Genomic DNA, 257241 nt, shown 5'->3' with positions numbered 1-257241 from the left:
TTATGAAAGCTATTTAAAGCTTTTCTTGTTTCTGATTTAGCACATTTTCTAGTCCATGCTAACCCACCAGAGGCCGTAAGTATTTCATTATCTCAGAGCTAGCATTTGATTAATATGACCAGAATTATTTCACAAATTATTCTTAACTAAAAACGAGATGTGTTATATCAGTTATTAAAAAAGAGAAAATAAATAAATTTAAAAGTTTGTGTTGAAATCAGGATTAATTCCTTCTAAAGATGTACATTTTCTGAACTCCTCTTGCTATAAACCAAGAAAATAAGTACATATCTGATGCACTAGATACAAACTACTTCTATTAAAGCTCCTATCCACGTAGTCCTCTGCAATATCTATATTGAAACCTTTACCAAGTCTTTCCTCTGTGGAGATGCGATGGCAGCTGCATGTCCCACAATGGAGAGAATCAGGCCAGCAAAATTTCCCAAACATACACCCTTAATGAAGAACTTACTTTTGCCTGATGCGCTTCCCTGTCTCTCAGAGTTTGGTTTAATTTAGAGAGGGAGTTGCAAATACACCTGACAGCCTGCTGCTTTCTCAATAAACTTACACTTCTCTGTACTCCAAGGCAGCTTTTACAGGTCACTGTGCCATGAATCACCAACACCAAGTTAGAGCAGTCCATCCCCAGAGGAGTTTTGGTGGAACACCGCAGTGGAGATCCTGCCTCTCAGCAGCCACCCTGGGGCTGCAGTCCGCAGGTCTCTGGGAGAATGACCTGGCATGTCCCTGGGGCAGCGAGCGTGAAGTGGGCTTGCAGAGCACACACACCCGCAAAAATGCCTGTCCCTGGGGTCACTATCACAGAATCACAGAATCACAGAATGTTAGGGATTGGAAGGGACCTCAAAAGATCATCCAGTCCAATCCCCCTGCCAGAGCAGGAACACCCAGATGAGGTTACACAGGAAGGTGGCCAGGCGGGTTTGAATGTCTCCAGAGAAGGAGACTCCACAACCTCCCTGGGCAGCCTGTTCCAGTGTCTGTCACCCTCACTGTGAAGAAGTTTCTTCTCAAATTTAAGTGGAACCTCTTGTGTTCCAGCTTGAACCCATTACCCCTTGTCTTACTGTTGGTTGTCACTGAGAGAGCCTGGCTCCATCCTCGTGACACCCACCCTTTATATATTTATAAACATTGATGAGGTCACCCCTCAGTCTCCTCTTCTCCAAGCTAAAGAGACCCAGCTCCCTCAGCCTTTTCTCATAAGGGAGATGCTCCACTCCCTTCATCATCTTCGTTGCCCTGTGCTGGACTCTCTCCAGCAGTTCCCTGTCCTTCTTGGACTGAGGGGCCCAGAACTGGACACAATATTCCAGATGAGGTCTCACCAGGGCAGAGTAGAGGGGAAGCAGAACATCTCTGGACCTACTAACCACTCCCCTTCTAATACACCCCAGGATGCCATTGGCCCTCCTGGCCACAAGGGCACAGTGCTGGCTCGTGGTCATCCTGCTGTCCACCAGGACCCCCAGGTCCCTTTCCCCTACACTGCTCTCTAACAGGTTGTTCCCCAACTTATACTGGAACCTGGGGTTGTTCCTGCCCAGATGTAAGATTCTACACTTGCCCTTGTTATATTTCATTAAATTTTTACCCACCCAACTCTCCAGCCTGTCCAGATCTCGCTGGATGGCAGCACAGCCTTCTGGCATGTCAGCCACTCCTCCCAGCTTGGTGTCATCAGCAAACTTGCTGATAGGGCACTCTATTCCCTCATCCACGTCATTGATGAATATATTGAATAGTACTGGTCCCAGTACTGACCCTTGAGGCACTCCACTAGATACAGGCCTTCAGCCAGCAACAGCAGAAACAGCTGGCAACCTCAAATCTTCAGTTAAGAAAACCAAGGACAAAACATTTAATCCACAGTACAGGCACAGAACAAAATTTAGTGAGTTCTTATGATCTCTGGCTATTCGTTTATATAGGTTGTTAAAATATGCAGATTACATGTTTATTTTATAATAGTGCCACTATGAAAAACAAAGTAAAATTTTTTAAGTGCCACAATGCCAAATACTGTCCTGTAGAGACTTTGAAAAACACTCTGAAACAACCCCCTCCATGGCCCCCCACGTCTGGCTTTGAACAGAAACATCTAAGGGCAGTGACTGTTTATGCCAAGATACGTAAAGTGTTCTGTTTGCTTCTGGTCAAATTGCCAGGCTTGTCTCACTTGAGAGCTTCCAAGTTCTGCTTGTAAAGTACAACTCTCTTCTCTGAGTAAGGAGAACACTTCCAAAAAGACAGAGCAGTTGCAGCTGCCCAAACTAACCAGTAAGCAAATGTAATTTGCAGTCTCGCTGCTCTAGATTGAAAATGAACTAGCTGCATAAGTGTGACAGGTCAATGTTTTATGCAACCATTTCAAGAACAGATTACACCTCATTTGTGTAATACTGTGCTCACAACTAGCTATTCTTTTCTCCAGCACATTGCCAGCTTGCAACCAACAGTGAGGACCTCCTATAGTATCATACATGAGTGCAAAATCTATAAGAAAAAGCTTTAGTGAACTTGGGCAATTTGACCATTGAAAATTAAACTGCAGCACCAGCTAGAATGACATTTGTCTGATTTCTATAATATCATAAGTGCAGAGAGGGAGCCACCTTCTCCTGCTTAAACACCACTCTCTGCACACAGTTTTCTTTGGTTACTCTTTTCAAAAAAGAAATATTCTCATCCTCATCCAGAATTTAGGCAGACAGTTTTTATCAAAAATGCCAGGAACAAGCCAGTGCTTCATCTCAGGTTGAGATACAGACCTGACAGGTACTTAGTAAAGTACCGTAATGAGTCACTGGCCTGGGTCTGTGTGCCCGGGGAGGGATCCTTTGGTGTTCAGTTTACATCTCCCTGCCTGCAAGTGCCATCTCCGACTCCTCAGCGTGCCTTTTCAGAAACTCTAACAGAAACAGGCACAAATGACAAAGCAATTATCTGAGTTTTGTGGAGAACCGTGGGAGTTTTCTATGAGATTATAAGAACTTTATCCGCTACCACATCATTTCTTTTATCCACCACTGAGATATACTAATAAGCTTTTCGAAATACTGCTGCCTCTTGGGGATTTAGTGAGAACTAAATATTACCAATTCAGGGAGCCTTGGAACTGAACTGTCTCTTCCTTGCCTCACCTCAGGGCAGTGCTGGCTCTGCAGAGCACTGGTGGAAAAAACCAGCAGGCTGAATTCCTGGGAACTGCATGTGGAACACCCCGGTGACATCTACCCCAGTTTGATCTTAACATAGCTGTGCCAACACAGTTATATACTGCTTAAGCTATAAAAATAGTAGAAGATTTAAATCAAAACAGAAATCTGTATTGATGGATTTTACTCTATAAAAATGCTAATTCTGTAAAACCACTTTTAAGATCTTCATTTGAGATTTAAGTTGTCTAGCAATAAAATCACTAAAACTAATATAGGCTAGTGAAAACGAAGTAACACAATAAATAATGAACTTGCATGTGTTCCTTTCCTTCTGAAAACGTTTAACAAAAGAATAGATAAGAATTACTTTATCAGCTTCTGAAATGGATCCAACTCTTAAGTGCATTGTAATAAACATTTACCTCTGCACCTAAATGCCATAAAACAGATGATTATTGCACCACTAAGGAGTTTGATTGTCCTGATAATTCGTTCAAACTTCTGGTCAACTCAGAGTTGTTTGGGAATCACAGAATAGCTGACTTTGACGGGCACATCTGGTGCCTTGAAAGGCTGCCTAGTCCAAATCCCCCTGCTCAAAGCAGGGTCAGCGAGAGTTCAGGACTGTGTCCCTTGGGGTTTTGAACATCTCCAAGGATGGACACTGCACCACCTCCCTGGGCAACATGCTCCAGTGTTCAATACCCTCACAGTGGAAAAAAAAGAAAAATAAAAGTTTTGGTTTGGTTTTTTTTGTATTTCAATTTCTGCCCATTGCCTCTTGTCCTGTCACTGAATAGCACTGAGGAGAGCCTGGGTCCATCTTCTTTATGCCTTCCCATCCTTTATTTGTATGCATTGATCTTGATCCACAAAACCATGGGAGTGTTGTGCTTTGAACACTGCTTGCAAGGCCCTTTTCTTTCCCTGTGGTCTTTGTGAATTAGAAGATTGAAGGTGCTTTGTCCTGAAAAACAGTATCATTTTTGGCCTTCTTCCAGGGATAATGTCTTTGCACTGAGCGCTCACTGGAGCAGCCCAGTGAAGATATGGTCTATATGAGCTGCTGCCACTCCATCAAAATTCCAGTGCACATCTTAGAGGATCTTCTGGCCATCTTATGTGCTAGAAGAGACAGCTTCACTGTTAAAGTGGATGGTGAGTGATACTCACTTTTGCAATCACCACAAATTGCTTCCACATGTGTTTGTACAACTGTTGTACAAATATTTAATCTTGTGTCAAAGAGTGTGTTCAGTGTATCGCAGTTTCCTTCCTCCTGAGTTGGTGTTTGTACTGAATAGTATATTAATAATAGGAGATGGGCTGGAGCATTGTAATAATAGGGAATCCTGCAATTATGGTCAATATAACAGAGACATCCTGGGACTCTTTTTAACTGTGTTTTTCAAATTGCACTGTTAGCTGTTGATGTTCAGGAAACTGAAGGTAGGGAGACAAGTACCTTCAGGTAGAAGTAAGGAGTATATGTAAGAAAAACCTTCTGTGTTTTCAGAATGAAAGATTTTTTCTTCTGAATAACTGAAAAGTAATGGATAAGCAGGACAATATCCAAATTTTTCTTTGATACTTGTTAGTGTGCTTTCAATCCAGTGTTAAAGGTGTGCTGCTTAGCTTATTTTGGTCATGCAGCATTGCTTCTATCCTCAGATGGCAAACTACACTGCCTGCTAAGCAATCGAATCTCTGTAGCTAGTATTCATGGGAGGATAAATTAAAAATAATTTTCCATGTACACTGAGCACTGTAAGCTTAATGTTTTCCTTTCTTCACATGAACTTCTGAAGATTTTATGCAAATCTAGATGGTTATCCTTAAATTTAAAAATATTATGTCATTCTTTGGTTCTCTTTAAGCACGTGGAAAAGGCTGTTGTTCCCATATATCTTGGACCAAAAAAAAAAGTTCATTTCTTAATAACAAAGCCATCTGATTATTTTTATTTCTTTCTCTATCATTTTGTGTACACTGAAGAACATAAACATCTCAGTGAACAAATAGAGTGAACTATAGTAGCTTGCTGATGGACAAGAAAATGAACATTGGTATTGGTTTTGTTGGTCATAAATGTATTTGCCACAGGCTAAACCACTGTAAGCTTTGTAAAGCACAGTGGCAGGTGGCATTCGTGTATTTGCTCTGGTTCTCTCAGGAAACAGCAGCACTTGCTGTCTTACTGCTGTGAAGTTCTACAGATTGTTGTTATCGTGTTGCAAGTATACCATGCTAAAAAGGCAAAACTTACTGAGTTTGTCTAAATGAGCAGGGTTTTTAACTGTAAAAGCATATTTACACACCCCATGTGCCTCTGTCTCAGGTGTATCTCGGGTGCACACACATATATGTGAATGTACTTCGTTTATACTGTGAGACAGTGAAGTAAATGAACAGAATTCCTACATGCATAAAACCAAAAGTGCTTGATAAAACATACATTGTCAAGGCTATTACTTCCACTTCTTTACGAGAATCTATGTTTTGAATATAAACTTGCCAAAATAACCAATGTGAAAGCCTGAATTTGGAAAAAATCTCCTTTCCAGCCAAAGAAGTGTGCGTAGCGTTTTATTCAGGCCTGTTGTTTCATTTCATTGGTTGAGGGTATCCCAGTCCTTGCTATATGTAAACAATTTCCAGGAAAGTGGTTATATATACATATTTTTTTTTAATACGAGAGGAACATGGATTCAGTGTAACATAGCAACTCTTGTAATTCCTTTTTCAGTTGTTTAGTGGGGCCATTTAAGCAGTGAAGAGCTTGCAACCGTGGCAGGTTCCCTTCCCTTTACTGTACTTTCTCATCTGATGTGTCTGTATTTTTGCTAGGAATGCAGAACATTATGAGATTAGCTATAAAACTAATCAAAGTTCTGTTCCCTTTGCGTAACTCTTCACTCATAAAGAGTAAGAACAGCCAGTGCATACAGAAATGCACAGTGAACAAAAAGAAAATAAGAGAAAATGAACAAGGAATCCAGAAAAAGAAAACCCAAACATTGATGTCATTTGATGTATAGAAGAGATGAGCATGCTAGTATTTATGTATGCATTGCCCTGGGTAGGTGCTTCTCTGGTAAGCATTTCCTCCTGGTAGGTGACATTTCGAGCCTCAAACATCTTTTTAATTTAATTTTTTTTCCCAAAACCATCCTAATTTCTGTGTCTTTCAAAAAAACATTTGGCAATTTTGATAACTTTACTTGGTTTTTTTCCATCTCTTTCTTGGAGGAGTTCTTGGAAACTGCCTAGGAACTTGTCCTGTTATTTAGTGCAAATTGCCACTTGCAGAGATTACTATATGCAGCTATCAAATGCAGCTATCAAAGCTAAAGGTCTTGGCAGAGGGAAGGGCAGATATTCTTTGAACTATAGACAGAGAAAACAGGTATCAGTTAACACTGTGCAACGTGCCTGATTAGAAATAATGTAATAATTAAATACATGCTCTTTCTAAATTACTTAGTTAGAGAATTAGTAGTAGACAAGGGGCAGTATTTTTGTCCTTCACAGCAGTCAGCACGTGGAGAGAAAAGAAAAAGAAATTAAAAAATATATAACTCTAAAGTTCATGGGCATTTTCCAGAGATTTCTGCAGGTAGTACAGTATAAAAATGAGATAGTAGAAGTACAGCTCGAGTCTCATTGAGTGTTAGAGCTCCCAAGGAGTGGAGGAAAGTGGAAATTGCTCACAGTTGATTTTTGCTTGCTTTGTTTCGTTCTGTTCTGTTCTATAACAGCATTTGTGGCTGTTGAAAGAAGATAACTTGTTCAATTCTATTTTTTCACTGTCACCTTAACTGTGTTTTTGCAGCAATAGAAATGACTGAATGCCTGGTGTATCTTTGTGGAAGGGGAGGGAACTATTTCAATCAGCTGCATTTCTTGGCACTTACACAGGACGTTTCCTATTCTATAAGCTATCTGCCTGGGGCTGCTCTGCAAGGCAGGAAGGGGGAAACTTCCTTACTTGCAACTCCTATGAATTATTAAGCATTCATTTACATGCCTTACTTGAAAGAGATTATTTTTTCTTGGCTTCTACTTTCCCCAGAACAAAAAATACATAGAATGTACATAACCTTGTCACAGGTGATGGATCAGTATTAGTGTATTGGGAGTCTATCACACACATATATATATATATTTATAGATGAATGATTTATTATTTATATAAAACATATTTATGTTCTGTATTTATATAAACATATTTATATAAATATACATATAAAAAACACTAACATGGTTCAGCCTGCGCACCTCTCATCTTGTTCCGACATGCTAGTGCAATGTCTGCTTCTCTGAATTTGCTTGTACTAGTATGTTCAAAGGGGAATGATCAGAAATGCAACCCTAATTGCTGTTGTTATGGGAGGAAAACCATTCAACACTGGTTTTAAAGCCCTTTCCATTTGTCAGTGTCACAGATATAGGGGGGTCTTTTTTGTTTTCCTTTTTTTTTAAGTGAAGTCAGTGCTCCTTCATTACCTCCAGGAGCTGCAATGCAGAGCAACATTCCTCATTACGGAAAAAACCCCTGCTGCTGCCGTGCATGCAGAATGCACCAATTCTAGGCATTTTGCTGTCTACAAGAATACTTCCTTAAGGCAGGCACTGTGGTTTCTTTTCCTTCCTTGCTGGAGGCTGAGAGGGTATCCTGGGGAATCATCGTGCTCTAGTCCCCATGCTCTTTTTTTTAATAAACACCACTTCTGGCCAAGCAGGCAGGATGTTGCAGCACATGAACCCTGGTCTAACTCTGAGTTGTTATTTTTATGCCCCTGTAACCTCAGCTAGCGCAGATCCTGCTAACAGTGCCAGCGTGCAGCCCCTCAGGAATGGGCTGACCAAGCGTTGCAGAGCGTGCCCATCTCTGCAATCTGTTCTTGGCTCCCCAGCAAGTGGACACTCAGTGAGCTTGGGTTTGATGACACACACACACACAAGCTGATTACTCCCCGTGAAATACCAGCAAGACTGGGAATGTTCCGAAATGCAAGAGCTGGCGTCCTCAAGACCCTGCTGAGTTGTCCCTGTCTCTGGGAGGAGTGCCGCTGGTCTGTGGCCGGACTGCAAGAAAATCGTCACTGCTGAGGCACCCACGGAGCGTGTCTCTTCTTCCAAGGGCAGCTTCTGCGCCGCCTGCTCCTTGCACAGGCACAGGGAAGGATGCAGAGGCACTCTCAGACAGGGACACAGGGCTGGCTTTGACAGCTGTGGTCATATACAGTGATATCGCTGTAGCATAGTTTACCTGCAATAGTCTTGCCAGGTACACTTTACAGTTCATGTCATTAAATTTACTGGTTATTTTTCAATTTTACCTGGTTGCATTTACACATACTTTTAGACAACAGTGACAGCCACCACAATAATAGGATTTTCTGAGAAGCAATTGAAATTAGCTTCCTTTTTTTCCTTTTCTTAGATCCTCTGATAGTGTCACTGGTCTCAGAAATTCTGAAATTAGTTCTAATTCTGGAGCAAACAATCATTTCCTATTTGGTTCAAGCTAATACAATATGATGGTGGTACTGCTGCTGCAGTTTGATGTACTCCAGAACCCTGTACAGAAAAGACAGAGCTTTCCTAGTGGTTGCTGTAGTAGCTATTTTTTCTTAGTCTCAGCCTTGAAGCAAGGTTAGTGTGAAGGAGTTGTTGTTATCTTAAATAATGCTCAGGGAAAGTGAGAGATAGGGTTTAAGACTGGAATAATATGCCGGTGCATATTGATTATTTAAAAGCAGTGGATTTTTATTGGTGTTTGCACTAATCCAGCTATCTAATGCCTTCAAATGTAAACATTAAAAGGATGTTCTCTTTTCAGTAATGTTCTGCATCTCAGAAAATTTAGAAATTCACAGGTGCAATTAAACTTTCCAAAACCAAACAGATTTCCTGACCACGAACTATTGTTTCTGTTCCGGCTTTGTCCTTTTTCTTCCTTTGTTTTGCACTCTGGAGCAACATATTTACTGGTGTTTTTCCTGAACGGGCAGCATCATTATGTTATTGTATGTGGAGGACAAAAAGGAGCAGGCCAGGGTTTTCAAATTTCACAGTTATTCGGAAATTGTGAAATTTGGAGTTGTTTATTTCTTTGTTTGTTTGGGTTTTTTTCCAAAACTGGTGATCTGTTCTTGTGTTTTAGCAATTATTCCCTCACAGGACAATGCTATTACCTGGTTAATCGTAAGAAGCTTTGCAACTAATATTACTACAGGTCTAATATTCAGCTCTTCATAACAAGCCTATGAAAAGGCTGAGTTCTGTTCTTCCCAAGGGAGTCTATGTGTGTCAGGACTTACGTAGCTGAAGTCAGCCAAAGTTGTGCAATTACATTTTCAAGCGCTTGCAAATAGTTTGCCAAAATTTTCTAATTGTTGTCATCCTCAAAATATATGTTGCCGATATATTCCAGACTTTTTCAGTGTTTGTGTTCTCAGTATTGTCAATGCTTCTGAGCAGCTAATTCAAATGTACATCTTATATATATTATTTTGAAAATCTCAGCAACAAAGTTGAGCTAATTTCTCAGCAATGTGTCTCAAGGACTAAACATAGAAAATGCCACACTGGAGCAGAGTCATTATCCAGCTGCTCGGCTGTCTGTCCTCTTGTCCAAAACGGCTTGGGGCAAATGCTTCTGACAGAAGTGCAAAGATCTCATCTTCCCTAACAATTAGAAATTATTTTGAGTACTAAAAAGATAAATACAATTTTTATGTATTTTTCCCATATTTGACTGTTTTCTGAATGCCACGTTCTTGTCCTCAACAACTGCCTGTTGCAATGAATGCCACAGTTTAATTTGGGTGGGATAGTATTTTGGTTTATGGCTTGGTGTTTGCTGAAGTCAAGTGTCATCTTGTTCCACATCTTCAATGAGTTTTACCACATTTCTCTGAATCCTTAATAATTCTCCAATGTGTTTTTTGAGATGGACACACTAGTACTGCTTGCAGTAACTCAGATAAGACAACAGCACTGCTTTGCCATAACATGTAGTGTTGTATACTCCCTACTATCCTGGACATGTCGTAACACTATTTGCTTTTTCCTGTAGCTGTAATTTGAGATCAGTGTCTTGTTGAGTTGTTCACAACAATGTCAAGTTGCCTTTCTTTACTGCTAATTTTAAACCCTGAGAGCATTTCTTTCCTATGTATAATATTTTGCTTTTCTGGATCCTGAACTTCACTAGTCAGCCTGTCCCACTTGTTTAGCTACCTACTTTCTCCTGAAATTTTACACTTCCATTTTTTATTATCATTTCAGATATGTGACCAGATATAAATGTGGATATTACTGGTGCAAAACTCCACTGATTATCCCATGAACTTTTTATAAAAACAGACATGATGGTTGTTACTTCCAGTTCTTTTGCACATAAATGGTTTTTAATGAAGGACTGTGTATTCTTAGCAGATCAGCTTGTTTATTCTGAAGCTCTTTCAGCATTCTTGGATATTCACCATCTGGGCAGGTTGACAAGTTGCTAACATACTGCTGGCGCTATCCAGGCCTCCGAACAGGAAGTGAGAATGGGTCAGAAAGTCCTTTTTCAATTGAAATAATTCAGTAGGAAGCATAAAGTAAGGCTGAGTTGAAAACATCTTTTGAGAATTCAAAAATTGATTTGATGAATGGGAGGCTGGGAACAGTAACATAATTATTGCCATCATCCACTTCAGTTTATTTGGAGAATAAATAAACACTTATATGAATATAAATATGAATATTCAGGGCAAATTGCTTTCTATTGTAACAAATTTGAAGACAGAAGTATTATAGTAGCATAACTAATTGGAGAAATTCAAAGTCTCAAAGCACAAATACACCACCACTGCTGTATAGCACACTGGAGGTCTTTGTAGCAATAGTTCATTTCAGAAAAATTCCTGAATAGGAATATGGTTCGGTTGGCCTCTGAGCACTTTGTTTAAGTGAACTATAAACAGAGACATGGCTGTAACACCAGCCATTAGAATTCAGAGTCATCAGCAATGAAGAAAGTTGCCGTTAGCACTGAGTCAGGCAGTGAACCGCAGCTCGCTCTTGAGGAATCAAACTCCTCAAGACCTCAACATTTATCGCTTAGTTCCCAACCACAAAAACATGTTTAGCCATCCTAATCAATAGGAGACTAAATCACAGCTTTACTACCATGCTCAGGTCTCCAGATCAGCAAGTGTGAGAGGAGGTTTGCAGGTGTATGAAAGGTAGCTGGGAGCATTTGCAATATTTATTAAATTGGAGAGAAAACCTGGTAGGCAGTGGGGGAGGCAGTGAATTGCGGTTTGGGGGTTGGATTTTTCTTCTTCTGAGCCTTGCTTAACCTCTGCTCAGGCAGAGTCCTGGCCTTTTCAGTAGGCAGCAGCCTGTTCAACACTCCATTCGCATCACCACTGCTGGGATTGATGGAGATGTCAACCAGAAAAATTGCCACAAATTGAGATCAGGGATGTAGCGCAGTAAGTTTGGAAGCCTCTTGTTGTATTTTGCAAGAACTGAGTGATCATCTGGATTTTCAGGGGTCTCCACTGAGGAGGAACACATTACTTTTTTCATGGTAAGGAAAATATTTCCTTAAAAGGGAAGACTCCGGGACTCTTGAGACTTGCTGTGGGTTTATACCCTGTCCCTAGTTGCAACATTCTGGGCATGCTGACTTCTCTACTTTCTCTTGGTGCTATAATCAGTGACGTTCACCAACAGTCTGAGGACTGTTTGTTACGTCTATTGTTTAAATATTCTTTATTTTCCATTGAATACTAACTCAATATATTGTAATGCTCATATACATAAATACAGCTGTTAGACATTTAGCTTCCCACTAGAACACATCAAAGCATATCACATATATTATTAACGATGCTAATAATTGTTTCCCATCTTCAAGTGAATGGCTGTTATCACCCCTTCAAATACAGCTACAAAAATAAAAATAAGAGAATTAAAATAATTTATAATTAAAATGCAACTCCAAAACAATAACACAATTTGTCCCTATTTCTATTTGTTACCTTACAGAATGAGATTTTTCTTACTGAATTTTCTTCTCAGTGGGAAGAGTGCATTTTGGAATATTTTTTCAATGGAACATAAGGAGAAACAAAAAACCTGTGAGTCCTAGATGTTGTAACAGACGAAGAAAAAAAAGCTACACATGATTTAATATCAGGTATTCTGAATGTCTTTTATATATCCCTTCCAGGGTAGAGAAGTGTATATTCTTGTATATGTGTGCTCCATTAAAAAATACAATGAAGTAGTTGTAGGAAATACAATACATACAATACCATTAACAGGTTTTTTCTGTCTTAGGCATTAACATGTCTAAGAAGCATCAAAGATCAGCAGTATCCATTAATAACATTCAATAATGTCTTCTATAATACTTTTAGTACTTTACATACTTGTCAGTCATAAACAAAATGATTAGAGAGTTTAGAAGACCCATTACAACCACAGAAGACAATCAGTCAGCCGCAAGTAACATAGACTTTGGTGAAAGAAATTGATTTTTTAAAGCAATGTTTTTTTAAAAAAGTGTAAACATATATATGATAAAAGGTCCTATTTTAGTTTTTGTCCAGGACTTCCACTGATATCAGAAGGAATATTGAGCAGAGAACCAGGATGGCGTATGGCCTTAGAGGAGCTATTAAAATGCCCAGTCTCTGAAATTGAGAAGAAACAGCACAGGGAGTCACCTAATGAGCCTTTACGCTCTTCTGCATTAAGGATTATGAGTTCTGCTCTAAAAATACCCCAGTTCCTTATGTGGCGCAATGAAACACTATTCATGCACAAGAAGAAACCAGCTGTAGTCCCTGTGAATCTCCACCTGACACAAATTGACTAGAGAAAGGATTTTCAAAAGAGAACAGATTCAGATTCAGCATTTTATTGTGATTAGTTGACATTCCAAAAATGACATTGGCATTTGGAACTTCCTAAATCATTAGAGCTTGACTACAAGTAAAATTTCCCAAAGGAACAACCAAATTGATAACACAGTTGTGTACTTTGGCAGATTAACCCAGCAGATTAATCCCTTACCACCCTCCGCTGTACCGTGGCTAGTTTTGTACATATTGTGAACGTAAAATTCTAGTGACTCACACCCTTGCAGGCTTTTAAACTCATCCTTTAAACCCAGGAGTAACAGTGAATTCTCCTAAGTCCATCATATCATTTCAAAATAAATTAACTCAAGGAAACAATCATAGCACTACTATAACATAGGGCATGTAGCTGTCTGGCTCTGAAATATAATTCCTCGAAACCTAACCTTCTCAAAGTACAATTGTGAGGCATATATTGGGGTGTAGTGTTCGTAAATAAATGTTGGTAGCAAATTAGCAAGGTTATGCAACTCCACTTAAACTCAGCCAGATGTCCATAATGAGAAGGATATATAGCCATTATCTATTTAATTTGACAGAGCGCACACGTAGGCAAGTATAATGGGAGAAATCAGATCAAAATCAGTGCACGTAATTCAATAGGACCTTAAGTAAAAGAGCGAAACAAAAGACAAGATGAAGTAGAAAACACTTCATGTTTTGCTGGTAGATTTGACATCAGTTCATGACTTTCCATTTAATTCCTTTGCCATGCAAGGTGGATTGAAGATGAGATGGACAAACTTTGCTGGGAATCACAGATGTGCAGCCAACAGAGAGATAATAAAAGAGATTATCTGGGTTCTTCTGGGGTTTGAAGTCATGCTAATATAAAAGCTAAGCATTTATAAAGGAAGCCTGTCAAGCAGGTGATTATTTTTGGAAACTCATTTATTAAGAAAAAAATTGGAGGTTTCAACTGTGAAACATAGTTTAAAATCTTTCTAGTCACACTGCAAATACTTATGGAATAGGTAGTTATTAAGCCAAATACTGACTAGACCATAGGCAGCTATGGATAAAAAGGCATCAGAAAAATTAACTTATTAGAATAGTACTGTTCACATAGATTTTTTTCTTTTCAAATAACATAGAATATTAAAAAAACCTCTAAACTGTATTGCAGAAGCATACTGTTTAGGACTGGCTTCATAAAACATACACGTCTTTTTTTCTTAATGATTATTCTTCTGCTGCAGGTGCTCTCAGCAGCACCATAATAATCTGACATTTTTGGGGTGTCTGTGAGTACACAGAGCAGCCAGCTTGCAAAATCAGATTGTGTGATTAGCTGCCATGCATAGTATTATAAGTCTTATTTGTCAATCAACATCTGTAAATGTTAGAAATGTGTATTGACATGTACAGTATTCATGGGTATATTTTAAAGATGGCACTGGAGCACAAGGCTTGACGATTTCCACTTGAGCTCTCTTCCTGAGCTGCACCAAATGATCTTCAGCAGCAGTACAGGTTTCTCACAAGTGATGCAGTAGATGTATGTCAACAAAAGACTATTTTGAGTTTGTAACAGATTTTCATGCCAAATTCAGACTTGGCATAATTTAACAGATATAGGTAACTTCCCTATAGTGGCATATGCTATGCCAACTGAATTTGTCCTGCCACATTCAAAGTTCTCTGAATTTCAGAAGTGTCTGTTACTAAACTTCTTTGCAGGATACTGGAAAAAAAAACTTCAAATTCACTAGCTTCATTCAGAATAATGAATAAATTCATTGAAGATTAAATAATTGCAATTACAGTGGAAAGACCTGACAAAGGCACATAGAATTCATGCAAGTGATGTGTGATGGTTCAGCTATAGAAATGTTGCTAGCTGAAAAATAAGCTGTGCTTCTAGCTTTCAGCCCAGTAACAGCCCCAATGTTATACCAGAGATTTGTTTTGTGCTGCTTCAGCATGAGGCGGAGAAAGACAGACCTTTGCATCATCTTTTATTCTGTTGATTTCTTTATAATTTTTTAGAAAATCAGGTACTTCAGCTATACACAGTACAAAGCCCCATCCTACGACTGGATCTATATAACTGAACTCTCCATCCTACACCTCGAACTATTTAAGCAATTTATTTTTTTTTTCTGGGCAGAGTCCTGTTTAAATCAGCAACTGTATGCCCAGGAGATAATTTATAGGATTGAGGTTCAATGCTGTATTTTTATCAAGAACTTCTTGTTATATGGAAAACCCACCTGATCTCCGATACCGTGCATCTTCCATGCAGTACGACTCTGCATTGTGCAATATGCCTTCTTGGGTTTATTTTATATGTGTATAATATATACACAAATAAAAAGTATCACCTGCAAATAATATTTGGAATGTGAAAGACACAAAATGTAAACATTTTATTTGGCAGTTGTTTCAAACAGGTGAATAAATAAATGGAAAATTACATTTTAATATTCTTTATAGCAACAGATGCAGTTGCACACATATTTACATACTGTGGATGCAAAGAACAGTTAATTTGAATTTTTTTTGTTAAAAAATGCAACTTCCAACACCACTAGACTTGACAATTAAAGATGAAGATACTAGTAATACTTTGTTCTAGCAATCTCAACTTTTAAAGGCATTCATTTGGAAGTAAGATAAGAGAGTCATCATGCATTTAGTTCATTTTGTCCACTTATGGTAGAAAGTCTGATGTAATCTCAGAATTATGAGTGTCATGCGCTTAAGTCAACTATGACATGTCTATAAATCAATGTAGTTCCCTTAAAACTTGAAGCAAAGAGAAAATCTCGTTTATTGATGGAGACATGTATGAAAGATCTCGGTGCCTGTACGTTTAATTCTTGAAACTTCACGAATTTTGCCTTTTCAGCATCCCAATAATAGACTTGAGTGAAAGAATAATCACTTCCAAGAATGGCATATTGATAATTATCTATCTGAAGCGGTTGGAATACCATTGACCCTCGGGATGGCATCCTTTGTAAATCCAGAAATGCTGAACCACCCCATTTCATTACTTTAGAGTCCCCAATAAATCTTGTTAAGCAAATGTACACATCCTCTTTCACTTTGAAATGTTTCACTGCATATGCATCTTCCATATCTTGGATATCAAAACGCTTAACAAATTCATTTGTTCCTTTGTTCCATTGATATATTACAGGTCTTTGGGAACTACTTGACAGAATTAAATGTGGTTTGCCGGATATTTCAAGAAACTCCACATCAGTATCTCTGTACCAGGCGTGCAGAGACTGATGGGAATAAAATCCATTCCCGTTCCATTTGTAAACAGTGGTGAAACCAGCCTTTGAACTGTCTGCAACAACAAAATACCAGTCTTCCGCAATCCTGAAAGTTTCAATGTCATTGGGTTTTCGGATTTTAAGGATTTCAATATCTTGAATTTTTATAAACTTATTAGCAAAAATATCTCTTTTATATATGTGGGAGCCTCCAAATAGCTGTGCAACAATGACATACAGCTGACTCTCAATAACTATAGGTTTACACACAACAGTTGAAGTACCTATAAAGAGAAAAGTAAAATACAGGGTTAGAAATGCTTTTTGAATCAGCTGTTGTAAAGCTATTTGATGAGCAGTGTTCATACCTGTAATGTTGTCGTAATTCCTGAACATCACTTCTACATGGTCCCATTCAAGAAAGATGCATTTTCCAGTAAAAGGCTGAGCAATAACCACATGTTTATCATTCATGTATGAGAAAGTATCTACTGACAGAGATTGGTATGGAAGGGACTGATAAACTTCAAATTCTGTAAAAGTGCACACAACATATGATAGTTACAGAGATACTTTCCATACTGTATTGAAAAAAATCTGCTTAACAGGTACCAATTTATTACAAATTAGAGTATTTCATCAATAGTCAAATTTTCCTGTTGATAAAGGAGCACTGCAACTTGTTTTACTGTCTTTCTCAATTAAAAGAGGTGCTGGTTTAGGTCCCAGTTCTCCAGATCCTTATATAGCATATTAAAGTCTGAGTAGAAGCTGCAATATAAGACCCCGCTCTCAAATGATTCACATGTCAGACTTACACCTGCACAGAATTCATATTGATTCTAGAGGAAGCTCCATCCAGCATGCAGAGTGCCTGCAAAAATGGACCCTACAATAAAAAAATATATATAGCTTTGACTTTAATTTAACAAGATTAAATAATTTGAAGCCCATTACCTGTAATAATGCAATCAAATTCTTTTGGAGAGAGGCTATTGATTTTGCGCTTCTTATATTCTGGTGGGCCTTCACAGTAAATGTCTTCAACGGTTGCATTGGTGCTGCCCAGCCATTCCACTAACCACTTCAGTTTGCAGTCACAATTAAATGCATTGCCCCTAAGATCTCTACAACAAACAAATAATGCATTGAAAATAAGCAGTCAGCTGATGTATTCCTCCTTGCAGGACAATAGTAAACTGCGCTCTTGTTAAATATGCGCTTTCTTGCTTATTCTCAGTTGATGCCTCCCTGGCTTAATTTGTCCTGACCCATAGTTAAATCTACATACCAGAACTCACACAGATTGAATTATATTAAGGTAATCAAGGAGAACTTAACTTGATGATCAGCAGGAAATTTTGGTTGATTTCCCCAAGTTTACAGGTACACAAAAGCCAATCAGTCCATTAGCCCCATATTTCGGAAGGTTGTTTCTTTCAGATTACCCTTTCTCAATAAGAGCAGTCTAGATAACAAAACCAGGATTAATGTAACCTGACCGTCAGCCAGTCAGTATTCGCTGTCTCCTTTAGAGGTATTCATTTAGGGCTTTTGGAGAAACAAGCAAAGGAGTTCTGTTCAAGTCTTTTACACATGTCTTTGGTCAGATTTTAGATCATATGTACAGGAACGGGCAAGTGCCAGGACCAGGCTGTGTAACCACCTGGCCATGGTCAGTCATGCCAAGTAATGCTACCAGAGACACTGACCATCTCGACAACTTGCTGCTGCAGCTCTACAACATGAATTCAGTCTACCTTGTTAATACAGGGAGCAGGGAAAGGATATTCTGTGCTCATTATCTCAAATCAGGTGAACCAGAATTTGGTTGTTGTAAACAGAACATATTCCAGTGAAGCAACTACAGGATTTATCTATTTATCAATATTTTGTATTTTTATTGGTATTGAAGTTACATATTTAAACAACATCATGTTTTGGCTTGGTTGCAATTAGATTTAGTAAGGGATATGGTACTTATTAATACATGATTTTGTGACAAAACAGAAATTCCCAGAAATTAATTGCACATAGAGATGTTACTACATTAAATATCTTCTACCCTCCCCTCATGCTGTGCTCTCTCATGCATCCCTAAGGATACTTCCTTCTTATTCACTAAGTCTTAATGAACATGCAGCTCTCTTACATAACTACCAATAATATTACTTATCCTCAAAACTGATGGAATATTCAAAACTAAAGCAAATTATCAACAATATTAGACAAAAAACAAGCCTACCCATATCAGGTAGTCTCTACCCCGTAGTAAGATCCCATCACTGGCTATTGGTTTGAATGTTACTCAGAATGTCCTCTAACATAATCTCTTTATATTTTTAGTATAATTAATAGATTAATTAATTGCTCTCTTACACATTTGTTAAAGAATCCAAGCCTTTGAATATGTCTTTTGGAAGCGACTGGAGATTATTATTTGCGAGACTCCTGTAAAAGAAGACACTTCAGTATCAGTGCTAATTCATGAATTTACACATTTTTTCAAGGTATAATATTGTGTGGTTTTTGTTTGGTTTGGTTTGTTTTTTTCTTAAGGTAAAGAACCCTGGTATCCTCCAACACTTAGTTCTAAAAGATTGCTTTTAAGCATAGCTCATTTACTTTGTGACCCTTTCTCCCACTAAGATGCTATGCCTCCTTCTGCTTTCTGACTCTTCAGCAGCCTTGCAGCATTTACAATACTTCACTTAGCAGGGTAAAAAGTGCAATCACCTCTGGTGTTTTGCCAACACCACTGTTTTAAAACAATTAGTCATGATTTGATCTACTGGTGTTTTTCTTATGAGATACCAATACATGGTGTTCATATTACTGCGATTTCCCCACTTGCTTCTATCTTCTGGAAGCAAAATCTTGACACAAGGTTTCATTCTGTTGGATTTAGGCTTAGCTTATAGCTTTTGGAAATATGCAGTAATAGACAAGAAATTGCTGATTAGCATCAATTTCTTTCCTGGAATGTGCATGTGTGTGTATGAGTATGTATGTGTGAGACCAGCAAAATACTGCTATTAATTACCCATTTTTAATGTTGGGAAAGCTCCCTTAAATTCAGCAAGTATTCTATCTGGTAAAAGTGACAAGTAAATGCAGGCAGGCTTTGAACAGGCAATATATTACATTTCAGTCAGATACGTCTGAGTGAGTCCACCAAAGGTCTGGGTTCTCTGAAATGTCACTGAGGGCATGACAGGAAAAGAATAATGTTGCAGGGTATTTGTTGTAGGTTATTTATGACTTATGAGAAGAAATAAAAGTGGAAATAAATCATCCTAGTTTAAGATCCCAGTTTTAATCTGTAGCTAGTAAGACTTAGAACCTCTTCTGTTTTCACTTGTAAACATGAGAGTTATTTATTAACTACGATTTCTCTAGCCAAGCAAAGCCACTTAGGCATATACTTAAACTGAAGAACAGGCCCAGACATATTATGTCTACTGCCTCATTTAAAATTAAGTGTTTGCCTTATCAGAAGGAGTAAATACGGGAGGATGCTATTAGTCTGTTCTGACTTCACTTTCAAGATACATCTGATTGTAACACTGTTGGGTGTATGTATCATGTGCTTCTCTTACGCTTAATTTTATACTCAAGAACAACTCTTTAAAAGTCAGGTAACTCATAGGGAGAAAGCTAAGTAGACTTGCAAGCTGACACAGGTTTAATGCCCTATATATTCTTTATGACCTGGATTACAGCAAACTGAAAGGGATGATGTGCTTGGAAGTACCAGTGGTTCACAACTGCCATGGGAATATGACTGACAAGAAAATTTACACGAGGTTTATGCATCTGCCAATTTTTGGATGAAAATTATGCACTTTATATTACACTGTTAAAAAGCATACTTATATATTAGAAAACACTGGCTTGCCTAGATGGTGCTGTATGTGGTATTTGGTTTATAATAAGAGAGTAAAGGTTGAATCAAGCATGCAGTTAAACTCATGGTCGCAGTTCTGAAAAAAATGCAATCAATATTACTAATTGTGCATAGAAATTATTGTGCAATCCTAACTGTAAGATTTTGACGTTAAATTAGTGAATTAGTAAAATGAATGCTATTTCTCTTTATTTTTTCTGTTCTTAAATCTACTGAGCAAAAAATAAATTGTGTTGCATAATGTTGAATACTAGATGGCTCTGTTTTACAATAAGGACACACTATCATCATCAAAGTTAATTGCATTATGAAAATACAAATATTTGGATAGCTTACTGCATTGCAAAAGTTATGTTGTGAAAAGGAAGTAACAGAATAAATAGAACAAAGTTCATCGTCTCTTCTAACTTCATGGAACTCATCTGTATGCTTATTTACTATGATTCTTTTTAATATATTTTATGTACACAAGTACTCTCCTGTTTCTTAAATGAGAAATGCCTCAGGGTGCCAAATAATTATTCTTAATGAGTATGTGCAATTTTCCCCAAAGGGTGGGGAGCAGTTCTGCAAGCAGACTAAACTAGTCACATTCTGTGGTTAATAGACTTGCCTTTGCAGTTATTTTCTGCAGATTTCTCATTGTCTTCATGAATAGTGCTCCATGCATAATAGCAGCATGATGCACAAATCTACGTCCCAAAAATGTGCATGCAAGTGGATCCTCAGATGTGGTTCTATTTTTTGCATATGTTTCCTCTTATGAAACTGCTGAAGCATCCCCAGAAACCAACGTAACAGGCAAGACAAGACATTACTCTTGGACTGTATGCTCTGTGGAGAAGAAACTGTGCCTTCCTGTGTGTTAGAAAAGCAATTTGCTCATTGGCAGCAACAGCTACTAAATAAGTAAATGAATATGATAAATAATGTACTGGACCCCTTTGTGAATATAAAGTTATTCATGTGCATAAATATTTTGAAGACAGGGTTCCAGTTACCCGCCTTATCCAATTATCTGCCTTTTTTAACAGTACTATAATTATACCTATACCTCTAATATAGATTTTTCTGGGATGTGCACAGCCTTTTTATATACCTTTTTCCCTCTCCTCTCTCTTTCCTCTTCCTCTGATCTAGAGCCATTCTATAAATAACTTCATCTACATGAGTAGTCACAGTAGGCTTGGTTTCAGCCAGCTGTGAGTCTTGTCTGTTCTGACCAAAAAGGGAAGAGTAAAGTGGTTTATGGTACATTTACTACGTGGTAAAGGATGTGGTGAATTGCAATTCAACTACTATATTTATGCATTAACCACTTAAAATGGAACCTTTGCTTTCTCTCCTGTGTCAAAATATACGAAAGAAAAAGTTAAATGACCATGTTTCAAAACCCTCTTGGAGGTTATTGTGTTAAGGCCAAAAGGTCAGAATCCGCTCCCCTGCCCATGACACACACCCCAAGATACATGCTTCAGAATGCAAATGTTCAGAGCTGGGTGTAAACCCATGTCAGGCACACCCCAGATGTTTTAGCCTCCTTTTCTTGCAGTAATTTTGTATTTTTTATGTTTTCTTACAGTGCATATTGTATTTTCAATACAATTTTCATTTATTGCTTGCTGAAATACAATTATTGCTAAAAGATAAACAGGTACAGAGGCAAAAGCCTGTCTAAAAACTGTCTTGCTAGCTCAGAGCATGAGGATTCTACTCTTGTGTTTGCAGTGAAATGTTCCAGGTATTTGTTGCCAGTGTGCGTTTCACCTGCTGAGCACAGCGTGAGAAATGCCTCTGCTGGTTGCGCACCGGGAACGTTGCTCCCACATGAGCCTTTGACTGATGTCCCCTCTGGGCTAACACGGCCAGGGGGCTGCAGCGCATCAGGGGGCAAAGGTCTGGCTGTGTTTCCAGGACAGCTGAAGAGCTGAGCAGCAACACCAGGAATGTTAAGCAGATCCCGGTGTCAGTGCGTGACAGATCCCGACCGTGGGATACTCTGGCTTGTGTGGAGGACGGGACAGGATGCAGTGCAGGGGTTCAAAGCTGATCCTGCTGTAGTCTAAAGGCTGATATGCCCTACAGTCAAGTGGAAGAAGTGGATTGCTAAGTTATAATAAGTGTGTCTTGTTGCAACTCTTTTATTGAGAATTGCTCCAAGTGTGAAGTTTCAAATTCCATTTGGTCAAATTCTGCTGGAAACAGGTAGTGGCTGAAGTGGACACCGTACAGATAGTGACGGCCAGTCCCATGAATGGCTGTAATATTCTCTTGGATTCACACCGGACTGGGGTACCTGGGAAGAGACGTGTGTCCACCTCTCAGCCTCTCACCACCATGGCATCTCAGTACTGACCACAGCTCCCACCTTCCTCTTCTCCACGTCCCAAACTGGGACTCACCTCGTCAGTGCAAAGCTTCCCAACCCATCCTACTTATTTCCCGCTCCTACATGCTCAGCTGGAAATCCCCAGTGCTCTGAGCAGAGAAAGTTGGGGAGTTACTGCCAAACATGTACTGCTTGGAAGCTGTTTGAGTCCCAGCCTTCTACACATACCACAGTTTGGAAGTCTTTGGTGGAAACACAAAGATTAACATTCTAATTGAATGACTAATAATATTGCTTAAACAAATGTGAACAGCTATATACAAAAATGTGGTTCGGTTACTATATTAAATATACCAAGTAATATATTCAACCAATTTACTTACAGGTGAATTAAAGATTTCAGTCCTCTGAAGGTATTTCTTGAAATTGACTTAATGCTGTTGTTCTCTATGAACCTGTAATGGGTTGTAAAGTCATTCTGGTCAAAGCAATGCCTGGAATTTGCGAGCCCACCCACTCCATTCAATAATGCCAGGAAATATACTTTTGTCCACTCACAAATATTCTAGATGAGGAAGGCCCATGAAAGCATCATCACTAATAACATCAAAAGTGTTAGATGTAAACAACCTGTGAAAAGAGATGAAAAACAAAAGACTGTTAGGTTATTAGCATCTTTAGAAAACAGTTCAGCAAGCCATAGTAGGCCAAATTTCCACTGCTTGGTTTCACGGTTTTGTCTGTGCAAGCACTACAGGATCGTGAGGCTGATATTTTACATTGCACCATAGTCTGGTGCAAAGGGAAGAACCCAATAACTCTTTGCTTTGCCTACTGGGACCATCTGATAAAACTCCATTGACTTCTGCGGGATGTAAATGTGCGTTTGTCATGCCAGTAAAACAATGGGATTGTACAAGTGCCACTGGAGCCATACTTGGATGACAATAAATGTTCAAATACTGCAGAGGCCTGTCTAAATTGTGTTGAAGGACACTTACTTTTGATGACAACATAGGGAAAATATCCAGCTCTTTAGCCAGACATCAGGATGAATTTGCACCACTGACAGGCAGGAAAATCCCTTAACTTATGAGTTAAACATGTGGACAAATTTGACCTGAAGGTACTGAGAAGTTAATTGAGAAAAAAATGGAAAATCTCTTAATTTAGTCAGTGTTCAAATCAGAACTATTTTTAAGACCACATTATACCTGCTGGAGGTAGCTCTTAGTGTGTGCATTTATTTTTCATCCATCTAGCAGTAAAAATACCAGCAACACATTTAATTTTATGTAATTTTGTAAGCATTAAAAATGGACTAACATTGATTTTTCCAGCTTTATTTGTGCTTATCAGCCATGGTTGCATTTATCCATTTTAATTCAGCTCTGGACTGCCACACCCTTAATATGGTGAGGCATTGTCAAGTATGATGAACTTTACTCTAGTGAAATACTAGATGCACATCTATGTTTTATTCAGTTTGACCTAATGGATAAATAGATTTACACTATGACGTCTTTAGACATTCAGGAATTCAAGATTTCCAAGTATGAATTAATACACTTAATGAGTTAATCTATTATTTTGAAGCTTGCATTAAGAATAAATTGCAGTTGATTTATTTTCTCACTTGGCTATTGCAGACCATGCTTCTTCCACTTTAAATATGTTGCTATGTATGTACAAAAAATATAAGCAGGAAAATCTTCCTTTTTGTTAGAAACAATGATACTTCCCTTTCTTAGAGAAAATAAGTATTTTTGTAAAATCTCTGAACAAGAGGACCAATTTAGTAAGTCTGCTGCCTGCAACTAATTTCACTTTTCTGATGTGATTTCACTGGATAATTTTTCCTTTTCTGTACTCAACTCTCCTTGCAATGTAAAGAATGGAGTGGTATCTCTTTAAATAGTATAGCTATTTTAGAGGTTGCCAGACTTATATTATAGCATAGGTCTTGCCCTTGGTGAGCTCATTTGCCTCCCATCTCGTACCTCCCCTCAATGGCTGTATCAAGAGTATTTCATGCAAAAAGTGGCTTTTCTCCCACTCTGTGCCCTCAAACACCTGATTTTCTTGATCTGTGACCCACGAACTAGGTACTTCTGGGGACAGAGGCTGAAAATAGGTATGATATTGCTTAGCAGGACTGATTCTCTGCGAGCAGGTACGGATCCTAGTGCCATGATTACCTCCCTTCTTTCTATGGGCTTTCAAGTCATCAGTTCATAAGGGCACCCTCAGCGTGTTGTTGACACACAGAGTTACGAGTGCTGGAGGGAGATTTTCTCAACATTTAGGGAACGTTACTGCTGGCACTTCACCGTAGCTCTGTAGGTCCTTCATATTTTTGTTGTCACATGAAGAGAACAGAGTATACAATCCATACTACTCAAAAAGAAAAGCTCTCCTGTCCTGGAACTTAGAAGTCCTGTCACTAGACCATGATTTTTCCAGAGATCATTGCCGCTACTACAGTAAAAACAGTAGTAAATAATAATAGTGGCAGATATTATTCCACACGCAGAAATGTGTTACTGGCATACTGGAGATACCAAGTTACATTTGGACTTTAAAAATGTAATGCTGGAGACTATTACATAAAAATACATATAGGCTGCTAAATCTAGCTATTTGCTAAATTAAACCTACCAATACAGCTATAATCATGCAAAGCTAAAACTTACTGTAATTTTTAGTTAACCTGAGTTTTCCATATTCTTATTTCCCTTACTATAATCTGCCAAAGGTGGAAATTCTTATTTCCCACATATGAACTGGAGTAATTGGCCCCACAGATACAATCCTGCTCCTATGGTCCGTGTTTAAGGAGTCATTTGCCTTAGATCAGCAGCCTGACTTTCCAAAGACAGCAAGCAGCTCAGCTACCATGTTAGAAATATATCTGGAAAACAGATCACTCGTCGGAGCCCATAATGGAACAAACCCTGCTTTTCTGGGGTCAGACCTTTTGCTGCAGCATTTATTAACAGCAGCTTAGAACACGCGTTTCAGCATATGGCAGACCATGCACATTATTACCATCACCAAAACGCCATAAGCCATTGCCAGACCCCACTGTGCAAGGCGCTATAATAACTCAAAATAAGATGACTGTGTCTGTCCTACTCCACCCTAGCCCGTTCTGCCTCCCTGGCAGTGGTATTGCTAAGTGTAGGTGGTGTATCGTAGCCAAGAGAGATGATGTCCTACTCACTCTCTTCAGATACGAGCTCTAGCAATGCTGCTATTTCATTTTTCTTTCCTTTCAAAGGCCCATTGCAGGAATTATGTTAAATGTGTCCCTTTTGTGATCTGTGACCACCTGGGAAAAGCTGCTCAGGAATAAAGCGCCATGGAAAAGCATTTAGGTTTCCATAGTAACTGCATTTACCTATTTACCCTGTATCCAAAATTGTACAGAACATCTGCACCTCCTTATCAGCTCCACTTGAGGTAGCAGAGTACAGCCAGGGTCAGGGCTTCAGAGATCAGTGCCCCAGCAGTTTTCTCCAACAGCCCTAGGGCTCCAACACATCAACATTGCACCTCTGGCCCCTTCCAGAGTGCTCGGGAAGTCAGTCTGGGACATACGTTCAATTTTCATTTCTATCACATCGGGGAGTCCGTCTTGTTGGATTTCTGAGGCAAATCTGGGTGTGTGTCAGGCTGGCGGCACATCCACTATAAACAGTTCAGGTTACACTCCCTCTGCCTCTGTATAGCTCACAATTATATAATCATATGCCCACATTTCTAGGAAAGCCTGTGAGCCTGTAAAAATCCTACATAGAAATGGATCTAATATTTAAACATCCAAAAGCATTCTCTTCCTGTGTATAACTCATCACAGTATTTGATTTTGAAATAACTGCTCATTTTTTTTTTAATTTAAAGGAAATCTTAGTTACTTTTTTTTTTTTCCAAAGAACATGAGACAACAAACAGGGTCAAATCCAGGCACTATGAAGGTAAACTCCCACTGAAGTAACTAAACTTCCACAGAAGTCAATGGCAATTTTACATGGAAAGGGGCTTCAGGACCTGTCCCACCACAATGAAGGGCCTGATCCCAGGGGTTCTGAGCTCACAGTCAGGGGGTGTTGCAAATAGACAGCTTTATATTGGGATCAGGCCCAGGACTGCAGAAAAGAAACAAGAATAGTCGTTGCAATGCCAAAATCCCTACTGTAATGTTAATTAAAGTATCGTAAAGATAGCACACGTTCTGTCACCGAAAGCTTCAGCATGTAATCATTCAAAGCAGCACTGACAACAGATAGCCTTGCAAAATACTAAGTAGATACACTTCGCAAAAATTATACATGCACTATCTTTCAAATTGCTAAGAAGTCTTGTCTTTTGTCATCTAATGAGTCTCCTCTTGCTGTTTCTTATAAAATTAATACTGAGACCCTTTCTGTAATATTTGTGCATACATATACATTTAATAACAAAAATTGTATCATATAAATATTTCTCACAGAAGCTGCAGAGATGGTGTGAGCAAAAAACTCCCTTCTGGGATTTTAGTAAAAGCAGATCTCACAAAGGATCTGGAAAGAAGAAAAAACAACCTTATATTAATGTAATCTCATATATCCGTGATTATAATACTGATCTGGTCATCACAGAGAAAATTATTTATATAAGTAAAAAAAAAAAAAAAAAAGAATGTTACCAGGTTTCATGTAATATAGAAGAAGGTATAAAATGGTATGTGTGCATATACACAGACAGACAGACAGATGAAAGAGATGTAAAAATCAGGATTCAAGGATGCAGCACAATTTTAACACATTAGCTGATGATTCTGAATGCTGGAGGTACTCCCTGCAGCAAGCATCCTTCCGTATGCACTGAAAACACCACACATCCTAGATCATTTTAAATCATAAATTAAATAACCAAATGCTTACAGCCCTTACAGTGAGATAACATCAGGCGGAACGCTGCGAGGAATAGATCTGGCATTTTCACATAAAGCATTATCTTTGGTACAAGTACACCAGGCAGGACATTTTGGCTTCACTGGTTTCTTCCCTTCAGTCAGCAAAAGCACAGATAAAAGGCATAAGAAATAAGCAATTCTTCTAAAGGGTCTGCTGGCATTTCCCATTCTTTTGATCCGCTCTCGTTCCAGCCAGTTGAAAGAATATCCCAAAACATGAACAGGGGTTCTTTATTCAGCCATTGGTTGTCTTTCTATAAGTCCAGGTCAATATTTGTCTCTGCTTTCCCAACCCTTTTCTTTCTCTTTCACTCTGTTTTTGTAGACAGAAACCTGCAGCTGATCTGTATGTTTCCACTCACTCAGGCAACGTACTGCTCAGAGAAGAGACCTGCGAGGTGCCGTAAGATGGGGAAAATCCAACCGGCTGAAAGGAAAGAAAAAAAAAAAAGGGAGAAAAAAAAAAAAAGACTTGCATCACCACAAAAACACTGAGCACAACACAGCATTAGATTGCAAAGTGATGTAACTGAGAAATACACTGCTTTCTGTTTTCACAGGGAGGCCCTTTCCCTGTTACCAAAAATAGTACAGCATTATGTTTTGCTGGTGGGTGGGTGAGTGGGTGTGGGGTGGAGTGTATGTGTGTGGGGGGAGAAATCAGTCTTCTCTTACTGGATCCCTACAACCTCGTGAACCTTTGAGAATTATGCTTCACATATTGCAAGCAGCAGAACTAACGGCAGTTATCCACAGCAAAATGAAATCAAGTGAAACCATCAAAAGCATTGCTGCAAAAGCTGTTAGATTAATTTTTATCCTTAGCACTTATTGCACATATTTGTACCACTGAAAAACAAGCTGCCACACATGGAAAATATTACAATGTATGAGAGAATGCCCACAACTGTCATTCCTAAACAAAATATTTTCTCATGCAAAATAGACCCCAACTGCTTTCTTTTTTTTTTTTTCTTTTTTTTCTTCTTTTTCAGAAGAAGAACCATTCTTACTTGTTACATGTTTTCTGAGCTGGTTAAATAAAGTGGATCGAGCAGTGTTCAAAAATCAACAACATTACTTTCAAGTTCAAGTTTAAAAATTTGTTTGCTTGGAGACCGTTTTGATCGTTTTAGATGGAAAAAAGGAAATTGTTATTTAAACACCAGCTATGTTAAACCTGTAGTTAAGAATGGACCTTTACTGAAAAGTGACAGGATAGGAACAGATCTTGATGGTAATAATGAATCTTCACAATACTGCCTGGAGGCTGCAATTGAGATTGGCGCTGGGTGCAGTGTGAATGCCCTGTAAGAAACAGTCCTCAGCCTGAAGACTTTACAGTAAACTACACTAAATATTTTATAGGGAACTTAAGCAGCACCTAAGTGTTATTATATAAAGAATGGTAAGACAAAACTAATGAATGCCAAATAGCTAGAAAGCCATATGGAATTTTTTTTTTTTTTCCTATATAGGATCACTATTAGAAGAGTTTTGCAAACTTTAATAGGTCTTGACACTCCCCATCAGACTGGTAGCACTGTTTACGTTACACAGATCACAAAACCTACTGGGGTTGACCCAACAGTAGAGAAGTTTAATACGGTCATGTTCACTGTTGGCTCCATCACATAGGTTTTGTCTCCTCACCAGTAGACACTTAATCTCTCCTCATGAGATCTTTCTTGACTTCTGGTTACTCCTCCTTTGATTCCACATGGCCACTTGGCTCTGGCTCCTGCTCTACAGGTCGTGAAATCTCAACACCAACACCGGGCCATGCATGTTGTCCTCAGGAGCAACGCCAGCGAGGCCCCAGCCTATACCCAGGTATGGGTGCCTGGCAGGAATTCCATGTGCTTTGGGTGAAAGATGGCAAAGGGGAACAACGGCCTGCAAAACCGCAAGAAACTCAGTGTACCGATACTAAGCATGACCCCAATGTTGATGAATCCTTGCCTGGGCAGCGGCTGAGGTCTGTCCCCCTGGGGTGAGAGGAGACCCACAGAGCTCACACCAGGTGGTGGGACTGCATCCTCCAAGGGACTGGGGATGCCACAAACGTCCAAAAAGCTTCCAGAGGCAGAGGGCCACCGCTGAGGGCCCTGCTGGGAGAGGACTCTGGTGCCCGCGATGGGCACGCTCCCCGCCAGGCAGCCCTGCCTGCAGTGCCAGGGCGCTGGCGCTGCCTCAGCTCCCTCACTCGCTGCGCTGTGTTTTTTTAAAAGCTCTTTATTAATTTAAGTGCGGGCCCATGTTTTTGCTCTTAGGAAAATCTTCCCTGTCAGCAGTCTCTCCTGAAGCAGGAATGACTTCAACTAGGAGTGACACAGAGCTGCGTTATTTCTGAACCCTTCCACTTTCTGTAAGAAAATGGTACAGAATTACAGTAAGCAAATCACTGGAATCATTATAAAGCAAATGTCGATGCCTTCCCTTGGGCATAAAGGTTACTTCTTGCTCTGCAAATGATCTAATTGTACAAAGGAGGAGGGAGCTGGTTTTGTGGGACTTGCGTAAGTAGGGTACACCATCTTCTCCCCTCAAAGATGTCCAAAGGCACAGACTTTGGTGAGGTGAGCACAGAAAATTCTCTAACTTTTCGCTGAAAGAGAAGCAGCCTGTTGTTACTTGTTTGTTTGTTTATTCCTGGCAAATTTACCCATTGCCATGGCAATATTTTGCCATTGATGGTGAAACCCTGCATTTCATTTCCTTCAGCTCATTCACTGAAATCCACCATCAATTACTTAAGCATTTCTTTTTAGTTAATACTCTAGCCACATTGTGGACCTCCTGAAAACTTTGCAGTGTCGTGTTTTTTCAGCAACAAAAGCACATTCTGCAGCAGGGCAGCAACCCGACTCCAGTTTGGTCGGTGCAGGGCAGTCCCTAGAAGTTTGGTTTCTATTCCAAACTACATGCCAAAACAACCACTTTTTCCAAAATTGCAAACATTACGAATACTTATAACCGCCCTGTCAGAAAAGAAGCATCAAACACATTTTCCAGAGTCCTTTTGTGCCAAGCTCGGTATTTCACTTCTTGCCACGCAGTGGTTTAAGAACAAGTTGGTCCGTGGATTTTCAGTGGCATAGCTGCTCTCCAGCCATTGCAACATTTGGCCGCCCTCTCCCTCTGCCATGGCTGTTTGTTCCCTGGCTACTGGAGCAGGCGGTGACCTGCTGTGCCCACATCCGAGCGCCTGCCTCTCGCTCCTTGCTGGCTTGCTCTCGCTGGGGTTTCAGGTACTGATTAGGCACAATGCGATTCGAAATTTACTTGTTTTTTTCTTTCGGCAAGGTTTCGGCAGGGGTGCCGGTGCCGCGCAGGGACACCCCCCCGCACCCCGCGCCGGGGCCGCGCGCACCCGCGCGCGAGCCGGTCTCCCGGCAACCCGCTCCCGCCCGCCGCCGCGCGCCGCCCCGCCCCGCCCCGCCCCGGCGCGCGCCTGCCGGGCCCGCGCGCTGCCGCCGCGCCCCGCGGTGCGGCCGGAGCGGGGCCGGGGACACCCCGGGACGGGACCGGGCGGGGAGCGGGGGGCCGCGCTCCCCCGGCGCTCCGCCGCCCTCCGCCGGTGCCTGCTGGTGGTTGCTGTCCGCTCTGTGACCATGGAGAACCACGTGGAGAACCACCCACCGCTGCCCTGAGCGCAGCAGCGGTTCCGATTTCCTGCACTTCATTAATACGCTGCGATATTTTACTCCTTTACTTTTGACCGGAGCTAAGTAAACCTTAGTGAATTAATGTTTCCCACGTATTCACTCTACATGGTAAGAATCAAATAGCTTATTTCTTCCAATGTATCCAAATTCTTTGGCAACAGCAATTTTTGATAATAACCAACCATCCAACCAGCTTGGTGCAGGTATATGACGGTCAAAATTAAACACACTTTTGCTAGTTGTCATTAGAGGTATTCACCACCTACTCATGTTCTTTGGTCAGACTCGGCCCAACTTTTGTGCCTTGGTTTCTAGAGGAAACATATACATTTATTATTATGCGTATTTACTAAACATACCTCTTTAGCCAGTATTATCTAATATCTGGTTAAAATGTGAATACTTCTATGTGTAAACCTGTCTCCTAAAATATCTGAGGAAAGCAAACACAAGTGGTCAGAACATAGAGCCAAAAAATATTTTTAAAAATATTTAATATTTTTTGAGGTATTAACTCTGCTCCACTGACTGTATTTGCATATTTGCATTAGCCCAATATGTTTTCATTACCAACATATGACAAAATTTTAATAAGCTTCCTGTGGTTTCATGCCGACTACATTTCCTTTTGCAGATACATATACCGTTACAGTTATCCTTTATTTCGTCCTGTTCTAAGAAAATTCTGTTGCCTTTTCTATGCTCAGGATGAGCTGCCTGCACATATGTGGCCGAATCCAAAATCCACGGCTGATGGTGGCGAGACTTCAGTGAACTTTACTGTGCTTGGTGTTAAGCCCATAATATTTCACCACACAGATGCGCAATAGTCCAAATCACACCCCAAAATTAATGAGTCTCCTAAAGAACAAAACACTGCCATTGCTACGTCACCACTGTGTTTGGAGCAGAAGGGTTCTGAGAGCAAAGACTCCTACAAATGTCTCATGAGTCTGAGTTTTCACTCTCCCCGTGCTGCCCTTTTAACAAATTCTGCAGCAAATGGCAAATTTTAAGCAGCTGAGACCAAGGCTGTACTTTCAATAAACAAAATGAACTCTTGTGAATTCTAAACAGTTCTAAAAAAACCTGCTTCCTGGTGGATCTGGCACCAAGAGCCACTGCCAGAAGAGGCCTTCTGCAGGTCAGGCGTAATGAAACTTGAGATGCCTTTACAACTGCTCATAGCACAGCCTAGCCTGGGAATGAGCACAGGGCTGCCCAGAACATTTGGTGTTCGGAAAGTTCTTCTGACTTTGCCCTGTCCTGTCTATACAGGTCCGTATTACAGATATCCTTCTTTATTATACCACAAGAGTTTCATTAAAAGCAGAACAACCAGGCCAGTGCCTGTGTGAAAACGCTGAGGAAATGGCTACTTCATTGCTGCCAACTTTAGAGGAAAGAAAACCTCGGAGGGTGGTCTCCTCTCGCTTGCATAAAGTAGCCAGTTCACAGTTCACCATGGAGTTAGAAGTGATCACCTCTGAAGAGAGTTAGGTCTTTGGTCTCCTAGCCAAAGGCACACAGTGGTGCAGAATACCTGTGCCATTGAGCATGTCCAGGCGAGTGTGCAGCTGCCTCCAGGACTGCTCGCTGGCTTCGGTATTGACTAATAACAAAAAATATGTCAGGAGAGATGTACTGTTATCTGAACTGCCATTCTTTAAGAAAAACAGATGCACAATTTATTTCATCCAAAGAGAAGCTAGACAAAATTCATCTGTGTTCAGGTTTTATTTTGTTACAACCAAAGGCTTCAGAAATCTATGATCCTTGATGGTTTATTTTCAATTGCATGTTTTTAAATAGTACACGATATTAGGAATTACCTCAGAAGACACTTTAAAGCTATAGGATTTCTACCCCTTGTGATTTTTGAAAGGCTTTCTCAGGCTGGGAGGAACCTAGGGAGGACACCTCATCCAACCTCTTGGGTAACCAAGAGGCATGAAGGCTCAGAAGCAAGATATGAAGTATCCAAAATGTACTATGTTTTGCTATCACATGACTTTTAAACCAGTATCACAAAATTTTAAGGACCTCATCCTTCATTTTTGAACAGCTGATATTGACAATACTGTTAATGTTGTGTTTACACGTTCAGCAGGATGATGGTTCATGCCAGCCTGATTGTCTTCCAAGGCAGGCAGGTGAGTGCCACAGCTCAGTAGCTTTGCCTCATGTAAGTAAAGAACATAACAAACTATCAAACAGAAAAAAATCCATTAACCATCCTTCAGGTCAGACATGGACACAACCTCAGCTATTGGATTGGCCCTTCACTATGAGAAAGACCCCAGTAATCCTACTGATCTTGATATGATCCCCAGTTTCCTTCAGGGTTGTCTATTCCTGCTCCTCCGAATGGGATTGGGTGCTTGTATAAATCCCAGAGCTGGGATTCCTCAGCTCTACCCTAACTCCTGCCTTCTGGTTTCCCATGGAGTGGAACTAGTTGCTTTCTCAGGTTTTTACAAGGCTCATAAGTTCCATTACAAAGCAGTATGCTTTGCAGCATGCAGTCCAGTAGCATGAAGTTAACTGCTCTCCTGAATACCAGACACTTTTCTCCAGCTCTAAACAAATAATTACCGCTTTGTTTCTGTTGTATGCGTTTTGCCTTGAAAATGCTGACAATGGATATTTAGAGATGGGAGGGAAATGAAAAGAGCAAACATACAAGCTCAAGAGCAAAAGAGAACCCAATTCAAAGACATGTGAAGCTGTCTTCATGGTTCACAGCAGGAACTGAGACTGCACCTAACACAGAGGAAAGTATTAAGAGATGAAACAATAATGAAGGACACCAGCTTTTCACTTGTTGCAGAAATCTGCACTGTCTCACTCTTTAAAGAAAACTTTCAAGAAAACTCGCCAGTAGTTAATTCACATTCTGGGAAGATCAGTACCTCATGTGTGCAAGGCTGGAAATGGGGGCACTTTTCAGCCAGACAACATGCCCATCCATCTGAGTAGACCTGACATGAGACTGATCACCCAGTGTGCATCCTACTGTAAGTACCCTCTATAGGAACTTCTCAAAGAGCAAAAGTTGTGTTCAAATACGCAAGCTACTTTTTTGCCTTTTTTCCCCCTGCATGGGCTGATCAGACATTAAGAACATGATACAACTAAGAAAATCTATGGTTAATTTATAATTGGAAATCGTCTCATGACTTCTGAAGAAAATGACATGGTGATATTGAGAACATAGTTCTGTGCAACACGTTCCTTAATGGGGTGGTTTCTCTCTTCCCCGCTCTTCCACGGGCTCTCGCTTCTGCCCATTCCACAGTTCGCTATCCCTTGCACTATTTATTCATTTAGTAGTTGTTCATAGGAGGTATCCTTCATTCCTACAGTAAAAGTACCAAGGGATAGAAAATCTAGTCCAGAAAGAACCCTGTATCTGAAACAAAACGTCCCAGATTTTCAAGCATGAGCAAGTGCTTCTACAGACCCAAAACAACATACCACTGTCACTGTAGCTAAATGCCATTTAATTGGCAGCTAGAAGTCTATAATACATTTATTCATGGAAAAATGTTTGAGCTCTTCCAGTTTGCCAAGATGCTAATTAAAAACAGACGGCATGTTATAAAATCTTTTCCTTGACCTGTGCAATCTTACATTGCCCTTCTGTACTTTTTTCATGGCATTGGCTCCTTGCAATTATTCTAATATTTATAAACTTGTATTGAATTCTCCTTGTCATTTTGCAGACAGAAAAAAGTAACTAAATGGTATTTATTTAAATGTACATAGGAAATTTATTTGTTACATGGCAGAGATAATAAACAGGCTTTTCAGGAGAGAATCTTTACTCATTAAAACAGAAAGTTTCTACGTCCTGAATAATTCACAATGAAAGAAATCTTAGTGCCACTGAAGTCACTGAAATAGTTCAAGTAAAAGGCTCGCTGGAGTGCCACTGACATAATGAACTGCACAATGAAAAGGATGTGCCTCATCAAACGCATACTATTGTTTCACCATTGCTAATCAAAATGCTTTACAAGGCTGGGATTTGGATCAGTACTGAAGCATTTTAAGGGGTTGTTGCTGATAGTGTATTTTACTGACTTTTTATTGTTCTTAACAATTCACATAATTTGGAAAAACACCTTGTTTTGGTAAGAGTTCACGCCTTGAGCAAATACTTGAGCAAATACCTTGAGCAAATACTAGATCTGCCTGGCACCCACCCCAGGCTATGGTGAGCACACCGCCACTGCACAGGTCCAGCAGATTCTCTGTCACATCAGGTACTGCTCCAAGCTGAACTCCCCCCTCCCTTTTCCTTACGAACCACATCCCCCTGCAGAGGGGATTTGGAAGGCTGAAGAAGTGCATCGCATCTGCTTGCTCAAATGCCAACATGCCATCTACTCTGTACAGCTTTAAGAAGGGATTTGCTCTTCTGGCTGCCGGCTCTCTCCTTCTTGCAGTGGGAAAGCAAAACCAACACAACATCATTATCTAAGAACTGGCTGTAGTTTTAAATGTAATTTTCACAGCAACACAGAGATACATTTTAGTTATGACTGCTCAGAAGCTAAAGGATTTTCCCTACCTTGAGTATGATAACATTTACATTTTGACCTTACAATGCTTCCTCCATATCACCTTTCTAAGACAATGCTCCATATTCCATACAGCCAGATTTCTTTCAGACACCGGTCACTTTTTAGGCATCTGCAAGTTTCCACTGTTGCTGCCCTTGTGAAGGCGAAGAGTCATTAAAACTGGAGGGCCTAATTCCCAGCCTCAACATAATAAATCAGTAAGAATAAACTCCTTCACGAAGCAGTGTAGTTCCCCAGCTAAATAAATGGCACACACTACTGATTAAACAAAGGCATATCTGGCTTTTTTTTTCCTAAGCATTTTTTGAAGCAAATAGATTAATACATGACAAAAAGAGAAGCACAAAACAAAAATCAGGAGTGAGCACTCAAGAGAGCAGTAGAGACATCACAGGAACTGAGATCTTGGACTCCAGGCATTGGGAAGGGACACCTGAGAAAAATGTCCCTAGAGAACTTCTTGGAGCAAATATTGGCTGAAAAGAGCTCGGAGCTGCAAATAATCTGCTGTTCAATTTGCTCTTCACTCTGGGAAATGAATGCTATACATGCTTTGCAAATAAAGACTGAATCAAAGATACCTGATTCCATTAACAATTTGTTTTCCTCAACAGAACAATCTGAAATAATGATTTTCTAGATAACTGCTCAGGTCAGAAGTAGTAATAATGCATTACTCAATGTTTCTGACACCTCTGCCTCCCCTGAGGGAGGCAGATCTCCCTTCACATCCACATTATATATATTAAGATCTCTTTCTCTCTCAAGAGCTATATATAGCTTCTATTCACAGGCAAGCACCACAACCACTTATTCATTCTTTTCATGCTTTACCTGCTGTTTTCAAGGCTGCCCTGATGCTAAAAATAGCTTCGCATATTAGAGGAGGGTTGCTATAGATTCAGAATGAGTGCTGTTAGGAAGACAGCTACATCCCTCTTTGCCGAGGACACGGAGGATCCGCGTGGATGTGGCTGACGGGCAGATGTGTCATTGTCTGTGACCGGGGCTGCACGGCCCCTTTCAGAAGGTCTCTCAGGCTCCAAGGTGGGGGTTATTTGTGGTGTTCTAAGTCTGCACTGAACTGCAAGTCAATACAAATCATGGCTGTCACTACAAGTTTAAGGCTTTGTTTTTCATACCGCAGTGTTAGATCACAGTGCAACAGTACTTTCATATATTAATAGCACATTAGCTTCTTTTTAACTGGGCAAACAATTTAATATTTTGTTGTATGGGCATATTTTCCTGCAGGCATTGACATCTCCAAGTAAGAAAACATCAAAATGCTTTGCTAGTTGTTCTTGCTACAGAGTTGAAAGGATGACAATTCATCATGTATTTGATTACCTTCAAGACAGCAGTGAAACAACATCAAAAAATTGTACTACATACTGTTGTTTTAAACTTCTGGCAGTGTGTCTTCTGACAATGCTGACAAAGCTAATGTTAATTTTGCAAGTTACCTTCCAGTCTACAGTTTAATGGATAGTGCAACTAAAAAACTGTTTATATATAACTTTCCAAATCATATACTGCATAAAACAGTTAAGTGTGCTACAGATAAGTGTCATTTGATTGTTAAGGTTATGAAACCTACATTTTCAAAATTTATCCAACAAATATTTTGGAATCATAGGAAAGGTTTTGTCAAGCTTGAACATGTGGAAGTTTTGGTGACTGTCTCCAGAACATAGTTATCTCAATACTCTGCAATTAAAGGCACCTTAAAGTATTTTCCAGCTTTTAGAAGCCACTTTTCTACATTAAGAGAGTATCACTGGTTGCATCCTTTCAGGGCAATGAAGATCAGATTAATGGAGATAAGCAAGTGTCACCTTTCTTTCATGATGCAGGAAAATCCTTCTGAGTGGTAACAATTTGACTTTGAATTTAAAGGCAAGATACATGAGTTAGAGGGCAAGTTGCAAGGAAGAATGGATGTCAAAGTGCTGGTCATTAAAGTAACTCCCACGTAGAAACATGGGAGTTTTATTCCACAGTGTACATTAGCTCGCAAACATGTAATAAACCATGTTCATTTCTGTATGCCGAATACCCTAAACTTACTCAGCTACGTTAACTTTCTAAAAAATTAGGTGGTTTTAGAAAATTACAATTAAAAGTTGAAGCTCAACAGAAAATTGTATGAGAAAGATTATGCTTCAGGAGTCTCATAATAGGAACTGAATTTAATGTTTCATCTCCAAATACCAGTTTTCCTAGATCTTAAAACTTATGGATGGACTGTGACCATACATAAGATCAATGAGGCAGTCAGAAGAATACCTTCCTTTTGTTAACATACTCAGATTATAGAAACCTGCCTAATACTGACTCTGTTAAGACTGAGGTTCAAACAAAAGTTAGTTGTACAGGGAAGGAGTGTCATAGATTGACTAAGACAACATTATTAAAATATACTAAAAGATCCTGATATAACCTCAAATAATACAATCCATCTTTTAAGAACTGTGTGTTTGAGGACAGTGTAATGCAAACTTGAGAGAAAATTCCATGATACGCTAAAAGGAATGTTTTTTCACTAAAATCTCACTACACATCCTGATCCTTATCTTCCATGTGGTTATATTTTATTTCCATTCAAGCCAGTCATCTAGGTATGTAACTGTTAACATTTTAATGTACTGCTTGCAAATTGAATGAGGTTTCAGCAAGTAGCAGGATCTCCCCCAAGGTACAAGCTTTTTATTTGCTATAAATACTCTCCTTAGCAATTTTTTGAGTCTGCCATTTTTACTTCTAGAATTGTGGATATTGCACAGCTCAGTGTTGCTGGCTGTTAAGTAACATAACTTGATATTTGAAACGAAGTTAGACTAATTGTTCCCATTTAGGATAGTTATCCTTCCTGTTCCACTTAGGTGCCATGGAATGAATAGTATCCTGGCAATACTTTCAATTGAAAGGTAGATAGTATTTCAGTAGTTTAAGTTCTGAATTATATTGGTGATTAAATAACACAAAATTGTATTTAATTTGAAATATAAACCCCATTATTTCCAAAATCTGGCAATTGGTAGTATAGTTTTACTAATGAAAAGTCAGTCCTAGCAGAATGGCTAATGGTATTAATTAAATGAGGTCTTACAGTACCACTGTATAAGCATGTTCATAAAAAAAAAAAGAAATAGGAATTTTTACTGATTCATGCTACTTCACTGCACAGAGCAGCCTCTTTATATCTCTGCATCCTTCAGTATCCATTGAATGAACAGCTACTGAGCACCTCAACCTAGATACAGGTTGAGGTTTGATTTGATATCATCAGCCTCTACAAGCACTGTACTACTTCACTATGTAAGTAAACCTACTGAAATCATAAGGTGAATGAGGGTAGATTTTGACATTGTTACACCTTATCATGCTCTTATACCTTATTTTTTAAAAACGGCGTGATTCCATACACCTGAATACACCACTGTATATTGCAAATAATCTCTGCTATGAAATATTTTCTTAGCTTTAGGACAACCAGTGGAAAACACTGCGATGAGTGCGCCGGACCAGCTGCACAGTGCAGTTTGCAGGACTGACTTTCTTGATTCCTGGATTAAGAACTGAACTTTTGGTTAAGATGCCGCAGAGCTCTAAAAGCAGGTGCTTTCTGGATCACATATGTAGGAATGAGACCTTATTTCTCTGTTACATTATCCCATGGACTCAGACTCTGAGGCACCTTTCTTTTTTAGGTTTTCTAGAATGCTAGGTACACAAACAGTACTGAACTTGTTACTTGTCACTCACCTTTTTTATACAGAAGATTCCACACATTCAACTGTCAATTATTTGTAACTTCCTTCAATTCTCATCATAAGTGAATATTATGAATATATATACACAGCAGACATTATGCACAAAAATGCGTATCAGGAAGCAAGAGAATGCAGATCTTTTCCACTTTGGTTTAAAAGTGCGATGGACTGTAATTTGCTCACATATTCTTTTTATTTTCACCAAAAAAAAATCCAGTGGGAAACAGCTTTCCCTTCTTCTTGGATTTATGCATTTGAATGCCATCAGTTGCTTTCCACCATAGCAGATCTAGACATAAAAGTAGGATTAAACATTCTTTGCTCTCTTAGGAAATGTTCATACTTTGGGGAATTTAAGAATAATGCACTTCTAAAATCTCCTCAAATGAAAACTGGCACACATTGGAGAAGTTAGTTTCTGTATTCCACTTATTTCAAGTAGTAGTATTTTGTGCGTATTGATAATTACTTTTAAATTAAATTCTTGATAGGCTGAAGTCACTATTCTTGTTTATGCCTGCCTACATACACGTGTAATCTTACAGTGAGCTTTGTTCTCAGCAGAGCTGCCAGACTGTAAGCTCTGGAGACCACAATTACTTGCCACACAACAAACATGGCACTAGCAGTGACAATTAAAGGACACTAGACAGGAGTCTACATAATATAACTCTAGGGGATTGATTAGGTAAAATTATTTACTTTTTGCAAAAAACACCAAACTTTAGAGATAATATGGGAGGTTGCTTCCAATTTTTTTTTTTAACGAAAGTCTGCTTTATTATGTCCATAACGGAGTGAGTTAGTCTTCATAGGGTTACACTGGAATTATTTACAATACACATCTTAACAAGGGCTTGCGGCCTTGTTCGTTTTAATGCTATTTTTTGAAAATGACAGGAATTTTAGCAGCAAGGTTGTTGTTACAAGTGTTCCTTTAATTGCAAGAGAATGAATGAAACAATCTTGTTTTCAAGATATTATGTTAAGATTCTTACATAACTCTGCAGTCATAGTTAAGAAAATTAAAAGAGATGTTAGAAATTAAAAGCTATAGTTCTTAATAGATCTTTGATTTATTAGCATGTTAAGAGCGTAAGTGATGCTGCCATCAAATGAAGTGTTGCGCGTGACTTAAACTACTTCGGTCCATGATAATGAAGATTAAGGCTGCTCCTCTGTGAACAGTAACAAAAAAATTATTTTGTGAATTGTGCTTAAAGTTGAGAGGCCTTTTCTGTGTCACAGGAGGTGGAACTAATGGAATAAATCAGGTTAGGCTGTATTTTCTGACATTGTGGCCTAAACTGGGATTCTATTTACCAAATTGATCAGCTAAGAACAAGGGTGCAATTTACTCATATTTTGCTTCTTGGGAGATTTTCACATCAACTGAAAGTTTCAACTCCATTTTTAATAAAAGTCTTTGATTTTTGTTTATCCTATCAGCAGAACAAACGTAAACTGGAATTTGAGACATTCACTGTCCTCTTCCTGAGATTTGCATTTGGGTTTATAAAACTAACTCCCAAACTTTGGTCTCAAAGTAAATGCTCTGTAGATGGCCAAGAGAACCACCATCTTCAGATAAAGTCTGACAGTGCATTAGGCAATAAGTAGTTGTGGAGGAGTTGTGGAGTAGTTGTGCAGAGATTTGTTCACTGTAGAAGTATAGGAGCCTGGAATAAGAAAGGTCTGTGTGTCAAATTCTATTTCATACGGCCTTCTAAAATTCCATCATCTGTCAGATCTGCCTTTAGTTATATAGAATCAGAGCCAGACTAAAAAAAAAAATCAAATAAAAAAAAATCTGAATTGCTTGTCATATGGGAAGCCTTAGTGTTCCAGAAATTCTGTCCCCACACAATGTATCTGAAATTGATCCCCAATGGTGTTAAATAGGAATAATTAAGAGGAAAATTTCCACCGATAATTGAAATATAGGAAATTCTATACTCTTATAATAGGGTTGGATATCATATTATTATCTCTATTTTATATTATTAACAAATACAATGCAATACAATGGTTGCAGTTACTTATACAAAGGACTGGAATTTTGGAACAAGGGAGGAAACTGACGAACAATCAGATGCTATTTTTTCAAAGGCACTTTTCTAACAATGATTATACACTGAAATGGCAACTGCAACTCCAAAATTGCATAAAACAGCACAGCTGCTCTCAAAATAATGGACATAGCACAGGCTTGCCTATCATACTTTTTGTAACTGACCCTATGCTGGAAAATATTTTGAATCCAGAAGTGCTTTTATTGAATAAATTTATCAGCCAAACAAATAAAGCTGCATTTGCCTTTTAGCACAGCAACATTGACATCTAGTGGCTAGTTTACATTTAATATCCTTTATGTGACCAAAAAATGTGGAACTAACCTTTACTGAATTTGACAAAATAAATACACATTTCAACAGCCTGCTCTCGGTACGTAACCTCTAGATGATTACAGCATGACGGCAGTCTTTAATGACTAGTCGGAGTGACGAGTCCCCGTGATGGGAACTGGTGAACATGAGCCATTGCCCCCAGCACAGCCCCACTGGTTTTCCAGTCTGTCAGAAGTCTTAGGCTTGGGAGTCGTCCGTCTGACTGAAGCACCTACCTTGCTTGGGGCTTGTAGGGAGGCACAGTGCATCCCTAAAGTTGTACACAGATACATCTAAAACAAGAACTACACTTACTGAATGTGATGTTACTGGCATATGCGAACGTCCATTTTTAGTTCTACTTGCTTTTCTACAGATTACTAGGGGACTTCCGATAGAGGGAGGAGAAAATCAGGAACACAACAGATGCCATGAGACTGTGTGTACTATGAAGGCAGGAAAATAAATGATTTGGTGACTTAACTTCATAGACATGTAGAAGATAGGAAAGTGCCAATGTCAAATAATGTTAGAAAGTCTAATTTCCTCACTTTTCAACAAAACAACTGGCTTAATGGAGAAAGATTAGACAGGATAAATTTCAATTTTACTAGCATTCTTCATGGTTCACACTGCTTTCTCATAATCAAACTCAAATGTAGTCATACATGTCCTCTGCAAACAGCTCTTCTAACCGATATGGTTGGCAGTGACCACCTTGCCCTTGCTCTCCATACCAGTGGCAGTTGCCTATTGTGGCCTGCTGAAAAAGCCACCTGATTTGCTTCATTAAGAACTGGACCAATTTTTTAATTGTCTAACCAAACTAATTTTGACCAAACAAATCAGAGGCTCTTGAGTTAAAGCAACTTTACCTGAAGATCTTAGAAAGCAATAATCTCCTGCAGGAAAGTTGAGGTATTTCTTCCCAGCTAAATACTCATAAGGACTGAACAGCTATGCTTAGTGCTTCTAAGAAATAGAGACAGTAATCTGAGACTGAAGAAGAGCAATAAAACATATAAGAATTCTCAAAAATGCAACCTATATGGAAAGGTTGAAGTACTTTCATTTCTTTAGCTTCAAAAAGGGAAGACTGTGGGTGTACGTCTCCCAGTACTTAAAGATTTTTTTATTCAACTGATGATCAATTCTTGCTTTCTTTACCAACTAGTATAGGACATCAAGAAATTATCTCAAGTAGCAACAAATGCGATTTATCTTAGATATGAGGAAAAAAACACTATATACTTAACAGGTTAATAGATTCAGCTACTTATGCTGTGAAATCACCTATATTGGAAGCTTTTAAGAATACCTCAGTAAGTATGTCAGGTATGATTCTTTGCATTCTGCATCTCCATGATTTAATACCTTCTCTCAGTACATACATACTGATAAAAGTACCCCCATAAAAATATTGTGGAATTAAATAAATAAATGAACACAGGTTACTTAAGTAAACATCATGCTACTCCCAAACGATAAGAAGGTCAGAGGTCTGTCCTGAACACACATCCCAGTTGCTAAAATGCACCTTTTCCTCTCCAGTAGAAACGACGTGAGTCAATATGTATTAATAAAACTCTTGATATAATCAACAGTTTTACTACCCATTTAATGAATCTGGATGATTGAGAAGTGGCAAATTCAATCAAATAATTTTGGCTAGGTTTTTTTTGCATACTGAGGCTATCTCCATGGTCTATTATGCATAATATGATCTGAGATTACATAGCTGACTGGAAGAATGACAGAAGGTAAACACAGAGAAGCTGATGAACTCTTGGGAGTATTTAAGAAGCATGGACATTACCTTGTGTTATTAAGAAGATCCCTGGGAAGAATTTTTGGAGGAAGAAATTTGTGTTTCTTCTTCCAAAAATTTCTATGGAATTGTTACATTGAGTCATCAGAAGAGTGATTAAAGTTGAGTAAAGAATATGTTGACGATTTGAAAACTCAGAAAACATTTACTTCTTCGAGGTTTTAAAATCATGTCTGACTTAAGCTCTCAGGATACATTAGGTCTCATATGTAGCCCATTTCTAGATTTAGGGCAGGAGTAAAGTAGGAACTACACTGGTGTTGTCTCTTTTGTGGGCCATGAAGTTCAGGGCTGCTGTAATTTAAGAGTACAGTTTCACATTACCGCTAAGTTGATCTAACAGAGAGATGCTGCTGAAAGGGCCACCCTTGAGTCTCACCTCCCTTTTCCCTCATGTCCCTCCATCCTTAACCTTTTTTTTGCACCACCCCTGCTACTCATCAGACACCACAGCAGGATGATCAGAGGAGCTAGACTGGCAGAAAATTAAATACTGCAGTTCAGCAGAAGTGGTCAGATAAACACTAGTGCCAGTTCAAGAAGAGAAATGCTCTCTTCAGCAGCAGCTACCCCATTGATTGATGTACCGTAATGGAAAACTGTGCTCCTAAGGTTTGGTTGCACAATCATTGAAATCCAATTCAAATCGTAGCGCATCCCACCCTGCAAAGAGTTATGCCCATCTCTTCTTTTTTTTCCCCCATACCTTTTCAGTTCTGTGGGATTCGGATGAGAGAAGTATCCTTTTTGGTGTCAAAGCATATTGGTGCTAGATTTAAACTATGGAGATACTCCCATAGGATCAAAGTATAACACATATACCAAGAGCTAAGGACAGGTCCAGTTGTAACTCCCAATGTATTTAGGAGGCCAGTTCTGATCCTCTTCCCCAGCTGCAGCTTACTGTAGCCCACATATAAAAAGCAGTCAGATGATATTTAAAAGCAACAAAGTCAGACATCAGGAAAGCATAACATAGTAAAATGAAATTAACTACCTGCTATTCTTAGAAAAGCTGTTTATAAAATAACTTCAGCATCTACAACAGTTGCTATAGTTGGACTCACTGCAGAACTTTCCTCTGTCCCAGAAAGTTTATTTCTTCTATATGCAGGCTTTTGTGGCCACAGCACAATGCCAAGAGAGTCAAGAATTGTCAGTCTTCCCTCTACCTTTCCCACTTTTCTTCAAAGTGCATAATCAATGATATGTTGGCCCAGTTTCCAGAATCATGTCAGAATTCATTCACACTAAAGCAGTCTGCCATTTCCATAAGAGAGGAACAACAAAAAGATGCCTGCCATTACAGCTTTGTGGGTATACATTATTTATTTCGAGATATTTAAATAATTAATTAGGGTAATTCCATTTTTGCAACAGTCTCTGCCCTTTAGAGGAAGTGGGCCACATTCAGTAGGACTTCAGCAGAATACTGCACACGCTCAAATAAGCATATTGCCACTCAGTTCCTTTCCATAGAACACTTCAGCATCACCTTTACATCCCTTCAGAGTGATAATAACATAATGAGAGACACAAAATATTAGGTCAGGAGAAAAAATACTTTCGCTTTTAAAACTGAGATTCAGTAGCCAGGGTAAGGAGGTGCGCTCTCACTATGGCGTGTGATTGCCTTACTGCATAATAGCAACTAGCTACAACTTGTATTTTACAACTTACATATTACAGCGGCAGTAGTAGCATTTCAATTTTGAAAATTTCCCTGTATTAAGTGTATCTGTGGTTTAAGATTCCAGGAATCAATAATATGACTGGAAACTCTGATATGGTCCAGAAGAAAGTATCTGTGATGGATTAAAGCATTTCAGAGCTCTGCAGTGAAAATGCTGGTTCAGGTATTGTGCATCCTGATGTTTGATGGGAAACAATATCAACTCCTTGACCGCTACTTGCTCTATCTGATGACTTAATGCTGAAGATTGGTATTTCCCAGCTAGCTCATGAGAAAACAGTTTTAGTTCATAAAGCTCCTTTCCCTGATGCAACCCACAGGCTCCCAAACTCTAAACCCAGCTGCCGTTGGTCCTCACAAACCGGTCACATATTGCCTTTCCTCCTTCTAACTGCGAGATGCGGTTGAAAAGAAGAGAAACGGCCAAAACATGTGGAAATCAAGGTTACATTTACCTTGCCGAGGCTGCCAGGGCGCTAACGCGGCTGTGAACGAGGTCTGTGCCGCGGCGAGGGCAGCGCACACGCCTCCTGCCCGCAGCCCAGCCCCGGGGACGCCCGGCAGCTCCTGCCCGCCGAGCAGCCCCCTCCCGGGGCCCTTCCTCCCTCTGGGCGCCCCTCCAGAGCGGCCCCGCCTCCCAGACCCCGCCCGAGGGACCTTTTCTGCCGGGCCCCGCCACTCCGTACCCCCTTAGCCCCGCTCCGCTCCTGCCCGAAAGCGCCGGCGGCGGTGCGGGGGCGAAGCGGGACGAGGAGGCGAAAAGGCTCGCTAAGGCTTCTCTGGGAGCCGCTACGGCCGAGTCCTACCTTCCCAGAGGCGGAGACCGCCGCAGCCGGGGCCGCACACCGGGTTCCCGGGCAGAGAGACTCCCCTCGCCCCTAAACATGATGAGCGGCTTTCCCCTCCCCTCCGCTGCCGCTCACCCTCCCCCGCCTGCCGGCGCCCCGCGGGCTGCCCGCGCCCCGCTGCCCTGCGCCGCGCCGCCCGCCAGCGGCGGCGGGAGGGAGGGAGGCAGCCCCGGCGCGGCCCCGCTCCGCCTCTGCCCCCGGTTGCTGGGAGGGGCGCGCGGGAGCAGCCGCCGGAGCAGCGCCGCGGCCGGCGAACGGGACCGGGCGGCCGAGGCGGCCCTCGCCCGTATCCCCAGCCAGCTGCCCCCGCCGGGCGGGAGGGCCGCGCCGCCATGGTGCCCAACCAGCTGCGCCTCTCCGCGGCCGTGAGTGGGGCCCGGGCGGGGAGGGACGGACGGAGGGGGCCCGGCAGGGGCGGGCGGTGGCGGGGTGGCCAGGCCTCGGCACAGGCCGCGGCCTCTGTCGCGGCGGCGGTGGGGCGGGCGGGGCGGCCAGGCCGCCCGAGGGCCGCTCCGGTGGCGGTGGGGCGGGCTGTTGGGCCGCGCAGCAGGCCGGGGTAGGGCTGCGCGGCTTGTGGGGCATGAGAAGGGCTTCGGAGGCCGTGTGGGACCCACACGGGCCGGTTTTCCGTGTGATTTTTCTTCATGGAGTCCCACAAAGCTCTAATCCTCGCTCTCGTGGTCTGCTGTTACCTACCTTTTACTCGCACTTCTCCTTTCATAGTTTCAGAGCTTTAATAAAGGGCAGTATCTTGTGGATGTCGTTTCTCTTTGTTAGAGGTGTGCGCTGTACAGTATATGCAACCATTCCTTGTAATTGGTTTTACAAGGAAGGGTAGGCTTGAAGCTATTTGTGCTTGCTCTCAGGTTTTTCCCGCAAGTGAGGTTACAAAGCCTCCAAGACAACATCAAGGTGGGAAGAGCATTTTTCAGTGACACATTTTAACTCTCGGTCCAGTTCCAGATCCCCATGCTCCTTTCAGCCCCTCCCAGAGTAGTTTGTTTGTACCAAAATGAGCCCTTGGGTCTGTTTTGGGTCACATCCAGGCTGTGAGCAGACATGAGCGCAGGCCTGCGTGCTGGGCAGATAAAGGGAAGGATGGGAGTGACACTTGTGAGGGGAGCAGCAAGATCAGGGCTGAGGTCAGGAGGCACAAGTTGGGATTTTGTGTGTAGGTTTGTTTTGCCTTTTCTTTAACTGCCTTTTTTCTGTTCAGCTGCATGTTGTGAACAGGAGTCAACATGAACTATGATGTGTCCATTTCACTAGTGTGTGTTTAGCCCAGTGGAAAGGGTTAAAGGAGGTGCCTTTTCTGGATGTGAATACCTCCTGTAAATGTGGAGCTGGGGAGTCCACGGTGTCCTGACATCGACAGTTGACATCTCCTCTGTCTGCCATCAGTTGCCTACAGTGTTTGTACATTTACTGTGGTTTTAAGTTCCCATTTTTTAGGAGCCCTAAGTTAGTGGACTTGGTTTTGTCTCCAGTTGCTTTGCTATTAATTCAAGATGTTTGGATTACTTAAATGTCAGTGATTTAAATGTATTCCAAAGCATATTGTTACTTGTTTTAGTTTTGTGGTTTCACTTTGTTTTGTTGTTTGGGTAAAAAAAGTTCGAAGTTGGTGAAACAAACAAAACACACTGCAGCATTTAAGTTATATAGCTTTCAGGTTCATGCTTTGATAAAATATTTGGCATTTAACTTACTAGTTTGCTAAAAGCATTCTGATTTTCTGGCAAATTTCATCAAAGTGAAGATTATATTCAAGGGTTTATCAAATAGTAAAAGTAGTTATTTTAAATTTTCTTGACAATTTTGCATGTCTATGTCTACATATGCCTCTTTTAAGATCTACTAGCTTGGGCACAAAGCTTTGGTATCTGCCCCTGTTTTACTATAATTAAATATTAAATACATTTTCCTTTTATGGGATTGTTGTTTGCCATAGCTTTCCAAAAGGCACTCATCAACCTCTGACTGGCCTGCAGTGTGACTCTGTTGGAGCAGCGTTTCTTGCATCTTTTTTTTGTTTGTTTTCATTTGAGTCATTCCCAGAATTAGTTGGGAGCTGATTACTGAATACATCTACTTCTTTCCTGGGGCCCATCATCCAAGGGCAACTGCTTTGGGAAAATCTCCTTTTATTCAAACTTTTATCTTCTTGCCTGTTTTTATACTTCATCTATGTTGACTTTCATGCACATTGTGTTGGCTTGTACTTTCTCCCCTTTTGAGTATGAAGGAAGCTCTCAGTGTTCATCTGGGAAGTATTATTTTTGCTGTTTAAAACATTCTTGGATTACCATGATATCTTTAAAATTTAGAGGCCAAGTATAAATGCATTTGATGTACACTCATAATGTGTTCAGCCTTTTGTAAACACCACATAAGCTTCATTCATAAAAGTAGTGACAGGCTTGCTATTAGAACCACCTCAGCTGGGAGACCTGCACTGTGGATTATCATGAGACCGTGCTGGGAGGACTTTGCGCCATTGTTGCTGTTTTGCTAGTGCATGAGGCCCACTTTCACCAGATGCTGCAGACATCTGCTCTGCTGCACTTTTTTTTTTGCGTAACTAATCATGTTGTGTCTCCTGGGAAATAGAAAACATAAAGGCAAATCAGAAAGTTCTGATTTCCTTTTGTTCAAATATACACGTATATAAGAGCTATGTCTTCTTCAGAAGAGTTCCAGAGTAGAAGCACATTACAGCATCAAAGCAAGGAAAAAAGGTACATTTTATCATTATTAATAAAAATAATATTTATAAAATCTTAAAAATCAATCCTTCAGCGTCAGTGTGAGAAGATAGTGTTTTACATACTCTGCACGATACAGACCAGTTGTCGATGTCAGTAGAGGATATGGCTGACTGTCCAGCGTGGCATTTCTGGGAGGTGTTTGCATCCAGAGAAGGCACCTCATCAAAATCATCCTGAGGAGGTGCATCTTTTTTGCAGATTTTGTTTTTCTTAGGTTTTCGTCTTAGGGGGAATATGATTATAGGTAATGTAGGAATCAGCAATACTGAATCAAATACACTGGTTTTCTAACCCAGTTTCTTTTCTCATTCACAATCTGAATAACCAGGATCCTTAGGAAGTATGTGTTGAACCTTTCCCCTTGAAGATGTGCAATAACCATCCTTCTTCTTTTTACCTCAGTCGTGTAAATGTTCCAGTTGTGTAAATGTTTTTGGGTGTTGGTGCTGGTTTGTGCAGTGCCCAGCTCTCGTTGTTCTCTTCCTGTGCTGCCCCTCCAGCTGGCTGGGGGGCTCTGGATGGACCGTCAGTAAACTTACCTGGGTTAAAATAATCTTTTTTTGGGTAGGATCCTTTGTAACTTGGGTGAGTTGTTTGGTCAGGTTCACGTGTAGTTTCACAACTATAACTGGGCAACTGGACGGAAGGTACCAGAGTAGGCGTGAGGGAGGACATGGGATCTACTTAAGCCATCTACTTAAGTCTGCTGAAAGACTTGGACATGTAACTGTGCCTTGAAAAATGGAGGTGATAGATCTGGGCATCAGTCAGTGCTTGATTGATTGATGCCATTAAGAAATGGGATATTTTGGTTTTCTTACGTGCATTAATTTGATATTGTAGTCCCAAAGTGTGTGGAGAAAAATATTTAATTTAATGGTAGGAATGTTGTACTGATTAGATGGTACATTTTTGCAGGCATGTTGCTATTTTGTATTTTAGTTATAATTCCAGTGAGTTTTCCAGCTACCAGTGTAAGATCTAATGATCTAAAATGCTGTACCACAGCCCAAGAAACTTGGGTTCTCATTTTTGTTTATTTATAATGTGGGCACATGAGTTTCTGTCCTCCAGGCCCCCTGAAAGAGTAGCTCCTGGGGAAAATATTCACCTTTTTATATATAAGAGAGATAGATTGAAAGTAAAGACCAGAGATGTTTATCATACTTCTAGTTATCTGCATCTATGTGAAGACTAAATATGGGTACATCTGCATATCTGCATATAAATTATTTATAAAGTGATCTTTTGACAGACTGATGATGTCTGTCTTTGCCCTGCATTATTTGGAATATACTCTGCATTGTCTGTTGGATTTGGTTTGGTTTAGACATATGTGAGAACTTGCACTTGCTTGCTTGTGGTCTGTCTTTCTCTCTTTCATTTCTGCCTGATGCACAGTACTGATTTCTAGTTACACTGTGTCTGTATCACATTTGCAACTATATTGACTGTGTTGTCTATTATTTTCAGGCACGTGGACATGGAGACTATGATTCTGATTTTAGTGATGAGGAGAGTGGAGAGAAGTCTGTGCAAAAAACTAAAAGGTAACGTAGTACAGAATTTACACTTTGCATTATGTATTTTGTGCAAATGGCCTATTACTGTGTATAGAAGACTATGCTGTGGTTTGTGAAGTCTGGTGTTGAAAACGGTTTTGAAAAATCAGTTTCTTTGATTCTTGCATCACCTTGTGTCAAGCTTGCCAAAGCATATCGTCTCCCAGGGACAGCTGATTAAGATCTGTTCTGCCATGTCCATCTGGTGTCTATGTGCCCCTCAGTTGTCAGAGCAGAGTGTTTCGTTTTTCCGAGCATTAGTAAAGACTGCTGGGGTTTGGCTGCGCTGTTCACTGTGATCCATCAGGATGTGTGGAACAGCTAAGAGAGCAAGGCAGAAAAGGCCAAGTGGCAGCAGGCTTTGTAGGTGTAGAAGACCTGCTTAGAGGAAGTGAAGAACTGATGCTTCTTGTTTATTATTTAATTTGTAAAGAGACCTGGGAATTGGTGAATTGTGTTGTACACGATCCTTGAAATGTTACTGCACATCTCTTATTTAAAATCTCCTTTGCCAGTTCCTTCAGTGGTTCACACAACTACTGACCTTGAATTTTGTAGTCTGATCTCATTATATTATTAAGATTTTTATTTATTTGTGTGTTTATTTTGCTTAGGCACCATAGTCCTTCAACACTTTCTGCACCATACTAAACATTTTACCTACATTATTATATATTTTTCTTACATTTTCCTGTCTCTCTACTGCTCTGCTATTGGACTTTATTTAAAAAGGTTTTCTGGAAACTTTCCTAGGACCTTTGCATATTTTCCTTTCTAGTAAAATTGAAAGAATGGGTTTTGTAGTATCTGCCTGCATTCTTGGAAAAAAATTCATGTATTAATCACTGGAATAATAGCAGGGATTGTGCTGTTCCATTTATTTTATAAATATAACTGTTCTCCATTAAAACAGTGACTGGTTTTGTTCAGTTTTCATTTTCTTTATAAAGCTATTACACATTATACTGTTCTACTTTCTAGGTGGAATATAAAGTAACCGTCAGGAGTCTTTCATAAATATCATCATTACCCTTGTTCTGGCACACGACCACCAGCCCCAGTAGGGCTTCTGTGTGGGTTCACTGAAGTTTGGGTTTGTTCATAGGGAAACCAGCAATATAACAGTTTTTATTACTCAAGTTAATGCAAAGTTTGGGATATGGAGATTTCATTTTATGAAAAGTTCTTGACTAACTTTTCTTCCGTTTTCTCCCCTGCTTTTAGTGTAAAGGAAGATGACCTTCTCACAAAGCCGTTTCAAAAAGCAAAACAAGGCAGTGTGGTTCACAGACGATTCGCAGCTGAAGAATGGGATAGGTATCTTTAGCTTTTGTGAGGGGTTTTTCACTTCATGTAAAGATAGCTTTCACTCAAACATATTTGTTATTAACAGGGAAGAAGCAAGAAAAAGAAGATTTCATTTGATATCGATGGATGCCGTATCCTTCTGTTTCATTTTTCTTCAAGTTCGAAGATGAGGCACAGGTTATCCATTATGGTGAAACACTGAGATTTCTCAGTTATCACAGCAGTTGACAGTGCAGCATCGGATACTGAGTCATTCTTCAAAGTAGCTTCTTTTTGTTGCTGAGATGTCTCTGAGAATGCCTCTGCTCAGCAGAGGCATTTCCAGATTCTTCCTGTATGCTCATTTGTCCTATTTGGGACAAAATTATACAGTGAATTTTGTTTAGACTGGCACAAAGACACTTTGCTCTTTCAGTAGAGTTTGTGCGGAACTTAATTCTATATAAGGCTGCTATTATCTGTGGAGAAAAACATCTCTGCTGGAAATTTAAGAATGCATTAGTTAATTCAAAGGTCTATTCAAAACAGCCTTATCTCTAGTAATATCTTCTGTAGGTTCTCTAATGTAAGATTGTTTAATATCATGTGCAGTTTTGCCTTCAGTTGCCTTGAATTCCTGTATTTGGAAAGTAGCTTTTATGAGAGGTTATTAAGTAAAAAATGCTAATTAATTCCTTTCTCAAAATTACTGAACTGGTTTTGAGAAAAAAAGCTTCTTTCTGTTAAGTATATTAAAAGTTTTTATTATTTTTTTAGTTTTAAACTATGGTAAAAGAAATGAAGATAATTTCTGAAACAATCCTTAATTGTTTTATTCAGTATCAAAGGCATAAAAAATTTGTGAATGACTACATTTTATACTATGGTGGCAAAATGGAGGATTTCCGACGTTCTGGGTAAGAACCATTAGCAATCTTTCCCCTCTTGCCTCCAAAGCTACTCTGTTATGTAAAGCTGTTAAATATATATTACAGCTTGGCAGGGTAGGGGGATGTGGCTATGTATCAAATTACTAATTCCTTTGGCCACAAATAGTAGCTGCGCTCATTTTAAATATCCAAACCACAGAGTTGCCTTGTTTCACCATATAACCAAATAATGTTGCACCATTATTTTTATATAAGAACTTACCGTAAGCTGAATTATTCTTCTTTTGTTATGTAAAAGAAAAGATGACAGGTGAGCATTAATTGAGAGTACGTTGAGAGATATCTGACAGTACCTTCAAAATAAAAATCTGAAATACTTCTGAAATGTGCAGAATTCTAACCATTGTCCAGAATAATGATAACCTTCTTTAGAGCTATCTATATGCATTCTAACATTACTGTCTTGTATAAAAAATATTTTCAGACAGGATCAAGTCATCCACAGTTTCAGTGAATGTTTCTGTTTCCAGTGTTTCCACTGTTAATTTTTCATTTAGGAAAAGGTATGCCAGGGAAAGCATTTTTGATAGTTTTATTCCATAGCAATATATTCCTCTATGTAGTGACATGGAGATCACAACTGTAACATACTGATGTTTACCAAATTATCATTTGACTGACTTTTCATTTTAATATTACATTGTACTAAAAAAATGTGTCCTTTTATAGAGAAAATGACAAGACGGATCTTGATGTTATTAGAGAAAACCATAGATTCCTGTGGAATGAAGATGATGAAGCAGACATGAATTGGTACCTGGAACTGTTACAGAACATGTTATTTTGAGATCACGTGTACTAAATTTGTGGTGTCCCCTACTAATTAAGAATTTCTGTGCATACTTAGTGATCATTCTTGGTTCCTTAATGTATTTAAAAATGAAAGACCTGTACAAGGTGTTTCATATTGTAATAATGCTCAGTAGCAAAATAATTGATGACAGAAAGAAGTAAGAAATATTTGTGCATTCTCTGAGATCCAAATGACTGTTCTGAAAATTCTGAAGGAAGCCTAGTTTGAAAAAATATAGTTTAATTTATACTGTAGATATATTGTAGATGTATTTTTCCAGTTTTATGAAGATTAGGCCTTATCTCAATGAATGTATTTCTGTTGCATTTCTAGCCCTGCAACTTGTGTTCTTCAGATGAAACAATGTCTTTGTCTTGCTAATGTCATTATAATGTAAAATTAATTGTATCATGTTCTGTATTTAATAAAAAAATAATACCTTTTGTTATAGGGAGAAGAGGCTTGCAAAGAAGTATTACGATAAATTGTTCAAAGAATACTGTATAGCAGATCTCAGTAGATACAAAGAGAATAAGGTACATTTCATTATTGTAAATCATCTTGGTTTTAAAGTATGTCCTTTTGTAAAAATTACCTTATGATTGTAGATATGTTGTGAAACCAGAAAGTTAGTACCCCTTCCCTAGAAAGAGAGTTATGAGAAGTTGTCAAGTTATTTAATAAACAGCAGCAGTTAGAATCCAAGCATTGTCACTGCCCCAAAAATGTGCTTCTGTGGGAACAGGAGCGTTTCTGTCAGGTGGTGTTTTATTAAGAGGTACATTGTGTGTAAGAAAGGCAGAAAATGCAGAGAGGTTAAGGAGAAAAGGCTGGAGAGGTTTGCCTGGTGATAGGCACTAGATGAAGCCTAAAAAAACCCTGGGAATGTTACTGTTAAAAAAAAAAAAAAAAAAGTCTAAAAAGAGAGTTTTGTACTAGAATGTTGGCAGAAACAATTTTGGAAATGTGTGTTGTAAAGCAGTGTCTTTTGCTGGTTGTTCTTTGTTTATGGAAACAGGATTTATATGTTCTTTGTAAATAAATAGAATTTCTTAAGAGAAACAACCCAATTCCAGCACCAGTTTTTCTTCTTAACTGGAATAGCCTTTGTACTTTCCAAGTTTTTCACTAACTAACCTCTTAGTCAAAAAGAATATGTGAATTTTCTATTGTGATTTTGCAAAGAGTGTTCCTGAACTCAGATGCATCTTAGTGTTGTTAGCACATAGTAACCCAGCCCTGCAAACAGTGTCTATATAAAGTTCTTTGAGACTATTTATAATATTGAAAATAACATTCACTGGTAAATATTTGTGAAGACTGGGCTCAAATTCTAATATTAGACAGAAAAAATTACAGTCTTCTAAAGAAAAATGGTACAGAAAAAATCAAAAATTAAAGTAAAATTAACAAAAAGTGAAATGCTGAAGATGTCTTCCCTCCTTTTTTTGAGTAAATTTTATTTTATTTTCCTATAGCTGGTTCATATCCCTCAGTCCCTGCCCTGCCCCCCAACCGATTTTCCCTTGGGCATGCTTACAGATTTTGTTTCTTTCGCAACTGTGCCAAGTTTCCATATGTTTGCTATCTTTTGTGGGAAACTGCTCTGCCCCAGTTTCTTTTTTGTGTGTGTGTTGTGTGAACAGTATTTCCCTGTCAGACTTCAAGTGTGGCTGTCCTAACTTTGAGGTCACTCTGAATTCCTTTGTATGCTTATAAGTCATTACCTATATTTTTTGAATTGCCATGTCAGCATAACTCTGCTGTATCATGTAATTTGTTCTCTTATATTAGGTTATGTTTTCTGTTCTCAAATACATTCTGACCCTGTGAGAGTCGTTTCTTAAAAATTCTTCAAAAAATAGAAAAAATGAGATTTTTCTCTATTACTGGTTTATCCATGCCCATGTTTGGTAGAGAAGGATGTCAAAACAGGTTTTTTTCTTGGAAGTCAGAAATAGGCTGCTGATCAGTTCCCATTCACACCAGTGGAATGCAGTCTGTGCTTCCACATTTTTCATGCCTTGATTCTTTTTCTGCATTTCCAGAAACTGGAAGTTCGATATCTTTAGCCCCTTGTACCTTCTGCTTTACAGTGCTGGTGCGCTGTGGCTAACAAGCTTCTCAGCTAGCCAGTCTTTCATATGATAGTTGTTGATGCTTTACATGATGATGCTTCGTCTTGGTGTAGGAAGGAAATTATTGGCAGTGAGAACACTGGAACAGCCTCATCAGTGACAGGGTAGAGTCCCCATCACTGGAGGTTTTCAAGATGTGTATGGACAGGGTGCTAGATAATCTCATCTGGGCTGCCTTTCCCACAAAAAGTTGGACCAGATGGTCATTTGAGGTCCCTTCTAACCTGGGCTGTTCTCTGATTCTCTATCCTGCTAGGTGGTGTCAAAGTTGGAGATCAGTTTTCTGTGATGTTTTTAATATATATAGTACATAGATTGAGACTTGCATATACACACTCATCTGACTTTTCACAGCTGTAACTGTTTTGCTTCTAGCCAAAATCCTCTAGCCAGCTAATTCTTCTGAAGACCTCTACCTAGAGATTTTAGCTCAGATCTCATTTAGAACTTTCCTTCTGAGAAAAAACACTGTTTTTCTAAGTACTGGATAATGATAAGGACCAGTTTCATGGGAGGGGATCTCTTGAGGTCTGAAAACTAAGCAGAACACCTTGTCAAAGACTGAAGTTCAAAAGAAAACACTAAGAAGACCCAAAACATAGAAACCTCAAGGCCACAGCCACACTGCACTTGCTGGTTCAAGCTGTTTCACTCACATTCAAGCATGGATATGCACATACACACACACACACAGATGGCTGGTACTGCCCTGGTCCCATAGCAGACCCTCCTATTCTCTCATCCCTAGAGGTACAGAGGTGCTCTCACACCCAGAGCGGGCTGGTGGTGACCAACTTGCCATCCTTGCCGGCCAGCTGCTTCACCTGCCCGAGGGCTGGTCTGGCTTGGTCTTCACTGGTGCTCACACACTCACTTGCACACCTGCACTCACCATGCTTGCTGGTACCGCAGGCTTATGGAACCTTGTGACCCATGGTGCCTTTTTTCTTTGTGTAGTTAGGACACATCATCGTATCCTTTGCTTTTAATGAGAAATGCCAAGATGACCCTCTGGTAGTTAGAGACACTGGAAGAACGTGCTCTGACAGCTCTTGGTTGTGATGGTTCTGTCACTCCTTACATTTTTTGTAGATCAGAGTTTTTTAGGTCAAGGTTGTCTTTGAACCTTCAGTGCATCTTGTCTGCAAGCTTTGAGGCTGATAAATGCCCCTCCATATTGTCAGATAGTTTAATTCTGTTGTCAGTTTTGCAGTGCAGCAAGGGAAAGTGCTCTGCATGTAAGTTTTACTTTGATGTGCATTGGGCTAGAAATGTTCTCTTTGTTGTCTTATTTTCCTAGAAAGGATCTTATTTGCTGTCTCTGTGCTTTGTTTTGTAGGTTAACAGATTGGAAATGTCTGCTATTTGCTAAGAAATGAAATCTGTCTGACACCTGGTCATTAAACAAAATACATTTTATTCTTTTGTTTTTATTTCCAAATATTTTTCAGATTTCTAGGCCAACTTGTTTTCTACTTGATAATGTTAATATGTTCACTTTTGTAGTTGTTTTTCAGCATGGAGGCTTTCCTGTGAAAATAAAAATATTTAAAATATCCGCTGTTTATTTCCACAGTGTTGTCTAAATTTATACATTTCTTTTTTTCTGAAAGAGGTGACTGTGGACGTGTTAGTTGTTGCTGCAGCTAATGCATATTACACAAGCAGTCCGTATTTAATTTGGGAATTTTATTGTTTATGGATATTAAATGGTCTTTCACATTTTTAAAACTCTCATTTCTTATCAAGTTAGCCTTTTGATACTCTTATAAAGCATCTGTTTTGGAGTTGTTCTGCTTGATCTTAGTCTACCGTGTGGAAGTAGCTCATTTAGGATCTTGTTGAACCCATTTAACAAAGAAGATGAGGCGGAATAAATACTGTCTGCTGACTATGTTTTTGCATTCCTTGATATTGCAGGCGGACTATTTGAGAGCCTCCCCTAATTTTTAATTTTCCTACATAGTTTAATATGTTCCTGATATTTTAGCTTAGAGGAATTAATTTATATTGGCTTTTTATGTTTTTTTTTCTTCTTAGCCTTGGTCACTGTCTGTCTTTTTCCACTAATTGGTGGAAGAACAATTGACAAAAATTAATGCAGATGAGGACAAGTTTTGTTCTAGATGTACTACAGGTGGTTCTGGCTCCCTTCTTTCTTCTATTTTGCTTATTTTTCTTGATATCATTACAGAAATACTCTGTAAGGATAGAATCTGATTTATTTCTTATTGAGTCAAGTTCAGACTGTGAGGGAAAATTTGTATAAAAGTCTACTTCAGTATAGCAAAAGTGAGCATGGATAGCTTGGTGATTGCTAAAGTAACAGAGGGACTATGAAAAAGCAAACATACAGATAAGGTCAAATTGTTTTTTAATGTTTATTGCCAGCAGCACACATGTGCAAAATTGGTGCCAAAATACTGTTGATTTTTAATTGTAAACTTGCAGTATCTTTCAATTGCATCACAAGCTTTTCACAATTAAAATACCCTGTAAAACAAGAAATGTCCTTTAAAAGAGCAAAGACAATTACCATCAGTCTTTGGAGCAGTTGGTTTCCATCATGAATTCTACATTTACAGATGTATTTTACATTCTGTTTTCACTGAACTGTTCAGCACAGTTCTTGGTTTTTACAACTGATGAATTTTTGTTTGACTGAAGTGGTATGATGGTACTTTAGACCACACTGCAGATTTGTAGAGTAGGCCAAGCACAGCCTGATCCAGCCTTAGCAAACTGTCATCATATACAGTATGACAGCAGAACCTGATCATCTCCTGTGAATTTTTTTTTTTTTTTAAACCGGTGAAACCAGTAGATGTGAAAACATTGTTTATGTTGTAATACCAATTTGAAAATTAGTGGGCTGATTTAAAGAGGGAAATAGTTTGTTGGTGTACACATTTTTAGTTTTCTTAGACATCTTTATGTAATATATGACTTGGGGAACATCAGTGCCAACAAAACATTTTGCTACCAGTGTCTTTCTGCTTGGTTTTTTCAGCCTTGTTATTAAGGTGCAGAGCATTTATATTAGAGTACGACACATTCTTAAAAGCTGAAACTTTTCTTTCCCTGTTTTTTCCAATGTTCTTTGAATCACATAACACTTCACGCATGGGAACCCCATGCTGTTGCCCTTCAGATAAAGAATTATGTTTTTTTTAAAAAAAAATCGACGACATTAAAGACCACACACAGCAATAGATACCTCTACTTCTGTGCAGTGACACATGCTAATATGACTTTTCAGTATTCCAGTGGTCTTCTCAGTTTTTAGTGTAGACAGAATTGCATTACAGTATCTAGTAAAGTAATCTATCCTACTTTCCTATTTGTTCTTCTGCCTGCTATGCAGCCTTTAGAAAGCCATTCAGCATCTACTGGAATTCAAATTGCATGTGTAAATTAAAGTCCTTCTGGAAAGCAGAGGCAGAAAGATATTTTTAATTAATAGAGAAGGAAATTAAATTTTACTAACCACAACTGAATGAATGAACCATGTGCAGGACATCAATCAACTGAAATTAGTCATATTACTGAATATGTTGACTATTCACAACTTAATTTCGGTTCTTATCTTAACAGTTTGGATTTAGATGGCGACATGAGAAAGAAGTAATTTCGGGAAAAGGTAATGCTGGTTTTCATTTTATATTACGTTCCTTCTTGACGCTTTTCTTGCTGCTTTTTGACATGATATTGTTAGACTGTGTTTGACAATAATGGTAAATTCATCAGATAATAATGGGCAATAAATTGACCTGACTTTTCTGTTTCATGCCACGTAGCTCTAGAGTGCACACTGACCTGCATTTATTAAAACTAAGAGATCATATTATTTATTTTCACAAGGTCAGATTTGTAATGAACACCAACATAATGCATTTAACAATGTAGAATTTCATGGATATGTTTTTTAGCTGCTTTTCTTCAGTCATTCTATGTTCCCTCATTAGTCTTTGAAACCTTTAATTGAAATCTCTTGATACTTTTCCTCAGGAAATAATTTTCTTGACAGTTTCTCCAATGATGTTTTGCAAAATGCTAACTTTTTAATTAAAAAGTTCCATATGTGGTGTCTGTCTTAGGCTAAATTGGTTTTGAAAGTTTCAGTGGGAATCGGTGGAAATGGTTGTCATATCTCCCATTCTTGTTTCTAAATCGGTAGCTTATTCTGGCTGCTTCTGTGTGTGAGTTCTTACCGACCTGTTACTAGGACTTTGCACAGGGTCCCCATTCCTTGGCCCAGGGACAGGGACTTTTTCAAGTAGCTGGACGAGCAAGAACATGGTATGAATGTGTTGTTCTCTCTGTGGGTGGATCTTCATACGTATGTACGGTTTTCAGAAGTCATGCATGCACACGTAAGAAAATTGCATGGAGCGATGCTATGGATCAGAACAGTTCTGTAGACGGCTGTATTTATTATAACATATTACAAGAAGTTAGAAATAACACTTGTTTCAAAACAAAAAATGTAATCACATTCACAGGAGGAAGTGTGAACATTAGTGGTAGGGTTTTAAGCTATAAAGATGAAAGTTCTAAAGGTAGTTTAGTTGTATGTTGCATTCAGCACTACAGATTATATTAAGAGATAGTTACATTTGATAAAGTTATATGCCTTATTGAATACTTTTAAAAGATCATTAAAATTAAATGAGAAATGAGTAATTTGTGAACAATTTATGTCTTCATGGGGAAAAAAAGGTAAAGCTGTATTGCACTTTCAATGGCTGGTTCTCCATGTTTAAAATGTGGGGGGAAGTGCAGAATTACATGTTTTAAGCTTTTTAATGAAATCTGAATGGAAAATGTACAATTGGTACATGAGAATTGCAAAATAGAATCTTTCACCACTAAGGGGCGCAAGAATTCAACCTTATCTGGTGTATTAGATGCACTTTTCAAGTGCAGTTTCAAACGATCATCTTTAAAAAGTGTGAATCTTTAATGCCTTTCTTTTGCTATTTTTAAGTATAAATCAGTAATATAAATGGCTTTAACTAAATGTAATAAAGCATTAATACCTACCTGTCTGATAAATTCACATCAAAAAAAGGAGAGCATGTGCTTCTTTTAGCTGTGACAATAACCACAGTGATGAGAGCCAGTGCTGGTGGACTGTGCTGTGCTTTGGGGTGTGCTAAGACACACAGGAGTGGGTTACTCATATTTGGTTGCTTTGTTTTGAATGTCTGTCCTTGAGAGGTCATGGAGAAGAAGAGTTAGGATGAGTGCAAGGAGAGGTATCACTTAGGTAACTGACTGTAAATACCAGATTATTTCTTCCTCTTCTTTTCTTTCCCACTCCAGTATTTTCCCATAGGTGTTTTGAAAGGAGGTTATACTGGAGATTGCTGTTGTGTCTCATGAAATTTAAAATATAACCTTAATGGCAGTTAATAGTTTAATATATTGCCAGTTTCAATTAATGGTTCCACAAAATGGGCATTTTCTTAATTAAAATCTTAAGGTAAAACCCCTACTTTAAATGAGTTAGTTGGTCTGAAAATAAATCCTTAAATTGAAAAGCTTTTCAGCTATTTAAAAGATACATTTGACTTGCATTCCCAAGTACTTTTTCTCTACTTTCAAAGGATGAGTAGTAAGATATGGCATAAAATTTTAAAGTAGAAGGTATTTTAGGCCAAACACAAGAGTGGTAAAAGTTTGCTGTAGGAATACTGGTAGAAACTTCATTCTGTAGAGGTGAAATAGGACTTCTTCAGCAATATGCAGACAGCAAGCTGAGCATGTGGGTATATTTTCAGTTTTCTACTTATTTGTATTTGTAGATTAATTAGTAAAATACTCAAACCAGACATATTATTTGGCAAAATAGGGTTTAATACCTGCTAATTGATCTACTCTCCATTTTTTCACTATTTCATTAAACTAACGTTTCACTTTTAGGATAGTAGTGCCTTTCTTAGCCTATTTTATACATATATAAAAATGCACATATAATATGCATTGAAACAAATGTTCTTCCAAACCTTTTTCCATTATTTTTTTTCTCTGTAATTTCCTCCATGGAAAATAGGCAGGGTATCAATACCCAGATAGTGCACCATGTGTCTGTGTATCAATCTGGTACATCTGAGCTCTGAACAAAATGCATTAAAATCAGTCTTTTGACTTACTGGATTTCCTTAGTATATTAACTTGTAGTACTGGTATTTTCCACCTATTCTACTCTTCTTCAAGAAGCAAAAGGTGCTAATAGTTTTCAAAAGCACACATTTAACAGCCAGATTATAGGAGTTATAATTCTGAAGACAAAGGCAATAACTTCCCTGCGGCTCATAGCAAGATGACAGAACTTCAGACAGAAATGGAATTTTGGACAGACATTTTTCTTGCTGATTAAATTAGGTAACTGTCCACATGGCGCCCTGGATTCTGTGTCTACTTTTCTTGGACATGTAACTGTGGGAAAAATCATGTTTCAAGTACTGAATAATCTGGTCTGTAGTTCCCTTTGATTTGGGTTCTTCATATACATGATGGGGATTATAATGATCTCTTCACAAAAATATGGTTTTTAATGCTTCTATGACATTCAGATATACTAGAGTGATAAATACTACTGAAAAAGCCTTCAGAAAGAGTAGAATTCTATATTCAAGTAAACACTTGAATATGTGTTGTGGGGATTGCAGCGTGTAAGCAGGGTAAGAGAAGCATGGCTGTCTGTACGTGTGTGTGGCATAGAGCAGGGGCCTACTAAAAAAAACCTCACCATGATATGAAATATTTAGATAATCATAAATGCAAGTGAATGTGTAAGGGCACAGAATTATGGTGGTTTATGCAGTTAAGTTCTGGTTTACCCAAGAATTCATTGCTTGCCTTAGCAATCTGAAGATGCTGTTCCAACTTTGCTCTTGTGAACATACCCAGTTTCACATCCAAAATGTAGAATGTCCAAAACTGATTTTACATACTGTAAAGAGCAGCTAAACATAAATAAAATTCATGTATCTGTCTTTACTCTCTGCCTATTTTTCTGGATTTGTTTGGGGATTTTTTTTGAGAAGATGTGAAGTAAACAGAGTCTGGTTAAGCTCAAAAAAGTTTTGTATAGCATAAATCTTTCCTTGTAGATTTTTACTTTTTTATAAAGGATATAAATTATTGCTGATGACAGAGGGTACTGATAGCCATAGCTTACATAGGGTTAAACACATTCAATGTCTATTAATTTGAAACTTTTTTAAAATGGGAGTCCTGGGGATTTTTTTTTTGGTTCAAATGTTAGCATTGCAAGTGGTTTTACATTGCAGAACTGAAGTATCTGAGGACACTGCCAATCCATTAGTTAGCAGCTTAAGCAGAATGTTCTGAGGTTAATCGTTCACCAGCAGTCATGCTCGTGAGCCTATTAATACACGTCCTTACTGCCAGCTCTGCATACACATCAGTCTCCTGCAAAGGGAATATATGTACCTTTATAGCTGCAATATTGGGAACCCAGTGGTGTAAACAACATTGATTATGTGCAAATTGTTTTAAGATTAGGGTTACATTTAGCGTAATAAACCCAAGGAAGCTTTTAAAGCTGCCGTATAGTTTCTCATAAAATTGGATTTCCTTTTCTTAAAAGAAAAGTAAAATGTTTGTGGGAAGTCATTAGAATATAAATTGTATGTCCAGTATATTAGGTAGACTAGTAAGGTAATAAGAACAATGGATATCTTAATTTTGTACATACATGATACTTTAAATAGTTTGATGTCATTAAAGATAGATGTCTGAATCGCATCTCTTGATCCATCAGCCTCTGCTAAGTAATCATTTAAGATACAGAATTTGACATCAGTTTCTTCAGAGTTCAGTATTAGGCTTAGTATTTCATAACATATACCTTCAAGTTATGTTCTTTCTGCAAAGATGCAATATTAGACAAATATGATTAGTTGCTCTGTCATTATCTGTCATTGTTTCCTGTTTGAGCTTTTTTATTCGAAACAGACAGAAAAGAAAATGCAAAAACTGAGCAAAGCTGGATATAATGCCAAACCTATGCTTGTTAATCATTGAACCACAGTTTGCTGTTTTTGACATCTTTAAAGGTCAGTTTTCCTGTGGAAATAAGCACTGTGATGAGAAAGAAGGCCTGAAGAGCTGGGAGGTGAATTTTGGTTACGTTGAACATGGTGAAAAGAAGAATGCACTTGTGAAATTGAGTAAGTCAGCTCTTCAAGGATATGTACACTTAAAAGAAGACAAATATCTTGTGCTTTAAAAGCTTATCAAGTGAGACCCACTGATAATTATATTAGTTCATGCCAAATGGAAAATGCTGAATAGGAGATAATTTTGTTAAGTTAATTGCAGATAGTATGATGGTCTTGATTTAGAGAGAATGGCTATTATCATTATAGATGAGTCTGAGCGCTTCATGCTGTGTAATTGGTGGTGTCGTAAAATTAGAAGAACTGATTATAAGCTCTTTTGTATACAAGCATGTCCGGTTTTAACTGACAACACTGCATTGCAAGGAGGGTTTCATCATTGTCATTGCTTAATCAATTATGTGGCTTAGGAGACCTTCGGGCTTTGAACCAGGCAACTTCTTGCACACCTTCAGCTCAACTGATTTTATTTTTAATACTTACGTTTTCTTCCAAAAATTCTACTTTAATTAAATCACTTCCTTTTCCAGTCTTGTCTCTTGAGTGGGATTTTCTTACTCAATGTGGTGAACATTTTGATGTGTTCATCAGGTAATTAAACTTACCACAGTTTACACAGTTATTTTGTGTTAAACAAGTCAATGGTGCTTTTCTCTTTTGTACACAAGACACTCCATGTGGCGGCACTTGTTCTCTGGCAAAGCTGTAAGAGGCTTACGGGTCTTCAGTATAACTGTAGAACAATTTGATCCATAAAATGGGGTATCCGTACGTGATAAGCACTGATACTTTTTGACAAAGAGTTGCCAGTGCTAAACTTGTGATCCTTCTCCAGGTTTAGTGAAATACTGGTTTGTGCTGAAGACTTTTGTCGTGATATTTTTGTCAACTCTGGCTGTAATTACACTGTAACTTTTGTTTTGAAGGAAAAGCTACTGAAATTAGAAGACAGTGTTCTACCTAGTTTTATATATGTATTAATAAGTTATGTTAATTATGCTTATCATGTATATGGGTGTAATGTTTTCATGTTCTCTTTTTTAGGAGTATGTCCAGAATGTTCCTACAAACTAAACTTTCATCACCGGTAATGAAATATTTTGGAAATATGGTGACTGAGTTATTGATAGATAACAGTTATGATGAACAACAAATGGGGGGAAGACTTCAGTTAGATGATGAAGAACTTCGTTTGTGTTGAAATAGATTCGGATCTGGAGTTATTAAGTCTATGTCTTGACAGTGTTGAGAGTTAGATATTGTTTTGCTAATGAAAGTACAAAACCCCTCAAACTGGAAGAATCCTGTTGCCACACAAGTTTTCTTTGCTTAATTTCAGCCGTGTGATTATTTTTGTTTTCTAAAAGTTTATGCACAACACTGTTTTTCATTTTCCCTCTTGCTAAGAACTGGAATGTTTTTTCGTTCTTAAAAATAGTGGGTTTATGTGTCAGTCACGTGACTGTGCTTTGAAACTTTGAATTTGAGTATTCGTTCTTCTTTAAGAATCACTTATTAATAGGAGAGAAAAACAGTGAACTTTGAACCTATAAAATATGTGCATTAAGATTTGATTTTTTAATTATTATTATCTGTAATCTTACTGAATTCCACAACTATTGATATTCCGGTTTTATGATTTTCTGAATCTTGATGTGGCATAAGCTTCGTTGCACGGCTCAGTAATTAAGCCGTACAATTACCTGAAAAGCATATGAAAGGGAAACCTTTGAGCTAGGAAATAATGACTTCTTTTTTAAAGTAACACAAATCAAAGGTGCATCTGTATGGATATATCTAAGATAGTTAATTAATCTATTTTAAAAGTTAATTCATATTCAGTTTCATTAAAGCACTGTGTAGGCACATATTAAGAAGGAAAATTACCTGAGATTAGTTTGATTTGTCTTGCTTCCGTTTGGAAGTAAAATTGTAAAACCACTCGAATTCAGAATAAGCATAGTCAAATGTTTTATCAACTGCAGAGTAATATTTTGAAAAAATTTAGTGACTTCTTTGTGCAAAGAAGCAGGAAAAACCCTATGTTTATACAGTAAGCCTATATAAGTAATGCTGAAAATAAAATACGTGGGTTGTTGCTCTGCAGCAGGTTCTTAGGTGTGAGATTCTTCTACCTCAAGTTTTGTCACTATCAAATATGAAAATATTTTTCAAAACCCGTGTTTTTCTCATTACATGTACAAAATTGTTTGGTAAAAGAAAAAAATAAGATTTCAATATAAATAAGAATTTGGCATGTCATAAAATTACTTTTTAATAATTTTTTTAAATTTAATCTTTGGTTGCCAGTTCACTGGTTTTGTTGCCTGCATCAGTGTCATTTTAGCACCTTGAGCATTTCCTGTCCTTTGTCTTTAGCTGCAGAGCTCTAGTGTTTCTGTAGCACTTTTCATTTTAACTAGTTTAATTTTTTTCGCTTTACCTAGTAAAAGATTTCAGGAAAAAACTGTTTGACTTAATTAAATACTTACGATTTACTCTTGCTTGAGGAGTACATATAACACAGAAGATGTACATTCATTTTTTTTAAAGGAGGAAAGAAGTCAAAGCACGCAAGAAAAGGGGCACAGCTGTACCGAACTCTAAAGAGCCAAAAATTAAGAAGACAAAATTATCTAGTTCAGCAAAAAAGAAGTCCAAAAAAAAGACCCATAAAGGTAAATTTAAATTTTAGACTGACAATTTTTAACATATTCAAATATGTTACTGGAGTCATAGTTTTGCTATAGCTATATATGTATAGATATAGATATAGATATATATAGTTATGTATAAATGGAGATATGTCACTTCCTTGACTGTGTAACACAGGTAGTTAAAACAATAAATTTCTTAGGTAAAATTTCCTAGGTGCACAAAAAATATAAATTTGGAGGGAAAAAAAAGATAAATTTCTTATATTTTACAGAGAGGGAGAGCCTTTTGAAAAGTATGCGTTGTGAGGAAAATTTGTCAAAGAATTGGGCATTGCATACCATAAAGGGTTGTGAAGTATTTAATTCCTTAAGGCTTTGGGGTTGAAAGCCTTTTGGAAATGTTAGATAACCTTTTTACACCACAGATCTCTGGATAAAGTATTTGAGCTCAAACTGATGACCTTTGAACTCATGCAAAAAAATCTTTTCACTTCAGTGTTTGCTTGCTTGCTTTGAGTGTGTGGTGTGTGCGTGCATGTGCACATGCTTATGTGTAGTACAGTGCGATAGAAGTATTCTTGTAAACAATTTAAGAGAAGAGATAAAGCCAAAATAAGCTTATTATTTTTAAATGGTGTTTCTTTCCAGATCAGGTTTCTTCAGAAGATTCAGATAATTCTGATAAAGGTAAAGTATTTGAATATCTTCTGCTTTTTATGTTTTTGTAATAAGTTGTATTATTTCATGGTCATTTGTCATTAGTCTTAGTTTTATTCACTGGCAGTTTTGGTATTTTATAAGATCATAAGAATGCTCTGTGAAAACAAGCTGTGATATGAAGGGTCAAAAAAATTACATATTCTTGGAGAAAAAGTGTAAGGAATTTTAAGAAGGAAATCTTTTAAGTTTAAGTAAGGAATATAAATGTGGGCAGGTAACAGAGTGGAAATAATCAGAAAAATGAGAGGTCAGGTTGTTCCAGAAAAGAGTAGAGAGGGCAAAAATAGGTACATTGTTAATAATTGCATGGGCCCAGTTATGCAAATTTATGCTGTGTAATGTGTGCCATATAAAGAAAGTACTTTTCCAATATAATAACTACTACATCTCCTTTCAGGGAATGATGCTAATATGTACTCTACTCCAAAAAATAATAGATTTTAAATAAATCCTAGGCTTTAACTGAAGAATTTTCTGGCTGCCACCTCAGAGGCCGGCTGGTTGCAGGTGGAGGCGCTCAGGGTGGCAGTGGCTCCCTAGGCGCTGCCCGGCTCGGTCTCTCATTCCAGCCCCAGGTTCTTTTCTGGTGAAACAAGCCCCATCTCCTGGTCACACCCATTCTTGCTGCAGACTTCAGAAGGGATTGAGTGTTTCTGCTGATTGCTCTGTTGTGCTACATGTTTTTAGGAATGTTCTCAGCACCTTTGTTTTCCCAGGAAAACCCGCAGCTGTTCATTTATGCCTCAGACCGTGCCCTAAGTCTCTGTTTTGTCAGGGAAGCTCTATTGGAAGACTGGGGTTTTTAGGTCGTGGCATATTTCTGATAATCAAATTTTCTTTTTGCTTTTCACTCCTCCGGAATACTTACACAAAACAGTTATGCAATAATCCATGTTTTCTGACCATTTCACTGATAAGTTACAATTGATAAAAGTTGTCATTCGAATAGAAGTAATTGATGCACTTAATATCATGAGTTGAAACTGTATTGTGATTTGGTGCTTGTGATTATAAACCCTTCATTTTAGGAGCAAAGTGATATGCTGCTGTTGTGTCAAGATCAGTGTTCTGACATGTTTGTTGTTAAGTTTCGCCAAAATACTAGTTCATGATATCACAGAATCACAGAATGTTAGGGATTGGAAGGGACCTTGAAAGATCATCCAGTCCAATTCCCCCACCAGAGCAGGAACACCTAGATGAGGTCCAAGAGTCTTTTTGATGCTATATTGAATAATATTGGAAAATGTTTTCATTTTTAGTTTATGCAAAGCAAAGTGTTCTTTTTATTCTCCTGATTACAATTAAACGTTGCTCCTAGCATTATACCATCTTAAAAAAAAATTCTTTTAAAATGTATTTCATTAGCACTTTTAATTATTTTTCAACAGATTCAGATAACAGCGATGCACAAGATGGTCCCTCTGATTCTGACTTTTGGAAAGGTCCTCTACAAGAAGCAGATGAAAAATCACGGTTAGTTTGATCTAGTGAACTTGTAGCAGTAAAACATACTGTGTCCATTCAGAACTGAAAAGGCAGAGATTTTTCCTGAGTCCTTCAATGGATATTCTGACATGTAGTATTGTGTCAGATCTCCTTCCATGTAGTGAACCTAAGTGTGTTTTTTTAAAGAGGAGACATACACAACACTGGAGGAGACGCCTTTGACAAGCCACTACTGTGCCACTGCTGTCTTACCCCCTCTGTACCCTTAACTATGTTAGAAGTAAATCCTGAACAGTAAACTCATTGCTGTCACACAGAAGGGGAAATGTGGAGGGTATTGTAATGTATTGAATAAGCCAAAATGGTCTATACCAGCTACAAATTCTGATCAGAAGTCTACTGAATCTTTTTAAACAAAGATTATCTCCTAGGTACAGATCCAAAGCAGAACTTCCTTTGACTTCTTTTTTCTTTTCTTTTTTTTTTTTTTTAACAGGGAGGAGGAGTTTGATGAGTATTTTCAAGACTTGTTTCTCTGAAACTTGAAATGGATGTGGGCTCATCTTCTTTATGAATTGCCAAGATTCAAGTGTGGAAATCTAGTCATAATTAGGGACCAGAGACCTCTTTCTGCCAACATACCTCTTCTACAGTCACTCAGATGGACCATCTCAGCAGATTGTCTTTGTAGAAGGCTTCACGTGTAACAACTTTTATTTTTCTTGTGGTAGGCTGTATACTCATGAAATAAGATAAATATTTTTTTCAATTCAGTGCAAAAGATATATGGCACCCAGACTTAAAAGTAGGAAGGATATAAACAAACAAGAATATAGTTTATTTACATTACATTAAGGAAGTTGGCTGCTTTTTATTTTATCCCAAAGTTAAGTTTTTGTCAGATTTTTGTAATGGGGTGTCTTGGAAGATACTGTTATTAGTTTAAAGCCATACACTTTATAATATTCATATTTCTAATTTATTAAATACGAGTTAATTGCCTTAAATTTATTGGTCATGTAGACTTCAATATTCAGGTGTTACTCTCTGTAAGTATTTTGAAAAGCTATTGGAGAAGTTCAGTTTTTATCATATCTGTATTTTGCTTGAATTAAGTAAACCACATGTGAAATGTCTCCCCTGCTCCTTAGAAAAGTTTAGTTCATTGTGACTTTGTTTTAAATTTTAGTTATAATAATATGTGACTGATAATTCCACTTATAAAAATCTGGTTGGTTGGTGAAATTTTTTATATAAATGAAGTGTGTGGCTTTCTACTGGGGATGTACATGTGACTTGTATGTTATCTGTGGTTTCTGATCTCCTTAACATTGATTGAATGTTAATCCTTCTTTAAAGTGTAATCCTAAATATACAAGTAAGGAATGTATATTGCTTGAGAACCCTACTGCATTCGTCTTCCTCTTCAAATTGCCATACAACTTCAAGTATTCTTTATGTTTCCAAAGAAACGGTCTGCACATGAATAGCTACAGTGGCCGTTTTCTTTGTCAGATGAAAATTACTTTGGATATAAAGGACAAGTTTTTTTCATGTTTATGTTAATCTGAGGAAAGTTAATGTTGTATAAAATATATTTTTGATAAGTACTCCCCACTGTAGATATATTTATAGAAAGTATTTATAAAAAGTATTTAATGTGGAAAGTGTAACAGCAGAGATAGTTGCAGTTTATTTATGAACATTTTACATGAACTCATATGAATAAGTTGAGAACTCTATTTACAAATATTACTTAACATAATTACATTTTAAACAGTTTGTAGTTATGTAATAGATGACAGTACAAGGAGATATTCAGGGTGTCCTTGAGCAAGAAATAAACGTAGCCTTGCGTGAAGGCTTCTTTAGGTAAGAAGGTGGATTTAAAGCTTAATTCTCTGTCATCATGCAAGCTTGGTTGGGAGTCAAATCCAATCTGCAGCAATCTGCTTACATGTATGCAACCTGCCCAAAGGGGCTTTTGTCGAATGTGTTGCTATATTTGTTGCTTGAAGTATTGTATATGATGTGTTCTGGATAACTAACTCCTCTTTGGGTCTTCAAAATACAGTTATGAAAAGGTACAGTATACGTATTAAATATAACATTTAATACAGTTTGAATAAAATCACATGATCAAGTAACCTTGAAGTAGCTTACTTTAGTATCTGCATTTAAAACAGAAAATAATACATGACACCCAGTTTTATGTCATAACCAAGTTTGCATAAAATATTTGGCCCATTTATAAATAAGGATATAAAAAATGGAAATTTTTTTGGTGGATTCCTTTAATTTTGGGTGATATTTTTACACAGTATCTACGTTCATAGAGCATTCTTAGGAAGGTATATAATATGGCAAATCATTCAATCGTTCTCCCTTCTCTGTGGATGCTGAGGGCCCTTTGGAGAAAAAAAAGTATGGGTCTGCTTTCTTTAAAGGGAGAAGAAAGTGGCAGGATTGATTCTGCCTGTCAGGCTTATTTGTTGCAGGAATTGCATTTGACATCTGTCTCCTCTTATATGTGGAACTGGTTCCAGTGAAATACTCAGATCTGTGCATAATACACTAGCCCTTTTCCTTCCTTCATCTGCAGGAAGAACCGGCTTCGTGAGACCAGAGTAGAAAGATGGAGTGGCCTCTCATTCTTCAAGAGGAGAAGGTTTTGGCAGGGAGATTGTTGTTTATGAAGAGCTAATTTGTGTGCAGTCTGTCTTCTTGGTTGTAGAAAGGGAGGGAATGTGAATTCTGCTGTGGTCTACTTCTGCTCTCCTCTCTGTCCTAAGATTAAATTGGTGACAGTTCATTGGTTTTCAAATACTTTCATTTACTGCATTTTAAAAAAGATGCACTGGGAGCACACGAGCCTTTAAATTCCTGTGAATGTAGATCCTGCTCTAGATACACTGGTGTAGGCATTTTAGTAAACTCTCACTTGTGTGCAAAGTATGACGTTTATGGTCTGCCTTTTTAGATTTTTACAATAGAAGGTGGTCAGTTTAGGAACTGTGGGCAGAGCCATTTACACATGGGCAAAAGTGTGGCTTCTCTGAGTTATGGCAACAATTTACAGATTTATCCTTGGAAGTTTTAAAAAAATAGTGTGTCCCATGCACCTGCTTTTTAATAAATATGAGCCGGGGAATTGCATTGAGCATTCCTAAGATGAAGGAGGTATTTACTCTAGAACTTTATATAGTATTGAGAATGAAGGAAAAGGACAATTCCAGATTAAGGAGATAACATAATATAAAAAGCTAAATATACAAGTTTTAAAAAAAGGAATTTTTTGTTTGAATTGAATGTGTTATATTTCATTTGGTAATTTCATATAAGATCTATCAAAATTATTTTTATTTTTTTCTGAACAGTGTGCAGAAGTTACATATTTTAATAAAAATACTGTATATAAATTGAGTGACATGAAAAAATATCTAGAGCACACAGTTAACTTGTTTCACACAATTTTTTTTTTTAAATTTTCCAGTTTTTAATTGTAACTGTTTGTTTACTCCATTAAAAATTATTTCCAACAAATGGCAAGTGTTTAAGAGGTTTGTTAACAGATCGTTCTATACTATTCTATGTGAAACAGAAATCCACTGGGGCTTATTGAAGTTCTTTCTAGATGTCTTTTCTGTAGCAGAAAACAGTGTCTGAGACAAAGAATTACAAAATTATACAGGTTTTGGATTTTCCGTCCTCTCCACTTCCTCCACCACCACCTCCAGCTGCATTTTCAGCTAAAAAACAGAGAAGAAAAGTAAAGTGAGTATTTTCTGTTAATTTTAGCTGCTCTAATTTCTTGTTTAAAAGGTGTTACTTTTGTGATATGCATATTAATGTGTGACCTTCTGAAAATTGAACGTGCTTTTGCTACTTGTCTGGGAAATGGAGTAAGAAACAATAATGCATGCTATATATACATATGGGTATATAGTGTAGCAGATGATACCAACTTTTCTCAAAGGACCGAACACACACTGAACCACTCTTACTGGAAAGTTTCAGTAGTTAAATGTATGTAACTCTGTCCCACACATACAAAACTGAGGTATGCAAGCCATGCAAAAGAAATAAAGTCTTGGATCAATATAATCTGTGAATCTATTTTTGAAGCAGATGATACAAGAACTTTAATTTGACCTAATTGTATAAGCCTTTATCCAACCCTGCATGAATCCCTTTTTAATTACCAATTAAGAGAGACACTTTATGTTTGTTACCTATAGTTACTGATTCTGTTGCTGTCTCTCTCAAATGATTCCACAGATGTTCATTGGTCATAGTTAAGATTCTTTCAATTTAATAAATTGCGTTTTCAGGCTCATTTAAGGTAAGATACCAATATTAGAATTAAAACTTACATTTGAAAGCTGTGGATCACCATGTTACTAGGTCATTTTCGACCCTTTCCACCTGCATTGAAACATGTCACATAATCAGTGTCCTACCCTTTGTAATTTGTGGATATAATCAACAATATGTTACTAACTATTTTATTTTCTAATACTAATACTGTATTCTGTTTATGTTCTGAACTTTCCACTGTAGTGGTTCAGCAAATATGTTTATTTTAAGAATAGCCAGTGGGTCAGCGTGATCTAGAGACACCAGTGTGGTTCAGCATGTATCAAATTATTGCTTGTATGAACTGACTTAACAAAGGCATATATTTACATGGCCTTGATTTGACAGTGTCAGATCTATTCTTCAGAAATGTGCATGGCCTCATTCCAGTGAACATTTAAAGTGATGCAAAATAATTCACTTACATTTTGTGATACCGATTACAATATGCAATCCTTAGCTCCTGCAAATCAATGTGTCCATGCTTGCCTGTGTAAGGCTCTTTGTGAGAAAAGATGTCTTTCCTTAAGTCAGTGACTAAGTGATTCTGTAATATCAATGATGTAAAATGCTCCTAACTTCAAGCAGGAGTAGAACTACCTGAGTCTTCCTAAATGTATAATTTAATTTTTATTTAAGAACCGTATGTTTAAGGATGCAGGATCAGATTGTAGCAACTACACTCTTTACCAAGAGAGCAAATGTACAAGGAAGTTTGTGTGTAGGTCCCAGGTAGTTTTGTTTTGCTGGTATTTTTGTGAAGTTCAAATGCTTGTGTTCCAGTGTAAGGGAAGAGTACTTCGTTCATACTCACAACCAGCTAGTTCTCAGCAATAACTTAGTCGTAAATAAATGATATGACTAATTGCAAAAAAGTGTCTTTTAAAAGAAATTTGGGAGACAATGAGGGGGGACAGAATTTCTCTGGAAGTGTGTGTAAGTGGTATCACAGTGTGAGCAGGCCAAAATATTTTTTGTAATTTGATTACACTAATAATATTTGACTCATTTTATTAAAGTTCTCTTCCGAAAGTCTGCTTTGATTAAGTCATGTAACTTACAGTACTATTTAAACCACTTTGCAACATCTTTGTAACAACTTTTGCTACCTTTTGCAGCTGTGTAACGACTTTTGATACTTTTTGCAACTTTGTAACAACTTTTGAATGCCTAGTAACGTTTCTTTTAGGAGCCAGTAACTCCGGAGTGCAATTCACACTCTGACAGCAACTTGATGGGTGGCCTTGAGTAGCCTCTCTTTCTGTGAAATGTGAAGAATACTCACCTATTTCCCACAGACACTGATTAACAAATAAATTATTCACTACTGTTTTATGTTTTAAAGATGTGAGACACAGACTTAGAGTAAACTAACTTTTCTTCTTCAAACTACCTGACAGTAACTAATTCTGTAGAAATCACACGTGTTTTTGTTTTGATCTCTGAACATTATCAGTCAGCTGATTGGCAGAGCTGATGACCTGCTGTTCCTCATGTAATAAGGAATAAAAATAACTGACTTATTTTACTGTTACACTTGAGTGATAGGTTCTCAGTTTCTATAAAATCAGATTCTCTTGTAGGTTATCATATGCAGAGCCACACTCTCAATTTTAGGACTTGGGCTGTCTTAGGAAGATTAGTGTTACATTTGTGGTATGAGTGTATTTCAGCCAAGAAATTGATGGTAGGGAACTAGAGCCAAAAGTTAGTCTTAAACTTGGAAGAGAAGTAGGGTTTTGCACTGCTTTTTTATCTTCCAGATGCACACTATCCATTCCCATCTCCTTTACTTACACTTTTCATTTTCAAAGCACCTGAATGCATTTGGGGCTGATGCCACACAGAATTTTGATACATTTCTAGTATTTCAGGTGATTGCAGCATTCACAGACAAATTTATTTACATTCAGTTTTAAGTCTTAAGACAAAAGAAATTTTACATTACCTTCATTTTCATGATGGTCGTGTTTCCTATAATTCTGCAGCTAAGAAAATGAGGTCCGTGTACTGGATTTGTGTAATCTTTAAAGGTTACTCTTCCAAGTGAAGATAAAGCTAATTTGGCTAATTCAGAACTCGCGTACCCATTAGCATAAAATTTAATACAATATTGCAAAAGTTCACTGCATGCGTGAATTTGAGAGAGAGAGAATATGTTGACTGCCTTACAAATATATATAAATGAAAACCTTAGAACCTTAACCTTTTTTGGCAGCTTCTTCTTCTTCCTTTTTCTTTTGTTCCTCAATAATTTTCATCTTCTCTTCATATTCATCAGCTCGTGTTTTCCATTCAACCCTGTTGTTTTGAAGACCATCAAACATAGGTGTAATTTCCTTGTGAAACCTTGAGAATTCCTGTACAAACAATTTAAATTAGTAAATTAAAAATTTGTGAACGCGAATGATGTGTAAACTCTGAATTTGTGGAAATACTGCTGCTTTTCAGAGAAAACATTAGCTTTCTTTTTTGTACTATATCTAATTCAGTATGTATGCTAGATAAATTCATCTTATTTCATTTAACAGTTTTTCAAGCACTCGTTCCATCTCTGGTAGTGAGTTTCTGTAGAAGAGAAAACATTTTAAAAGAAATAGTGTGAGTAACAGCTGGTGCAGATTTGAAAGCATGTTCTTGGACATGCAGTGGTGGCATATTACTGGAAATACCATGGGACAATAATGCCCTATTGTGCACAGTCAGAAAAGATCTGAATTATATAATGCACATTTTAGTATCTTCCCTAATCCCACATTTGATAGTCTGATTCGTATAATACGATTGTAACTATGATACATGATATTTTATCATATGATTACCAGTATCAGGATATAATAAAAAAGTCTAGTATCCTATAGTATATTATAAGCTGACAAGGATGTATCTGAAAATGTTAAAATATTACATGTCACACTTCTGCATCACATTTTGGGATATTAAAAGCTAGACAGGGATTAATAATGTTGGCATTTTAGTGCCTTACAGAAGATATAGAATATCTGTATTTCCAGAATATTGCAAGTTTCCTATCCCTATTCCTGCTTTCTGTGACCATCCACATGTTGCATGCTTATATTAAATGGGACTGTGAAGACTTAGACTGGGCTTTCTAACTCAGTCTTTCAAGGTAGTAACAAAATCTCAGCACCCTCAAGTTTCGCTGAGATCGTCACTTTTTTATGAATTTGCTTCACATCTCTTGAATTTGCTTTGTTGGAGCAATTCTTCCCTGTAACAAAAGATTGAAAAATTGTGGTGGTTGTGATAGTTGTTTACCCTGTGACCAATAGTTCTGCTGCTGTCCAGAATTTTTTGACTGCAAGTTTGTCACTAATTGTGCCATCGAAACTGCTGCAGTGGGGAAACAAAAAGAAATATTCTTACCTTGTATACAAATGTACACACAAAATCTATGAAACCAACTTGGAGCTTAGGTAGTTCATCTCCTTTGTTTCTGTCCATCATAGGCTAGAAGAGAATAGCAGTAATTTAGATTGTGTAGATATGCTTTTTGGTATATTGATCTGGTAAGAATCATGGACCATTATTCAATGCTTTAATAACAGTATTTCTTAACACAGTTACATTATTTAGTACTTACAATTGGTTGTTGCTGTAGCACAGTTCTCTCCAGGTCTCCTTGCTCCCAGAATTCATTTGCAACCATGAGGGCAACCTGAATAATCACAATTCAGTGGAAGTGTCAGCAGAAAGCAGTATATTCAATTAAATAAAATAACAAGGCTTTCCAGAAAATGTGAAAACGTTGTTTAACCAATAACTGGCATATTACTGTTTACTACTCAACTATTACTGCTAACTTCCACAAAGAGAGGACTTATTTCTTGCTAGCTGCGTTACCTCTGAGTAGTTTAAAAATTCTCCAGAAATTAGGAGTTTGGGTCAAACACAATAAAATTCCACTCTTTAATCCCTGTAGAGACAGTCAAGTGCTTCTTTCAAAAATTACAGACACACTCTGGTGTACTTAAAGCTTTTTTCCAGCAAATTATCTCTACCAATATTCTGGTATGTGCTGAGTAAATGATAGATTGTTGTCAATAGGAACAAGACAATATTAGCAACATAACAGAATCTTCTACTACCTGTAACATGTATTGCTTAGGAGGCTCAACAAACATCTTGCAGTTGTATTTTGATTAAACATTGTTAAAACCTATTCCTGTAAGGCTAAGTGATAAGCTTCAGTGCAATGATCAATAAGTACTGAAGTACTTTATGTACAAAGCAGTGTCACACTGTATTACAGTATTTATTTTTAGCATGTTTAAGCTACTTTGAAATGGCACCAAGATTTACAGAATAGACACAATTAATTCAAATCATACTGTTGTTAAATCTGTGCCTTAAAAATACCTGAAAACTAGCAAAAGTTGGATAGCACAAAAATAACTGAGTGATATTTAAGAGTAGCTAGAACAGCTGACAGAATCAGGGATGCCGGTTGTAGCTGAAAGACAAGCAGAAATGGATGGATCAGCTCACAGTCACAGAAAAATTGAGGTTATTTTCTGGAAACATAATTGGGTGTGGATACTTAAATATCCATTAAATGAGAAGGGTGTTGTTTTGGTTTTTTTTTTTCATTATCGTGCACCAAATAGGCAGTAAAACAGACAGCAGATGTAGTATTGTCTGTTTGAAAAGTACCTACCTTACTTTGCACTTCCCAAGGCTTGGTTATAGCAGACAGGTCACATCCAGTCATCATCATAGCCCTTTGAAAACACAAACCAAACCAGGAATATAGTCAGGATGTTGATAGGCATTTAAATTCCTTTTAAAAATCGAGACCTTTTTTATCTAAGATACAGATGAATGCACATTTTGAGAAGATTGAAGACATCAGACCATAACACCAAGTCTTAATTTACATGTTTAGGTGCCGATTATTTTAAAATCTGGTCCTAGATAGCTGGTTGAATAAAGAATGAAATATTAACCACCTACATGATGACTTCTTTCTTGGTTGGGTCAATAGATATATATTTAATTGCCTCCTCTTCTGTTTCCATTTTTTCAATTGCATCCACAATCTTTTGAAACATAGTTCTTTTCCTGTTAAAACATACCAATAAACCATATATAGTTCCTGCATTAAAAATGAAATAGAAAACCATATTTCTGCGTCTCCAAAGTATTGTCTTAGTCATCATAGTATCAAAGTGACACGTTATTTATGCTGAACTCAAACTTTTCAGGTAACCTAGCACAGTTAGATTTTGCTATACACCACTGACATGTGAAGTACTATGTGAGAATGTCTGACAAAGAAACAACCCATTTCCTAACTCTTCCTATTTAACTGTTTGGGGTGAAATTCTTATTTTTTTAGTATTACATATTTGTTATTTTCTGTAACATTGAATTGGGAAAAGTGAGGTAAATACTAATAAATGTTCTTCTACTCCATCCCCTCAAAAATCAGCTTATTGCTTAATAAATATTTTAATTTGCATTTAGAGTAAATGAAACAGTGGAATTACTGTTCACTAAAATTTAATAACTCCTGTTGAACAGCTTACTGAATTGTTTCCTGTCTCCTGTCTCTAAATTTTCCCAGTAATAAGAGATCTGGATCAAAACAAAAGGCTCCATATATCTTTAAGGAAAATACCTATTATAAAAGCATATTAAGTCAGTAACTTAGGAACAGAAGGGATGATTTGATATTTGAAGTCTTTGGCACTGTGATCAGTTGATGTTTGCAGTTTCATTTTTAAACCAGCATCTTAATTTCCATGCCATAAGCATACTTCTATTTAGTATGAGTAATTGTAGTGTGGTACACTGAATATCACACATGCACACAACCTTAAAATAAGGCTACAGAATCCCCACTTCTGAAATACAGTGTTTGCTGTAACTAAAAGCATATTTGAATGACCTACTAAATATATACTAAGTATTACATTAATGTATATGTTTTCTAATTTGAAAGCTTACAATGGATCTAAGAACGTGTCTCTTTTTTTTTTTTTTACAAGAATTAGGCTTAATAACAATTTTAAATATAACTGTACTCTGCATAGAAACATCTCTGTACTCTGCATATAAACAACTAAAAACTAAAGTTACGAATAGTATAGGATTGACATTTTTTTCAGTAGGAAGTTATACAGAATTCAGTACTCACTTGAAATACAAAGCCAAGTCAGTTGCTATTATTGCTACTTCAAATAAGTGTAGAACAGTTTCAAACTGGCGCTTATTTAGGTTCTGGAAGATGTTTAAACTCTGCAAGATGAAAGTTAGAAATTCATTTCCTTTTATAACACTGGTTTGGGTTTGTACTACACAAATCGACACAGAATGCTATAACAAAATTGGCTAACTACAGTCTCTAAATGAAAATAGTGCTGCAAATGAAAAAATATTCAATTGGTAAAGATGGTCCTTATTCATAGCTAATAAATGGCTAAATAACTGTGTGAATGGTCAGTGGATCTATGATGCTGCCCACAGGGGCTGCACAAATAACTAAATCCACAGTGACACAAACCAGTTGCAAGTCCTGCTATTGCCATATGTAAATTAAAACTGAAGAAAACCACCTGTATTCCACATAATTAGTACAGAAATGGCAGTTCTTCATAATTTCTTTGCAGTACACATTCCGTACAGCTGATTTTCCTAGACTTTTTAAAGCTTCGTAGCAGACACCTTTTCCTCCTGTTAACCTGGGTCAGCACAGTCTCCTGCGGTGCTGTTGGGGACCTGCTATGGCAAGTACAATGGCCTTTTCCTCAGGCAAAGGGAATGAGAGTGTCACACTCGGCATTTCTCTAAGCGTGCTAGTTTTCCTTCCTTCTTTAACTGAGGGGACAATACCTGTGAGAGCACAGGGTGCTGTTGAGAGCCTCCAGAGATCCTGACAACGGCTCCAGCAAAAAGCTGGGGTTAGTCCTTGGCACCTCACTTTTGAAAACGTACATTTCTATCAATAAAGGTAAATATGGTTTCTGGTTTTATTTAGAATTATAAGTCTCCTGGATTTTTTATGATCATTGTGCTGCTGGTTAGTGTAAAGATTTATTTTGTGGCCTCAGGTCAGGAAATAGTAGCGCCACAGGGATTATAAAATGAAAAAAGAGTGGCAGTGAGAGCCTGCCACGCTGCTGCAAACCAGCGGGATGGAAGAGGCACATGTGTTCGAGCATGCCTGTTAAATCTCTCATTTCCCTACAAAATAAGTAGTAAAGAGTTGTAAATAGTCTCTCCCCTTGTAGCCAGGACAGAGCCAGGCACCACTGAGGAAAGGTGGCCCATGGCTACCAGAGGAGGAGGGCTCTGTGGGGCAGAGGGCCCTGGCGGGCTTGCGCTGCCGCCATTTTGTGGAGGCTGAGGAGATTCGGCGGGAAGCCTCACCGCCAGCTGCTGCCAGTTCAGGGGAGAGCCTCGTGATATTGCCTTCCCTGTTTTAGCAAGGTAAGGTGTGGGGTGGGGTCTGGGCTGGGGTAACAGCTGACAGCTGGGCATAATAAACAGCTCCATCCCTTTGTTCCTCAGCTGCCAGAGCCAGCAGCTGAACTTGGACCTCCTGAACCAGGGGAAGCAGCCTAATGACAACATTTTGTCTGTGCATATTGTATTTTCTGCTTCGGTTTCAACATCAGCTGTTTTGTGAAAGTGGAAAAAATGTGAGGACTGTGAGCGAGACCCAGAGGAAAAGCTTGAGTGAGTCTATTTCTGGTGGAATTACTGTCATCTCTCTAAAATCAGGCAATGCATAAGAATTTGACTTAAAGTTCTGAATTTTAGTGTAATTTCATAATCTAGACCTAGAGGAGTGGATGAGACATGGTGAAATTACAAACATCGTAACTGAGTTGGATGTTTTGTGTTGCTGGGTGTGAGCAGGAGGTTCCTGCAGGCATACCTCATCCTGCAGAAGGGTTTTACTGTACTCCAGATGGTGCCTTTCTAAAATGGATGAGCCATGAAGTTTCGCCAGTGGAGCAGCTGATCTGTTGAAAAATAAGCAATTCTTTATATTTTGTTGGCAATATTTTTGATTAAAGATTCAGATTTTTAGGATTAAAATGCTGCTGATCTACACATCCAATAGTATAATCTATATATCTTAAACACTGGTATGATGCAAAAAACTACTTGCTTGCCTTCTCTCTTGTGACTGAGTAATGATGGCAACTGGAGAGCACTGGGTGTTCAGTGCCCACTGGAGTCAAAGGTGTGGTCAGATGCCTCTATTTTGTTTCGCACGTTCAGTTTTGCTATTTGTTTAATCCACATACCTTCTGTGTACCTTAAAAATGGCCTTTATGCATCTTTTAGTATTTATTGTGTAGCACAGCTTTTGGACTCCTGTTTGTCTGTAATGACTTGGGCCATGTCCACTACGATTCTAACACTGTAAGTAAGTTAAATCTAAAGTAACAGTATAACGGAGTTTAATTCCTCTAATGCCCTTGGGCTCCTCCCCTGCTTCAAAGTTGCTGTTTTATGGACTGCACAAGTCCTGACACCTCAGGTGTGTTCAGTATTATCACAGAGCTCGAAGCATCCCCCTGATGTTGGGCTAAGCTTCAAGCAAAGGAAATTCTGTGTCAAACTATGGTAACAGGAGGAAGGAAGAAGTGTCTTGTCTACATAAGCTCCAGATGGTTCTGCATGTTTGGAAGTGTATTTTCCTCCTTTCTTCTCTTGGCTAATAACTCTGCTACTCAGATAACCCAAGGTGGATTGCTACGTGCTATCTGTATTTTCTGACTTATGATTAGGACTGTCGTGGTAAAGCCTGATAACTTTATAAATAGCTTTACTGCGTATGACCTCACGTAGAAGGCTTTCAGCTAGGGAAGACCACAGTAGGAAGATTTAAAACCTCCCTTAAACTTATTTGGATGCGAGGCAGCCCATTGAATAAGAATCAGCGTCTGTCATTCTTTCTCTCCTACGTCACCTGGAGAATCCCTGAGAATAATCAGAAAATCCCCTTGCATCACTGGTCCTGCATGCAGGCTGAAATGCCTCTCCAGGGTCAGAGGAGGAGGATGAATCAGTCTGGAGATATAGTTCGTGGGAAACTGTACTCAGAAAATTATGGTTATAATCTTCTGGTACACATGACATTCTGAGAGACCTATGTTCTCTGGCTAGAACACAGAAACAAGCCCTAACAGATCTCATAAAAGACTAAATGGTAAATTGATCACTCTTCAGGAGAACAGTGGGTCTCACCTTGATGTGTAGCATTGTAATAAAAAGGTAAATTTAAATCAAAAAGGTGAATTTAAATTAAAATTAATGTATATGGTTTTATAACAAACATCTACTAATTAACACTGTTTCATAACAAACAAGGGAAAAATAACAAAGAAATCCTTTAGAATATTTTCTCAGAGCAGAAAGGAGCATGAATTGCAAAGCTTAACCTCATGATGTGTAACTTCCTGGCATGTGGACGCAGTGGCAGGACACAAACTCTTTAGCTCAGGATCCTGCATAACATGAGGAGATTACACCTTAGGACCCACATCAATTGGTAAACTGAGCAGGAGGGTAACAACTGAGCTAGTCAAATTGGACAGTAGAAAACAGAGAAAAAGAATGCATCTTAAATCCTGTCTCCCTCTGAACTGACCCTTGTGTGTGCCACGTTCCGAATCCCTCTCCAGAAAAGTGCTTTTGCCCTGTCTTGAAAAAAAGTAATTCAGTTAGGGGTTTTAATTTACTTTTCTCATTTCTTTGTGGCCTCATGTGCATGAGCCTCTGCTACAATCTAAGCATTGCAAGAGCTTAGTCTCTCTTAGAAATGAATTGCAACTCCAGGAGACTTGTCTATTACAATATTCTGCTTTTGTATTTTGTCCTTATGTTTCACCTGTCATGACAAATGCTCTGAGGCAGAAGTCTTCTATAGGGCAAGTGTTCATTCATGCCAGGTGAATATGAAATATATACCTTATATTTTGCAAGTTTTGGCAGGTTTTTTTAATTTGCCACTAAAATACTACATGTCCATATATTTGAGCATTTATACGTACTTCATCTGATACAAGTTATTGGTCCCTCTGTGATCAATGTCATGGCAGAAAGCAGCAGCAACCATGGCAAAGGCTTCTAGATCAGTATAGTATTTCTTTATTTTGCCTGTCTGTAAAAGAAAACAGACAATTCTGAGTGTGTGCCTTCCTGAATTTTCCAGTTGGAATTGAAATGAAAACTAAATAATGAATGTAAGATTAATATTAGCAACATTACCATTAGCAGAGTAAACATTGTTTGTCCCACATTGAATCCATGTCGCCAGTTATGATAAGTGATATCTCGATAACCTTTCCTGACTGTGTACATCCATCTTGTAAGGACCTATTATGAATGAAAGTGATTAAAACTGTGCTGTTAATTGAAACAAAATGATGGAGTTCCTGTAAAATTACTGGAATATATCATGAAATTACTGTAATAATGTGCAAGTTCTATGAAAATAATTGCTTTTCATTGAGTTAAACATAGAAGCAGCAAATTGTTCTTATGTAAATGCATGTTTCATACCTCACATAATTTCAGGATTAGTTTTAAGTCTTTGTGACAAATGCAAATGTTTAATTAAGAATGGAAGATTGATATACATACCACTAATATTTTAGTATTGCCTACTTCTATATTAAAGTACCAACAGTCAGCTATTTCTCTTCTATCTTAAAATAAATATAAACAAAACAAAATAAATCAGACCTCAGCTGGGACTTTGAATTTTTCAACAACATTTATCTCAAAGAACAGTCGTATTCCACAAGTTATCAGACCATGCTCTGTAACAGGAAAGTCACTGAAGCGGAATTCATACAGTTCTAAATCTTTTGGATCAGGTAATTCTTCTTTCTGTTAGAAAAAGTCAAAAACACGAGAGGTTTTTCTGGCAAGAACAAAGTTGGAAAAAGTTTTTTATTTTCTTTCCTGACTTCAGTAGACATATTGCCTAAATATGGTATGCTTAATATATCTTCAAAGGCCTCAGGTTTCAGTACAAGCTGATGTGTATTAAGTTAGGAAACAGAATTGTGATACTGGTAGCTTTCTCCTCAAACAGGATAGGTAAAAATCTTGGCCAGACAGTGTTTCTTCCTACTCTGAATTCCAACACTATCCGTTGTGACCATCTCAACATTTCCCTAGCTTAGAAATCTCAGGCCTTGGAATTTCTCCTTCCTGGTATAAAGTCCTACGGTTCTTCTCCTTTTAGCGTGGTCTCAAGGCTGCAGTTCAACTTTTTTCATGACCAGAATTTTTCTTGTTAAGTGTTGCTTTTCACTTTTGGATCTTATGAATAGTGGGGAATATAGTGACCAAAACCAACCTGTCTAGAGCAAAACATTTTTTTACTTTTATGGTAGAACAGGATATAACAACACTTTTTTTTTTTTTTTAAATAACAGAAGACTTGCTTGCGTGCCTACCTACTCATTGCCTTGTCTTCTCTTGGAGAGACTATAGGCAAGCAAAGATTCCCATGTGTTTTTTAACTTCTAGAGTGCCTGTGGTTTCTTTCTGTCCCACAATCAGCTCTCAAAATTAGTCTGTCTTACCTCATCTTCTGTGACAGTCTCTCTTTGCCTGTGATAGCCTATATACACTTAATAGACAAACCTATAAGGCTGATTTAGCACATAGAAAGTGGACTGGAAAATTCTACAAGACCAGATATAAAAATTCACAAATCTTATTTGTGTTCTTCTTTGCCTGCTTGCAGTAGACTCTTGATTGCTTGAGTCATGAATGATCTCAGTGTATGCACAAAGTAAAAATTGTTACAATGCTTAAATGTCCAAAGCATATATTATTCACTGTTATTATGGCTTCAAATACCTCAATGTGATTTACTTTCTAGTGCTGTAGTTGGTGGTGATTCTGTCCTAGTCACTGCCTTTCTGTAGTTTACAACAGTCTATTCTGAACATTCCTGACCACTACTGAAAACAAGGGGTCACTTCAGAAGTAGTGGACTGTGTAAGTGCATAATCTTTTCCCCATGTACTAAATTTCATTAGAAGCTGTCTGGATGCCATTCAGGGATTTTTCGCTCTCTGAAGAGCAGATACAGAGCTTAGACCAGCTGTTCCCTATACTGAAGAACCTCCATATAACATACACTAAATTCTAAAATGCAGAGGATATGAAAGTTAAGAAGCCTGTATTAAATTTAAGTTGCCTATCTGTATACATTATATAGATTCACATTAAATAGCCTAACTGGTGATGGCAATATTCTTGAACTGTTCTATAACACTTTTCATCTGTATATCCCAAAGCCTAGGGAGAGTGGTATTATATTTCAAAGGATGTGCCCCAATCCAGACAAGAATTAATTCAGGGAAGTCTGATGCAACACAAAAAATAGATTATATGATCACCATTACGCCCTTCCCCCATAGTAGTCTACAAATTATCTCCATTTTATGGATAAGGAAAAAAGATGACTAAAGGTGTGCATGTATTTCAACAAATAAGGCTGAACATCCATGTGAAGGTATTTCCTTCTCCTTGGGATTTTCCATTATATTTACTCTGATCTGAGGTCAAGGACAGGGAAACCTGGGGTAGTGGTGTTTTAAGACCCATTACTTTGTGAATCATCAGATCTAGAAACACCTGCTTTATCCCATTAGCTCTCTGGGATTCCAGGTCTTATAACAGGATAAAGCATTTGCATGCAGCCTTGTCAGTGCAGAAGATATTAGACCTTTGAATTTGTGAGTCCGCGGTGTTGAGAGAACTCATTTTCATTGCTTTTTTTGAGATTTAAAAATTCATACCAGTATTATGTTTTTTATATTTGGAGTCTGTACCATAAAAATCACTTGTTGCTCTACCAGTAGAGATATTTTATAATGTTTATCTATTAATTCTTGAAACTCTTCATGCAGCTAAATTAAATTTATTTTTAAAGGTATATGAAGCTACGCATGGTCCGTTTAAGTTTTTTGGTTTCATCACTTGTAAGCTGTGTGAGCATCTGTCTTGTGGGAGCCAGTAAAATCCTAACACCATTGCATTCCAGCATGCACATGTACATAACTGAAAATAGTTTGAGATCTTTTCCCTGTGGCTATGTCTACATCAGCAAACACGGTGGAATAGGAGGAAATATGTGAATTGGTTGGAACTGGAAGTCAACAGATTTGTGTGTATTTGACCTTTTTTCTTCAGCCTAGCTCTGTTTTGATCCCTCAACAGTGGGAGTTCATTCACTAAAAGTAAAGTCAGCCAGCACACGTACTCCAGGACTGCTCCACAAGAAAAAAGGAAGTGCACTAAGTGAGCACAAACAGGAGTTTTCGTCCAAAAAGGCGCTCCTTTTCTAGATTGAAATACTAAGGCAGCCAGAGGACTGCACAGTCTGGAAGAGAAAGTGACTCGGTTTTGGTTTAGTAGGAGCAGAGTTTTGGCTGATTAGATCAAATCTGTTTCATCACTGTGAAGTCACTGATCACTCTCATTGGACTTCTCTGCCTAAGGAAATGCAGGAAAATTAATCCGAAAAGTAGGTCAGTTCCACTGGACACTCTTGCACATGTTCTTTTACTCAAAATGAAGGTGACCTTACATCAATATCCCTTCTTTTACTTTTGAAATTAAATAAATTCAGTTATAGGTATAGCACTGTCCCCATGGATATTTAAGAAAGTTAGAAACTTTAAATGTTTATTATAATTCTAAACATTTCTATATAACTTGGACTATCCAAGTCTATTGACACATATTTGGGACAGAATGTTTCCCTGTAGGTAACAGTGGGGTCTGCACCTCAAAGAACCAAAGAGGTTGAAGATGTATTATTAAATCAGCTCCATCTAGCTTATGGAACTGATAGCTAAAATGAATTGTATTAATCAGCATTTGGCTATACACAACTTCTTCTGTAATGAAGACACATAAATATTTGAGATAAGCATGCTACCAGAATTTTCAGTTTAATGACTTACCAAAATCCTGATAAGATCCTTTTGATCACATTCTTCTAAGCTATTTACATTTAATTTCTCCTTGTATTTCTAAAAATAAAAATTAATAAGAAATTCAGTCCTGGCGTAGCAAATTTTCTTCTTAAATTTTGTGACTGTGGACAGAAACTTACCAGTATAGATTCAACTTCAGAAGCGGTGGCCTTCGTCTGGTACATAAGCATTTCCTGAGCGATGTCTTTCCTGTTTTCAAGCTTGTTCATTTTGTCGTAAGTGTCAGTATTTAAAACAGACCACCCCAGGAACTGTGTGAGAGTCTGGAACAAAGCCAAGCAAAGTGGAGGTGACACCATGACTATAAAATTAAGCTGACAATTTGAACTTTTTAAAAATTCCATTGCTTTGAAAAGCAATGTGTAACTCTACTTGTTAGGGGCCTTTACCTTCCACCAACAGGTTCTGTCCACACCTACAGCTTTTAATGACATTCTTTGTCTCAACTTAGTAATTAAAGGCCCGTATTCCCACTTTGTATATGGGACTTTGAGGTTTATGAAGCTTAAATTAGCTGAGTGGACTTGGCTACACTGTGTAGCATCTTATCTTGCCCAAGTGCATGCGGTCATGAATGCTCTGGGAACTCCCATGGTCACAGGCACATCCATTGGCAAGCAGGATGTCATATCTGCTTAGCCAGTGCTAATTAGGAGATGCCGACTATCACTAAGAGTCAAATGATTAAAAAATAAAATTACATCTGACTTCTGTTCATTATTGGAATGTAAATTATCTCATTTTTTCAGGTTTATAAAGAGAAACAAAATTTCTGATTCTTATGAAACTGTATAGTGAAGAATATAGACATTTGGTTAGATGTTAGTATAGCCTATTTGAAAATGTTTAGACATTTCGAAATTACTTTTTACAATAGTATTTTTGTTAACATCATATGGCTCCTTAAAACCTCTAATCCTATTACGCTTACTTCAATGATCTGTTCATCATACTCATCGAAAGGTTTTCCATCTTTCCTATTGTAAAATGTTGCAACTCCCACAATTTCTTCTTTTTTGTTGACAATAGGCAATGACAGGACATTTTTGATAACCCAGCCCGTCTCATCCACTGGTCCTTTCTGTAGGAAAGCCAAAGAACAGGAAATGTTGTTTATTTCTTTGAAAGTAGTAATACAGCTTTGATACAGGCAATGTAACACGAAGACCCATGCATCACAAACAAAGGAGAAATTAGTTATGTAATCAACTGTATAAATAATTGGTGGAAAACATTAGTATATTTTTCTACAATATTTATAATTATAGATATTGTAATCTATACATAATTATAGATTACCAGAATTACCTGAAATGTGAAATATTCATCTGCTGGTGCATTCATCATGTTACAAATCTGCAGCATAAAGAAAAGGAGACATTGTTTAACAGGAATATAACCTGCACCAAGACCTCGCCTGATATATTAAAAAGGTATATTTATTTTTGAGGCTAAGAACAGTAAGCACTCCAGCTTGCTACAGCAATTAAAACTGCTCCTATTAAGTTAAATGTGGTTATTCTAACAAATATCATTCTGGAGTGCTTGTAGCAAAGTCTCTCATGTCTGTTGTCTCACAGCGCATAAGCACGATGGTTAAGAAAATCACTTCCAGTTTCAAATGCTGTGGGGGTTTGTACATAGAAATAAGTGAGTACTAAAGACTCTGTCCTTACCACTATTAAAAATGCCATAGGATTACTAACAACTGTCGTACATCACAACTTTGACTTACATATATTGTCTACCCAAGAAGAGATAAGAAGAAAAAAAATTTAGAACTCTGTAGATGATGATTTTCTTACTTTGACCTTTTGTTGTGAGACTTACTTAGTACACCCAGAAAGTGACATCAGACACACGCTATTATTCCTCCAATGTTACCACAATCAGAGGGAAGTTTTCCTGATGTGTTGGCTGTTTGTGTTCAGGGCTTGTCTCCACCCAGACTACTGATTCACATGATTTCACTGGGAACCAATGTTACTGGAAACAGCATTGTATTTTTGTAGAGGCTTTTGGTCATTGGGAGGCTTGGGGTTTTATTTTATTCAATCAGAAGAACTGCATGAACTACATTTTTTAGGTATTACTTTTGCTATGAACTTACAAATCCATTTTCAGCAACATAGGTTGGCAATCCACTGACAAGACACCAGTGATCTGCTGGAGGTGACCTTTAGAGAGAGAATGAAATTAAATGATTTCTACAATACAGACATGTTGTTATTATATCCAAGCAATCTATCTAATTGCCACTCATTTGCAGGCTGCCAATGAATACTCACGGAATGACTTTGATTTCTTCTTTTCCATGTAAAATATAGTCAATAATCTTATAAAAGTTGACTTCCTAAATAAAACCAGAAAAAAATGTGGGTGACCTGTACAAACTCAATGTCAAAATTAAGAGTTGTAAAAAGAAAAATTAATATCCTCACTCGTCCATCAGGTGTCTTGGGGCCTTTGTAAGGCTCTGCCTCCCCCAGCCGGATTGGCCACTCGTCATAGAACTCCTGAAAAAACGATACACAGGGTTTAGCAAAAGAAAAAAAAATCGGTTCTGTGTTCATAGATAGTATGATATCTGTGGATAGCAATTTTATTTTTCCTTCTCCATAGCTGTACTATGGTCGCATTTCAGACAATATTAAGAAAACATTGTTAAATATATCCCAGGCAGGACATGTTTACCAGTAAATTGCAGGCTAATCTGAAGCTTATCTCTGGATTGTTGTTTTAGAAGGCAGGTATTTAGAAAGCAACAGTCAGACCTGCACTTCTCTCTTCTACCCTTTCTCATGTGAAATTATGCATATGAAGAGTTGTTTCAGAATTAGCCTTTATGTTTATCATGGTTGTTTCCTTTGCCATGTTTTTATTTTGCATGTAATTTTTGTAACATAGTTAGGTTTTATATTATATAAATTATCCCAAAGGGCTAGCAAGCATGGTAACTTTGTGTCTTGGAGAGACACACACTAGAAATATGCAGAACAAATTAATCAAAAGGATGGATTTTATAGCTTGAAGTCAGGAGTAGCACACTTATAGCAAGTAGGCAAAATGATTGTTACCTTCTCTTTAGTCATGTCCAGCAGACCAACAGAGTATCTTTCACAATTCAAATACATTCGAATAGTGTACAGGGCTTTGTGAAACTGCCGTTCTATATCTGTTAGCTCTTCAAATACTTTGTTGGCAGACCACAAAAGCATCTATTTACAATGAAAGAGAAAGAGAGTAAATGTTCCTAAGAGTAAAAAAACATAAACGTATGAATCCTAGGCATTCCAGAATAAAATGATAAGATGCATTACTATTACCAAATAAAAAAATTAAAAAGATGCTATCCTTACTTCGATAAGCTTGCAAGAATATAAGATAGTGGGAATAATAGTGGTTTCACACAAAAATGAAGTATTATTGTTAATAAATTCTTCTATACCTGACTTCTTCGGGATTCAATATTGTAGAGATATGTCGTATGATGATTTCTTAGGACCAAAGATAAAAAATTGAGGTATTTTTTAAAGACCTAAAAATGACAAAGAGCAAAAATAAGACAAAATTATCAAACCAAGAGGTGACTTTACTCTAACTGCTTGTTGAACTAACAACTGTACTGTTGTGTGACATTTGAGATTACCTCTTCATCCTCTTTTGAGAACTCCGTGGCATTTAATTTGTTGAGTGCCATCACAACAGCAAGCACCTCTTTACCCTGCGTAATTGGGATTGCCAACATATTGATTGTTGTATAACCAGTTTTTTTGTCCAGAAAGTCAGAAAAATGGTTGTTCTGAAAGAAAAACAAACAAACAAAACAACAAAAACCCACAGGTGAAATGCATAATAGTTTCCATGCCAAGAGCAAATTGTCATTTCATTTGATAATTTGTTTGCAATGCTATAAGCACAGTTTCACAGTGCAGTAGGTTTATACTCGCAAAAAACCCATTATCGTTATTTAACCCAATCTTGCAGAGTTATACGTATAAGCTTAACTTGGCTTTGGTTATGAATATAGCTTCTGAAACCGTGTTCTGTGCAGATTTTTGTTAGAATAATGGGGAAATGGAGGAATTAAAAATACAGAGTAAAGGAGAAAGTGATACGGCTTTTAGGTTACCTAAGAGTCTAATATCTATGGCTTGCATGTAGGAGAATTACTTCATAGCTATGTTAATATTTATCATTATTTAATTATTTCTGTAGATAAAAGTCGTGACAGTGTCCCACTGCACCATGTTTAAAACTACTGCCTGTTTTGAATGTATATGGCTTAAAATGCTTCTGGAAGAGAGGCATCCCCAGCAGGTTTGCGTCTGGCTGAGCTGTTTCTTATTCCTTCCTGGCTGCCAGACTCCCAGCCTTGCTGCTCCCAGCCCAACATGCTCCTCTGCTGAATGGGAGGGTGCAGGGCCAGAGCGGTCTGGACACAGAGCTGCTTTTGTTGGGTGTGTGATCCTGTGGGAATGAGACCACGTGACAGATGAAAGAGCCACAACTAACTACCCCACCAGTTTCATCCTTGAAACCAAATGCTATTCTTTTCATTATTTTCTGTAACAAATACTGGGAAGCTGGTTCCTGTTTCAAAGAAGACTGTTTCATTCCCTCACATCAAAGAAATTCTTGGTGTTTTCTTTGAAATGCTTTGGTGCTCTCTTTAATTTAGAAAAGAGGTTTTAAATTTATCAGGGAAATCTGTTGGTCAGGAGTGGTGGTGTTCTGAGATGTTCTTATGATAATACATCTAAATCAGCTGAGTTATGAGTTGGGGAATTGAAATCTGTCAAAATGTCCATACTGAGAAGTGACATGGTTCTACTAAGCATGTAAAACAGCCAGACTCTGTCTTCATTGAGCCTTCTCCATCCCCTTGCATCTGCCACTTCTAACAATTCAGTGCTCCAACTACTTCTTCAGAGACAGGAGCACTCAAGTTCTGGTCTACAGTCAATGGCAGATTCTCCCTGAATTTCCTTTAATAGGTCTGCTTCTGATTTCTCAAAGTGATGAGCGGTCGGTGATAAATGGCAATGTCAGGAGATGGCGAGTGGCCTGGTAACCAGGGAAGGTCAGACTACATTATAACACTATGGGTAGGAATGGCAACTGGCTAGAGGGAGACCGAAGGGGTGCTGTTTTAGGGACATCCACCTGGAACCAAGATTCCCAAACCTTACCAATCCCCTGCTGTTAGCAAATATTTGTGAACCCACTTATAAAGTGATGGACTTGTTAGTGCATGTCCACCCACAGAGCTGATATGTCTTACTGCTGTTAACTACTGTGTTAGCTTAGGCACCCAAGATCTGCGTGGTGGATCTCAAGGTCTCTTCCTTGCTGATGGGCTGGAGAATGTTCCAGGATGCCACATAATGGAATTTCTGCTTTCATAAATTATACACAAAGATACCTAAATGACCAAGCAAACAAAAAAATAAACATACAAATGTTTTCTAGGTTGTAAAATCAAGCATGAAAAGGCTAGGAGATGCAAGAACTAAAATTATTTGTCTACTATTTGGGTCTTTCCTCTTAATTTCTTTATTCCTCTCTTCCTTCTTTAGCAATTGTTTCTGTTATATGTTGAATCAATCTATAGCATATACAACCCTGAGAATGTAGACTGAATCTCTGACTATCTTAGCCATTAAAAATAAAGTAAATCTTCAAAATAAAATAAATAGAGAATTTGACCCTGTTTTGGTGTCCCTCTGCCTCATCAAGAGCATCTAGCATAATGGTGAGGCCCAAGTTCCTGGTTTTAGAATGTTGTATGCTGTTATGAGGGAATAAATCAAAATTTCAGATATTTCTGGATTTCTAAATACTTAAAAGGGACCTGTATACACAAAGTGAGCTGAATCAGCAGGACATAGCTGCTGAGTCTTAATTTGTTTAATAACTGAAGGTACGAGAAGTGGTGGTTAGAAGTGTTCAGAAGAAGCACTTCGGTCTTACAGTTTTTGCAGAGGACAGGAAAATTTTAAAGAATACAAGCCTGTGTTAATAACCAAAATGTTCAGTAACAAGCCATTCTAAGTTCTGCCTAGATAGTGCAATGCAGAAAGATAGAAATGCCTCATAACACACTGGCAGCCTGCCCACAGCATATGCAGAGTCCTATCACACCTGATTTGCATATACCAGCAAAAACTGGTGCTTAGATTTAGGCTTTTTGTTATTGGCTATTTTGCACATAATTGCTAGAAGTTTTGAAGCCAAGGTTTTAAAATATTTTCTCTTGAAAACATAAGCTTCTTTTGTTTTCAAAGAAAATCACTTCTCACAATGTCTGGAAAATCATGTTCATAGACAAATAAGCCAGAAACATGCTCTGCTGCACCAGAGCCAGAAGAGCACCTTGGTGCTGCCATGAATATATGAACGTGGACAGTCTATTTAAGCCTGATCTTCTGAACCCAGCCGTCTTTCAGAGCAAGGCTTGAACTTAGCTCTCAGTTAAATGATAAAATAGGCTTTAAAAAAAAAATTAGGGAAAGGTGATCTGTTGTTAACTCCCTAACTGTAGTACATTTGCAAGCATCTTCCACTAGCTCCATGATCAGCTCAACGATCAGTTCTGTAGATACATGCTAGGGTGTACAACATGCACTAAGCTGGCACCAGCATACTGGAGTGGAAACTCAGGATGCTTCTTTGTGTTCATCTTTCTGTAATATGTGATAGAATGTAACTGGAGAGGGGTTTGGCAGGCTACTATGGATCTAACCTATACACTTCAAATTAGTAGCTAATTCATGTTTCTTGATTTTCTAGACCATGACACAAGTTTTATCTCACTGTAACTTACCAATGCTACTATACATTGTTATTATAATCCTCTTGCCAATGAAATATCAATATAATGCTCTATGTTTAGATCATTTAGCCTCAACTTTTCAATTCCTTTAAGTTTTATAAGCCTAATTTCCATCTTATAGCTAGCAGTGGAATTTACAAAATCAGAAGTCACTGTTGTGAAACCAGTGTGATTATACCTCTGTGAAAGGGAAAAATAGGGCCATTCTTTCTAAAAATAATGTTTATTTTCCTCATATGGCAGTTACAAATGAACTTGCTTACTGAGACTGTATCACATCTGATTCTGAATTATAGCTACATGACTATAAGTTCATGTCTGTAATAAGGTAAAATAAATACAAAAGAGAAAAATTCACTCCCCTGGGAACCACAGGCATTTCAAGAAGAAAGTTAATTTAAAAGCAGATAATACTTTACAATTATGTAGTTTGGTTTAAAAAAAAAAAAAAGCAATGTTTCTTTATTGTTTATGAAAGATTCTTATTCATGGACTGCCCAGAGGAAGGAACTGTCTTGTGTCTCTTATTTTATGTCTCTCTCTGGAGATCTCAGTTCCTTTCTTGCAAGTGATATGTTCCCCTATGCTTCCTTTTACCAGTTTTTAAAGGCCTTACTTCTTTCATGATGAATTCTCCTTCATTGGATGTTTTTTAGATATCCCACAATTCTTCAAGCAAACTATGAAAAAGAGCACTGCAAAAATTTCTAACCTTTCACAGGCTTTGTTCTATGCCAAGCTTAAAAGTCAATGAGACCATCATTCTAATGTTCATTGACTCAGTATTTAATAAAGAAAATACATCTCCTAATTCATAATGTTATCTTAGGATTTGCTACACTCTGCTCCAGAACACTGAGCTAAGCCTTGAGCATTTCTGATTGGATTAATGACAAAATGCAGTCTGAGGCAAGTGAGTTTGACACTATTGGAAATGCCAGGTCAAAGTCTGCAGTATAAATTATTTGTTGAGTGTAAATTTGATCAGAAAATGCAGAAACTATTGTAAGTGATGAGGTAGTGTATCCCTTGTTGATTTGGTTTCCATTGCACATGCAAAAGTATGTAATTTATACAAATGCAGGAAAGATAGAGAAATGGAGAAGTGTGAGAAGTATCTCAAAATGAAAGTATAAGGGAACAAGGATCCCTCTGCCCTGTTTGGCTCGTCAGGGTAAAGATTCACTGCTCTGGTTCATTTGAGGTAATAGGAACAGCAGCTCAAAGTTGTTAGTACCGAGGCTTCTCAGATCTCCAGTATACTTGTTTATTACCAATTGCTTTTAATTTGGTACACCATCAGCATCTTCATCACATATTTGAATGTTAGGAAATGCGACTTTCCCATAAACCTTTGCTTCCCTGACTGAAGGCCTTGATAGGAAGCAGCATGATGCTGTTTTCTTCATGTCCCACAGAAGACATTTATACCTTGGTTTTCACATCACCATCACAATTACTCTCATTCTAAAAACTCTTACTGTTCCTTCCTTCTTGTGCTGTCTCGGAGTGACATGTCAGCACTTACTGTGCAGCCTACCGATCCATTTTGAGTCTGGTGAAGTTCATCAAATATCACAGTAAAGGAAAGGTGATAAGACTTAATCCTGCAGCTGAGGTGATAATGCCAAGATAGCAGATGCCTATTTTCCTCCACCTCTTTCCTCTTACAAAGCGCAGGCGAATAAATGCCTTTCTGGGACCCCTTGCAGTTATGACTACTTTGCTCATGTTGGGCTGGAGGTTCTGGGTTAGACAAATGAGCTCAGACTGCTCAAAGTGCATCATCCTTTCCATGTGTGATGACCAGGAGTGGGTCTGGAGCACTGCTGGAACAGGAACCACAGGAATCCCTGACATCAGGAGCTGGTGTCATACTCTGATCACTGTCACACATTTCTTAGTACCATCTTTGCATGTTTCTGGTTTTCTTTCTGATAACCCTGAAGTATTTTCTCCTATTCCTGCTATTTTGTTCTCCCACTGATTGTCTTGCCTTGGCTCAGATTTCTCAAACAATATTTTTACCACTAAGTAGGTGGTATTGGTGTGCTGCATCACTTCATCTTCTATTTCTGCCTGTCCTAATTTCAACTCACAAATGTTTTTGTTTCATAGTGATGTAATTGAGGATGAATGGAAAACAGAAAGCACCTACCATCAGCTACAAAAATGTCATCAGCCTGATTCAAAACCAAAACCAATTAGCTAAATGAGTTGGCCACTCGTTAGGCCACACTCAAATAATCATGTATTGTCAGGGATGCAGAACAACTACATCTTGGCATGTAACTTACTAGCGTTGCAGAACAAATTGACTTTGGTATTTCAAGATCACTAGAGTTTTGAAACTGAATCAAGTAGAAATGGACATATATTTAACAACATTTGGGGGTTGATCTTTTCAGTCGTGTCACTGAAATGTCTGCTTGTCATTTGATGTATGTAGCGGCTATTCTGCAAGTTTTTAAAATCAAATCTGTATTATATTGTTATAAATTTTTTTTTCACATTAAAAAAGAATATTAGGCTAAAAGGGAGCTTTTAATTATAATTTTTAATGTTCTTCTTTGTTTACCATTTTGGAAGCTTTCCTGTTTTAACGTAAGTTAATTCAAGGAAAGAAAGGTTTGGGTTATTCTTGTGGAGGGCATGATTAATAGAAATTTGTTCCTGTGTTAAAATATTTTCTTGTAATTCAACTAAATCTTTGTCTTTATATCAAATTGGAACACATTTCCATTCTTCCAGTTAATATTTACCATACTGAGTGTGAGTTTATGGCAATCTGTTTTTTATTATCAAGATGATAAGATAAAATGGAGGAGCAGACATTAATATTTACAATGCAAGTTCTTCCCAGGTAGAAGTCTACCTCTCAATTTTTTTCCCCATTTTTAGTTTCTTAGGATTGTTTCTTTCAGTTCTCATTACTTTCTAGATATTCAGGAAGGCAGTACTTCTGTAGTGTTGTATATCTTTGCTCTCATTTCTTCTCATCTTAATAACTCTTGAGTTTGTTTCTCAAGAACTTCCCTCTAAAATTACTCTAACAATCTTCCTCTGGCTTTCAAACCTTTTTTTAACATACTCTGCCTTGTCAATATGTTGGATATTTGGGTTTCTTCTCCAAGATCACATTGTTGGGGCTCTAGCAGAACATGAGTTAAGAACTGAGACACCTTATTAGCGACTGCCCTGCTACCAGCTCCACCACAAAGTGACTCCATTCTTTCCATTTTCAGGCCAGCCAGTAGTGTCATTGACCATCTCGTGCTCTCCTGTGCTTTCCCACTGTTTCATATTTTTGACATGGATTCACCTGATTCCAGCAAAGTCTTCTTGCCCTAGGAGGGAGTCTAAGACTACTGTCTGGTCCAAGGACCACTGCTGTGTTTCCAGAGCAACAGTTTACACACAGCAGCTGGACAAAGTTTGATGTCTGGGTCTCCTTGATGCCACATGGGAGTCTGAACCACTGAGCTGCAAACCCATGCTTTTCTTTGCACTTTTCTCTCCCCTCTTCAAATAATCCTTCATTTATTTTACAATTTGGTGTAGATTCAATAAAAGGGATGGAGTGTCTCTTCTTCCTTGTTCCAGGCTCAGACAGCCTGGAGTCAAGGAACTGACACATTCCATGAATCTGAAACTCCTGTCGCTTCAGACAGGCCTGGAAATAAAGTCTCTCCCACCTTTGCATTAAAGAGGCATAGAGCTCCCAGAGAAAAAAAGGGGAAAACAAAACAAACAAAAAAAACCCTCATGCAAACAGAAACTGGATCAGTTTACAAAGGCATGACACTAGTGCTTGCAACTTGAAGGTGTATTTAAGTTGTTTTGTATCATAGGATTCCAGTGGTTAAATTAGGTGCCACAATGATCACTGCTCTGGCTGCTTAATCTGACTTGGAAGCACCAGAATCTCTCCACACTCTGTTGTTTCTTCACTTCATCGGGGATTGTGGATTCCTGTGCAGGATTTCTAAAAATGAGGGTTTGTTATTTCATTATCAGAACATTTGAGTCCCTTTATGGATCTAATCCAAAAGCCTTCACTTCTTTTGAAGCATTTTTTCACCATTTATATAATTTTATACTCTGCTATAACCAGGAATATTATTTCTTGAGTTTCCAATCCTCAGTTAAATCTTTGTCTTCAAATATCTCTGAATTAAAAGGGATAATGCAACAATTTAAATACATGATAGATTAAAGCAAATATATATATATATAGTCTTTATTATTGGTTCTTACAGGCTGAGCATGTGAGATTTTGTTTCCCCACAAGACATGCTCCTTGTTTAACGTTTTTATTTCTTAGTCTTATTTGGAAATAATGCATTAGCAAAAGATGTAAGGTAATTGTACTCCTTTTTATCATGTGGTCTGTGTTATAGGTTAATACTTAAAGATCATTAATGGAGATATCAAATTTTATGCAGTCTGTTATTTTACTTTGGAATATGTGAGTCACATACTCTGCCAGACCCTGGTAATAATGTGAGGAAAACTATTAGGGTAGTGGTCCTGCCTGGCCTCCTGTTTCTCACTACTATTAAATCCTGGATTAGACACTATTAGCTCTCACAGGCAACAGGTTCGTAATCTTGGAGCCGGGGGGAGCTGTTCTGGCTACTAAGTTAATTACGGAAGGTCTGTATCTTTTCATTTGCTTTTCTTTTCTGAAGCATTAGTCAGGATGAGGAGCTTCCTCACGTTTATTGGTACCTTTCCAGATTGAAGAAGGAGATAATCCCTAAAGAACTGGCTACCAGCACTAAAAGTGGAGTCTTGCTTTTTTTCAATTAATATTGCTGTTGTGATCTTTTGTTACATTCACTCTTGTTATAAAGGGGTGGTGACTGAAGCATGAAAATGTCTCACTGTGGGTTTGTCAATGTTGTCATGTACTTCAGACTTAAAAACCACTATACTGTTTGAATATGGATTGTGACAACAATAGAAAATGGTTAGACATGACATCTTTAAAGTACTATAGCCATCTAGAATTATTCATTGTGCATTTTGTATTTGACAAGGCAGTAGGGGCAAAATTCCTCTCTGGTTTAACTCTGCTTGTCATTTTTTGCTCAGGATTTGGGTAGCAGACAATCTAGTTTGACTGAAGCGCATACAAAGTGATCTGAAAAATAATGATAATTTCAAAAACATGATAAAGACTTCAGTGGCTGCCTATTTCTGCTGCTGTGGGCTAATTATGTTCCTTGAATGTCACTGACTAAAGCTGTGGTTCTGGGTTCCTCACGGAGATAAAGATTCTGGTGACATTAGTGGGAGCTTTGCCTGTGTGAGGAGTGTGGATTTGGACACTTGACATTTTTCACAATTAGAATGGAAATGGCGACAATTTTGAGGGTTGTTTTTAAATAACAAAATCTTGGTCCCAGAGACATCTCTGAGAGTCTTGCAATTAGCTTATAAAAATGTCAATGTTCTGATGACATTTAGTCACCAAATGTGGATTAATGACACCATGGTTTAACTGCATTTTTAAGTGTGGGCCCAATGGCATGGACCTCAGTAATCCTAAGAGAGTAAATGGATACCGAAGTAAATATTACCTTAGACTGACTGAATAACAGCTGGACAGATATTCAGCTGACATGGATTAGATGGACAGACAGGTTTTCTTATTTAAGTATGTTCAAATTACATTTGTCACAAAATTCTGAACATACCCAATTTCATACGCAGAAAGACTTGGGCAGCCCTGCTCTGGGCACCTCTCATATCATGATATTAAGGAGCAGTGCGGTGTCTGATAGAAGGCACATCTTTCTTGATCCGCCTGATCTTTTCTCATGTAATCAGCCTTTAGAACTTAGAAGGATTATCCTCCAATCTCCCCATGTGGTGGTAAGAGGCAGTAAATCAGATGCTTCTTGTCAGAACAACAGCCACCGAAGAAAGCATCTTAGTGGTCAGTTAAAAATCAACTGATTTGTTTTCTCAGATCAGTCATTCTTCTGTTTGCTCCTGTGATTACTACGTACATCTGAGGTGGTTTACTATGTATTGGAATGTTGTTTTTACATATATATACATTTTCATTTGTTTCTGAGCTGTAAAAGCAGTCCATTATTGCTTTATGCCTGCCAGCTTTTAAGATGATAAAATGTATTACTTTTTGTTTACCTCCTGGAAAGCATAAATAATTGCAACGTATAAAGGTTTTTTATTATTTATATCAGGTTTAGGACACTGAGGTGGTTTCCACCTCTGAAATGGCCCTGAGTTTTAAATTGACTGTATAGGAAATACTAAGAATCCAGGTTGTCATCTTGCATAATTATCTTAGCACCACTTGATTATGCTGAGCTTTTCCACATAAGACTAAAAAGAGACGAATGTGTTACCATTTGATAATATAAGGTTAGCTGTTTTTAAAGAAATCTACAACAAAGCATACTTATGTTTCCCCTTGTATTTCAGTGCAGTTTTAAAAGCAGTTCTTATTCATGCACGTTTAATTTCTGTTATGTCACTCATCATTTTAATTAAGATTTGTAATAACCCTTATCAGCGCCATAACTAAAGAAGGTGATTCTGTGTGAATTTAACAGGAACTTTGAAAATGTTAGAGCAGTTCTGACTCATTAATCTTCTTCTATAGACGGTTCTGAACAAAAGCCCTGGATTGGTCATACTCAGAAATTGAAGACATCTTAAATTCGAAGACAGACTTGAAGCTGAACATTGACATAATCTTCATCTGGCTTCATTCACCTACTTAGAAGGAAGCATCCTAATGACAAAAGCTGCAAATTAATTGTATTCAGAGGTGCAAATATGGCAGCATGGAGTGATAAGAGAGAACACTTGCAAGCCTGGACTGGAAAAGAGAATAGGAGCCTGTTTTGTTCAACAGAAACACAAGTACTCAATTGGTCTCTATTAATCTAATATTCTCCTCCTTTATTATAGTAAATTACAGTGCAACTATTGTGCAAGGATACTGGAAATACGTCACTAGGCTACATGATGTGGTTCTACTGGATTTTAAGCAAACTCTGCTGCTGCTTTCCTTATACTTTTGGTCTGAATGTCTGTCTCTGGGATGTTTTTGAAGAGTGACTCTGTACCACAAGCCCTATGCAGGAAGATGAGTAAGCAATGCACCGAAATCCATTCCCCAAGAGAAGGCACTTACCTTTTTCACATCAGGTACATTAAAAAACTTCTTGGTATGAGCAACCCATCCTGCTATCCCGATGTCCAGAGGAAAAACAGTCTCATTGTCTGGATTCACCAAATTGTCCTCAAATCTGGAAGTTGGAGTGACATTGAGAAGCCTGGTGGCTACCTCTGGAATACCATTTCGGGATCGACAAATAAACATACTACATCGGTCAGCTGCCAGCAGCTGTGCCAGCCTCTGCAGGCCCTTGTGCACTATCTTTTCCATATTGCCTCCTTCATCCTGGATTTCTGTTAGCAGCTCAAATAGTATGTCACATTCCTCCAGACGGGACATGTCTTTGAAGCTGACTCCTTCCTTCACATCTCCAGGGCTCACTTTGAAAATACTTCCCAGCACTTCTGCCCTCATTTTTCGGTCGAAATACTCCTTGGCAAACTGGGGGTTGTTCTCCAAGTATTTTTCAACGGCATCTTTATTTACTTCGCCCATTTTTGCTGGATTGTTCTTAGGATTTCTTTTAGAGCTGCATCACCATCAAAGCAGGAGTGGTAGCAAGAAGTCCTAACTTGATACTAATAAGAAAACGGTACTTTGTACATATTGTATAGCTCACAGGCATAGTACATTTACCTTCCTCTGTGGCTTCCAAGCCTTCTGAAACTCTTGAGATATGACAGAAGGCACTGGCTTAGCATCTTCTTAGTGTGAGATCTTGGAGACTGCTAATTAAAGAGATGTCAGGACACTAAACCCCTGAGCATTCTTAGCTCCTAAATCCTAAGAGAATCATTTTAGCATTTTAAACTAACCAATTAATTCTTAGACCTTATAAAAATTGTCTGATGTGTAGATATGTATACCTGTATGTTATCTCCTTCATTCACAGTATGTATGTTGTACCACACACACAAGAGTTCCCGTTGAAAGTTAATATGAGGAATTCCACTTAGATGCTTAGCCCACGTTATACACGTGCACAGACGTACACACGTGTATTTGTGGGAGGTACTTAAGGGGAGGAACACAGAATGTTACTGAGAAAATTTTAAAATTGCAAAATTTAGCTTGCCTGGAGATAGCCAGGAGATGATAGAAATTGGATTACTAAAAGTAAGCAATTGTGAAGCCATATATGCATAAAACTGGTGAAATCTTGAAGACCTTACAAAAGTCTGAGCTTGCTCAAGTGATTCACCCGGGTGAAGATGGCATAAAACAATTAGAATTTGACTCAGCACAGCCAGATATGACTTATATATAACTTTTTTCAAAAGTAGTCTAAAAGAAAGAATAAAATCAGAAAATGGCTTGAATTCAAATTGAGTTCAGGAGACAGTAAAATTTTTACTCTATAAGCATGAGTAACTGGACAGGGTCCTGAAAGAAATGTAGTTTCTTCTATGCCTTCTGAAGAAGAAGTGGGAGATCTCTGCTTTCTTAGATAGCACAAAAATGGTAATAACTGTAAGATAGTGGGCCAAGAGAGACCCTTGAGTCTGGTTGTATCTTTATAACATGTGTGAAGTTTCCTGCAATCGTAAGTTCAGCATTATTCAGATGGATGCAAAAGGAATGATGAAAATTGTGTTGAATTTTAGGATCAAACACCCCAGGGCTATGTGGGTGAGAAGACTGAGTTTAAGTTGAATGCCAACTATGACAGCAAATGATCTGTGTTCATTGAAACCGATCTGAATTTCAGTGCAGCATTAGGGCTGCAATACAATTCATCTTATTTCTATTTGTGGCATCCATATTGATCAGAGACCAGAAAGAGTTTCTTAAAATGAAGAAAATAGACCATATACCCTTTGGCAATTCTTAATTTGAAAAGAGTAATTGTCAAAGTACAACTTTGTCTGTCAGAGGCCACAGTATGTCAACATCCATTTTTATCAACAGGTCTAAAAAAATCAACATAGGCAACTGACACTGATCTGATCATCTCGTGCACAAAGAACAGGTCAGTGATTGGTCTGTAACGGCACTAACTCAGTACGTTAGTTTTCCCTCTGACTGTGATATCGAATTCTGTGTAAGACATTAGTTTTTGCCAGACTGCAGTTGCCATGAGGATTTAAAAACGTATGTGAAAATCAGCACAGTATGGACACATTCTGGCCTGGGTCCTTTTCTCCGGCTGGGCTACTCACCCCTCGCAGCCTAGGGGGGCGCACAGGACCCTCACTGGTGGGTGGATGAGGTTGCAGGATCTTCAGATGAGGTTGCAGGATCTTCTTACAGGTGTGAACTGATGATATGAACTTTGTGGCAGGACTGTGCAACTGCAGCACAGCAAGAAGTTATTACCACTGTGCACATGTGTGGTTCACAAGAAAACAGCAAAAGAAATGCACATATATCTTAGATTTCAAATAGGGTTTTTTTCATAATTTGATCAATATGTATAAAAGCAATAGAGACTTGAAAATAATTTTATATGTATTTACATAGAGTTACATTATTTCTCTTCATCTGTCATGTTCCTCATTTGTAGCTCAATAACTTTCATGCTATTCATTTAAAAAGCGGATGTTGAAGAGCTCCAATGAAATTGTGTGAAGGAATAGTAACGTTTTGTTGCATGACTTGCTCAGTCATTTTCTGACTGACTTTGGAACATTCTACATACTAGTTTCTTTCAAGTAGAAAAGGTCAATAGAGGATCCATCTCATGCCCAGTTTAAACATTCTAGAAAATTATCTTTTGCATAAAATTTGCACATTCATGTTAATCACATGTAAGAAACCAGCTTTACAAACATTAGTTGTTCTTTATATAGTGATTACATTAATTCTATGAAATAGAACAGGCTGTCACTGTCTGGAGGGAGAGAGTGAGTGAACAGAGGCATCCTGACAGAGTTACATTGTTTTCTTTGGAGGTGTTGGGTTAACATTTTTGTAAGTTCATTTTTATATCCATTTTTTCCAATATGCAAGACCACCTAAAATGCTTATCACAGTTCCACCAAATCTCCCTTATGTCCAACTGTTTTTACAAATGGTAAATTACACTATTTTTACTTTGAGATAACAAATAAATATCATATCTTTATTAGGCTCTACTATGAGGTGATAAGTCTTTCTTTGTAACAAAATATTTCAGATGTAGCTGAGTTGTCCTATAATAATTCTTATATCATCAAACCATTTTTTTCTTAATTTAGACTCACAATTGCCTTTTTGCTCTATAAAGTGTTTGTGAAAGGTCATGAAAGGAAGTTCTTTATGAAGTTTATGTTTGGAAGACAATTAAGATGGTTTTTTTCCAACAATTGCTATATTAGTCACGTTATGTTTTATTGTGAACTCTATGTACATGTTGATTAACCAGGAGTATTAAGGCAAACCAAGAAGTCGAAGTGATTTGATAGAAATTAAAATGTAGTTTGGTATAAATGTACCTTACATTTATGGAAGTCCTTGCTTTAGAGTTAGGAAAATATAGTGTATTTATACTGATGATTTTTTTTTTTTTTCTCTTGCTAGTATTTTAATGGCTTTTGTAAATTAGACCATTTAAACATTTTGGAGCACTAGCGTTGTAATGAATTTTAGATTTTCCCTGCTGGAACAAGACATTTCTTTTCTGTTCTGTCTCCTTTACTCTCATTTTCCACGCTATTGAACATCTTATATTTAGTAATGCTAATTCTCATTTATGTTTAAATTTATTGTAAGAAACTACTGAAAAAATCTTTCACATGTCTGGCACTTTCAAATGTGATTTTGCTATCATCTTTCCTAGAAAGTTTTTAATAAGATCACCTATTAAGAAAATACATTTTAATATAAGACCCATTATATGCATGGAGGTTTAACACTGGAGGCTAACCTCACACAGCCATTTTCACTGCACTTTTAAAGGCAAAAATAATCTGCATTTGACTTTGATTATTTTCCACGCTAAGGTGGTGTGATTTAAAACACAATGAGCTGGGTGCAATATTTTTCCAACTGTTTTAATTTCAGAGAATACCAGAAATCTGTGTGCTTTGTGATTTTAATAGATATGACGTCATTTGCCTCTGACGTCTACAGTTACTACAGAAATCAAATTATTTATAGAGTAGTTCTTAGTAGTAGACCATTCCTGAGCCCTTCTGAGACATGGAAACTCCTAAGAAGGATAAGTGACGGACATGGTTATTTAAATAGATTCAAGCAGCATGTAAATGTCAAAGGTATTTATGAGGTTTCCCAGTTCAGCTCAGTGTTTGTATCTGACTGTCTCTGTCCATCTCAACAGCAGTTACTGTGGCTCACTCAGTTAATTTTTTCTGAAGAAACAGATCAAATGTGTTTATTTCAATCACTTGGCTTTTGATGTGGACATTTTCATGACCACTGTCTGGACATTGGAGATTCATATGTATAATCCAAGAAATTAATATTCAGAAATATTTTTTTTTTCTGAATGATTATGTTGTGTGAATGGATTCTGTAGGTATTTACAACAGGTCCTATTTGCTCCTAACATAGACAGTTTTTTGGCACTGAAATTTTTTTGTGTCACTGATCTGTTATGGTTTGAGGACATTCATAAACAACCTCAACTTTTACATTTCTTTTAAAATAATTTTCTGTCCCTTTTCTGAAGATAGTAAGTTAGCTGGTTTTTCCATACAGCTGCAAATATTCATGGTCCCTTAAAACTACCGTTAACTGGGTAGTCAACAGAGATTTTAGCTTCTAGGGCAGAGTTCCTGAAGTAAATGGCCAGTCTAGCACGAAGGAGTTAACCTGGGTTGCCAGATGCTTTGACCATGAGCATGGGATTCTTGGTTGGTCAGCATGAATTTTAGTATACAAACTGGGCAGAGGACAGCAGCCTTTTAATCTCATCCACTCTCACATTTACTCCCTGGAGATCTTAGGTTACCTGACCATTATTTATTACTGAGAATATTACTAAGCACTGCTGAGAAGGGTCTGACTCTGTCTTCTTCATACCCTCCTGCCCAATGTTTATGCACTTGATGAGATTCCCTGGAGCCCTTTTCATTCTGAACAGTCCCAGCTCTCTCAGCCTCTCCTTTGGTCAGATTCTCTTATTGCCCAATGATCTTCATGGCTCTTTGCTCCACTAACTCCAGTATGTCCACGTCTTTCATCATTTGTAGTTTAAAGCTCTCCTCACCAGGCTGTCCAACTTGTTGGTAAACTTTACATCTTTGTTTCAAGTTGTTTCCATTTTAATAATACATCTAGAAAAAACATTTCAATTCAGAATCACGATCCTCACAAAGTTTTGCCAAAGAGAATAAAGGTACCATTTTAAACTAGGTTTGCTTACTGTTTATAAAGATTTCAATGTAAATTTACTCCTTAAGTAAGCAGATTGTCACATCATTAAATTACAAAAACAGGTAGCACACAGGCTGGCATGGTGCAAAGGGCAATGTTTTCAATTCCGTTCTGTCCTTGACCCCTGTACTCAGAGTGCCACCAAGAGGAACAGTTGTGATGGTGACAGCGTACATAGTTGTCCCTTACAAAGTACATGGAGGTTCTTGGCTCAGCTCCTGCCATTTGATGTCGCTTCTTAATCTGAGCCTGGTCGCACAGGGCAGTGGCTACACTTGGATCCACTGTGCACACAGCAGTCATTCATCCCTCTGCAAAATCTGCCTCTAAGAGTTTAATGGATACCCTTGTTTGTGAATGGCACTCTATACATAAATAAGCAGAAGACGACAGCAAAAAGTCTTTCAATCTATATGCAGTCTGGCTGGAAATGGATGCTCCATTTTCTGTTACCAGTTCTCTGAGCCAGCTTTCTCCTAAGAGCTAGACTTACTCTTGTGACCACAAATAAATTGCTAGTTCTTTTAATATTTAAAGCTTCAATGTTGCAGTGTTAAAAATCTCTTAAAAAGTAATTTGACTCTCGTTTCTTCCATTTTATTGTAAAGTCATAAATGAAACTAAAGTAACTCCTACAATGAAAGCTTTTTTCTGCCATTTCCTTTGAAAATTTGACCTTTTCTGTGTATTTCCTATTGCTATTTGTAATGGAAAATCTTGCTGATTTTTACAAGCTATTAATGCAGAAAACATTTCAATCACAGTATCACTGCCTGAAGTTAGCCCCTTTTCAACCTCTTGACAAAATTCAATTGTACAAGACTTTTTTCCCCTTCAGCTAAATACAGTTCCAAAAAATATGTACCAACTTGTAAAAAACTTTCTATAGTAGTCAAAACATGCTGCCAGCCTCAAACATTGGAATGGGAAGTTATATATGACATTTATCACACTTGGTGTTGAGTTTAGCACAAGTTTTGTAAATGTATGCTTTGCAATAGAGATTATTTGCATGTTTGTGTGTTATCAGTATTTTACTAATTCTTTTAAATTTGATCATCTGAGCTTTCTCAAAACCCAGCAATCTTTCGATGCCATTGACTTGATCTATGCACCTTGCTGTCAGAGTCAATTGAAATCCTGACCCAAATTCTGTTTCTTTCTGTTTGCATGAGAAGTACAAATCTGCAAGGGGTAATATCCAGGTTTCAAAGATCTATGATCACTTGCTGGCATCATTTCTCAACTGAACCCATAGCCCAAGTCAATCCAAATGATGATTAACTGAGGCAAAGTTTACACTGTTTATGAGTTTACATAGTTGTGCTGGCATAGCCACATCTGTTAGGACTGAGAAAAAATTCACCCTTGAATTGCCATAATGATGCTAGTCTGCCAGCAAGCTTCCATCCCTCCTCCAGTATGCTCCCGATCTAGATGTAACTGACCACAGAGGGGCCTTTTTGCCTGAAACACTTGTCTCATTGAGCCAAAGAAGTGCTTTAGCTGTATTTGTGAAAGGATTTCATTAATGTGAACTGTGTCTCAGGTAGGCAGAGTTTGGAAGTACAGCTAAACTGGAAGAGGCATAGAGCCAAAATTTTACTATGTAACCTTTGAATTGTACAGACTTGTCTAGGTCCTCTGCTGCAGTTGTTGAAATCTGACTGGGAAATACTGGTGTGACTTCACTGTAGTTGCACCCCGCACAAATCCACCATGACAACAGTTCAAAAGAAGAGTTTTCTCAGGCATTGCCTAGACTTTGTACAAATCCCAGAGTTGAGGAGCTGGATGAAAGAAAAGTTATAATTACTAAATCTCTGCCAGGCGTCAGCACCGGATATGAGCTGCCCAGCATTGCAGAGATCAGTGGAAGCACACAATTAAAGAAATGTTGTGTCATGACTAATACAAAACTACATGTTTCTTATTTGTTTACAACCTCAGACTAATTTAAGAGACTGTAACGGCTCTTGCATTTATTTAGAACTGATCTTATTTAAAATTATTAACAGAAGTAAATTTTTGTTTCAGTGAAGCCAGGATTGGTCTCTTGTCTGTAAAAGTGCTGAGGACAACATGCAGTAAGTATAATGAGACTACTCACTTAGATTTTCAGAGGTGACCGTATCTCATCAGGTTTTGTTTCATTTGGATGAGTAACTGTAGGACTCATTTGAAAACCTCTGCCATAGAATTTTCATGGAAAATTACATTATTGACAAAATTTTATAGGAATAGGTTTGATCCTGAAAGAACCTCTCTGAGAATATAAAGCAGTATACAGATTTTTGAAGAGAAGAAACTTAGGAGAAATAATAATGTTTTGCAAATTGGCAGAGAATAAATAAATAATTATTTTCTTTTATATTCAAGAAAGTAATAGATTTAAAAGTTATAAATTTAGCTATAATCCTTCTTCTTACTATCAGTCATGTGGGACACTGAACAAAGAAAATCCATGTTGATTTTGATCTTCTAAGTGTGATGAATTCATATATTAAGACTAGTGAGTATTTTGTAAAAGTTTTGTGAAAATGCATGTATATAACTGGCATCGCCATTGCCAGGGGCTGGAGCAAGGTTCTAAATCCACCAGAGGGATATATTTATTGCTGTTTCTCTTCAGTCTCTGTGGGAATTAGCAAACTTGAAAATCTCGGTTTAAAAATGGAAATGTTGGGTTATTGAAAGACTACTGTTTAAAATTTTAGGACAATTAATATGCCTCAACCTTTCTTGTTACCTGTGTTAAACATGTTGTTTACTCCAAATAGAAGCTTAGTGTTAAACATAGTGGAATTTTTAGTGTCTGATGTTATCCGGGGAAGGAAAGGCTTCAGAGCAGACTTGGAACATCCCTGAGGATTTGAAGTTTCAGAAAGTGAACAAACACGTACTCTCTATGCAAAAAAGCTCCAACAGAAAGTAGAAAAGAAAGAATGCCAGATAGATCAAAAAGACTGTGCCGCTGTTCACATTACATATGAAAAAGATTGCAAAGGGCAGCAAAAGCAAGAATTTAATATTTTTCTGAGTATATGAAAGGAATAGAAGGCTGAAGTAAATTTCTGGGAAAAGCCATGCCAAATAAATTGGTTTAGTTCTGTACCTCAGCTACTATTGGAGTATTTTTTTATACTACATTGGTATCTCCATATTTAAATTATATTTTTGCTTAGTTCTTTAAGTAATGAACACAGACCTTCCAACTAACAGGCTTCTGCCTTTGTTCTTTCAAAACTAAGGGGTGAAAAAAGTAGGTGAATTAGTTCTCTTGGTAACAATCATTCCTCTCCTGCTCTGGTTACCTGTCTAGAAAATAATTAACAGGTTTTCTCTAATGCTTCCTAAAGATGTTGAAACTATAGAACAAATATTGACGGAGAGGCAGCAAAACTTGCCTGGACAGGAGAAAACAATAATGGTTTATATAACTGAAAACAGTTTGCCAAAAACAGAATAGAAATTCTGTAAGCTCTGATTTAAAACTGATGTCAAAGGGGCCTGGTGTGGTGCATACATGCACTCAGGTATTTGCAGGCCACACGTATGTCCTGCCACCTTTGCAGTACCACACAAAGGTGATGCCTTCCTGAAGATTCACAGGGCCCTGGTTCCTGTCTCTGGGAGCTGATCATGGATCGTTTAGCAACTGAGCCAGCCTTTGGGAAGCAAGAGGAAACCAGTCATATGAGGATCTGAAGAGGTTCTGGCACAAACAGGCTTGCAGAAACATTAGCAGAAACTTGCAAGTATGATGTTTGCCACTGCTTATCAGGGGAAGAGGGGAAAGGAATTCGGGAAGGAGGTGGAGGAAATAAGTCTGCACCTTGTAACTTGGTTGAGCACATTGGGTAAGAAGAACTTTGTACTGTAGTGAGTAAAACCACAGAGGAGGTGCAGGCAGCTTACTCTCCCTCGTGCAAAGATGAAGTGCCGCTCTTTTCCTTTGTTCTCCCCACACATATGCACACCCCTTCCCCCAGATGTGAGCTCTGCCTTTGGGTTAGGAAAAGCAAAGAGAGGCATTTTCTCCTAGCGCCTGCTTGGCTATGGGTCAGGGTCAAAGACCACCTGAGCTCATGGGTGTTACGCAAGAGGCTGTTGTGAAGGGAGCCCCAGCCTTCAGCATGCATCAGCCTGCCTTCCTACGCCCCCTCCAATGCTGGCTTTGTACCTCAGGGGGTTGCGAAAGCCCCAGGACTACATAAAGCCCTCCCTGTCTGTTGGCCCTGCCGCTGCCATCAAATCAACACTTGGGCTCCAAGAGGCTACAGGGACGAGCACTGTCTGTAAGGGACCCTGCTGTGGTGGGCTGGGGACAACAGGGTGTCCTGCCTGCACATGCATCAGGGAAAGCTGCACGATGCCCTGGGGACCTGTCAGGGCAGCCTTCCTCCCTTCCCTGCTTGTGTGTCAGAGCCTGTTTCTGATGCTATTCTCTGTCTGTTTGCTGTTCCTGCAGGGACAGGATGGCCCACATGGAGAGACCTCTGTCCTACTTGCTGCTGCTGGCACTGGCCTTGCTGGGCAGCAGCACGGCCGAGCGGGACTGCCGAGTAAGCAGCTTCAAAGTCAAGGAGAACTTCGACAAGACCAGGGTAAATTTTCTTTCTTTCTTGGATCTGTGATTTCTTGCCTAACTCCTCTTCCCGGGCTACAGCTGCTGGCATTCAGTAGCATCGTGTTCATGTTTTCACTCAGTCAGAGAGTGCAATACTGAGAAACGGCAGAAGTGTGTGATACTGCCTACACCTCCACAGATGCTGGATATTGATACATCTGATAAAGGAATACTGCAGAAACTGAGGTTTAGTGGACTGGCCTCAAACTGTATGGTCTAAAGAGAAAGAGAGTGCAGTGACTTGTTCGTTTCTATGAAAAATTGATACTCTGGTGTTTTCAGACATCATGGCAAGGAAAAAAACATTTATACATAGCTCTAGCAATATCTGCTAGCCGTTATCATCTTTCACCAAGTTTTGTATTCTAAATACTAGAGAACTGCAGATAGGAAAAAAATACACCAAAAAACGTCAATTCTTTCAGAAACCCTGGCTGCGCTAGGGTATATTGGTGGGTTTCTGCTGTTGGAAAAGCTAGATTTGTTTCTTAGGTACAACTTTGAGACATGGTGTCAAAGATCTGCATGTCCTCCCCTCTGTCACCTCCCCTAGTTTGTAATGTCTGTAGTGTTTTCCATACTCCTAGGTCTAACTGCAGCCTTTCTCATGTCCTTGCAGTACAGTGGCATCTGGTATGCCATGGCAAAAAAAGATCCTGAGGGGCTGTTTCTTCAGGACAACGTGGTAGCTGAGTTTGCTGTAGATGAGAATGGACAAATGACTGCCACTGCAAAGGGCAGGGTCAGACTCTTCAAGTAAGTTGTTTGCAGTCTTCCTCTTATTCCATTTCACTAAGCTTCTGCTTCACTTACCGGTGCTCTAATCCTACCTGCTGTCCCTGTGCTAGTCACACAGTCACACTGAATCTGTGCTGCTAAGTTTAAATGTGATGTTTTCTTTCTCTCTGGCTGCAGTAATTGGGATGTCTGTGCTGACATGATTGGCTCTTTCACTGACACAGAGGATCCTGCCAAGTTCAAGATGAAGTACTGGGGTGTTGCCTCTTTTCTGCAGAAAGGAAGTGAGTATTTAGCTATAAAGATGTAGAACAACTTGGGAGCCTAGTTATGTTATATGTCCATGCAGGGGAAGGAAAAAGTAGTGTTGAATTTCTTAAGCACACTTAAAACATGTAATAACTATCATACTGGAAAACCTTAATGTGAACAAGGTAATCACGATTTTTTATATGGAACAGCTGGTTGGCTTTCTTTAAACAAGTGAAGACCAGGCCTTTATAAACCTTCATATTTCTTTTGTTCGTTACCCAGCAATATAATCAAAGGTCACTGTTTGGAAAGAAATTAAAGGCAGATGAAGTATATTAGGTCATGTTTTAGTTCAGAACTCAGTCACCAGATGCTTCTGTTCCCTCTGAAAAGCCTAACGTCAGACTTGGTTGAGGGAAGAGGATTTTGCAATTGTTATTTTGCTTAGTCTTGTGTCTGTAAATGTAGGGATTTATCTGTTTTAAGAAACAAATATGATCCAGTATACATATGTATTCATATTTTCCTATCATGTGTCACACCCTATGCAAAAATATTTTTTTGATCCAAGTAGAGATTCAGACACTTGTAGCTCAAGACATTTCCGTGGATTGTTTCCAGGAGAAGTAGGTGGAATTTGGAAGTGATTGGAGTTCTGTTCTCTCCAAAAACACAGTTACAAAGAATGCTTTGGATGTCAATTGCTCTTGAATTGTTGCCAAATCTCTTCATGGCATGCTGCTGAATGACGTTTTCATGGATACTTCAGATTGCTAGCTGACCCCAGACTTTATTTTTCTAAAAACTGTGGTCCCCACCTGCATAAGAGATAGGGAAGAGAACTTAGCGTTGCCTTCACCAGCTCGTAGTGCAAGAGAGGATCTTATGCTCCAGCAGAGCTTACACTTTTCACTGCAAACACCTAGGTTCACTTCTGTGAGCACAAAGTATCAGTGCAACCAAGTATTTATCAGATGACCTAGCTAAATAGTGAAGAATTATCTGAAATTGTAACCATGTTTTGAGGAGAGGGTTTGATAGAGCTTGTAGCAAATACACTTCTAACAGATGGACACTGCATGATAATCCTTTTCCTTAAAAACACAGTTTAAGCAACATCCCTGGTAGGAAAACAGTTGCCATATTGAGTAATCTGGAGCATGACTACGATGACCAACAGCACATCTAGCTTCTCTGTCGTTTGTTGTTTTTAGTTTTTGTTTTAATTTTCTTAAAACTATTTTCTGTCTGACTGTTCCCCTTTTTTGGTTAAAATAGGAAAACTTTATTTCTGTTTCGTGGTAGCTACTGTAATACACAGTTCTTTTTTGTGTCTGTTGCCACATATAATGATGTTCAGGTATGGATTTATAAGGCATTTATTAACATACTGCTCGTGTTCTGTGCCCATGTTAGAGAAGAAGTGGTACCAACCATTTCCTTTTCTCTCCATCACTGTCCATGACAAATATGCTTATTTTATTTTATTTTTTTAACAAACCAAAACAAACAAACAAACAAAAAACCAAACACAACTTCCCCCCCAATATGGAATTAAATACTGAACACAGTGATAAACTAAGAGCTAATCTGTTATCATTCATACCAATCTTTGTCATATTATTTTCTTTACAGAGTTATGGCAGCAATTTCTTTAGATGTACTATTTTTTCTTGTGTCTCTAACACCTTTTCTTCTTTGCTTTGGGTTTTTCCAGATGATGATCACTGGGTAGTAGACACAGATTATGATACGTATGCTCTTCATTACTCCTGCCGCCAACTAAATGAAGATGGCACCTGTGCTGATAGCTATTCCTTTGTGTTCTCCCGGGACCCCAAGGGATTGCCTCCAGAGGCACAGAAAATTGTCAGACAAAGACAGGTAGACCTCTGCTTGGAAAGAAAATACAGAGTTATCGTTCATAATGGTAAGAACATCTTTTTCTGAAGAATTTTATTTTAGGGTTTAATGGCTAAAGCACTGGGAGTCTCTTGCTCATTAAATAGCAAATGCATGAAGTTTTTTACTTAGTAGTTATCATATTATCTTTTGAAAACTGGAGCTTGTAGTTATTTCCAAAATTTACTTCCATTATCTGAAGGAGAGCTAAGGTGTATAGGTTATTATGTGGCATATCACATCAGCTGAAACAATAATTAGAGGAAGTCATAAAACAATTAAATCAATGTAGCATGAGTAAACATAGTAAGGATAAACTTCATAGTTACTGTAAAAAGAAGTTGTGTCTCTTTAATCGGAATTCTATGCCTTTCTTCATAAAAGGCTTTTAAAGAAAATCAGAAGTCTTGGAAAGGATCCCTTATAGCAGACCCTTTTTCACAGGTCCTCATGCCAACCACTTCACAAAGGGTTGTGGAAGAGGGACACATCCCTCATACTGGAAATATGACCCTATCTTGAGTCATATAGGCAGGATGAGCTTCCAGCACAGGGAAAGATACAGATTAGCTCTCTTATCCTCAAGTGTACGAGAAAAGGCCAAATGGTAATTTATGCTACTTTAATCAGTGATCTAGAGGAAAACATCATATACTTACCGATAAAGATCACACCCAGAGTGGAGAATAGTAAAAAATGAAGACGACAGATCAGGATATTTAGGACAAACAAAACAGTGGTGTACCTGTCGTTTCCCCACTTCTCGCATTCTGGAAGACATGATACCTACAGAAGATTTGACTGGTGAGTCAGCGGAATGTGAAATCCCAATGTAATGCTGTGGCCAAAAGAGTTAATGTGATTCTTGGATGCATAAACCAAGGATGCCAAAGATGAATTTACAGACTCATATGAGACTGTTGTGCTTGACACAGGTCTGTTTGCTATGTCATGTTTAATGTTAATCATAACTGGAAAGAGTACCAAGCATGACTTAGAGTTTTCAAAGAAGAGCAGAGAAAATGATTGAAAGTTTGTAAAATGTGTCCTCTAGTGAGTGCTTCAAAGACCTTGATCTTTTCTCATCAGAAAGAGGTTAAAAGCTGATCTGAGTAAAGTCTGTGCTTGCCCACACCAGCAATGGGAACTTGCAAACATAGGAATAACAAATTAAAGCGAATGGAACTTTAAACTGGACACATTCAGAGCAGAAATAAATAGCCATTTGTTTAACTCCAAAGGTTATTAACCTTTGGAACAGTTTACCAAGAGCTGTCGTATGCTCTTCATCACTGAAATCTGTAAATCAAGATTAAAGGCTTTTCTAAATGACAAGTTAGAATAAACTGGGATTGACTGAAGGAACTTTTGTGTATTATAAGGAAAGTCAGAACAGATGAGCACAGTCAGCTCTTGTGGCTCTGTTACCTGTGCAACTGATCTATAAACAGAGTGTAAAATATTGCCATGTTGTAAAGTAGATAGGCTGATAACAGGGTACCTGAAAGATCTGCAAAGGTGGGTGGTATTCAAAATACTGATTAGTGACCTGGGAAAAAGTGCCTGACAACACCGAAAATAAAAGTTTTGTCTCGAACGAGAATTCGGAGACAATATAAGAGGCAGGTGAGATTTAAGGCAGTCAAGACTAAGAGACATCATAAATGCAAATGAAATTCTCTTTTGTGGATGATGTGCATGATTGCATAAAGGGTAGGAGAGAAAAGAAACAATGTCATTATATAAATTGATTACACTTTTCCTGAATGCTGCATTCACTGCTCTTCAAATGACGTACAACAAGAATGTAAATTTCTGAAGATAAGAAAACAAAATAATGAGATGATTAGGGACATTTTTAAATTAAATTTAAGATAAAGTGTAGATATGCAGCTGTTGTGCTCTGACCTTGAGAGGTGTGTGTTACAGTGGTTCCTTGCATTTCTGTCAAACCCAGAGAAAGTACTATCTCACTGTAAAATCCAGATGTTGGTCGAGTTCAAGTACTGGTCTGATTCAGCATGGTGGAATCTGTGTTTCTATTATTTCTACACTATATGAGGCTTGCAAGGCAATAAATGTATTGTGAATCTTTGCAAGAAAGTATAAACCAAAAAGAAAAATTGAATATATTCATTTATTCATAATTTATGATATAACTTTTTCAAATATCTCAGAACTTTTATATAATAGGATGTCTGTTTTTCCACAGAATATAGAACGGATAGTGTAATTTAAAAATAAAAGCTCAGAATGTCTAGAATGTCTTTTGAAAGTTCAGCCTTAAACATTCTTTGACTTCCTAACCTTAATTTAAAAGTTGATCATGCTGCCACTAGTTTTTTATAGAAATATCAAATCTACTAAGTTGCACCGAATGCTGCATTCTTTGTCTGCTATTCTAATTTATATTCAAACGTTAGGTGTTGAGTGCAGTGTCTGATAAGACTGTGTGAGTTCTATACTCTTTGTGAATGAAAAACAGTAGCTCAGGTCCTTAATGCTGTCTTCTTTTTATTGAGGATTATGCCAGAGTTTATCTTTATGAGCCCAGCACCAAAATATAAATGAAACTTAAAGCCAGCAATTTGCGTTTTCCCCTTACTGTGATCAGGACCTGTAATTACTATAGTGTTAGATGATTCTGAATTCTCCCGTATCATTAAGGCAAAGTTCCTGCAAAGCAAGTACATTTGGGAATGAGGGAGGGACTGTAAGCTAAACTGGAAAAAAAAATATTGAAAGCTTTGTATCAGAATCTCTTACAAAATTCACTTAATTTCTTATGTGTGGATTGGAAGCCGTGCCACTTTCATTTTATTTCTGCTATTAAGAGCTACAGAATTAGTAGCAAAAAAAAGCCAACTTCAGTTGTCTATATTGACCCGCATTCTGTTGTTATCATGGTAAAATTCTGACTGGCGTTAATAGCTGCTGCAAGAACAGGCTTGCATCTGTTTCTAATTGTGCGTACTCTGCCTGTGTTTTGTTTGTTTGGTTTGGTTTTTACCCCAAAGATTTTTCTTTAGCTTTTTAAATTAATACTGTATTCAAATTAAGTTCCCCCCAAAGATTAATAGGTGTACAAAACTTATCTTGATGGGAAAAAAAAAAAAAAAATCTGTTGTTTGTATACTGGCTCTTTAAGGCAAAAAGAAACCTAGGAAATGATGAGTTTTTAGGTAGTAACTTACACTGCATTTCTGATGGTAGCTCCTTTCCAGATATGGATGGATCAGGCTATGATAAACTTAACATCTCAGAGTAATAGCTCAAATTGTTTTAAGTTATGCAATGGGAGTGTGGATATCACAGTGAGACTTCTTGTAAATACAATACAATGTCATGTTAGTAGAGTTGAAAGCTGAAGCTGCTGTTGGCATTTACCAGAAGGAAAAAGTGTGAATTAAAGAGTGGTATATTCCTTCAGCTAATTTACTTTTGCCACTAGAAGCTTCAGATGTCAGGAGATTCTTATTTGGTTGAAAGACATTCTTAAATTAGTAAAAAGCAAATAATTTGAAGCTCATTAAAGTAAATAAATAACTCCTTTATCACTGATCTATCCAGTACCTGGTTTGCCAAAGTATTAAAATGCTTAGGACAGATGTAACAGGTTGGACGAATTCCTATTTTGTTCTGAGTTGAAAATGTGGAATTATAAACTACAGAGCAATGTAATTGGCATTATCATTACAAGTAACAGATTGCTGGACTCACGAGCATTTTTAAGAAATTAGATATGTATGCATTTTAATTTTGGTGAAAGTTTGTATAATTATACTTTTGTCTAGTGGGGTTAAAAGACAATTTTTTTTTTCTTGTGTGTTTCAGGATTTTGCTCTTAAGAAGATCCAAACTATGGAAAGAAACCATGTAACAGCACCATGGATGTAATGTTAACACATTGATCGGGTGTTCTCTTGAAAACCTTTTAAATGGCTTCATTTAGATTTTGAGTATATTTATCTGAGCTGTGTAGCTCATCTTGTTAATAAACCAATGAAACATTTTAATAAATTTGGATTGCAGGGGATGCAAATTGTTTGTATGCACATCTGTACATATGTAGACATTGGTTTATTAGTAAACTGTTATCTTAATGCACTATTTTGAATTAGTAACAGATGGCAATAATTGATAATTTAACCTTTCTTTTGTGGTTTCAATTTCTGATTAAAAGAGTTTTAATTTTAAAAATGTATTTGCTTTCTAAAACTTTAAATTTCTTTTCAAATAAAATGTCATCTTTTTTCTAGGAAATACTGGAAATCATTCTAAATAGCATTTTATGGAGGAGGAAGGAATTTCAGTAACACATATCACTGATTAACTTTATTATATGACTACTGAAGACATTAAAAATATGCATCTTTTTTAAAGGACTATTTTACACACAACAAGTAAACATTTATTTATTTATTCTTTATTTATAATTAACAGGCATTATGTCCATATTTTTAATTAGAGATGGAACCAAATTGGTCATTTGGTTGGTGATAATACATCATCTTGTTTCCTACACGGAATATTCAGGCAGTCAGTTATCTAAGTGTATAATCAAGTACCCTTTTAAAATGAGATTTAAAAAAAGAGCAGATACTTTCTGAGGATGTACATTTTCATTACAAAGTTTAACTCTCTTAGTAGAAAACATTAAAAAAGGATCAGGTGCCTTCTTGATATAGATTCACTAGAACTTCATTAAGTTAATGACATTTATGCCAACTGAAAATGTACCCTCATAGAAATTAATTTGTCTGGTAAGTCCTTATTTCAGCTATTTTACATTCACCAAGTTCACTGCCATATTCTGTTTATTTCAGTGTAACTGGAGAATCCAATCCATTGGATAAAATTGTCTAAATCTTACTGTGGCAAAGCAGTGAAGTCAAGAGAATTTTACCTGCAGGAATTAAAAATACAGATTCAACTTTTTATTTTCCTTCTCTGGCATATAATACTATAACATAGTGACCTGTTAAACCTGGGAAAGCATACACAAAACATCCAAAGTGTGGCACAGCTCAAACTTTAAATAATTATCTGGTAATGAAAGACAAATTTGGTTGTTCGTGGTTACTTCTTCTTGCAGTGGTTTCTGTACCAGCCCCATGCCTTACAGGGCTCCCCATACAACAGAGAAGAATTTCCTGACATTTACGTCTGAAATAGGCAACATTATACAAAATTGGATTGACAGCAGAGTTGGCAAAAGTGAATAACACTATCCAGAAGAAAACTGATGGCAAAATACTTAAATCTTCTTTTTCATTCTGGACTAAAATTAAAAGAATAATTATGATAATTGGGCTCCACATGATGAAGAAAGAGATCATCAACACAAAGAGGGCTCGAAATAGTTTGTAGTCTTGCTGGGAGACACGAATCTGATGATTTTCTGAGTAGGCTAAACCAGCATTTAAACTCCTTCTTGATGCTTTTGTAATCTGCAGTAAAAGAGAAGAAAGTAACTTTCATTGAAGCCTAGAATTATAATACATTTTTACAAGGGCAAAAGTAAATCTTGGCACATGATTTTTCTGTTTTGAAAAGCGACTACAAAAAATGCACTGCAGAATTCCACTTTTACTTTTTGTCAGTGGTTCCATTTCAAACATTCTCACTTTACTAGTTCTTTTTTTTCCTCTCAGCTCATCTCTATCTTGGTCAAGCTGGTTTCTCTCCTCATGGCTCTCTACGAGCCATAAATACTTTTCAGCATAAACCACAGCCTTAATTACTCATGAAATCCCATTAACTTCACATTATGACCTCATTTGTTCTATCTAAATAAACCCATTGATTTTTTTCACAAATGCAGACTGGAACATACTTAACAATGCTGTTGATGCACAAGCAGGAACGCAATCCAATTCCCTTATTGCCATGCTGATATTATAAGGTAGGTATTAGAAGGAGCATGAATTTATTACAGTAACTAAATCAAGATATGTTTTAAATGTGAATGGGATTTTACATTGTTTTGTGTAAACTTCCAGTTTTTCAGTCAGTAATCAGAATTGCTTTATGTGGACTAACCTGAAATCTTATGGATCCTTTAGTCACTATGAAAATCTGCATCTTGTAGAAGTACTGTCTGATGTAATAAAGCAGACTATGGGTAGTTTGGGAATCTAGTATTCGTCGGTACGAATCATCTGTTATTAGGTTGAATACTGAATGCCAACGGCTTGAAGAAAACTCTAAATCTCATGTTCTACATCCCTGTCTCCACTGAACTTGGTATAGCATGGTAAGTCTGTTACACTCACATATCCGATGCAAATAAAATAAAATGGAAATATTTAGCAAACAAATATTTAGGCTAAATAATTGAGATGTCATTTTACACCCTGAATGGGTAAAGAATGGGTATTTTCAAAAGCCTGGATCAATTTGGTGTCTGAGTAGGAAAGTCAAAAGGCATAGGACTCTTCCTACTATTTTTATGTGTGACATTTCCCTTTAGCAGTAACTAAAGGAAGGATAATACTAATACTAGTGATACTTAAATAGCTTCCTGGTTCACGTAAGGATGAAACTGGTTATATATATATTGAGTAATCTGACGTTCTTTCTGCTGTTTTCTGAATTTGTCACATAGCCTAGAATAAATGCGCATTAAGAACCTAGACGTCTACCAAATATTTCAACAGAATGTAGGTGAATAAATCAAAATCTGTGATCCAAAAATGGCCTTCGCAGCAGCTGCTGAGCCTGAGAAGGGGGCAGTCTCGCTAGCTGCTTCCCTGATTTAAAAGGGGCAGAGAATTCTGATGTTTTGAACACGTAAAACTATTCCAGCCTGATGATCTTCTGCTGTATGCATTTGGAATCCAGAAACTAGGCTAACTCCTCCAAACAATCCAATCCAACAGTTGTTCTCAGAGAACACCTTCCCTGCCTTAGTAAGAATGAAGGTTTCATAAAATACAAAGGACTAATATCCACATCTAACATAGAAGTGGGAAAAAGTGGGAAAACCAAGTTCTGTGCCCTCCTCAGCCTCCACTGTTCAAAATGGCTACAGAATGTCCTCATCAGATACCTTTGTATCTCTCCCACCTAAGTGTCCTCCATCTTTCCTGCTGGAATTACACGGCCTAGAACTAAGAATGCAGGAATCACCAGAACTGCAGCAAATAAGGCACAACTGCATCCTAAGGAAATGCTCAACTGAAATGGGGTGGCAGTGACATGTTTTGGGTACCTTTTTGGTCTGCCTAGTACAGGGAATCTAGATACCTACAGTGGGCATCTGGACCACACTCTAAGAACCAGAAACTTAGAAGTCACATATATACAAGTATGTAACTTCCAGAACATGAACATTTTTACTAGTTCTAGCCTCTTATCTAAGCCTTGCTTGAGAAGGGGAACAGTGCAGAAACAAATTACTTAGTTACAAATCATGGCTTCCAATCTGTCATTTTTGCCAGGGTTCTGGCAAATGCAATAAATAAAAGTAAAAATAATACTCAGATTCAGATTAAATTGTAAAGTATACATTTGTAGAGCCTATTTGTTAACAAATTTGAGGTCTTATAGCTGTAGTGAATCATCATCATGATAGATGCTGTGTTATTTGAATACATGAATGCTTTGAACTGCTTCTGGTAACACTGAGCATTGTACTCTGTGTGTACAGGCACCATGGAGCGTTCTCACGAAGTGAGAGTGAATCTGCTCTTGGCAATGACTCAGGGATTAAGACATTCTCCAGCTCAGTCCTGGCTGCTTCCTGGAGGGATGTGTGAGAGAGAAGATTCAATTATAACAGGTGGGATCCTGCTATGGGCCTTGTTCCTTTTTCAGTTCAGGACAAATGGTAAAACATCTTAGCATGTGTGTTACCAAGTTGGAAAAGAAACATGAGCATGGCAGCATGGGGTTGTCTTGTAATCCAGTATTCCAAACACTTTTTGGGGGCTTCTAGCTCCCTACATGCCATTGTGTTTTCTACATTCACTTGTTGTAATCTGGATCCTGCTTTCTGACCAAGAACTGTGGCATTCCTTGGTCTGCAGTTTTTTGGAGTTCTTTCAAAGGCCTCAGACTCCCCACTGAGTTGCTGCATGTTCTTTGCCTACAGCAAACACAAGGTTGCAAAAGGCAAGTGCTTTATTTCACTAGAAGAGGCTTACCTAATGCACTTATCTGAAGGTTATAATGAGCTCATAGAGCATACAGAAACTAAGAGCTGATGATTTTGATTACAAGTTTAAGCCTGATCAACAGGTAAGTACATACAGAGCCAAAATGCTAGGTTCTAGGTTCAGGGAAACACCTACTTGCAGCTCTGGTGCAGGTACCCACAGCTCCTTGGTGCTCAGTATGTCATCAGTTAATTCCCTGCTCAATGACCTGTGTACTTTGAGGTTCCTTTCCGAACTCTATAATTTTCCTTATATTTAGTGTGAAAAGTTTAATTACCTAATACAGGAATCAAGAATCTCTTGGAGGCAGTTGCTAAAAACTAGGCATTGCAGCACTTAGTTTGAAGATTTCTAACTCTTTCTCACTCTGTTTTTGGAAGAGGAAGGGGTATGAAATTAGGTGTTTTAAAAGGAATTCACGTAACTAATACCATGCTTGCTAGAATATAGATAAAAACTCTGTGGTGCCTGGTGTCTTGGCCTACCTTTCAGCAGTTAAACACCCACTCAGAAAGACAGTGGAAGCTGAGTGCTTAATTTACAGTTTTTGTTTGCAAAGTTTGAAATTGTGGAGGAATAAGTGTATTCTAACAAGATCTCTGTACTAAAAATACATGCAGAAAAACAGTAGATCTAAAAGGGGATGGATTTTTTTATAGTTCTGCCTCTCTTTGCTTTCTTACAAATCCCTTGTGACTCTGGAGTTTAGACTCAAGGAAAGCAAAATCTAGTTTTTAGTTATTTCAAATGCTTGACTCTTTTAGCATGTAGGAGATTGACAGTCTTCAAATATGAACAGCACATAAATGGAGAAATGTATTCAATACTGTATATAAATGAAGGCAAACTTTGTGTTGGGCTTCTGTTAATGTGCTGTTCAAGTATGTTCTTACTTGAAACATATAGGCTGTTATGTATAGGTTGAAGTGCCACATTTTATATCACATACTATTTACTGAGCAAATGGTGTATTTGTATTCAGTGACGACCTGTTGATGCCTAATGAGTTACTGTCTACTTCCCTTTGCTCTATAACAAACTTTAAAGGAAAAACGTACCTGTAAGATTTTGGAATAACTGATGACAATCACTAATCCTGGTATTAGAAAGAAAACAATAGCAAAGGTCACATCCCAAACTATTTCTCCTGCAACGCTGGGCCAAACCAAGGTGCAAATGTGAACATTCTGTTTACAAAGAAAAAAGAAGAAAATTAACATTGTACAGTCATTCTTACTACAAAGTAGTCCTTATCTCCCCCTGTACCTACAGGGAAAATGGCTGCAGACTAAATCGAGTTTGTGAAAACTTTCTACTCAAAGAGAGCAGTTGATGTATTACTTCATGGCTTTAAAAGCCCATATAATTACAAAAGAGATGTGTTGTCCACAATCTAAATATTGCCATAAATTTCATATCAAATGCTAACAGCAACTTTGAAACTTACAGACCTGAGGCTTAACCATGTGTTTGAGTGTCACGTTGGGTGTACTTTTGTACACATTTCAAAATACGAGGCAGAAAAATCTGCGCGTGGCCATTTCGTCCAGGGGTTGCCGCGTGTGCGGGGCAGCTACTCCGCTCTCTCGGGACGCCGACCCCTCGGTAAGGGGAAAGAGCGCTGAAAAGGGGATTTCCGAGCTGCACCGGGGAACGCAAAAGAAATCCCAGCCGATCTAACGAGAGGGCCCGCCGGGAGAGCGGGACGGCGGCGCTGCCGACAGCGGCCGCGGGTCTCGGGGCCGCCCTGCGGGGGAGCTCCGGCCGCTGCTCCAGGCACACCCTCGGCACCTGCCCGCTCCGCAGAAGCCGTCTCCCTTCGGCGACACCCCCCGGCCCCGCGCCTGCCCCCCCACCTGCCTCCTGCGGCCCCCCGGGGCCCGCTCTGCCCCGGCGCCCCCGGCCGCACAGCGCCCCGCTCCTGCGGGCCCTCCCCGACGGCGCTCGCCCTCACCTCGCCGGCGACGGCGGGCAGCCGCACCACGGTGAAGAAGCAGCAGAGCGGGAGGGTGGCGAGGGCGGCGAAGCCCCAGATGAGGAGGAGCGCGGCGGCCAGCACCTTGCGGCGGCGGAACGCGACGTGGCGCAGCCGCGCGATGCTGACGACGCGCTCCAGGCTGACGGCCGAGAGGGAGAGGATGACGACGGTGCCGCTGAGGCTCACCACGTAGAAGAGCATGTGGCAGACGACGTCGCCCAGCACCCAGGAGTCCGTCCAGCGCACGACGGCGATGAAGGGGATGGCGGTGATGAAGAGCAGGTCGGCACAGAAGAGGTTGAGGACAAGGCAGTTGGCGGCGCTCAGTCGCTGCCGCTGCCGCACCAGCAGGCAGATGCCCCAGATGTTTCCCACCAAGGCCAGCAGGAAGATGGAGCCCAGGGCAGATGACTCAATGACCCGCAGGGCCGTCACGTTGCCTCCCCTGAAGTCCGAGAAGAAGGGAAAGTAGGTCCAGTTCCCCCCTGGTGCGCCCCCAGACCTCGGCATAAGGGTGGCCAGCAGGCATGAGCAGCCTGCCGCAGGCAGTGATGCCAGCCCTAGGGGAAGGGCTGTGCTCCCAACCACCATGGTGGCACATGGGCTGCCCTCCCAGCACGGAGCAGGGGGCTGGCTGCCATCCCCCTCCCTCCTCTTCCTCCTGCCTGTGCTGCTGAGGGCTCAGCTGTGCCAGACGGGTGGTTTATGGCCCTCACACTACAGTGGAACAAGGAAGTGGGAGGGTAAACACGGTGCAGCTCACACAAAGGCGAGGCTGCTGTGCGTGGGGGGCAGCAAGGGGCTGGAGGAGAGCGAGGCCGCCTGATGCCTTCCCTGGGAGGGCCTGGGTCTGTGCACTGGCACCTCCATGCTGAGGGTCCCAGGCCTGGCCTCCAGTGCCAGCCCTGGTCTGTTCTGCTCTACAGTCAAGCCCCTGGGGTGCCAGTGACATGGAGAGGCCACCCTGGCTGGGGGTGTGTGCGTGGCTTAAAACAGAGGGACGACTGTCAGGCCACTCCAGAGCTCTTCTTGGGAGGCCGGGATAACGAACTCTAAGGTAAAAAACGGAATTTACCCATCGCCTTGTGCATTGATGATGGTGTTTGGAACAAGCAGTCCTGTGCATGCTTGCATTAACCATGGTCTGGTGTGGAGGGGAAGTGTCACCATCTTGAGTTTTGGGATCTGTTTACTTAGCTGGTCCAGAGTCTTACTCACCTGAGTTGTGATTTCTTGCTGAAGAAGCTTGGTAAATTAGGACCTAGAAAATACCATCTTTTCTCTGGAGTTCAATTCCTGAAAGCAGTTGTTCAAATTGTAAATTAAAGTAGGCCTTTCTGCTTACGTTCTTCATTCCAGATGTTTTAGAAATGAACTGAGAGTTAAGCGTGTAAATTGTGACAGACAAACAGATAACATCTCGTAAAATAAGATAAAATGTTTTCATAAAGTACGTTAACGGTTCTGTAACTTTAGATGGCTCTGGATGAATTCGTTTGAGTCGATGTCAGGGTAGGTGCTTAAGGGTGCAGTTACAGGCTGGGCTGTATGGAGCTGCACCTTTTGATTAGACAAGAGTTATTCCAAACCAGTGTGCCAATGGTACGGGGTTACTGGGCGGTGCTTCCGTGGCACCCTGGATGTGACCCTGCTGTCAGCCACTTACACAATGGCATTAGTGGGGATTCCAGATTAGTGGGGATTCCAGAAACTCGGTCTTTCTAAGGGACAATCTCCTAATGAGGAATGACAAGAGTGTGATCTTTCCTGGACCACTTCCCACGTCTTTGCCAGTGCAGAATTTACATTGATTTCAATTAACACGTTTTTTCTTGTGCTATAAGTGGTTCTATCTATGCTGTCCCATCAAACAGAGAGTTTGCAGGGCAGCTTAAACAGGTGGATGAGATGCTCCTACTAATTCCTGCTGATTTCTTTGACTGTGTGAAATGTGGGCAGATTCGCTGTTAAGTGGGTGGCTGCTATGAACTGTTAACTCAAATGAAGACAATAAGAAATCTTGCAAAGATGTATTTTGGCAGCCAGCAATGCAAGTGACTGGCAAGTGTCTTGGAACACATATTTTATTGTACATCATTTGCTGGGAGAAAAAACTCTGTGCCCGTATTGCAAAAGTTTCAGCAAATTTAATAGAACTAATGACGATGATTATTCATATTTATTATCAAAGTTTGACATATTTAGCCACAATTTATGTTGGCTTTGCTATGGACTGATTCTCTGAAATGCTTAGTGAATCTTGAAATAGAGCAAATACCTTCCAGTTGCCACAGCCTCACAGGTCTGGGGCTTTATACAAGCTGACAAACTAGCCCCAAAGTTCTGGTCAGCTGGCAGTAGCGGTGATGCAGTCAGCTCTGAATAGAGGCTGGGATTTGGGAAAGAGCTATCATTAGAAGTCTGGTTATACATGTGTGAAAACTCGGAAAGCATTAACAGGGCCGAGGTGGGAGGGGAGCGGGGCAGCTGGAAATGGTAGCACAGATAAATGCGAATTGTGTTATGAATGAAATCTTTAGCCCCTTGACATTAGTGGAAATGAAATCAGAAAGTGGTCCTATCAGTAAACACATTTGAAACAGAATGCAGGAAGGAAAATAGGGAGAGAAACATCCAAAGCAGCATTATTGAAGAAATGAAGATGTATTCAGTCAGGGAGGAAAGGAATGCCATAGAGGAGCAGCAGGTTTGAAAATGACTTGATGTGTGGAAACATCTGGATAGATCTTCTTTAGAAAGGATCACCTTTAGCTGTGGTCCTTAGGTGTGAATGAGAACCTTACTTACTTGACATAAACCTGTTGTTTGCTCAGGAGAACCAAAGCAAAATGCTGGTTTTAGTATGATCTTAGTGAGTGAGCTTCACGCTGATCTGTGTACAAAATCCTGTGTCAGGTGACAGCAGAGGTGTGAAGAGACGTGCATGTTTCCGTGGAGTTTAATCAAATGAATGGGAGCTTCTTGCAGGAACAAAACCAGCCTGATTACTGTTGGGTCTAATGGATCCCTTATCTAAAAAAATTGTTTTCTTTTTCCTCCCATGAAGTACAAAAGCTGAATTTGTTGTTGGGTGGCTACAATCATAGCAATCATTACAGTGTGAAATCTGAGGAAGGAGGAATCATAACCTCGTTAGAGCTACCCTGGCATTGCTGGAATAGGTGGATGCTGTGTGCAGTATATGCTCCACGTGTGCCTCTGACAAGGAAGTGATTAACAGATGCTTAGAAACCTGTTCTGATTGCTTAATCTATATTATTTTTTCAACCTATATGTTCTTTTGTGCTCAGAAGTGGCGAAACATGGAGTCAACTCAGATTTCCTTGTTCTAGGTTAAATGAAAGTTGCAAGGACTTCTGTGGAACCGGTTAACTAGCATAGCAGGGAAAAATCTTGTTTCTTTTTTTGTGTCATTGTTTGTTTTGTTTGGTTTTTTTTTAATCCTGAATGAAAACCTGAGGTTTTGCCTTCTCTGTGGCAGATAAGGGCTGTGTTACCTGATACCATAAGTCGAGCTCTGTTTTTCAGATTGTTTCCGTGACAACCATGAACTGTCAAGACAAATGAGGATGGTTCAGTTTGGGCATAAAAAATATTCCCAGAGAGAGGGACCTCTTGGGCTAGGTGATTCTGGGAGATGGAGATTCTTGTTCCATTTGGATATCAGCTAGTAAAAGCTTTTGCCTCATCTATGCATCCTCTTGCATGTAAATTGGTGTTTGTGTCTTTGGGTCTATTTCCATGCACCTGTGTCACAATGAGTAAATAGTACTGACTTCTGTAACAGATGTATTACATATTTAATGTTTGCTAGGTGATTTAAATTTGTTGCATTAGAAAGGTGGTCTCTTTGTCTTCACAAAGAGGTTACAAGCTTGTAGGTGACTCAAGCTGTGTCTATATAAGGCTTTTAGCATAAGTTACAACCAAGGTTAGCTTTCCATTTTAACATTTGCCTTTATATACCATACTGCAGCTGTTCTGCTTCTAGATACTATTAATTCAGTGCTTAGAAGCTATGCCATTGTAAGGTTTGTTTCAAATACAAAACTGGTTTGATTTAATTTGCTTTTTAGGAAGTTTTCTGAGTACTCACCCATTGTATATCTCTGTATCAGTGAACTGAAGCATTTACACCCATGTCCAAGGGACAATTTTAAACTCGTAGTGCAAATACAAATGCAACTGTTTGTCTTCACATAGTAGCAAGCTCTCCCACTCCAGTGTCCACTGAAAATACCAGATGCTTCTATGGATCTGTGTGATTATGTCAAGAACTGCTCCCTGTTTCTTCTGGGGAGTGAGCAAGTCACTGTTTCTTCTAGAGGGGTCTCATTTTCCCATGGTCAGTATCCATCAGAAGCTTCCTTGGCTATGTGCCAGTGGTGCTGTAGTTTCAAGCTGTAGCAACGGCCTTACTGACCAATGCGTGAGTCAGAAGCAGAGCTGCTGGTAATACTCTCAGTAGGTGTGCTTTTAATAAGAGCCAAATCAGCTTTTTCTCATCAAGACCACCAAAAGTTTTGCCAGCAGCAATGCTGAACAATGTCCTCAAGACTTGCAGTAAAGGAGGGATTTCTCTCTGAACCAAGTGCGAATATAAGTACATAATCAACGTAACAGAGAATTCCCCTGAAAGGTTATGATGTCTGTTACGCTGCACGCTAACCAAGCTTCACCAGGGTGACTCAGCTCTAGCTAGGCTGTTTTAACTAAATGAGGTTGTTTCTTAACAGTTTTAGATATTAGATTACCCTTACATATCTAGCCCTTGGATTTAGGGAGTTTATCAGTGAATACAGAGTATCAGAATGGTTCATTTGGACATTATGGGATCTGCTAGAACACTCTCACTATAGAACTGAGACCCTGAGTGAGATTTATGTGGAGAATTATAGACTGATATTTAAATGCCACTGTCCCTTGGCTAACTCTCAGTTGTGCATAAAGTTACTTACATTCTTGCTGATGAGCTTTGATACACAGCCATCAAACAAAATACTATGGTGTGCCTCTGAAGGATTTACGAGCAAAACTTGTCGCCAACCTCTTTTTCTCATGAGATGTACTCAGACATTCCCTGAACACATTGGTCTGCTGGGTTGCACGCAGTGCAGAGATCATAGATGTCATAGTTTTCCTTCATACTCAAGGGCATAGTGATTAGAGAATGCTCTAGAGGTCTGAGGAGAATTGGCTTGCTTTCTTTCCCTTACATCCTATCTTAGAAGAGTAACTTGTTGGGAGCAACAGGAGTTATTCAGGTCAGAATCAGGATAAAGGCTTTACTTTTAAAAGTGGGGTATTTCTGAAATTAGATTTACAGAGGGTCGGTCTGCTGCAAAGATCTATTCGTATTGGAAGACAAGGCTTGTGCTTAGCTAGAATTAATCTAGGGCTGGAGAAAGAGAAAAATCATTCTTGTGACACCAATGAGGTGAAATACAGATAACGCTTTAAATTCTGCTGTAAACCCTTATGACTTTCCAAGTGTAATGCTAAAACATGTTATTCTATGCACTGTTCATGTTTTTCATTGTCAGTGGCTGTTTGGGGCCTGGTTGCATTGTAATTTAATATGAAATGATTAAAGAGATGTGACTTAGAACTTCTCATAAACCACGTCCAGAAAGCGTGGATGTCTAAATTAGGCTGTATAGCTTTCTGTCTAGCTGAATGAGATAATACTGACCAGATCACGCTTGTTACATTGATAAAACTTGTGCTTTTGCTGATGCAGTGTGCTCGTTCACCAGTTTTGAGTTTCTCAGGAAATGAAACCTGGTTGCACTTCTGTCAAGAAGCCAGCTGGATGTCACTATGATAAGGTCCCAGGTTTGTATCGTACAGGGTATTGTGAGGCACCTTATCTTCCTCTCTCTTTTTGAAACTATTAACTGAATATGAAATACTTGAGCTTTTGGTTGGTCAGAGAGGCAGCAAAATGAGTACGTGTCCCTTGACTGCTGGTGGAGAGCTCTCTTCCAGGTCTGAAAGGGAAGATTTCATTTCATGGCTATATGTCCTGTTTGAAGTCAGCTTTTTTTTTTGCAAGAGACTTGTTTGCCATAGGCAGCCAGTGATAGAAGAGAATTTACATCTTTGAATCCTCAACAGCACCTCCTTTCTGTGCGGCACCTTTCGGCCTTCCTTAAGGAGGAGTGTTTCTCGCCATCTGGCTTGGGTCACTCCCACTCAATACGCTGGCTTCTGAGTCCTGTTCCTGGGCACCCCGTGGAGGGGAGCCCAAACTCCCCAAATGCCAAAGAACCAAACAGCACGGCACTGCTTGTTAAAACAATGTGGGAACAAGGCATTTCCCAGCCCTAGAGAATTAAGTGACATCAAGTTGCACTTGTGTCATTTATCTTATTTTCCAGCGGGGCTGAGATGCACGAGTGCAAATACCGATTCTACGTGACTTTGTCTGCTCAGGCTAGAGATTTATACAGACATAGGAATGCCAGCAATTTTCCAGTTGAGAAACAAGGTGAAGTTAAACTGTTATATTGACTTCTGGTGAGGTAGCTACTAATTTTGCGTGGGATGGAATAACGTGAAGATTCGGTGCAGAACAAGTGTAATGTTACCTGCTTTTAAAAAAAATTTAAATCTTGTGGTGAGTTGTTTGCGGGTCTATACATGTCCTTAAAAGAGGGTTTCAAGGGACTATGGGAAATCATATGGCTGATGTCCCTGATCCCAGGCAGACTCACCTGTCAGGAATAGTTTAGATAGTTTGCTAAGTGTCCCCGTAAATCTCCAGTGGTAGAGGTTTTGCAGCCTCCATAAGCAATGGGTTTCACTGCTCATCTATTCCAACCACCAGAGAGATTTTCCTTATGTCAACATTTCGCCTGTTGCAATTTTGAGCTTGTTACTCTTCTCATGAGCACAGGAAGACTTTATTTCTTTCCTCTGTATGAGGTTTTGTCATTTTTCTTAGTGGTCTTTTCTAGACTGCACAACCCTGATTCTTTCATAAATTTGATCAGAACTCTGAAAGACATCTGCTACATTTACATTGGTCTAAATTGTTCTCGAGGTCCAATACTCAAAATTGGATACAGTATTCCAGCTAAAAGTCTCATCTGTATTGCCTAGAAGTGAAAGCTTACATGTAAAACATATGAAGAGTCAATTTATTCATCATGTTTTAAAACTGTTGCAAAATCAGGCAGGTGGGGTATTGCATCATGTTCAAGTTTCTGTTTACAGTAATCCCGAGAAACTTTCTGGAGGAGCTGATACACTGTCATACTATTTATTTTGGGGCTTTGTAGTTAATATAATACTTCATCCTATTTATTTCAGAACATTGGTGTTGATAAATTGAAAATTCTGCTGTCTTCTGAAGAGCTCTCGGTTCCTACCCTGGAATGTCTCAGATTTTATGTGCACTCTAGTAGCATCTGCATCACCTATGAAAACGTAAATAGTTTTGGAATCAGATTGACCACCATGGAATTGTCTAGTACATTACTCTTAGTTAATAATTTCATGTTTTAAAATGGGCTTAAGGGGAGGCTAGAAGAGAAATCCATTGAGGTATTAACACATGGGAACCACATCTGGCTCTTAAAGCTTGAGATTGTTAGAAGGTCCCACATGTGCATCCCTGATTCTTAGGCTATGCCCTAGGCATCCACCTTAGGCTGCTTGTCAGAGACACTATATGTGGGTCAGAACAAAGATCAATTTTTTGCTGCACTTATAGGATTAGGGCTGTAAATTATTGCTACTTAATTACGTAATGCAGCTTTTCAGCCAGTTATGCCACCCATTGTATAGACTAGAGGAAATAAGTGTATTTCCCTACATTGTTATGAAACTGGCGTTCGAAACAAAAGGTTTGGTCTGAAGTTATTTGGCTTCTCCTCCTCTTTGTTAGGCACCACAATTTTATTTCCTTCTCCGCCTTTTAAAATCCCACCTACACTGCAGAATTCTCCAACACAATCACTCGCTGTGCAGCAGGTGACTTCAGAGAGGTCCTGCCCTTCCCTGGGCTTGCTCTGGATGGCTGCCTTGAAAATAACCCAAACAGACCCCCATACTGACAATATGACCATATTTTTAAGTCTGGGAGCCTTTCAGCAGGATGGTCCCTTCCTGCAGGGGGTACCACTTGGCTACATAGTTCTGTCATTTTTTCCAAATTAGAGAAAAGAAAAGATTTAGAAATGCTGCAAGTAGTATTCTGAGTTGCATACTCCCACTGTATGTAATGTAGTGTGTATTACTACATAAACTGTATCTTTCTTGTATGATAGAGATAATTGCTTATCATTTTTAAGGTGAAACCATAGTGACAACTGTTGACTGCCAGATTAAAACTGAAATGCCTAGAGCTTCTCTACTGCTACTTTTTTATCACTTGTGAGCTCCCACCTCTCTCTGCTTTGTCACGGAACTATCACGAGAGCAATATTCCCCCTAGTTTTCTTGAAGACACTGCACCATTGACGCTAGTGTTCTTTGCCAGGTAAACAGTGACATCTCCTTGTCTTTAAATATTTGCCTGTTCGGGTTGATTCTTTTACAGCATAACCACACTATGCCTCTCTGCCACTTTTTATCTGCATAGTTAAACATAAGTGGTTTATTAAATAGTTTGCCTAAATGTCTATAGTACAGTAATCAGCACATGGCAAGTAACTGTGTGAAAGATGGTTATCAAAACCATAATGAAAGATGGTTATCGAAGCCGCACAAGCAAGTAAATTATTAGCATTTGATCCATTTGATATAAGAAAAATAACAGAGCCATCTTTCAATTTTTATTTCGCAAGAAGCTCTCCTTATGTAAAAAATGTCAGTTGTTATGCACAGTTTAGCTGTCTTTTCAACCACATTGTATCAAAACCGTTTAATTCACTTACAGTTTATGAAGAACACTGTGAAAGCCAGGATTTATAAATATGCTAGTATTGGTAAACCCTTGTATTAATCCAGAAGCTTCTCTTGACCAACATCTTCAAATGACGCAGACTTTACAGAATGTCTGCTAGGTTTTTTTTTTCAATTACTTGAAATGCACATTACTTAAAATTTCAGTAGGTTTTTTTCTGAGTTAACTGCTTTAAATACCAGCATTTTTTAAAAAAATTACTTCCTGCCTTACAAAGAATAAGCTTACAGCTGAATCTTAGCATTAAGATGAGCTCATTAGGCACAAACCTCTCTTTCCTACATATAGCTGTACGCAGAAGAGTAACAGACCTTTTTCTTGTTCATTTAGTTTTCGGAGGAAAAAATAATTTTCAGTCTTAGACTCCTCCTTAGCTTCTGAAGAGCGAAAAAAACAAAGGATATAGTCTGCAAGCTTTATGGAGGTGGAGTTTTATAGTTGGTTTTAGTTACATGCAAGTTATGACAATAACATTTGTGGTTCTGCCTTCAGAATAGGTCTTTTGTTGCACTAGAATGTTATTTTTGTATTTCTAAACATATATACCACAACATCAGTTTTGTAGTTATCAGTAACGTTTTTTTGTGCTCAGGTGTAATATTCAGCAAGCAGGACTAAAGGTATTGTTAAAGTTCAGAAGAGGTGCTGGAACGAACAAAACTTTTTAAAGGTTGTCACATTAAGAGTCTCCCTCTACAGTACCAGCTTCTAATAAGAAAGTGATTTATGCTAATTTAAGAAAAGCCTCAGAACTACTGAAAAGAAGACTGCTGACCTGTAGTAGGAAAACTTATTTCATCTATAATACATAAAAGATCAGAATTTCCTTTTGCAGAAACTATGCCGAGTATGCAACTGGGGATAAAATACTAGCTGATTAACGTGTTGTTAAAAGACAACTAACTTAAACTTCCAAAAGTAGTTTAATTAGAGATTAAAATTATTAGGCTGCAATGAAAGGCATAGTTATTATCCTGAATTTAAAAGATGTTTAAAAAGACATGAAGTTAAGGCAATTTCCCTCATAGCAAAACCTTGAGATTCTAAAGCACAATTTCTGCTTTACTTGTTAGTTCATCATTATCTTTGGTCAGAAAACCTGTTGCTACAACCAAGCAAATTGTCAAACACAAAAATTAGCCTGAGACCTTGTCAGTGAAACTGAAATGTGGATAGATAGTGGCTAGTACAATACATTTGGCAAATATATTTCAGATATGAAGACAATAGCTTTTAACATTTTTTTTTGGTCTCACAAACACTGGATTTAAATCAATAACAACATCACTTGGTATTATGAAAGTGATTGAAATCAACTTGGAAAACACCCTCATATTTAAGAACAACGTTTAACCATCAGAGATGAGGGTGAACATTATGAGACAAATGCATGCAGTTTTACAGCAAAGCGTGATGGAAAAGGCTGGTATTAGTTAGCTATCGGAATCGGTATACCAGAGAAAGATAGACCTTGGGTATTTCACTGTCCTCAGCAAATTATAAGCCTGTAAAGGAAGCAAATTTATCTTAACTAGTGTATCTTCATAAAATGTCCTCACTTCAGTAACTTTTGTAGAAGGAACTGCTTGTTGGACTTCACTACAGGTGCAAGGAACAAAATGCTAGCAACAGATCCGAGGTTACAGCAGGCACTGGAGAAAAATAGCGCTGCGATTACAAATCCATAAGGGATTTTTTTGCCAGTTTCTAATTTGTTGCAAGAATTTATTGCTAACTTCTTTTCTGTAAATACTGAAATACAGTGACACTTCAAATCCACTAGAGCAATTTATTAAAAACCGCACTTTTAAGCTGGGCCATTTGTCAAATGTAACATTGAATAACTGACGTTTCCCAACTTTAACCTCTAAAATACAGAAGTGCAAACAAGTTTTCTTCAGCATAATTCTATATCCAAACTTTGAAAATGGTCTCTGACATTGTCTGAAATGCAAACTTTTTGCAGTACCAAGGAAGTTTGTATTTGCTAGGAAATTTGTGTTCCCAATGACATTTTTTTGAGAAGAGCTTAAACCTTGGTCAGAATTTTTATATGAACTCCAAGTCACCCCTGACTGTGATTCAGGAAAACAAGCTACTTATGATTGATGTTTTCAACATGAATCTAAACCAACAAAGACCTTTTAATATGAGCCTCCTGAGTTTTAATGCATCAAGATGGTGATACATTAAACATGTATGTGATACATACATATATATGCTATATACACAATACATATACACACATCATGTATATATAAATATATATATAGTAGACCAACTTGGGCCAAAAATCTTTTGCAGCTATTACTGACAGTTAAGGTACAAGCACAATCATCAGGATTCACCAAACAGGAACTGGATATGCCAAACGTTAAAATAAAGTCTGACACAATAGGTGTGCTTTTACTGTTCTCATTTTTAATAGTGCAAAAAAGTCAGTAGTTTATTATTTTAAGATATTCCTAGTTCTAAAAATCTTTCCATTTGCAACCGAAAATGCAGTAGCTGTTTCTTGCAAAAATGTCAGGTAAAATATTTGAGGTTAAATAGACTACTGTAATATTTTTGTGGAACTGAATTATAAAACTACCAGTCCTTCATATAACCTTAAGAAAAAAGCTTTAACAAGATCTTTTACCTTCGTAGAGGAGCATATTGGCAGTGTGTATAAAGCAAATATAGTAAGTCCGTTTGGAACTCAAGCTGTACAATAGTCAATGTGTGCTACTAATTTTCTGTGCTGGCTTGTTGGATACTGCACTTGACATTTGGGACACTCAAGAAGGCTTTCATCAAGAAGGCTTGAATGTTTCAGGGGAGGACTTCTGTCATATGTGGTCAGCTTCTCTTCAAACACAGCTTGCAAATCTTCTTGTGATTCCATACGTCCAGATACCTGGAGTTTCTGGACAAGGAGAAGCTTTAGTGTAAGACTGGGGCATGCATGCACTGATCAAAAACTGCAGGAAAAAATTTTAAGGTTTGATGGCACGCAAGCTTTGTGTGTGTTATAGCCCTAGGGAGAGAGTGTTAAAGATGGCTAAGTGCAGTTATGCTATTCATGTTACTAACAGAGGGCCTGTTGTACAATTCTAGTATCACATTTAAAGTAGATTGTAGGTAGGTTTTTGGCAGACTGCTTAAGACAGGTTTCCCACAGTGTGTGACTGGGAATCCTGCCCCAACTGTCTTCCTAGCCACTCACACACTATTTTTCCTGAAGAAATGATGCCTCAGTCCTCTCTACATAGGATGCTGCCTAGTTACCTTCCCACATACCCTGCCATAATTTTCTCTTATGATCCCATGCATGAAATTTCTGTGCGTGATGGCTGTCTCTAACTGTAAAAGGCATCCAGTTGTCTATTTGAGGGCTGCTCCTCCAGCTTCTTAGCACAGAGAAACTCAAAGCTGTAACTTCCCTGCTCTGCCCCAATTTCTGCTCTACTCCCATGAAACAGGAGGTTTTCTAGTGGCTTCCGCTGGCAGCAGCACCAATTGCAATCCTAGCAAGCAAGGCTCTCCCGGGGCAATACATGAATGAAGAACACCAGCATCTCAGAGTTCATTCCATTCTCTTCCTCATTTCAGAAAATACTTCCAAGTTGCATACATTTAAGAGGGAGAGCAGTCTGGCAAAGTCACGGAATTATTCCTGTCATCTGTAACTTGTTAGGAGCTTTTGCATTTCTCTGTGAAAGAAACACAGCAGCCGCAGACCTGATCTAATGAAGGACACAAGCATCCAATTTCTGTTTTGAACTTCATTTAAGTCAGTCCAGAAATGCAGTTTTGACAATCTCATTCAGCTGTCACCTAATCTTACAAGATACCTTATTGCAGAGTTCAGAAGCACCAACAGTCAAAATGCATGGATACAATAGAGCAAAACAGATGATGAATGGCTTGCTTAATAGTTAACACTTCCCTACAAATTTCTCCATTAAGTCAAGGGCTCAAATCTAGGTGGCTTTCATTTGGGCTTACAAAATAAGCAGCAAACAGACCGTGGCCCTCACAATACAACAAATGTCGTTTTTTATTGTGGTAGGGAGCGTAACTTTTTGAAAGTGAAAAGCCCAGGTTTTAATGACCCATCCATCCTGTATCAGATGGAGGAGGAATTCAACTTCTATATTTAAGGACTGCATCCTGTTCACTAGCAGCAAGTCTGAGTAGGAGCATCCTGCAGCTTTGCCGTCGTGCAACAGATGAAACTAGATACACATTGTGATACAAAATACAGTTATGTTCACTGCTCAGGAACCTGATTATTCTGGATCTCCTTCTGCAGTACTAGTTCTCCATGCATACTGTAGAGAAAAATGATGCCTAGCTAGTTGACATAAGGTTCTGCACGTTGGGGCCACATACCTAAAAGATGTAAGTGCCTACAGTGACTATCTGATGACATTAACAGAAGACTCACTATGCTTGAAATAAGATCTCAAAGTGAAGAGATGTACATTGATGCAAAATCTCAGACTAAATTTACCTGCAAGTTATTCAGTACATACCAGAGTTTCCAGACGGGTTATTTGCTCCCTGGCCTTGCGCAGCTCCTTAAGCACTTTGTTTAACTGATGTTGCAAGTTCTGGCGATCAAGCTTTTCATTCTCAAAGTCTGTGGTGCATATCTGGATCTGGCAACCCCCCAATGTGAAAATTAAAGAATTAAAGTGAGAATTATTAAGAAATTATAAGGGTGGAAAGGAGGGGGAGAGAGAGAGAGAGAAGTGTTTCACCTCTATATATTTGAAGAAAGTTTTACTCTGCTATAATATCTTACAATAGGATTAAAAAAACCAAAACAACAAAAATCACTTGTTGCTTTCATTACAGTGAAATTCATATATGCCTAATTATGAAATTCTTCTCCCTTACTAAAGGTAGAGTTTGAAATTATTTTGGTTGGAGGGTATTTCAAGCTGTCCTGCAATCTTGAACTAAGTATTTTGTAAAAAAACATTTAGTGCAAGTTCTCATTAAAAGAGCCAGTTTCTACTCCAGGATCTTTCCTGTAGCCAGACAATTTGGACAGAAACTATGGATAACACTGTACACTCAAACTTAGCAAAAAAATGTATCTTTTTTTTCCAATAACATCCATTAGATCTGTAAGAATGTATTTGGAAAAAATAAAGAAGATGGAAAAGAGGGCAATGCAATACTTTATATAACTTTATCAGGACTATATTACAAAACTTCAAGGAGCTGATTTGTTTTAGGATGTTTCCCATACCTAGTCTGAGGCTATACAGTTAAATAAGTGATTGTGGAGAAAATAGCATCAGGTTTGATCACACCTTATCTGTAAAAGGTTACAGATTTTCCTCGATAGACGCGGCAAAATTTTTAGAACCATTAAGAGATTACTCACAGTCGAATATTCACATCTCATTACTTGATTCAACATACTACTCATTCTTAAACTTGAAAAGTCTAGAAAGCCTTTATGCATAATACAGGTTAAGCATCAGCATCTTAGAATGTAATTTGGTACCTGTTGTTCCAACAAAGCTATCCTACTGTGTTCCTCCTGCTGTTTGAGTAATGATTTACTAAGAAGTTGCACCTGCAAGGCAGAAAAGCATTTATAAAGAATTTCCATATGTAACAGTTAATAAGCTTAAATAATGAATCTAACAAGGGACAGAAGTAAACCTTTGCATTCCAACACCAACAGAAAGATGAATGCCTGTTACGCAACAGCCAAACCCAATTCAAATATACCTAATTCTCTGGGGGGAAACCCCAGGGAAACATTATCATTGTTTTGAGCAGGGGGAATGCGGGATAGTTTTAAAAACAAACAAACAAACAACCAAAACAAAAACCCCTGGTCTTTCCTAGGCTTGGATGCAGACAAAAATATACACACAAAACCTATGTTTGCACTAACATGCTATGACGTTAAGAAACAAGCAATGCAACTTTTTTTTTTTAATATAACAATTTTAAGACTCAAAGTATTATAGTACAATAGATTAAGTAAATGTTAAAAAAAAAAGTAAAAATATCCTCCATTATCAGTATGTATCAACTTTTATAGTGAATGATGATGTCCAGCTGGAAAACAAACAAACAAAACAACCACCAAACAAAAAACCCAACACCTTTTAATCATTATTGACCAGTGAGAACCAGCCTGTGTTTAGAGCTAGACTGTTCTGGTTTTAGCCTACTTCGGTGCCTAGTGTGTTTTATCCTCACATTTCAAATTTCAGCTCTGTTTCACTTTGTTATGGAGCACAAACTTCTCCAAGTAGCAAGTCTATCTTATTTCGATGCCCTGAGGACAGTCCTTCAGGAGGACTTTCCATTTTTTCTTCAGGAGATATGTGGTCATGATTTTATGTCCAGAAGAAGAAACAACAGGTTTGGTTGGTTGTTTTTTTGTTAGCACCACTGTGCTGATAGGGGTATTCCAAGACACCGCTGTAACTCTCCATGTAGGGGAAGTTACAAAGTCCTCATGAGCATTTCAAGCAAAAGGAGGTAAGCGCTGAATATTTTTAAATACAAACATATAACACGTCTTCCCCCGCCTCTGATCAACCAGAGTGGTTAAAGTCGTTGGGTTCAAAAAAAGAAGGAAGAATTGAGAACTTCACATATGAACAGAATTATTTCACTGAAGTCATCACGGTGCTCTTTGGGAGATGGGCAAGCCCTGCAAACCGTTAGAAGCTGACACAAAACAACAGAACAGATCTGGCAATAGTGTGAACCACGCATATTGAACAGCCTGCCCAACAGGCAATTCTTAGGCTTCACAGGGAATTACAGAACTCTTCTCAGTGGTTTCTACCATAGCAGTATTCAAGACAGTGACAACTTCAGGTCCATCCCTTCCCTTGCTTCTCCGGCCATTGCTTTCTGGTACTCAGGTGTGCCTGCACAGTTCTTATCCATGGCATCATACAGAGACCCAAATGCAGGAACTCATCAGAATGGAAGAACAAATGCTGCACCCCGAGGTGCACAGCCACGATGGGTGGCTGGGGACACTATCCAGGGACACAGCTGCTTACCCAGGAAGTGTGAAACTGCAAACCCACATGTGTATTTGTAGCAACCAGGTGACAGCAAATGTCAGTGATATTCTATATTTAGGACCACAGGACAAAATAGCCTGTATGGACTTGAATTTTAACCTTTCCTGTTCTCATTTAATATTAACCTGGAGGATGAACTAAATCAGAATCAATTAAGTATTCTCTCACTTCTCCCTCTTTTGTCCCACAAGACCAGGGCAATAAGTGAACAAATAAGTTCATTGTTTAAGCAAGAAAATTTCACAGAAGTTTGGATTTTGATTCAAACCAATATCTTAAAGAAAGAATTTAGTTTTAACCACAAGGACAGGAGTCTAGATATACATAAAGAAGAGTTACCAGAGCAAGTAATTGATGGTCCATTCAGATTAAGTATGACTTTTCAGCCCTCTTGGTTGTTTGCTAATGATCTTAAACCTCCAAATGTGTCCACTTACCTGACATAAAAGATCTTCAGACTTTTTCTTTTCTTCTCTAAGCTGTCCTTTAATAGTTTCATTTTCTTGTTTTAGTCTCTGCACTTTCTCTCCTTTAATTTCATTTTCTAGAGTCTTCATTTCAGCACCCTGTTGTGACTGCAATAAGGCATTTAAACTCATTATTTCTCGTTGTGTTTCTTCATACTTCTTTTTGAATTCGTTCAGTTCAGATCTCAGCTGAATTATAGTGCATCTTTCAGCCTCAAGATCACTCTTAGCATTTAGTAACAGCTGGTCATATTTTTGCTTTTCCTCTTGTAGATGACCTTAATGAGTCAGAAATAATTGAGATAATAATGGGGGAGGGGAAGAAAAAAAACACACTTAAAAATCAGAACACCAAATCCTTGACAGCATTTTAAGACATATTGATAGAAATTGACATTCTAGGCTGTTACACAGCTCAGATTGGCACCAAACTTCAGGCAAAACAGCTTTCAATACTTCTAATGCAGTAAAGTCTCCTTCCCTGTATAGTTACTGGAAAACTGCAACTTGGCTTGTGTATTCTGTGCTACAACCACTTCCTTCACTAACCCTTACAGCAACAGTAGATCCTTTGCCCCGACTACACAAGCTCCATGACCCATGCATGGTTCTTGGATGGCCTCATGCATGGGAATTGAGGCCCAAAGGCACTAGATTGATGCTCACTTCCAGATTTAGGCTTCTTAGCCAAGGGTCTGGCATTACTCCCCCCTCAGAGGGACTGGACAGGCTTTACTTCACCATTTTTGACCAAAGCCAGACTATCCATTGTCCTTTGCAGACCATCTTCTTCAAATTATACACCATCATTTACTTCTAAATTGCAAATAAAATGAACTAGGATAGTATTTTTGATAAGAAATACCTGCTTTTTGGCTAGTGACCATTACTTAAACCAGACTTTGAGAAATTTCTGCTTGCCAACCCAAGAAAAGTTTAATAAGTAGGAAAATAAAAGTAGGCAGTCTATAGAAATTCAGTAGTAATACAAAATATACCTGAAAGCAGAACAAGGAATGCAGAATTTCACAGGCTTTGCTGATTTTGGGCACTGTAAGTTTCTTGACTTTGATACATGTCCTATTGAAAGCTTCCCCTCATTCTTAAGAGTGTAATTTACTAGGGAAAGTTTCTTGACTGTTCTCCCTCCCCTCAACTATGAGCTAAGCCTTACCTTCTTGTTAGCAATACTCATTTATAGGGTGGCAAGAGTTCAGAGCAATACCAAAGATTTTCCTTGGAAAAAGTTGTCATATCTACTTGTACCTTGTACAGATGGGTTCTGAGAAACATGGGTCTCTGCCAGTGTCTAGCTGCTTGGAGAGGGGAACTTTCTTATACCCTTACTCCTAGTCTCCTGGTGACAAAGCTTTGGCAGGAGTAACGCTGAGTTACATTTCCTGGTGAGCTACCTCAATCTGCCTCCATCTAAAACGCTTTTCATAGATTTCTAAGCAGCAGCAGCAAAACAAGATTATGATATTTTACTGTTTTCCATAAAGATTTAAACAGTAATACAGAAACCAAACCACTGCACATGAATTACTAACTGGTATGTATCAGTGGGCATACTCAACTCCAGATGATGCTAGTTCTATTTAGTGAATTTACCTTGCGAGTCAGTTTCAGCATATATGAAGTCAATAATTTGATACTAAGAATAGCAAGTCAGCTCCTTCAGGTTCTTCTGTTCAACATGATTTTAATTTTATTCCACATGCTGGTCAAGCACGAGTCAGTCTGAATGCAGGAGACTGAGAGGGTGCTCATTATTGAGGAACTACATAGCGCAGAAGTGAGCTAGAGGTGGCCAGATCCATATTGCTTTTTTGGACAGGTGCCAAAACCTCCCACAGGTTTTCATGCCCTGTAAGAACCGTTCAGGTGAGTAAAGAATGTGGCAGTCTTGAGTCATCTTTATAATATTTATTTTGAAAAAAAAATACTGTACTCCTGATCCACGCCTAGCTAATAAATCCCTAATGCTTCCATTATATAGGTTGAATGTGTACTTTGAAGGATGGGAGACATACATGTGTTTTCCTCAATGGTTTCTGCAAACAGAGAGGTTGCTAATAGAGTGTTAAGGCTGTTAAAAACCAGCTTTGAAATAGATAAGAATATGAAATACTGTCAGTCAAGTAATGTAGCTGGATAACAGGAAGCAAAGAAATTTTATTTAACCAAGTTTTGCCATTAAGAAACCAAAATGCTGGGAAGAAAGTCTTGTTTAATTGTGCTATAATTTGTTTTCAGAAAACTTATTCTATAGATAATTCTGGTTTGGGTCACTTGTGGGGAAAAAATAATGTTGATACCTTCTGAACTGAATTCTTTAGATTCTTGTTGGCTAACTGTTTCTGACTTCTGTTCAAGTTCAAAGATCCTTCCAAGCAGCCCCCTGACGTACGCTTCACGTTGCTGGTCATACAGTAGCCACTGTTGGTTTTTCTCAAGAGCCTTCAGGAAAAGGAACAAAAGAACAACAAAAAAAAGCCTCTGGTAATTTAATATATTTTAAAAGTGTTAGTCATCTTAAAAATGTTAAAAGTTATATATTATACAGTTTAAAGATAAGCTAGTTAATTCTGCTGCAAATTGTAGTAATCTTCTCTGTACAATAAACAAAACCCATCTTCATTTGGAAAGAGAAGTCAGGTTGTTGAGCATAAGTTAAAATTGGAGCAATATTAAACACAGGCTGGCTGATTTCTTGGAACGGGAAAATGACTTAAAAACAAAGGCTTTCACGAGTCATGCCCAGAGTATGAAGAATTAACCTTTCAGTCTCAAATGTAAAATTAAATATAAAATAAAATTTTGAAAATTGAATCAACTAAAGCTGTATCATTGCAACTTAAAGTTTGTAAGAACAAGGAAATGGATTATATATCTGATTGGATCATAGAATTACATTGGGAAGGGACCTCAGGAGGTTTCTAATCCAACTTCGTGCTATCCCAGGCAGTGTCAGCACTGAGGTCAGACCAGGTTACGTGGGGCTTCTGTTTTGTCAGCAACCACTTCCTCCTGATGTTTCAAACAAGGTTTTTAAAAAAATAATGGAAATATTGTTACAGATTTTTTTTGCAAGATTTTTTAAAATTTTAATTATTGTCTTGTCATGAAGTCATTTTAGATATTATATTTTAGATGGAAATATACTCTCTGAGGTCCCATACTACTCAAAAATATATATGGTGATAATTTACATCCTTATGCATCTCAATACAGATGATTTATACTTGCAATGTTGTACGTGAAACTTACATCTTTCAGTTGTTTTTCAACTTCATAAAGATTAGTCAGTGATCCAGTGCTGTTTGTTACAGCATCCTGCAGACAAAGAAATGTTAGTGTTGTTTAAAATAGATGGCTGAAACAGTAAAGCTAGTCCTGTATAAGTACTAATCTCACCTAAATAGCATAAGAATATTTTTAAAAAGGAAAACAGATGCATACGTGTGCCTTTTGTGTTTAAAAATCTTTATAGTCTTTTTTTTTTAAAAAAAAAAAAGTATCTAAGTTGTATAGAAAACTATTTCAAAGATTTAAAATAAAATCTCCTGGAAGATCCAGGACAAAGATTTACATTTAATTTCTTTTATAACTCTACAACTCATTGTTACATTAAAATGTTTCTGAAGAAGAATGTAATGTGTTTTCTGCTGAACTGCTATCTTGGAAGACCTGGGGGGTACAGGAGAGCTTCTGAAAAATGAAGATACTAATGGTATTATTTAAACACACACAAAAAGGCATTTGTTCTATTTTTGTATCCTCATATGTTTGACAATATTAGACCTATTGGAGTTGTTGGAAAAAGACAGAGACCTTGACAACTTCATTGGGATAACAGAAGGATTATAAACATCTGGGAAACAGTGCAAGCCTGTCTGGAACCATAAGAACATACTCACTTTTTCTGAGACGTGATCCACAGTAGAGTGCTTAAAGTATGACTCAGAGTTCTTTAGACCCATCAAAAACTAAATAGCAGTTAAACAGTTGTAATTCTTTCAGAATGTGACATATTTATTCATTGCATGATAGAAAGCTTTTTGAAATTGTGTAGATATATGTCCTGGTTTCAGCTGAGATAGAATTGTGTTGTGTTTTGGATTTAGGATGAGAACACTGTTGATAACACACTGATGTTTTGCTTGTTGCTGAGCGGTGCTTACACTAAGTCAAGGACTTTTCAGCTTCTCATACTGCCCTGCCAGGGAGGAGGCTGAGGGTCCATGAGAAGCTGTGAGGGGATACAGCCAGGACAGCTGACCCCAACTGGCCAAAGAGCTATTCCATACCATATGACATCATGCTGGACAAAAATCTGGGGGCGTTTGCCCCAGGAGTGTCAGCCGCTGCTCAGGGGCTGGCAGGGCATCGGTCAGCAGGTGGTGAGCAGTTGCACTGCACATCACTTGTTTTGTATATTATTTTATCAGTATTATTATTTCCCTTTCCTTTTCTGTCCAATTCAACTGTCTTTATCTGAACCCTTGAGTTTTACCTTTTTTGCAATTCTCTTCCCCATCCCACTGGGAGGGAAGTAAGCGAATGGCTGTGTGCTGTTTAGCTGCCTGCTGGGTTAAACCACAACAGAGAACTTTAAGGAAATAAAAAGGTAGATTACTAACCAAATCCAAGCTACATTTTTCCAAAGTTTTCCTGTGTTTTTTGGAACATGATTTAGAACCAGCTTTATAGCGGAAAAAATATAGATCTTTGAGTGCAATTATTAAACTTTAGCACTTCCTAATAAAAATAGGATTTAGAGACACTACAACTGCTCAGATTCCTATTTCTATAAACATTAGAACTCTGTCTCAGTGAAAACTTTCAAGAAACGGCCATACAACTGTTGTTTTTGTTTCAGAGTATACCTGCTGCTCATATGACACCTAGCAGTTTCAAGGAGCATTGCTAGATTTGTTTTCAAGTTTTCCAAGACATCCAGTCAAAACATCAGTCAAATTTTGTTGTCCTCCATTGATAAATCGGTAAAAAAATTAAAAGAAGGTATTTTGGTAGTTTGTTGACAAAGGTATTGTAGGTATCTGTTGAATTAACATACATTTTAAGTTCTCTAACAAAGTTCAAAGTCTCTTGAAACTGAAAATAAACACATTTCCCAAGATATGCATTATTAGAAGTGATACCTGTACATATTAGCAAAATAACTTAATCTACTACTTTTTAATGATATCTATTTGGCTAAAGCTGGATTTCTAGAAATTACTCAAGTTCCCTGTAGCACATGGGGAACCAGCACCATCTGCAGGTGAAGATCTGGAAAAGACTTAAAGACACCTCTTTCAGGCACCAACTTCCCTGTGCCTCTTCTTGAGATACTACTGCATTTTCCACAGAACATAAGAACAGTCAGCGGTGGAAGAACAACTGCAGAAAACTAAATGCACTTGTAAAAGCTGCCAAGTACATGGCACCAAACCTATTAAGAGAAGCAACCTTCTCTCAAACCTATTGAGAGAAGCAACTCAGTCACCTCCAATCTCAACATCACCAATGAGCTCATGACTGAAGCTGAATCAGGTGAAGAGCTTAAGTTTGTCTGTCTTAGTGCCCTATGTTTCTTACCGCTGCCTTCTCAGTCTGTTTAGTCACTAAGCATACAAACCTGAGGAGGGTATAATATCTGCATAAGCAACAGTGGATCATTACATGTATTACCACAACATATCGTCTGTGTCTGAGCCTGAAAAAGGGACCTTGCAGTACAGCATTAGAGAATCCCCTCCCCAGCTGCATTGCCTGAAGTTGTGCTCCCTGGCTGTTCTTCATTTAGCATTCAATCTGGATATCATCTCTCTTCATACAAGAATAATTCAGCATGCAATGTGACTTGTAAGAAGATTAAAAATCCATCCTTTATTAATAACAGATTGCAGTGCTTAGTGGGTATAAACAGGTTAGACCTGGAAATTGCAGTTACAGTATTTCTTCAGCACTTACCTGGGATGCCTGAGTAGTACTGCCTCTGTTTTCAAGATCAGAACATTTTGCAGTAACAGCGGACAGATTACATTTTAACCTGTTCATTTCTTCTGAGAGGGAATGAAGTAACTGTTCTCTCTTTTCTGCTTCCTTTGTTTTTTCCTCTAGTTGACTTTGTAACAAGGAGATTTCACTATTCTTGTTTCTGGATTTCAGCTTGTCTTTCAGGTTTTGGATTTCTTTGTCCTTCTCTCCAAGAAGATGTTTGTGTTTTTCTTTTTCTTTTTCAAGGGAAAGTATTTTCTAAATGAAACAGCATAAAAGCGGTAACACAAATGAATAAGTACCAGTCTATGCAATAAATGCATCAGCAAGTTTACGAGAGTTTGAGAAGATGCCAACTTTGAAAGGTTCTCTCTTAGCCTTTAATTAGCTGAGAATATTACTTTTTACTCAAAACAGACAATACTACAGTGATTATCTGAAATATTTCAAGTGATAGTAAAACCAGTCTGAAGTAGTTGAAACAAGGAAAGAATGCAAAGAACTAAGTTTCACAGACTTGGCAGATACTCAGTTTTGTATATGAACACAGATCACTACAACAGATTAACCTTAAAACACAAGCAGTACCAGAAATCTTGGACACTTCCAGTGAAGAGTTTGATGGTACATTTACTAGTGTTGGTTTGCATATTTAGTAGCTTTTGAGAAGCAGCAGAGCCTTCTTGCAAACTAAATGACAATAATTGATGTCCCCAAATAGTTATAATAAAGCATTCAGGAGAAGGATCTTGTTTTCCAAATTATCCAACCTTTTAGTTTTAGATATTTTTCACAGGCACTCTCTTTTCAGTAGGCCTCCAGCACAGGTAACTATTACATAGCATTAGTACTGCATTTGAGATAACAGAAGCTTATGTAGAGCCCCACTGTATGATAACATTTATTTTCCATGAGAAAGACTGATGTTGAAATCCTACATGCTGATATCAAGTCATTAGAAGATGTCAGAAAAACTGAAAGAAATTGAATTTTAGAGAGCCTCACATAGGGAGTTGTTGAAGACCACACAGTGCTCACTAGAATTACAACAGCGCCTCATATATCTAGGCATGCCTGTGGTTTTCCACTGTAAACTAGGAACCCAGCATGAAGTCATCAACACTGAGCAAGCACCAAACTCCACCAGACACAGCAAGTGCACTAAGGAATTTAGCAAAAGCGGTACACGAGCTGTCTAACCATAGCTGGTACTTGGATTAGCACTTCCCAACTGCCATTGTAGCACAGACATCAAAAACCTTATTGTCAACAGAAGTAGCCTAGAAGTGTTAGTGTGCCTGCTCTCCATTAGTCATAGCTTGACAGAGTCCATTTGAAGGTTCCCAGTCCTTCTGGACAGCCTGACAGTGTTGGACTTGGTCACGTATTAAGTCGTGAACTTCTTTCCCTGCAACCACAGGTTTACCCTGAATGGACTACAAGGTGTGGAAACTGCAGCGTCTGTTTCTGCTCTTTGGTTGTAATGAAAGAATAATGTGGTGAAATGATGACAGTTTTATTTACCTATAGCTCAGTTGAAGCTTGAGAATCTAGTTCAAGCAACTATCAGAACTCTTTGGCATGTTCTTAGACGAGTGTTTGCAAACACGATGTTCTTTGCAGGAAACGCTCGAGATCATTTTCTGGTGCTGTTTGAAACAGTTGGACATGTGGGGACAGATCTTAATGGACTAATTGGCATGTCTGACCTCATGCCTTTATATTTAACAGCCTGGTCAGATGATTGTACCTATATTAGTTCAGTTGTCGTTGAAAAATGAGAGCAAAAATGTCAAAACAGTAATAACATCAAAGTAAATTAAGCTTTAAGAGGAAAGACTGGCTCAGGGTGCCCGGGGCCCGCTCTCACCTCCAGGAGCCGGCTCCTCTCCGGGTCGGGCATCCCGCCCGTCCCTTGCGCGTTTTCCTCCGCTGACTTTCTCAGGGCTGAGTTCTCTTGCTTGTGCTTCCCGAGATCACTCGCAGCTCTGGAGCTCCCCGACTTTAAGCCCCACTTGCCAGTAATTATACCTTTGGCCGTCTTGGAGTTCATCTTCAAGCACCTACAAAAAAACAGCCGTAGCGTTACGGAACAGCGATCCCACCCGGCAGTACTCGGGCGGCGCAGGGCTCCCCGGCCTGTGCTGGCGGCTCTCGGGCCGGGCCGCGGGGAGCACCCGGGGCTCCGGCGCGGGCAGAGGGACCCACCCGGCGGGCGGCGGCTGCTCCGGCAGGCCCAGCCCCGCTTCCGGGAGTTTGAATCCCGCGGCTCCGGCATCGTCACTTCCGCCCGAGCCGCCTCACAGTCGGAGCGCGGGCTACGGCGTCTCCGATGGGTCAGAAAGAGGGGGGGGAGGGATTAAAGAACACTTCCGCGAGGACGCTTGCTAGAGGGAGTTGGACGAGCAGGTGTGGGCGGGGCTGGAGGGGCGCGAGCTGCCCGGCGCTGGGTGGCGGTTAACGGCTGGCGGGGCGTGCCGAGTTCTCCGCGGACTGTCTGAGAGGAAGCTCTCCATTGGCTGGCGTGCGCGGCCGCGAGACCTGTCTGGCCAATGTCACGGAGCCTTTCTTCTCCTCGCCTCGTTTGTCTGCCCAGCGCACGTGCTCGCGCGTGGCCGCTGTGAGGCGGGAGCCGGGCCGAGGGGCGGCCGGCGCCTCTGAGCGGGCAGCGGGGGCGTTTGCTTCCCCTCTGCGAGGCCATCATTAATTTTCCCTGTGAGGGCACTTCTGTTTCGCCGTTAAAGGGCAGTTGTGGAAGGAGAGCTGGTGGCAGGTGAGTGCTCCGTCATGTTGCTTCCCAGGAGGTGGCTTTCCCCACCCTGCATGAGGCTTTAGTTCACTCGCCGTTGGGGCAGAAAGGGCGGCGGCTGCCAGTTGCCAGCGACAGGAATCCTGGCCTGTGGCTCTGGCTGTGCACCAGCTGGGGGACTTGTCCAGGTCCGGAGTGGACGAGGGCAGAACAACGTGCCGTGATGCTTCAGCCAAGTCTTCTGGGTCCTCTTGGTGCTGCATCTTACGTGTCTTTATCGTCATTCCTGCCTGAACGTGTTGGCTTTAGATTACCTTTTCTTCCCCAGAAATCCTCTTCCTCAGCTACCCAAAATCTGATCATTTTAGGAAGGAAGCGATGTCCATCTTGGCTTCAAAGGTAATAAGGTTGGATAGTACTCATGTGACAATATAAAAACTAGGGTTTGTCCACATATGACTAATTTTCTCTGTCTTGCTGGCTTCCTTTCTCATTTCTGCTTAAAAACAGTATTTTGCAGTGGTACTGTGCACCACTTGTTTTTTTTACATCTGATCTGCAGCTGAGAAAAACCTGCTGTAAAGCTGAACACAGGGTAGCTGAGAGCAGAGTTCTGTTTACTTACCATGGAAGTTCCTCCTTGTTTCATTATAGTGGAGTCTCCTGCATGTATTATGTTGAAACAAAATATTTGTAGGCCTTCAAACAATACAGAGGGTCTTCGGATATTTTAGGCAAGTATTTCCTTAATTTGTCTTTATTTTTACTTAGGAATATATATTTTAAAAATTTCTCAAGAGATCTACAAAATTCAAAGTGTTAAATGTGCAACCTGTAGTAGTGGGTCTGTGTAAAACATAGTTGTTCCAGAGCACAACTGAAGGGGGAGCACTTAAGCTATTTTTGAAAACTGGGTATTTCGTGATTACACCCTGGTACGGAGGAACGCTAAAAACATTAACAAACAATGAAGATCTGAAAAATAATAGGCAAGAAATAAAAGCTACTGTGCAATTTAGTACCTTGGTATACCAACAGGCAGATGTGATGTGTCTGGAGTGCTGGAGTTGTGCTTAATGTTCATATTGCTTATGCTTATTCTTGCCTTGGTTACTTAGGAGAGATGTATCAAGCAGCTTAAGAATAAAAGCAACAAAACCTATTTGCACAAGTTTTCACACTGTGCCCTTTCTGTTACTGGATTTCACTAGCAAGAGCTCTTTTTTTTCAGCAACGCAGAACTTGGTGTCAATTTACAGGTACTTTTTTTTCATAGCCTTCGGTAGCCAGTCTGTCATAGATCCACCCATAGACCTTTTCTGTAAACCAGCTATTCCCTGCCTCCTCTTCCTGCTAGCATTTCAGCCCAGAAGTTAAGGAGTTTGAAACTTAAGACTTCCTTGAATTTCTTTGGTAACATTCAACGTTTAGTCAAGACTGGAAACAATGCTTCGGGTGATTGTGGAATCTGCTACCAATATCCCTAAAACCAAGTTTGGGAAACCAGATCCTATTGTTTCTGTTATTTTTAAAGGTAAGGAAAACTGTCATAAATGTACTCAGGGAGGAGGTTTTTCTGAAGGATAGGGCTCTATGTAAGTATTTTAAAAGCTGAGAAAACATGTTTTCCTGAAGTTACATCTGATGTAACTTTAGTGAACCCTTTTTAATTAGAGACTGGAGTTACCTGAATGAAGTTTGAACTGGGTGGAGTGCAGTGGTCTTTTCTGGCCAGCAGTGCTTCTGTTTCAGGATCCATGTTTTACAAGCTTTTGCAAAGCCTTAGCCCTTGGCTTTAGAAACTCCAATCTAATGGCATAGATAAATCTACTTTTAGTTCTGGTACTGAAATTTACCTTGTTGTGTTCCATCTGAAAAAATCATTGCCCTGTCTTGACTGCTTTGCACAGCCACAGCTCACCGTTACACCAATTTTTATGGTAACTGGTTTATTGTTATTATCAGCATGTTGAAATACAGTAGTACCATTACTGAAGGTGTTTGGTTTGTGTTTGGGGTTTTTTTTGTTTGTGTGTATGTGGTTTGGGTGGTTGGTTTTGGTTTTGTTTTTTGTTTATTTTTTAATGAATTGTACTTTAAAGTTTTGCCTGTTAAGTTTATTTAATTTAAAATAAAGATTTAAGAAGGAAACCACATTTTACACTTTCATTGCTTGTCAGACAGATATGAGAGATGGACAAAACATTTACATGTAAAGCTAATTGTATTTTTTCAGTATATTTTACCTGTTGCCATAATTTCCTCACTTGGCTAGACTAAAGGAATCTGATTTCAAGTATTGGTTTATCTTTAAGGTGGAAAAATATCCAAGCAATTTTGGATCATGTAATATGCTAAACAGTGACAAATGGTAATCTTAATTCCTGGTGACTGGGTTTCCTAAATGTGCATTGAAATGGAAATGGGATTTCTTAAAGTATGCAAAATCATTGCAGGGGTTTGTCACCTTCAGAAGGCAAATCTGAAATCATCACATTTTGCTGGAGGCTGGAAAAGGACAAGGCAGTGCACGTCCAGTATCTTAGCTTCCAAAATAAAAAGTTTTTGGGTACTTTATTTCAGCATCAGAAAGATGTGGTATCATTCTGTTTCTTTTCCTCCTCTTTTTCAAGGTATTGTGGGTTGGTTTTTATTACCCCCATGTGTGTTCAGGCAAGTGATTGAGCCTGTCTCAGTACCTTTTGGAACTTCCTAATATTATTTTATTTGCCCTGCAAAAAGTGCTGTTACTGGTGTACTGTAATTTCTCTTTTTTGTTCTATTTTTTCTGTTGGTTCTTTAGCATTCATATTGTCTTTTCAATTCCTTGTCCGTCTCTTTTTTCCTGTCACAGTTTTGCTTTTGTGTTACCTCTGTTCCTGCAATTTCATACTCCAGAGTTGGTTTCTGCCTTCATTTCTTTATGCCTTCAGTGTCTGTTTAATTCCTCCTTGTAATCTTGTGTTCCAGCTGTGTGATCTAATGCAATTCAGTCTTAGCTAGTAAATATAAGTTACTGATTTTTTTTTCCTGCATTGCTGGATTTGTTTCTCAATCCTTCAGTTATCCAAACACAGGAATCAGGCCACAGACATTAAAGGAATGAGTTTATGTGTATCCTTTATGTGCTATAACTGGGATTTTTAATGTTCACAAACATGCTTAACCATTTTCTTAAATACAACTTCATAATTGTGACCATTTTTAGTAGGATATTTAGTTTCTCATTATACCTGCCACTTTTTTAATGTGGATTTACTACATAACAACAGTCTGATTTTTTGCTTTCTGTCCAGACTGATTCAAGGGAGGCAGAAAATTTTAGAGTTTTGCCACCTGTTGAGCAGTTTTGATTTAATTTGTAAATGTAGCTGGTTGCCAGGTACAAGGTTGTAGGGATCATATCTGAAATATGTTGAACTTTTGGCTGTTTATAGATTTTTTTTTTTTTTTTCTATATACCCGGTTAGTGTGTAGAGATGGGAAACCAGTCTTATTTTTGGGAAGCTATATGTCAAAGGGCAGCAGTTTTTAACAGTAGTTCATACCCACTGTAGCTCCTGGGGGACATAAAAAAGCCAACTGGGAGTTTATTTTCCAGACTGGGGGAAAACTCAGGCATTTGCAGGATTTTGGCCACAGCCCTGCAGTACATTTTCGTGCTTTTGTTTGAATCTGGAGTTTTCTTGGAGAAGTCTTAGAGAATAGCACTCATTTGACAGAAAATTGCTATAGAAGTTGAGATTTCATTGAACAGTGTTTTGTTTGTTAGCTTTTTCAAACTTTGACTTACATAGCCTTTGCTGATGTCACAGTAATTTTAAGACTTCAATGAAAACACACAGTATGTCTCAGGATTAGACCTTTACGCCTGTGAAGAAAAAGGCCATGATCCTGCAACTATTAATATATAAGTGACTCTGCAAACACTCTGTTAACACACCTATGTTAGTATAATTTCATCTATGTATAGAACAGACTTTATCAAATTTGTATAACTGAGCTAGTTATAGACTATAGTCAGTACATTTAATACAGTCACATATATTAGGTACATACTAGAGGAAATAGGCAGCTGTTTCTGTTATGATATCTTAAACAGAGGGGTTTTGTGCAAGTATTTGTCTTTTTTTACACATTTATGTTAAGTCCAGTGGGATGAAACTTTTATTTACTTTAAGAACAACTCACTGTTCAAAGAGAACTACACCCTCAGAGTAAATGAGTATTGCTGTCTGAACTGCGTGCTGTTACTGCAGAATTCTGAGTTCATTGTCACTCTGTGTGAGACAAATTATGAGTCAAATTAATATTAAAAACTGTTGCTATTTGCTCAAGTGGCACTAAGTGGTAATGATTAAACTGGTACAATTCTTTTGGTTTGTAAGAAATATCAAACTGGAGAAAAATGTGTCAGATTCTTGTCTTTGGGTGTAAAAACTGACACAAACATTGCTTATATGTGCAGTCAATAATAGGATGTTTAGTGCTTTGATCATTCCTTTTGACTGCCTCAGTCAGCTTTATGCATTAAAAACTGATGTGAAATGGCATTCAGTTTGGTTGGGCCAACTTGAATAAAATTTCTTTTTCCATTTGTGCTTAATCTTAGAGCTTTCCAGCAGGCCTGCAGTGGTTCGTATCTACGTTAGTTTATATTTCAGTGTGTGAAAGAAGAGAGTATTAGAGTGTAGTTATTCACTAAATCTATATTTTCTGTTTTGCAGAGACTTAAATTACCCTAATTTTAATTTCCTGGGTTTTGGAGGCCTGCCTGTTTGATCCTGCAGTAGCTGCCACTGTGCAATCTTAATTCTTCATTCACGAAAGTTTTATGGGAAACTTAGTGAACTGAAATGTGATTCTCTCTTGAATCTTAGACTTAAGACTGTTCTAAAAGATGCTTGCCTCTGCTATTCCCCACCTGCTGAAATTGATAAAAAAGCTAGTTATAATAGAAGAAAAAATTTAAGATGTAAGCACTGGTTGCTTTGTGGTACTGTGATTATCTTTATCCCGATGGAACAGTTCTTATTTAAACAGCTCATCTTGAATTTTTTTTTGGACACTGTCATCTCATTGACTATCACTAAGTTCTTATAGCATTCATTTCCACTTGAGAATATTAAACAATATGTGATAGTATAATGTTTCTATCAAAATAAAGGAAATAATTACTTCTTGTAAGCAAGAGTAAAGATCGCTATATGGGCAAGTTCATCTACCTACTATTTCTTGGTAGGGCTAAACTTAAAATAATGACTGGCCCTGTCTTACAGTTTATTCTGATGTGGTTTACAGTCTTGGCTACTGTAGCTGGATTCATTACCAGTAGAAGAAGGCAGCCTGAGGACATGGAACTTATGTGAGCTCCTGGAATAACTGGACAGTCCATCCTACTCTGCTTGACAGAGATTTTTTTTTGGTGGGAAGAAGAAAGCTCTTTGCCAACAGTTAAAAAACCAAAAAAAAACGACCCACAACAACAAAACCCCCAGTGCATTAAAAGAATGATAAAACATGTAATAAAAAGTCAGTAAAGTGAATAAAATACATGAAAAGTACATGCTCAAGGAATGTGAATGCCACACTCAGATTGACTAAAATTACCACTAAATCCCAATGTAAGCTGTTTCCCAGCATTTTTCATCCAACTTTCACACAAATGCATAACACAAAAAGTGTTTTTATCAGTGTAAACTAAAATATGTGTATTGTTAGTGATATCATAAGTCTTACTCTTGCATTTATAAAAATGGGTATCCTAGAGTGGAAAATTTTATTCCTTGTCAAAAACTGTCTTGACTGTTGTTCAAGCCAGGGCTTTCCTTACCTTACAGAGTTACATTTGAGCTTAGGCAGGGATCACAGGACTTTTACCCATTAGTTCCCTCAGGATCAGGTCTGTGATTCACTACCTCCTTTAGAAACAACTGCAACTTTCTCTTTTTTTCACCAGCGCTGAGAACATCTTTTCCGTGACTTTCAGCTCCTATTTGTAGGGGAACTTGGAGTACCAGTGCCAAACCCCAGATATTCTGGGATATTGAATTTTGAAAATGCTTTGTCTCCTATTAGATAACATGAAGGTCAATTTCTCTTACTAGCATGTTAATTAGCTCTTGGTTCCGCAAAATGCGAGTCCACAGCACGGTATGTTATGAATGCTCTTTCCTTTGTGGTACGATGTGAGTCAATATCCTGTATAAATTGTAGACAATTCCTGTTACATAAATGTGAGTCAGTTCTCGTAATTTGCAGTATAGGCTGGCTTTTCTTCTTGCAGTACATCCCCCTCTTGTCCAATCAAAAGAGCCACCAGAGTCTACTGCTTCAATAGTAGGTAGATGAACTTGCCCATATAGCAATCTTTACTCTTGCTTCCCAGGCGATTGCAGTGTTTTCCTGGCAAAGTATAGCCGTAACTTGCAAATAGTAAAAATGCTATTACCTTTACAGTAGTCCTTACATACAAGGAGTGTGTCTGAAATTTATCCTTCTTGTGGTGGCTGAGCATTTGATAGATTGTCAGTTAGTTTACTGACTACTTAAATATACTCACTTGCTATCACTATCATATGCAATTTCTGTTTAGAGAGCTGCATGTTTGCCAATGTTCTTTTGCACTTCTGAGCGCTGTGTCAAGATTTGTTCTCTGTCGAAGCTCTGTACATACAGTGCTACCAAAAAGCAAAAATAAAGCCATGGCATGTTACTTGCTTTGAACCTGTTGTAAGAACAGGACATTGTTTCCCTTTTTAATAGGTGAGGGGAGCCTGCACAGGGCCTCTGCAACACTGTATTATTCTCCAAACTATATATAATTTACACCACACCCCACACTGTCATGATTTGTAGGTTGACCAAATGCAAATTTTACCATGAAGTATGGAAAATTTGTAGTTTTTAGACTACAGTAAGTGTTAGTGAAGTGATCTGCATAACCTCTGGGAACCATTTTTTTTGAGGAAGGACTGCATTTCCTCTTATAGACGTATATTTCTGCTAATATTTGCTCATTTAAAGCAGAAAGTGCTGACACTGTATGCATATCTTCTTAAGATTTTTTTTTTCCAAGTGATTTTATGTCAGAGCTAAACACTTGCAAGTGTTTTGTAACTAGGATGTGGTAAATGTGTAACACATTGTCTTTAGTACTGAAGTTCATCACTTTGAGGTTACTGTTTGGTTTGATGTCTTTAAGCCTTTTAGTCTATCATCAGTACTGAAGTTGCAGTCAAGGGTCATAAAAGGTTGGGAGACCTAAATATTAATTTTTCTTTTTGGGAATATGTCTAACTATGGTTAAACAAAACAGAATAAAAAGCCTCAGCTACTAAAATTGCCCAGGGGACTTTTTGATTGTAAAATGTGCAGCTACTGGAAGAGGCAAAAAGAATTGGAACATTTGATTTAAAGCTCAAACTTTCTTTTGAAAAGTGAAAGGAAAAATTGTGATATTTGTGTAATGCTTTAGCAAAACCAGATCATCATGCTTTGTTTGTATTTGCAGATGAAAAAAAGAAAACAAAGAAAATTGACAGTGAACTTAATCCTGTTTGGAATGAGGTAATTTTTTTTTCATCAGTTCTTGGTCTTTTTTAAGACAAAACGCTTGTGAAATTGGTAAGTCAATTTCTACAGTTGTGAATATCAGTTAGAAACAGGAACTAGTCATATGTGTTCTTTCGAGGTGTTGGTAAATGCAGGTGAAGGGATTCATCTTGCAACGTATTACAATTCATTAAGTAATGTTTTTATGTTAAAGTAGATCGATATCTCTTGAGTTAGTTTGTGGCCTGGTTTTGCTCCGTCTTACTGTGGACCAAATGATACTCAGCCATTGCTTAGCCACATAGATCCTTCATTATATACTAGGAGAAAACCCTGCATAATTAGAATTAATCTTGTATTGAAGTTCCTTGTGGTTTATTTGTAGGAGTGGTCCTCTTCTGCATCTTCAGTAATGTTTTTCTTGGGGAAAATGCTTTCTTAGTAGCATATTTTTCACAACCAGAAATGAAAGTTAAAGATTATTCTTACATTTTGTAATTAGGAATACAAAGAAAGGGAACTTACAAATATTTGTCTAAATTAAACAGCAACTGACTCCAACCAGTATTGCAGGGGAATACTATCAGATCTTATGAAGGACAAGAAAATATTTATGTTAGTGTGAGGAAGTGGAACTGAAAAAGAGGTAATGGCTCAGTATTAAAAAATTCAGTTATTTTTCTGTTGCTAGTAACTAGCAAATCAAGAACATACTATGAGCATGTTCCCAGATTTTTAACTTCACTTTTGCAAATGTAAGCTGGTCTGGTCTGTCACTAAATGCAAAATTTATTTCTGAATAATTTTGTTGTGTATGCTGCTCTGCTGTTAAATAATTTGCATGTAACTTGTAATTATAATTTGATTTTACTTCATTTTTTTGTTCAGATTCTTGAGTTTGACTTGAAAGGAATTGCTCTGGATAATTCATCTTCCCTGACAATTACTGTGAAGGATTTCGAAACAATTGGACAGAACAAGTATGTTGTTGGTTTGTTTTGTTTTGTTTTTTTCACCAGTATTAAACACAACTTTCAATACAGAAGTCCAGGGAAAAATGGAGCTGATGATTACTGGAGAGAAATGATGGATGCAATTAGATGTTTTCTGATGTAATACCTACTTGTAGCCTATAAGCCAGTCGACTTTCTATCCTTCACCAGTTGGATTTTTACTCTGAAGCAAAGTGTCAGCTTTCTTTTATGCTACATTTCAGACATGCTGAAGCTAAACTCAAGGAACTTTTTAGATATTTAAGGCAGAGTTTGGGTAAAACATAGATCCCCTGACCTATTACTGTCATTTGAAAACCACAGCTGCTGTAACTGGATCTATGCCACTACAGATACCTAGTGCGGGTCATCATCTTGCAGAATGGTGCAGGGCAGCACACAAAACTAGTATACATAAGTGTCCAGAAAGCAGTTCTGAAGAACTCGTAATTGGCATTCTCAGAGCACAGCTAACACAAACCACCAAAAATTACAAAATGCAGTTAAGTCTCTTAATGATCCTTAAAAATCTCTCTGAGAGGCTGTATTTTGAGGAAGAGGGGAAGCCTAAGTTCAATTTCCTATCTTGTCTGGGAGGATTGAATTCCTAGACTCATCTCCTGGGACACTGACTTAGTCATCACAATAAATATGTTGGATAAAATAAAAAATCTGTTTTGGGAATGGAATCTGGGTTTCTGTTTTTTTTGGGTTTTGGGGTTTTTTTAATCTATGAAATGTCATGTCCCTACTGTAGTCTTCCTGGCACAATGAATCATGAGTTCTCTACACGGTCCTTAAAAAGCTTGAACTTGAAGACAGAAGTAAATTCCACAAGATCACCTTGCAGAACTCTCTTTCGATGTCAGATGTGAGAGTAAATTCTCTCATACTGAGTAGGGAGATGAATCTGTCTCCAATTGTTGGCCAAGTGTTATAAACCTCAAGCTCGTTGTGCATATGGAAGACTGATGATCCTGTTGCTGCCTCCTCTTCTGGTTATATATTTCAAACATTGTTTAAAAATGGATTGAGGTTTTTTTCCTTGGTTGGTGAGGTTTTTTTGTTTTGGTTTATTTTTTTAAGAAAATAATGTAGTTTGATATTATGAGAGTCTTTTGTGAAAAGTAAATTGAAAAACCTCAGCAGAGGAAGAAAATGGATATCTAGCTTCCCATTCCTTAGAGGAAGACTCTAGTCTGTTATAAAAACGAGAGGCTGCTGAGAATTGTCTTTTCCGACATTCATTTATTGGAAAGGAAAAGCAGAGACTCCTACTATCAGTAAAGGATTGAGAGTTTAGGGTCCTCAGGAGATAGAAATACCCATTTTCATGATGCCATTTTCAATGCCATACCCATTTTCAACATGCAGGAATTTAACATGCAGGTCCCTCCTGCACCATTTCTGTTTTGGTTAGTGCTATTAGTGCATGTCGATAGCCTTGAATCCTACTCTAGTAGTCTAAGCTGTACCAGAATGTACAGCACCTATATACCTACCTATATACCTAAAACTGGGTTCTGCATTTTTCAGACATCTAAAAATCAAGTATCCTTGGTTCTGAGGTTGCAGATCTTTTTGTGTATGGGCCTTTTTTTTCATTTTTAAGAGGCTAAACTGAAGTTTCATTCATGCAGTTTGTTGAGTCCTCAGTGCTCAGACGAAAAATTCTTCATGTAGTAGTAAAATACTTAGTTTTGACATAATCGAGTTTTATTATTCATTTTAGAAAATTGAACATAAACAAATAGCAGCTATATCTACATGTGCCTGGAAAGATATCACACAAAACACAAATAGATTTCCTTCAACTAAAAAATGAAAAATACATCTATTTTTTCTACACATGAAGTAATTAGATCAGAAAAGATGCATGGACTTTATGATTTTCTGGAAATTATTGGGCAATTTTTTAGTTTAATCTTGCTGTTGAGGACACTGAGAAAGGAGCCACCTTGAACTGAGGATTCTATCTTTATATGAATGGAGATAACATTATAAAATGTTTCAGGGTACTGAAATGCTGTCAGATGTCCATGTTGGCATTTAAACATTTTTTGTAGACTTTTACAAAATAGGAACATATAATAAGTAAGCACATAAGTAATTAAGGTGTCTTGTTCGACTAACTTTTAAGAGCAGTCTTTGTATTTTTTCAAACTTTTTTTTAATAAGAATAGATTTGTTCCTGTGAATTGAGTTGATAAGACCTTTTGACTGTGGCCACTGAAATAAATTGTTGCTGTGAAAGGTAAAAATATTTTATATGGGAACAATAGAATTCAATCATTTCACATTCTATTAAAAAGCATAGTATATAAACTTCAGTAAAGATGAAGGGTAATTTTTGTCATTTTGAGCTAAGACTTTGGGGTTCCTGCTGTATTTGTGATGAAACAAATACATAATGTAGATTCTAACAAGTTTTATATGGTTCTGATAGAGTTGTTTGGTTTATTTTCTGAAGTATCTGGAGTTTTGTAGGATTTAAGCTTTAAGTTTATCAGAATTGGAGGTGTACAGTATACTTTAAAGCAATACATGCACATCATTTGAATGAAGAAGACGTAAGTTACTGGTTGAAATTGTTAGCAACCTCTTGTGTTTTCATGCCATTTGTTTTCTGACTCATCACAAAGAAATAAACCTGGTCCCTAAAATCAATTGCAGGAAAAGGGTGGCAGCAAGCTAATCAGAAGATAATCTACAGCAGGGAGAGAGTGTATTATGTTGTGTTGAAACATGGTTGTACTAAAAGCTCTGGCAAAGTCTAGGAGTTTTTTAACACACATAACAAGATAAAGTTTCTTCAATGTGTTTAATCTTTAGCTACCCTATGGTGGTTAAGATCTTCTACCTATTTCTGCTTAAATCACAGGATTTTTGTCTAAAAAGATAAATATGTACATTTGGACAAGCATCACTCATAGAGATTTTTTTAAAATCTGTGCAGAAAAAAAGAACAGCTTATCAAAAATTAGATACCAGTTCCCTACTTCTTTGTATAAAGTCCTAGATTTTGAACAAGGATCTGTTTCTCTGTTTGCTGCACTCTCACGCTCTCTCTTTTCTGTCAATGCCAAGCTGGCTGTTGGTGTTTTGAAAGGGAGCATGATATCACATAATCTTTCTTTTTGTTGTTGTTGCTGTTGTTGCACATTTATATATTTGATGACACTGAAGTAGGTATACATTCATATTTATTGATAGTAGTCCACTTCCATTGTTAGCTTTTCTTTACTACTTTCTGTCTCTTCCCATTATGTGAATTCAGTTCTTTACAGTACTCTTAACAGCTCTGTCATAAAATCACTGTGAGTCAAGCTGATGCCCTCAGATCTCTCATTCTTGAGATTCCTGTAGGTCAGTAAAGCAGGAACATATTGCATGCCTCTGACTTTAGGGAAATCCCAGAAATCACAGAACTTGATATAGGAAAGCTTACCAGTAATCAGAATTTTGTAATGGATTTTATAACGTATTGGAAAGTAAAGGAAGGTTCTTCTCTGAAGCCCCTACCATGTTTCACTCTGTACGTGGGTTCAAAGTTAAGCAGGCATTTGGGATTTTTTTTTCAATGATAGTTGTAAATATCATCTGGACTCATGTATGTAGTGCTTAACCCCCAGCTTGTGCAAATGCCTGTTTGTTTTGCTTGGATTTAGGCACTGGAAGTTGTCCACCACTTATTTATTCTGTGTACAATTTAAAAAAGGAAACCAGTAAAATTCTTTGAGAAAGTGACTTCCATGTGTGGAGCTGTGCAAAAATATGTAGAGTCCATACCAAAGACAGAGCAACACCTTCAAAGTAATGCTCTTTGAAAATACATTCTCGATAATGTTTGAATATTTGCAGGGTGTGATGTGTTTGGAAGGGCTATTGGCAGGGAAACAGGATAAGGGGGTGCGAAGTGGGAAACAGATGAGTAGGCTTCCTGACTGTAGCAAGATAATAGGAAATGTCACCTATTATAATTACAGTTTTTTAAAAAGGGAGGTAGAGGAGTGAGGGCTGGACAATATTAGTTTTTACTTGTAAATTTGGTGTTAACTAAGTCTTTCATAGGTAAAGGTCCATTATTCCAGAAACCCAGTGTTTGGCATGTACTTTTGACATTATTAACGAGTAGACCCATTAATTTGCGAGGTGTATCTGGTGTTTAAGCTAAGTGAGATTTGAGGGTTCATGTTTTTATTTTACTTTAAAGTCTCGATTGAATTGGGATTTAGTTTTTGAGTGTAAAGAATACACGTAAGGGACAGTGTCACCTAAGAAAGAGCACTGAGAAGAAACTTCACCATATCCTTGGCATTGTTTTCGCTCTTCTGGAGGAAAATAAGCAGTGGGGATTGTTCTCGTTATTTTCAAGGATGACAACTTTTTCTCCAAGGTTCTGCCCCCTTTGCTACAGTGTAGGCTAGAAGCAAAACAATGTGTTTCTCAACCCAACTCCCTCTCTCCAGCTGCTCACTCACAAAGCTTCCAGCCAGTACATGCTCTGCTGTTCCACGCAGGGTTACTCCTGACTAGTTCTGGGCACCTGGTTTGTTGCTGCACCTACGAGGTGACTACAGAACCCACACTCCCCTCTAGAATGACACAGCAGAAGATTGTGATATAACCTGTGATTTGTTGCAGCTCCTAGAAACTTATATAGTTGTTCATCCAGCCTGTTCTTATGCTGATGCAGGAGGAGGAACACAGTGGATGTTATTCTGTTTTTACGCTGTGCCAAAACACTTAACTCATCGCTTTGGCATGTTTCTGTAAATCAACCCCAAAAGAACATTTGAATATTTTTCTGTTTCTTTTTTCCTGGAGATAGAATTTACTGCTTCATTTACAGGATTGCTAAACTTTTGCAGATAGATTAAATGAGTGCTGTTCATAGTAAAAAGACACAGTCATTGGAAAAGATAAACAAAGCAAACCGCACTGACATGTGTGCAGACAGACCATCACAGGAATAAACTAGAGAGGACTCATATGATCCCTGCTTAGCTAGATTTTCCAGCATAAAGATGGCTGGAAAGAAAACACATCTGTTTTCTATTATGTCTAATACTGTTAGTAAAAAGATTTCAAACTCTCAGAATGCAGATATTTATGCAGTTAGAAAACAAACACAAACCCCCCAGTAATTTCAGTTGTCCCCGTGAAGTTAAGAAAAAAAATGTTAACAGGAAGTTACAGTCGTGTCTGAATGAGCTGATTTTCATTCTGTTTGAAAGACAGTTGGGATTGTGTGTTTCCCCAGGTTCTTTGCGTAGTTAGTAACCTAGCGACACAGAGGAAAAACAGGCTGGGCACACCCTTTTCTCAAGCAGAAAAATGCAGCCACAAAAGAACAGTGCAGCAAATTATTTAATAATTTTAAAGTATTTTCTGTAGTTAAATGATTTTTAGATTGTTTGAATCCTCCTACAGCTCTGCCCTTTTGTGTGGATTCTTTTCCACATCAGCGTGACTGTGCATAGTTGCAGGTTTTCCCTGCATACGTTGTATGCAACATCCAGCCTGGTTATGATTCAGTTTTGGGGTTTTCTGCCACATACAAAATAGTATCCATGCTTTTTTTCTTTTTAGAAGTTTGTTCTTGCAAAGAGTATTATCAAATAACTAAATAAGATAGAAATAGTTGGTTTGCTCTTAGTAAAAATTTTAAAACACAGCATAAATAACAGAAGGTGGGTGTTGGGTCATGTAGCATAAAATCTGTAATGGAACGTATACACACTGAGAAAGAAAGATTGAGTGTAGCAATTATAACTGCAGTGTGGGATCAAGTTTGCTGATGAGAATAATCAGTATAAACCTCTGCCAAAATAAGCCCTTAAAAATAAGTCGAAAGAATTTAAATGCTTGACTCTCAGGGGATTAAAATCACTGGGCTTCCAGTAGAAGTAACATTTAAGCAGCTGAAGGATGTGGTATGCTAAATAATAAAGTATAAATTGCTACCTTCAAACAGAGGAGGAGGAGGAATAAAATGGCTGGTACTGTGAGTGAGCATTTCCTGATCCAGGCATGGGTGTGAAGTTTCACTTCTTTTGGTTATTTGGGCAGCTAACAGGAAGTGCTAACCATACCACAGGATTATCTAGCTTTGGTACAAATGCAACACTGTGTTTAATAGTTGGTCATCACTGATTTCATCCTGATACACTAAGTATTTCCCTTTGATTACTGGGGTAAAGTATTATAGGCCTAGTACTGATAAGGTTTAAAATCTGCTTCTAAATGTATACTTTGCATTTATCTTTAGCATCTTTTTCAGTGGTAGATGAGAATGTTTAAACTGCTTGTGGCAGGACAGGTTTTTTGCTTTACTTCTGCAAAACTGGAAAGGTTTGAGACCTGGCTGACTGGGCACTATACATATACAAATCTTAGGGGTGGCCAAAAAGGTACTTAAGTAGAGTTAAGAAGCAATACTCATTTGCTGTCAACTGCCAAAACAACTGATGAACAAAGATCAGAGGATGTACTGAGCTATTCTGAAAGCAGAAACTATCCCACTTGATGGTGTCAAGAGACCAGTGTGATCTGGAATTAATTGGGCAAATGTTGTCTGCCTACACAAGAGGAAGAAAGCTGAAATAGCTCCAGCAAAGAGCAGTATCCTTTGAGGATGAATAGGTGACAGAAAGTCTTTTCGTCTATGCTGGAAGGAAAGGACTTGTCACCTTGAAAGTCATGACTTCAGAGAGAGATTGCATGCAGTCCTGCCTGAAGGTAAAAAGTCTTCAGAGTTCAGAGAAACAGAGCAACTTAACAGTAGTGGTGCAGAGAACTGGGAGTCTAGTTACATATCAGAAGTGCGTACAGTGGCAGACCTTGCAGCAAAGCATTAAACATCAATGAACTGTTAATGGATGTGGTGTCGCAACAACAGCTGGTGCTGTATCTGACTTAGCTGACGTGGGCTTACCTGACTTAGCCCAAAGATTAGAGATGTGAGAGAAGCATCTCAGAAAAAAGTCTTTCTTCTAGACCTGTACAACAAAATGAGACCTAGTGATGACCTTGAGGCATTCCTTGTTACTTTTGAAAATATTACTTCAGCCACTGAGTAACTATATGATCCAAACAAGACTGGACATGGTCCTGGGCAACCTGTTCTAGCTGACTTTACTTGAACAGAGGGGTTGGACTAGATGATGTTCAGTGGTCCCTTCCAACCTCATCAGTCCTGTGGTTCTGCTAAGGGAGGGGTGAAGCATCCCGGATCCAGTGAACAGGGCCACTTTGAGGAAGGCAAAAGACTGACGACCTGAAGCTTAGAAGTAGGCTAAGATAGTGTGTAGGCTGAATATTAGATTTCTCACTTTTGCTAGAGTGGAAAAAGACTGAAGGCTATTGTTGCCCAACCTGTTAATGGAGGGGAAAACAAAGGACTTTAGAGGCAACTAGTAGCAAGCAAGTAGTCTGACTGTCTCTTCAGTTTCCTGAAGGTGATCAGAATTTTTAAAATGATTCCTTTGTATTCAAATGCATGCACAATTATCATTTGCGCAAGACAGATGAGGATGCATAAATGGAAACTTATGATGGAAAATTTCAGCAGCACTACTATTGAACAGCTGTTCTTGAGTTAATGTCACCAGATAAGAGGGTGTAGTTGCTGAAACAGTCATCCACATGATGCGAGACTGGGTGACTTCTTAACTGAAGTTCTTTTTGGAGTTAATGTAAGTCACTCCAGCTCATATCAAATCAAAGTAGCAAGTCTGCAAATTTTTTCTACACGTGTACATAGGAAAAGATTTTCTTTGCCTTTCTGTAGAATCAAATTTGGCCTAGCTAGTTTGCGGTAGTCTTGCTGGATTTCTCCCTTCTCTGTTATTCTCAAATGGGAAGGCATAGTCACAACTAAAGGATTTGGGGAAAATAAGAATATTTGGAGTTGAAAGATTTTACTGATTAATTTTGCACTGAAGGGAAAGGAGTGAACAGCAGTTTGTTTCTTTCAGTATCCAGCTGTGTAAATGAAATTCCAGCATTTGTTCCTTCCAACTGTAGGAATTGTTTCCCATTTGCTTATACCTACTTTCAAACTATTAACATGTTAGAAGGCTATGTAATAAAGAGAAAAACGCATTAATCTACTCAACATTTTCCTTTTTTAACAGTTTGGGGATTTTCGATCATGGAATGATCTTTTTCTTCTTTTCTTTGACTGTTGAATAATATTATTGTCTGTCTGCATGACACCTGCCCTTTACATAGAATAGTTTGGTCGAATATAGCGGGAGATGTTCTCTTTGCTATGTAATGTCAGACTTACTTGACTTCTATATCACATGATTTTTAGAACGTTAAAGCCACAGGGGAAAAAATAAGCCTTTTTTTTGAGAAAGACCATCTGCCATTGTTTCCTGAGTTAGGTATACATTACTGTTTGGTGTCAAGATCTGCTGCATCAAATCATAAGAAATGTCAAATAACACTACAGTTGGAGGGATAAATAAGACCACTGCCTGTATATCTGATGTTCCAAATCTAGGTTTGTCTTGTGGGTTGCATGTAATTTTGATTGCATAACAGGAGAAATTGCTTCTTAAGCTCCCTAAAGTTGAGAAATGCATGGAGTCAGTGTTTCAGACAACGTCCAGCTCTGTGCAACAGTTTGTAAAAAGTGAAAATACACCTAGGGTTGATCTAGTGGTCACTGAAATAACGAGGTGTGTTTCCACAGTGTTTAAAAGGATACTGGATCAAGACTACAATACTGAATCCAGGTTTCTGTTCAGTAAAGGGAGGAGAGGCAGATGTTAGAAATGGCATCAGTTTCAGTTACAGTCATCTGAAAGGTTAGAACAATTTCATGCATTTCCTCTGCAGCATGTCCTGATCTTAAACTGCTTTCACATCTATCCCATCCCTTGTGTGTGAGGAATATGGGGCATAGCTGGAACATTGCTGTACTCTGGCAATTTGGGGGGCAGAAGTGAAAGGTTAGAGTAGCGAGTCAAAACTATAAAAAAGACAACTGGGATCGAAGGAGTGAGGTAAACTGGGAAAGCACCAAAGTAATTCCAAAAAGTCATCTAAACAGTAATTGTAGTTATTTTTTGGGCACAGCTAAACAAAAGTTGTAATACGTAATACTTAGAATGTATATTGCAGGAAAGTAATGTTTTATACTTACCTATCCTAATGTACTTTGGAAAAAAAATAAATTATGTTCTCATGGCATAGCACCTGAGAGTAGCTATAATAATGCTCTTGCTCCATGTCATAAAATGCCCTTGCATCCTCAGCTTCTCTATGAACAAGCACTGTAATCTATTCAATTGGACCTCAGTCCACTGCTGGAGAGAGTCCAGTGTAGGACAACAAAGATGATTAAGGGAGTGGAGCATCTCCCTTGTGAGGAAAGGCTGAGGGAGCTGGGTCTCTTTAGCTTGGAGTAGACTGAGAGGAGACCTCATTAATGTTTATAAATATATAAAGGGTGAGTGTCACGAGGATGGAGCCAGCCTCTTCTCAGTGACGACCAGTGATAGCACACGGGGTAATGGGTTCAAACTGGAACACAAGAGGTTCCACTTAAATTTGAGAAGAAACAACTTCTCAGTCAGGGTGACAGAACACTGGAACAGGCTGCCCAGGGAGGTTGTGGATTCTCCTTCTCTGGAGACATTCAAAACCCGCCTGGACGCCTTCCTGTGTAACTTCATCTAGGTGTTCCTGCTCTGGCAGGGGGATTGGACTGGATGATCTTTTGAGGTCCCTTCCAATCCCTAACATTCTGTGATTCAGTCGAGTTCTCAGTATACAGATCTTTTTTCCACTTTGGCAGCAAAGCTGGAATTTTGTTTGTAAAGCTTGTTCTTTGTGATATTTACAGGTGAAATTATCTTGGGGTTTTTTTCACGGGCAAAAATCTCAGTTATTCCAGTAATCCACTTCAGTATAGGAGTAAACTGTTACTGCATACTATGGGAACAAAATACAGTGCCAGATATCATGAGACCAATACCACTGTTAGAAACTCAGCGTAGAAGTTTCTCAGGTTAAATGTGCATGCAGTTTTCCCTTTTAAAGGGTGACAGGTGCAGTCCCAAAGTAGGCAGAAGTAGCTCAGGAGAGTCTACCACATAATACCAGATCTCCTGGGCAGCTTAGTTTGGTAGGCCTCTCTAGAGCTGTATCAAAACATTCTGAGAATTTAGAGGCAAGCAGATGAACCTACTCCAAAATGTAGGGTACAGGCAAGAAGATTCATTTTGTGAAGCCTCTAGTAAGCATATTGATTGCATTTGTTCTGTTTCATTGTCTTCATTACCGAGATGCGTGTATGTCTTTTTGTGTCTCTTTCTGTGTGGTACAACAGCAATGTCATATTTAGCCTTTATACATCTCATCTCAGAGTTTGCAAAGCTATATAGGGGAAGTATTACATCCTTTAGTTTACCAATGAGAATTCAGTGGCTGAAACAAGTGATGTGGCTGTTGAAAGTGATACAGAAGATTATTTTCAAAAATACACATAAAATTATTTAAATTTAGGGGTTTAACCTCTTCTAGGTTAAAACTGTGTCATCTGTAAATAACACCAGCATATTTAAGTGCAGTGAAACAGAAAATACAAATTAGCAGTACACAATCATTCAATAACATATGCAATGAACTTTTGTTGTGTCTTGGGTTTTCAAGTCATGACTGGAGTTATTTGGTTGACTAGAAGACATCCGCAAAAGACAAAAGGGAACTTCTGTTTGATGTATGGTTGCATTCTCATAATTATTTTTACTTCATTTCAGATTAATTGGCAGCGCATCTGTAGGACTTAAGGATCTTGTAGGTAACCAAAGCAGATCTTTTCCCTTCAAACTCATACCTCTGCTAAATGAAAGGGGACAAGAAACTGGAGTGAGTGGCTTACATTTTCTTGTTTTACTGTGTTCTTGATCAAAATGCTCCAGCAATGGGGCTAATGTTGAAACAAACATATTTTCAAGTTATTTTTACTGTATAAATTAAATACTTGGACTTTTGCAGCAAAAGCTTCAGACAGAGGAAATTTATAACAAGAGACAGTTACGTCTGTATCATCTGAGTTTGCTTAATATCCTTCAAGTTAGATAAATTGTTTTCTGTTTATGCATTATTTATTTATATATAAGTGTTATAAATATTATGGGCCACAGTGTATGCATGGGAATCAGCCCGATGTTGAAAAAGTGCATTTTCCTAAGTACCAGATGGAGTTCCATATGCACTTTTTTGCTGTATTCTTACTATCCACCTGTGCGATAGCACTGATTCTAGGAAGCACATAATCATGTACATGTTCACTGCCAACTCAGTTCAGAAAGTTACACAAGAACTTGCTTAACTTGGTCTAGCATGCGTTTAAATTTAACAGAGTTATTAACTGGTTATTAATTAAGTCATTTCTATAACTGGAACCATAGTGTGCTTGTGCAGTCCAGCTGTTAAAACATTTCATATTGCATTCTAGTACACTTAAGAGGCTTTAAGGGTAATTTCAGTATCTCATCAGCTGTGGTTTAATGTCATGGTTAGCTGGTCACAAAGTTGGGCTTTTTTTGCTGACTGCTCATGTTACTGTGGCAACTCGGAATAACAATGGCGTGTTCAATAATCCAAATCTGCGGTTAAGCGCAAAAAGACAATTCTATAATTAGAATGGAAAATTCCGTAGCGTTCTTCTTCCAGGATGGAGGCATGAACAAGCAATTTTTTTCTACATATAAACACAGTGATTCAGTTTGTTAAATGTTCTTTTAGAGCCTATTCCATTAGCTGCAAATTGTGTAATCTTTATTGGGTTTATGTATATATAGCTTAATAACAGTTCATTAATTTACTAATAGCTGAAATTCTATTATAAACTGTGCTGTGGCTGTGAATAGTTAGCTGTTCATTTACAGTATTAGAATAACTTACTGCTTTAAATCAATTGTTATGAATACTGTGTGATCCATAAAAAACTATGTATTTCTCTATAGGCAACGATTGATTTAGTAGTAGGATATGAGCCACCAGCTGGTCCTGCAAATCCAAATGATCCAGGAGGAACCAATACACAGGAAGGTATTTCAGTCTTCTCTCAGAACATTATTGTTAAAAGATCATGGAGATATTTAAGATAAGGCACGAAAGCGATTCAACAGCATTGTTCATCAGAAGAAAATGTAACCAGAAGCAAGCATGTCAACTGCCAGATAGTGATTTTAAAGAAATTAAGGATGATTCAGAACTACATCTAAGAAGAAAATTGGCATTTCCTGACATAAAATGTTTTTTAGCATAACTTTCTCCAGTGGAGTCAGGTTACAAAAGAATGATGTTGCTTAAAAGCTTTTGTTTAGGAAAAAATGTTTTTTGAATGCTCAAAGAAACAGCAGTTATCTGTTGTAATGCTAGGGCTAACCAAAAAAGCAGGGAAGTCACATTTATGGAAGAATATATTCTATTACTTTCAACGTCAGGGAACTTTGTGAAAATATTTTCTTAAATCATTACACTTTTTTTTCCCCCATAGGAAAAGAAAGTTTTGAAAGGCACTTTTGTATCTTATATTAGGCTTGATGTTTGACTAGCCTATGAAATATTGTGATCAGTATGAAATAGCCTTTGATCTCTCTATATAATTTTAACCAGGCTTTTTCTGAGAGTGTTTTTAAGATCCTTTGGTTTTCCAGATCCTTAAAAGAACAGTGAAGTAACAACGGGTTTTTGCAGTTGACAGGCATATAATTACCCTAATCTCTAGGATCTGTTTGTGTAGAAAGAAGTAAATGTAATAGATGTTATATGTTTGAGGAGAAATGAATCAGTTTGACCATCATCTGCTGAGAGATGATAACATAAGAAGGAAAAAATTGAAATGAGGAGTCTTCTGGGGGGAAATTTTGATTCCACTGACTTCACTGAGAGGTGTTCTTGGGGAGTAGAATGGTAGGCAATGCAAATACAAAAGTTGTGTATTAAATTACTACACTTCAAAATAATTTTACAGAAATGTGGACTTGAAGGCTAAAAATGCAAATTGACTTACATGAGATTATTTTGACAGCTCTTCAAAAATGTATCTGAACTATTAGGTAATACAGATGAAATAAAACCTGGCAGGCTTTTCTCAGCAACTGCATGAAAAGTATTTCAGTGCAAATTATCAAACACGCCTTAATTATTGTAAATACCTATTTCCCATGAAATGAAATCACCTCCCCAGAGGAGATTGGTACAGCTCAGTTTCAGAAATCAAAAATTAAGTGCTAGGTCAGGGTGTGTAATCAATCTGTTGTATGTATCCATCCAGGCAGATGGACTTCGAGAGATGTTAGGGAGGTGGAGTCTTTGGTTATAAAATATGTGGTATGGCAGTCTCTGTGGTTTCGTATGTCTCTTAAAAAGCATGGCTGAGAACTTCATTATGCAAAGTGATCATCACCCTATGTTGGCAAACTAATTCTTAAAGTTAACAAACATTCTGTTAACGCTAACCAGAGACACAGCTTGTTCTTCCTGTAGATTTTACCATAGTCACTGTCCTTCAGTTAATAAAAGAAGCTGTAAACACGAGGGAGTGACACAATTTTGTGGTCTGGATATTTATGAATCTTGTTTTGCAATACTGGAAACTCACTGTATAATCCAGTATTATAGTATCATGTGCTTGTAGAACAGTCCTCCACAGAGGTATTGTGACTTCAGAACTGTCAAAGAGCCTTACTTTAGTTTATTCCAGAGTTAAATGCTCTGGAACAGCATTCAGAGTTTTATTTTGGATGGCAGACCCTAAATGTCTCCATGTTTTCAGGACTCTGAAGTAAAAAACAATGCTATCATATAGTCTAGTCTTGCTGCTGAGAAACAGCTTTAACTGGAATAAAATTCATCACTTCTGGTATATTGTGAACTAGTCTGGTGGTGATTACAGCTGAACTGTACTTTGCTACAACTTCAATCAGTTGATGCAAAAAATTGTATGGGAATTGTATTAAGTACCCTGCATCCTGACAAGGGACAGATCTACAGTTAGTTTGGTTAGGATATAAATTTGTTCTTAAGCAGGCTAAAATGACTAACTTTCAAAAGGAGCTGGAAGCACATGATTATCAAAAGAAAAAAAAGTTGAAATGAGATGATAATACAATTTTAGTGGAACTCTTGGATATCAGACTCTTACTCCTGTGACTTTAACATCAAGCTGTACTACTTGTTTATTAATTGCACTTTTTTTTTTTTACTGTATGAGATGGAGAAGACGATGGAGGTTATGAGGATGTCTTGGATGCTCCAGTTGGTGGTATCACACCAGCAGTTCCAAGTGGCACGAAGGAAGCCCAGCTAGCTAAACGCATCACCAAAGGAAAGAAAACACGAAGAATCCTTTCTAACAAACCACAAGATTTCCAGGTGATAGATTGATTAACTGTTGCATGTCCCCTTTTCCTGCCTGGTATGACATTACTCCTTTCACATGGCCTGAGCATAATGTGATGTCAGATTGTACAAGCCTAATGCACAACAGAGACAATTATCATCTTCATTTGAAAGCCTGTATTTCACAAGTATTCTTCAAATTTGCCTGTTACAGAGATGTCCAATTTTGTGCAGTTCTGACTGAAATCTAGATGAACCTTATTTATTTTATAGTTGTTAAGATTTCAAAATACAATAGTATCTTTAAAAATAAGTAGTAAAAGCAAGTAAAAAAAGATTACTGAAATAATTGTCCCCAACTAGTCTTGTAAAATTCAAGTAAAATTATACTTCCTATCATAATTAAGTTTGAAAAGTCTGTCCAGTCCATATATGCCAGCTACCTCAGATGTTATCTAAAATTTTTGGTGGTATAGTAAGATATTGTTATCGCCAAGATGACAGATAATATAGTGAATGAATTAATAAAAATATTTGAATATTTTTTTTAGGTTCGTATTAGAGTCATTGAAGGTCGTCAGTTGCCTGGAAATAACATAAAACCAGTAGTCAAAGTTCACGTTTGCGGTCAGACACACCGAACAAGAATCAAAAGAGGAAACAACCCATATTTTGATGAAGTGAGTGCTGTTAGAACACTGTAGCTGAAATGTTGATGCTATCAAACGTAGAAAAATAGTTATTACAGCTTTTGTTATGATCAGTGAATAAGAATTTTGTAATATTTAAGGATAATTATGGCTAATACGCATTTTGCAGTTCCCAGTCCCTTTCTTTACTTATTCATATCATTAAAGACATCTCTGTTGCTGGCAGTCTTAGCACATAAAGGTATCTAGAGGACGTCAAACTTCAGCTGGACATACAGAACAAGTTCATTGATACAATTGGCCATGTGACATAATAATGACTTCGAATAGTTGTGTAGAGTTTCTAAAATCACAGAAAAAATAATTAGGAACCATTTTAGACTTCTATGGTGTGTGCAGATTAGCTTTCTGTGCAATGCTCTGGGTCAGTAAGACTGCCACACCAAATCTGGAAATGTCATTGCCTTGCTACCCATGATTTGTAAAATCACAACTAGATTTCTTTGTCTAGATAGGGATCTGTACATCAGACACACCGAAATACAGGAGAGAATTCAAAGCCATATAAAGGACACAAGAATGATCCCATGTCTGGAAGGCTAATGTTGCAAAGCTTAAGCTCAATAGAGAGTATACTGAGGTATAACTCATTGTCTGGACAGGTCTGAAAAATTCAGAAGATTTTGGAACTGGGTGGCAAGCATGTTTAACACCAGCAGGCAAAAACAGGGAAGTTAGAAAACTTCGAGACCTGAACTAAGCAGTCAAGATTTATGAAGCAGTGGTAAAAAACAAGGAAAGGACAAAGGCAGTTGCACCTTGTATTGAATCAGTTCTCAGGCAGTCTCAGACCAGGCTAAAAATGGAGTAGGAGCGACCATGTGTATGTACCTTCTCTTTTGTTGGATAAAGTATGGACTGGAGTATAGCTGGGCTCCAAGACCAAACTTAGTGAGGCATATATACTGTTCTAAAACAAAGAAGATAATAAACAGTATATTTATATTCATGCTGTCAAGCTATCAGATTTATTCCTATGGCCTTGAATTTCAAAGATGCAAATAATTACAATCACTGTCACCACTAGCCCTAGACAAGACCTTTTTGACAGCTACAGCAGAGAAGGCTAGACCAGGATTGAGTGAATTATGAACGAACAATTATAATTGCGAAATTGTTCCCCTGAGGAAAATGTGAAGTGCAGGGCAAGGAGCAAGGGCAGTGCTGAAAGTTTGCAGCACACCTATGCCTTCTGCATTCATTCAAATGGAAGTTGTGACTGTATTTTGTCTATTCTGTACTAAGTTTATTTACTAAATTTAATTTTTTATTCTGCACTAAATTATCGCATAATGTGTCCAGCAAGTAGACAGGGTAAAAGTACTTTAGCAGGCATCCTTCGCAAGCCTCTTAAAATAATGGTTTTGCAATTTCTGTTCAGAGAATTGTGTGTTTGTCATTTTGAGACAGGTGTTTTTTCTTTTTTTTTTTTTTTTTACCTTAACAGATATTTTTCTACAATGTCCACATGACTCCTTTAGAGTTGCTTGATGAAACAGTTAGCATTCGGGTAAGAAAAAATGGTGCATGTTCAAAAGGCTGCTGGATGCATATAGCATTGTCTGTCCATTCTACTATGGAGTTTAGGAACATTTCCATTTCATGCTTGTCTGTCTTTGTAGGTGTATGATTCTTATTCTCTACGAGCAGACTGTCTAATGGGAGAATTTAAGGTGGGTATGAAACAACTTCCATATCTTGACTAAACTAAATAAAATGGAAGAAATGTTGAAGTACTTGTATTAAATGTTTACATTTATACTACTCTAGCATGGGGCCAAAGAATTACCGGATGATGTCTTGCTGCTCATGCTAGAGACCATTTGCTGAAAGCACTAGGAAACAGTTTTCTTACTTGAGTAGATTATCGATAAATAAACTTTTATGTTTTATATACCAAGTTCACTAACTTGCATCCAAGAGAAAAAAATATTTACCAAAAGGTAAATTTTTTCCTCAAAAGGTATCAGGGTGATTATTTGGTATGAGGTAGGGTTTGAAGAGGTAATTTTTTAGGTAGCTAATAGGCAGAACAGTGAAATGTATGGTGGTATAAAGATAGACATTCTCAAGTGATGTGGAAAGGTGTTCCTTTGGTTGGAAGTTTGTTAAGTAAAGGAGATGGTGGAAAAGTCTCTTACTTAAAGTAATTTCTGTGGCTCTAATGAGATTAGTGAGATTGTCTTTATTTGTGTTTGTTATGGTCAATATTGGGAAGCAGACATCTGCCCGTTGAAGGTATTCCTAAAGCAATAGACAAAGAATTCACATGGCAATTGTAATGGCTACTGGGATTCCCTGTTATAACATTTCCAATATTAGTGTTGGCTGTATTTTCTGTTTGCTTATTTTCTACTGCATAAATTCAGTAGGTCTCTAGACCAGCCGTTCACAAAAATATGCAAGTGTGGAAGAGTGCTCTTTTCTAAATGAAGCAGTTGCTGCAACAAAGCTGATTGCTTTTGCTTCTCACTGCTTATTATCTATGGAATTTCTAGTGATTCAGACAGTGCTCTGCGGAGGATTGATCATACGCTACACAGGTGACAGCATGTCATTCAGCTGCTTTCTGTTCCTGCAGGCACACATTCTGAGAGAAAACCCCAAGGGTAATTCTCTCTAGAAAATCACCCTTTCAGACTTGAACTGCGAGGAATACTGGCCCCAATTGCCATGAGCAAACATACCTTCCTGAACATGTTTGAAATCTGATGTAATGAGTACAGTCATGGTATATGTGCAGTCTTGTTCAGATTTGGCACAGGGGGAAAAATGCCCATCATCTTCATAAAAGAAAAAGGAAATTTTTCATTAAAAATGAAGCTTCGTTTCTGGAACTGGAGTATGAGATGTTGAGCAGGAAATAGAAACAAGAGTTCTGGAAAGCCTGTCTGAACATAAAATAATGAAGGAACATAGGGAATTCGAGAAGCAGTAAGCTAGCCCCATCTTCTGTCTCTGATACATGAAAAGGCTGTGGTCTGAGGAAAGAAGAAAGGAACTGCAGCTGTTAGTTGTAATCTATCTTATATTGCATTTTCTTTCTTGGCTGCTGTATCCATTCCAAATCCCTCATTTTTCAGTGTAAGGCATTTTCTTTTTATCCTCTGAAGAATATGTTATGTAAACTTTATTTTCTTTGTGACAAGAGAACAATGTAGTAGTACTCATGAAAAACTTCAGGGGAGTTGCCCTAGCATTTTTCTGTTTTGGTATTTCTTCAGAGGTAATGCCTTTGATCTTTATTTCAGATTGACATTGGCTATGTTTATGATGAGCCTGGTAAGTAACAGTTACTTCAGAGCTTCTATCCAAGCTTGAAATTTGAAGTTGAAATATTTCATTACATTTCTAAAGTAAAAGAAGAAAGTTAATGGAGAGTTATTTGAGATTGCTGCTTTAAGTATTAACTTGAAAAAAATCCAATAAGATATAACTCTTTCAGTAGTTTCAAGCTGAAGTACAAGCACCTAAAATTGGGTATTATTTTTGGTATCAAACATCTAAAATATGAAGAATAATGCAAAAATATTTGATAATTATGTCCCTGAATTAGTATGCCACAACATTTTAATGCTACTAGATTTCTTGTTTTGAATGGTACTGCTGAGACCTGTCTCTTGGAACAGTTGACTTTGGTTTTATGATTTCTGCCATTTTGTAATGGATATTACTGGGGGCGGGTGGTGGTGTCTGTTTTATTTTAGGCCATGCAGTCATGAGAAAGTGGCTTTTGCTGAGTGATCCTGAAGATACAAATTCAGGAGCTAAAGGCTATATGAAAGTCAGCATGTTTGTCCTGGGAACTGGAGATGAGCCACCAGTGAGTTTCATTTAAATGTTTATCTTCCACTCTCCACCCCACAGATACTTATTCATGTCTCCCGAGCATTTTTTGAATACTGTATAATTCACTCTTTGAACAGTGTTTAAAAGTAAGACAAGATTCACAAGTTGTTTCAAAGGCATCCAGTACTAAGTGACTAAGTCAAAGCTTATTTTGTTATCCTGTCCAATTAAGCAACCTCTGGACCAGCTCTGGCTGTGATGATTTACCATTTGTAGATACTTCTTCATATCCTGGAGGTGTTAGCCTGGTGTTGCATGCAAGCTAATACGTAATTCTCCTTAGCATAGCTAATCAGGATGAGCAACATACTGATATCAGTTCCAGGACTAAGTCTGGAGTGTCTCCACTACTACATAATGTAGACAGCCCATAGTGAAACTTGAGTACCAGAAAGCTCCAAATATTTGCAAGGTGAAAATCAGACCCTTCAATAATTACAAGACAGGCACAAGTAATTTGATGCATATGAAAGCCGTTGGTAGTTTTAACAATCCAATCCTTAACTTTGTGCTGCCTTGTCAAAGTAAAAACAGGCAGTCTTTTCTGTGTGACAGTTTTCTTACTTGTCTGTTGTCTGTAGTTTAAGTTCTGCTGTCCTTCCTGCCTGAGATTTTTGCGTACTGCTACTTAGTTAAATACAATATGGTCCCCAGAACCGTGGAAGATATCCTTCTTATTCCAAATTAACTTTTCTTTTCTGCTGTCCTCATGATTCTTGAAACCACAAGGATATGTCTAGTTATTTGTGGTGAAATATTTTCTTTCATATTTATTTTTAAAGGACGAAGCAGTAAGTTCTGGTAAATTATATCAGAGTTGTATGCATTTTCTAATCGCAGTAAGATGCCTTACCACAATGTTCATCTTGAGATGAGTATGAAATTGCATGAAGTTGGCATTGTACAAGTGCCAAAATCATCACTATATGACGATGTTTTTAAAAGTATTATTATAATGGGCTCCTGCAATTGAGTACTTTAGAGATAAAAATGTACCTAAAATAGTTTGGGTCAAATTAATTTTTGTGGCTTCATAACTGGAAAAAATCTCATTTTTCACAATGAAGCTGACAACAGTCTTCTATCTGAAGAGTATTGTGGGCACCAGTTTAATCACCTTAATTCTGTACATTACTTTGTCTCTCTTATATACCAGACACTATGTATCACTATATGTCCCAACAGGTTGAAAAAAGGGAAAGGGATAATGAAAGCGATGATGTGGAGAGCAATCTGTTATTACCTGCTGGAATTGCACTTCGATGGGTCACTTTCCTTCTCAAAATCTACAGAGCTGAGGACATTCCACAAAGTATGTAGCTTCTTACTACTTGTCCATTGGTGTATTTGATTACCATTAGAAATATTTGGATTAGCTGTTCAGAAACATCACTTGAACATAAACCATCTTTAGTGTTTTACATTGTTACTTGAGCCAATAATTCTATGGCAAGAATTCTGTCTTGAGTAGTCCTGTGGTAATGCTCAGTAGGTCTATTTAATTCATGTAATGGGTAAGTTAATGTGTTACCCTTTGGATTAGTAACGTTCATCTCTTGCTGAGTGGGCTGCACAGCTTCTGGTAGTGGGAAAGGGTCGTCTTCATTAGCCCTTCTCCAATCGCAGAAGCTACATGCAAGTAACTAACATGCAAATACAGTTAATCTGCAGATAAGGTGGATGTTATGTGCATGCCTAGCTCAAGGACATAGTGCATGTGTCAACTTCCCGCTGATTCCAATCCCTGCCCACTTTCAAGAGGTTACCAGACAGCTGGTTTCCTGCAGCCTTCTTTTCCAAGGCCATTCAGATTCTAGTAGATCCTGCTGTAGTACTGCTGATGGTCCCCTGCACCCTCCTCTTCCCCGCAATCCATTAATTCTTCTTCATAGGTGCTCAAAGCTGCAGCTATTTTGCAATGGGGGAAAGGCCAGAGAACTGTTGAAATCAGTCAGCTGGTCCTGAGTGGCCACAGGAGATGAGTAACTAGGGACTGGCTGTATCCCAGAAAGCTGCATACGGGTTGTGGGCTATAACTTGAGAGCGATAAACTTAAATAAACAGCCTTGGAGGGCCGGGGAACTTGTAAACTTAATTTGTTTAGTGAGATTTTACTTGTGTCAACCCTATATTGCTGAGACAAAGACTATTTCTCTCATATGCCATATGTGTTTTCTGAGAGAATATAAGCGTCTTTTTATCCCTTCTTTGCATAATTTCTCACATATATCTGTGACAACAAATGACAGTGTCTACAGGTGCATGCATTATGTTTTTCAAATACAACTATACCTCTAAATTCAGGAGCACATTAGCACTGTTTCAAAAAATTTATGTTCTTGAAATTGGTCCTAAGCCTAAATTTTTCATTTTTACCAACAACACTGTTCAGAATTTTGTTTATCAGGTTAGATTTTGCCCTACTTAAATCTGCAAGCTGGTTGATTGCTATGGGAAAATTATTAATTAGGCTAAATAAATAAAATAAAATAAAATAAAAATGCATGAACCTTCATTTCTTCTTTGACACCTCTCCAGTGGATGATGCTTTTGCACAGACTGTCAAGGAAATATTTGGAGGAGAAGCAGACAAGAAAAACCTGGTAGATCCATTTGTAGAAGTTTCTTTTGCTGGGAAAAAGGTAATTTACCAGCTATCTGAATCTTTGCATTCTAACTGTAGTCCTGAAAACAGATTTCGTATGCCAATATAAATTTTTATGCTTACTGAAATTATGGCAATAAAAAAGCATTAGCCCTAAAGTTAAGTTTGTAAAATGAGGACAAACTACAAGGAACAGTAGAATGGGTGTAAAGCTGATGACTAATAAAAGGAATGTAGAACTAAATGCTAGGAACTGATGCATGCCAGATTGCTTGCTGACCGGTTGTTCCTGATTGCTTTTTGTAACTGATAGTACAAATCTTTCTGGATAGGTTAATAGCATTTGTACATTTTATAATTAATGTGCTCCTTAGAATACCAAAATTGAGCTGAAGCACAATTGCACAATTTACATTCTTTGCTGGCCAATCTTTTTTTTTTTTTTTTTTAAGAAGAAAAATGTCAATCCTTCTTTATGTTACATGGTCAGGTTGCCACTCCCAGTAATGTATAGGGCCTTCAGCAGACATGACTAGCAAACAATATAGGCTCTCCCATAGAATATATTATTCATCTACTCTAAAATCTATATAAAGCTAGGTGGAATCAAGTCATTCCTTCATCTTGTTTCTCTGCTGTGATAAAAGAGATCAGTACTAGTGTGAAAGCACATTAAATTTTAGCTAGTGCAAATAACAAGTAGGGTAACTCCAGTCTCAGATTTAAACGCTGTTTCAAAACTTTCTTTTCCCTCCAGTAGCCATTAATGTTGCATGTGTGGATCGGTTTAGCCGTACTTACCAATTGAAAACTAATAGCACATTGCAGAATAAACCACTTAGGATTCATTATTAACCACTACCCCTCATCTTACCAATGAAATATGATTTATCCTAAATCATAGCTAGTATGCGGGGTTTTGTCTGTTTTATCTTTGATATGCTGTATAATTGATTTCATTTTCCACAGGTTTGCACAAACATCATTGAGAAAAATGCTAATCCAGAGTGGAATCAAATTATTTACCTGCAAATCAAGGTCAGGTTTTTTTCTTGTTTCTGTAGAAAACAAGCGTCCTTTTGGAACTCAGGGAATTTCACATTACAGAGATGAAATAAGTAATAGGTTATTTTATTTTAATTGCTTTTTTTTCAGTTTCCCTCAATGTGTGAGAAGATAAAACTTGCAGTTGTTGACTGGTGAGTTATGACTTTTAAACAAGGTACTAGACAAGGTAAATTACATTAAGTGAAGAAGAGTGTGTTTCTATAGATGTTAAATATTTTTACGGTCTGTGAGAGTATTTAAGCAAGTGTTTAAGTATCTTCCCTTACAGTTCCTTTACAAGAGACCTGATTAGTGTAACATGGGAGTATTGTTAATTTTGTGCAGTGAGCACTGAGTGCTATCGCTATTCAGGTGATAGTGTAAAAGTCAGGTGAGGTGACTTCTTTGTGATACAGCCCACTTTTGTAACTAGCCATTACCATCTATGTTAGTAATATTAAAGCATTCCAGGTGATATAAAATGTATGTACACCATCTTGGAGTGCATTTAGTCACTAGTAGCTTGCTGTGTAGGATGATCAGCATTATATTTAAATAAAACCTTTTTTTTTTTTGTAGGGACCGTCTTACAAAAAATGATGTAGTAGGAACAACATATTTAAGTCTCTCAAAAATTGCTTCTTCTGGAGGAGAAGTTGAAGGTAATTGATGCAGCAGCATGTAACTGACTTCTCTTGTGTTACGAGGAACAGCAAAGATCAGTATTCTATGAAAGTGTATTTTCCTCTGGTTCCTCAATTTCATGACAACAAGATTATCTGTTTCTGGAGTTTTCAAAACAATGCTCCTAGAAAACATACTGTAGGACCTTTCAAAGTAAAGTATTAAAATTTTAATGTTTAAACCACACCACCATGGAAATAGCAGTAACTAATTCAAAATTCAGTTTTATCCTATACAGATAAAGTTACTTAAATAATTAAATTTGTGAGTACTTTCCCAATTTCAGAAAACTACGTGATATCACAATCTATCATGAGTAAGATATGCGAATTTACTAAGATAGTTAATAGGACATTTAATTTAAAAACAATCTGGAGTCACTGTTTCAGAATCACTACTTCACTGGGCACTAGTAGACAACACTTCTTTTGCCACCCTTATAATTGTGTTTGTTCTTTCTCTGGGAAGATAACCTAAAAGCTGGGGAATGTTCCTGAGTAGTCAGCCTACAGGAACTATCTAGAACCACCTGGACTTCTCTGTGCTACGAAACTGTTTTCAGTTGCTGGGGGAAGTTGGATCAGTCTCTGCTCTGATCAGTAGCTATTAGAAATGGGCACTGCATCTCACTGCATGAGTGCTCTGGATTACTATTTAGTAACCCTTATTTTAGTAGCTCCAATGAATGAAGATTGTAATTGCAATGCTGTGATCTCAGACAATTAACTTCGTGTTTCAGTCAATATAGGTGACTGGATATGTAAATTCATAAAAGTTAGAACCCAAAGCTGATTATAACTGCAAGAAGGAAAAATTAGTTAGGCAAGATATGAAGTTACTAATATGTTGTTCCCATTAGAAAATACCTTTGTAATAAAACTCTTCTTTACAATATTATAAGAAACATTTTTTGTACCAAGGTTTTGGGAAATATTTTTTAAAATCCTCTTGCATTTATGTTCTAATATAATATTGTGATTATTGATTATTTCTTTGTGATCTATGTCTATGATCTTCTCTTTATAGCAAGATCATTCATGCAATTGAGCCAGCTCCATGACAAGGATTATGTGTTAATTTGCCAGAAAAAATGTTTTATCTTTTTAATGAACATAGTATGGCATATTAGCTGTACATACAGAATTGTAAAGTTCATGGCTAAACAGGCTTGACTTTTATTTATCTATCTACACTAGGTTGAAGGATACCAGCTCAGAACCATGTACACGATTGCCACAAGAAGAATTACTATTTTTCCTGTTGTGTTTATGAAATCTGTATGATATGTACTTGTCTCAGGCAGACCGGTTTCTCCTTAAGTTGGTAGCTATGTCAGTTTTAAAAACAAAATTAGTGGCTCCAATCCTGTAGTGACTTGAGCAATTATTTATCTTACCAGATGGAACTGTATTTTCAGTCACATAACTTCAAGCTTATAACCCAGTCCTCTTAGAAGTACTGCTGTTGAAATAAGATTTTGTGCAAACATTCTTTTCATATATCCCACACACAACCAGAGGCAAAAGAAAGGGTTACAGAGAAAAAGAGATAGGAAATCAGAGGCTGAAGGGCTGGGCTGTTTGGGAGAATGCAGCTCTGGAGGGGTCACTTGTACTACCCACCTAAGTGTCTAACTTGAACTGCTGCTGAGTCACAGGTCATTTGTACTTCAAATCCAGGCACTTAGAGAAAATCTTATTTGGACTCTCTACTGAGGTACTGACATTGGAATAACCATTTCCATGTAAAATCACAGATTTTCTTCCCTTGAGGTCAATGCCATGCCTGAAGCCTGTTCTGGCTTCAGAAGGACTGGGGAACTGAACTAGTCTATGGTCTTCAGGAAGTGAAGATATCCTAATGGGCCCTGAAATGTCGTGGTTTTCTTAAATATTCTTAAGATTTTAAAACAAAATTTTATTTTGTGTAGAGGAGAACTATACAAAGCTGAAACATAAGCATCAGAACAATATATTTTGTCAGCTTCAGGCTTTTTAGTTTTTCTTTGGAATTTGTACAGGAGGCTTAATATTTTCATTTTTTTAATCAGGAAGCAAAATTCTAGCCCACATGAACTTTATTTTTTTCCAGGCCTTCAACTTTATTTTAAAAGCAGATTGCTTTATGATGTATTTGTTTTCAAAATGCTATTCTGATTTGTCATGTAACTTCTTTTCTTTTCAAAATATAGAATTTTCATCTTTGGGAACAGGGTCTTCATCATATGCAGGTTTATATCTTTGTCTGTTACTGATTTTGCTTTCCATTGCCCAAACTGAGAAGTATTGCCTAAGAAAACTAGTCATCCTAAAAAATATTTTTAGTAAATACTTGTCTAAAAGACTTCACCCATATGATTAAAGAGTATCAGACATAACTAACTGTATAAAACAGTTTTGGCACTGGAACCAGTTTGAAGATATTTCTGTTTGGCTGGTGCTTCAAGCTGTGTTTTGCTGTTGAGCATGCAGTTGCTTCAATTATAAAGTGCTTAGTCTAACAATGGCTTGCAATTTTAAACTTAGCTATGAGATTGCAACTATATTTGCAGCTGCAGAGCCCCGCAGAAGTAAGTAACTGCCTAAAATAATTAGTGGCTGTTTTGCATATGCTTAGCTAGCTGTATAAATAAAGTCTGAAAAATGAAATCTGATTCTGTTAAAACATGGAGAGAGAGGTTTTTACATAACTGTCGAGGTTGACATGCAGTTTTGAAAGACATTGTGGTAGATGTTTATGTAGTGGGAAATAAACACAATTAGAGTGCAGTTGAAAGGTAGCAAACATTCATCCACACAAATACTTCATTTACCATGTTTGTTTCTTAATGAAGTAATATTAAGTTAAAGGCCGAAGTAATTTTTTGGAATTGCTTTCTGTAATATGTGATCATCAGCCTTCTAAATGTAAACAATTAAATTTAAAATTTAAACAAATACAAAAAACCTTTTTATTCCAGGTTTGAGAGAGGATTTTTGTTTGTTGTTGTGGGTTTTGTTTTGTTGGTGTTTGGTTTTAATTTTATATTCTGCTTCTTTTATTAACATCAGTAAGTAATGAAGGTATTAATTCAACACAAATCTGTACCTTAAATCTAGTCATATTGAGATCTGATGTGAGCAGTTCAGTGTTAGGATTTTAGAAAAGTTGGATGCTATTCCAACAGCAGTCTGAAATCTTTTTCATTCAAATTTTTATCTGTTTCTGATTCAGAAGCAAGGACGTGAAGTTTCCCAATGTGAAACAGAGAACTGCAAATCTTTATTTTGTATTTTGCAGATTTTATGTGACTTTGTGTTGACAGGAAATTACATCAAGACATCACATTCATTTTTATTATCCATTGTGTCACTCAGTAGTCACAGTGGCAAAGTCATACAAGGCCTAGCCCTTGGTTTTCACTTTCTTATCTCAGCCCTACTTCCCTGTGATAAATGCGTGCTTCTTTGTGCTGCCCATCACTCCAAGTGAGATCTGTTGCAAGGTTTAGAACTCATTCCCATCTCTTTTTATACCAGGATCATTTGTTCAAAGACAAAAGCTGGAATACAAGAAGAAAAAGAATATAGGATCATTCCCGTTAGCTCAAAACTGCAGTATTTTTCTGCATATGTGTTGCTTACCTTGTTCTAATTCTCTTTGGATTACTCATCAAATTTATCAATCAATCAATAGGCTTGGCATGTGTTTGCTTATTAGTGAAAGGACAGTTAACTCCATTAAGTATAGATTTTGTCTCTGAAAAAGAGCTTTTTAGAATCTCATTCATCTAATAAATTTATAAGACATGAATGCAAACCCAAAAGATAACAGTAATAATAAAACTAAGGCTTCCATATATATTTTTCTGCTAAAAACCAGAACACTGTTCAAAAATACAAAGTTATGACATTAAGCGTTAGCAATGGAAATACTTTTTCGAGTTCTTAGATTTCTTAATAGTAGCTCTGGTGTGCAGTTTCCTAGCTTAGCTATTAAAACTGACAAAAATATCTAAATCCTTATTTTTTTTTTAACTAGATTAAGACATTGGGAAGTTTTAATTTGTTAGTCACAGAATTAGAACAGTATACAGATTAGGCTTTATTGTCATCAGAATTAACTGAGTTTGCAGACTTACAGTCTTGTATGGATTTTACCTTACTGAAAAGGAAGAAACAATGCTCTGTAGCAGTTATGATTAGAGTTTGCAGTAGTCTGTGCTTTACCCTGAAGTATAACCACAGATAAAGTATATGCAAAGTTAGAATAGTGGGAATAACTGTGCTGAACAGTAGGGGTTTTTCTGCTATAGTGTGCATCTTTTTGTAGCTGTTCAGCTGGAACAATGGCCTCTGCATTTAAATGATTGCAAATGTTGCTTTATTCAGTTTCATTTATTTCTAGAAAATACATTTTCTGTTAACATAAGAGTGTATTATTCTTTCACAGAAATGAAACTTGATATTTGGAGTGGGGCAGAAGTTCTGTTTATTCTGTGGGGTTTTTACTGCATGAAGCGGTATGTAGTAAGTATTGTACAATGAAGAAGGAGGTTAGGAACAAGTACAGTCACTGGAATAATTACTTTAAATTCATACAATGTACTCAGGGAATAAAGTTTTCTTACTTTACTAATAACTAACTAATATCTAACATTCGTTCTATGGGGTTTGATAGTAATGTTAATTGTTTTTCTGTCTCTTGAATAATAACTAACAAAGATATGATGGTAATGTTTTCTGTTAGTAAACACTGGAGAAACTGAAGTTGGCTTTTTACCAACATTTGGGCCTTGTTACCTAAACTTTTATGGAAGTCCAAGAGAATACACTGGATTCCCAGACCCATATGATGAATTAAACTTTGGGAAGGTCAGTTTTTTTATTAATTGTGTTTAATAAAAGATTAACTTCAATTGTTTGTAGTCAGTGGATTGCTTAATTTTAATGTGGTTTGTTTGTTTCACATTACACTCCCTCTGGTGTTTCTTTTTGAATAATATTTTATATTTGTGTTTAATAAGTGTGACAGTATTTTCCATTCTTATCTGTTTTCATTGTAAAGGTTTTTTTGTGGGAGCAGCAATGGTTTTGCTGATTTTTCACTATCTGCATCTCTGCATGTATTTGCATTTCTTATTTTCTTCTTTTCATATATATTTTTTTCACTTCTAGCATTAACTAAAGCCAACTGCTTTTTTTCATTTGTTTAAATGTGTACATTTGTGACTCTGCAGAAAGAGTAGGCTACTTTAGGAGAAATACATACAATTTCATTTAGTGTGTGATTATGTTACAGGGAGAAGGAGTTGCTTATAGAGGGAGAATTCTGGTTGAACTATCTACAATACTTGAAAGCAAACCCGTCAATAAAAAGTTAGAGATGATTCCTAATGATGACTTACTGGTTGTTGAGGTAAATCCGTGTTTTATTGTCAGTGTTGGTAATGGAGATGTGCCATGGCTAGTTATTATTGAAGAATGATCTAACTAACTAAAATTGGAACAATTGAGTTGAATCTCAGTATTAAGAGAGATTGTTATTGATGTTGTGGCTAAACAATGCCATACTTTTATAGCATGAAATATTAATTTGAAACATTTTTATAATCTTATATATAGTAATTTATTATACACACATTATAGATTTTGGTTGCTTCTCAGAAACTAGTGAAAATATTAAAAATTATTATTTCCATTAAGAAATTGCTATTGTTTTCTAGAATTGTGGATCCTGTTTGACAAATACTGAAAAACAACTAAAAAGTTTCTTCTTATAGAAATACCAGCGCAGACGAAAGTTCTGCTTGGCTGCTGTGTTTCATTCTGCTACCATGCTGCAAGACACTGGTGAGCCCATCCAGTTTGAAGTGAGCATTGGGAACTATGGCAACAAGTTTGATACCACCTGTAAACCTTTGGCATCAACAACTCAGTACAGTCGTGCTGTTTTTGATGGTAAGGATGCTGCTGGTATGGGGATAAAATAATGTAAAATTCTTTTTGTGAGGTGCTATTTTATAGCTTTGGAATGACAGCCCTAACTGCACTAAAAACTTATTGAAAACAAGACAGAAAAGAAATGTGTGGCTCTTCACAGCTTTTCAGATGAAGTTACATATATGGAATACATGCTGCAAAGTCTGCTGAGGTTGTTAAAGAAATGTTGATAGAATTCAGTGAATCTTTTGACCATGTACTAGGTATGCACAGGAAAATTGGCAAGAAAAAAAATCATATTATTTTACAAGTATCTAAAAACTAGAGATGAAATAGGAAAAATACCCTTGAACATTCCAATTTAAAGTAAAATAAAAACTTGTTTTTAAACCAGGCAGTCTAGACAAAAACAACCTGGCTAGATCACAGGAAAATATATTTTGGCTTTAATTTTTTTTATTCACTGCAAACAGTAGGAGTACTTTTTTTCTATGTATTAAACGAAGTGATCAGGTTTGTTCTGGAAAATTATTATTTGAATATTTTATCTCAGAGATACACTTATATTAATGTTCTATCTACATCAGTAAGTTATGGGAAAGAATAATGAGCATGTTAACGGATGATTTCTTGAAAAAAATCCATTGTATTTTGAAACAATTTGAAATAAAAGTTTACCATCCAACAGACACTACAGTGAATTTAATGATATGTAGTACATAAATGAAATAAATATAGCAGCTTGTGCAGTGTACAGTATGTATTCCTGCCATGAATTCTAACTCTAACATAAAAATCTGTTACACTAGGTAATTATTACTACTACTTGCCATGGGCAAACACAAAGCCAGTTGTAACACTGACTTCCTTTTGGGAGGACATAAGTCATCGATTAGACCCTGTGAATGTAATCCTAAAGATGGTTGAAAGACTGGTAAGACGCTTAAAATCTTTCTTTTGCTGATATGCTTTTCATTTTCGCTTTTTCTCATTTAGAGGTATAATCAAAAAGTGTCATTTTGAGCAAATTATGTAACAATTTTCTGACACTTTTCCCTCCTTTTTTCCTGTTCAAAAATAAACATGGCTCATGGTAACAAATCATAGGTCTGTATTCTGGCAAGGCCCAACACACTCCTGCTTGGATTGGCAGGGAATTCCCACAGGAGGGAGGAGTCCTTGGTGTTGGTTAGTGGCACATTAAGTCTGTAGAACTGTTACTTGCTTTGGAAGTTTGGTGCAATATCATGTATTGTTAACTACAGTGAGAAAGAACATAGGAATAGTCCTGTTAAATATTAAGCAAGTTTGAACATGAGAGTCTTTTTCGATTTGGGCTTTATACATATAAATAAGATGCAAGTCTTGAAACTCATATTGACCATAAACCACCATGAAAGTTTATAAGTGCAAATCCTTTTCTTTTAAATTCCTTAGCAATCCAACTTAACCACCTTAAAATCAGGAATGCAGGCTAAAATTTCTGAAAACCGATTAGCTGAGATGTGGTTGAAGCTGATTGATGAACTTAGAGAAGATGTAAGGTAAAAGTACCTTTTTTATCTCTTTCGTTATCATTCTAGGCCTGCTCAGAATCTTTGCTATTGCCTTTGCTAAGTCAGAAAACAAATTCTAAGGGCGATAAAACTGATTACCCCTGTGAACTGACCTGAGAACTGGAATTCCAAAAGTCTCTGAAAGTAGTAAAACAGCATGGATTTGCAAGTGAAGTTATCCATCTAGTTTTCTAATTCTCCTTTATCTTAGTCACCAACAGTAATAAAACAGCATCTCTTGAAAAAAATTTAAGGCAGAACTGTTCTGAAAATGTGAAATTGTGGATCTCTGCTGCCTTTTTATCATCTTGCCTTCTTTAGAATTCCTCATGTACCTCTTGTTTACCCATGTTTCAATGTTATTTCTGGAACAGAAGGCGTAAGAAATTCCATGATTTACTGGTAAGCCCAGAATAAACAATTTAAAAGCTCTTTAGAGCTTAAGGGCTATAAAGATAATATTTTTTAATAAGCCTTTAGTCAACATGTCTGTATGTATGGGAGTGTTCAGAGAAGGCAACAGGAGTCAGCACTTCGGGTTTTGAAGGAGAATAAATTCTAAATAGAAAGGAAGGAATTGTTTGTGAAAGAGACATTAATAGGAGAAATTGAGGTCTGGAGAGACACTTGAAATATATTAAACAAGTGGGCGATCAAACAGCACAGGAAAAGGAAAGGGAAAATGAGAGAGCAGTTATCCATTAGAGGAAATAACAAATGGGACCAATATAAAAGTGATCACAGGAAAAAGCAAACAGTGGAGATCGGTATATACTATCAAGGAATTATATGATAGAAAGCTTGTCAAAATATAAACTAGTAACTTTATAGAATACCCGCTGTAATATGGAAGAAAGCAGAGGGAAAGAACTGTCGTCAGAAAAGCAAAATGTGAAGGGCAAACTATTGTCACATGGAGCCATCTAGTGAGTGTAGGAACTTCAGGTTTTAGGTCAGTTATGTCAGCCTGCCCTCCTGACACACATCTGCACTGTTAGTAATTCAGTCCATTATTATAAAATTTCTTATCACTCAACAATTGTGGAGCAATAATACCTACATATATCAACCAAATGGGCTTCCTGTTGTTCATATGATACAATGATCTTTATCTTCTTTTCAGCAAACTCATGAGAACTGTGTCAAAGACGTAATTCTTTCTGTTAAATTCATAGAACAATTTTCCTTGCCATGCTAAAGTGTAAATGAGTTAGGAGTTTGAGAGAGTTTTCAGTGCACTATTTAAACCTAAAATTAAGTGGTTTTCTGGAAGTTCTAATCTGGTACATTTGATTCATGTGTAAGTACTCACACCCAGGGCAGGCAGAACTTGCATTCAGATTAGTAGAGCTACAGTGGAAGGCACAATAGTCAGTATCAAGGTTTTGCAGAATCAAAGCCCTTAGAAGTGCATGGCTTGTCATTGAAAATGTGTCAGAGAACAGCTAGTCTTTTCAAACTTGGCAGTGTTTTGAGATATTTTTTTTTCAAAGTATCATATTAAAGACCTTTTAATGAACTCTGTTAAAGGGATATAGTCATTGGTCTTTGAAAAGCCGCCTTTTCCTCACACCTCCACCAACTCAAAAAAGCTCATTTTTCCTGGGCTTTACTGTAATGCTATAGGATTTCTTAGTTCCATTGAATAGGTACTCTGCCTTCTGGTGGCTCAGAAGTTCCATGTAATGGATTTTTTTTAGAGTTCTCTGATGTTCCCTTGCCAGAGAGTTAGAAAACTCTAGTCATAAACAAGCTGTATTTGTGTGTCAAGGTTCTGAGAATTTACAGTTTCCAGTGAAGGAAAAGAAACTAATCTTCGTCTGAAGGCACTGATTTCATCTTTGAGTTGTACGTTTTGAGACAATGATTTTCTAATTTCAGTGTACAGGGAAATAGATTTTGCTTGGTTTGTTTAGCAGTAATTAGATTAAAGCATACACCTTGAGCTGTTTTCCATTGGTGCTTGTTATGTAAGCACAGCATTTCCCTTGCTTACTGTAAACACTTTGTTGGGTAGAAATCTCTGCAGAAATAGATGCTATAGCACTATTCCAGTGGTTTTCAATCACGGGAATAATAGCACTCAATCTGTTGCCACTGTATGCATGTCCACATTTAGTGTGTGGCTAAATAAAATCCACTTAGGTTATTAACAATAATAAATATTCTCTTTTCAGTAAACCATTTCCCCTCATAGAAGGCAAATCTAATACTACAGTCCTTGACACTCAGATAGAAAAACTGCGCCTCAAGTCTCTCAGACAGATTGGAGAAGCAGCAGCAAGGATGAGAAATGAAGCTACTGATGTGAAAGCCACTCTGACAGAAATTGAGGATTGGTTGGATAAATTATTGCAACTGAGTGAAGAGGTCAGTACCATACAATACCAGTGATTCAGTTAGTTTAGGAATAGCTGTCTAACACAAACTGGTGGAATGTTCACTGCTGATCAAGCAATATCCACTCTCCTTAGAACAGTAATATCAGGTGCAGTGAAAGTAAACATGTTCCCTTCTGTAATTAGGATTTACTTAAATATAACATTCTAGTTTGTTAGCTGTCTTTACTGAGAACGCATGTTGGGAAATAACCACTCTGTGATTTGTAGAATAGACTCTATTCTGTTTAAAGTGACAGTATTTTGTCCTTCCCTTTCTTTCAGAATTGCAAGTCACATTGCTGGTTCAGGGACTGCAGGATATATGTTGTGCTTCCACAGCTTGTTAGCCTCAGTAATAAACTTCTAACAGAGTTAAATCTGTTTGTGTGTTTTTTAAATTTTCAACAGCATCTTAAGTTTTCATCTCGATTATCTTGTAATTGGTTTTCACAGCATTGTGGAAATATTTTAATTTTTGTTTGTCACTTCTGCTTTGAAAAGTTACTGATTTAAAAAAAATTAAAAGAGCAGTTTATATGGCAGACTTGCAGCTAGCATGCAAAGGTGTGCACAAAGCTGCAAAAAGATAGCAGGCTATTTCTGTCTTCTGCTAAAAGTCTTATGATGATCTACCCTTTAACGTGGAAGCATTACAAGCACTTAAATATGTCAATCCAAAGCATTAGCATTTGGGATCAGTCACTAGAGTCGCCATAAAGGAACTGAGATACAAAACATCTTTAGAAAAATTTGCAAAAAATACAGGAACTCTTTTTTTTTTTTAATAAAACTTATTTGCTCTCCAACGATCTCAATGTTATTTTTCATCATTGTTTCAGAACTATATATTGCGTTACTTGCAAAGTAAAACACTTCCTTCTCTCATAAATTCATGTTAATTATTGATTCTAAGTGATAAATCCTTTGACATAAAACCTCATTTATGTTTCTGTTGTTTAAGCATTAGTTTAACATTCTACTAATTACTGTTCTTAACTTTCTTTTCCCCACAAATAATCCATAGCCACAAAACAGTATGCCTGATGTAATCATATGGATGATCCGAGGGGAGAAAAGACTGGCTTATGCTCGTGTTCCTGCACACCAAGTGCTATATTCCACAACAAGCCCCGAATCATCTGGTAAATATTGTGGAAAGACCCAAACAATCTTCTTAAAGGTACTCTTCCCATTCCCCCCACCTTAAAAAATAATTAGCTTTAACTCCCTAAACTGTGATGCCTTCTGACATGGGCATGAAACAAAGTATGAACAATGAGGTGTCAAATCAGAGCACAGATTAAAAGCCAACTGCATATAGCTTCTTCAAAATATCACAGAAATTGTAACGTAAAGTTCATCATAAGCCAGTTAGAACCAGCATCAGCCCCCAACTATGAGGCTTTTCTGAAAGAGCTCAAAGGCTTTCAAAGTGTTACTGGGGTTGGATGTGAATGGAGACTTTCAGAGGGCATAATTAGTGTAAGTCAGAGAAGTTCCAAAAACCTATTCAAAGTTTTGGATGTTTTTACGCAAGTAATAAAGAGCATACACCCGGAAGTTGCCTAGTATGTTTCTGTGCTTTGATTCTTACTCTTTAATAGGAATGCCTTTCTCTATTAAGTTTATATTGTCTTTAATTGCAATAAATTTAACCAGAAAAAGGCAATCTGATTGTAGAACAATAGCATTTACGAGTTTGTCAATGTGCTAGTAGACAAGCTTGTATCTCATGTTTCTGTGCCAGCCCCCTTATCGAGCATGTTATGATGCGTTGCTTCTACACTGAGTGAACCAGTCTGAAAAACCTCTGTATTTCCAGAGTCTCCTGATGAGAAACACTAACATCAACATTGAAGTTTTAAGTTATTGGCATAATTAAAAACTCATTGCTGGATGAAACTTAAGGGAGAATATAGAGGAACAGGGATGATACTACTGTTACTGTGTTTGTTTTTTACATGCCCTAGGCAGGTACCGTTTAAAGAATGTGTCCTTCCTGAACTATTTATTACTGGCTTTTGAGGAAATGCAGTACAGGAACAGACAAATCATGTATTATTACTCATACCTCTATGTTACTGTATATATTTTACTGGAAGCTACAATACCTGCATAACGTAACAAAGAATAATTTTTTTGTTCGTGTGCCAGTACCCACAGGACAAGACGAAAGATGTTAAAATGCCTGTGGAGTTGCGAATTAACATTTGGCTTGGTCTCAGTGCAGATGAAAAGAAGTTTAATAGCTTTGCAGAGGGAACGTTCAGTGTTTTTGCAGAAATGGTATGTCCATCATTGTTTTCTTTAAACTTGGATGTGAGTGTTAGGAATTTAATTAAATTGGAGCTCTTCTGATTTTTTTTTTTTTTTTTTGCGTGCCAGGCAGAAAGGGAGAGTAGTATTTATTATACTGAAACAAGTAGACCCCATTCAAGGCAATTAATGATCAAGTCCATTGTGCCTACCAGATGAAGTTCAGCAGACCAGGTTCTGAACTGGTTTATCAGGTGAAAATCTGGCTAACGCCAGTGATTTCAAATACATTTAGTTTAGATTTTATCAGTGTAATTAAGATTGGGATCTAGACCATTATGTTTTGGCATGTGAATAACCCTTTTTTTTTAAATTGCTTTTTCACTTGTACAAATGATACTTGGATACAAGTGGGTTTGCTTAATAATGGGTCTTTGTAGCAGTAGAAACTTTCTTGTTAGAGGAAAAACTGGTGAATACCAATAGATTTTGCTGACAAAAGGCTACAAAATTAGAACTTTACAATGGTAAGAGTTAACAAATTTGGAATAAAAATGCTTGAAATAGTCCCGCAACATATAATAGAGATTTTAAACGATAATGGTAAGCAGCAGGTGTCTTTTATACACCACATCACCTAATGGTGCAAATAATCCAATGTCTTATAGCAGCTAATGAAACAAGACTTTTTTACAGAGGCCTGTGTCACCATTGCACCTATGATTAAATATTCAGTAGTGCTGTAGTAAGTCACTTAAAATAGTCAATGGATGTTTAAAGACATTATTTAAGTATGGAGTTTAAGAGCCTATTGAATATCTCTTTTTTGCTCTTCATACAGCAATCCAACAATTTTACACTTTTAAGATTCAGCTGGACAGGGTGCTGGGCCATCTGGTCTAGACTGTGCTTCTGCCCAGGAAGGTTGGACCGGATGATCCTTGTAGTCCCTTCCAACCTGGTATTCTGTGATTCTATGAAGAGCAGAAAACTCAAGAACATCCTCAACTATGAGTAATTGCAGTAGCATGAAGGGAAATATACTACATAAACTGCGCTGACATCAGAATCACACCCCTGGGAGCTTCCATGATAAGACTGTAATTCAGTTTTATACGTTACAAAAGATTATAAATAGGAAGAGATCTGAAATGGAAAAGAATGAGAGGATCATGCATTTAGGGAACAGAAGAAACTTGTTTGAATAATGTAATGGAATTTTATTTAACAAAGATGTAATTTGCAGGGAGTTTGACTGTGGTTGTAGAGAGGCATTAAACTGAGAACATAATTTAGTTTAGCAGTGGAATCATTGTTTACCAGGCAGCATAGAATAAAATGAAAGACTAATATTAATGATGACATTGCAGAGTAATGTGGGGAGTACTTAATTTCAGAGAAATTAAACATATAGTAGAATGTTTCTGTTGTAATATTTACATAAATATGTTTTTATTTTTTTCCTCCTAAAAGCTTTTTATTATTCCTAACGTATTGATTTTTTTCTCTTTCTTCTCAAACAGTATGAAAATCAGGCTCTTCTATTTGGAAAGTGGGGTACCTCGGGACTTGTTGGTCGCCACAAGTTTTCTGATGTCACAGGAAAAATCAAACTGAAGAGAGAGTACTTTCTACCCCCAAAGGGCTGGGAGTGGGAAGGAGAATGGATGGTTGATCCTGAAAGAAGGTCAGACTTTTTTAATTTTATGCAGGCAGCAATAAAGGAGTTTAATCTCAGATTGTAGAGTGAAAGCTCCTCTCTGTTTTCTTGGCTGAGAAAGATTTTTAAACTGAACTATTTTAAGAGATTTTAAAACTGGACGGCAAAAGCCAGCCAATAGTCAAAGTTGGTTAATAACACTAAAATTAACATTACCTTTTTTAAAAAGTAGAATAAAGCGTACAACAGAAAGAATGGATCTACTTCCTAGAAACCGGTTTACAGTTTAAAAGGCCCCATGTGATGATGGGTTTATATTCTCTGTGTCTCAGTGCCTCATCTCTGAAAAAAGGATGATAATAATAGTTCTCCTTTCCTAGAAAGCTACTGCGAGGATCAGTTCTGTCTACGTCAGGTTCTCACACCCTGCTGTGATGGTTTCAGGAAAGACCCTTGGACAGATAGTTCTTCCACAGATAGAAACTTAACCCTGACATCCAGTATAAATCTGCAGTTCGTGTTGTATCAACACCATTACAGCATTTGTATGGTCATTTGCATACAGTGGATATTTTTTGCGTGTTTATTTCGCTAAATGTTGAGAAGTTCCATTGAGCTTGTTAAAACAACTGTCACAGGTTATTTCTCAGGCTGACTCAAGGCTGGGGTTGTTTTCAGAGCCTAAGGCCGTGGTGTCAGGTTCTGGCGTCGTATGACAATTCCTCCCCTGGAGAACTGAATTCAGGAGGTGTCAATCCTCCCACAGCTCTAGCAGGTTCAGACTCGCTCTGTCAGAGGTTTTCAACTCCTGAGTTGTGCCAGGTCAGGTATTTGTGTTGCCAGGCTTTAAACCAGACTGCGTACATTATTTGTTTCATGAACAAAAGCCAGCATGAGAAAGAAGTGATTTTCTTCTTTTCTTAAAATAAAAGGTTCATCCCACTTTAAATTCTTGTGTTCTGATGGTAAAAAAAAATGCAGGACTGTGGCTGTAGAAAGACTGTGCAGGAAAAATATGTGCTATTATTTGATCCATTTTTAAATCATATCAGTTTATAGGTATGGATGGATAGATTTATTTTAATATTCAATGAATAGTGTTTGTTTCAATGAATAATGTGACATGAAGAAAAGCAACAACAGACATGGAGATATTTTCTCAGACAATGGAAAAAACCCTACTGTTAAAATGCTAAGAAGTTTGTGCCTTGCACCTGCTTTTATTGGAAACTAATCTGCATGGCTTTATTTGAACCAGCAGGTGGCATTTTAGAACATACTTCAGTACTTTCTGGATCACAGTTAATCACAAGTGGAAATCAAGGGTATTTTGTCTGATTTAATGTTCTCTTATTATTTTTATTTTACTTGCAAGTTAGAAAAATATTAGCAAACTGGTTATTTGACTTGTCAAAAGCATAAAGGGGAACAAAATTAAATCCATTGCCAAATTTTACTGCATAGGTAGATGTATAAAAATTAGAGGTGCATATAACTTATTATGTGCAGTCTGGGTTTTCCTACACTTAACTATATGATGTTTTTTCTTTTACCAAGATGGAATGTTGAAAGCAGATCCTGAATAACACAGCAGTTAAAACACTCCTGCTAGTCACTCATTCCGCCTGTTGCTCACTACTACTGGAGTTGCTTCAGTTTTAGGAAGACATTGTAAAGAAATAAGTAGCCTTCATATAGATGAGGGCTACACTGCACTCTATTAATAAAAAGAACTTCACAAAGATGTACAATCCAGGATTCCAGCACGTGTGCACATTCTGTACATCATTTCTATATATTCTCTGTAGCTAACTAAAATATCTTTTGTTTAATATTATATTTGCTTTGGACTTGCAGCTTGTTGACTGAAGCTGATGCTGGTCATACTGAATTCACTGATGAAGTGTATGAAAATGAGAGTCGCTATCCTGGAGGGGAATGGAAAGCAGCTGAAGACAGTTACACAGATGTGGTGAGACTTGTATTTTTCACTGGATACGTAAAGGTTTCAGAAAATAAATTATAGGATTTGCTACAGAGTGTATTTCATCTGTTAATGCACAGAACTGTTATGTTTTCCCTCCATAAAAGAATGGAGAAAAAGCTCCACCACCACGTGAGTTCACATGTCCTCTTGGATGGATGTGGGAAGATGATGCTTGGAAATCTGATTTAAATAGAGCGGTGGATGAGCACGGTAAGATTTACTGTTCATCTGCTGATTATTAGGACAATCTGTCATAGTAGATACTGAAGGACGACACATGTCAAGACTGTTGTGAGCAGCATAGTGATTGCCCTATGGAAGAATGTCAAGGAAGTATTTGGATAACAGTTGCTTAAGAAATCAGATTAAATGACCTGGAGAAAGTGTTCACTGTCTGCATCTGTTTCTATTTCAATTTTCATCACTGTTCCATCAAACTTGCTGTTCTCATTGAGCGTTTCTTGGATCAAAATGGACAGTATTTTGAACAGTATTTGTAATAAATGCATTTGTAAGTGCCTACTAGAGAGAGAATCATGTAATCTAAGAAGCTGTAGATTAGTCTTAATTACAGCAGCAGATTGAGCCAAAAGTTTTGGCAAATTTAACAAAATAAAGGCTAATGCAAACAACAATCTACTAACGTGAGAGGTTCCAGTTGAGAAAACTGTGTGTATAAACTGTGCGCTTGGAAATGGAACCCATCCTTGTTCGAAACAGGTTTCCAAAACATTCTTCCCAAGTCCAATGTCAATGCATCCAATGGTTAGGATTATAAGATATGGATTAGTAACAGTGATTTATTTTTTTTTTTTTTTTTTTAAAGAAGTCAGACGCTTAAGTTGAGACATGAAGCCTCTAATTGCACCACAAATCTGTGGCAAAGCCAGTTTTGGATCTGTCTGGTAATTTAACTGGTGCCTTTAGCCATGGATGAGTCACCAAGCAATGCTAAGAAGTGAATCAGGAGCTCTGGGGAGCAAAGGAACTCAGGAACCTGTTTGTGTTGGTCACACATAACACAAGTGTGTGAAGGATTCCTGTATTTTTGAGAGCAGAATAACCGCCTGAATTTGTGTGGGACGGGAGCCGTGCAAGACTGATCAGGATGAAATCTTAACAGTGTGAAACTGATTATTAGGCAATTCTGTGAAGAATCTGATGCTTCTAAACAGAGTTTTTCAGATTAGATGCACTACCAACCTGACCAGGTTAAAAAATCCTAAGTGCATAGAGCCACCATTTTTCTTGGAGTTGCTTTGACTTTTATATGCCTGTTACCTACACTAAATTAAAACTGTTACCAGCTTAGAAAGTTGTGATCTAAACAACCTCATGCGACAATAATTTGGATTCTACACCAATAGGAAAAAGCACTCAATCTCTCCTAGCAAAGTATTTACAGGACATCGATTTGATGGTTTGAAAACAAAATGTATAGTAAAAGCAAAAGGGAAGGTCAGAGAAGACTCTAGTAAGCCCAGAATTTTGCAAAAATATCATTAATTTTAATTTGTTCTAAAACATCTAAAAACTCTCAAATAGTTATTGCTTTTAAGTGAAATAAATAGCTATTTGAGCAGAAAAAAAAATATAATCTTAAAGAGTACTGATGTCTTAACTGGAACCTCTGGTAGGAGTCTGCAGTAACTTTTTAATAAGAGATCAATCTAAATAAAAGCCTGAGTCCTAGATAGCTGACAACTGAATTATAATTTGTACTGCCAAAATACAGTAACAGGTTTACCAATTCTAAAAGTTTTATGTTCAGAATTCAAGTAGTAGGTGTTCCTTTAAAAGCCAAGCTGCTGGAGTTGCAAGAGTACAGAGGACATTCCACCCTTATTAAAAATGAAGGATGAGTTTCCCTGTGGTGAAGTATGAAAATGTCATATCAATATACCTAGCATTTGAAAAAACAAGAATGCAAAGAAAATAACTTAAAATGTATCTATTTTAATGTCAGATTGTTATTGTGATATATAACATAGCACAAATGTGATCAGTTGCCCCTTCGCTATTGGGCATTTAGCATTTGCAATATCAAATAGTCTTGTGTGACTAAAGCTTCATCCTCTGAAGGTACAATAACTTTATTTCCCATGGTTTTCTTCTCTGTATCTTACTTGTGTTTCTGGAAATATACCAACCAATCCATTCTGTTTTAGGATGGGAATACGGAATTACTATTCCTCCAGACACTAAACCGAAGTCATGGGTTGCTGCAGAGAAAATGTATCATACGCATCGACGACAAAGACTGGTGCGGAAACGTAAGAGGGATCCAGCTCAAGCTGTAACAGCAGGAAGGGTGAGCAGAAGAGACATGCAGTCAAGCACAGGAACATTGTAACAGTTTGAGTTTATTTTTTTAAAAAATATCTACATGAGATTACTCATTTCCTGAATAAATAATTTAATACCAAACAAAAAATACCTGGAACAATCTTGTATGTTTTCATTATATTCCCTTTGTCTTTTTGTAAATTGATGTTTCCGGTTTTGGTTTATGAGGGGATTATTATGCCTGCCAGAGCAAGTTCTGATGTTTTTCATTACATTTATACAACACTCTGGATTACATGGATTTATGTTTTCCAGGGAGTGTCTTCATACGAAGATCAAGAAGGATGGGAATACGCTTCCTTAATTGGCTGGAAATTTCACTGGAAACAACGCAGTTCCGATACTTTCCGTCGAAGACGATGGAGACGACAAATGGCTCCCTCAGAGACACATGGTGCAGCAGCTATCTTTAAACTTGAAGGTGCTTTGGTAAGGGACAGAGTATCAAAAGTCTTTATAAATTCAATCTGTTAATTTACAGTAAATAAACAATTAGTATATCAGATATTTTAATCCCTGAGTTGTTAGATTGATATATAACTGAGGAACTAGTAGTGTTTATGGCATTTAAATTGTTTAGAGTCTGAGAAGGGACCATGAAGGTCAGAGTAGAGACTCTTGCATAACATGCTCATTAGTTTATTTTTCAAATTATTTTTATTACTACATTATGTGAGATTTAGAGCAAAAGGCCAAATTACTAGATGAGCCTTCTACAGGTAAAGTGAAAAGATAGCTCAAGCTTTTCATGTACATAATTTAGATGTATTAATATCAGCACAAGAAACAACACACACTGAAATAGCTGGCTGTGATTAATATTTGCATGTATAAACAAACAAACACAAGAAAGGAAAACAAAGTGTTGGGAAGCCAGAATGTCGTAAGTCACAAACAGACCACCAGAACATAATTATTACTCAAGTTTTCAGGTTAACGGAGCTTCATAGATAAGCTCTATTCACCAAAACACAAATTGGAGCAAATAATGTGAGAGAGCTACTTGTTTGTCTAAAATAATTATTCTGATTGTATAGCATTAACAAACGTTTGTTCTTTTTTTTTCTTGGTTTGTTTCTCTTTTTTGCACCAAATGTCGACCATGATTCATTGATAGCATTTTCTTTCTCCACATAAGTGGTTCCGCAGAGTTTAAAAATTCCTGTTTCAGTTTCTCTTCTGAGTATCCTTCCTGGGCTACTGCTAGGATCAAGCCTTAGAGCAGTTCTCTGCAACAGCGCAGTGCAGAAGACCTGCCTCCTCTTCTTCAGTAAGAGCTGGCAGGTAGCTGATGTATCTCCAGAAAGTCTGGAAAGTAAGATGAAATGACTGGATCTTATTTCTGCCCAGCTTCAATGGCAGCAAGAAATGACCTTCAGACATGAGTAAACATCTTTTTAAGTACATTTACTCAGGAAACTAAGTTTATCCTTGTCCTGGAGGAGAGACTGAAACTCGTATATTCCTGCACACAGTCTACTTTTATCAGGTTCCTTCTATGTTTCTAAATATGCAGTAACTGTTTTTTCTGTATATAACTTCAGGGAGCAGACACTAGTGTTGATGATGGAGAAGGGAAGAGTCCAGACAAAACCAAGGAGTCGGCTACAAAGGTGTTTGGTGCCAATACACCACTTGTTTCCTGCTACTTTGACAGTAGGTTCTTTATCAATTCCTTTCTTGTAAATCATGTCTGTTTCTCCCTGCTCTCAAACACAATTGTAGTTCTTTGTGTTTTACATAGAGGTTTACATATCTTATGTTTTAATTACTATCTGATCCTTGGTTGGGCTCTATTTAGGCTACTAAAAGAAAAATTACAGTTAGTCATTTCAATACTTCAGTCCACAGTCATGGAGACATATTCAAAACCTGTATGGGACAGGAATTCTAAAAGCTATTGCAGCACCTGAATTTTAGTCTATTTTAAATGATGCTTTTTTAGCATTAAGGTCCTTCCGTAACAATGCAGGAAGCTAAGCCAGCGGAGATGATGTATGTACAATCAATTTTTTGCTGTTTAGCTCACTTAACCAGCTCAATGCAGGGTCAGACAAATGCCTGACCCACAGGAAGCAGTAAGACCATGTAGCTGAGTTGGCAAAGTGAACAAAATGTTAACTTTGCCAATCTGGAGTGGGTCTCAATGTCTTGGAATCACTGCAATGGGATTCACAAAATTGGAGACACTGAGATGGGAGCCACCAGTATCAGTTAATAGGAAAAAAGGCCAATCGCATCCCCTCCTAAGACTCAAAATCCTTTTTGAGGACCTCTGACTGGAACACTTGTCCTTATTTGGACTCTACGGAACTTGATCTTCCCCCAGGAATGGGTGCCTAAATGTTAAATCTTGTCTTTCAGAAGCTGAGGAAGATTATTGTGGTTTCTTTTAAATAATGACCACAATAGGAGGAAAAAGGCACCTTTTCCTGCCAGAGTTCAGAGGTTTCAGCTCACTGAGGCTGTGTGTGGCTCAGATTTTTCCAAGGGCTTTGAAAGGGTTAGAGCTTACATCTTTTAAAAAAAAGCTGAAGTAACTTTGCCACGTGCTGTACTGGGTTTGGGCTGCTCTCACATTTTCCTTTTAAGCTAGTCCACCTTACCTGCAGTGATTTTATTTTATTTTTTTAATCTTTTAGCTAAACAGAGAGAGTTGCAATTGGAATTAACTTTCTAGACCTAACAGCTAAAAATGTGAAACTCTCAGGTCCCTCAAGTGCCATAGTGAACACTGAAATTAAGCCCAGGAATGCCCAGTTCTTGATTCTCTTTGGAGGAGCTGGATTATCACACCATTTCAAAGACGAATTTTTGAATAGAAGAATTTTTAGATGATCATGCAACGAAAAATGGCTGAGTAGCATTAGTCTTGTGTGAGGGTTTTTGTGTTTTGTTTGTTACTTTTTTTTAAAAAAATTTCTGCTTTAAACACTGTTGGATAAATGCTCTCAGGTGCTAGCTTGTTGGTATTAGTACACCTGTCACTAGAAAAGTAGAAATGTGCTACAGTGTTTGAGCTAAAATGTGTAAGGCATTTTTATAAATTCAAAATATCTTCACTGCAGAAAAGAAGCCTGCATAATGCAGTTGAACTCTTTTATTTGTTTGATACAGGAGTATATACTTACCACCTTCGCTGTTACGTCTACCAAGCAAGAAATCTCATGGCTTTAGACAAAGACAGTTTTTCAGGTATGGAAGAATCCTGCTAATGGTGCAGAAAACCCACTTCTGCAATGAACTAGTAACTTGATTTAGCTATAGAATATCTTAAATCCTTAAGGTCTGTGTGTAGGTTCCAGCTACTGAAACTGCACCATAAAGTCTCAGCTTCATTACATATGATCCAGATTTGGTTGGTACCGCCCCAGGTGCTACACAAAAATAAGTGCTCTGAATGTGCAGCACCTTCTGCTGCCAACTAATTCTCAGTGAGGGAATGGGAATTCAAATAAGGTCTGAATTTCCCAGGACCAATCCCTATGCCTTAGCTTCTCCTTCTAACCAAAGCCTATGTGCAGTTCCTAAACTGTCCTGCAGGAAGCTTGCACAAAGCAAGGATGAGGAAAGCTGGATGGCTGTCATGTCACCAACTGCCTCAGCATTCAGTATTTTATATTAATGTGTTACTGAGATGAACCCGTGGAAAACTACACTGCCCCTTACTTGCTCACGCAAGTGTACCTGTTGCCCTTTTATTTCCAGCTCTTAGGTATCCCAACAGTGTTGTATCCTTTTGGCCTCTTTGTAGTCAGGATAATTCAATACTCAGATTATCAAGTATTTAATTTTTGCTAATTAGAATTAAAATTCCACAGGGAAGTCAGAGGGCAAATTGAAATTAGATTCTGTAAGAATATGCCTTTATGCTTCCCTTTAAGTTCAGACAAAGATAAAGAAGAGTGGCCTAGAATTTTCTTTCCCCATCAATCTCCATTTGTAGCTTTCTTTTTCTCCTTGTTTTAATTAATTGTAACGCGTTTACTAATTTGTTAGAAAAGACATAGAGTTACAGATATTTTAGTGCTGTTTTCTGAAATGAGCGGAGTTTTATACAGCTGCCTGTGTGTATTTGGTCTTACTTCAATATGCAGCACAATACAAAGAAACAACAATACATGCCTCTAATTGGATACGTAGAATTCAAGATAGGGACCTGAGATGCAGTCACACATAAACTAGCACATCTACATTTTATTTTCCTCTAAAACTAGTTTGAAGTTTTAGCCAAATTTTGTAAAACTCTGTTCAGGTTCTTAGCCAGAAGCTGTTAAAACTGATCTAAAGATAACCTTTAAAATAGCCTCTAGTCCTTAGTAATTGCAATTTGTACACGAAATGTTAATGACCATCATTGGATACCTTCTATAGAGCTCCTAATGATTTAAAGACCTGCCACTGGGCCTAGACCACTTTAATCATTCAGCTGTTTCACAAGAAGAGGTTGCTATAAATAAGCGTGTTTGAAACCAAAGCTTGATCTGAGCAATATAGCGTGGGAGAATTTGTTGTTTGGCAACTAGTCAGAACTCGAATTATTTGTTTGTATTATTTATGAGTCTGTACAGCTGTATAGCAATGGAGACAACCAAAAAAAGCTTCTAAGGACAGTAATTAAAGGGAGATGAGTATAGCCAGTGTTTCATTTTATTTTTCAGATTTTCTTTCTGATTTGCAAGATGTTTTATCATTTTCATTTATACTGTTAATAAAGGAAGCTATTTAGTAATGAAATTAAATTTTCTCTATTAAATGTGAATTGTGTGTATATGTGGGCTTTTGTTTTATATAGAATGGCTTATAGAACTGGTAATGACAGAAGAAAAAATAACATACTATATTTGATTAAAATTGTGCTTGTATGCCTTATTTGTTTCTAACTCTGTGTTTTTAATCTTTGCATGATATTTCAGATCCATATGCTCATGTTTCTTTCCTCCATCAAAGCAAAACAACCGAGATTATTCATTCAACTCTAAATCCTACATGGGACCAAACTCTCATATTTCATGAAATTGAGATCTATGGGAACCCACAGACAGTAGCCCAAAACCCACCTAATGTTGTTATTGAACTTTTTGACAGTGACCAAGTGGTAGGTGAATGCTTTCTACCCTGCTTGGGTTTTATTTATTTATTTATTTATATTCATTGAGAATAACATTAATGGCTAAGATTGCTATTTTTGGTTGCAGGGTAAAGATGAATTCCTTGGAAGAAGTATTTGTTCCCCCATGGTCAAGTTAATACCAGAAGAGGACATCACACCAAAACTGCTCTGGTATCCTGTAATAAATAATGGCAAAGCCAGTGGAGACATTCTTTTTGCTGCAGAACTTATTTTGAAGGACAAGGTGTATATTTCTTATCATTATTGTGTGTGTGTATATAATATGATATATATCCTCTCACAGCGAGTCATAATGTGAAGAATTGTCTTCATATTTCCAAGGTATTTCATTTAAGGAAGATGTGAGAAACTAATACTCATGTTTGTGTCTTAACAGAGTGGTGCCAACCTTCCAATTCTTCCATCACAAAGAGCACCAAAGCTTTACATGGTACCTCAAGGAATCAGACCAGTAGTTCAACTTACAGCTGTTGAGGTATGGGTTGTTCTTAAACTGAGTACAAGTACCGTCCTCTCATCCTCTCGATAGTAAGTTTGTGTATTTGCTTCAAGAAAAAAATACAGTGAGAAATATGGCAGGGTTTTTTTCTGTATTTTTGAGTTTCATTTTTTCCATTAATGTTTCTAGAAGAACCACCCTGAAATATTTTGCCAGTCACATTTTATTATGGAAAAGACTTAATATATTCTTTCCTACTTTTTTGAGTACCACATTAAGCATATTGATGTCTCTCCTGCCTTTGGTTATATTGGATTTTATTTTACAGATCCTGGCTTGGGGGTTGCGGAACATGAAAAACTACCAGCTGGCACCTGTTATGTCTCCGAGTCTCGTTGTGGAATGTGGGGGTGAAAGGGTGGAATCCGTGGTGATCAAAAACCTCAAAAAGACACCAAATTTTCCATCTTCTGTTCTCTTCATGAAAGTTGTACGTTGCAAAAAGCTATATATCAGCTATCTGTGGCAAAAATCAGTTATCCCATACTTTGAAAGCTCAAGGTTCTGTTATGCAAGAATGAACAGAAAAACTTACCCATCCTTTTTTGTCTTAATATTAAGCAATTTACTGAGCCTGAAAATTTTAATCAAGATCATATAAACATGTCTGTACAATCATTGATAAATTACACCATCTTATATGCATAATTTGGTACTATATATATATATATATATATATATGAAAAAGCAACAATTTACCTGTAGATGTGTGGCTATTCTCCTATCGCTAGGATGGGATCTGTACAAGAGTCAAGAAAATTCATGATTTGAGGCACTTAAAATTATTCCTACTGACTTTTATTAAATCATAATATAAGGTTAGAAATTTTCATTCACCAAACAGCCATAGAACATAGTTCAGTATTAAATAAATGAAATAACAGCTCTAATTTAGAGAGGCAATCTTTAGTCTTCACTTTCCTTCTGTTTGCATTATAAAAAACCTCTAACCTTTCATTTTTAGCTTTTGCCAAAAGAGGAGCTGTACAGTCCATCTCTTGTTATTAAAGTAATAGACCACAGGCCATTTGGACGGAAGCCCATCGTGGGACAGTGTACTATTGATTTACTGGAAAGCTTTCGCTGTGACCCCTACACTGCTAAAGAAGATATTGCACCACAACTGAAAGGTAAACAGCTAGAAAATGAAAAATTCTACTTTCTTATGCTAGAATAACCTGTCTTCAGTGTTTACTCCACATACTGTACTGATGAATAGCCATCTCGTGTACCTCGAGAGATAATGTGATCTGAAAGAAAAAAAAAAACACCACAGTATTAATGCAGTATTCTGTGGAGCATAAGAGGGCAGAGTGAAAAGGCAAGTTCACCCTCAGAGTTCTTAATAGTGTACTGGTTCCCTGAAGCTCCTCTTTAGGATCAACCTGGAATTTAACTACCTGCATATTACCCCTACACTAAGTACCAACATCATGATCCAGTATTCCAGCAAGAATGCTCTGAATACAATGCTGACATTTTCCTCTACATTTTTTCCAAGTTTTACTCTTTTTAAAAATTCTACATATTCTAGAATGTTTGTATATCCTGCAAAAAAAATATATTGTGTATTTTTAGCAAAAAATGGCAACTAATTGCTTTAGAGGATCAAACATACAGCCACTGAATTCTTCTACATGTTCTGTAACTGTTTGGACTTCAACTCTGATGCAAATGTTTAGTAAGATATTTTTCTTACACCATATTACCTTAATAAAATCTTTGGCTTACAGTTAGTCTCCTCTCTGCCGCACCTCGCCAGGATACAGTAATTGAAATGGAAGACACGCAGCCACTGCTAGCGGCTCAGGTAATCTTTGAAATTTGGTGCTTGACTTTCTTCTTCAGATCTGCGCTTTCTGAGAAACTATCTGGATGGCAAAATTGTCAGAAACATATGCAACCTTCTGCAAAGCAAGATGGAACAAAGTTACCTTGTGACAGGAAAGCAAAGGAAATATGTTAATCATTTTAACCTCTGTTTTCATATAGTAAACATCAAACTATAGCTTTTTGTGCATGATGAAGTTCACCCAGTAGCGTAAAAGTGAATTTCCTTATTCAGTAGCTACCGAGGCATATGGCAGATTTCACCCAGATGTCCACTGCTGATGGTTACAGCAGCCTGATCTTGCACAGACTGAGCGCTTCTAAATAAAGGAGCTAGGAGAAAGTGTTTACTTTGGTGGGTACAGAACCAAATCCAAGGTAACACAGACCTTTGACGGCTCATTTTATCAGAGTTGTGGCTTTGGCTCTCTTACCATTAAGTCATCCAAAACTGATACCACTGAAACAATTTTTTCTGCACTAACAACTTCTTTCCTTTTCTGTTGTGCCTTGTGAATCTCTCTACTGCTCTTCTTTCAGGACCACCACAATACAATTTTACTTTCCAGGCAAAAAATAATTCAGCTTGCAGAATTATACTCTTGCATTGAAACATGAGTGAAGATAAATTCCAGATAGTACATTTTCAAGGAAAAATTTTCAATTATTTTAGGACTGTAAAATGTTCCCCTTACCAATAATGTGTTTTCATAAATATCTGATGGCCTGTCATTTTAAAGGAAGCACAAAAGTTATGCCCTTTAATATAGCAACTTTGCAGGCTCTTAATCCACAACTGATTTTTCAAGAATGCAGATATTTTTATTACAGAGGTCCCCAAATAAATAATACTGAATTTAATTTTTCAAACTCTGAGTATGTTATTGATTGCATTGTTCTTCCTTCATTTCTTCTTCTGTATCTTAATATTGTGATATTCAGACTCTAAGTATCTCATAGACTATATTCTTGAATTTACTTTCATCATACATGTAAGTTGTGCTTAATATTTAATTTAGAACAGTCTCTTAACTTTTATCTGAATTAAGCCTTCTGTCCTAATATAAATGCTTCATAGCTGTTATGGAGAATTTTTATTTCCTTTAAAAATTTTAAGAAAAGAGACTAAAACAGCAAAGAAAACTTAGCACTTTGAATTCACTGGCAAAATTCATTGAATTCGTGTAGTTGATTTCAACTAGAAGAGGGAAAAATTTTAATGCTACATATGGTGAAACACAACTTCTTTTAGAGTTTGACATCACGCAAGCCAAATATAACATTGGATACAAAGACAGCATCTCTATGACAGAGGAAAGAATACTCAAAACAATTCAAATTGAAATTAGTACAACTGTGGAAAGTGTAACTGATATGCAGAGAACACCCTGAGGACACAAAATACCAAAATTTCATTAATTACATTCCAATTTCTAGTGTTTAAGCAGTATGTCAGCAGCACTCAGCAAAATGGCTTCTCCAACAACAGTGCATGTATGTATGTACGTATGTCCCCAGCTAATGCATGGAGATGACCACACCGGGGGTGGATGGGGCAAGAATGTTGACAATTATTCCAGACAGAGATTTTGGAGGAGATGATGCTCAAAAGTCTAGTATAATTAGTCACAAATATTACAGTATCCTTATTCTGAAAGTCTTACCATGTTTGTACAATATGTATTAACTATTAAAAACTTTGTCAACTTATTTGGAATCTATTTACTAAAAGCACCAAAATCAACAGGAATTATTTAACTACACTATTAATATTTAATCTTTGTTTAAAAGTGAACTTTCTGGAGAATAAAATAAATCTACAGTAAACAAAATTCTAACTCTAGCTTTTCTAGGGATCCACATATCTCTTATTTTTTCCCCATAATTTCAAGAGGTTCAAAAAGCTAATAGTTCAGTGTTCGTGCTTTAGAAACTTCATATATAAAAATCTGCAGTAAAGTCAATGGATACATTAAAAAAAAGGACAGTAACCATTACATGATCTTTACCATGTGAATATTTCACTCCAAAATCTCAAATTTATCATATGGCATTTTATTCTGTGTCTTGGCATTCTGTGAGCACATCCTGCTTACCAGTTTTAGTAACAATAATACCCAAATATTGAAAATGCATTATTTGCTTTGGGAATTTTTAAAGAAGGTCTTAAGGTTTTGATTTAGTTTTTTCTATTAACCTCTTCTTCCCAAAGCTACCAAGTGCATTATTTGAGGAGACATATGAAGGTATATCAAGGAAAAAACAAAACCAAAACAAACAAAAAACTCCACACCACAACAACAATGAACACACACCACAAAACCACAAACCCTAATTTAAACTCTTCCAACATTATGCTTTGATGAAAGATTCAGAGTTCTACACAATGTATTTTGTGAAAAGGCTTTGAATTAGGAATTTAAATTATTATTGCATAATTATGCAAACTAATCTTCATGTTGTCAACGTTACAAACCAGTGTTTAAACAAAGACAAATTTAAATATGGCAAAGTATTCAAAATTACCTCACAAATTCTACCTGTAAGTTTTGCAAATCACTACATGATATGGTTTCTGAGAATAGATCGCCCCGATTACCTTTAAGAAATCATAGAATCATTTTGGTTGGAAGAGATCCTCAGGATCTTCCAACCATAACCTAACTCTAGCACTACACCATGTCCCTAAGAACCTCTGTCAGTCCTGGCAAATCTGAAAAAAAAAAAAAAGCTGTATTTCTGATTTCAAGTCAGACAAGACTACTCAAATACAGTACACCTCAACATCCCAGCAAGATCATTAGTTAGAGACTGCAAATCGGAGTAAATGACCATGATATACCAGCGTGATGTCCTGACCTATTGATGCATTTGGCTTGTATTCATAAAATGTTTTGCATATTTTTTCTGCTTTGCACAAAAATTTATGGATTATGCCTTTAAATTAAAACACACGGTATGATGCATAAACACTATCAGAAATCACACTTGCTAATCTTGGCTTCCAAATGGGATGCATGGTGCTTGCTCTCAATGGACTATTGGGTCATAATTATGGTATCTGTGATTTAACAGGTGAAGCCTTTTGGATTGTGTAGATTGCTAATACACTTATACAGATAAATCCATAGACATATATATACTGGTTGTTACTGTACTTTATAATTCACTTTTTTCCAGACTCCAGAAAATCCACAGCCTGTAACCAATTGAAAAATTATAGTAGAAGGAAAAGGGAAAAGGCTGTTGAGCATTAGCAAATTGTTTTATAAAGAAGTAAATATTCAAAAAGGGAAAAAAAAAAAAACCTGAATTTTATATATGTGAAATTTGTTTGGAAAACAATCTCTGGAATAGATTCAGTTTTGCAAGTGCTCTTAGAAACATTTTTCAAATGAGATAAATTAGATCCAGTGCTCTATGCAACCACAGATGAAGGCACAGATGATGCTATCACGGAAATCAATAAATAGAATTCAGAGTGGAGCACTGCAATGACACAAAAAGAAAACCAAGTTTTAGTTTTGCTTTGTTATATGAAGAACAAAGCACAGGGTGATCATGTCCTACGGTCCTAAAAACCTGCTTTTTAAAATTTTTATACATATGTTCCAGTTTAATATCTAGGACATAACAGCAGGAAAAAAAGTTAAACATGATGTCTGAGTATTCTTCAAAAGTATATATAAATTATTGATGTTAGTAACTTACTTTACATACATACTATATAAAAAACATAAACATTTAAAGTCTGTTTAACTGTATAGAATTCATAAAATCGTTTAAAAAATCATATCCTTACCACTGTTTTTGGTTTTTTTCTCTTTTTACGAATTGATCCTCATGACCAGCTTACAGAAAAGGTAATGTGTACTATTTTAAAAAATCTACACATTGGTTTTCCCCAACTGAAAAATCAATAAATCAATACTGCCCCCTAAATTAGCATTTGAAGCATGTGGATGAGAACAGTAATCTCTGAAAATGCTTGACATAAAACCTACAGTGAACTTGTAAAATGGTAACTTTAGGAAAGTTATGCATGACTGAAATAAAACCCCCTCGATATTTTAAAAAACACCTCACATTTAACAATCTGTATAATACTTTAGGACTCTATTTAAATCCAAACAATCTTAAAGACTTTTTCAAATTTACACAGTGAATGAATACTATTCATTACCAATTGAAGTATATTTTCAGGGGCAAATAATTATATTATGCAATCCCTATGGATAAACACAGAAAATATCACTCTGTTGAATGAAGTGATAATCAGACTTAAATAAAGATATTAAAAAAACCCCACAGAAATAACTGTCTTAGTGGAATGTATAGATTGCTAACATCTAGGGTTTCCTGAAGCTCACTAAAGTATTTTTAAGACAGCAAAACTCACTGCTCTTTCTTTTCAAGTGCATTTGGTAAACATTAAGGTAGATGTCCAACCGCCAGATTCTGTCACAACACAGACAATCCCCATTGGTTTTAATGGAATGGTGCATGGTTAGAGCAGTTACAGGTCTGCCCCAGTGTTATTATACGGCAACAGTTTTGAAATACATGGGAATGCTGAAAGCAAACTAGCACATTTATCCCTCAGAAGTTTTCAACATGTTCACTGTAGTTTTTACAGTCATGCAATTCCTGTAATGAATACCCAGGTATGACAGTGTTTCTCCGTAGCGGCTGAAGCAACCTGCACCAGCTAAGTGTACATTCCCTTCCCTTGCCCTGACTTAAGTACTCCAGAACTCAGGTGGCGAGGGATGTGCCGCACTGCCCAGGGATGGAGGAGAGAAATGCACTCACCTCCAGAAATCAGTCGTTTGTGACAGGTTTCTAGATACCAGCAATTAATTGCTTGCTTGGAGATGGCTGGCTGTTGACTATCAACACAGCTGGATGGTAGATTAGATACCTAAACCTGGGTAAGAGAAATTCCGTCCTTTTAGCCTTAATATTTACATTCTAATTCTCTTTCAGATGAACCTTTAATATTGCTTAACTGATAATAAGTTTTAGAGTATACTGTCTTTTAGTATGTTTCATTGTTTCTGTTGTTAATGGTTTCTGCTGTACAGCGCAATATAAAAGAGGCTTTCTATCTCAATAAAACTTTTATTTGCTTTTATTTAAGGAAGAAGAAATTGTTGATTGGTGGAGCAAATTTTATGCTTCAGTAGGAGACCACGAAAAATGTGGACAGTATATTAAAAAAGGATATGACACTTTAAAGGTATTGCTCAGGATAAAATAAATTAATTTATCAAAATGTTTATAGGCCCAAAACCTGGTCAGAGTTGTGCCCTTTGTTTTTAAATGCTCTTCAGAGTTTAACGGTACATGATTTCCTGTAAATATCCACTACTAATTCATGTGGTGAAATGAAGGTTTTGAGAAGATATTTTTGCTTCTTTTCTACTTAACTACATTTACTAAGAGATGTATTAAGAGTTTAATCTAACCTTCAGTCAAATGGAATTTTATTCCTGACTTCTTCTGGTGCCAGGCAGATCCTAAACAGACAGACACATTGAGAAAGTATGAAAAGAGAGGATCAGTACTTTTACTGTCTGTTGGTTACAAGTTGAAGCCAGACCGCTTTCATTTCTCATCTAATACACCTCATGAAGAAAGATAAGCTTGTGAAATGCTATTTATTCTGGTTTTAACATGGCCTAAATGAAGTTTGATAGCATGTTCTCTAAGCATCACATTTGCTTCCACTTAGATGTAAAAATAAAAATAAAAATGCTCCAAATGCTTTGGTTCCTTAAGATACTCCATCAAACATACAATACACTTCGCAATGCCACAATGGTGGAGCTGACCTGTACGATAATTTCTAAACTGCGTTTTTTTCATCTTCCTTTTTTTAAGGTGTATGACTGTGAATTGGAAAAGGTACCTGAATTTAATAGCTTAACAGACTTCTGTGACACATTTAAACTATACAGAGGCAAATCTGAAGACAGTGATGATCCATCAGTGGTTGGGGAATTCAAGGTAAATTTCAAATAATGGGCAACAACCAAATGCTACATGCAGTCTTTGTATGTAAGTGGTTATTTAAGTAAGTCTACATTCAAGCATTTCAGCTTAAATATGGACGCACGCTAACAGGGGCAGCAGATGCTCGTAACTACTTAGGTACAGGCACTTCTTTTTCAAGGAAGGTATAGCTACACATTGCTCACACTAAACATGATACACATGTTAATTTAAAAGAAATACTGTTCCTGCTGCTGTGATCTTTCCTGGTACCTGGGGTACAGAACTTTACCAGACAACCTCTTGAACAGGCCTAAATCTTCACCTGCAGGTGTTTTCAGCAAAGTACATTTTTAGAATAAATTTGAAAAAGGTATTTTGTACTATTTCTGTGACTCTCTCTGTGACTTTTAAAGATTAAAATAATGTTAACATGGTATGTAACAAAAGAAAAAAAAGGCCAAACAAAAGAAAAAAGAAAAAACAAACAGTACATTAAATGATGCTTATGGAGTATGTATTACATATTCTTAGCTGCAGAAAACCAAGTAACTGTTGAAATCAAAAGAGCTGTATTGATTTAAATCAGCTAAGGATATAACCTTGCCTTTGTAGTAAGTCTTATCCAAAGCCCACTAAAGTGAACCAAAAGACTTCTATGTGACTGTGGATCAGGCTATAATTTTGCTATTCTATATAAAACAGAGTGTGAATGTGGAGGATAAATAAGAAAAAACAAACCTAACAGTAACTTTGCTACATTTCTCTTGACTCAGTCTTTATATTCTTTTTTAGGGATCCTTTAAAATCTATGCATTGCCTGATGATCCCACTATTCCAGCTCCCCCTCGCCAGTTCCGTGAGCTCCCGGACAGTGGGCCTCAGGAGTGTATCGTGCGAATTTATATTGTTCGAGCTTTGCAGCTTCAACCCCAGGATAATAATGGGCTGGTGAGACTTTTTGCTTTTGGAATGTCTGTGAGCTAACTCTGCTGTAGTATAGTTTAAATAAAATTAGTCTTCATAACTATTTCTTAACAATATTTTTTTTTATTTTAAATAGTGTGATCCTTATATAAAAATATCCGTGAGTAAAAAAGTAATTGAAGACAGAGATAATTATGTGCCTAATACTCTCAACCCAATTTTTGGCAGGTAACAAATTTTTTGGTATTTTCAATTTATTGTATTTTAGAATGTTTTCCTGGTTTTTAAGATAAACGATTATTTGAAATATCCAATGCTGTAGTCATAGTTATATACTGACAATTAATTGTATGTAAAGTTACAGAAGACATTTCCCTTTGAAATCACTAGACAACACAGGTGTTTGGCTACTCTGTAGATTTTCTGTATCACATGGGTAAATTGCACAAAGTCAAATAATGTATATGTATTACAACCTCCCTTTGTTATGCATACAAGAATAATAATATAAGCTTATAGAATATGGAAAAAGTTTTAACTCCGAAAACTAATTGGATGTCACGATGAGTAATCGGCTTAATATATATTCCCAGTACACTGGTCTTTCCTTCAAAGACTAATAATATATTTGAAATATATCAACAGAAAAATACTAATTAGGAATGGAGAGGTTACATCATCTTTATAATTACTAATAAAATTCTGGGTCTGGCTTGGTTTCCAGAGTTAGAGGAGGATTTTAATATATTAGAAAGTCAGGAGAGAAGGACTAGAAGGATTATAAAGAGCCTGGAAAGCCTACTTTGTAATGATGTGCTGCAGGATTTCAGTTGTTCAGATTATGCAAAGAAATAGACAGCAAAGAGACTTGATTATGGGTACAAAGTACCTTCAAGATTCCAAGTTTTTCCAGAATTATTCTGGAAGCCACAGTTTAAAAGTTACACTAGATATAAAGCAAAACAAAAAAAGATGCAGAGAATAATTAACCACGGAATACTTTACCTCAAAGGTAACAGATTCAGCAGCAGTACAAACCATGAGGCTGCATTATCTTGGAAGTAAATTCCAGTAATTAATTTGAGAAAATTGTACAGTCTTTTTTGTCTAGGACAGCTAGATGACAGACTAATCCGTTCTAGACATAGAAGCTAAACACTTGGACCATAATTTCAAAGGCTCCAGCTGCATTTTTATTGTGGTAAAAAAAAATTAAAGTTTCTAATCACACAGATACTATGGATTGAACAACCATCCTTTTTCTAAAGTGGCTGGTAGATCCACACTAGTTTTTTTTCTCAGTCGCAATTCAAGGTCCTGCACAGAAAACATCTAAGGAATACACTGTGCAGAAAGGAAGGATGTAATTTCCATAGGAGTACCAATAGAATTATTAATAAGTGAAAACAGAAATTGCAGTATGAGCAGGTACTACTGCTAGATTTATCAGCACTGGAATAATAGAATAGTTTGGGTTGAGAGGGACCCTCAAAGCTCATCTAGTCCAAGCCCCCTACCATAAGCAGGAACATCTTCAATTAGATCAGGTTGCTCAGAGCCCTGGCCAGCCTGGCCTAGAATGTTTCCAGGGACGAGGTATCTACCACCTCTCTGGCATCTCTCTAATATCTTGTAAAGGGTATTGCTCATAAATAAACTCAAAAGTGTTTAAGTTGGGGGTTTTTTGTTTTAGTTTGGGGTTGTTTTGGTTTGGGTTGGGTTTTTTTAAGTTTAAAAATAAAAAGTAGTGCTCAAAAGAGCAATAGCATTAACTGGACATTTTTATGTTTAGAATGTATGAACTCAGCTGCTTCTTGCCTCAAGAAAAGGATCTGAAAATTTCAGTCTATGACTATGACACATTGACTCGGGATGAAAAAGTGGGTGAAACCATAATTGATCTTGAGAACAGATTCCTTTCTCGTTATGGATCTCACTGTGGCATCCCACAGCAGTATTGCATGTAAGTCATTTTGTCTATTGAAAATTTTTATCTGTAAGATATAGTAACCAGTCTCTGTAAAAAACAAAAACCAACAAAAAAACAATTACAAAAAACCTGGGCTTCCTGCACTTTAATAATTATATGGTTAAAAAACAATGGTATGGCTTCTCATGGGTGTTTGTTGTGCTCACTCTAGCATTTGAATTCCAAGTTAAGCTGCAAGTCTTCAGAAGAACCTTGACTTAAAACCATGACGTCAAACATTTCAGTACTCTCTTTACATGGTAATGTGTGTTATTTCTGTCCAGAGAACATGCACTTAACAGAATTTTCTGACCTACTCGTGGAAATAAACATGAAAGCATATTTTAGTGTAAATTATTTCGATACGTAAAGAAAAAAAGCATTCTGCCTTGGAAAGTAATAGAGCTGGTATAAAATTATGTCATTGTTTCGAACTCAAGTGGCCTCCATCTAGGCAGTTACAGTGCTGCCCCTTCTGAATGAGTTTAATAAATACATTTTACATTACATGTAAATGCCCTGACTGGTGAATAATTTTAGGGTGTATTTCTTTTGCTTTCCCAAAAGTTCAGGTGTGAATACCTGGCGTGATCAACTAAAACCAACCCAGTTACTGCAAAATGTAGCCAGGTTTAAAGGCTATGCTCCTCCTGTCCTCTCTGAGAATGGTAGAAAGATTAACTACGGGGGACGAGACTATACTTTGGAGGAAGCTGGTGAGCTCATTCACTTATTCTGTACTTCTGTCTTAAATTCATATTGATACGTATATAAATTTTTTAGTTATTTATGAAAATCAGAAAAATCTTTGATTTTTTTAATGTTGAGCAGAGTTTTCCTCTTAATTTTAACTATCTGGTTTAAAATTTTTTTAAAAGCTCAAATCCAAATTCTGGTCCATGAACTCATGTTCTTTTTCCATTTCTTTTATTTCAGAAGCTAACAAAATTTTGCATCAGCATCTTGGCCCAGGTGAAGAGCGACTAGCCCTTCATATCCTCAGAACCCAGGGTTTGGTACCTGAACATGTGGAGACAAGGACCTTATATAGCACCTTCCAGCCCAACATCTCCCAGGTACTACGAACCAGTTTACTTCTGGTTTCTTGAATACAGAGATAGAGCATTCCTGCATTTATGTCATGTTGGCAATGGTGTGGTATCACGCAGGGGGAAAGAGGGCTACAAAATATTATTTGACTGAGAAACTAAGGCAGGTTAGTCTAGAAACATTAAAAATGCAGTTAAGTTTTGCCACTAAGACTCCCAAATGACACCTTAAACACTGACAGAATGGAAATTGGGAAAGATATTTTATTACTTCAGTACTGAAATAAATTGGAATATGTATTTAATACCTCATCAGCAATAATGGAGACAGCCTGGCTTGAGAGCTTCCTAGCTACAGTCAACAAATGAGACCAAGCTTGTCATTTCTCTACAAGGTCCAAAGGTGCTAGTTTAAACACAAAGTCTTACATTGGACCTCTCTGTTAGGAACAAAGGCTAACATTTGTTTTCTAGCATTTACTAACTCATCAGTGGTTGTATTTTTAAGAAAGTTTCTGCAGCAACCAGAATACTTAACTGCAAAAATAAAGGTGCTTGCATTCGAAATAAAGTGTAAAATCTTCAGTGGTTGCCTTACTTCAGAGTCTAGGTAAGGGGACGGATCATCTGCACTGCATAGGCCACCAGCTGCAAACTATCAGCCACACAAATGACACTGTACTTAATACCACCTCTGAGAGAACAGGAACTTGGACCTACAGAATGAGAACTATTTAGGCCCCTAACTTGCCCTGAATTCACTAGGAATTAACATCCCTATCATCTGAATTCTTGGCATTGTTCATTTGTAGAAGCTTATATCGCATGAGGGATTGGGCTTGCTCCTATGTGAAGTCTAGAGAAGTTCTGACATAGCTAACATGGGTGAGCTCTGCTTCGTGGCTAAAATTAGTACTAAGCATGTCAATAAGCAGTTCCATGGAATTACCATGACAAAACCGTATGCAACAAACAATCCCTCATCCATCTTCTCCACTGCTACAGGGAAAGCTCCAGATGTGGGTTGATGTTTTCCCCAAAAGCTTAGGACCTCCAGGCCCTCCTTTCAACATCACTCCCCGAAAAGCCAAGAAGTGAGTATCCATATATACTGCACACCAGCTAGCAGCCCTGACAAAAGCAAATTCAATTCTCCTTCCCCAAACATCTCTCTTAGGTATGTCTTGCGGGTGATTGTCTGGAACACCAAAGATGTCCTTCTGGATGAAAAGAGCATCACAGGGGAAGAAATGAGTGACATTTACGTTAAGGGGTATGAGCACCATCATGTAACACTTACAAATGAATGACTGTCAGAATGTCCTGGGAATGCCTAGACCACAGGTTCCAAAGATGATTTGGTTGAGCCAAGTCAGTGCACACTACAGCCTCAGAGAAGTACAGAAGTATGATGAGATAAAGTATGATCAGTTAATGTGCAGTGAAAGATCCCAGAAGTTCATCTCTTGAGATGGGAAACAATTGAAAAGATAGTGAGTTAACTTTGGTGCTGCACAACCTGGATTCTTACTTTTTACATTTCCTAGTCTAGAAGGTAAAAACAAAAAAAAACCAACCACACACAAAAAAAACCAAACCACCACCCAAAGCACAAGAGAAATCAGAGAAACATACTACTAGGCTATTAGTTTAATTTCTCCTAAAAAAGAAAGAAAACCACGCCACCAACAGCCCACCACTGATACAGTACTGGTCTTAGCAGACCAGAAATTCAGTTCAGATGTTCCTATTTACAGTGCCAAATGGGAACCAAACTGAGAAAGGGTGCGAAAGACCCTGCAGCCTCCTGTGAGCAACTCTTATGACTTGTTTGCAACCACTTAATGACATAGTTACAGTACAAACAAGCACCAGACACATCCCTGTGTATTTTCAGATGGATGCCTGGTAATGAAGAAAATAAGCAGAAAACGGATGTTCACTACCGATCATTGGATGGTGAAGGGAACTTCAACTGGAGATTTGTTTTTCCTTTTGACTATCTCCCAGCAGAGCAACTCTGTGTAGTTTCCAAAAAGGTAAGTTTTTCTAAAAATGTCAATACTTATAATACAGATTGTAATTAGTCCGATAATTTTGTACCTACATATTGAAAGAGACAGTTTGGCTCAGTCCTGCATACTTTCCAGATTCAATTTTGCCTTCAAGCCAGGAACACCACACTGTCAGCAGCAGCAGTCTCCTCTTAGCAAGGTCCTTAATACTTCCACCAACCCCAGAATTCACAAATACTAACAGACCACAGCTTTGAATTTCCATAAGTAATTTTTAAAAGATGCTTGGATTTTGTTTTTTAACATTTTAGGAACATTTTTGGAGTCTTGACAAAACAGAATTCAGAATCCCACCCAAACTTATCATCCAAATATGGGATAATGACAAGTTCTCCTTGGATGACTACCTGGGTAAGACTTCTAAGAAAATAATTACAGTTGTCTCAAAGTAAGAGATAAAAATGAACAATTTTAAATTACTGCATAAGGATTGTGTTTACGGAGTGAGCCACTGAGCATGCAAATACACTCCTGCTTTCCCACGCAGTACAGGGTTATTTGTGCTCATGAATGAATAAGGGAATATTCAGTAAAGGTCTACTTGCAGGTAAACCAGGATACTTTACATTCAGGTAAGTCCTATCGCAAAGTACATGAAATGATAATGTGCATTAAAACTTACTTTGCTTATTTCTTTAAGTAAAATTACTTAAAACAAGAGTACTTCAATTCCACATAAGAGTATTGACATAAGGCTGTAATTTAGGTTAAGCAGTCTACTTCACACAATTATTAATGCTACTTCACACCATTATTAATTCTTACCTTTTCTATAGATGTTGCTCTGGGGAAGATTCTCTGCTCTGTATTAAAACAGCTCCGAAGTCTTTAGCTTGCATGCAAACCATACAGGCCTCAAAATCTGAAAACAAACAGTTTATTTATAACCATTATTAAGGTTAGCTAAATCATGTGTTTAACTAGTAGAAATTACCTTAGTATTACATTGCTGTATTTGGTTATCTTCTGCTTAGCTGTGTGGGGATGAAAAACCTCTATTAAAAATCAAGTGATCTTGCATTAAGAAAGGGGGAGGAGAGCTTTCTAAGTCAAATGTATCAACACCAGCGCTTTCAGCACCAGCAAGATGGGTTTAAACACAGCCTGGTATGTCCCACTTCCCTGCCACACAACATCCTTAGACAAGCAAGAATCTAACATGTGTGTTGAGTGTTTTTCCTGTAGAACATGTTTAGAGATAGGAAAGGTTGATGTTGAACCACTATGTTGTATGATTGGTTGTGTTATGCGGTGTTTATTTTTGTACCCATCTCCTAGGCTTTGTGGAACTTGATTTACATAGAACAGTCATTCCAGCAAAAGTTCCAGAAAAGTGCAACTTAGACATGATTCCAGAGTACAAAGCAGATGGTTCCCAGAAGGCTCCCAGGACCGCTTCTCTCTTTGAACAGAAATCCATGAAAGGGTGGTGGCCGTGTTATGTTGAAAAGGATGGCTCCCGCGTTTTAGCGGTATAATTATTACTTCTTTAAAAAGTACTTAAAATGTGCTCACCTTGCTCTTCAAATTATATAGAAAGATTGTAAAGAGTCTCCTGCTTAGCTGTTAGCTTTCAGTGGATAAACAGATGAGGAGTGAACAGAACATTCCATGCACAAGTTCAGTAATACTGCTCCATCAATGATTTTTTGTTTTAAAGTAGGAGTTTAATACTTAAATTTATTTATTTTGGTTTTAGGTCTGTTTAACTTGAAGGACTCTGGCACCAAGTTGAGTCATGTTATCTCGCCAAAGCAGCCAATAGAGTTATTGTGTGAATGAATTTATCATGTTATTGCTTAGGAGAAACGCAAGACATCCTAAATGCATTAAAGACTAAAGAAAAACAGTTTAAAGCCAAAGCATTGTTGTACACAGCAAATACAATTTACATACTGAGAACTCAGACTAGCTTCATGATTATGAGGGCAACCAGAAGACCTAAAGTATTTTAACTTGTTCTATGAAGAATATAAATGTATATTTATCACTTCCTAGAATGTTAAGCCTTTGAGGTGCGTCTGCCTCTTCTTTCTAATGTTTTTGCCTTTAAACCTTATTACAGGAATTTAATTAATTGAAGAAAAATATTCAGAAACATCTACCAGGCACAGCAATTAAAAATGAGATGCTTAGGCATTTGGAAAAGGTGCCGTCTTTGGGTTTTCTTGAAAGAAGAGAAAAATTGGTTTGGTTTTGCTAAATTGGAAAAAAAATGTGTAGCTTAAAACAGAACTACAAATGAATTAGCAGAACCATTTTATGCATGGTGATTTTTTTTCTATTTGTCATTCTCTGATACCGTGTGGTGACACTGTCACAGTGCAGAAACAATTACATTTTGAGAAGGAAATGGAAAACACACAGATGCACCCAATGAGCTGGTCTCAAACTCTGCTGTATAAGCACCAAACAAGTACTATTAGTGCTGTTTCAATATGATGCTGGTCTCATCTCACATGTTTTCTGAAGGGTAAAGTTGAAATGACATTGGAAGTTGTCAATGAAAAAGAAGCTGAGGAAAGGCCAGCTGGTAAAGGAAGAGATGAACCCAACATGAACCCCAAACTTGATCTACCAAAGTAAGACATTTTTCTCTCACTAACTTGAGAAATATATAATATCTATCTACTCTGATGTTCTTGACAAAATCTGCATGAAGGATCCTTTGTAAAACTTTTATAAAAGCCAGTCTTGTTTCTTTCTGCAAGCATTAGGATAAAATGCAAGGTGGTTTCAGTATAACAGCACACATTTACTGAAACTGCTATCTTACATTACAAAACTATCTGTATTTTCTTCAGTCTTCAAACCAGACTGTTTTAATGTGTTATACTCTCATGTTTAAGTATCTCCTATTTTTATAGTATGAGTAATATTTGTTTCTTTCAAAATGCAGCCGACCAGATACATCCTTCCTTTGGTTTACAAATCCCTGCAAGACAATGAAATTTATTGTGTGGCGCAGATTTAAATGGATCTTTATAGGCCTTATCATCTTGCTGATTTTACTCTTGTTTGTAGCAGTACTCCTCTATTCATTGCCGGTAAGAATTTTTAAAAGATACTGTTCTTCAGCTGTGCTATGAAGCTAAGTTATATATGAGTCACTGACAGGATACACTCCTTACTCAGACAAGAGACTCCATCTACTCAGTTTTAGCAGAAGATAAGGAGTATATCCTTATAGCTATAAAAAATTTCCACTGATTTTTATTGAGAAAAAATTAAAATCTATGTTAAAACTAACCTATTAACTAAAGATGGAGAAAATGAGTGCTTTAGAAGTGTTAATAACCTGCACAATTAGAAACAGTTAATAGATGGTCTAGAGCCTGGGTTTCAGTCTACTTCAATTTGAAATATCTTACTCATTTTTACTGTATTTTAACTGAGATTACCATACATTCTGATCAATTTTAATATCTTAAATGTCATTTACAAAACTAAAGTATTTTGTGTACATCTTTTTACCTCTATTGTTTCTTCCCTCCTCCCCCAACAGAACTATTTGTCAATGAAGATCGTGAAACCAGTTTAAAGAAGAGTTTTTTACCTCATCTTTTTAAATAGCAATGATGTTTTGCCTCCAGCTGCGGACCATGTTCAGCAAGGCTCACCATGCTTTGTACCTGCTAGTATTTGGAACTGTAACGTAGAGAAGTAAGAATTTAACCAAGTTAGTCAAGGTTGAAGGGGTCCTGACAGGTGTTTTTAAATAACAAAGGATAAACCCCCTCATATTTCATGTACATTTTTTTACTTCAGTCATATCTACACATGGTAAAGTTCTGACTTCCTTGCTTTTAAACTAGATTTTTCATAAAAATCACTCAGGAGGCTGCCTGCTATTGCTATCTCTGGTTTTTAATGGATACTTCTTTCGAGAATTCCTTTCTATTGGGCACAATTTGAAACCTTACATTTTAACTTAATTAAAAACAAGCACTACTTATAATTATGTATACAAAGAAACCTCATAGTGCAATCAAAGAAGGGTCGGACATTGTTTCTAGAAGGTTTTTGGCATCATGCTGCTTAAAATTCTTAGTTACTGCACTGTAGACTTGACAATATATATGTATCTTAACAACTGCATGCACATAGAAGTAAATAATATACTGTTTACTTCGTATAATTTACAAGTGTTTAAATAAACTTATCCAAAAGTAAAAAGCAAGTCTGTAGTTTTCTTTATCTGTTGCAAAACTACAATGCATTAGGTGTTGTACAGTGTCTATCAGAGGATGTAATGCCATAAATCTGGAGTTTAAGTTATTTTATTGTTACCTTTACAGTGAAGAATAAGGAAGTACTTCTGCACAAAGTTCTAATGAATTTCTTCATTAATTAGGAAATTAATAAAGAAATGAAATGTTACATAGTTACACTATGGTCCTTGTGTTTAGAAGTGATCTTGAATCAAAACATAAAAGTGTAAACCACCCAGATTCAGTCCTTGTTTGAAATCTGATCTGCACATGGGTAGTATTTCATTTAGCTCAGTCTCCTCCCTCTTGGCACAACAAAATCTAATCTGCACTAAAAATCAGGTATTAGTTGGGGATTCCACCTCACTTTTTTGGAGGGTCAAAGCAGAAGCATCTCTCTGAACAGTCTCTGGTGCTTGAAATGTACGAAATCTGCAGCAGAACCTGAAATCAGTGTTTTGGATGATTGTCAGACTCTTGACTGGATAGACTTCAGCTGTCTTTAAAAAGGTGACAAAAATAACTGCAGTAATGAATTAGGCTTGAAAAATCTCTGTATTTAGTGGCACACATACTGCTTTCTTATAACACAGCACTGTAAAATAAGCATGCCTTGTCAGGCAAAATAAGTAAATTATACTGATTTAATTCTGTTGAACAAGCTAGAGTAAAGGTATTACATGAAATAATTTCCAGAATGTGAAGTCCCATTGGCTAGAGTGGAGCAAGCAGCAGTCATTCTGTCAAAAAGATAACAATACCCTTATTTTTGGCTTGTTAAGAAACTCTCAGGCATTTTGACCTATGAATGAGAGCTCAGAGCTGGAACTAATCACCATCCAGATGGATTGTCCCTTCACTGATGACGAAACAGCACTCCAGAAATAACTGGCAATTTTCTTGAGCTAATGTTTGATCATTCGCTATTAAAATCTGTCCCCATCAATGTCATAAACCTGACAGGCAGTAAAAATTACAGCAGCCTTATTTTCATTGTAAGACAAGAAAGTGTGTTGCTTGTAAGGGTTGTAACTAGAAAGCATTTAACTTGAAAGAGCATTCCCCAGAAAACAATTATGAAATGGAGATCTGAGCAAGCCTGTTCACCTAGCATTCGCAGAGTGTCAGGTTCTGCCCTTCTGACTTGAGTTCACTCTCTTCCAGGTGCCGTTTTTGTATGAGCATGCATAGGCTTGATAGTTTCACTACATTTAGCAATGCTATTAAAGACATAACTGAAAAGTCTGAGAAGCCATTCTGTCTCCCAGTCTGCTCCCGTAACAAACAAAAGGGAACATATGTTGACAAGACTGAAAATGTAATCACTAACATTTACATACAATGCTAGTCAAATCTATAGGTATAGCTGTTGTGCATGGTTCCAACATATAGTAGCTTTTTGCCTCATTCAAACAGCACAGATTTAGCCCTTTGTAGGGAACAACTTGATGCTGTTCTTGTTCTGCATTGAGTCCCGGGATGTTCACTTTGGCCAGGACAGCTCGGTACTGCTCCAGCTGCCAGCAACTGAGGGAAACACCCTTTGAGGCCACAGAAAAAAGGGCAGAATGTAGATGTGCCCCTTGTCACTCTTGCAACAAGAAATTACTTAATCCCAGAAATTCCTCCTCCTCTGAGTTTGTTTTGCCTAAATGGATAAACTGACAAATATTTCATCCTGTAAGCTGATGGGGCCAGTTCAGCTGTACTCCTGTCACTAAGTCCCCAGTACACAGAGCCTGAGAAAATATTATCTGGGTCTAAAATGAATTCTCTATTCTGTGAAAATAAAATGTTTGATGAGGCTACCTTCTCTGCACCTGTGCGTCATTCAAATATGAGATGCTAGCCGGCTGAAACAGCCAAGGAAAGTGCTTTTAACAAAAAAATGGCTAAATAAAAGCAGTATGTCACTTGCCAGCAGTCCTCCTGTCTCTGACATCATGTAGGTTCAAACAGCAGCAGCTTCACTGTTTGGTACACCCAGGTATCCAAGCAGCATGGGACTTCCTATTGGTTACTTGCTGCAGTCACCACAAACTCCGACTACCGGAATAGGCTGTGAGGAGGTTAACAGCTACTGTCATGTACTTTACAATGAGACAGATTATACAAGAAAGAATCGTCACATAGCTCAAGAAGAAAAATTTGCATCCAAGCCAGCTCAGTGTAAAATAAAGAGACAGTAAACTCACCAATGCCTACAAGCTGTTCTTGCATTTCTTTGAACGACCACAAGATGACATCCCAAGTCTCATGTGTTCACAAAGTCCTGCCAGTACTTCTGTTTTATTCCTATCCTAAATACACCTCACATATGGAGACGAACAAGATATATTTAATAGGGAAAGGGAAAACACAGTCCCATCAAAGTCCATTGCTTCTACATGTATTTAGAAAGCACAGCTACAAGCACTTTGGGGACTTGTCTATTACTTACAAACAGAAAGTGACTCCAAGTCTGGTCCACGTTGACTTTAATGCTGCTGCGTAGGCAGAATTTGCACTCCATGCCACTGGACACCTATTTAGCAACCTGAACACAGTACCAAAGAGTGAGATGGCAGCATTCCGTGCTGAACCTTGGGCCACTGCTAGTTCAGCTGGGAAATAGCACTCAGCTTTTTACGCAGTACTTCCCATTGCTCAGAGTTGTGCGTGTCATGTGTACAGACAGGCTGTCATGTATACAGAGAGGGACCTGAATTAGAAAGACAATTCTCTAAAGAAGGAGAACTACAAAGTTCTTCAAAAATTCATATGCAGAAAACAAATGAGAATACACATGGTGTCTGTGAAGCCTGACCGTGCTCTGACCACAAAGGTACCCTTTCGAAAAGTTAATTTCCTTTCTAACCTTTGTTGTGGCTAAGATATTAAATCCATTGACATGTGCAAGAAGAGGAACACAGCAGGGAAAAAACTTCCCTAAAGCCACCAAAAAATTCTGAATACATTATAACTGCTTCTGAAAGACTCCAAAGCAGTTCTGTTCCTTTCCCAGCCATACGAGATATCAGGACCAGTAGCAAAATGCACCGGGGCATTCAGAACACAGCAGGAGGTACAGGGTCACCCTGAACAGAGACCACCAGCCACCTCAAAGGGACCCACAAGTGTCAGCAGACAGGAGAGAGGCGCTTGCTGTATTCATCTAGGAAAGCTACTTAGAGGTGGTCAGTGAGAGACAGAGCCTACAGCATGTCTTACATAAGCCTGAGCGCATGATTTACACCTCACAGCTCAGGGCTGCAGCAGGGTGCCAGCATCCATGTGGGATCTGCAGAACAAACCACCTCCCCTCCATTCACTTCTGCACCAGTGCTGTGACCACAATGGCAGTGCCAGGGAGTGTTCCCACCAACACCGCATCAGTAACACATGCTCAGCCAGGCAGCAGACTTTGGTTTCAGACTTTCAGGCAGAGAAGTGAAATGAACCTGCACTTGCAGTCTCCTGTGCAATTCCCGTCACTGTTAAACAATTATGGTAAAACACCAGAAGACACCATCACCACCATCTTCTAAAAGAAAGTGTGGGCATTCAGTACTGCGGCTGCTTGTACTCTCAGACTGCCTACCATCTCCACGCCAGGCCTTCAGAGATGCTGAAACTTTTGGTCACAATGAAGGGTAGATGCCAAGCTGCTCAGCTGTAGGAAGACATGTATAACTAGGAGTGACTGGAGAATTTATATAAACCTTAAATGCAGCTGCTGTTGGGCAGTAATGGAACAGTTACAGATTTGCACCTAAGCACCTGAATTCCCATCAGTACCTCTTTACACAGCTACGTCCAACACTGGGTCTGCCACTGAGCACAGCTCAATATGAAACAGCAGTTAGGAAAACTAATGAAGTTAGAGGCATCATCAAACAGGGAACAATGAACAAACCAGAATATGTTACAGTGCTGTATCAATCATAATCCTCTTATATTCAAACTTTGTATTTGATTTTGCTACAGGTCTCAAAAAAGGCACGTTATGAATTAATGAAGATTCAAATGTGGACAATGAAAGCAATCAAAAGCAAGCAGATAGGATAAGGCCTCCTGTACAAGAAAAGCTGAAGAGGTCAGCACTAGCCCGGAACGTGACAGAGTACCAAGAGAATAACAGCTATCTAAAGGAAGTTACAGAGAGGTAGAGAACATAAATCAGATGCCTTTCTTCAGGGACTGTATTAAAACCATGTGCATTCACACATGAATGAAGACTTCTTCTCCCTCAAAGCTTTGAAACTAAAGGGCAAGAAGTTTACAAACGGCTAAAGGAGACATTTTAGTGCAGATTTTAGATAAATCTTGGAACACGCTGGCCGAGCATATTATTTGGTTTAGTAAGAAGAAAAATCTGTAATACCTCCTTGCATTTACATATTAGGACAACATTACAAAATACACTAGCTCTAATACTTCACCACATCCTGTGCTCACTGGCAGGAACCCCCAGAAGGGTATTCCACTCAGAGGTAGCACTGTGCAACTGGGAGCAGGACCATACTATCGCAGCTGTGAGAGATGCCCTTCCTTGCAGAATTCCCATCTCTAGACTTGAGTACATACTCCTTACTACTCAGGTTATCAGATAAAATATGACAAAGTAGTGATCTCTAAAGATCATGGACCAGCTTCAGAACTACCATTCCAATGGGGCCATGGCTTCACAATGCATTGATATTGGTGGCACTACTAACTTTAGATATTTATTCCTATTCACTACCATGCTTTTGACTAACAAAATCAGACTTAACGACAAAAGAAAACACCACTAACCTCTTCCTACATACTTTCTGAATTTTTTTAGTGTGAGACTGTTTTCTTATTTGCTTCAAACCATAGTACTATGGTGTGTTGAAAGAAATCATGGGTTATGGCCTTGAGAAGAATATCTTAAGGCTGACATAGTCATCAAACACAACATTCTGAAACTGAGTCGTCAGCAAGTTCCTTTGCCCCAAGACTGTTTCAGGACTGCAGGCAGACTCATAGAGGCAAGAATACATCAACCGTACAGCAATGACCTTCAGAAGAATTTATTTGCCCATAGGAGGACAAATATAATAGGGAAAGTAAATAAAATAAAGTAGCAAAAAAGTACTTAGCCACCAGTCCACATATGTACCAAAAAATGGGGATGGACACTGCAAACATGATAGTTTATCAGTTGAGATAAATAATTCTTTAAAAAGCCCAACACTTACTCTAAATGTAAAAGAGACATATCAGCATATGCTAAAACAATCGAAACTCCAGTTAGTAGCAAAGTGTTAGACATCACTATCTTTGAGAAAAACATCAGGCTCCTGCAGCAAAATTCCCGATTTCTTAATACTCCGTTCCCTGATTTCAAGGCGAGAAACTTTGCAGAAGTATTTTGTGTATGTATGTGCTCTGCTTCAGGATACATGAAGCCTTTGCTTTAATTAACACAATTAACAAATGTTTTGTTCAGATAGCTGTCTGGTTGGGAACAGATAGCACAGTTAATTATCACCTTCACTTCAGCCTCCTGCCCTCACTTCTTGGGTGCAAGAAGCACACCCTGGCCTCCAAAGGCCACTCGTGGCCTGGGCACCCCTGGGACTCCAGTGATGAGCTCCTGGCCCTCTCAGCCTCCTGGCCTGGCAGAGGAGATCCCTTTCGGTGGGCGTTTTTCAAAGCTGAAAAGCGCCAGATTCTGAGTAGGAGGCAGCCAATTAAACTTTTAAAGCTGATCCTGCCCACATCACAGCAGTCTAGCCCCAAATATACACATTCTACTCCATAATCCATTTGCCCTCATGCAAAAGCCTGCACTGTATATGCACTACATATGTATAACTGCTACTGTTAGGATATTAAGAAAGAAAAGATAAAAATTTTAAAAGCTAGACAAGTATTTATGCAGACAGAAAGGAACAGGAATGCCCAGTGAGACTGTCACCTGCTGTTGCCATGCAGGGGCTCTGTTATTTGGGACGTATTCCAGTTTTTTGTTCTGTTTTTTGCCTTAAAAAATCCTGGAACAAAATGGGATGATCCTACTGTTCTGAGTTTAAACACAGAAAAAGTAGACGGGTAGAAGCAATCAGCTCTAAGAAAGGATTTCAATTGCACAAGTATATGTGCGTGTGCTTTTAATTAGAAATAAGATGTCTCCAGTCATCTTGCTCTGATCCATGCTGTGCCAACTTAAACCCTGCCAATGCATCTAAATAGTCAAACAAACCTCTGTCCCTCCCCAAACATCCACCATTCACATTAAATGAAACACATAACAATGGAGGGAAAATAGACCTGAAAAGAGCTTATTTCCAAATGTAAAGGTTTAACCTGAGGATAGCTATTTTCATGCAAATCTGAATTCTTCTTGCCCGTATACATAGACCAAGAATTATCTGTTCACTTAACACTCTAAGCTTCTCTTATGCGATTAACAGGGAGGAGCAAATTAAAGGAAAATGGAATGGAAATCCCCCAAAGCAATGAAAGAGAACTGAACCTCCCCTACTCCCAAACTAGCAAAAGACCCTGAAAACAAACTTATGCAGTCAGAGCAATAAGGAGGGCAGAAAATGGGTTGGAACTCCAAATCCATCTTGCACAGCAAAAGCCAGGCCAGCCTGCCAAATCATGGCAGAGTTCTGCTGTCATGATCAATTTTAACAACTCATCGGCCCTTTGTCCCCTTTGGAGCACATGGGAAAAATGTCCTTCAAGTCAGCCAGCCTCCAAATCAGTCTTACCTTTGCAAAGCTCACGCAGGACAGATGGTGAAGCTCTGCTGAAACACCTTCCCACAGCAATTGTTCAGCATGTGACCCCGTGCTACCTAAAACCTCCACTGTGTTACACATATCCACTGCTGCATGCCACTACTGGCTTAAAAGCTGAGTTTCCAGTTTGGAAACAAGAAATACCAAATTTCACCTCCTATATGATTTTTTAATCTGAATGCAATGGGGGGGGGGAAAAAAAGGCTGTGAAAATCTGGTGTGAAAGCAATTAAAAAGGAGTAAAGAAAAATAATCCATTGCCCATCTGTGAAAATAACATGCTTGTTGTTTCACCATAAATAGCAGTTTCAATTAAAAGCTACAGAAAGCCACCAGAACTGCCTGTGGTAGCAGCCTGCCCCTGTATCTGCAAGAGATGAACAAACCCACAGTACCTCAACAGAAACTTCAAGCTCAATAAGCTTATGTTTTCTTTTCTGTCACCTAGACCTTATGAGATGAAACACTAGTCTGAATATCATTAACCGGTCTGCTCTAACATGTCCTGTACTATTCCCGTCATAAAGACAATAGTGGAAAACCATATGGAAATAGCTGGCAGACACAACACCATAGAATGAACTCCAATGTGAAAGCCAAGCACTAACATGGAGACAACAGCTCCAAAGACCTTGGTGAACTGCCGTCTTATCAGGGCAGCATTTTTAAATGAGCTATTTGTGTCTTTCATCTTTGTCTGCACTTTGAAAAACAAAACAAGGACAAACAACAACAACAACAAAACACACCAAAACAAGACAATGAGTAACAAGGAAGGGATCAAAACAAGAGGAGACACAAATTAGCAGTATATGAGTTACACCATATGAGTCACTGCCTTGTAATAATGTGGCTTTACAGAATTTTCATGCTTTGTGATGCCAGTAACAAGATACACTAGGAAAAACACCAATGATTTATGTTCCTGGAGAAAAACAAACTAAACAAAAAACCAACCAACTAAAACAAAACAAACAAAAAAACCCCACACACACGCTGGAAAGCAGTGATATGTGGGAAAAACATTATTCAGTGAACATGACTGCTGCTGTGGACTGCTATCCAAGGACTCTTTCTCAAAAATCTTCTTTTCTAAAAATCTATATTACTCATCCATGACTGTTAAACAAGAAAGATCATAGCACACCAAGTTTCTCACAAATGTAACACTACTTTGAGAGAGTTACACCAAGAAGGACCCTATCTCCTCCTTATGTACAATGCATCTCTCATTGCAAAGCAGATCTGCCGACACGGTTATCAGTGTACCACTTCTCAGCTATCACTTTTGTTGTGGTATTGGATAATCTGCTATTAATAATACCTCATAGTCAAAAATATAACCTCAAAATCTAAAATTTTCTTATGTTTCTTCATTCCTTCAGATAAGCACATCTCTCTGGAAGATTTATGTCTGACAAAGATGAGTATTTTCAACTAATTTCAGAGCAAAGTGGTATGTCTCAAAGGAAACTCAATTCTAAACTCATTTGTCTTAACTCATAATTCAGAATTACCCCATTAAAATCAAATTTTTGGTATAAGACATAGAATCACTAGGGAGCTCAAGGAAGGATGTAGAGTTTGAGGAGGGTTTGAGGGAGAGGAAGGGTTTACATAGCAACAAGCATCCACCTGTGATATTACAGAAGAACATTCATAAACAATTATACGCTTATGATACCTGAGAAAACAAAGTGAAGTCAGCATTTGTAAAAGGCACTATTGATTTCCAAATTTTTTTTCTGTTTATTTCACAGAACAAAATTCCTAACAATACACAAAACTAGGGCAAAAAAGGTCTATGGAGAACATAATTATTCCTAAGTACAAAGAGCTGCATGGCTAAACTTAACCATCATTTCCTCCAAATATGTCAAACAATCCTGTGCTTTTATTCTGTAAACCATCTACAGAAAGAAGCGCCACAGCAGATAATGAATTCCTTAAATATGTTCCAAAGTTTTTAGCAGATATCACCTTTGCTATACTACCTCCCTTTTCCCATGTTACAGCAAACAAGGTTACTTCAAAATGTAGCTGGTTTAGTTCACATACCTACAGAAATCCTTCCTTCACTTACTTCCCTGCACTCTGACATGATGACGGGGTGATGGGAAGCATCTACTTCATAATAAAGACAGCATACGCTAAGTTAACATTCTCGTACTATACCTCTCAAAAGTTATAAACACCTGAACTGTGAAGTTACTTCAAATTAGTCAGAAAATATTTTACTCTAAAATAAACCAAAGCCAGTGAAACCTTAGGAGACCTGCTTTTACTATGAATTACCTTGCCTCTTGAAAAGCTTACCAGAAAAGAACTAAAAAGGGTAAACTATGTTCATTAGTCCTCCTAGGTGGACATCTGTCAAGTTTGGAGGCACAATTTATCAGTTCAGAATTCTGTCTGTGAAAAGTGCAGAAGGGACTCTTGAGATCGTTTGGTTTCTACCCTGCACCCAAACCCACACAGAGACTGTCCAATATCAAGCTGTTATTCAAACACCTAGCTTTTTGTTCTCAGGGCTCCACCTAGAAGCACAGTTCCGTTGGTCTGGAAGACTGGATCACTGGACTCATTATTATCAGTCAAGTCTTCTCTTATGGTCCAGTTACCTCAAGATAAAAGCCTTAATCAATCCCTTGCTGTTTAAAATCTAATCAGCATCCTGTTTGTGTTACGCATGGCAAATCTCCACTGAGCTCAACCTGCATGCAGGAAAGAGGGTCTGAACGCTAGCACAGAAAGCAGTGTGATACTAGTACTTATTACAGCTCATAAGCAAGTATTCATTTCAGAGGACGGATCATTCAGACGCTGCATTCATCAGCTCCTACCTCCCCTCAATAAAACCCGGCTGCAGCCTCACCCCTTGAGCATGTCACACAGAGTCCATGCTGCTTCACTAAGCTTGGAAGATCCTGGGAAATCCTCCTGTAGCAAGCAAAGGCTCATCTGCTAATTTTGGTCCTTCAACACAAATGTTATCTATGATTTCTATTACACACATAGTATCCTTCCTGCACTGTCTGGATTTTAGAAAGCTAACAGTAATTCCATTTTGCCATGAGGGGAAAAAAAGGAAAGCTTCATTATGAGACTCTGCTAAGTGCAGGCAAGACCTCCTAGACAGCTTCGATAAATGCTTTGATATGTGCATTTTAAAGCAGTATCTCCAGACTATAAAACCACTGTTTATCAAATGAAACATAGTATGCTTAGGAATGCCATTATACGCATTTCAAGGGAAATAAATTTCGCTGCAGCAAATATACTACTAAAATGTTTCTGAGGTACAAATATCTCATCCCCAGTTCTTTCAGAAACTGCAAACAAATAATTAGCCCTTCTGAACTCCAGAGTCTGTAGCCTGTAGTTAATGTGATGTTACTAATGCACTTACAAACACCAGGCTCCAGAGCCAACACTTGAGATATTCCATCATAATTTAGATCTCTCATTAACTCCACCACTCTGACCAACATGCTGTCACTGGCAGAGTGTTTGACAGTTTACATTACCTGCAGACATGAGTTCGTGTCAATTCAATTAAGAAAGATTAATTCCAGAACTGACAATGCATAAATATTTTTAAATTACACCTGGCCTTGTTGGCAGTGCTTACTCTGAGACTGACTTCAGAAGAGAGAACATGTCTTTAGCCTCCTGGGCAGAAAGGGAAACTAGAAGGAAGGTGAAAGAAAGAATTTATTATTAATTCAGTATTCCATCATACTATCCAAGTCTATCTTTTTTTTAATCCCCCCCTGCCCTCCACTCCCAATAATTAAACAAGCTTCTCTCTCACTGTCTGTTGCAGAATGAAAGGAAACAAGAAAGATTCGATCCAAACAGCCACTGCCAGAAAATTGTCAGTGACATCTTTATGATGATTATTTGGTGACTGGTTTAGGTCTAATTTGTGTACATTATTGCTTTAGAAGGCATTCAGATACCATGGTGATAGACATCATATGAGAATGTAGAATAGATAACATTTGACATTTATCTTCATGAACAAAGATGTGGGTAACTCCCCACTGATTGCACTTCTGATGAGTGAAGATAAATGTCACATCATACTAAGCCATCTCATGTTCTAGTGAAACACTCTTACTCTTGGCTCTGGTGTGTAAAAATACCTAGCTTCAGTGCATGTGAACAGGCTTAACTAGGTAAGCATCAAGCACAGAGTGATAAAATGACTTGCTCACTGTCATCAAACAGGTCAGGAGCCAGAGGAGCCAGATTTATTAAATTCTGGTCCAAGGTTTAATCTACTAGAAAAAACTTTCTCTGAAATTTCAATGTAACAATTACACAGCCATTGCCTGAAAACAACATTTTAAAAAGCAAAACCTCTCTACCCCTGTAGCCAAATCAGTGCCACACCCAAATAAATAAACTTTGTTGAGAAAGAGTGCAGTCCCACATGAGTATCACTAGCATCCTGCTTTCAGAATCGGAGCCTTATTTTAGTGCTATATTATGCTGAACCAACTTCAGCAAACTTCATTGGCTGATGCTAAATAAGACAGACGTCCTTAGTGCAGCAGGGGTGAGAATGTCTACTAAAACATAAACCAGGAGTACAAGAGGGAGCATTCAGCCAGCAAGGGGAAAGGCAGAGAGAGGTAACATGCTCCTGCCATTTTTAAGCTGATGGTGCGTCCCATGGACTGTTTCTTCTGTCCCATTGAGTGAACTGCGTATTAAGGTTAAACAGGACAAAAGAAGTAATGGAATCCAGAACCACCTGACATAAGGATTCAAGATTCTGATGCTTGGACATGACTTTTCTAATTTTTCTGCACCCACCAGTTGAAAAGATGGATTGAGTGGCTTGCAAATTACCTTAAACTATTCAAATTTGAGTACTTCTGTACTAGCCAATATGAGGCAGCATAAAAAGTAGACAAATACGGCAAGAAAAACAAACCCAGAAAGTAATAATGTTTTCAAATGCCTTCTAAGGTAGAGGTTTGAGCAGATATTACAACATTTGCCCAATTCAGGCTCTAGCTTGGTTTCCTAAGGAATGAATGAAGGTTTATGCTACCATATTGTACATCTGTATTCTTAATTCCAGAAGTGCAGTAAAGAAATATGGACTTACTGAAATTCTATGAAAATGAATTTGAAAACAAGAGCACCTACACCAAGTCATTAGAAATATGTAGCTATATTAGGGAAGCAAAACAGAATTAAAAACATCATTGCAATCCTAGGAACTGTTGTCATTCAGTGGAAATGACGCTTCTATGTACAATGGGAAAAGACAGTCACAAACACCAGTGAAGCCATATAGGACAATGCTTCAGCTGCATGGAAGTTACTGGCCCAGGGGGACACACTACAGGAAAACAGGTGACATTTCCTGTGAGATTTTTTTTTTTTAGTTCAGCCACCTATTAAATCATTTAATATTCTTTTATCTAATATCCTGGTTTAACAGAACAATTACTTCACAATCAGTGCTAAGTGATGCTGCATTTCCAATGTTTCTAAATAACCGATTTGTAAACTAACTGTTGCTATTTTCTCCCACCTTAGCTTTGGAGGAGATATGTTTCCAATTGAATAAAATTTTGATAATACTAATTGATTAAATCTTTTGGATTAATTTTTAGTGTGGGTGATTTCTTCTTTTTTTCTTCTTTTTATTTTTTCTTTAGTTAGAATACTTTATTTTTTTTATTTTTAATTTTTTAAGACAGGTTTCCTTCAAACCAGCCTCCTCCAGTGGAGGGACAATAAGATTGGGATCGAATGGAAAAAACTGTTGAGGCAATTTTTAGGGGGAAGTCAGAATAAATCTGTTTTTAAAAATCCGCATTAAAATAACAAATTTTATTTTTATGTGATAAGACATTCTCTATTCTCACTCTTTCTTCCTTTCCAACACAGTCATTTTTAGACAGCTGACTGGCTTGGCTATCCTATCTTTCCCTGGAATACTGCCTTAGCTGGAGGAGAGCCAGCATCATCACTGATGTCTCAAGAAAGTGAGCAGGACGTACACTATGATTTCTGTCAAGGATCAACAACAAGGCAAAACTTGCAATGTTATGTAGTTGAAAACCTGCTGTTCTGAGCTTTTGGCTAGAAGTCTTAACTCATACCAATTTTTTCCTACTACTGGTAAAATAGATGATAAATCTCTTATTTGAATTAAGATATTCTTAAGAAGTTTGTGGTTTGGTTGGTTGGTTTGGTTGTAGTTGTTGTTTTTTAAGGACTTCTGAGTTCCAAACCCTTTTGCAAGCAATTTCTACTCACACTGCTCCCTCTACTCCATAGTGTGTTTTTCATACAGAAAATAAGTGATTAAAATAAAAATTAAAACAAACAGACAGAAAAAACGCCCACCAAAACCAAGTAAAAACAAAAGGCAGCTTCAGTGCAGTGGCAGAAAAATGTCAAAGCCCTTGGATTTAAGCCAGTTCACAGATTTTTGAACATAGAGCTGAAATATGACTTCCCCAGCCTGGCTCTTTGGTTCATTTTGTAATTGTTCTCAAAGTATTAATGATTGCTTCATTAACAGTTTGATAATTTTCAGAATAGTGTGATTTTTATGAAGTGAGGACAATGAAAAAAAAGTTTCTGTTTTTGAGAGTCCCTTCAAGTGAGATTATGAGATAAACCGTGAGTAGCAACTGAAGAACACTGCAGTTGGTGTTAGCTTTGGATCCAGCTATCAGTATTTCTTCATATACTGCATTATTTTTTAAAATTATATTAGCTTTAGAGGCAGATGGCAGCTAATATAACGAGAACAGAATGACTTATGTTCTCCTTGTCTGCAAATAATCTGCCCTGTTAAGATGTTCGAATTGCAAAAAGTAGCATCTACATTCTTCTTTGGCTTCTCTGTAACCACAGAGGTGATAGAAGGGCATTCCACTTTCCTTCTTAGGGACAACAGAGCATCTTGATAGTGGGAGTCACTGGCTGTGTTTGTGTTTGGGACACACATGTGCAGGTCACACTGCTACTGTTCTTGAAACCAAGTGAAAGATGTTCCAGGCTGCAATATCCTGGGGCTAGCAAGCACAGAGTAGACCAGGTGTAGTAAGGACAGTGCGGTTTTCATTCTTGCTTTAGGCATATCTTTCATGACCACAAAGGAGATACCCAGTGGCTCTGGCATAGCAAGATCACTAGCAGACTAATCAGCATTTTTAACAGGAACCTAAGTGCTTGAGAGAGAATCCCCCAAAAGCCTGGGACGACCAAATAGTTTGAAGCAGAATACAAACTAAATGTGTTTTAGAACTGAAGGAAATGTTTGTACACAAGCGTGAAAACAGAAGAAAGCTAAAAGGAACTGGAAAAACTCATAAAAGTTACATGATAGATTAAGAAAGGGTTACACAGGAGACAAGGCACGTGTGTGCAGTTAAAGAAAATACCCAGTAGCTACAGAAAGCATCTAGAAAAGAGAGTAGCTACATAAAGCATCAGAATGGACAAAACAAAATAACAGGGCAAGCAGAAATAAAAACATCCTTCCTCCCTTTGTATCCCATTTGTTTAACTCATAAGATCTTTAGGCACAGTGCTACTTTCTTCCGTGTTTCTAACATATATAGCATAAACTTTCAGACACTACAGAAATAAATAAATACGTCAAGAGAATCACAGTGCAGCATGTGGCACATGGTGCAGTATCAGAACAACGGCAGCACTGAGAGGCCAATACATTTAAGATATTTTATATTTTGGGTTTGGTCATGGAGGACTGGTTTTGTTCTGACTCTCTTTGAAAAATAATATAATCAACAGTACTACGTGAGCAGCCTCTGCATGAGGCAACAGAAGACCTCCCTCCGAGATGTTTAGACCCCTCTGTATTTTCCTGAGTCAATCCAATATGACCACAGGGAAATCTAAGTTCCCTAAAAGAGGAGCCATGAATGACATCAAACAGCATACTTCGCTGCTAGCTTTGAAAGCAGCTATTTAAATTCTGTATAGGCTTTATCCTAATACTAGGGTTTGGTACAGGTTTGGGGTGGTTTGTGGTGGTTGCGGGGGGGGGTGGGAGTGGGGGGGGGTGGTTTGGTTTGGGTTTTTTTGTGTTTTGTTTGTTTTTTTACTATTAACAAATGGCTGTGGATTACTTTTTGCATTTACCAGTTTTTGAAGTCTCACAATATTAAGAAGCCCCTTAAATTACTGATAATACTGTCCCTCACATTTTAAACCAGTTTCTCATTGGCATGAGCCATATCTAAATAGTATCTTCCAAATACAGGTGATCTTTGACGTTTTTCTAAAAGTCCATTCTATACTATGTTAGGGTAACTAGTATTTGTTGTTTTTTAAGAATAAGGAGAAAAATAAGTCTACTTTGTTCCTTATACTCTTCAGTTTTGCATAATTTGGTTTTTAAACTGCAGACATTTTGTGTGTTTCTAAAACACGCTGGAGCAAGAGTCATATGTCAATAGCTCCATTAAAATAGCACTCTGACTAAATAACACCAAAAGACCTGGCCTAAAATTAAATAGGTAGGAAATTAAAAGTTACATCTGACGCTTCATCTTTGACTCAAACCACTGAAAAAAGGTTAAAATGACAAATATTCTTTTTTTTCTTTTCTTTTCTTTTTTTTTTTCCATTCATCTGAGAGACTGGAGAAAGTGGTAGACTGTCTGCAAGTTGTGCCATCACACAGTCACCTAAATAGCTTACCGTCAGCCTGGACAGGCAAGAGAACACACAGGACAATCCAGGATAACGTAAGCAACAGAAAGAGGGGTTCATATTCCCAGGTGCTCCCTTTGGCTTTGGAGCATCCTGAACCCTACACTCAGCTACAACAGGCACAACAGTAGTCCTGATCACTTAGATCATGAAAAGTTTCAGGGCATTTATAGGGGTAAATGTACTGATTCCACTGGACAGTTCATTCTTCTACTCTCCCTATGGCTCCACAGAGTGCACATCCTTTGTTCCCTTTCTTCAAAGTGGTATGGCTCCATTTTATGAACAGATGAAGTGTAAATTATACATCTCTTCCAACTGAAAACTATTGTCCTAACCCATCTTTTTAGTAATTTCTCTGTCTGATGTATTTCAATGTTGTTGAAAGGTACCTCCAAAACCTGCTATTTTCCAGCTGTTCTTAGATAATCAAAATTAATAAAAAGAAAATACAAGATGAATAGCAAACCTAAGATCTGCTCTGTCTAGAACAACCCAAGAGAGATTCTGAAATTAGCTGGAGCTCTCGAAACCACCACCAAGTCATCTTTGGACTCAGGGAACTCGAGATTTGGAAAGCAGCGATGACCAACGAGCTTGCACTCAATGAGTATCAAAAAGGTCTGGTAACTATCCAGTCACACCAGTATCAAGAGAGATGCTCACTTATCAAAAGTATCTAGGCAATTTGGGTCTCCAGCCTAACAGTAAGACTGCTCAGACACTTCTAGCTGCACAGATATCCAAAAAAGAAAACAGTTTCCCCAGTGGAAAGCTGATACACTTTGCTGACTCATTTCATAGTCAGGTAACAAGAGGTTGTAATAAACCACAAGATACTGCCTTGAACCGTAAAAGCTTCATTAAGTGGAAGTGTGGCCCTAACAGTTAATGGACCACGAAGAAATATCCAAAAGGTTATGGGTAAGCTTGGTTTTCTCTTCAACTGGAAGACAGAGGTCACTAAGCCTTCATCTGCCTCTGTTGTTCTTCTTTTGTAGGAGTTCTTCACTCAGAAATCAAGATTACAGACAAATGGATGACAATAAGCAGCTGCAGTGGATCCAATGGGCACATTTCTGTGGGGATGAACAAGGAGGCATGGGGTTGAAATTAGAGGGTTTCCATAGCTCTTTTCACACTGGTGGCCAGAGGAGCTTGGTCATTGCTGGGTATGGTCAGCGCTGAACTGTGTTCCCTCTAGCAGGGCCAACAATCATGATGTGATGCTGCTGACACCCACAAAATACAGCATACCTGATATGCTGACAATGCCATTCTGGGCCAGAAATGCACCTACCCTGAAAGCAGAGCAGTTGGGCTTACCTTCACCGAAAATGAACTAAGAACACTTGAACAAAGAGTACTGATACAAGAAAAGGTTGACAACCAAAGCTATTAATAGAATTTGCCCCAGGTTTTGTGGCATTTTTTTACCCAACAGGCATTTACATGGGCTGAAAACTGATAATAAACCAGCAGCAAACAATAGTAGGACCAAAATCTTCACTATTTGCCCACATGAGAGAGTTCTCCTGCACAATGTTTTATCTCCCAGGCAGCTGAGAGGAAGTGAAACTGTGCTAGACATACTCCACCTACATTGAGTATGAGGGATAGCAGAGCATGAACACGCACGTTCCATGTGAAGGCAAAATATTGGGTCAGCCTCAGGAGCAAGAGCACTGCACACTTGCAGTGTAAAATACTTTCAGACTATCACTTCAAAAAGAACAGTTGGGTCCAATAATCAGACATGATATACAGGATCCTATATTACATTTAAGGTAATACTTAGCTAATGACCATAACGCCACTTACTACTAATAAAGAAGATTAAATTTAAAATATTATCACTCTTACAGAAAATATGCAATGAGTAATCAGCAGGACTGGGGCCAGACAACAAACAAAACCAAAAAGCCTGTCTTGAAAGCAGATTAGTCAGAAGTTCAAAAGCAGAGAAGAAGAAAGGCCTGTAAGAGTAAAGACCTATAACGCAAGAAAGAAGAGAGGGCACAACTATAAGCAGTGAGAGTCCAGCAGCTAAATGAAAATAGGCCAAGACAAACTGAAACCAGAATACATGCAACATGTGAAAGAGATTTGTCCCTAGAGTCCGGACAGAGAGAAGAGCAGCCATGTTTTGCAACAGGCGTCTGTGATCCGTGTTAAGCATGACTCCATGTCATACCATACAGTCACAGCTAAGCAGCTGCCCAGTCTCTCCCTCTCTCCTTTCCTCTTTCTTCTCTGCTTAGACTACGGCTGAGTTTGCACCAGTAGGGCAAAAGCTTAAGAAGAGTGAAAAAAAAAAGTCTAGCATAGTGGAATTCTGTCCTCTTCCATGTGTGACTCCAGGTAAGGCTCCCTGATCCTCTGGCAAGCAGGCATGAGTAATCTAATGAAGTCGCAGGGTGATGGGATCAAACCAAACAGTGGAATCAGTAAAACTGTGATGTTAGAGTTAGGTGGTCTCCTCCTGGTTTCTTTACAGGAAGGACATGGGTACAAACTGGAACACAACAGGTTCCACTTAAATATGAGAGGAAACTTCTTCACAGTGAGGGTGACAGAACACTGAAACAGGCTGTCCAGGGAGGTTGTGGAGTCTCCTTCTCTGGAGACATTCAAAACCCGCCTGGACGCCTTCCTGTGTAACCTCATCTGGGTGTTCCTGCTCCGACGGGGGGATTGGACTAGATGATCTTTCGAGGTCCCTTCCAATCCCTGACATTCTGTGACAGAGGACAGACTTGGACAAAGATGACATGGATTTCCCCTGAGTAGGGAAGAAGACACTGCATCCAATGCACACATTATGAGCAAAGAAAAGACAATGAATTTAAGAAAATATTTCTGAGAAACATAAAGCTTTAGCTTTTCAATTACCTTCCCTGAAAATGACACTTCCACAAAAGTGTTCCTTGCTTTCCTAACATTCGAGGATTAGACAATTTAAACAAAACCTCATCTTTGGTAAAAACACCTCTCAAAATCTGTGGGTAAAGGAAATCATCAAATTTTATGCAGATTAATAAAGAGAGTCAAACACCACAAGTGCTTCAATGGGTGAATAAGGCATAAGGAAAACAATCTATCAATGGAAGATAGTATCACCTCCAGCCAGCAGATTTCTAAGCATAGGAGAACAGCTTTTTTCTTCTTAATTTTTTTCCCAGCAATTTCTTAAGACGCTTTCATAACACATTTTAAAAGCCTAGAGATCCATTCCCATAATGAGTTCTTAACATCCCCACAAGAAAGGTCAGAATGCAAACCAAAATTTTCTCAACACAATTATGAGGAAGAATTGAGTTTACTGAACAAGTATCATTAATATTGCTACTACTTGATGCCTATTGTGTTTCACTCTGACTCAAAGTTTTTTGCCCCAAATCTGTGTAATTGAATGTATCATGGCAAACACATACTTTCATAAAGAATCTATTTGTACTTGATCATGAAATCTTAGGGACTCTGTATAGCACTCCAGTAAATAGTAAAAGATCTTATCTCTGAGTCTCATTATATGGGTCATGAATAATATTAGAAAAAGATTGCTGTGCCTCAAAATTGGACCACAACAAACAAGGGAGCTACAGAAAAGGGATAACAAACACAATAGACCAAAAGAGAGAAACATACATCCAAGGCACTATGTCACTGCCCTACTTCATTTATGAAAGAGTTGGCTAGTAATGAGCATTAATTTAGTATACGTTTTTTAATGGTATGACGTTATTCTAGACATACGTCTTCAGTCAAAACAGAGTACTGGCACACTAGCTTACTTTTGTTAGTTTTACATTCAATGTAATTCCAAAATTAGCTAAAAAGCAAAACCACTTACAAAAGACACAAAACTCAAATAAGATACACACGAGGAAAATCTGGTTTAATCACATTATTTACCCCCCCAAAAAGTGTAAAATCAACATAAACAGGTCCACTTTCATACTGAATCTTTGTAAATATTTAATGTGAAACAATGTGATAATTAACATCGCTATACTCTTATGCTTAAGGAGTCATTACAATCAGCCTTTGTTTGCTACAGAGTTGGCAGCACAGACCTGCTGCATTTGAGAAGGGAATGTTTTAGGGTCATTTAACATTATATCACTCTTGGTGATCCAAGAGCTGCTATAATTCTGCCAAAGAGTATAGAGGGTTTCCCAGTCAAGTTTCATCCTGATTTTGATTATTGTTTATCTCTAGTCCATGTCTGAATAGTTGTAGTAAAATAGAGGAAGTTTTACTCCTGAATTTGAGGTCAGCTTGTAATGAACCATGGTTTCAATCGCATGAACAGCTGCTTCTTTTATAAGCAAAAAGGGTTCACTTACAGTTCAGAGTAACACAGTAATAATTTAAGGAACAAGGAAGCTTCTATTCATTTCTTTATTTTTTATATGTTTTTGAAACATTTTGACATCTGAGTGCCTATAGTGGACTTGTCAGAATAGTATGCAATATTGACACTATTCTGCTTTACAAAAAAAATGAACAAAGTGAATTTTAAAACCAGAAATACAGTAGACCTATCAATCATCATATAAAAGCCTTTTTCATTGAGAACTTCATTTTTCATAGCGAGAAAAACTATTATTGAACTTCTAAGACTTTGCAACTCCAGTTAAAAAGGACATAGTAAATCAGGTATGCTCTCTGAAAACAGGACCAAAAAATATCCGGAAATGACAACAAACTAAAAGGGGAAAACATCAAAAAAAACAAGACATCACTAAAGTCAGTGGGTCATAAATTTTTTTACAATTAACCAAGACCTCAACAGAAATAAAAGGGGTTGTTGGGTTTTTTCCCCCACCCCCATCTAATTCGAGAATGTTCTTCTGGATGAGCAGGAATAATTTCTATGACTTACAGAACTAACTAAATAAAATAAGATTAACACGGAATTTTCCATTTGTTCTCTTTTGCTTATTTACCCAACTAAGATTTGTTAAAGTACTTGTAAGTTGAATGGTTTTAAGGGGTGAATTTAACAGCCTTTTGGCATTTGTCATCTCAAACATATTATGGCTTCCCATTTTCACCAAAATCCATGTTGATGCTTTTTCGTTAAACACCCTGTTTGCTTTTGGCAGTCCATAAGTCACTGGATTGGAAGCCAAAAGATACAGGCTATATTCCTGGCACAACCATTAACTTGTCATGTGATCCCAGGTAAATCTTTGTGGGTCAGATTTACTCATAGTGATTCTTAATCACCTAAGTAATCCCCATGGCAGCTCACTGAAACTCATTCTAAAATAATGTCACATTTTAGCATTGACAGTCCTGTATTAAGGGCTCTATAATCAGTCACAGAAGTCCTGTGAGGTCAGTTTCACTATCTGTACCTGGAGAGGATGCCCATCTCAGAAACTCCTTTAGCATAAGACTGATATCTTTTCACTTTATTTATGTTCCAATAAAGGTCTTATGCACTTTGGTGGATGTACTAGGGTTTCTCCTTTGAGCAGAAGATGAACTGATTAATTGCTCATGATCATAGGCTAAGTGTGAAGCTAGAGGTTTTCACTTTTCTTCCCCAGGAATAAATGAATATCCCTGTTTCCCACTGCACATCTTTCCTTGAAGGTAGCAAGATGGTATTGCAGAGACTCAGTAACTGAAATACAGTAGTAACTCAAATTCTAAGCCTAAAGTTTAGACAGATTTCTCAACTCTTCCTTTATCTGCTTTTTCCTTCTCTGAGACTTCCAAATACCTAGCTATTTCCAATAAAGAAACAAACACACACAAACAAAACTTTGATCATGAGCATAATGCAATTCAGGAATAAATATTAATCCAGACATCTCACAAAAACAAAGGGAGTTTTGTAATAATATTCCCCCATAACCTTACAGAAATCTCACCTCAAATCAGTGACACTCACTGGATCAACACAATCTGAGCTGTGCTGAAACTGCTGCAGGGTCAGCACAGACCGGGCATGGAAACATATCCACTGTCCTTGCTGTGAGACTCTCAACACCTGCTCGTTTTCTTCTCACTTGAAGGCAGGATTTTTCTGCCCCCTGGGCTCTGTCTGCTCTGCCAGTGCCTAAGTCACTCCAACTCTCATAATCTACTGTCAATACTGCCTTCTTGCCTTCAGTCTACTCACTCCAAACCATGTGCAGGGATCCTCTGCATCCCAGCAGCGTTTGTATTGTTATGATAAAGTCCCAATGGGAAGTGCAGCAGTGATTATAGGAAACACTGACTATAGGAAGGCAATTAACAAAGAGCAAGGAGTAGAAGCATAATTTACAACAGAAGTGTATCTGGCATTCAGGTCACTGATGACAAGGATGAGGCTGCTGGCTATCAGCCAATACCACTTGATGCTCTAGAAGTTCAAAACTGGGAATGTATTTGAGATGTTGAGAATTACTGTGTAATATTTAAGATCACCCAGAGCACACACACAGCACGGTGATAGCAAGGCGAATCCCAATCCAAGTGTCTGAGAGTTTTATTTTACCTAGGAGACAAAGCTAGGGCAACTTCCAACTCACCTGAATGAAGACTGTCACAAGGAATCCTAAAACCTAAACCCAATTCTAAATGGGCCAATGTCCTGAATTTACCTCTCGGGAAATAGTCAGCTGTTCACAGGAGAACTAGCTGATGGAAAGAGAATCCCAGGAGGAATGAGAACATTAACCCTACGAAAGGGTACACGACTACCAGGCTGTGCCTTTAGACCTCTCCCATGGTTGAGCTGTTGTCTGATAACTCAAACAGGCCCTTGGCTCCTTTCTGAAGTGGCTGAGGTAAGGATGAGCTAATTCAGCATTTTAGGTGACCTAATTCAGAAAATATGCAGCTATTCCACTACACCATACACTGTTCTGCAAAGTTATTTTATTCATGTCTATGCATCTCTAAGGCTTTGGAACACTTGGAAACTTACATTTCTGAAACCTGCTGATCTCCACATGTCCTCCTTACTCCTTAACACTGCAATTTACCACTTTACCAGATGAAAAAGTAACTGATTGGTCAGGGTACACTAACCTCAGATTCCTTGTTAGATTGGCCATTTTTAAAATGTCACAGAAGAATGGCAGGACACACTTTCTACCATACATTCAATGGCACAACACACTACAAAGAATAAATAGCATGATGAAAGTAATCCCTCCTGGTCTCCTCTCCTAACAACAATTCCTGCAGTATACACTTGTAGCCACTGGATTAATCCAAGTTCCACATTTGAAGTCTTTTTTATTCCTTCATTGTCAATGGAGAAAAAGCCTCATGGAATCCTGATGCTTCTAGCTCACACCATTGCTTCTTTTCATGCCCAGTTAGATTTGTTTCCACTACTCTTCTTCCTAGCCTCTCATTTTTCTATTTTTGTTGCTTCCCAAAGTAAGGATGACTTCCTGAAGCAGGAGCATGACCAGCAAAGCAATGCTACTCATAATGCCCCTCCATGTTTGTACTATGCATTAAAAATATTCTTTCCTTTCTTGCTATACCAAACTAAGATATCTTGGTAAGGCAGATGTTCCACCTCACAGGTCTGTTTGTGTCCTTTTATTTAAAACTTAGCTTTGGAACTCTTGAAGCTAAGCAATATTTGCTTGCATACATTTGCCCTGCTCAGACTACAAGTAAGAGAAATAATCCTTAAGTGCAAGCAGCAATTTACGTAACAGAAGTTTTTAACCTATTGCTTTACCTACCAGAAGAGATTTAGAGATATTTTACTTTGTCAGCCTTGAACACACAAAAGTATTTAGTATTGTCTCAATAAGCTACAGATCCTTCTTCTGCAGCTGAAATGTTCTCAGAATGTTTTCTAGTTATCTGACATTACTAATTGCTTAAAAAAAATGTTCTAGCAAAGAACAAACAAAAACCTCCCACACCTTTAAGAGCAAATTCTCTCCTTTTCTTAAAGCCTGTGGAATATGTCATTCCCATTCCCACCTCACATACAGCAATGAAGAGGCTATTTATACAAAAATATATTCTTATGGATAATAGAAATGTATTAGATGCTAATTCTAAGGTCATAGATCATCTTATGAATTGAAAGCCTCCCTCACAACTTGGTTGACAAACCACTCTGTCACATCTCCAGCACTAATACAAACCTTTCTACCTCTGTGTTCTCATCAATAAATAAATTCAAGATAAAAAATAAAGATAGTGGGTGTCACAGGCCCAAACCTTCTAGGAATTCTGAAAGAAATTAATCACATTTTATGTTTTACTGCTTCCTTATATGCATGCTACCTGTACTTCAAGATATCATCGCTTTTAGGTAGCAAAACCAAGCCTTCTAAGATGTTCAGTTCACATTAGCAGTCAACTTCTAATAATATTCTGAAAAGGAGAAAAACGGAAATCACGTCTTGGATGAGATCTACCTATTAAGTACATGCAGTATTTTTACGAATAAAAGGACTGTTTATTTCTCAAAGTCAATTATAAACAGCATAGTATAAGCAGGCAAAAAAACCCAAAAACATCTCCTTGTGATCCAAAGCACAGTGTAGTGCCTTGTTTCTACTTCTATCTTGAATCAGTCTGCATTTTTGAGCTAGGTTAAATCTCCATATGCTTGTCATGATTCCTGCTAATACAGCTCATCTGGCAAAGAAAAATACTTCTGCAAGTAGTTACTAATCATGGTTCACATTTTAACACAATTAATTTTAGACTTATAAAAACCAGTGAATCTACTGCTTTCCCAGGTGGCATCGATTTGTTCATTGAGATGTTTGTAATAGCAAGTCATTAGGTAAAACCATATCCATCACGTTAACCCAAAACAGTATTAAAACTCATCACTCATTCTTCTTTTGTCTTTTAGCTACTAAGCTTACTACTTAGTTCTTCTACTTTCATTACCATTTGCTTTTCATATTAACAGTACTTTGATTTAGCATTCCTCTGAAGGTCTGTTTTTGCTAAGATAGTCCTGGGGTAGATATCTGTTATTTTGAGGATGCAATTTACAATCAGAGATAAGGAAGGCCTGAAGAAAACAGAATGCAAGCTGACAAAAAAAGGAGAACACTGTCAGAGGGTTAGCAATATGGAGTGATGGAACGCCATTACAAGTAACTAGAATAAAACACACAAGAGAAATTTCAGGTTCCAAAACTGTGCAAAGAGAATCCTGTGAACTCTGATGCTAGAATTCAGACAGCATCACTGTATTCTGCACAAAGCACACAATACCAGGCAGGAGATGTGCTTATCTGACAGCAGGAGTAGTCTTTTAAACTAACCATAGCATATGAAACAATATTTAGACACCAAATACAATCATGAAGGGAAAACAGCAATGCTAAAATATAAGGGTGAAAACGAAACTTTAGTAATGTTCTATGTGCATAATAAGAAAAAGAGTGTCAAGCATGGCATTTCCATATCATGCCAGATACAGATTCCTCAGGATTTTTAAGAAATGAACAGCAAACATACACCTACATACAAATATTAGAATGTTTTAATCACTCACAAAGGTGGAGACTTAAAGAAACAGGTCCTGAAGTCTCAAACAATGCAGTGAGTGAAAAAAATAACTACTGTGCACAGGGTTTGCCTTGTTTGATTTATAACATTGGATGTTTCCATCCTGGTTACAACTACCACTTGTGTTAAACCAAGACAACAGCAGCTCACTGAATTTCCAAGTTGAAATCCACAGGAAAGTTAACAGGAGTTACGGCAGCCTAGATTCTGGTACCTTCAGTCACACAGATTAGTACTATTAGAAAACAATTTAAAACCAAGCAAACAAACACACACACAAGACACAAGCAACAAAACTTCCAAATATTGTAGAGGTTAGCTTTCTTACTGGACCAATGTGAACATGCAGCCCACTCCTGACCCAGTATAAACATTTTACAGTTACATAATGTTTCATTTATATGCCTCCACTAGAGGGGAGTTTCCTTTACACGTATTAGACTGCAGCATGCACACATATGTATGTGTACATATGGACAATGGAATGTGTCTCGACCATGGAAATCCCATCAGACTGTAAAGGTTTATGAATTAAACCAGAGGCCCCACAGAATGCCATCAATGACGAGCCATTTTATAGACTGGGAAATAAAAATAAGACTTTAAAAAAATGGAATCTGTAGCCAGAGACACACTACCGTAAAACACACTGTTTCTTGAATTGCATGCTTGACAGAACTGTTCTGAAACATTCTCTTGATGGAACCATTCTCCACAAACTATGCTCCAGATTCTGCACTGCTGATTAGAAAATCAAATCAGCTCTAGATCTAGCAGCAACAGCCAGTAAGCCACTATGCAGCTATTACAGCTTTAAAAAAGTATACCAGAAGTACTGGTATTGCTATACTTTGTCCTCCCAACCTGTCTAATCTCATAAAACTGGAAACTATGAGCAAAAGATGACAGTTTTACTTCTGTGGATACACTCAGGTTATCCAGACCCAGCTTTCTGCCAACATATTTCAGTAACTATTGTGTAAATTCAAGTATTGTCCCACTCTGATCTGTTTTAGAAATACAAAATTACTAAACCAGGACTCAGCTACAACTTTCTTTAGGGTTGTCAAGTTACGTAAGGAGGAATAGAGACACTTGATGTAACTCAATACTGTCTGAAATAAATGGCAAGCTTCTTTGTTTAAACAGGTCAAATCCCATGGTCAGCCTTCAGAAAAATTCAGAGTGAAGTTAATGGGATTCCTCCCCAGACAATTATAGCAAATTGGCCCCTGTGATAATGAAAATAAATTAGTTCTGTAATTTCAAAGATTTGAAGCAGATTAGAACAACCAGGATATGTTTTTATACTTCCATCTTAATATACGGCTGATTGTATTGCATACAGAGGATGACTGTTTCTTCAAGGCACTTTCTCAAAGTTACAGCAAAACATGACAACATTCACCCATTTCAGTCACTAGTCACACTACTTTATTCTACGTTTTTTACTGGATCACAATTATCATATCCTTCTTTTGACCCCAAACCTTGAAAAATTAGCACAGACTGTTAAAATACTTACAGTAAAAGCATCCATCTAATCTTTCTACTCGAGCAAAACAGTATGCTTTATCAGGAATGAAAAACTGGTTTCACTGAAGCTCACTTGACATAGGAATGAACCCACTGGGTATGGAAGGTAAAGACAAAGGGTGTTAAAATAGGAGTGAAATGTTGCAAGGAGCGTTTCCCCTTAATGAATTACTGGGAGATTTGTAGCAGGCCAGCCAGGGTAAGTCTTTCAGCATGTGTATCCACAAGTGTCATGGACTTGCTGCACTATATCCTTGCTGCCCTCTCCATGAACTGGGCAGTTTCCTTTCACCAGTTTATTTTCACTTCTATTCTGGCAGCTGTCTACAGCAGTAGGCATTTATCTTAAATAATTTGCTACTTGTTGAAGAATTCATTGCGGGGGTACGGGAAGAGGGAAATAGCCATTCTTGGTGCACCATGTCATAACTGATTAAAAAGAAAATTCAATCAAGATAAAACAGATTTCCCACAACTTTTCCACCCACTTCAGAGGAGATCTTATACATATAGGTACATTCCCCCTCCCCCAAGCAAAACACAATCAGAACTTGATGAATTGAACTTTCCAATTATTGGAAGTAGCAAAATTTGTGGAAGCTGTTTGCTTTTAGTTAAATCCTCCAAAAGACTTTCCTTATAGAAGATAAACCTCAGTGATAACTGCAGTCAAAAAATAAACCTACTAATTAAAAAAATGAGGGTTAGGGCTTTTCCTTTCTTTTTCACACTACTAACCTCTTGCAATAATGAGGCAGAGCCTTTGATGGAAACTACCTGCTTCTATGTTCAGCAACTAACCTCAAGAACAGAGTTTCTGGAACAAAAAGACAGTGGAAATTCAAAAGGTAAGAGCAGCATTTAATGGAGATTTTTGCTGAAATGCACTTTGCCTTAATTTCTGTGTCATGAGCAAAACAATAATTTGCCCAGTTTGTAGAGTACTGTGGAAGAAAGAAGAATTGTCATTGTCAAGTGCTGCTGGCAATATAAAGGGCTGTTCCGAGCAGGGAAAAAAATGAAAAGAAAAAAAAAAAAGTAAACATTTCCATTCTCCGTACTGACTACAGTTATGGGAGACTGGCAAGGTACATGGCGAAGTAGACCTTACAAAGTGTTTGGTAACTTTTATTAAATAAGAGCGAAAGCAAAATGGGAAAGAGTGAAAGTAAAATTACATTATTGTGTCGTACATATGAAACCCAAGGGAGCAACTGGTATTCCAAGCACTGGTTGTTACAAATGATTTGATGAAAGACCGGTAGCTGTTAAACTTTAATGCTTTTCTAGGCTTCATACAAATTCTGTGAAGTCAGAAGTTCACTGCAGCAGGTGAAAAAACAGGCAAACCTCCCTAGCCCTCATTTTCTCTCATTTGAATGCAACAGTTTACACTTCAAGTTTGCATACTGTAGCCCCACAATAAAGTAAGAACTGTAATTTGCTATTTAGATCAGCTCAACCTTCCAGACTGAACTACCACTAAAACTAACCATTTCAGAGTTGCAGAGCTAAAAAAAAAAAAAAATCCATTGCTTACATACCACATTCATTATATTTACAAAATGCACTACCTCAGAAAAGTTTCAAAAGCAGAAAAACAATAGACAATGCTAGAAAACAAAATATTTTCTTTTCACCCTAAAATCCAAGTAATAACTAACTGGCATTCTCCAAATGGAGACTAACAACGTTGAACCAGATATTCTCCATTTCACAAGCGTCTATGTCTCAAAAATACCCAAGACAGATATCCTTTGGAGAATCCTACCTCCAGAGTTCAAATTTAAGCTTAAACAAAGCAAAACCAAACTGAACCAACACCTTCTCCCTGCCCCACAACCTCCACAGCATGTGACAGTTCCTTACTCTGTGTATATCGGTATAAACTGATAAATTTAAAAAGTTATGTGTGCATATGATTATATGAAGTCTGTTAGAGAGGAGTTATAATCAGAATCTCAACTGTTATGTCCTGATTCACTTAACATTTCAGCAAAAAATTAACTTCAGCTATGCAAGCCAGTCTCCTTGAAGTTCAATACTGAAACTACAGCTTCGACTCCAGTTAAAATCAACACCAGACAGATTTGCTCCAGTTCTAGTCTGTTATGAGTTGGTTGAAATTTTCATGAGAATATGAACTTCCATGAGGATTAAATTTCAAAGAACAGACATCTTATAAGAATTCCTAACCTTGAAATATTTCCCTTGGAATCTTATGGCATGTGGATACCATTTCACCTGTGCCCATTTTTTCAATGCGACCTTAAGGTACACTGGACCTCTTTACTCAGTATTTTCAGAGAAGCATCGGTGAGAGTGCCATCTGTATTTCCACTGTATAGAGGCTTACAAAAGTATTCAAATTTAAGTTAAAACCTACTAAACTGGCTAATTTGCATGTGTGGTGGAAGGGTCTCAGATCTAATACAGCTATGCTTACCTATGAGAGAGAATCTAAAGGGAAATGAACATCAGTACTGTGTTATAAATTCTGAAGATCATAAAAAACATTTGACACGGGAACCAGTCATCTCCAGTAATCTGCTTAGCTGAGCAGAAGCAGTGTGACATCATCACACTTAGGTACTTTCAAAACTAGATGAGCTTCTGTATTTTAAATATCCAGCAAAGAACTGCATAATGTATTGTCAGGAGTGCTGTTATTATTGGTTTATAGTAATACAGATACACAAGTCGAAGCACTGATGAGAGATTTATCAGTGTTCTAGGATTAAAAAGTACTTTATGCCTAATCACATATGAGGTGACAAGGAAGCATCAGTCAGGGGCCTGTATGTTACTCAAAACAAAATAGGAAATACAAAGTCGGACCACGGGTACCTAGCAAAATTAGTGGAGTCTATGAGTCGAGTTTTGTTTTCTTCACAGCTCAGCCTCATGGCCATACTGATAACGTAACAGTGGCTCTTGCCAAACCAACATGCCACTGTCAGCTGCATTCTATTCACAGATGACTCAGCAAAAGCTAAGGTTATCCAATATTTTGCATTATAAAAGTCTCTGTACAATTGCCTATAATTTTGCAACTCTCCAACTGATTAATCTGAACATTCCCATTCCTCAAATCTGCCCTGGGATAGTCTTCTGCAGGGCTTCAGTGCAACTGTACCACTGTTCCCTGAAATGAGAACAACTTTGCCCCATCAACACATTCAGATGATAATGCCTAGTACTACAGTGCTTAAGAACAAAGACTTTAGACTTTGATGGGGAGACCATTATTTTGCATTTGTATAAGATCAGCTTGGAGACTAGGATGAGAAGCCAGTGGATGGGGAAAGAAAACAGAAAAAGGTTTAATCAGACCTCAGCAAAAGAGTTCATGTCTGCAGACTTACTACTTCTTCACTGAGTAGGCAACAAGCTACAGGTGCTGTCAGTCTAAAACCTGTGACAGAAGTCCCTGTGGGATCAATTCAATTAAACTGTATCTTGTGGAAATACATTGATGTTGTTCACAAACAAGTAATTTTTGTATTCAGTTTTCTTTAAAAAACAATCAGACAATAATAGCCAAAATCCTTTAGAGCATAAGCAACATAATTTCTTTTCCCCAATAAATCAAGTCTGAATACCTCAGACCGGAGTCCCAAACTTGGCAGAAGCTCTTGCACCAACTTCCCTGCACTTTTATCATACTTTATAAAATAGGGGAGTGTCCCCATCATCCTGTGGAGCTGCTCTGAAAACAAAATGTCTTAACTAAGATCTCTGAAACCTAAGCGTTACAAAAGGCACCCTTGAGAAAACTCAGTATGTATCACAGATAAAGAGGCAGGTTTGAATGTAAAATTATTTTTTAAAAGTATGCTCAAATTAAATGGAAAAGACACCCAACTGCAATTGCATACAGCTACAAAAGGAGATGATCTTTCCAAAATGTGTTAAATCATGGCCACAGCTAGGCCAAACATTTCTAGATGTCTTCCCCTTCATGTTTTGCTTCCTGTATTAGTTGCTGATAAAAAACATTTTGTCGCTACTTAGCTGGGCAAAGAAAGAGACAAAGCCAAACCCCCAAAAGCTGTTATATGGTTTATTTACTTAAAAAAACATGTTTTCATTGTAATCTGAACAAGGCTCAATAACTACATTCTGGGAATTAAAGACTCAAACTCAGTATTCTTAATGTGTATTTTTCCATAGAGCCAGGCCTTTCAGAGATGCTGCATGGTCTAGTGATGGTCAGAGGAGAAGACTGTGAGCCTTTAGGATACTGGGTCCTAGTCCAAATTCACAGCACTGACTCATAGTCTGGGACAAGCCACTTGACCTCCTATGCCTCCAACAGTCCAGCTGGAAAATACAGAAAGGAAAGCAGCAACCCTGAATGAGAAACAGTTATTATGGCTAAGATCAGCTCCTGGATAAATCAAACGTCCAATAAAATGTGTTTTCCATATGGAAGCTGCTTTCCTAAAGTGGAATAAAATGTAAATGCCTGTCAATTATAATGATCTGAGAGGCAAGTGGTGAGAAAAGCAGCTCTGTGACAGACCAACAGGAAATACTCAGCTAGGAATGAAGGACAGTTTTGAGGTGTAGAGGAATGGGAGATGGAAGGTAGTCAGGCATCTGGCAGCAACAGAGGTGAAACCATGATTTGAGGAGGTCAGAGACAACAATGTGTCTGAGTCAGAAAAGGTCACTTATTCAATATTCCAGCTGTAAGATGAAAGACTGCAAGTGGAGATTTTTCAGAGCAAGAGATCACAGATGGAAGAACATCTAAAAGGTGGACTGTTATTTGAAAGTGCTACTGACAGATATGATGAATCTGTCCTCTCAGGCCAAACAATTTCTCATCAACTCTTAATTTTTTCCCTTTCCTTCTCCTCTCTTCACTTCTCTAAGCAGTCAATCCTGTTTCCCCGAGTTTCCATCCTGCCCAGGAATCCAGTCGTTTCACTAAATGTCAATAGGCCAATCCTAACTTTAATAATACTGCACTGCTCTAAATATTGGACCATCTGAAGAATCATGATCTTTTACGATTCTGCTAAAACCCTCACATCACAGAAGTACCAGTATAAGGAGATGAGATATTCCCTAGGAAACAGTGCAACCAGGTCTTAGACTTGCATGTTTTCCAGCAGATCAAATGCTGTTCATCCAAAAAAGATTGTGGATCTCTTTCTGCTACTCTACTGTCATAAAGACATCATCATGGAAGCCAGAGATAGAAAGCTCTATGCTTTCTTTCCATATAGAACATGAGTCTTCAGCCCAGGTACTTCAGCTATCCTAGACCACACACTAGCCCATCAGCATTGAAGCAAGACTGCTCCAAGCACATCTGTATGACAAGCTAACCAGTTCCCAAAGGAAAGGCAGAACAAAGATGACATTTTCCCTCCTCTCCCTCTCCCGAGCTGTGCTTTCTGTATGTGTGTCACAAAGCCATTCCATTAAAATAGTGTTTTTAAAAAAAATGTATTTCCTATACTAACTTAACAGCTGAAGTAGCAGTGTGTCATTCCTTATTGGTATTTACATAAGGTTCGTATGAAGGTGAATAAATGAGACTGCTAGTAAAACAGCTGAGTTTTAAAGAATTAACACATTCTAGAAGCACACAGAATCCAAACTGTAAATGAAACAAGTACAGCATGCTTTGAACTTGGAATAGATACTGATCTCCAGCACGTTCACAAACTTTTGGATTCACCAGTTGAGACCTCATAACTTTAGAGAAAACAAAAACTACAAAAATGTCAGATGTCCTTGAAGTAAAACATAGGCTGAACAGTCAGTGACAGCAGGGAACTGTGAACCAAGTGAAAGAACCGGGGTCTGAGAGGCAGCCATCTATAGATTGCACAGTGAACTGTTTAAAGAAAGAAATTCATTCCCTTGGACTGACTTTATAGAGCCAAAACAAATTATGAAAGTGTTGTATGAACAGCACTATCTAGTTCAAGTTGGAAACATGCCATCAGGATGTCCACTAATATAACAGCTCCCGTGGAAGTTGGTAAAGTTTGTACAAAACATTAAAAAGCAAACACGTGCAGAACTTGAGTTAAAAGAAGTGGCCATATCAGAACCCTGCAGCAGTTGATTCCCTGGAACACGCACCAGCATTGTCATTACAGTGAATCAGCTGATCCTCTGGAGTTTTTCCTGGGTGGGATAATCTCCTAGGGCACAGGACAAGGCAGCAGCAGTTATGGCATTCCAAGGTGGAGATTCACAAACCAGCAAGGAGTGCCACTTTATTGTGTGGCCTCGGGCAGGTCCACAGGGTATAGAAATGCACCCTGGCAGCTTCCTGCAACAGTACAACTTCCAAAACACTGTGGCGAAAACTGTCAATAGCAGAGTCTTTTATGGGCTGTGAAGCCAGTACTGACACTTCCTCACTTTCATCTAGCCAGGATAAAATTGAGGTAAAACAAATGCTTTTAACAGTCATAATAAAAGCAATTTAAAGAATAGTGAAAGAGAGGACAGCAGCTGAGCAACTGGCTGAAGGCTAAAGGAGGCAGCACTGATGGTCCAGGCAAACTACAGTCTTGCAGGCAGCAAACAATACAAAGAATTAGACCTGCTAACCACAACTTAGCCAGGTATCTGATCTGATAATGAGGAGGATATGAAACATGGAAAGATGTTAATTTACAGCTGGCCTGCTGTCAGAGACTCCCTGTTGAATGGAAAATGGGAATTGTTCTGTAAGCTCAAAGCAAAGCTCTGTCTTGACAAGATGTCAAAGAAAACACTTGAGAATCCCAACGCAGACAAAAAACAAGACAAACTTCTTGTTAGAATTATTACAACTGAACATTCTCATTTATTCTCTTCCTGTTGTTTTGTCTGTTTCTTTGCCATTCACAAGTAAGCTGCTATGTATTTAAAGAGTCCTGTTAAGGCAGTTAAAGACACAAGTACCTAGGCAAGTCACTAGAAGAAACATCTTACAGTTCCTGTGGACCAGTAGCAAAACTGAAACTACTGCAGCTATCTTTTTGCCCAAACTAGTGCAAGGCTTGACCACATTGACTTAGAGTTGGGACTGCAATTTACCACTTCCCTATTCCCTTCTGGGAACACACGAATACAACAAAATTATTTTCAGGCTTCTGAGCAGTCAGAGGATCAGATTCTTAGACCTTTCGGTGTGCTTTCTGTTAACACAGCAAACACGTGCACTAGTGCACAAGCCCTTTCTCTCTGGTCTCAGTGCCAGCCTCGGCTTTTCTGTTGTTCAGCTCTTATTTTAAGTGACTGCAGTTTAAACTTCATGTCAGCCCCCAGAAGACTGGTGATCTAGTAACTAAGCAAAGTATTGACATATTTATGAAGCAAAAATGTAACATGGTGATATTTACTCTTAAAGGATCTATTTGAAAAAGAAGTTCAAAGCCTCTACTGCATTGTATGGATAAGATCAGGGAACACTGAATTAGTAATGGTTCAACCACTTTGGAAAAAATGTGTAAGTTTTCCACCATTGTCATCCAAAAATATTTTTAAAGGTTTTATTGTCAAGTCTAACCAGAGTGTGTCTGAAATCACTTTAATGATTTTTCAGTCTAACACACCTTACAAGCAGAACCAAAAGGCCAAAATACCACTGAAAATTCTCTTCCCCAAATATGTGCAAATGGACCAGTAAGAGGTTAATACCAGAAATCAACTTTTAGTTTCAGGTTTTCCAGTAAATATTTGAAGTCTCAAAAAGCTTGAGAAAAACTGACATCATTTCAGATGCTTAAATAAGCAAAAATCAGAACT

At 37.8% G+C, this 257241-nt stretch overlaps 7 protein-coding genes across 8 annotated transcripts; 3 read left to right on the top strand and 4 right to left on the bottom strand.

Annotated features, from left to right (window-relative positions):
- Positions 1-15636: 15636 nt before the first annotated feature.
- LGI1 (leucine rich glioma inactivated 1) lies at positions 15637-27905 on the bottom strand. Of its 2 annotated transcripts, XM_065638826.1 has the most exons (8): positions 27515-27905; positions 27071-27142; positions 23139-23210; positions 22964-23035; positions 18724-18795; positions 17302-17471; positions 16713-16877; positions 15637-16628 (listed from the first exon to the last, which is right to left on the bottom strand). In XM_065638826.1, the coding sequence occupies exons 1-8, from the start codon at positions 27703-27705 to the stop codon at positions 15811-15813; spliced, it is 1632 nt and encodes a 543-aa protein (XP_065494898.1). In that variant the 5' UTR covers positions 27706-27905; the 3' UTR covers positions 15637-15810. The 2 variants fall into 2 exon arrangements, with proteins under 2 accessions (XP_065494898.1, XP_065494899.1); XM_065638827.1 differs by lacking the exon at positions 27071-27142.
- Positions 27906-46538: 18633 nt separating this feature from the next.
- Positions 46539-72245, top strand: LOC135990786 (protein FRA10AC1). The gene is made up of 14 exons (XM_065638828.1): positions 46539-46691; positions 50568-50644; positions 51881-51973; positions 52050-52095; positions 52784-52860; positions 53563-53646; positions 54138-54222; positions 59419-59464; positions 63912-64025; positions 65019-65061; positions 66528-66652; positions 67280-67318; positions 68743-68827; positions 69297-72245. The coding sequence occupies exons 1-14, from the start codon at positions 46659-46661 to the stop codon at positions 69337-69339; spliced, it is 990 nt and encodes a 329-aa protein (XP_065494900.1). The 5' UTR covers positions 46539-46658; the 3' UTR covers positions 69340-72245.
- A 230-nt stretch (positions 72246-72475) lies between these two features.
- Positions 72476-101651, bottom strand: PDE6C (phosphodiesterase 6C). Its single transcript, XM_065639084.1, has 22 exons — positions 101172-101651; positions 90812-90964; positions 90611-90700; positions 90240-90380; positions 89604-89678; positions 89451-89515; positions 89273-89339; positions 88471-88518; positions 88094-88243; positions 87282-87425; positions 87130-87198; positions 83882-84028; positions 83405-83512; positions 83188-83297; positions 81060-81147; positions 79317-79417; positions 78131-78238; positions 77835-77898; positions 76761-76835; positions 76544-76627; positions 75363-75516; positions 72476-72549 (listed from the first exon to the last, which is right to left on the bottom strand). Exons 1-22 carry the CDS (start codon positions 101649-101651, stop codon positions 72476-72478), a joined length of 2595 nt encoding a protein of 864 aa, XP_065495156.1.
- Positions 101652-110530: 8879 nt separating this feature from the next.
- RBP4 (retinol binding protein 4) lies at positions 110531-118151 on the top strand. Its single transcript, XM_065639271.1, is given in 7 exon segments — positions 110531-110590; positions 110592-110770; positions 110944-111079; positions 111722-111858; positions 112018-112124; positions 113810-114022; positions 117829-118151. Coding segments are annotated over 7 exon segments (846 nt in total). The 3' UTR covers positions 117843-118151.
- A 208-nt stretch (positions 118152-118359) lies between these two features.
- On the bottom strand, positions 118360-124722 carry FFAR4 (free fatty acid receptor 4). The gene is made up of 3 exons (XM_065639311.1): positions 124108-124722; positions 123212-123340; positions 118360-119444 (listed from the first exon to the last, which is right to left on the bottom strand). Exons 1-3 carry the CDS (start codon positions 124720-124722, stop codon positions 119037-119039), a joined length of 1152 nt encoding a protein of 383 aa, XP_065495383.1. The 3' UTR covers positions 118360-119036.
- An 11042-nt stretch (positions 124723-135764) lies between these two features.
- On the bottom strand, positions 135765-148650 carry CEP55 (centrosomal protein 55). The gene is made up of 8 exons (XM_065639299.1): positions 148468-148650; positions 146571-146855; positions 143862-143927; positions 142910-143051; positions 140562-140869; positions 138570-138641; positions 137584-137709; positions 135765-135971 (listed from the first exon to the last, which is right to left on the bottom strand). Exons 1-8 carry the CDS (start codon positions 148648-148650, stop codon positions 135765-135767), a joined length of 1389 nt encoding a protein of 462 aa, XP_065495371.1.
- A 2069-nt stretch (positions 148651-150719) lies between these two features.
- On the top strand, positions 150720-222839 carry MYOF (myoferlin). Its single transcript, XM_065639561.1, has 55 exons — positions 150720-150880; positions 156860-156915; positions 157789-157880; positions 168668-168776; positions 169880-169964; positions 172135-172295; positions 172814-172942; positions 174420-174482; positions 174595-174645; positions 176224-176254; positions 176680-176795; positions 178007-178133; positions 179360-179463; positions 180396-180464; positions 180582-180625; positions 181053-181135; positions 183349-183387; positions 185886-186010; positions 186438-186554; positions 186919-187096; positions 187888-188012; positions 188516-188622; positions 190812-191004; positions 192040-192195; positions 193170-193301; positions 194795-194958; positions 196789-196903; positions 197023-197128; positions 199087-199229; positions 199520-199693; positions 200809-200920; positions 202382-202459; positions 204181-204362; positions 204463-204621; positions 204775-204873; positions 205166-205327; positions 205862-206027; positions 206631-206707; positions 208165-208221; positions 210579-210590; positions 211868-211966; positions 212611-212736; positions 213517-213672; positions 213785-213876; positions 215441-215611; positions 216185-216333; positions 216554-216693; positions 217672-217760; positions 217844-217939; positions 218564-218705; positions 218993-219092; positions 220020-220213; positions 221214-221323; positions 221641-221788; positions 222247-222839. The coding sequence occupies exons 1-55, from the start codon at positions 150793-150795 to the stop codon at positions 222280-222282; spliced, it is 6234 nt and encodes a 2077-aa protein (XP_065495633.1). The 5' UTR covers positions 150720-150792; the 3' UTR covers positions 222283-222839.
- The last annotated feature ends 34402 nt before the right edge of the window (positions 222840-257241 follow it).

The sequence above is a fragment of the Caloenas nicobarica genome, chromosome 7 (assembly GCF_036013445.1).
Source record: "Caloenas nicobarica isolate bCalNic1 chromosome 7, bCalNic1.hap1, whole genome shotgun sequence".
Classification (NCBI taxonomy): Eukaryota; Metazoa; Chordata; class Aves; order Columbiformes; family Columbidae; genus Caloenas; species Caloenas nicobarica.
Note: the sequence above shows the minus strand (reverse complement) of the source record. Positions and strands in the feature narration are given on the sequence as shown.

Bases quoted from the DNA above. Each gene is read 5' to 3' on its own strand.
- LGI1 (XM_065638826.1), bottom strand. From the start codon at position 27,705: ATGGGAAATGCCAGCAGACCCTTTAGAAGAATTGCTTATTTCTTATGC. The intron at 16,878-17,301 runs GTAATGGGCTTC...GCACTTTTACAG, and splicing joins ATTTGATTGCATTATTACAG to AATTTGAAGTTTATCAGTCC. The intron at 16,629-16,712 runs GTATGAACACTG...TTCTCTTTATAG, and splicing joins GAATTACGACAACATTACAG to GTACTTCAACTGTTGTGTGT.
- LOC135990786 (XM_065638828.1), top strand. From the start codon at position 46,659: ATGGTGCCCAACCAGCTGCGCCTCTCCGCGGCC. The intron at 54,223-59,418 runs GTACATTTCATT...TTATCTTAACAG, and splicing joins GTAGATACAAAGAGAATAAG to TTTGGATTTAGATGGCGACA. The intron at 68,828-69,296 runs GTTAGTTTGATC...TTTTTTTAACAG, and splicing joins GAAGCAGATGAAAAATCACG to GGAGGAGGAGTTTGATGAGT.
- PDE6C (XM_065639084.1), bottom strand. From the start codon at position 101,651: ATGGGCGAAGTAAATAAAGATGCCGTTGAAAAATACTTGGAGAACAAC. The intron at 88,519-89,272 runs GTAAGTTCATAG...TTTATGCTGCAG, and splicing joins ATGTTGCTGAAAATGGATTT to ATTTGTAACATGATGAATGC. The intron at 87,426-88,093 runs GTAAGCGTAATA...GCTTTGTTCCAG, and splicing joins ATGATGAACAGATCATTGAA to ACTCTCACACAGTTCCTGGG.
- FFAR4 (XM_065639311.1), bottom strand. From the start codon at position 124,722: ATGGTGGTTGGGAGCACAGCCCTTCCCCTAGGGCTGGCATCACTGCCT. The intron at 123,341-124,107 runs GTGAGGGCGAGC...CTTTGTAAACAG, and splicing joins TGCCCGCCGTCGCCGGCGAG to AATGTTCACATTTGCACCTT. The intron at 119,445-123,211 runs GTACGTTTTTCC...CTTTTACTGCAG, and splicing joins GTTATTCCAAAATCTTACAG to ATTACAAAAGCATCAAGAAG.
- CEP55 (XM_065639299.1), bottom strand. From the start codon at position 148,650: ATGAACTCCAAGACGGCCAAAGGTATAATTACTGGCAAGTGGGGCTTA. The intron at 143,052-143,861 runs GTAAGTTTCACG...CTTTTCCTGAAG, and splicing joins TTGAAAAACAACTGAAAGAT to GCTCTTGAGAAAAACCAACA. The intron at 140,870-142,909 runs GTATCAACATTA...TGACTCATTAAG, and splicing joins TAAAGAATTCAGTTCAGAAG to GTCATCTACAAGAGGAAAAG.
- MYOF (XM_065639561.1), top strand. From the start codon at position 150,793: ATGCTTCGGGTGATTGTGGAATCTGCTACCAATATCCCTAAAACCAAG. The intron at 186,555-186,918 runs GTAAATCCGTGT...TTCTTCTTATAG, and splicing joins ATGACTTACTGGTTGTTGAG to AAATACCAGCGCAGACGAAA. The intron at 221,789-222,246 runs GTAAGAATTTTT...CTCCCCCAACAG, and splicing joins TACTCCTCTATTCATTGCCG to AACTATTTGTCAATGAAGAT.